Consider the following 288,358-nt stretch of genomic DNA (forward strand, 5'->3'; position numbering starts at 1 on the left):
ACTTAGAAGCACAGGATGCCAGCCCTGGAAGGGACTTCACTTTGAGTGTGTCCCATAATCTTCATATTGTTGACCAGGAAGCCAAAAGCCAGAGAGAGAAATTTTCCCAGGGACAGCCTTGCCTAGGAACACCCAGAGAGGTAGTGAACTCGGACTCTGAAGCAACTGCCTTTCATCTGACTAGCGTCCTTCCTTGGAGTCTCAGGGTGGCCAAAGCTTGTCTTATTTGCACTGTATTTTATCACACACTGTTTATTTACATGCTTACATTTTGTCGAGGTGCGCCTCCTCCTTTGATTTCCTTCCTGCTGAGATGCATGAAATGACTCAGACTATTAGAAAAACTTGGGAGAGGAGAAAAGAGCCACTGGTAATAATTTCGTCTTGCTGCCCTAAATATATAGAAAGGGGAAGGAATCCAAAAGAGAACTGATGCTGAGAGCAGCCTGGCAAACCGGCTCACGGGGTGAGCTTGGGTCAGTCCCTTCTCTCATCTGGAGCATGTGTGTTTGTTTCGCTGATGAAGGAAGGGGTTTGTGATGGCTGCCTGGGCTCTGCTCTAAGACCCTGTCCAGCTCTGCCATGTTGGGCGGTGTCTGGGTGGTTTCCCCATCTGCTCTGGGACAGCCCACATTTCCTCCTGCGCCCTGGGAGCAGGGAGGAGCCCAGGGCTTAGCAGGAATGGTGAGTCACACCCTGGCGTGAGTCAGACCCCCAACCCTCCCAAGTCGGAGAAGGTTGAGAGGGGTGGGGCCTGTGGCAAGTTTCATGTCCTCCCACCTTGTCCTTTCTTTGGTTTTATATTACAAGGAGGGAGTTCCATGGCAAGGCTCTGCGTTGGGGCACTGTCGTTCATGGCTGGCAAGCTGCACCATTATTTCCCTCTTCCTAAGGCGTCTTAGTTTCATTATTTTGAGGGAGTTGGGGTGGAAGCCGAGGGGCAGGACTAGCTGCAGAATTTGTGGCCCCAGTGCAAAGTGAAAATGCAGTCCCCTTGTTCAAAAATTACGAATAATTTCAAGATGGTGACAGCAGAACAAAACCAAGCATGGGATCCACACATCTGCTGGTCCCTTGCAACTACTCAGACTGCAGGCCCATGAGGCTGCCCTGGGTTGGGGTGGCTCAGGGAGTGGGCTGGGGGTCTGGAGTGGAAGGGGAAGGGGCTGCTTCACTGGACCAGTAGACACCTGACCATCGCCTCGAACCGAAGCCAGAAGTGTTGAGGATTCTTCTCCGTCCGCACTGAATGTGGAAGGTGGAACTAGGGCTACCGCAGCTCGGTGCCCTGGGAGTTTCAAGCCGTTGCCCTTTGATTCTGTGGCAGTCAAGAGCAGACAGAATCTTGCAAAGGAGAAGCAGCCCAGGATCGAAAAGGTGATTCACTGAAGGTCTCATTGCTCATTAGTGGCAAGTGGGAACTGCGTCTCAGGACTTCTCACTTCCGTGCCCTTCCTAGCCTTTGGGAAAGCTGAGACACAACAAAATTGTGCTTGCTTGTTGTGGATTAAATTGGAACTTGGGACTCAGCGTGAGATGCAGGAAGGGAAATGAGATAAATGAGAATCGGATGGTGAAAACAACACAGTGGAGAATGCCAAAGCAGTTTGTCTGACTCCTATCTGATGCACAACACACAGCAAAGCAGACAAATGTCGGTGCAGCAAAACAGAACTGGAAGAAGACGCTATTTTCAAATAAAATACGCATATTTCCAACCAGCCTTGAGCTCATCTGATAAGGGACAGATTGTCCAGAGTAAATAGAGAGAAGAGAAAAAGATGCTTTGGGCTGAATTTAGTTCCATGTCAAAATCACGGGGGAACTTACTGCTTCTCTCTCTTCCGTTTGCTGTCTCCCCAGCGGCAAGGACTCCTAGAGCCGGGAAGGGAAACAGAGGAGATGGTATGTTCCTGCATTTGTTTGTTCTGTCATCTATCCAACATCTCTTGAGCACCTCTGTGGCCTTACCAGGTGGCACTTCTAGCTCCTGGACCATGCTAGGTCTTAGAAAGAATGTTTAAGACACTGCCCCTGCCTCTAAGGAGAGAAGACAGATAGGTATTGAGGGAGACAGCGAACCACAATAACGAGTAATACTAGCGATGCCTGCTGTGCGCTGTTGGAACTCCAGAGAAGAGAAAGCTCATGCTGCTGAAATTTCTCAGTTGACAGCCGGGCTGCTAGTTCCTGTTTGCTTCCGTGGCTGTTGCCTGGATCTGTGCACCATCACTGTGTTCCTCCCTCCAAACGACTCCCGGGGAAGGTGCCCAGCTGGACGGTAGGGATGTGGGATTCTCATAGGCAGAACCCATTCACCATCAGTGATGCGTGTCTGTGGACCAGGGGCAAACCAAGGGTGGGAGGTGGTTCCGGTTCAGACACGGTGAGAATCAGTACCTACCTGTGCGTCTCTCCCACCCAAATGCTGCCCCCGGCACATCTGTAAGAGAACAGCCCTGCTGAGGCCAGGGTGAGAGCTGGCTGTGTGCTCGTGGGGTGCTACACCATCCCCATCTGAGAAACGGCAGGAGGAGAGGAGGTCTCCTAAACCAGTGGTTGGAAACCCAAGTAAGTAGCAACCTACATTCTCTCTCAGGGATGACAGGATTGAAACAGAGGAGGAAAGGGGGCTAAACAGTAAAGGCTGTCACAGAAGAGAGAGAGGGGGCAACATACCAAGAGAAATGATCCCTAAGCGCCTACTTGTAAACATTTTCTCTGATTCTCTGCTCCTTGGTGTTGAGCGTGTTGACCTCCACCAGGAGATGCGTACGCAGCCTAGGACGTAGCTGGAAATAGTGGACACGAGATGAATCCTCTGATATACCCATCGCCATAGCACTGCTTGTTCATGCCTAGAACCAGCATTGACAAAGCCGGTGAATTAACAAAGCTCCAGAACCTCACTGTCTCCCTCAACAGCCCAGGGAGCTGGGTGGGTCTGTATAATAATTCCCAGTGCAAGGAAGAGGCGACTGAGGCCTGGGGGAGACTGAGCTATTTGCTGCTGATCCCAGGGAGTGGAGGACGACGGACCAGAGTCCTTGTTTTCTCTGTGACATTCTCTCTTCTGCTCGTGTCCTTCCTGGGGGTACTGTCTCCCGCTCCATTTAGCACAGGGTGTTGGGGGGACAGGAGTGCGGTGTGAGCTGGGAGAAGCGTTCAGCAGCCCTTGGAAATTAGTGATAATTAGATAGCTGCTGCACGGACGTGCAATGTCTCTGTGCAGTCTCTTGCCCTTTAAACGAGCTCAATCCAGCAATAACTTCACACAGCAATGCAATTCGTTTGGTCCTACTCTTAAATGATCAGGCTGGGATCCAGCATCTCTCCGTTCCTCCCTGCTTTTTACCCCCAACCGGAGCCATCATAAAGACATTTGGAGCTGAGTGGGAACAGTATTTGTCTCACAATTACTTCTAATTGCCCTGTAGTTTTGTGGCGTATAAGTGGTGTGACCTACATACCAGTTATATGAAACTCTTTTCATCCTAGAGTCTATATTAAGGAGGAGATAAATCAAGGAACAGTGGCTCAGTCCATCTCACAGTTAACATTTATATCCCTGCCACCGTTGGTACTTGTTGAAACGCCAGCTCTTCTTAACAGCCCAGATCTAAGGCTGCCTCTTCCTCTGTGAAGCCTCCCTGGATTGTTCCTTCTTTCGGCTTCCCACAGCTCTTGTTCTGATCCTATTTGAGGTGCTCAGCATTTTCTGCATATTTCATCTTCCTGAACTCCCTATGCCAGAGACCATGTCTAGTTTATTTTTCAATCCTGCTCCGCTCTGAGAACTAAGAGTAGCCGAGGTCGTTGCTCAAATAGCAGAGGAGGAGGTCGTCACTCAGTTAAGCACTTATGGAGGGAAAGCATTCATCAAGTACGTTGCAGACATTGAGGGGGCTTGTGAAAAGACCCGTGGCCCTGTGATCCTTTCCACAGTTCATCTTACTGTATACTGACTCTCGGCATACAGAAGTCTTATTTGGGTTTCAAAATCGATTCGTTGAGACTCAGTTACATTTTCTAGCGATTGTTGCTGTATCGGGTCTTATCCTACGTTCATTTTCATATGCTGCCTTTCAACTCTTACCCCCATCTCTGAAGGAGAAATAATATCCCCAATGTACAGAAATATCAGCTCAGAATGGTAAAAAACATACCTTGCCATAGGCTGTAAAGCCATTGAATGCAGCTCAGGATTCATTAAATAGATACTGATTAATCACCATTCACTCAAAAAAATTCAGTAGTATTTATTTAGTGCTTGCCACGTGCTGGGCACCAGGGGGACTATATGGGAGAATAAGGTGGAGTTGTTACCCTCAAGGAGCTCACAGTCTTCTGAGAGGGGCACACACTTAAATGGAAGCAACTGCGTGTGGCAAATACTCTAGTGAGAACACTGACCTGAGACTGTTCTCATAAACACGTCCTTCTTGCTGTACATGACCTCTGCTCTCCTGATGTGAACGTGGTGGTGATGCTCAAAGTCACAAGTGTCCCCCAAATCAAGTCATCAAAAAAGAATGTTAATAAAGGAATATAGTTTTCAGATTTAAGCTTTGGACAGAAGCCTGCTCCTGCTCACCCCATCCGAAGATTTTCATCAAAGGGAGTTGGCAGAAAAATCTAGGACTTCTTGAAGGAGAGGATGGGAGGGAGAGGTGTGTCACTGTAGAATGAGAAAGGCCTCACCCGCTCCAGTTCCCCGTCTCTGACAGGTGGAGTTCCACCCTGTAAACACCCTCATCCTTTCGTGTGACCCTTTGTTGGAGGTTGAGCAAGTCACCCTCAGCCCTCTTGGTGAGGCAAGGTTCAGACCGAGTTGGGTGACAGCACGAGCACATCCTCTTATTTAGCTTCTTCTGGACCAGCCACACCTCCACTGGCAACTGTCTGTGGTCTGGCCCCCTTCGTCCAACAAGAGAAGAAAATCCTTGAGGACCGGCCACAGTCTCGCCAGGTAAGGCCAGGCGGCTTGTCACTGGTTCTGCAAAGAGTTGGGGTTTTTCTCTCTGAGCTGACTCCTCCTGTCCCCGACCTGTGCCTCTGGTCCCCTCCACCACTGCCTCACAGTCCCATCTAGGCACCGGTTCTCCATGGCCCCATGAAACTTATGCTGTATCCTTTCCAACGTCTCAGGGTTGACGAGACTTGCAGACCAGCTTTTTCAGCCTACAAACTCCCTGACATACTTGTCTCTGTATTGATTTTGGTCTTAACTGCCCTGTGAGGACGGCAGGAGAGATATAATTTTCTTCATTGAGTGGCTTAGGAACTGAGGCTCAGTGACTTGAAGTGATTTGTCTGAGTTTGATCTGCAGACTGAGGCCAAGATTAGATTTGATTCCTCCTTCTCTCTCCCTTTACCACCCCACCTAGCAGGTCATACCTTATCTCAAAAAGCCAAGAGGAGTGAAAGGGCTTCCTGAACTGTCAAATGGCAAACAGAAGGCACTCTTTTCTTGTAGGCAGATCGGGAGGGAGATTTTTGAATTCATCTGAGAGAGATTTTATCGTGACATATAGGCTCCATCAAATGGACTCTTTGGGGGGAACAAATGAGCATGTGTATGGAAAGAGGCCTTGGAAATTGAAAACCGATATATAACTTCCAGAAGATGACTATGTGGAGCCTGACACATGCTCTGGCTTCTATTTGGGGCTGAAATGACACTCTCCTAATGTCAACAGCAGTCGTACGAGGCGCTGATCACAAAGGCCCTGGGGAAACATTTTAGCTTTTCCATCTTACTGTGGTATATGGAAAAGCAAATTTCAATGAGGGGGGGGACACCCCCAAATCCTTTCAAACTGACTCCTGCAATTTCCTCTCTGATGACAGCTATCATTATACGGCATTGTTCTGCCGTTTTAAGAAAATCTCATCTTCAGTGATTATGTCGTTTATTTTTTAAGATGCTAATTTTAGCTATCATTTTTCTCTTCATGCTGTAAAGGTTGTATCGTTCTCAGTTGTAGAAGGAAATGTTTCCTTTGTGTGTGCGTGCGCGCTCGTGTGTCTGTTTGAGTTTGTTATGACAGTGCTAATGTTCATCCCCCTGGGCCCCCCACAAGGCAGTGGGTTGCATTGCTACGTAATCTTTAGCAGGCTTCTGTATATTCTTAGTGTCTTTGTGGCTGTAAGGGTCTTGATGGAAATCACTTAATCAATTATCTTATTCGAAATAAAGTAACCGAAGCCCAGAAAGATGACATGACGTGCGTAAGACCAGGCAGCCGGTGATCACTGAGGCTGTAACCCTTACGTTGCCCACCACATGCAGTGAATGGTGCTGGGTATCCTTAAGTAGAAGCATGAGCTGTGTGCCGTTTTGGGGTCTGTACAGATGCCCTTTAAGACTCCTTTCAGTTACAGGTTTTAGAGCACTTTGACCATTTTTAAGCATCCAGTGGAAATGTCATCCTACCCTGCAGAGTAGGGAACTTCTCCCAAGAAGCATCTTTCCTTATTAACTTGACTCTTGTGAAATACTTGTTTTAACCAAATTTTGGACCTTCTCCTTAGGTATAGGGTTGGGAGATGGGCAAGCAATGGTGGTGTCTTCAGTTGAACTAGTAGCAAATATTGACCATCCAGGAAATTTCTTGTAGAAGTTCAGGTATCTAATTTTTCAGGGAGATCGGAAGACCCATCAGCAGTGGCTCCACATTCCCACCCTCCGCTGGGTCTGGGCAGCGTGTGGTCCTTGTGGGTGGAGCCTGTGACCCCCAGTCCTCCACGGTCCCCGTGACCCCCAGTCCTCCACGGTCCCTGTGGGACCTGACGGAGGTGAACGGGTATTTGGGTTTGTCGATACTTCTCTCTTCCAATCTCTGATGGGTTCAAATCATTCTCTTTCAAGGGAAACCTAGTTGGTTCCACATAATGAAAGGCCAGACCACAGATCAATGACACCAGGGAGGAAATGAAATTAATTCTTTGGCCCTAACCTCATTATTTAAGAGGTAGGAAAAATGATGACTTCAACAGAATATGCCTTTGGCCCTGGTACCTGTGCAGGATATTAAGCCAGATATCAAGGCTCAGTGACTTGAAAGCAGAAGTGTTAAACAAGATGACACAACTCCAACATCATCTCCAGGTTCAAGAGAAAAAGAAGGAAAATTGACAAATGCTGAATAATACTCTCTACTCAATAGATCAATGACATAAAGATAAGAAAAGGTATTATGATGTATGCAAGCACATGGGTAACAGCACGGTGCCTACATTCCCAAAGAGAACAAAACAAACTGCTGAAATCTTGGAATCTAGCCCAACAGTGTGTTTGCTATAATGCACCCACTGATGACATCTTCACCTCTTGATCACTTATGGTGGACATCACCCTAAGCATGGGGACTCAGGCATGAAGAGAAATGACCCTTCCCCACAGGGGCTTCACTGGTATTGAAATGGTGTACACACATAAGTGCAGTCCAAGAGAAATATGAGACATGCTGCAAGAGGAAGAAAGCAATGTTGTTGTTTTACTGAACAAGAAGGGACTCATGACAATAGTCAGGTTGCCATTAGAGGGGAGGTTGCAAGGAGGAAGTGACATTTGACCTGGGCTTTGGACAGAGAGAGGTGAGAAGAGTTTCCAGCAAAAAACAAATTTAAACAAACTCATAAGTCAGTACTGTCTGAAAAGTACTTGAGAGATAACATTTACTGGGCTAGTGGGACTGACGGAGGAATGAGGCTGGCTGTTTGGGTCTGCACCAGATCCTGGGCACTGAGTGGCAGGCTGAGGGCTTCAGATCAGGCATAACACGGTGGATCTGAAGAGCAGGACAACTATCGGCTAGACATGTAGTTCAAGTTCATGACTATCCACGTCCATAGTTTGGCAGTGTCAGAACACCTGTGTGGATACCACTGAGCTCAGCCTTAAGTTTTTCAGGAGAATTAACAGAAAAAAAAAAAAACCCACAGAACTGAGCACTTCTGAACACAGTGGACAGTATCAGATACTTGGCAAGGGAGGCCAGGTGGTAATATACAGTGAAATTAGAAAGATGGATGAAAATATTTTAAAAATACATTGAGCAACTTATAAAGGATATTTTATGAAAAAATATAGCCAAATCTTTTTTTTAGTAAGTCTATTCTGCTGGGTTATCTCAAAGTTAGAAAAGTGATATTGCATAAGTTCTTAACTTGTAGGGTGTGGTGGAGGCTTATTTTTAGTTGATAAGCTTTGTCATTTGGTCTGGGAAGCTGTCATCTGGTAATGAATAGTTATAGGAGGTTCATGGATGCCCCAGGCCTGGACTCTTCCGTAATAAACACTTCCGGAGAACTTCACAAATATGTGAACACTTTGTTGTGGTTTACAGCATCCTCATGAGCTACAGGAAGGTTCTCGTCTTGTGAAGGGCTCTACCAGTCATCAGAACAAGATTTACACAGATATATTGGGTAACCAAACTTTTATCATTTTCATACACATGGTTGTATGAGATTGGTTCAGAATTATCTCTCCTTGGTCTCTGCTTCAAGGGAACTAGGTGGGTGTTATGGCTCAGAGTAAAAGGAAGTATTTGAATAAGATTCATTCATTTGAAACTGTTTATTGAACATCTGTTCAATAGAAACATCAAGTTTCATTCATTAAAATCTACTTACTGAATCTGTGTTCTAGGGCTTGCAGCAGTGAAGAAAAAGAAAGTCTGTGCCCTCAGGTAGCTTATATTTCTAATGGGACAGATGGAAAAATAAATAAAATCAACCATTAAAATATATAATGTATGAGGTACAGAGGAAAAAGGACAGAGCAGGGGATAGGAAGTTTTGGGGAGTTGAGATTTGGGAGAGGGTGCTTAGGGAGAAATAAGTTGTTATTTGAGTAAAGATGTTTACAATATGAGAGAGCAAAGCATGTAAATAACTGGTGAAACAGCATTCCAGGCAACTAGCACAGCAAGTGCAAAGGTCCTGAGGCAGAATCATGTCTTCTTGGCACCTTTGAGAAAAAGGCATAGATTAAACTGAGAGAAAAAAACCTTTGGAAATCAAATTAGAAAGATGATGGTGGAGTGGGATGCCACAGTGACATTCAGGGTCCTGCGAGACACGAGACAACCTGTGACATTCACTCCAAGTGAAATGGGAGCCATTTGCAAATTTTGGACAGAGGAATGACATGGTGTGACTTCCATTTCAAAGGAATCTCTCTGTGTGTTGAGAATAGATGAAGGTGGGGTGGGGAGAAGGCAGGCAGAACAGGGAGATTCATTAGAGAGTTATTGCTATAACCCAGATGATTGCTGTGGAAGCTTGGGCACACATGTAGTAGTGGAGGTGATGACAAGTTTGTCGATCTTAGGTTTGATTGACTGAATGGGGAGTCATGAGACAGGAAGGAGGCAAGTAAGACTCCAAGATTTTTGCTGAGCAACTGGTAGAAAGGAGAGGCCTTTATCTGAGATGAAAACCATGAGAGGAACAGGTTTTTGAAGGTACATCAGGAACTTACTTTTAGACAGGAGGCCATTGGAGATGTCGAGTAGTGACTGAACATATGAATCTTGGATTCAGTGAGGATATATCTGAGCTGAAGATAAAAGCGGGAGTGATCGATACATACATGATATTTACAGCAAAGGAACTGAATGAGCGCTTCAAGGGAGTTCATACAGACAGACGAGAGAGGAGGTTTAGGGGTGACCTTTGGGGTGCTGTAACATTTTGGGTTAGGGAAGTGGGGAGAATCTGGCCAATAGTGCACTAAAGGGGAAAGGGCATGGTGGGGGTGGTCCCATACTAGCAAAGGGAATTTTATCACTGACATTGTTTAGGATCCCCAGCACATGGTAATAATGAAAAACATTTTCATTTACATTTTCTGTAGACAACAAACCCACCCCTTTGTCCTCTGCACCCTGGAGCAGACCACTCCTCCCACCCTCTCTCCCCTCTGGTTCCATGGGAACCAAGAAAGGAGATAGAGGAGGAGCAGCTGAAATGGTAGGTGAACACTAGGAGAGAGTGCTGTGTGCTGGGATCCCAGAGAAGGAGGCTGCCAAGGAGGAGGGGGCTCGGATGGCACAGATGCTGCCGAGAGATGGAGGAGATGATGTCCGAGCATGGAGCATGTGGCAGCACAGCATGGCTGGGTTGGGTTCAAGAGAGGAAGGGAGAAGGGGAAGTGGTGAATACAGGCTTTGCTTTCAAGGAGCTCATTTGTAATCGGATCCAGAGAAATTGCGCACAAGCTAGAAGGGAAAGACAGAGGCTTCTTTTCCCCTTAGGATGAGAGAAAGATGATAGAAATACACTTCGGTAGAGACTGTGGCTTGATTGAAACACAGAGATAAAAGCATTTAATTTTATCTCTTCCACTGCCGTAAGCAGTCCTGATAAAGGTGGTTGTCTTATATTTTCTCAGGGAAAGAAAATAAAGCTCAGGGGGTTGAAGTCACCTGCCCCAAATCCCACAGAAAATTAATAACAAGTAGGACTCAAACCTGGGTTCAAAAAGACAAATTCTCTTCACGGCCACCCCCTCATACAGATAATTTGGGGATCATTTACAGCTTTGGAACTCTCCATGAAGCTCTGGAAACTTTTGCTTTGTTACTGTTTAGGGACCTTTCACAAATCCCAGGAATTTGTGCTTCTCAGGTATGTCTCCCGAGCTGCAGGTGCTGTTGAACCAGAAGCAGGATGTCTGGGGCCCAGGGAGGGAGCTAGAACTCAACATCTGCATCCGTGAAAACTTGACACTGTTCGGAAAGAGTCCTTCAAATATGGTCCACACAGGGCTTCAGGGTGAGCCATCTGACGCTGGAGGATGGGAACGCATGTTCTTACGCCTGTAACCTTGGACTTACTGTTGCATTGGCCTCTCTTTTAGTTGTGAATTTGCATCTACTTACTGACATGCGTGATACGTCCTTAATGCTGTCTGCTTTCTGTCACTCGAGAATCACACATTGTTAAAGCTCTGTTTACGCAGAGCCCCAACCACACCTTTTAGGGTCAAACCTGCCTGACCCCCAGTCGGGATAGTGCTAATATAGCTACTCTATACACAGGGATACATTGAAACACCTATTATTTCATCCAGCCCAGGACAATGCATGTTGTTAACCAAGATTTCAGAAACGGAGACCTGATTGAAATAAAGAGAAGTTTATTTGGGGGTTGTTAGGACCACAGCCTAGTTGATGCAGATTCGCAGACACTTGAACTGTGCTCTGCTGGACAACAAAATGCAGGAAGCTTAAAAAGGCAGAAGCCACAAGGCCACTGTTGGTTACATAAGTTGTTTGTCAACAATCATAAGCAGCCGGCAAGAAGTGAGAATTCTTGTTAGGCAAGATCGGTTGGGGTCTAAAATGGTTGCATAGCTACAAGAGGGGACCTTGAGACTGTAAGGTGGCTGCTGGCAGATGCTGTTTGAATATGGCTGGTGGTGTCCTGGGGTAAAGAAAGTCAGATTCTCAGTGATGCAGAATGTGTCTGAGACTAGGTCCTCAGGGGCCACCCGGCTCCATTTTTGTGTACCTCAACTATGATTATTCCATTATAATTTCAACTTGACATCAAGGTCCAGAATAGAAAGCTGTACACACCATTTGTCTCCCCATGACTCCCCAGCCTCCTGTCTGGTGGCATCTGTGCTCTCCCATCATTTTTTTTTTTAATTGAAGTATAGTCAGATTACAATGTGTCAGTTTCTGGTGTACAGCATAATGCTTCAGTCATCCATGCACATATTTATATTCCTTTTCATATTCTTTTTCATTATAGATTACTACAAGATACTGAATATAGTTCCCTGTGCTATACAGAATAATTTTTAAATGTATTTTATATATAGTCATTAATATTTGCAAATCTCGAACTTCCAATTTATCCCTTCCCACCCTCTTTCCTCCCAGTAACCATAAGATTATTTACTGTGTCTGTGAGTCTGTTTCTGTTTTGTAGATGAGTTCATTAGTGTCTTCTTTCTTCTTTTTTTAGATTCCACATATGAGTGACATCATATGGTATTTTTCTTTCTCTTTCTGGCTTACTTCACTTAGAATGACAATCTCCAGGTCCATCCATGTTGCTGCGAATGACATTATTTTATTCACTTTTATGGCTGTATAGTATTCCACTGTATACATATAACACATCTTCTTTATCCAGTCATCTGTTGATGGACATTTAGGTTGTTTCCACGTCTTGGCTATTGTAAATAGTGCTGCTGTGAGCATTGGGGTGCAGGTGTCTTTTTGAATTAAGGTTCCTTCTGGATATATGCCAAGGAGTGGGATTGCTGGATCATATGATAAGTCTATTTTTAGCTTTTTGAGGAATCTCCATACTATTTTCTATAAAGGCTGCACCAAACTACATTCCCACCAAAGTGTAGGAGGGTTCCTTTTTCTCCACAGCCTCTCCAGCATTTATCATTTGTGGACTCTAACGATGGCCATTCTGACTGCTCCCATCATTCACAGCACCAAAAGGAAACTCCTGGAGTAAAATATAAACCTCACCTTTCAGTAGCAGGTCGTACTGGGCCCTTGGTGTCTGCTTTTCTTTGTGCAAGAGCCCCTTCGATCCATATGTGTCCGGACAGCTCAGTGTGACTCTGCAGCCCCTTTGCGATGTTTCCATTGCACTTTGTGCAGATTACTATCTAGGCTTCATCCAGCCGTCTGGTAATTATCTACTTGCAAATCTAATTCTTTCACAGCGTACTCCTCAAAAACAGAAAGAAATTACATTTGTAGATTTTCCTCTACTCTATACCTCTCTCTCTTTTCCCTTGGCACAATGATTGGCACAGAGAAGGTCCCGCCCAAATGTGTGTGAGTTAATCAGTCTGTACCATGCCCCAGAGTTTCACTATGGAGGTTAATCTAAGTCATATAAGAAAAAAAGTGGAGTATCCAAGTTAAGATGTTCTTATATGTAGAATTAAGAAATCAGGACGATCAAATCTACAATTTGGAAGCCACTGACGTGGTTCATTTTGCTCAATAGTCAGGGAGATGTAAACCTGCATAACTGATGTGTCCATTTTGAAGTTTCACACCATCGTTACTCATCCCTGGAACCCTCACTAGTGCCCCCACAACCATAATCAGTAACAGCTATTGATGCCATAAAAAGTTGTTTGATTGTTCATGATTTAATAAGTGAGGAATTCTTGTGGATGAATCAGACAAAAAAGATGAAACTAATAAAAATGTCCAAACATACACACTTCCTAAGCTTTTAATCTCACAACTAAAAAAAAAAAAATTGCAAATTAAAACAAATATTGACTACCTTAAACTGTTAATTTCCATATATATATATATACACACACATGTATTTTAAATTATAAAACCCTCTCCAGACCTGCAGAAAAATGGGTTTAATGTTCTTTTTTTTATTTTTGTAATTTTTAAAGTATTGAGGTAAAATTGGCATCTAACATTATTTCAGGTGCATAGTGTAATGACTTGATATTTGTATATATTGGGAATTGATCACCACAATAAGTCCAGTTACCATCCATCACCACACAGTTACCATTTTTTTTCTTGTGATGAGATGTTTTAAGAGCTGCTTTCTTAGCAACTTTCAAATATACAATACAAATATGCAAATATGTATATACTGTGCATACAGTGTGGTGTAACTATAGTCATCATGTCATCATACTGTACATGACATCTCCAGGACTTACTCATTTTATGACTGAAAGATTTTTTTTTAGGATTCCTGAAATGGGCTTCGTGTTCTGCTGAGACTTAAATTGCTACAACATTTCTGGGAGGGGTAATTTAGACATATGTACAAAGAACCTTTAATCTTTAACCCAGCATTTCCCTTTCCAGGAATTTATACTACAGAAAAAAATAAAGGATTATGAAAAATTTACCTACAAGGGTCTTCAGTGTATTGTTATTATAGAAACAAAGGAAAAAAAGAACATGAACAAGTAATGATAAGGGATGAGCTAACTAAATATGGGTGATCGTATAACGGAACCGTATTGGAACCGTCTTCATCCACTAACACATTGTTGCAGGAAATTATTTGTGAACTGAGGAGTGTAGCACTGTGCTGGAAAACAGGGGCTTGAGGTCCAAGAGATCTTTGATCAACTTAAACTCTTATCGCTGACTGTGCAACTTTGAACAAATTCCTCAACTTTTCTGAGTTTCAGTGTATTAATCTATAAAATGAGGTTAATTGTAACACCTGGACCATAGGGCTATGGTGAGTGTGAAATGAGCCAGTGCAGTTAAAGCCCAGTGTTGGGGCCACAGTAAGTGCATAATAAACATTGCTACTATCGTCAATTTCAGCATCCTCTTCAATCTGCTAGGTTAAAGGGCAACTTTTGGAGCAATACTTACAGCATAACTCAGTTTTTGCAGTAGAAAAAATGACATCTACAGAGAAATGTAGAAGCCTGAAAGGATATCCATTATAACACTTAACTCTCATTTTATCTAGATTTAAGGAAAGATTTCTTTTCCTTCTTTTACTTTTATGAGTGGCCTACAATGTAATAAAAAAAAGTTTAATGTGTTGAAATAATCATTAACACCAATCTCTAGAGATAAATGGACTCTTATCAACGCAGTAGTCCTTTGCTTGTGTTATGACCCTGTTTTCCTCATTGTCAAGTCACCAAAATCTCTCCGGACCATTGTCATCAAGGCCTGTATCCAGCAGCTGGAAGCTCTAGGTGAACACTCCAGGCCCCCTTGCCCCTCCATCCCGTCCTTCTGCCATAGCCCACGGGGTGTGCATCAGAGACACTTACTAAGCGTCTGTTCTGTTCAGACACTTGGTGTTGGCAGTGGGGTGGGGTACGAAGCAGCACAGAGGGTGGTTTCTGACCAAGAGGCGCTTGCAGTGCCCTGGAGGGGAAGGACACTCACATGATGACGCATCACGCGCTTCGCCTTATTGAGAAGGTCCTTCTGTCGCAAGGCAGCTTCGGTGGCGAGGGAATGCGTCTTTAAGGAGGTAGGGCTGTGCTATTAGATGGGCTTCATTATTGTTATTTCTTATTTTTTTTACGTTTTTTTGGGGTGGATGTAATTAGATGTATTTATTTAATTATTTTCTTTAAATGGAGGTACTGGAGATTGAATCCAGGACCGGATGCACGCTAAGCATGCGCTCTACCACTTGAGGTACCCCCCAACCCACATGGACTTTAGAAACAAGTACATTTCCATGGCCCACAGTAATCTCTGACTAGGATGGAGCCCTTCCAAGCCCCTTATGTCACATTACCTTTGATGAGACTTTCTGTACGATTGCCTCTTGACCCACCACTTTCTGGGGGTCTTAGATTCTTATTCTCGTTCCGTCAATCCTTTTGTACCCATAGCCCAAGAACTCTGACTTGTATTCACTTAGTATGTTTCCTTGAAACATTTTCCCCTCAATCATAAGTACAATGTATGTTTAATGCAAAAAATAATGGGAAAACTTAGAAAGATGTAAATAGAAGTGTAAATTATCTGCAAGCTGGTCATGCAGGGATAATCGTTTATAACATTTTGGTGCATGTGCTTCCAATGCATGTGTGGGTGATTTGTCATGTAATACTCTGTAATCTGCTTCATAATGACATGTCTTTTTGTGTCAATTAATATTTGTTTACACAATTATTATAGGACATTTTTTACAACCTCCCCCTGTTAAAGATAAACTCTTTTAACACTTCAATATATTAATTTCTAATACTTTTCTTTTGCTTATTTATATATAGTTTTGGTTTTGAAAATAAAACCATAGGGTATGTATAGCTTAGATCCTACTTTATCACTTAGCGTTATTCTGTGAATTTTTATCTGTCATTCAATTGTCTTAAAATATGATTCTAAGGGTTGCATAATATTCCACTATGGATGTGTACACATAGGGTGATGCAGTAAGAACTTCTAATTTAGAATTGATGCTTAAATCAGTATCTCCTCTTCTAGGCTCTGAACTCCATGCAAGAAGATCTAGTTTTGATTCTTCTGTGAATTGTTTTCGTGTAGTCAACTGACAAAGATAAAATCCTTTGTTCTAGATGAGATGAACTCTAAGCGGAAGCTTTCACAGTGAGATGGGATTCAGGAAGCTATGACTGGGTAACTTCAGAGACTGGAGAAGAGGCTGTGACTCACAGGGCTGTGGCTCACAGGGCTGTGGCGGGTTGGGTGGGAGGGAGGATTTCACTGTGAATGGACCAGGTCTAGCTGGATGAAGCCCCAGCCTAGGAAGGTCAGTCCTCTTTGAAGTGCCACTCTCACTGGTTAGGAGAAAGAGCTAATGGAACCAAACAAGAAGTACCTACCACCAACAACAAACAAGTACCCACTATCCAGTGTCCTTGCCTGTTGAATTCAAAAACAAAAACAGGCCAGGCACTTGTTCTCTTGTTCTCATTGATTTCTTATCCAGAGTGCTCTTAAAGATGCAATTTTCTATAAACGTATAACCAAGGACTAGAAAGTTTTGGTGTGTAATGGAATAAAGGTGGTAAAATTAGATCTATTCCAACCTTATAATTTTGGGTATTTGACCTGCCTTGTAGATGACCTTTTAGCTCTCCACCTTGATTGAGAATGGAGGCTCACACCAGGTCCTTGTGGAGTCCTAGACTAGCTGAGCCAGAAGGAAACTTGAGAGCCCACTAGTTCAATACCCTCCTAGTACGTGTGAAAAAAAGCAGTGCCCCAAGAGAAGAAACGACTCGCATCTGCACCCAGATTTCCTGCCTCCTATTACTTTAAGGCATTTCCCACCATCACTAGTTATCACACAGTCTTCTCCCAATTGTTCAAGTTGCTCTAACATAGATTCAGTTGATTATTAAACTTCTTCTAGCCTTCTTTTAAAACTAAAAAACTTTAAAACCATTTTGCAACCCCACTATATTTTAAGTACTTTGCTGGGCCTTTAGATCCATTAGTTCCTCTAATTCTTATACTGTCCTGCAAGGTAAATATTGGCTCCACTTCAAGTTTGAGAAAACTGAAGCTCAAGATTTTTAAATTGCTTCTCAATCTCAGTCAGCTGGTAAATTGTGGAGTCTGGGTTGCAGCCCAGGTCTGTCTAACTCCAAAGGTTTCTGTACTATGCCAGGCTATTTCCTGATACAGGAATTGATTACACTTTATGTCTTTACTGTCCTTTGTCCATTATCTTGTGGAAAGATTGGCTTAATTAATTCTCCAAATGTATTGTGCCTTTGAGTTGTAGGTGAGTGATCTTGACACATCACCCACAAAGTCGCGTTTAAATCAAAAGTAAAGGCATCTTTCACGTTCCAATGGAGGAAGCTAAATTGTGTGGTTTGGCCACGCCTACAGATTGGCTGAGCTCCCAAAAAGGACTGGAGCTGAACAAGCAAAAACAAACAAGAACTGACGTTTTGCAAAAGCTGAAGAGAATCAAAGCATGAAAAGAAAAGAAAGACAAAACCTTGTTCAGTATAGGTAGCATCTCTACTAAGAGAGAGAATATATTTTAAGGAAAATCACAGATGTCAGAAGAGTCATGGAAGAGTGAAAGAAATTCAGGGTTAAGTTTGGGGATACGAGTTCCTTTGGCCAGGCATTTTCTCTTGACCTTTCCTCGAAGAAAGATGGGCTACATTATGACTTCTAACTCTTGGCATGTCGTATGAGGAAAGAGGAAAAGTGTTTTGCTCTAGTTGGTTTCAGACCACTGTTTCTGAGGCTGGCCTAGGTCAAGGTCAGGATGGTGGGGAATGGCTCCCCTCCCCAGCTCCGCGACGACCCCTCCCCCCAATCACTCTTTAAAACAGGGTCATTGATGCCCCTTCCCTCTCCAACTCCACAGTACTTCTGTGACCTTTTGCTGGAAAAAACTAGAACTTTTGCCAAATTATTCTGCCCAGTCCATCTGTAACTAAGGGCTTTGTTCTCAGAGGATCTGTTCATTGGAGGCGCACTGGATTTATTTCTCTAAGATAAATATTTCTCCTACCTTTTCCCATTGCATAATTTATATAACGAGTTTGTAACTTCTCAGCCTACATGGCAGTTTCATAACTCCTTGTGATAAAAGTTACCCAAGAGACATTATCTTTCTCCATCTCTCAAAGCTTCTTTGATTTTATTTCCTGAATGCAGCTTTTGCATATTAGTGGGCAGATTAAAGTTATTGCCCAATGATGCAACTATCTGTGTACCGGGAAGTCTTTATTTGGGTGTGAATTTTAGTCTTCTTCTGACTTTACTTTTTGAAGACTTTCTCAGGGCCAAATTTTGGTGTACTTACTGTATGAAACAACTTATTTTTAACTTGTACTGGAGAATGGGAAATTTCTGATGAAAATGTGAGTGCCTCAAAAACCTTTAAGCTTTCATATGTTTTTACTACAGCTAACACTTTTTAAAAATTATATCCTCTTTATAACATTTTCAATGTAGAAAATTAGAAAATAAAATTAAGTAAAAAAAAAAAATCTGTAATCCAAATTATACAGAGAAAACCGATGTTAACATTTTTGTGGATATTCCTGTAATACATATGTATTAGTTATACATAACCATATTGTATTTTTAGAAAAGACTAAGATCATGCTATGTCCTATTTTATAACTTAAGAAAACATGCCATGGATGTCTTTCCATTGTATTTGTACACAGTTAGTTATACCAACCACATAATAGCCTATCTAAACTATGTTTAGGTAGCTTAGCTATTATAAACAGATTATAAATAAAAGAGTATTGCTGTTTTAAAAAGGATATTGGCATAAGGAATGCACTTGGATTTGCCACTGAAAGATGAGGAATTAAAAAGACAACTCGATATATCACTTGTTTTAAATAATCTCTATTTCATATGTTAAAATATACCAACACAGCTTCTAATGATGTACTAATTAATCCCACTTTCTTTGTCACGAGACCTAAATCTATAGATAGGTTACATTACTAGAGAACAAAAGTAACCATCTTAGCGATGCCTACTGGATGTGGTAGTGAACTAAGAGGCCGAAGGTCACTCCAAAATTAAAGTTTCTACATTCAGTCACTCCCAGCAGGAGAGCTGGTTTTAGCTCTACTCTCCGTAGCATTTTCTAACACGTTTATTCACTGGCTGGGCTTTCATAGAGAATTACCGAGTTTCACCGTCGAATATTAACGGCATTTGAAGCCTGGTGTGGCCTGTTGGAGGTGGGGTGCAGGAGAAGAAGTCACGAGTGATATCAATGAGGAATTGTACCTGATGTTGCTGAGTGGCCCCAGCTCATTAAGAAGGGAAGACAGAACTCCCCTCACAGATAACAGGGAATATATTTTGGAGACGTGTCAAACATTTCAGTGATCTCTTTAAACACCGTGCTGTGTCACAATTGAAGTTCTTAGATGCAGAGATACTGCCAAACAGTTAATACTGTGAGCTAACATACTTTTGATGACACTTATCTCAAAAGAGAAGCGCTAAGGAGTGGTGAAACTTATCCACTCAGTTGAATTTCTCCATCACAAATAGGACATATACAAGCCATAGATTTTTTTTGCACTGCTTTTATAGCCTGAAGGGATACTCGAGAGCAGGAATCGACCCAGGAGATGTGTGTAGCAGTAACTCGGGCCGCATCGATTCTGGCCCTGTGGGCTTTGGTTTCCGTCTGGCCCCTGGGCTGGGTGGGGTGACGGCCTGCTGGAAGGTAGGCACATCCCTGGTTGAAACACCTTGCCTCTCCTGGCTATCACCCTCATACCTTCCCAGTAGTTCTGACTTTGTCAGTAGAGAATCGACCACCTCTGAAAGCTTTGGGCTGTGCCACTTTCCGTCTGGCATCTTTTAGGGATTGCCAACAGCCCCTGCTCAAATACTATTTTATTGCCTCCTCCTCCTGTGATAATACACTAATGGCTCTTCAGAAGATGCACGATCAAGGCTCTCCATCATTTACGAAGTACTTTCACACCATTTTCATTTGATCATCACAAAAGATCTCAGGAAGTAAGCAGGGCAGGTGCCCACATGCACATTTTCACAGATAAAGGAGTTGAGAGGATTGTTACAACATACTTGAACACTTCATATATGAAGATGACATGACTGAGCATACTTCATAATGGCTATTTCGGTTGCTCTTTCTCTGGTCTGTACTCCTACTCCTGTCCTGATTGCTCTGAATAAAGTCATACATTTACAGAAAGACTGATCAAAACCAAACCTTATGTCTCCCCAGTAAACCAGCCTTGAGACACACATTCACAGAACCAAGGAAACGTGCATATCAAGCCAGTGTCTTAATTGTCTCAGAACATTTACTATTTATTCTGGCCAGTGTTGCTCATTGCTTTAACAGGAGTTGTGTCAGGTCACACGTAAGTATACATGTATCTTTACTTTCTAATATTAGGCACTTATGTTCATATATAATTACATTCTTTAAAACACACATTTTCTGTTTTGTTTCCTTGCTGAAATACAGAAAAAGAAACGGCTTTTTTTGTGTGTGTGATGGATGTTATTGTTCTGTGTCTGTGTCTCTTACCTAACCACCTTCAGCAAGCTGATACAATTTTTTTTTAGTTTTTATTCCTTAGCATCCTAAATGGTCCACTTTTCTTAAACCATCTTCTAATGAATCTGAATGTCACTCTTGAAACAGAACTGCTTTCGTTTCTCCACACTGGCTCTCTGGCCTTCACCATTCGCAGGGGAGCTGTCCCTCTGCTCTAGCTCTCCTGCCTTCTCTCTCTGGGTAGGGCTCTGTGCACCTTGCAGAACCTCAGGTGTTTATATTCTCACCGAGAGGGAGTGAAAATGGGTCAAAGTTGCCTTAGAAGATTAGTCTAACACTTACTTATATCAATTGTTTTGTCCAATTAGGTGTCTTGTTTTGCGTTCAACATTTTACAAACTCAGTGTATATTTCATCACTAAGACACAGATTGTCCTTCAGTTACGGTGACTGACAAGACGAGAAGTTAGCGGCATTGTTTTTATGACCCTAGGCTCCCCTGTCTGGTCTTGTTCCACTGCTTTCAGGTGCCTGTCACTGATGACTATTGCCCTTTGGTTTTCGGATAAACATTCCTCTGTTGCCTCCCTTCTGCTCATGAGAGAGGCTCTCATATATCTCATACCCTGCAGGGTAGCTTTAGGCAGAAAAAAGTTTTCCCTCATTCTGTCCGTCTCCTGCAGTGCAGACATTTTCCGTGACATCCTCTGTGACTGAGCTCATGGTGCCAAGCACAGGGTTCGGCATTCTGTGGGCGTCCAAGAGGATGAAGGAGGGCATGGTTCCTTTCCTCATGGAGCTCACCATCTGCTCGTGGAGATCAGTTACAGGCAATGACTAAAGAGCTGGTAGGCAGAAGATCACAGTGCCTGGAGAGCACAGGAAAAACTGCATTTCTAGATTGCCATTTATGTTAAGCTTGAGGGACTGGTGAGTTTGGAGCCTGGTTTAGAAGGAAGGATTTCCAATCATCCTCTGTCAGGTCTGGTTCCATCACATCTGAGGAGAGAGACTCTCTAAGGTGAATCTGCTTTGCATTTTTGGCCACAGGTGATCCACATTTCCATGGAGTGTGGATTTTTATTACTGATCCATTTGTTCAGCTGATACATAATAGATGCTTTCTATGTGCCCTACTCGGTGCTAAGGCTACTGTAGTGAAAAGAAAGCCCTGTCTCTGTCATCAAGGATCTTATGTACTAGTGATGAGAATGTAAACATTAGGGCAAGTTTTTAGGTAGCGGATGAGTACTGTCATAATGATATACACAATCTACAAGAAGAAACAGTTACATACATGAGGCATGTAACTCATGAGACGAGATTGGCCAAGGAAGCTTCTAGTTGCTTTCTAAACTGAGACAAAAAAGGGAAACGGGGGTTATTCAAGTAGAAGAAATAAGAAGGACGTTGGTGGATTTATGAGACTAAAGGTAGAGTAGCATGGCTGAAGCATAGGATATAAGCGCTGTGGTGGGGCGAGAAAGATGGGAGAAGAAGATGGAGAAGGAAAGGGAGGGAAGAGACATGGTGAGATGTTCACCTCTACAGGTTAGTGGGAGTTCAGATCATGAAGATCTTGCCTACATGCTCAGGAGTCAGATTTTAATTTTGTGGGCAATGGGGATGCATTGAAAGGTAAGTGGCCAATGACACAATATGATTTGTATCTTAGGAAGATCAGTCTTCCTCCTGTGTGCTGCATAGATCGGAGAGATTAAAATCAGCTAGAAGACCTTTATGATGATCCTCAAGAGATGAACTAAGGCTGTGGCAAGGAGTGAAGCAAAGTACAGAACTCAGTGGCTATTAAGGAATTAAAGGCTGTAGGACTGGGTGCCTGATTGGTCAGTATTGGGCAAGAAGAGGGAATCAGGCAGCTCTCTGTCCTGAGAAACTGTACAGCTGTGATCTCATTCACTGAGCTTGGAACAAAAAGAGGGGACCAGGTCTATGGGGGAAGTGAGGAGATGATAAGTTCATCTTTGGACAAGAAGAGTTAAAAGTACCTGTGGGTCAACAAAGATGACAGGTCTAGTAGATGGTTGTGTAGATAGATCTGACTGTAGATATAAGGTATAGGAATCATAGATCATAGTCATAGATCTACAGATTATGGTTAAACAAGGGGGAAAAAGGGGGATTTCTTAGGGAGAGCATCCAGAGTGATTTATGGCAAACAGTAGCATGGGAGATATGGGGGGATCTCCATGAAAGAAACTACCAGCCACGAACCAGGAAGTAGAAAGAAAACTGGGAATCTGTCATTCCAAGGAACAGAAGGAAGCAAGCACTTCAAGAGGCATGAGTCAGCGATCAAGACTGCCAAAGAGATCAAGGAGATAGAGAGTGTTAAATGTGTATTGGATTCATTTATAAGAACTTCTGGACTGAGAAGCAGATGTCTGCAGATTAAGGTGTGGAGGAGATAAAATTAGAGACTTTCTTTTTGAGAAGCTTGATCAGGAAATAGAAGAGATCCATTCATTCATCCTTGTGATTTCTAAGGTCAAACGAAACAAATGTGCTCTTTTTCTCCTGGTAAGAATTTAGATATCTGAAGAGAGGTGAGGGAGCAAAGTTCTCCACATTTTCTCTCTGAACCGAATTTCTCCAGTTCCTTTTGCTGTTCCTCCTGTGGCACAGTTAGTGATCCCCACCAACCATGGGATAACTTCCTTAGCAAAGAGGAAGGTCCTCTCACAGGCCAGGTGTCCAAATGACCAGCCTGGTATGGAAATAGAAGAGGGAGAATTTGAAGCGCCTCTGTTGATCATGTGAAGTGTCTTTTCATTAATGCACTTAACAACTAGTTTACTGTGTGTTGGATATATACCAGGAGCTCTGACATAGGGAGGTGATGGTTTGCGTGGGTTTGAGGGCAGTGTCTTCAGGACAGCTTCTCAGAGCCTGGCTTTATGGGGACAGGAGAGAGCTGACCTCAGACTCCTGGAGAAAGGAGTCACCAAGCAAGTTTCTCTTACTCCACAGGCCAGCTAGGTCTTCTTAGGAACCGAAGGCAGTGTAAACAGGAAAGAGGACCCTGGTACCCTGGTACGTCCTCTGACTTGCTTTGTGACCTGAGGTAGTGACTTTCCTGCTCCCACGGAAGCATCTGGTTTCTTATTTATAAAATGAGGGTGTCGAGTTAAATGATATCTCAAATGTCTGGCAGCACTCTCAGATTCCATCTTGTGAAACCAACTGAATATTCACTCTGAGAAGAATAATCTCCTTAGGGTGCCAGTAATATGGCATTTCTTCATCTATGTGATGGTTCCGTGAGTGTGTTTATTTTCATGATACTTCACTGATCGGTACATTTATGATATTTTGAATGCGTGTCATACTTCAGTAAACATGTTTATAATAAAAATGTCATTAAAAAAATTAAGGCTGTAGATTTTACCTGGAGGGGTGGGGAAAGACTGTTGTCAGCATTGGGATGAATGTCTTCCCCTGAATTTCATGAAATCCGTACGGGAGAAGTCACATTTGGCCTGCCTCGCAGGAAACCCCTTCTTTGGGGGGACTTCCTTAGGTAGAGCTCCCAGCCAGGAGCATCTGGTTGAGGAATGTAGGCTGATGGCCCTCCCTGGCACCAGGATTAATGCTGAGTATGTAGTCAGCCCTGGTATGTCCCAATAACATAATCCACACCCTCCCCTGGTATGTCCCAATAACAGGGGATGAGGCTGTTGCTAATTTCTAAGCATTGTCCCCCTCTAGTTTCTGAATCAGCAGGTTCGAAATCAGGGATCTTACATATTTTGGAGACAGAAGAGATGCTGTCGCAGGCTGATTTGTTGATCTTCATTAAGTTTTGTTTTTTTTTGTTTTTTGTTTTTTGATTCCTCTGCTTTTTTCTTTTTCAGTTATACAGGAAAAAAAAAATTGAGTGTTTCGAGGCTCCAAAGTACATCGTCGGGACCAGCATTTTTATCCTGGTCAATTCCTTGCATGCTGCTTTGCTCTGTCTTTGGAGGGTATAGGGAGGCTGATGATTTAGCCTTATTCATTGTCCTCCCCAGGAGGAGAATGCCACCGCTCTGCTGTGCCCTCCCTGCCTTGGGATCTTCCTGGCCAGGCCAATGGCAGAGTAGAAACTTCTTCCACTGCCTGAGATAAGTCACTACCCCTGACATCTGGTTTACTTCCTTCTACTTTTTCAGACATATCTCCAGCCAGGTCTCCCCTGACTCACACATCCTGGTACAGGTTTATGTTAATAGCTACCTTCAGAATTTATCTTGGTGGGGGAATTCCATTTATTTGGGGATGTTGAAGGGGAGAATTCGGGGGCCCTGGATATGTGGATGAAATAGATACGTATCTATGTTTATGTCAAATAAGAAACACACACACAGAAAGCAGAAATTGTTACCCTGGAAAGAGGAGAAACAGATGAATGGTGCAAAGTTGCACCATACACAATATGACTCACCTCTCCATGGCTTCTCTGTCTTTAAGGAAGTTGTTAATCTCATGAAGTTCTTGAGACAAGTGGAATCTTACAGAGTTAAGCCCAGGCTCTGTATCTGGGTTGACTGGGGTGGGGGGGACCTACCCATATGGGATGGAGGCGCGAGTGCAGAGACAAGGGAATATAAAGGACGTGTGAGGAGGATTTCAGGCTGTCATCCTGTCAGAGAGCCGTTGTTTTAACCAGGTGCGAACAGCTCTTCAAGGAGCCAGGGCTGGAGGTGGGCAGCTACGTCTCTATTACATTCCCCGTGTTACCTGGCATCCTTTGAGCAAACCCTCCTCTTCGCACCTCACACCTTTGCTGGGAGCATCCTCTCCCACCCTCTAATAAGCAGTCAGTTCCAAGGCACCTTTCTCCGCCCTCTAACTTTCCACCCTCTCCCCCCTCTCTCTCCACTCACCCTTGTTACTCCCACCTTCTATTTCCATTGTGTTTTGCACACACTCTCCCATTCTGGTTCTATCACTTAAGTCTGCAGTCATCCCGTTTACATTTTCAGGACGATGAGCTTCTATGGATGAAAGACTGTGGCACGTGTTCTGTCCGATGTGTGTCTGCGTAAGTGTAAGTGTCTGTGGCACGTGTTCTGTCCGATGTGTGTCTGCGTAAGTGTAAGTGTGAGTGCCCATGTTCAGAAGCTGTTCCCATTCATGCCTCACAAGAGCTTCATTACTCAGTCCACAAGCATTTACTGAGCCCTCTTGCATGAGGTCTGAGATAATGCACAAACCACAGTGGATTACATGTTAAGACTTGTCCTCAGGTCTCAGACCCAACAGAGAAACAAGCGAGGCACCATTCATCCGTCTGAGGACTTGTTCTTAGTGCCTGCTCTGTACCCTGCCCGTGGGCACCATGCCTGTGCCGAGTGCTGGCTATATGGGTGAGTGCAGCGCAGTCCCTGCCCTAGAGATGCTCACGGCCCAGGAGTGAAGACCAGAGAGTAAAGAAGATGATGGTTACAGAACAGCATGACAAATGCTACAGGGATCAGGAACACAAGCCTTATCACAACCTTGACTGGATGAGTGGTGGAAGGGTTCATGGAAATGCGCAAAGTTAATTTCAAGGGCTCTGTCATCTCACTGAGTTCTCTAGTCAATGTCGTTATCTCAATCAACTCTTTTCTGTCTGTTTTTCAGGAAAGCCCACTAAAAATTTCTATTTTGTGTGAGAAGCTTGGCAAACCTCTCAGTGTTTCCCTTCTTAGATGTAAGAATAGTTCCTGAGGCTTTAGCACGTCCCTGGCTCTGGCCCTGGCCCGGGTGGGGAGTCCAGCACCCCACTGTGGGGGTCCCGAGCATCTCTGGTGACTGTGGGTATCCACTCGTGTTACAGAGAAGCCAGAACCTCCATGAAGCACACCCAGATTCATGACCGCCGTCACAGTCCTCCCGTGACACCTCAGCGTCTGAATCACAAGGGAACTGATGTACTCAGTTGGAGAGAAGCTGGGGTAAAGCATACTGAGCAACCTCTATTGGCTTAGGTACAGAATATTTGGGGCACTAGAGAAAAATCAGTCAACTCTTGAGGAGTGATTGAGCTGGAAGGCAACACAGGAATAATTTAGTCCAACGACTTTCAGACTTCAACACATTTACCCCCAAAATGAGAACTTTGGAAGTCCAGAAACAGATACATGGATCAGTTTTGATTGAAATGGGCTATTAATTTTCAGGAGTACAATCTGCCAACCATAGAGTCTGGCCCCTCATTTTGTAGGTGAGAAACCTGCCATGCGGGTGGGGAAACAGTTGCCCAGGGTTTCCCAGTGGAAGGGCGTGGGGACCCGCATTTCTTCATCTTGGCCCTGTGTCATCCCCTCACCCCTTCCTCCGTCTGAGCGAAGGCTCCGGTGGCAGAGCAGAGGGCCCCACCTGGCAGAGGAGGAGATGGGAAGAGAGAGACCCTCCATCAGTTCCACTTCCTCCTAGGACGCAGAGCAGGCCTGCTGGCATGTTATCACGAATGCACAAAATGGGAAATTGGAAAGGATTGTTTGCCGATTTTCTTATCTCAGCTGGCACAGAGGAGGGCTGGCTGGAGAGTTTCAAGGTGTTAAGAGTTTATGCACCGCACACCCCTTGGTTGTTCGCAGAGAGACTCAGGAAAGGCTGCACACGTAAATTCACATAAATTTCCTTTACAAAATGTCAAAATTAAAAGTGGATTTTTATTTTGGGGATGAGCCTTGAGAGGGTTAACCCCTTCATGTGGGTAGAGATGTTACCATCAGAAACACACAGCTGACATCTTTGACTGCAACCCAGGGAAATGACGCCCACGCTTCCCCCCCAGCCCAGCGCCGCCTCACCTGCCAGAGGGCGGCAGCACTTGTGAACACACTGTAGAATTTTCTAAGCTCCTGGTTGGCCCACAAACATTCCTCTAGATAGTATATTTTTAATCCTTGGTGGCCATAACTTCATTCTTTATTCTCTTCAACTTTTTAAAAATTAAACTAAACTGAGAGTTCAGGGGACATATCAAGGCCTCAATTTCCTCATTTACAAAACATACAGGTTAGAATAGATGAATGGTTCCTAACAAGGCATTCTGTCTTTCAGGGCTCCAGAGAGGTAGTAATGGGCATTATCAAATTTTATTTTTCTCTTCTGATGTTGAAATACATTAAAACACTTCCTGGGCCCCTAGAAGTTTTGTGGACTCAGGCCCTGGGCCTCACGTGCCTAAGAAGAAGTCAGCCTGATGTCCGGTGAAGGAGGAAGCTTAGCCTACAGGGTAGGATGCGGGCTGCGGGGGGGGGGGGGGCAAAGCTGGGGAGGAGCCCTGCTTCACGGGAGCTGTATCTCCCGTCCCAGAGCAAAGCAAAGTAGACTGGCTGCAGATACGTGGCAAAAGTGTCTTCAGTTCACCCACGTGTAAGTTTGATAACTGTTCCTGCTTTTCTTCTAAATGCTACCACTAGGAGCAGTGAACTAGAGTCCAGGAGTCTGATTTCATGTTTTGTTTCTATTTAGCGGTGTGACCCTGGGCAAGTCTTTTACATTAATGCTCTAAAATTTGCAAAATGAAGGAATTGGACTAGACAATAATTCTCCAGCTATCATTTACTCCCCTCTATGCTTCTGAAATAGTCTTAGCAAAAGTCCCACGGAGATAGATGAAGGCATATACCAAGGGAGGCAGGTATACTTAGACCAGGATCCAGAAATAAGTTACTTATTGCAGTAGTGTATTAAATCGAGCTCTGAATTTGCTGGCAGCTGAGATACACAGAATTCTTACTGTCTGACTGAAGGAAGGGTGACACTTCTTTAAGTATTTGCTTGGCATTGTTGGAGGAGGTCATCACGAGGAGTGGTCGCTAGTTGACCAGCAAGCTGGACTTGGGCAATAGGAGGCTTGTCTCCACCTGCCCCGTCCTTGGAATGTCCATTCTACCCATCGTTCCTGCAATGGGAGCCCTTTTCAAGGATGCAAGCTTGAGAGAGAAGTGTGGTGTTGGGACCATCGGGATTGAATATGTGACTGAACCCAGTTAAGGCCTCTCTAAGAAATTTTAAGATTCTGATGGACCGGTGTGAATCATCGTGCTGCCGTCCTAGACACGCTTTGGATGGAAGTTCCCTTGCTGATTAAACCTGCCACCTGCCGATCTGGAGTAGCCTGCCCTCTCTGTGCAGGGGCCAGTTTCAGTTCCTGAGTTTGTGAGCCAATACATTTATTCACACATTTTATTTTTTATTACAAAAGCCACACTAACATTTTAACATGATTTAAAATTTGTTTAAAAAGCAAAAATTTAGGTATAATCCAACTACCTCAATAAATCTAAATATTTCCCTTCTAGTCTTTACTAATGTAAAAAAATTATCATTTCCAGAGAAAAACTTCTCTGTTTTTTTGGTTTTCTTGACCCAAGAAGATACATCCTTACTCCACGATGCTGCAGTGCATGTACATGTCATTGTAAATGTCAGCTCCATATCAGATGGGGAGCTTAATAATTCCTTGGCCATTAGGTGTTTAGTTGGTTTCCAATTTTTTATTACTACCTAGAATATGCAATTAATATTGTAGGCTGTTCTTTTTTTTTAAGGATAATTTTCATTACACGATTTCCCTGAAATGAGAAAATTTGGTCAAAAAATATGGATGTAATTCTTTTCTAAGCCTTGATCCTTTGCTTCTCTTAGAAATTTATACTGCTTTTACTTTCCTGGGCACCACATGCTAAGATAAATTTACCGGGCAGTCTTAGGGAACAATGATCCTTTTCAATTCTAAATGGCTCTGAATGGGTCTGTTGCAAGGCATAATTTATCCCTGTACAAGCTTTTAATATTTCAATGTATATAGTCTGGTTAAGCAGGGATAGGAGGGCAGGTTTTTACTGACTTGGGAATAAACGTGGTCTGGGCAGGTGGTGATGAGGAATGGAGGGGGCTGCTGGGAGGCATGGCAATCCTCTCCTTGGGGAGGTTGTTGACATTACGTCCTTGCGAAGGTGTCCCCAGGCCTGAAACAGAGCTGGAATCCTTCCAGGGGGAGATGGCTGGGCTCAACTCTTCCACTCATCACGGCTGTAAGAATTTCACTGGAGCTGAGGTTCCTTCTTTCCTGGACCTCAAAATCTCAGTCTCAAAGTGCCCTGCTTCCCTTCCCCAAGTGTTTCCAGAGAAGACAGCCTGAGGGAGATGCAGTGGTGCTAATTAAATCCTCCCTCTGTTTTCCAGGCACTGGAGCCTTTCACAGATGTCTGCTGTTAGGTTCCAGTTCCCAGAGTGCGGCAAATACAGAAGCAGGCTTTCCTTCCCCAAAGGCACAAACCCTCCTTCGCAGGTTACAGGGAACTCTAGAAACACACTTCCTTCCAACACCCACCGCAGCAGAGGTGGCAGACCTGCATAAACACGGCATGAGGCTGCCGGGGAGGCCACATACACACACACACACACGCACAAAATTTCTCCTGCTTCTCCACGCATATCCTTGGATTTCTCACAGGCCAGTAACTTTAAAAAATTATCTGAAAGCCCAGTGAAGCCCTTCCCGCTGTGAGCCAGCCTGCAGCTTGGTGGGGATGTTGGGCTCAGCCTGGTTGGAAGTCCTGGGTGGGAGTCCAGGTGCCGCCGCTACTACCCAAGTGCACCCTGGGTGAGTCCCACCAACCTGGGATCCCCAGAGAGATGGAGATGAAACCATCCTCCTAGGGTTGCTGGGAGAATCAGGCAAAACCACCTGCAGTGTGATCTGCCGGGGGCTTTTCACGGGGGAGTCCCCTAACCAGCCGTGTTTTCTGCTGCACTCAAGCCCTTTAGGGGGACTGGGTGTCCACGTTTGCCTGAGACAATGCCGGTTCCCTCCCATCGCCCTGGCACAGTGGTTAATAGCGCCCTTTTCATACTCAAAAGTGTCCCGGGGGAGGCAGTGAGCTACACATTCATCCTATTTTTTCTCTCTCTTAAGTAGTCTACTTATTCCCAGTTTTAATAACATACATTTGCTGTGGATGGTGGCTGTTTCTCGCTTTCTGGTGTTTCACAAGAACCGAGGAAATGGAATTTTGTCCCGGTAAGAACACAGGGACAGCCCTGAGAATAAGCTGGCATTCCCAGTCCCACGGTGCTGCTGGGCGGGCGGCGCTCCTCCCTTGAGGCATTGGTGGTGCGGCCATGTGGCCTCAGCTTGAAAATGGCCACTCCACCGCGGATGCTTTTCGGTAGCATGTGTCTTTTATTTGGTTTGATTTCTTTGTGTCACTGTATATTTATAAAATATACATAAATCTATTGTATTTCTATTTATTTTAAATCAGGTGTAAGTCATTGTAAGCATCCAGAGATTTATGAAAACAAAATAAAAATAAAAATAAAAAATAAAGATACACCATATCATGCAGAGATAATCTTTTTTTTTTAAAGTATGGTATAGTTGATGTGCAATGTTATACAGCCTTCAGGTCTGCAGCATAGTGATTCACAATTTTTTAAGGTTATATTCCATTTATAGTTATAAAATATTGGCTATATTCCCTGTTATGCCCAGTATATCCTTGTAGCCTATTTATTTTATACATAGTGGTTGGTACCTCTTATTCCCCTGCCTTGTCTTGACCCTCCCCACTTTTCACTCCCCACTGGTAACCACTAGTTTGTCAGGGACAGTTATTGCTAATATTTCGTTTTACTTTTTTTTCCAGATTTTTTTCTATCCTCTATCCTACACACATATGCAAATCCAGGTTATTATTTCTTCCTTCCTTTCCTCCCTTTCTCTCTTCCTTCCTGAATTATTTTAACAAATTTCAATAAAGTTCTCCTAATATACCATTTTTTCCCATTAACAATATATTTTGGACAAGATTCCACGGTAAAAATATATACTCACATTTACAATGACTACATTACACTCACTGTATGGTGTAACATGTCTTATTTAGCCAGTTCCTTACTGATAGATACTTTGTTTCACTGTATTTTTTGTATTAGATGTAATGTTGTGTGAGAATCTACTGTTGCTATTAGACACAATGTTTTGCTATTGGACATAACATTATGTGTTTTTCCTGCTGTTAGACACAACGCTGTCATGCACAACCTCCTATAGTTATGTCTTTGGGTATTTGTCTAAATTAGTTCCTTAGGATATACTTTTATTTTTTATTAATTGTTTTAAATTGAAGTATAGCTCACATACAATATTATGTAAGTTACAGGTGTACAATACAGTGATTCACACTTTTTAAAGGTTATACTCCATTTATAGTTATTATAAAATATTGGCTGTATTCCCCATGTTGTACAATATATCCTTGAGGATACATTTTTAGGATTGCAGTTTTGCAGTTGAAAACACACTCAGTTCTAAGTGCTTTTGTGCCCTTTTACTTCCCAAGAAGTACACAAGAAGGTGCATTATCATTGCTTTTAACTGTCAATGAAGCTGCCCAGCTGGTAGGTTTTCAAGTGAAAATGCTGTGAAATCTCAAAGAGGAATTATCTGATGATTATTTCATACCGGTCTTCCCTTGTGAAGATTCCTGTCCCCTGCGGTTAAAGATGGGGGAAAAGGAACTACTTGCAGCCTCCTTTTCTCTGTCCAGAGGGTCTCTGCTTCTTTCCCCTGGTACGTGTCCCCGCAGGATTGTGGCGTCTGTGTTACCGAACTGCCGCCATCAGTGCCTCTGCTTAGCTGATGTGTGCTGTTGGGTGGGTTGGGCAGTTTCAGGAATGTCATTTGCTCATCATAGACTGTTTTGCCATAGCTAAGACACATGTGACTCTTTTTTTTTTTTTTTCTGATGAGAAGATTGTTTCTTCCTTTGTTTTAGGTTGAAGAAATGTCAACAATTGGGGATTTTGAAGGATTCCAGCCTGTGTCTCTGAAGCAAGAGGGAGATGACCAGCCCTCTGAGACTGACCTGTTGTCCACGGAGGAGGGCAGCCCAGGCAAGGACCCATCGCCAAGGCAGATTTCAAGGCTGTCAAGTGTGACGGGATCGGCACTTTACCCCAATCCCTATCACCAGCATTATATCGCACGGAAGTACTTCGTCACACGGGTAAAGCTGTAAAATCACTTGTGTTCTTAAATACTATGTAAGTCTTCTCCTTAAAAAATCCGAACATCCTTTCACGTACCACGTGTTCGACCAACTGTTTTCATACTTGTTGTCTTGTGTAATTGTCACAATAACTGTGACGTAGGCATCCTTATCCCCATGTTGCAGGTGAAGGATCTGAATTTCAGAAGTTAAGGGTCTATTTTTGATCAGCAGGTAGGATCAAGGAGAAGCAGGTCCTCCAGCTTTTTTACTGAGGAGTCTTCGGCTCCTCAGTCCTGTATCCCTGCTACACCTGACCTTAGTAAACTGATGCTCTGTGAAGACAACCAGACTGACTAGAGTGTAAATCCCTGAGCCCAGAGTATTTGGTGTATGTTTGGAGAAGACACGGGTGATGGAGTGGGAAGGATTGCTGAGATTAGGCTGGACCTCAGGGGTCTCCACGGGCATGCTGGCACTGCAGTGTGGGACCAGGCACGTTAAATCCCAAACCTATAACTGCAGCCTCGAGCTGGGCTTCCCTGTGTGTCAAAGCTGGGGAAATAAATGGATGGGTGTGTAACGAGGATGGGGTTTGTATATCTAGATATTAAAAATGCTCTAAATTTCTCACATTTGGATCCCGTAGAGTGTACTCCCTTGGGTTCTGGTACCTTTCTCTGTCTTGCACACTCCTTCCTACTTACAGCTCTCCTTTCCCAGTCCTTCACCTTTCTTGTCAACACGGTAGCGGTGAGCTCATAGGTACAATCAATTAGGGGCAAAATTGCAGGCTGTGCACTGTGGCAACAGAAACCACCTGAATTTTCAAGTGTATTTGGGACATCTTTTTGTTGAAACATTTTTTTTTTCCCAACTCAATCTCCTAAATAAGTGGTGACCAAGAGTTTGGGATGATTAACAATGCTTTAACTACTGACTCCTGATTTGTTAGGTTTTAAAACATATCTTCGGTTAAGATACAGTTTTAACTAAAGAGACTCAATGTGTGTGTGTGCGTGTGCACACGTGTGTTTGAAGATACATACCCATATTACTCATGTTCGTTGGCTCTTACGTGCAAGGTGCTTTGGTACATTCTATAGTGTGTATGCGTTTATGTGCTTTTTTGCACGTGTATAGCATATGGTTTGCTTTCTAAAGTATGTGAACTTTATTGAATATGCAAAGTGAATTTGTAAGTTATAGCTGTGAAGGAAATCCAAGCATCCCCTAAAGTGTCCTTATCTTTAATAGTGAAAATGTATCCATCAGCATTTGATAAGAGAATTAGCTGTGAGTAATATAATAGAGGAGGTTTATCACTGGGATCTGGTGCAGCTAAGAGAGCTGCCTGAGAAGTCTGTGCAAAGCTGTTGTCTTTGCATCTGATGATGGGCCTGAAGTTGCTATAGATCGACCAACTGGCAATTGTGAAGTAAGAATAGGGAATAGGGGAAAACTGGAAAGTATATGGACAAACTGGAAAGCCTTATGACCAAGTGGGACGCGTGAAGGAAAAGTGGGAAGCAGGTCTGTCTCCCAAGTCTGAACTTGAAGATGTGAGTCCCTTTCAGGGGAAGCCAGTGCTCTTCCCCATCGAGCTGCACGCTTCCCCAGCTAGCGAGGGGGGAGGAGGATCTGACGGAGGCGGGCTGACTCTAACAGAAGGAGCTGTGGGTCCAGGAGCTGCCCCGTGCCATCAAGTGAACAGGAGATGGGTGGCTGTGAACTTGAGCTGTGTCGAGGCCTGGGGATCTTCAGCAAGGAACGTGACTGACGGTCCACCTCTCCCTTTCCAGTCTGACACAAGCGCCTCTCGTGGCCAACCCTAATTTGGAAGTAGACAGGAAAAGGAATTCTAGAAAATGTAGCTCCAGCTTAGCTCAGCTGACACAGTCTAAAGCCACAATGGAGTATTTATTTATTTACACAGTGCCCTTATTTGTGTGGCTCTGTGTAGCCTAGAAAATACAGCCCCTTGGAGCAGCACTGTGAGGTAGGCAGGGAAGGGCTTGTCACTCTTGTTTTAATAGTAAACATCGTAAAGTTTCAGAGGAGGGAAGTGACCTGTCTGAGTCACATAATATTAGTGGAAGAGCTTTGGCTACAATCTGCATCTTCTGTCTCTGAGTTCAGCGTGCAGGGCCAGTTGAACGTAAGGCCCCTTTGTAAAGGTTTTCAATGACTGACTTCAATTCACGTGAAGAGCATCTTCTCCATCAGGTGTGTAGGAAACAACTTTCAGTTCTCAAGGGCTTGGGGGAGAAAACCTTCTTATCTTATCAGTGAGTCCAAAATAGACATGTGGACTCTTCACGGGGTAGCTGTAAGGGCTGTATTCCCAAGGCACTCAGCCTTCACTTTTCTTCAGACTAAAAGAGAAAATATGAATAGTTTTTTTTTTCCCATGTGAGTATAATGAATGTGCTTTAATGCATGTGAGGATAATGAAAATACAATTGTTGGCTCAACTGAAACTTATAATGAGAAATATTTTGAATACATAAAGGGATGAGCCACCTTTACTACCTTGTAAACCACAGATCTGCTGATGTGGTGGTGGTTGAGAAAAATGTGGAGATGTATGTATGTGTGTGTGTGTGTGTGTATACACACACGTACACATATACACACACAAACACATATGTGTGTATATATAAATTTTCTCATCTTCAAAGTGTGGATAAAACAGTAGTTTGACATGGGAATTTCAGTAAGCTAACCTTGTAAGAGTTCTTGTACAGTGTATGACACTTCTATTAACACACGATAAGCAACATTATTGCTATCCTAAATGCTCTCTCCCTCTTTTCTGTTGCTTTAACATTCACACTTCTGTAATTGGTAATAAGGAATGATATTAAGATGCCCATGACCTCCAGCGTGAGACAAAAATGTAGACTTATAGGATCTGTAGCAGGCAAGTGTTTGGAACAAAGGAAGCTAACTCATTTTCTCAAGGGATAATTAAATAAGACCAGGGCTCTGAATGACTCAGATCTATGAAACATTCATCATAAGGTATCACTTCTTAGAACTGAAATGGGATCTATGGATGATCTGGTCCAGTGCTTCTCAGTCTTTATCATGCAAACAAATCACCTGGAAATCCTGTTAAAATATGGGTCTGATTCAGTAGTTCTGGGGTGAGACCTTAGATTCTGCATTTATATAAAGTCTCTGGCAGTACTCATGATCTCTGTCCACACATCACACTTTGAACACTATGTGTGTAGTTAACACTCTCATTTTCAGAGGCAGCTAAGGCCCAGAGAGGGGCAGTTGCTCACCCAATGTCATAACAGTTAGTGAGCACTGACTTACCCAAGAGGCTAGTAAGTGGCAAGGCTAGAGTTAGAGCCAGTGTTCCCCAATTCTCATTCATAGTTCCGTGATCCCATGTAGTGATGAAACGAATCAGTTTATTACAGTGTAAGAACTTAAAAAATACATGTTGCAAATTCAGAAGAGCAGTAAGTAACTAAGTAGAGAAGCTCCTTGGTGAAGCATTTTATTTTATCGAAAGATTTTAAAATAATTTCACAGGAGGTGGTTTATTGAAAAAAATTGGAAAATGTGGCTAAGCAAGATTAAAGTCACCATATTTCCATATCTCAAAGTTAACCAAAATATATGAATGTGCTTTTATATATACATCTTGGTGCGTATTTTTTCTTATTTTTTGTCTTCTATGTACATTTTATTGTGCAAAAATAGGATTATATGCCAAAAATTTCTGTCAATGGCTATACTTCTGTAACATCCTTTTTCACACTCTGTAACATCTGTTATGAAGATGTACTAAAATTTATTTAAGTTTTGCTGGATATTTAGGCTGTTTCTTGTTCATATCCTTTACCCTGGGAAGGGAAGTGGCTTGCTCTGGCAGGATGGCCCTGAGCTTTCCAGCTGCCAGGAGTGGATGCCCAATGCTGTAAAAACCGGAGGATCAATTACATGCATTTCAGGCTGCTTACGCAAAGATGTGTCTGATACGGAAGTATAAATCAAATTTAGGAGAATTCAGGACAAATATGAGACATTTTTAGCATCATAACATCCTGCATTAGATCACACTTTTGAATATCTGATCATAAAATTTGTCAGTCTGGTCCTTTAGATCTCTGGTGTTCTTTCGTGGGTCGCTCTGGGCTGTTGTTTTCTTCCCTCAGGCTTCCAGCCAATTATTTATTTACTGCAACTTTGCCCTTCCAATATAGCTTAGCAACATTCTTGCTAAGTTAGAGCCAGGAGTGACCTCAGAGAATATCCAAGCCCACTGCTAAGACACACAAAGGAGATATGATTTATCCAAAGGCAACCAGCAACTTTGGGGCCCTGGCAGGCCTGGAATCTGAGATTCCTGGCACTTCCCACCACCCATCCACTGCCTGTGACCTTGGACAATGAATGAGAAGTCATAGTAATGAAGGTCTGAACCACTCGTCATCCGCCTGCTTGGATAACCTTTTCCTCCTATTTTTTGTTCATCTGCTATTAATCCTTAGACATCTAAAAATGGCCTCCTGCCTTCTCTCAACAAAAGTACCCCTCAAGGCTAATAACTCGAGGTATATTATGATAATCACTTTAGTTGTAGAGAGTGATATTCAAAAGCAGCTTCTTATGAAAGGAACAATACTTGATCTGCATGGGGAAAGATATATTTAAACTCCCTGTAGGACTCTATATTTGCAGACACCTTATCAGAAAGTTGAAAGCGATTAGAGATGGGGAATTATCTCTAAATTTATACTTGAGAATGTAAATTACATACAAACTAATGGGACTAAAACTATTTGATCTTTTAATATTTAATTAATGGTTCCCCATGGCCTTTTTATAGCCTGTGTTCTATTGTGAGCAACGAGACTTTAATAAGCAGGTTTGGGACTTCCCATTGTGTGGCAAGATGTCATTGCCTTCATGACACTAATTTGGCTTTCATACGCTCTCCTTTCCCCCTTCTCTTACCATAGGCTTCCCCGTGTCTTGCTCTTGCATTGGGAACAACTAAATATATTAGTTATATTGTTATTGTCTGTGTGAGCTTCTCTGCTTTAGAAATTATATGTCTCACTGGGCAAAAGATTTCTTGACTCCCCTCCTTACACCGAAATCCTTTGAAGATTGTAATAAAGTTGACGTTTCTATCTGAGGGCAGACAATTAACAATGATAGAATCAGATGCATTTCCTTCATTGTCAGGGAGAGATCAATTTGCCTGGGCTTTACAAATCATATTCAATTTAGAGCCGGTTTTCTTACCTTATGGATTTTCCACAAAGCCAACCCGCTCTGGACATAAGGATGCCCACGAGAGAGCTCTCACCTTGTCTGAGCCCCCAGCAGCATCCCTTCTAGACTGCCCCCTCCTCTCACTGTCTACTAAGGAGTCCAGCCCATGGGAAAATATTAGCAGCCAATATGAGTACCGTTTGTGTGACAACTGGCTCCAGGCTAGTCTAGCTCAAGGAAACACAAGGAAACAAATTCATATGTCTTTCAAATTTCTTCAGTACGTTTGTTTTGACTGAAAATATTTAGTGCTAGACTATTAGAGATGATATTGCCCATTATGCTATGTAGTGACTTATAAATGTGGATCCCCCGAATGACTTTTTTCTTAAAATTTTATTTATTTATTTATTTATTTTAGTATTAGAAATGTATGTGTATTTTCCTTGCTAAGCTTTCTTTTATTGGATAATGAGTACATATCATTCCATCACACTTTCCTATTCATTTTAGGCTGCAAGGAGTCTCAGAGCTAATTGTTCCACTGAAGCAACCATTTGATCCCCAAATCCCAGTACAACAATTTCCCTTCTATTTAATATTAACAAGGAGAATAATCATAAAATCTGTTATTACTCAGCGTTACCAAATGTTTTTGGAATTTCCTAGCTGCTCTAGTACAGATAATGTTATCTTTTCCATCTAATAAATGATAAACTGATGCCTGGAATGACAAGATGACTTAAGGTGGGTGTCACAGGAAGCAGAAAGGCTGAGATTTAAAACCTCGTCCTGGACACAAGGCAAAGTGTTCACGCACTGTATTTCATTTTTGACACTAAATAGCTGGAGTTAATTCATTATGGTAATCAATATGTCAGGATACACTGCATAACTGCTCCGTGCAGGCATGACTGATGTTCCTGCTGAAGGTAAGAATGCAGGCAGTGAGGACACGGACAGAACTCCAGAGACTTCCAAACTGCTCTTTAAAGAGCACACTTCATTTTTAATGTTTAACTTTTGAAAAGGTGTACAGTAGAACAACGTCTCCATCCATCAAGTTCCTTCCCTACCCTTAGGGTACCACCGTTAGCATTTTCTACATATCCTTCTACAGTGGCATGTACAAACAAACTTAAATACTTATCCATTCTCCTTTTTACACAAAAAGGTGGCATACTGACCCTTCTGAATATTTTTGTCTTTCACTTAGTAATAAATTTTGAAAACTTTACCTATAAGTGTGTTTCTTCATTTTGTTAAACATATTTAGCATATTTCATTGCATGGCTGTGTCCCATGATGTATCTAACAAGTTTCCCATTGATAGATATTTGCATTATTTCCAAATTTTTGCTGTCCAAAAACAAGGCTACGAAGGACACTGTATACTTATGTCATTCTGTACACATGCAGGAGCGTCTACAGTATAACTTCACACAAATGGAATGTGTGGATTGAAGGATAGATCATTTTGGTAGATTTTGCCAAATGCTTCCCATGGGGAAGACAAGTAAGGTTTTGAAAAATTCTGCATTCTTACATTCATCTGCACATATTTTTGGCGAAGTGCCTGGTATAAAAACATTCAACAAAATGCTTATTTTAGGATTATTTCATTATTCTTCAGTTCCACTCAAATTTTTTTTCTTCTAAAAGTATTCATTTCACTACCAAGTTATATTAGCTTGAGGCAGAAATTATGTGACTATAGGAAGAGAGACAGGAAAAACAGCCATGATGAGTCACCAAAGAAAGTGTCATTTTTTTAGAGCACTGACCAGTGGGCCTGGTAAAGTCAGGCTGCGTCACGAGGAGCTGAGGATGGTGACAAGACAATTGTCATGGAATCATAGGAAATATCCCTGCAGGGTAGCCCCATCCTACCAGCGGGATCACTGGACATCAGTGATGTTGGCACAACCTCCTCTGTCAGTGGGAGCTCAAGGCATATTTGATTCATGTCTCAGAACTTACAGATTTCATGACACACAGGTTTTGGCAGGCCTAGGGTACCACATTAGCTCCCTGACAACTCTTTAACCAGCAGCAGAGGTTGACAAAAGAGTCAGAAACCATTCAGCCCACTGACTGACTGTCCAATTCAACAGGAAACTTGTTAAAACTGAGAAGTCAGAATATCTTGGTATAAAGGCTATGATCGTATTTTCTTAAAGATTCCCAGGAGGTTTTGCTCATCATCTTGGCTCAGAAACTCTTGGTTCAGTCTACTCAGTTGTCTTACAGAGAAGGAAACGGAGCCCAAGAAAAGTCAAACAATTGGCCGTAGGCCACAGAATTTATTCATGACACATCTGGACGATGGACCCAGGTCACTCAACTCTGGTCAGTTGTCCCGTCCATTTCCTGGATGACTTGGGCTGGTGGGGAGCTGCACAGATACAGTTCTACACCACCTTCCACCACTTCATCTGGAGCAGCTTCATTCTTTTTCTATACTTTACACATGGACTCGTCTAAGATTTCTCTTAACCAATGCACTCTGTGGCCAACATCTTTCAAAGCCTTTTATCATAGCTTGAGAACACAGGCAAACCAGCATCCTACAACACCTCCCCTCTGGGAGGAAAAGATAACTTGCATGGGTCCTAGCCAGGCTAGTGTCCCTGTTTCCTTTTGGGAGAGAACAGTCTCAGGCTAGGAGGGTTAGAAATGTTAATATTTATGGAAGAGTAGATATTTAGCATAAAACCCTATTGTATAGAGAATATATGAGAACTTGAGAAGTACTTGTCCCAGGGTTGGGCATGAGGCCATCACTGTGTTGTAGGCCTGGAAGTGGGGTGTCTGGGGTTCCTGTCTGGTCTCTGTCACTTTTCAGCTGAATGAACTTGACAAGTTACTTCCCTACACAGACTCCTTCTTTCTGCACCTATAAAATGAAACAGCTTGTGATAGGTAAGCTCTGGGCTGCAGGGGTTCTCAGCCTTGGCTATACATTGGCGTCCTCTGGGATGCTTCCAGAAATCCTGATGAACTGTTATGTGGGTCCCGTCCCCTGAGTATCTGATATGATTGGCCTGGCGCACAGCTTGGCCATTAGGATCTTTACAAGCTCCCCTGGTGATTCTGATGAGTAGCCAAGATTGAGAATATCTGCCAGAGAACAATGGTTCTCATAGGAGAGTCCACACCCACAGCATCACCTGGGAACTTGTTGGAAATGCAGATTCTCAGGCTTACCCCAGAACCACTGAACCAGAAACTCTAGGGACAGGGTCCAGAAATCTGTGCTTAAAAACACACTTCAGGTGATTCTGATGTGCCCTGAAGTTTAAGAATCATTGAGCTAGAAGGCCTATTAATTTCTTATTAAGGTAGGTGTTAATCCATTTTTAAGCTAGAGATCGGCTCGTCATAGGAATACCTATTTGGAGAAGGGTGAAGAAAGAGAAGTAAGGAGACAAAAAAAGTTCACTTCCCAAAGCCAGCTAAAAGTATACTCAGTGCACTGGAGGAAGGTTTCCCTTTTGTGTTTTAAAGCCATGTACTCTTTGAAGAGAGAACAGTTTGATTTTTTTTTTTAATGTATATATTGCTAAATGCATTGACCTTCCTGATAAACATGTTGTTTGTCAGAAAAACTTATTCCCTGAAAATGGCTGTCTCCATTTCTATGGGAAAGTATGAGCCAGATTATGGAAGCCTCACAGGACCCGATCACCTTTGACCCAAGGAGAGCAGCTTAGTAAATACCAGAGTTTAAGGCAGCTTTCTGGAAGGCAGGGCCTATGAAAGCAGGCAAACCCAAGAACTATCTTTCCTGGTCAGCTTTCTGGAGGAGCTGCAGGGATACAGTAAATGATCATAAGCACAAAGAGAACTCAGTCTTCTCTAAACTAGGTATTTTCTTTTCCCACTCAGCCAGGGGCCATTGAGACCGCCATGGAAGACTTGAAAGGCCACGTTGACAAGACTTCTGGAGAGACCATTCAAGGCTTCTGGCTCTTGACAGAGTGAGTAGTTATGACTAAGCAAAAGGCAGTGGGAATCTACCATTTTCCTTGACAATACCATAATAGAATAGGAGATGGGTGTGTGGAAGAATTTATCCTGGATTCTGTGTAAGATAATCAATTGACATGCCCAGTTGGAGAGTAATGTTTCATGGTGCCTCATGGCCGATGGTACAGCCAGGTGTGACTTCTACAGCTGTTTTCCAGGCTAGTTGCTTCACTCAAGCCCCCCCATGCCTACCTTAGATCAGGCCCTCATCACTGCTCTCAAGGGCTAGTGAGTCAGCTTCCTAACTGATGTGTCTGGTTCCATCTCTGTCTTGTAAGAGTTCTTCCTCCAACCTCAGCCGGCTACTTACCGTCCCAGTAGAAATAAGCGTTAGGAAAGAGGGTGAATGAGGTCAACATATTAGTTTGAAGTTTATCTTATGTACAGTAACATGAGCAGCAAAACGAGGGAACTCATGCAGGATAGGGAAGAGGGGCCACCTGTCCAGAGTTAGGATAAAAACCAAATCTAACACTGACGTCCTATTCCTTTAATAGCTGCTCTCTTCACCCCCAATGCTTATCTCATCAACAGGGGTTTTCAATGCAAATGACACCATGAAGATGGTTACCTTTCTGTCCTATATGAAACTCTAGTGTCTGGGTGACTTTTTTTTTTACCCACCAAGCAAATATTAGGAATGTCATGGTCTCTATAATCATAAGTAAAGTACATAATAAGGGTAAGAGGCACCTCTTTTCTTCCACAGAATCCATACTATTAAATGGAGAATACAATTAGAACTCTATTTCAAATACTTAATCGGTTCTGTAAATTTCTTGTCAATACGATCATCACAGGTTCCAACAGAAAACTCAGTAATTTCTATACCTTGAGTGAAGAATCATTTAATCTTTCGCCTCTGGGCAGGACATCTTTAACTAAGTTTTAAGAGAGCAACGCTGGAATGTTTAAACATCCAGCTGAGCAGAACAAATCCCTCAATGGAACACAGAATTAAATAACCGGTTAAGTCCATCTGTCTGACCACTATGTTGTATTATTGTAGCAAATGAGTTCCAAGAATTGAATTAAAATAAACTTTTGAAAACCTGACAGGTTCTGAGCACTTTTGTCTTCATCTATAAATTGGAGATAATGATATATAACTGAAGAGTTGTTATGAAGACTAAACAATGTAACACTGTGAAATTCTTAACAAAGTCCCCAGAACACAGTGGATTTTAAATGGGCAGTACTATCCTTACTCTCATAAGTACTAACCATTGATAAAAGGTCCTTTTCTTTTGGTAACCTCTACATTTATGCCTATCCTATCTGCCTCTATCTCTATCATCTCTGGGTTACCCTTTTTTTTTTTATTTGAAGTTATCTCTGGGTTACCTTTAATGAAAAGTCTATAATTCAGGCTTTTCATTTATTCACTTTTACCAACCTACATTTTATTCTCCACTCTCCACCTCCCATTGCAGAATGAAATAGGGCTTGTGCAAATGAAAAGTCTCCCTTGATTAGGATAAATATCAACTTAAATGCTGAAGGTCACATCAAAAGTAAACACCTGCTTTGTCTCTACAATGTGTCTTACTTATAAGAAAGAATGCACAAATGTGGTCTTTCAAAATCCAGGGTGGCAGTTTTTGAATTCTCACATAATAGAACCAGTCACTTCTTTAATGGTGCTTTTTTTTTTTTCCGTATAGAACTTTGACTTGGTTTTTTGTTTGTTCGAATGTTTTTGTTCAGTGATTATAATGGCCTGTAGACAGCAATTGTCCAAATATAAATCTGATTATGTGATCTGCATTGAGGCTTAGCACCACAATTGTGTGCTTGATATAACATCAACTAGGATGATGGCTAAAAACAGCTATTTTCAGATAAGTACAAACAGCTTAGCCCCAAAGACCTAAGTTTTGTATGTAGCTCTGCACCTAATAGGAACTCAAAGAGTTGATGAGGACTCTGGCAGCCAGTTTTCCATTTCTCTTTTGTTTGTGGTGCCCAATTTAATTAAAATCAAAGTGAGGCAATATAGCCTGTGCATGAAGAGCTTCAAGCAATCACATTTGTTTATTTGTTGTCAGACTTTCTTCCTTTGCACATTGGAACCCATCTCTCCTCTTTAAATAGTACTTTTGTGTTCGTTTTTGGTCATCCTTTCCACCAAAATTCTTTTACTCCTCCCCAAACCCTCCATCGAAGTATACTTTCAAGAAAAGATCTGATTCCAATCATTTCTACTATAGTAAGAATCTGACAGTTTCTTTTCCTTGCCTGTTAATTGTTAAAGCTAGATCAGACTGTATTCTTGTAATGGACAGAGCTCCCGGTTGTAAAGAAGATGGTTCAGGCATCTGGGCTAAGTGAATAGTCTCCGAGTCACTGTGACTGTTTAAGCAGAAGATGGGAGGCTATTTATCAAAGGAGGGTCATGCATATAGGTTTTGAATGACTTTTCACACTTAAGTCCTCTGTTTGTAGGACAACAACATAGGGAAAGGCAGAAACAACAACAGCAAAAAACAATCAAACAAAACCCGAAACCTCCAAAATAACAACAGTAAAACTAAACAAAACAAACATATAAACACACAGGCTCAGAAAGATGAGCGCTTGGGGCTGCTTTTGTCCGTTTCCTCTTTTTCCTGATGGACTGAGACCCAGCCATTCAGCTTTCATGAGTTACATGGCTGGGATGTAGACCAATTTCTCCAGCACACAAGACTCTTCAATCATAACCCTTTTTGTATGTGTCAGAGACGACTGGGTTTTATGTACATCAACTTTCAGCTCCTTTTGGGAAGATGAGAAATCCCTGACTGCTCATCTGGTGGGGTAAAGAACATCTGCTTTCAACCCAGGGTTCCTGTTTCAGAAAGATAAGTAGTAAGAAACTTTAAATGTAATATATAGCACATTTCAAAGTATCTTCATGGCCATGAACTTGCTTTGTCTTCCCTACATCCTTGCTGGTTTATGATTTCCATTTTACAGGTGAGAAGTGGAGACTAGGGAGGATGAAGTGGCCAGTTAAGATCACATAAGTGATGGAGCAGAAAAGATGGACTACGGCCCTGCATTATCTGGGTTCTGGTTCTTTCCCAAAGGATGTAAGATGTAGGTGAGGCGCGACTAACGAGCCCAGTTTAATCATTAGTCATGGTTGGCCAAACTCCTAGAGGTAACTTGGTACAGGAGGGCTAGGTGGAAACTGTTGAGAGAGGAAACTTGAAAATTGTGTCACGTTTAAGAACTTTGAGTCTATCCCTTAGGTGATAGGGAGGAACGGATGGGTGAGAAAGTGTGAGTGTATTTATATTTTTATGAAGATCACTAAAGGTCCACAATCCCTTATTCAAAATCCTTGGGGCCACATGTGAATCAGGTTGAGAATTTCTCAGATTTTAGAAATGTTGTTTCTAAACAACAACAAACGATACATACATTGTTTATTTTAGGCCCCAGTGGAGATCTGTGCCAGCCCCCTTAATCAAACATATTAATATCTTTGCTGGGAAACATACGATACTAAAAATAGAAAAAAATGGCCTCAGGCTGGTTCAGATCTGGTTTTACCACAAAGTGAGTTTGCACCAGGACTGCAATTTCAGAGCTTTGCTGAATTTGGAATTGGGAGTGAGGGTTTGTCCTGGCCTGTGCATAACTGAGATGTGGAGCATCAGTGAGTTGGGGGAGGCCAGGTGACGATTAGCTACCTGTGCAGTGCTGGCGAGGGACTGATCCAGTGGCGAGCCGGAGCTGGTTCACGCTGGCTCATGAGAGGTGAATGCTATGTAGAACTTTGAGAATTTTAAAAGAGTTAATTGTTAATTATTAAAATTGAATATAGTTTCACAACTTAAGATTATACATAAAATCAAACCAAATTCACAGCAAATACATTAAATTTAAAACAAGGGTAATATACTCAAAACCCCTCATCTTCTGATGATTTGACTTCGTTTTGCTGTTACGCATGCTCTTGGGGTTGTTTACGCCTGTTCTCTTTAGTGGGTGGAGATGCTATAAGACAGTGTGCTTCTGCTCACCTCTTACCAGCTGCACACTCAGTGAGGTCATGTTGGTAGCTTGGCACTGGCCCTGGTGGCAGCGACTACACCATGGAAATAAGCAAACCCTAGAAATCAGAGTTTAATTTACTGTTTTGTTGATCGTCTGAACTCAGGAAGGTAAAGGAAGGCATGTTAACGGCGCAGATTAAGTTTAAAAGTGTGTCGTGGCTGTGGCTGTGACATTGTCAGAGCACAAAATAAGTTGAGGAAATATCCTTCCAGCATTCAAAAACTATTATCCTGTTCAGTAAGAAAGTCACCATTTTCACCAATGGAGGGGTGAAGTCTGGACAGGCAGCTGAGGAGAGATTAACGCCAGGCAGGAGCTGCAGACTTGCAGTGGGTCTGTGTTCTGGACCCGTGGCTGGGGCAGAGGCCATTGGCTGTTCTCACAACTCGTTTGTCATAGAGCATATACTGAAGGGTGCGTTAGGAACCGGGAAGCCATAAACTGATAATTGACATGGCTGGACTTTGTGGATCTTTGCGTTGAATCATCTGTGGGGAAGGGGTTCAGGGTAATTCTCAGGCTTTGGTCTGGAAAACAGATGGGGTGTCTGTGCCACTGTTCCAGGTGGAGAAGGACATGGTAACTCTACCTTACTGAGAAACTGCCATATGCCAGACACTGGAGAAGAAACTTTGTGCGCACAATCTCACTTAATCCTCCCAACAATCCTGTTATTCACTTTTTACAGAACTTGTTGAGTATAGTTTTGCGGGGAAAAACGTGTCTGAAGTGTTTATAGAGCCTCTCATGGTGGTGTTGAGTAGATGGCTTTACATTGGGGTCCAGATGCCATCTGCATTGGTAGTTTTCAAAAGAGATGGTAATCCTGACACATCTGTGTAGCCTTGCCTTTTATAGAAGCTAAGGACATGAAAAGTCATTAAGTTCGTCACGGCATTTTCCAAGGGATGAACCAAATTGGTTCAAGTGAGCTTCTCTGTGATGTTCTAACTTTACACAGATATATCATTCAGCAAAATTATAAAAATGAGTTTGAAGGCACTTTGGTGGAGAATATGAGAAGGGTGAACAGAGAGACCAAAAGGAGAACTGGAGAGATGGAATCAACTCCAGCAAGATCCCAGTTAGCTGAAACCATGAAGGTGCCCTATGGAGATTCCAGTTAGGACCCAGGTCTCCAACAGAGCCCATCTGGGAGGCTTATATGCCTCTGTAGCTATCATGACAGGATGGTGTTCAGCTCTACTTTATCGCCTTCTCTCACTGTCTTTCTTGGCCCTTCTGGGAAAGGACTTTTAAAATAAATAGCGTGTTCCCTTTTAGAAGCGATCCATCAAGCTAGCACCAAGGAGAACATCTTGACCCTCTGTGGAGTCTCAAAAAGCACGATGCAATGGCAATGAAGTGGCTCTTCAGTTGAATGTCCTCAAGACGTCTTTGTCTGCGGCGGTTAAGGAGGTGGGAGGGGATGGGCTCTTCCCTCCACACACATTAGTGTGTAGTGGTGGTGGGGAGGATGTTGTTCTTATTCCTCTTATTCCTGAACAAAAAGACTTGCCTCTAGTGGCCGGGATCAAGTAGCTCTCGCTCTTCATCTTTGTAGAAGAGTCTTTCAACATGTGCCATTGTCTACCTCTCCCTAAGTCCACCGAGGTTTCTATCCGAGGTCTTCGGTACAACAACTATGTGAAATCCAGCTAACTATCTGTGTTGAACATGTAGACAGTAGAATGAAAGCGAAGTCAAGGAAGCAGCCTGGTGTCATAGAAAAGAGTCCTGAACTCGGAATGAGATGACTCAACTTGGATTCCCGGCTCTGCTACTCATTATCAGTGTAGCTGGGTGAACTTGAGTAAGCTTTGCCTTTCTTTTTTTTAAATTAGTGAATTTTTCTTAATATATTCTTTAATCCATTAGAACTTCACTGCTCTTGAAAGAAGCACAATCACTGTTGATTTTTGGTGTATATCATTCTGGCTTTTCTCCACGCAGTTTTGTCAAAGATGATTATAGCATTAATAGATAATGTTTATTGAGCACTCAAATTATACCAAGTGTGTGATAAGTGCTTTGCTTGCATTTGCTTTTATGTTGGTATAATGCATATAATTTTGATGCTCTCTCCATAGAATTTCTCTTAGGTTTTGTTCCTCATATTTTTCTTGGTTATTATGTGGTTTTTGTAAAGTATTAGACAATTACTTTTAAACTGTCAATGGCTACACTAATTTAAAGGTTTATATTATTCTTTTGAAATTGAAACATCAAGTGAGAGATATTTACCAGTGGGCCGGAGTAGCATTCCACAGTGGGAAAGAGAAACAAAAATGTATAAGGCATTCTCTGTTGATTTTTTATACAAAATAATAAGTAATATTTCTCTAGCACTTTATAGCTTAAAAATTACTCTTCTTCATCTAATTCAATCTTCACAGCAATTGTCTGAGGTAGGAAACATTAGCTCCAGTTTGCAGACGAAGAACTCAAGGCTCAGAAGCATAACGCAGCTCTAAAGTAGCAGAGCTAGAAATCCAATGCATTATGCTGCCCTGATTTTTGCTAAAATGGTCCTTTTGCTATTGTGCCCAGATTCCATATGTGATCTTATCAGATTGTAACTGGTTGGAATAAAATCAGAAATTTTGTTTCTTGGGTTTGGTGGAGTAAGTGGAAGTGTGTAGGGCATCTCTGCTTAATTTAGAATGATTTCCCAAAAGAAAGAGCTTTCCTGAATGTTTAAAAAAAAAAAAAAAAAAAAGCATCCTGAGAGATGCAGGAGCACTGAGGCACAGGGAGACTGCGAACGATTTCCCAGGTACAGGATGTGTCTGAAATACACTGATCCCCAAAGCAGCGATGCATGTGTCTGCTTTACACCTGCTCTCACATTTGATCCTCAAATAGACCCATGGGAGAAAGCAAGGAGGAACTATTGGCTTTATTTTATGGATGAAGAAACCCAGAGATTAAATGACCTGTCTGAGGGCAGCCACTTATTAAGGGTCACAGGAGGGCTCGACTTCACGGAACTTCTGTCCCAGCCTTGCTGTCTTCTCATCGCACTGCTCCTGCTGCCTTTTGTGATTTTTCATCTCCTGACACAGCCATCACCACGGTTTAAATTGTTTACATGATCTTTGTGCCTGTGTCTGGTTTCTCTGTTGATTGTCTATTGTTTGCAGGGAGGAGGACAGAGCTGTTGGGCAGGTTCAGAGACCTTTTCCTCTTTTCCTCTCCGGATCTTTCTGGACCTGTGTTGTGCATTTGACTTTATTTAGTTTTTCTTTTCCCATAATCAACTGAAAAAATCAGATACCTGCAGGGAATGCTGGATACTGCTGTTGGGCTGAGGTCAATCTTACTTTTATCTTGTGACATCTAATTAGATGTCTAATTTTTCATTTGTAATGAAAAACTGCTCCTAATAATTAAAAACAAAAACAATCAATCAAACAAACAAACAAACAAAAAAACAAAACCCAAACAAATTGGGAGTCAGGGATTGCTAACCTTTTGGTCATGAATAGTAAACATCATACGCAAATTAACAACCTGAAATGTATCTCCTACCCAACCTCACTCATTTTTGCAAAGTGCCATCTATTCTAGGCTTTGCTGCTCAAAGTATGACCTTGGAACCAGAAGCAGCAGCAGCATCTTGGAGTTTGCTGGCAACGCTGAACCTCAGGATCCACCCCAGTCACACTGCACCTGAGTGTGCATTTTCACACTATCCTCAGTTGGTTGCTATGATTAGATTTTGGGAAGTACTGGGCTAGATCACTCTCATGCTCATGACCTAAGGACATTAGTGGATTCTCACCACCTACATAACCTTCTGTGGCATCTTTAAGGCTCTGCATGCCGTAGACTGAATTGCCCTTTCCAGCCTTATTTACCATTATGCCACTTAAAAAATTCTATCAGTCAGCTTGAACTGCCTGCTGTCCCCTCAATGTTCCTGACCCAATGCCTTGGTCTCATGATTGTGCTCATCTGATTTGCTCTCTCTGGTATGCATTCTCTCCCTCCTGTTTATCCAGACCTTTCTTGTCCTTCAGGGATACTATGGCCATAAAGACTTTCCATATTAATTGAACTACAATTATCGTCTCTCCCTTTTCTGCGCTCATGTTCTACAACGTAGAACACTTCATTATGCACATTGTAAAGAAAGCATTCCCTACATCAGGGCCTGGTTCTGGTTCACCTTCATCCAAGCCCATCTCTGCCCGCCTCCCAGTACTCAGTATAGCGTCTGGCGCAGGGCAGGGGCTCAGAACCTATCAAGGACTTGACTTGCATTTAATTCTGATAGAGTCCTTTATTGTTTGAAGCTCATGCCTGACACTAGCAGGGCCATCCGTCCATCCATCCGTTGAGTCCTGCCTCCATTACCCTGGACCTCCAAGCAGCTCAAACTGCCACAAGACTTCCTCCATCCTTGGGTGAAAGCACTCGGGCTGAAAAGTGCCTCAAATCTGTCAGGATGTTAATGACCTGTGGCAGGACTCTGGCAGCAACAAAAGCACCTCTGTTGCCAGAATCCATTTATACTGGGTGGGTGTTTTCGACAACCACTTAATTAAACACATTGCTTTTCTCTATAAATTCCCCCATGGCATCAGCCTCATCCAGATAGCTAATGGTCCCTGAGTAACCTGAATTATAGGACAATGAGGGCATTTAGTTGCTGCAGTCACAAATGTGCTTGGAAGTGTCTGTTTTCCCAAGACTGCTACGAATTAGGGAGGAGTCAGGAAGAGCCAAGAGGTGAAAAAAGTCAGATGCAGCTAAATGTTCAGCTCCACCACTTACTAGCTATGTGACCTTGGTTGTGCAAATCTTTCACATCCTCTGGGATTCAGTTTTATCATCTGTAAAATGGGGATGTAAAAAGGGATATTGATTTAAGGATTAAATTATTGAATATATGTGCAACGTTTACACCAATTTTTGCCACACAGTATGTGCCATGTAAGAGTTGGCTTTATTATTATTATTATTATTAATATTCACTCATTTATACATCCATTTATGTATTTACAGAGCTCTTTCCCTAGGCCAGGCACTGCCTTAAATGAAGAAAATACAGAAACAAATAAGACAAAATTTCCATCTTCTAGGAGCTCTCAGTCTTGTGGGGAGGGAGGATGTGTAAGTGAAGTCAGAACAGAGTATGATACATGCTGATACACAGTCCTGTAAATGATTCCGTGGGAGCACAGAACTCACTGTGTCTGTATTATTGACATAGGTCAAGGGATATCCAGGATTAAAGAATGAAGATAAATTTCCAAGAAGATATGGTGGGGAAGAAAACATTCCGGGAAGAAAACATTCCGGGAAGAGAGAAGACTCTGTGCAGAGTGACAGAGACAGGCTCAGGGAACCACAAAGAGTTCAGTGTGGCTGGATGGCAGTGAGAAAGAGTCAGACAACTAGAAACAAGCTGGAAAGGCAGGAAGGAGCCAGAAAGTAAAGACTTTTGAATGCCAGGCTAAGGAATTTAGATCATATTTTTTTCTGGAGTCACAAAGTGGAGATCCAGAAGCAATTTCCACCCTGCTCTGTATTTTTCAAAATTTGAATTTGAGTGCTTTTAGATAAGGCATATGCCCCCAGTTTGCCAACACCTTACCACTCCCTATTGCCTTACACTGGTCCCTCTTCATATCCTGTGTGCTGGGCTCCCCCACTCATGACAGCCAACTGTGTGCATCTCTCCAACTCCATGTCCAGTGACCTCACTTTGGTATGTTGACAGTCATGACAGGAGAATTTATAGCAAGGAAATAAAATCAAGTCAATATTATTATTATTATTATTATTATTATTATTATTATTGTTGTTGTTGTTGTTGTTATTGTTATTGTTATTATTATTATTATTATAGAATGTGTTTACCATTTATACCGCCCCACTGCCTTTATATTTCCTTCATGATCACTATATAGGCATTTCTGTCTTGAGTTATCAAATAGAGTGTTAACATTATTACAAAAGCAATCGATTTCAGAAATAATCGGCTAATAATTTAAACTTAGTCTTGATTATTTAGGGGACTACCAATGTGTCTTTTACTAAAGAAAACAAGTAAGACTTGTATCTTAATATTGAGGCTATCAACACAAGTAGGCCACTACAGCTGTTATACAAACAACTATTATAATCTGTTACGAATAAACATGCTGCCTGATTCACAAACAGGAACTTGTCTCCACTTTATGGGGATCCTGGGTTGTCCCCAAATGCCCCGTTGTGGGGAAAGTAACTTGAGTCTGAGAAGAGTAATCAACGTGAAGAGGAGGGAGAATCTGCTTCCATTAGTATATTCAATAGAAAGACCTAAAGAGTTGAAGAATCGCTGTGGCTTCTGAAATGCTGTGCTACGAGCGTTAATAAACGTGTAGACCTCTGAGCCAGGAAATTACCAGGGAAACTGAGAGGAACCTGCACAACATAAAAGGGTCTGTCCACCAAGAAGACAGAGCAAGCTCTACTGTGCATGCCCAAACAGTAAAGTTGCAAAAGACGTGACATCAAGCCACTAGAGCTGAAATGAGACATAGATAAATCCCTGATTACAGTTGAAGAATTCAAGGCCATTCTTTCCATAATTGGTCTAAAAAATGGGCAGAAAGTCAGCAAGGATTTAGAAAAACCAAACAACACTAGGACGCAATCAATATTTATAGAACAGTCTACCAAGTAACAGCAGAATACACATTCTTTTGCAACACCCACGGAACATGTACCAAGATCTACTATATCCTGAATCACAAAACAGACCTCATCAAATTTAAAAGAATTGCAGTCACACCAAAGTACGCTCTCTGATTACAACGGAATCAAACAAGAAATCTATAAAAGAAAGAGAACAGAAAAACCTCCAAACACTTAGAAACAAAACAACATACTTCTAAATAGGGGTACATAATTCAGGGGTCAAACAGAAAGCCTCAAAGGAATTAAAAAGTACATTGAATGAAATGCAAATAAAAATACAACACATCACAATGTGTGGGAGACAATTAATGCAGGCCTGAGAAAGAAATTTCAACACTAAAGGGAAAGTGCTCGATACAATTGAGGAAAAGTCTCAAGTCAATAATAGAAGCTCCTGCTTCAAGAAATTAGAAAAAGAAAATTCAAAGTGAGAAGAAAGAAGGAAATAATAAAGATAAAAGTACAAGTTAATAAAACCCCAAAATAATAGGGGAAATTAATGAAGCAAAAAACTGGTTCTCTGAAAAGTTCAATAAAATTGACAAACTGCTAGCAAGGCTGACAAAGGAAAAAAAATAGATACAAATTACTAATATTAGGAATGAAACAGGGGATAGCACTACAAACCCTGTTTGACAACTTAGATGAAATGAACCATTTCCTCAATACACACAAACTACCACAACTCACCCAAGATAAAATAGATAATTTGAATAGCCTTATAACAATTAAGAAATTAAATCTGTAATTAAAACCTCCACAAAAAGAAGTATCCAAGCCCAGATGGTTTCACTGGAGAATTCTATTAGATGATTAGAGAAGAATGAACATCAATTTATATAGTTTTAATAATAGTAGAGGGAAACCTTTTTAATTTAATAAAGGATATCTTCACAAAACCTATAACTAACATCATGCAGTTGGGAAAAGATAATTATTTCCCCCTAAGACTGGGAACAGGACAGGTGTTCACTTTCACTATCAAATTTAACATAGTCCTAGAAGTTCTAGCCAGCATAATAAGGTAAGAAAAGGAAATAAAAGGCATACAGATCAAACAGGAAGAAATAAAAAATGTCCTAATTGTAGATGGCCTGATAGTCTATGTAGAAAACTCCAAGGAGTCTACCAAAAAATTCCCAGAACTAGTAGATAAGTTTAATAAGTTTTCAAGGTACAAGATCAACATACAAAAATTAATTGTATTTCTACACACTAGCATTAAAGAAATGAAAACAAATTAAAAATACAATGACATTTATAATCACTCAAAAAAAGAAAAATAAGGGTAAATCTAAAAAAATTATGTATAGGATTTACACGTTGAAAGGTACAAAATGCTGACGAAAGAAATCAAAGAAGATATAATGAAAGGAGAAACATACCAAGTTCCTGTATTCATAGGTTGGAAGAATCAATATAATAAAGATGTCAATTCTCCACAAATTTGACATACAGTTTTAACATAATTTCTTTTTATCTCAGCAAGATTTTTGTAGGTATAGACAAGGCAATTGATGGAAAGATGAAGGAGTTAGAACAGTTAAAACAAGTCTGAAAAAGAATAAAGTGCTTCTCATCTGCAATCCCTCTTTTCTACTATATAACTTCAGCCCCTGGCCATAACTGATTGGACAAAGAGGGGCTAATCCATTAGCTGACTGGAGACCCAAAAGACAACTCAAAGGAACAATCTGGATGAATGGAATGCCCTACCTTGAGAGTCTGAACTGGGAGATGCTAAACTACAGAGGCCGGTTAGCTATGAGAGCAGACTGAAAATTCAGGTATAGTCAGGACTAAGGAAACAAGGAAAGGTCCTCTGCAAGGTGGAATTAAAGAGGAACAACTCTGGCAGTAAGCAGAAGGAGCACATCAGACTAGAGGATACAGATGAGACGTGTAGAGGAATACACAGAAATCACGAGAGAGACAGCCCCCCACCCCCGTCCCCGAGACAGTAGATTTTATTCCTTGTGACTTTCCAGGTTTCATAAAGCCCAACTCTGCTATGGCTCCTGTTCTCGGGTTTCCGTGGCATTCCTCCAAGTATTTTTATAACACATCTCCTCTTCTTGGACTTGCCTGATGCGGGCTGCCTCCCCTGTACCCAAGGAGATGTAACTAACATAGTACAGTAAGTAAGTCTCTCTCCCATTTAAAAAAATTAAATAAAACAATAGAAGGGGCAAGATGTGAGCATGTGTTGTGTCTTGTCCCTCTGTTCTTCCCTCTCTGCTGCCTCCTCAAAATTAGTCCTCGTTCCCCTGCCAGCTTCTTTGGCTTCTGATCAAGTGAATCCCCTGAAGTGAATTCAGGGAAGCAGGGGAGGAGACAGCCCCTCAGGGTGTGGGTCTCTTGTTAGTGCGTGTGCCTGCAGGACTTGAGCTTTTCAACAGCTATTTAGTCTGTTTGTGGGAAAGAGAGAAAGAAGGATGGGGTGTGCCCAGAGTCTTTTCTTTTGTGTAGGGTTTAAAATATCTTACTGATGGTACTGTGCTAGGGAGAGCACAATTGCCTGGCTGCAGAGACAAACTAAGAGGGAGAAGAAGCTTGATGGAGTGTATATGGACTGGGCAGGGCGGGGAGGGACAGGAGAGGGGCGTTCAGAAGAGCTGGGTTCTCACCTTGGCTCTGTCATTCGTACCAGATGCACATCACTTTATTGAGGCATGGTCCCTCCACCTTTAAGTGGGGGATAATAACCATGTAGTGCAAAAACATTCACAAATTGCAAAGAAGCTGGATATTCCCGCATGTGATGTGGCTTCGGTTTGTATCTCCTTCCACTCTCCCCCTTGTTCCCTCTGCTTTAGTCGCACTGGCTTCCTTGCTGTTTCATAAAGCATGATGGAGCCCGTCTTGAGGACTTTATTATCCAGAGGGAAAAACTGACCATTGTTTTTCTCTGCAATCAACTAGAGCAATATGAAACTCCACAGTAGGACTCTTCTTACTCAAGAAAAAAACAGTCTTTGTGGGCACAAAAATGGACGTTTCCAGGTGCATTCTGTCCATGTCTTATGGGGACGCTCCGTCCTATAGTGATACATGTTAAAGAGGTGTTGAAGAAATAAATAAATGTTCCTGAGATCTTTCTTTGTGTACGTTCCAGAGAATCTTCCGTACTTGGCAACTTGTGCTTTTCCAACACTGAAATCTTCACCAAAGAGCAGGAAATGAAATATTGATAGGAGAGAGTTCTTTAAGAGCATCAAACAGATGCCTGGGTGCCTGCTCCTCAGCCCTGGGAGCAGTGGGCTGGGAATCAGGGTACCTGAGTCTGTGGACTTGTCAATCTGTATTATCATTATCAACTCTCATCACATCTTTGGGTACCACATTAACTCCTACTCTTCCTTAGATGCTTTTACCTCACATGTTAGAGAACTACATATTCTATAAGATCTGAATGCTTTCCTCAGTCTTCCCAGCAGCGAGCACAGGGCCTGGTACCTGACTGGCTGCATGGGGTAGTGGGAAAAAAATGAACCACAGGAAGTCAAGTCAGGGAACGGAACGGGAACAGGGAAGATTTGTGGACATGAAGTTTTTATTAGAACACTGAGTTTACTTGGAGGGTCCCCTATTTTAAACAAATCGGAGAGGCCCAGGGAAAGAGTAACCCAATGATTGAAAGAATTGCATGCGGGTTATTTAGCTAAAGGTTTTATAAGATTTCACTTAGCTCAGGGGGAGGGAAATTGCTTTGCTTCAATGCCATGTATTTTTTCATCTGTTCGTGTTTGAATAGCAAACTCAAATTGAGTTCTCTTCAGGGCCTGGAACCCAGTGGGTGCTCAGAGAGTAAGTGTGGAATGAATGATGCAGTGTTTTCCTCCTGGGTTGCAGATTTCTGGCTGGCCAAGGTACTGTCTTCCTCTTCCAAGGGCTGGGTTATGTTATGTTATGCTAAGAGGCTAGAGGGGCACAGGACAGAAGATTGATTTGTAAATCAGGTATAATCTCTCTATTCAATATTAGGGAAGATGTCTTTACTGAGTGTTTTGTGTGTGTGTGTGTGTGTGTGTGTGTGTGTGTGTGTGTGTGTGTGTGTGTGTGTGTCCGCGCGCGCGCGCTCACAAACACGCATGCTTATGTGTACGTGTTCCAGGGAGTAACATTAGAAAAAATATTTTGGGAAGAAAAATCATTTCCAAACCACAAATTGATTTGACACAACCTTAAAAGAGCAACTGAGAGTATTGTTAGGCGTGGTGCTGGGGCCACTGGGAAGGCATCTGGGGCGATTTGAGTGACTAGGCGGGGGTCCTGGAAACTTGCTCCCGTGGGTCCGGTCCCGCCTGTCATTGCTAGTTCGCTGTTGCCCTCTGCTGGCCAAATTGTTGTAATCCCAGGAAACGGAGGCAAGTCTCCCGGAGCAACTAGATTCCCACTTCAGTGAGGTCTAGGCCCCTTCCCCATCAAGCCGGGAAATGATGTCAGTGCTGAGGAACAGCGGTGGCGGGGAGGGGGATGAGGCAAATCCTCTGCCAGGAGAGATCGGCTTTCATCACTGAGGGGATGAATTTCGTGAGTCTTACGCTTTATTCCATGCTCTGCTCAGTCGCTAAGACCATGCTCCCTCTTTGGTCTGTGCTGAGCCCAGTGAGGGGACCCACTGAGGACTAAGGCACTGTCTCTACACCAGAAGGTCTCCCATCAAATGTGGGGGGAATGGGAATACAAATACAGGAAGCACCCTAATTTAAAGGAGACTGTGACCAGGGCCACAACTGAGGCACTGACCGAGGCTTGTGCGTATTTAAAGAAAAGAAGGATGACTTCCACTTGCAGGTGAGGGAGGCGAGGGAAGGACCTCTGTAAATAGTTTGCGTTTAAGCGGGGAATTTGAAGGTTGGGTGAACTTTTCATTTAAAAAAAATATCTCTTTTACCATCAAAGGAGGATATGTTTATTATAAAAAAAAAAATCAACTCTAGCTAATAAAAGCATGAGAAGAAAGTCACTTGAAATCCTACCACTCAGAAATCATCAGTGTTAACATTCTGATCTATGTATTTTGTTGTTGTTACAAAATTGGAAGTATACTGAAGGTAACATTTTGTATCCTGCTCTTTCTCACTCTTACTGCATGAACAGTTTCCCGATGTTACTGATGATTTCTTGAAAATGTGCTACTTTGAGGCGGGAGTGTTTCAATATGTACACCTGAGGACAGCATTCTTCAAGCAGCAAGAGGCAAGACATATAGTTTGCATGGCACGAGAATAGTTAATTCTTCACTAATTCTTTTCAGAAATATATTTTGGACACCTATTACCTTGGAGACACAATGTTAAGAACTGCTTCTGTCTTTGTGAGGTTTACAGGATGGAGAGGAGACAGACATTAATTCGGTAATCATAGAAATAACTGTAAAACTGCATCTGGGATAAGAACTGAAAATGTGCAGGTCTATGAAAGTGTACATTAGAAAGAAAAGAAGTAGTCACAGAGGTCTGGGCAGGCTTGCGAGAGTACGGAGTAATTGAGCTGAGCACTACAGGAGGTAAGTAGGTAAAGAAGATTAGGAAGAACATACTCAGCAGAGGGAACCACATGTGCAAAGTCCCTTCTGTACGAGTGGGCGTGGTGAGTGTGAGAAGCTGAAAGAAGGTCGAGGAGAGTGGCATGTAGAGGCTTGGCTGGAAGTGAAGCTGAAGAAATAGGGGAGATCTGACCCTGCAGAGCCTCTTTGACCAGGTGAAAAATTTTTGTTGTCTCATAAGAGCTATAGAAGAACCGTTGAACTTTTTGAAGCCAGAGTCAGGGGGTAAAGGCCAGATTGCTTTGAAAAGGTCTACCTCATTGCAGTATCGTGGCAAGACTGGAGGGGAGCTAAGAATATGTCCATAAATCAAGTCCAAGGGACTAGTAGCCCTAGCCCACTGAGAAAGTCATTGCAATAGTCCAGGCAGGAGATATGGGAAGACTGGATTAGGATACTGAAAGTCTGGAGAGAAGTGGATGGTTTTGAGAGATGTTTAGGGAGTGAAATGTTTAGGACTTGGCATATGAAGTGAGGAAATGGGATGGGTCCAGAAGGACGCCCGAGTCTCTAGCTTGCATCACTCGATGGAATGTGGGTTTTTCCCCTACGATATGGAGCACTGGAAGTGGTCAAAGTTTAAAGGGGCCAGTCAAGGATATTGTTTGGAGGGAGTGGTTTCCCAGAGAATAATTTCAGGAGTGGCAGAGATCATCGCATCAGCTCCTTCCAGAGGTGGTTTTACCACCTTCACATACGACACTGAAGGATCCTCTATCTGGGGGGTGAGTGGTACCAGGGGTAAAGCCAACACTATCCCTGGATTTGGGGTCTCCATACCTGTTTCAGGTCTTTGAACTACTTCTTGTTAGGTGTAAGACATCAGGCAAGTCACTTTAGGGGTCTTTGGACCTTAGTTTCTTGTCTTTAAAATGAGGGTAAGTCCAAAGGATTGTTGGGAGGATTAAACGAGAGCATTGATATTCAAGGGCTTTGTAAGCCTCCGTGAATGGCACAAAGAGTATATTCTTGTTATTCCTATGCCTATGTTTGTTCTGGATATTATCACCAACCAAACATATTAATATTAGGGATATAAAATTCAGTGTTTTCTCCAAGAGTTCTTTGGGGGAAAAAAGGTGTGATTGAAGTCTAAATAAATAAATATACCACCCAGGAGCTAGAGATGGTGGCCCCAAACTATTTATAAGCCTGTGTGTTTACTTGGATTCAGACTTTTCCCGACATGTAAATTATGCAGTCTGTGTCACAGCAGAGCACTCTGTGTTCCTAAAAAGAATTCTCTTTTTTTTCCCTCCCCTCCGAATCCATCCTTTACCTTTTAAAATAAATCTCATTATGGAGTGCTGACATTTTCAGTAAAACCATTCAACCAAAATCGGAGGATTTTTTAGACTAAAAACAAGTCTGGTTTATTAGGCAGCAGCTTATAACTTGCTGCTAAGTAGATACAATCTATTTAGAGAAATGTATGTAGATATCTGATAAGACGTTTCTGAATCCCTGTCTCTTTCTGACTAAGACTGAGAGTGTTAAACAGATGATCAAGATTTCTCTCCTTCTCTCTGCGGAGTGGGAGTTGAGAATTGCAGCGTTGTCGGAGTGGATGGAAACCACAGAACCAAGGTTTAAACAAGATCTCTCGGTAGCTACACCACTAACTCTACTACCAGATCTTAGCTGATTGATTTTAGACATGACCTTCCTCAAAGGGTGGTGGGGACATGTAGAGCTAATACTTGTGCATACCTGATAGCTGGCATGTGTCATATAACAAGGTCTCCATGCATGGTCTCATCTTTCTTTTCTTCCTTCTTGTGTTTCTCCCTACTTCTTCCTCCTTCATCTCCCTTTTTTCCTCCTTCACGTCTCCTCCTGTTCCTCCTCCCATTGATTTAACTCCTAACTCTGTCTTGCCTGTCTGTCTCTTGACTACATTGAAGAATGGCATATATTGGGGTTACCCAAGGTCACCTAGTCACTTAGGTCCCTGCCAATGATAATAACTGCTAATTTACAAAGCATTGGTTGAGAATCATATGCCTTAATTCTCTCCCCAAACTTGTGAGATGGTTATTAGTACCATCTCCATTTCACAGATAAGGGATGTGAGCTACAGACAGGCTCAATGTCCAGTCTTACAGAGTTAGTAACTGGTAGAGCTGGCAGTTTTCACCCCCTACACTCACCCAGCCCAAAGGCCTCCAAAATGGTTATGATTGACACTCATTTATTCACTCGAAAGATACTTATTTAGTGCAGGCTATTTGACAGGAACTGAGTACAGAGCCTCACAGACAGTCCTCCTAGAACAGACACACACACACACACACACACACACTCACACACACTCACACTCTGACACATAGGGGTGATACTCAGACCACACTCACTGGCATTGCCCCACCCTGTAAACTGGGTGTTCATTCTGATTTGTCAGTGTTTATGTGGTACCCACTGCTGAACTTTATACATATCATTCCTTCTTACAAACCATAATAGGTTTGGAAAAGGAAAAAGGATCAGCATGCTTTGAGAGAGTGTAACAGAGGGATGAGTTAATATAGGGGTTTAAGATAACTTCTTTGAATGAGGTACTTGAACCATGACTTGGACAATGAGTTTTCTCAGTGTGCTTTGAGATGATGCTGGGCAGAGGCCAGACCACACAGCGACCTGTAGTCCATGTCACATAACTTGGATTTGATCCTGAAATCAGAAAGATGCTACGTAATACAGTAAACAGGGGAGTGGTATCATTCCTTTCGTATTTTAGGAATAGCACCGTGGTTACTGTGAGAATGGATGGGAGCAGGGTGCTCAGACTATCTTTACATTAGACTGATGCTGTGTAGTGGGGATTCAGATATGAATCAGTCACAAATCATCCTTTCCAGACTCTTAGGGAAGACAAAACATGTACTGAAACAATTATAGTAAAAGTCACACAGTGCTATATACTGAAGGCTGCAGCAGACAGACAGCAGAAGTGCTGTGGCTGAGAGGAACTGCAGACCCTGCTGACTTTCTTTTCACCAGAAACCATTGCTTTGACATCTTTCTGTCCTCACTGTCGGAGAGATTCCTAACTCTCATAATTTTCCATGCGTACTCTGAAAGGCTGTCAAATCTGAAGCAAATCAATTCAGGAAACACTCATCTATTGTCTGCTTTGTCTTTGGCTCACAAGAATCCTACTTCACTAGTTACACTATATTTCTACCACAAGAAATGATACAGTGAGTTTGAAATAGTGATGGCTTGGGTGGCAGTCAGTGGACCTGTATTCAATTCTCCATTTTGTCTTTGGTTAGCAACGCAAACTTTGGAGATTGGCATAAACTAGTGCTTAGTGAGTTGTCCAGACTGAGTTAGAACAAAGAGATATTTTTGGTGTCTTTGAGGAAGATGCACTCTATGAAGATTTTCTAGAGAGCTGGGAAGATGTGGAGGAGCATGAGTCAGTTGACTGCCAACATGATACAATCCTGCTCATCCCCACTGGATCGCATTAATGGTAATCATCTCTGAGCTCTGTGTCCATAAAACATTTCCCTGTTATCTTCCACCTTCCTTCTCCCTTGGTCATGGGACCAGAGTGAGGGAAGAAATGGCATTCTTCAGCTCCTCTTTCTTCCAAGATGGTCTAACCTCTTCATTTCTCATGTTAGCAGAGATGTTTCAGTGAATGCCATTATCTTTAACTTGGAAAGATTATGCCATTGACTTCTCTTCTCTGTGGTGATTTTACAGGATAGACCACTGGAACAATGAGAAGGAGAGGATTTTGCTGGTCACAGACAAGACTCTCTTGATCTGCAAATATGACTTCATCATGCTCAGCTGTGTGCAGCTGCAATGGATTCCCCTGAGTGCTGTCTATCGTATCTGCCTGGGCAAGTTTTCCTTCCCTGGGATGTCCCTGGACAAGTGAGTATGATGTCTCAGACTTGAGAAAGTGGTGTCGTAGGTGTGGGGCTTGTGGGAAAAACAATCACGTAGTTCAATTCAGTACTGTAAGCTGGGAGAACCCAGGGGAGAACAGTGAATATGTAGTTGAATTCTTTAAACAATCCTTGAGTTTTTAACTGTATGTCAGACACCAGGGATACAATTTTAAGTACATTTGCACTTTAATATGAGAACCTGACAAGTGAATGGTTACATGTAAAGTGGAACGAGCTGTGGGGGCATGGAGGAAATGTTCTCAACCTAATTTGTGTGGCAGAGAGCAGAGCAGCTTTCCCAGAGAAGCACTTGAGTTAATATTTGACACTGGGCAGGAGTTAGCCAAAGAAGAATAAAAGTTGAAGAATATTCCAAACAGAAGGAAGAACACAACCAAAGGAGAGGAGGTGGGGAAAAGTGTAATGCCTTTGAGAATGGAAATTAGCCTGTAAATCTTAATGGGCAGAACCCAAGATGGCTAATAGCGCTTCTTAAAAGAAGCCCCTTTGTGATCTCACCTAGAAGCTTAGTGGGGGGCAAATCAAGTCTCTCAGAGGTGTTGACAGTTCCCACGAGACCTGGTGAGGTCTGTAGAGGAGGCTTGCTGAACTGAGTAAGTGCTTGTTATGGTCTCAGAAGGACTTGACATACTTCAACATTTTAAATCTAAGCCAGAAGGACAGCAGTCTTCTCCTCAACCTCCAAATGTGAACTCTTCCCATGGAACTGTGAGCTCTTGGAGGGCAGGTACCTTTGTTGTCATTGTTAATGTTATTTAAGCACCTGGCATTGGGCCTGGTATGCAGTAAGAACTGAAAAATTTTTCTAAAATACTGAAACAAGCATAGGTGGATTAAATGATTGGTTTTCCTTACATAAAGCATATCACATCAAAGAACTATTTTTTATTTGCTCTTTTCATGGATACTGGAAATGATTGATACTGTTCTTTAACTCCTTGAACTGGTGGATTTCTCAATAATACATGCACATTGTACATTTATTTTTCAACTTCGCAAAAATTATTTACTATCAGAAAATCTCTCTCCTACCCCAGACTCTCAGTTCTCCACAATTATCTCCATAGGTAATAGTCAGCACTTTCATGTTTTTTTTTTTTTTTTTGAGAAACAGTCTGTAAATTTATAAGAATAAAAATGTCTTTATTTTTTATTTTTTATCCAGATGGCAGGCTAGATTTCTCAGCATCGTTTGTTTGGTACTCCAGTATCTCCCCTTTATCATATATATTTTACCATGTGTATTTGTGTCTATTTTTGGATTATCTATTCCATTTACCTGCTTATTAAAGTACAAAATGGTTTTAATTATTGTAACATTTTATTACATTTTAATATCTGGTATTACTCCGCCTATTATTTTCTTTTTTTAAGAATTTATGTTTACTTATGCATATTTATTTTTCCATCAGCTTGCCTAATTTAAAAAAAATAAGTGCTATTTTTATTAGGATTTTCGAGTATCAAATCAACCTTGAAGTCTTAAGATAAACACAGTTAGTCATGATGTATTATTGTCCTTTCTATATATCGCTGAATTCAGTTTGCTCATATTTTATTAAGGAGTTTTGTGTCTATGTTTATGAGGATATTAGTCTACTTTTTTTATTCTTTTGTAATGTTTTGGCCAGAATTTGGTGTTTGGGTTATGCTGGCCTCATAAAACCAGTTGGAAAGTGTTCCCTTTGCTGTAGCTTATTTTTTGATGTGTCGTTGTATACAGCATGTAGTTGAATTTTACTTTGTGATCCAACCTGAGGGTCTTTTCTTTTAATTGTTAAGTTGAACCTATTTACACATTTTGATACGACAGTTACGATCTTTGTTCTGCCATCTTGATTTCTGTATTACTGTATTTTTCTAAATATATTACCATATTTTCTATATATCTTATTACTTTCCATTGTGTGTAGTTTTCATTTAATAAGACTTATAGTCTTTTTCTACTAGTGACTATAAATGTAACTTAACATAGTATTAAAAATACTATCTTTTTTGAATATTGTCTTTTGACTTCCTAACATACACTCATTTACAACCCATTTTTTCATCTTCTTTTTATACTTCTCTATCATTCATTTTTTAAAGTTGCTTATAATTATCATCATTAGTTACATCAGTGATCAGTTATTTACATAATATGCTTCCCCTTGTTATGCCATCATCAATAATGTATATTAAATCTCCATTGTGAAACATAAGGAATTTGCATAATCATATTATCCTCACATTCTCTCATCCTTCACCTCCCTTCTTTCATTAGCTTTATTGGACAAATTTCATTTTTTATAACATATTTTATTTTATTTATCATGAGGCATCCAATTATCACCACAGACTTGATGTAATTCCCGCCCTCCTAATTAACTTGTTCTGCTTGATTCAGATTTTCATTCTGGGGTTAGAGTAAGGGAGCCTGTGCCAGTGGCTGACATGCTGTTAGAAATTAAAGGGTTTTCTCTGGGCCCCTGAGGGTAGGAAAATAGTGTGACGAAGGGGTGGTTTTTAAAGTTCTGCTTCGTTTTTTTTAGCAAGCTTCCCTAGTAGAGCTCTGGACTTGGGGTAGAGTCCTGGATTTCAGTCCCAGTTTTACAGCTGTGAACTTTGTTCCCTTACCTCTCAAAGGTCATTCGTACTGTCACTCTTCTTCATTAACAGGCTTGTTGGACGGCTCCAACGAGATAGCTTGGGGGCACTTTGTATTATGCCTCATACGTATCAGATGTCAACAAGTTCTGATTTTCTCCCAGATAAAAGCCTTTGTTCACATGGAACTAAGTAGATTAATTTGATCGCTATCTTTATTTCCAAGTCAGTTGGCCCTTCTTGGTTGGGTATTAAGTCACTATTGCAAGTCAGAGGCCAGGCAGCAGCAGGCAGACAAAGGAGGAAGAGGCAAGGGAAAACCAGCTGCTAAACATTTATAAACTGACTCCAGAGGAAAGCCTGAACAGAGTGAATAAATTCCCTTGTTAAAAGAAAACGCAGTGACAACATTAGCACCTGCCGGCTGTGGGTGGTGATGCTGACACTGTTCATCAAGAGCTTCTGCCTCTCAATGCGACTTGACCTTCAACACCAAGAATGACTAGCACTGACTGACAACATTTTAGAGATGAGAGAAGTGAGACCAAGAGGGGTTCAGGGATTCAGGCACCATTAGTATTTAGTGTTAGAGTTAGGTTTCAAAATCAGTTCTTCCAACTTCCTGTCCAGTGTTCTTTTCTTTAATAAATACTATTTTGTCTCCTTTATTTCTCTCTCTCCTCCCCTCCTTCTCCCTTCTTTTCCCTTCCCTCCCCTCTTTTTTATGATCTTGCCTCTGTTTTTTCATCCTCTGTCTGTCCCTCTGGGTGAAGATAACCTTTTAATGCAGCTTCTGCTTCTCTTAAGAAGCCTCAGAGAGGACTGTTGGAACTTAGCAGCATATGCACCGGCGTATCCCAGGTACTTGGCTGACAAAACAGCGTTGTTTTGTTTTATTCACGGTTTTGCCTTTGGCTTAATGTGAAGGGAGAGAGTGGTGGCAAGAGATAATTACAGGCTATGGGTCATTTATTTGTGAGCTGAAGGAATAGTCTCTTTGAATTAGAACATTCACCAGACACAAACCAGGAAATGGGAAAAGGCCTGGTTTATCCTACAGGGTAACTTGCTTAACTAGTTGCTAGTATGTAGCTTTTGCTACTGTTCCTTATCTAAGATGAGAACACTAAATCTTATTTGTATCATAATTGGATTCATTCCCAGATTTTAATTAAAATTGAATTTTCATAATCCTGTTGTGTCTGTAACCTCCCAGAAAAATGGAGGAGGAAGAGGAAAACTCAGTTTCTACAAGATTAACCGTGAGGTTAAAGCTATGACTAATCTTAACCACACCAATTTTCTCACTGTTTGAATTTGGACAATTCACTTTAATTCCTGGGCTCTCAATTCCCCATCTATAAAATGTCAAGAATAAAAATCCCTGTCAAGCCTAACGCGTAAGTCATTATAATTTAAATGATGGATGTAAAAGTCTTTTGTAAATTGTAAAGTGCTAAAATAATTGCTACTTACAGAGTTCTAAAAATCCGTATTTGCTTGCTAACTCTTCTGTTTTTTTAAAATATGCCCACAAGAGATAATGGTAAGGAAACTGACTCCGAGTGATCGAGGATCTTGTATACAATCATGTAAATAGATGATGGTGAGGTCTGAACCGTGAGATCCTCGGATTTCAACTCTTCCTTTGTCTTGTACCTATTTTTTTACTGGTCTTCAAATGTAATTGTTGAAGGTAAGTGGGACCCATTTCATGACCTCTGTTCCCATCTGAAGTCTGTAATGAGGAGGCAGAGTGTAGCTAGTCTAGAGCTTAGAGAGCAGGTTCTGAAGTCAAGCTGCCTGAGAGCCAATCCTAGATCTGCATCTGAGTGACATAGAGCAAGTCACACAACAATCCATGCCTAGGTCTCCTCATTTGTAAACTGGAGAGGGTACTACTACCTCAGTCTGTGTTGAGGATTAAATGAGATAATACATACAAAATGCTTAGAAAAAATATCCAGTAGATAGAAAGCACTTGAAGAATGCAAGCTTCTGTGAGAGGTTTGGGGGAAGGACACTGGTTTAGGATTCAGGGACCTGGGTCCTGATCCACTTTCTTGATCGAGAAAGCCTCCTCCCCTTGCTAAATTTCAGTTTCCTCCTTTATAAAAATCTCTAAAATATTTTTTTGCTTTTTTGGTGTTGTTTGTTTGTTTTGAAATCCGTGCTTTTGTGATACTCTATTGTAGCAATTTTCCCCCAAATCATTCATCTTAGAGGGCTGAGTGATTTTACCTAATCAATTACTCCTGCAAAAAATGTCTCAGAGAGGCTTTCTGCTGGAAAATAATGTTGCTGTCACAATGAGATGCCAACAAAAGCTGATCGGGAAGGTCAGGCTAACAGATGTCTTCCTGCAAGAGTAGGCATTGCATATTTATCTCTCCACACTGTTTAAAATTGGTATTCTGCAAAAAATGAGGGCTAGGTGACGCTGCAGGAGCGAGGCTTGGAAACCACTGGAGGTGGTCCCCCGTCTTCCTGTCTGTGGAGATGCTGGTGACAGCGGTAGCTAGGAGCTGCACGAGGAAGGCGGGAGGAGGGCATCCCAGACATTACTCCATCATCACCTCAGCCTTGCTCCCTTGGCTCCAAAGGCCAGCGAGCTGCTCCATGCCCCCAGAGTTCTAATTTGGCTTTCCTTTCTCAGACAAGATCTTCAAAGGGCCTCTGATCGGCTCTGGGTGAAACCAGCCCGTGGCCCGGGCGGATTCTGCTGTCTTGGCGTCTGTCAGTGTGTTCTAATCACTGTTATAAGTGTGGATCTGCGGAACACCTTGTAAAATAGTTCCCTATTGCTCCAGCAACATCTCCTGTCTAGACAATCTAATTATGAGCACAGAGCAAACAACTGAAGTGTTTGCCGCCCCCAAGGGTTGCCTAACTCCAGGAGTGGGGGTGGGAGGACTGCGGAGGGGGTGTGGATGGCATTGGTTACCTTTTGTTGACTTGACCAGAAAATTGAGTGCTCCAAAAGAATCCCACTAACTTTTAATTAAAAAAGAAATGATCTGGTGGAAGCTGACATTTTGTTGTTTTTCCAAACTCAGTGGAGGTTTAAAGGTAGCGATTCATTGCCCTCCAATCACATCTTTTTCTTGGCTTCAAAGGTGGTTTGTGGTCTCTTTGCTTTCAAAAAAAAAAAAAAAAAAAAAGCCACTGATTTAATAATCTGTTCTCCCAGCAGCATTTTGAAAATAAAAAGCAGCTCCCTAAATGTATGTTCTTTCCAAGTAGTAATTCGATTACATTCACTGTCTCTCCTGAGCTCTGGTCACGTGGCAGGCATGATGATGACAAAGTGACAAGACAAGGACTCTGTCCCCAGGATGTTTACGGTCTCAGGGGAAGGCAGACACACACACACACTGACACTTTAACCAGGCTTTGATTAGTCCTCTGGTGGAGAGCCAGCCATGCTGTGGGCACAGGAAGAGGAGAGAGAATTTCTCCTGGGAGATATGGGAAGGTCTTCCAGGGCTGTGGAATCTGAGCAGACGTTTATAGGATGGGCAGCATTGGGGCAGAGAAAGAGTGAAGAGTAGGGCAGTGCGGGCATAAGCAGATAAATGCCCGACTTGTGTGATCATGCCAGGTCTCCCCTGGGGCTCAGTTGCAGCTGCTGAGAAGATATGGTGAAAGTTTTTGAGTGGTTTTGGATAATAATATGAGCTGTTTGGGCTTTAGTCATCTTAAGATCTGAGATGTTGAAGATTTGGGAGGAGGCTTCTCAAACATTTGGCATTTTGCTTCAGGAAGGATGGTGACAATGTAAGAGATGATTTGGAAGAAACAACTAGAAAAAATGGATGGCTAAGGGAGAGATTCTCAGATTCTTCCAGGGTAGAGTTGGGAAATTCTAATGACCTGAGCTGGACCAGTAGATGAGAGAAGAAGGGCACAGGTGTGAGGAGACTTGGCTGCAGTAGAACCTTTCACATAGGATGACCCAACTGGGTGTTCCTGGTATGGGAGGGGGCAAGGAGGAAGGGACCATGAGCCCATGAGTGGAAGATGCTCTTCATGTTTATTATTTGAGGTGCCTGCTTGGCTATGGGAAAAGTCGATGGTTGGGATAAACTATTCACACAACTGACATTTATTGAGCATTTGCCATTACCAAGTGCCGGGCTGGGCACTGGGATGCCGTTGTGCTAAAGGGGGAGTTTCTGCCCTTGTGGAGTTCACAGTGAAGGGGCAGTCAAATCGTCATACCAGTAAATACAAAATTACAGCAGTGAAAGTGCTTTGCAGAAGAGGTACATGGGGCATGTGAATTATCGATTGCTATGCAACAAACTTATTTCAAAACTTGGTAGCATAAAATAAAGATCACTTGTTGTTTCTCTGTTTCTGGGTTAGGAATATGGGTGTGGCTTAGCTGGGTCCTCTGGGTCAAGTCACTGGGGCCACAGCATCTCAAGTCTCCCTCATGTAGTTGTCAGCAAGCTCAATTCCTTGCTGGAGGATGGCCAGAGATACCAGTTCCTGCCACGTGAGTCTTTTCTAAGGTACTTACAACATGGCTGCTGGCTTCCCTCTCAGGGAATAAGGGAGAGAGTGAGAGAAAACAAGAGAGGCTGAGCAAGATAGAAGCCACAATCTTTAAGTAACCTAATCTTGGAAGGGACAGCTCATTACCTCTTCCATGTCTATTCACTGGCGGCAACTCTCTAAATCCAGCTCACACTCGAGGCTGTCACAGAAGGACATGAGTATTTAAATGTCCATCAGCAGATGACTGGATAAAGAAGTTATGGTATATTTATACAATGGAATACTACTCAGCCATAAAAAATAAAATAATGCCATTTGCCGCTACATGGATGAACCTAGAGAATGTCATTCTAAGTGAAGTAAACCAGAAAGAGAAAGAAAAATACCATATGATATCACTCATATGTGGAATCTAAAAAAAAAAAAAAGGACAAACAAACTTATTTACAAAACAGAAACATACTCACAGACATAGAAAACAAACTTACAGTTACCAGGAGGAGAAGGGGGTAGGAAGGGATAAATTGGAAGTTCAAGATTTACAGATACTAACTGATATATAAAAAATAGATAAACAACAAGTTTATACTGTATAGCACAGGGAACTATATTCAATATCTTGTAGTAACTTATGGTGAAAGAGATTATGAAAACAAATACACGTATGTTTCTATATGACTGAACTGTTTATTGTACTGTACACCAGAAATTGACACAACATTGTAAACTGACTATACTTCAATAAAAATATATATAATTAAAAAAATATTGTCTACAAGAAAAAGCCAGAAGGAAAAAAGAAAGAAAGTAGCCATTGTTGGAGGCCATCTGAGAGGTAGCCGACCACATACTGGAGCATTTAGTATAGGATTTACACCAAATTGGAAGGTGAAGATGAAAGAAGTTTTCTCTAGGGAAGGGATTCTGAAACTGGGATTTGAAGGATGAATAGGAGTTGACAAGGTGAAGGAGGTTATGGAGAGTGCCCAGAGAGAGAGAAGCATGTGTGTGAAGGAGGGAGGGAGCCTGGTACTTCCGAGGAACTCTCAACAGGCAACATGGCCTGCTAAACATGAAAGGGGAGGAACACCAACATGGAGATGAGTTTTGTACTGAGATGTTTTGAAGGAGTTAGAGTAATTCTGCTGTTATCTGTCACTTGCACTGGGCATTCTCTTAAGAGTGAATGGTTTCACAGTTAAAACTAGTTTAAAAGCCCTTGCTCTAAATCATAGGACAGTTCCTGGAACTTCTGGGAAACGGGTCTGACTCAGTAGGTAAAATGAATAAAATTGCCCACTTATCTCTTAGGATAATTACTTTTTGTGTAATGAGATAATGTTCATAAATCACCCTGGGCTTCTTGGGGAAAGGCATTATATAAACACAAGGCCTTATCAGTGATAATGGAAACAGATTTGCGGTATTGAAATCAGATGTGCCTCTTGACGGTGTGACATTTTACACCAGACTGAGAGACCTATGAAGTTCCCGTGAATTCATGAGAAGGGCTTCAGTTAAGGCATGGAGGCAGCACGTGCGGGAGGTGGATGGAGTGGGTGTAGGCATGGAGAGGTAGGATGGGCGAGGGGGAGGGCTCTCTTTTTAGCTCATTCACCCTGATATATTTTTTTAAACATTTTTTATTGAGTTATAGTCATTTTACAATGTTGTGTCAAATTCCAGAGTAGAGCACAATTTTTCAGTTATACATGAACATACAGACATTCATTGTCACATTCTCTTTCGCTGTGAGCCACCACAAGATCCTGTATATATTTCCCTGTGCTACACAGTACAATCTTGTTTATCTATTCTACATTTTGAAATCCCAGTCCCTTCCCACCCACCCACCATCCGCCTGGCAACCACAAGTTTGTATTCTATGTCTATGAGTCTGTTTATGTTTTGTATTTTTTAAAAATTTTTTTAGACTCTGCATATGAGCGATCTCTATGGTATTTTTCTTTCTCTTTCTGGCCGACAACATAATGCCGTTTGCAGCAACATGGATGTTACTGGAGAATGTTATTCTAAGTGAAGTAAGTCATTCACCCTGATATTGAAGAGCACTTGCCTTTGTTAATCCTGGGTAAACGAGTGTGACTAAGAATGTAACGTGGGAGCTCTTCCTCTGGGCTGGGAATAAGACAATCTGAATTCTTATATATTCTATCTTCAATGTTCTTGTCCTTGAAAGAAAGTTGTTTCCCCTCTCAAAACCTTATTTTAGGTCCATGTAACATGAAAGGGGATTAAATTAGATGATCTTTAAAGTCTCTGCCATCTTGTGGACTGATATTTTTTTTTCTTTTTGGATAAACTAAGTTATTTAATTAATTAATTTGTTTATTTATTTTTATTGAAGTATAGTTGATTTACAATGTTGTGTTAGTTTCAGGAGTACAGAAAAGTGATTCAGTTATATATATAATATATATTATTAATAAATATATATATATATTTCAGATTCTTTTCCATTACAAGTTGTTCACTCTAGTTCCTTGTGCTATACAAAAGGTTTTATTTTTTATCTATTCTATATATAGTAGTGTATATGTTAATCCTAAACTCCTAATTTATCCCTCCCCCCAACCCCTTTCCCCTTTGGTAACCATAGTTTGTTTTCTATATCTCTGAGTCTATTTCTGGTTTGTAAATAAGTTCATTTGCATCATTTTTTTGATTCCATATATAAATGATATAAATGATAAAAGATATTTATCTTTCTCTCTTTGATTTACTTCACTTAATAAAATAATCTCTAGGTCCATCTATGTAGCTGCAAATGGCATTATTTTATTCTTTTTTTATGACTGAGTAGTATTCCATTATATTATATACCACATCTTCATTATCCAGTCATCTATTGATGGGCATTATGTTGCTTCCATATCTTGGCTATTATAAATAGTGCTGCTATGAACACTGGGACATGTATCTTTTCCAATTAGACTTTTAGTCTTTTCCAGGTATGTACCTAAGAGTGGGATTACTAGGTCATATGGTAACTCTATTTTTAGATATTTTAAGGAATCTCTGTACTGTTCTCCATAGTGGCTGCCCCAATTTACATTCCCACCTACAGTGTAGGAGGGTTGCCTTTTCTCCACACCCTTTCTAGCATTTATTATTTGTAGACTTTTTAATGATGGCCATTCTGACTGGTGTGAGGTGATACCTCATTATGGTTTTGGTTTGCATTTCTCTAATAATTAGTGGGTCAATGATTTTATAACTGAGATTTTATAACCTCCTTTCCAGTATTGCCCCCATGAAATGAGAACAATAAGTCAAGGAATATTATGACCAATGAGAGTTTTTCTTTTGGGAAAGTTTGACATTGGTGGCCAAACTTGAGCTTTTATGCATGTATTCTGCAGACCAAAGGAAAGATGGAACCAGAGGAGAGAAAATAGGCCAGAGCTGATGTTGGATAAGTATTTTTTTCCAGCTTCAACTAACATATTCTTCTCCTTTCTCCTCTTTTTTTATCCCCCTGCTCTTCCCTTAGTCTAAACTCTCTGGACCCAGCCATATAGTTCATATTTTTAATTTCATATTATTTCTCATTTTCTCTTTATTAAAAACATCCAAACAAGTATGAAGTTGGTTAAATTATTCTTTATTCAGATTTGCCTGACTACTAGATTGTCCATACAACAGAGGTTTACCTCACCAAAGATGGTATATATATATTTTTTTCACTTTTATTGAAGTGTAGTTGATTTACAATGTTAGTCTCAGGTATACAACAAAGTGATTCAGTTATACATATACATACATATATATTTTTTCAGATTATTTTCCATTATATGTTATTAAAAGAAATTGAATATAGTTCCCTGTGCTCCACAGTAGGTCCTTGTTGTTTATCTATTTTATATGTAGTAATGTGTATCTGTTAATACCAAACTCCTAATTTATCCTTCCCCCACCCTTTCCTTTATGTGAACCATAGTTTGTTTTCTATGTCTGTGAGTCTATTTTTGGTTTGTAAATAAGATTTGTATTATTATTTTTTGGATTCCACATATAAGTGATATCATATATTTGTCTTTCTCTGTCTGAGTTAACTACACTTAATATGATAATCTCTAGGTCCATCCATTTTGCTGCAAAAGGCATTATTTCATTCTTTTTTATGGCTGAGGGATATTCCATTGTATGTATGTGTGCGTGTGTGTGTGTATATATATACACATATATATATATATACTACAACAGGTGGAAATGAGGTGAGAGGTGGACAAGAGTCCAGTCTGCTGTCTTTCCTAAGGAGTAATTCCCTGGCTTCTCATCCCTTCCTTCCTCCAAATACTCTCTCAGCAAATAAGAGAATGTGGCACAGTACTTTTCTTTCCAAACTAATCATTATTTATGGAAATAAGTCTATACTCCACAGGACCCAGGATTAGAAACCCTGAGAACAACTGAAATCCAAGAGAGATTATAGACAGCACTGGATTACCCAACAGGCAGGCAAGCGCAGGTGTGTGGCGACTGCAGAGCACAGCCACCAAACGAGGACAGAAGTTCAGTCTTACGTAACTTATTCAAACTTTAAATCTATAAATCTTGAAAGAACCTATTTCGTTTCCAGCATTCATGAAAATTTTCTGCTTTTTGATTTAGTTTTATTTGTATTGTGACTCATACACAAGTAGTGAAGGCTGTCATCCTTACAGCGTGTACAGGGTCACAGAGTCCTCATGCGGCTGTCAGTGTGAGGTGGGTAGTGGGACTCGTAGGGAAGTGAGCCTTTGCTTCTGAAGGGTGGCATCAAAATCTAAAAAAAAAGACACAAATGAACTTATTTACAAAACAGAAACAGACTCACAGACATAGAAAACAGACTTATGGTTACCAGAGGGGAAAAGGAATAGGAAGGGTTAAATTGGGAGTTTGAGATTTGCAGATACTAACCACTATCTATAAAATAGATAAACAACAAGTTTATACTGTACAGCACAGGGAAATATATTCAATATCTTGTAGTAACCTATAATGAAAAAGAATATGAAAAGGAATAGATGTATATTCATGTATGACTGAAACATTATGCTGTACACCAGAAACTGACACAAGATTGTAGACTGACAATACTTCAATTAAAAAAAAAGTTACAAGTATGGGAGGGCATAGCTCAAGTGGTAGAGTGCATGCTTAGCATGCACAAGGTCCTGGGTTCAATCCCTAAAAGTAAATAAATAGACCTAATTGCCTCCCCCCAACAAAAAAATAAATAAGTGAAATATTTATTTAAAAAAAAGTAAACAACCATAATTTTTTTTAAATTTAAAAAAGTTATATCAATGAAGACAGTGGAATAAAGTTATGTTAATGAAAAAAAAAAAAAAAGAATGGTATCAAGCTAAAGCGTGTCCCAGGGTTGCCTCATCTTCTCCTTCCACTCAGGCAAAAGCAGCAACTTTTACCTTCTCTGTAGAGTGTCTTCAGGCATCAATAAAAGAGACCCAATTTTCTTTTTCTACTTTTTCCCTCCACATTAGAATCATGAAAATTCTGCCTTTAAACCTTTAAATTAGCCTTTCGAGCAGGAGGAATACTGGCTAAACACAAATGGCCTGGGGTAACACTCTCCCATTTCTCCGTCTAAGAGGATCTCTCAATTGTTGGAGGCAGTTGTGTATCTAACTGAAACACTGCATTACTTAGGCTCTCCTGAAGCTAAATATGCCCATTTGAGTACATTCTGGCCAGTAAGATGTAAGAGGAAGAAATGAGAGGCTCTTCTGAGAGGACTCCTCAAAAGGCAAGGAAGCACTCTCCTCTGTCCCTTTCTACTTCCTCCTCCTTCTGCTGATAACGTGTATGTGATGCTTAGCCACCATCTTGGATCATGGATCCAAGGATCCAACCTAGAGGGGGCAGAAGGGGAAGCTGGAAGGAGCCTAGCTTCAGAATGACTTTGCAGAGCTGCTGTTCCACTCCTGAACTACTCATTTCTGATCTTCTTGTATTGAGAATGCGTGGTTCATGGTAGTTGGGATTTTTCTGTTATATGGAGCCAAACATCCTTTTAATTGACAGAGCCATAGACTAGGAGAAGAGCTTCTGCCAACTCTGGAAGGCTGGGGATGGTGGAGGTGGCAGTTTCGTGTGGGAAAATGTTCATATGGCTCAGGATCCCACAGTCCCTGGTTCCAATTCCAGGCCTGTCACCTCTTTGCTTTACTATATCACTTTTCTGAGACTTGTGTTCTTAGCTCTAAAATGGACTTAGTCATATTCACCCTGTAAAGTTGTGAGGATTAAAGGAGAACACTGAGCACTGCCAAGCTGGTGACTGCTCTGGGTGCTTCAGACATATTATTTCCTTTCTACTTTCCAATTTGCTCTGATTTTTTTTTTTATTATTAGGAAGGTGGCCCTCTACATGTATCCTTTAAAGTATTACAAAATGCTCAGACATGGCTGCTGCCTGAACAGCAACTGGGTCCCTGAGCGGGGCATTGAGGACCAGAGATCTGTGTTGTAAGTTCCACAGGGAAAGAATGTGAATCATACACTCAACTCAAGGCCTGTTACTCCGTGGTAAACGAACGGAGTGTTGGAGTCTGTTTCCCGATAGGACAAGAACTCAGTGAGTTGTTTTGAGAAAACTCTGTTAGTGGGAGATAGGAGTCTATTTCTGAGAGCAGGGGAAGCGCAGGTTAAAATACTCCCAGGGACAAGATGATACTCCCAGTTCAGACCAACCAGGAGGCACAAATAAGAAGGGATGACGCCACAGGGATGCATAGAGAAGTGACCTTATACCCAGTACACGTCACCTGCAACACCTAGGGTTATACTTTTTAAAATTTGATGGGGCAGCAGGTGGAGGAAGCTGGTTCTAGTGTAAAACCTAACTTAAAATTAAAAACATTAGGTAATTAATAATTTTTGATTTTTTCAATTAAAACATTATTTCAGCTATTTCATATAGTTATAGTCTTTGTGTGTTTCCCTTGCATTTTTCTCCTTCATGGTAAATTGGATATTGCTGCACCCAGGTCCTAGAAATAAGCTTTAGTTGTAATAGTATTAATGTGATAATTCAACAAGTGGAGGACAGTAGCCTAGTAGTCTCTGTAGGGAAAGAGAGATGAATTATGTATCGGTCTTGCCCTCAAAAAGCCTGAGATCTAATTGGAAACAGGAAAAGTAAATCTAGTTTTCATAGAACGTATAACATGACCCTAAATGACCTAAATAAACCCTAAATGAAAGGTAGAACCAATGCATTATGGAAACAAAGATGAGGTAATGTTTTTTTTTTCAGGGTGGGAATCTTTGCTAAAGGGACAGACTAATGAATTTTGGTAGAGAACAGTCAGGTGCCGCGTACACTGGGGGAAGAGTATTATCAAAAGATGCAGTAATACATAAGTGTGGAAAGTTGTTTCAGAAACCATGGCTACGTTCCTAGGTGGCTGGAGTATGCAGAGGGTGGTGGGGGAGGGGAAGGCTGTTCACGGAAAGGGTCAGATGGCAGAATAAGGAGGCTGTCTGTATTCTGATTGGCTGGTGGCAGTCGCAGAGGCTTCACTGCAGAGGTTTTATGCATCCTCATATCCTTACAGCCTCCAGCACAACATCAGTCTGTGGCAGGTGCACAGCTGTGTACTCAGTGAACGGCGAGGACATGGTGAGGACCTGATCAAGACTGGTAGTGGTGTGTGGGATGGATTGGAACATTGAGAAAAATCTGACCAGATCTTTGAATCACTCCTGGTGAGAAGTGTTGGATGCTTGATCTAGGTGTGGAAAGGACAAGTCGTATATAAGAATCTGAGTATCATTCTCTTGAGGGCAACACTGATTAATGGCCTCAGACTCCAATGGAGCAAAGTCACTTGAGATTCGCTTGGATGGAGATAAAGTCTGAAACCAGAATTGCCTCGGGGTTTATGGACCTACCACCCTCAGCAAGTATCAAGTTCCATCACACACTGTGATGAGCTGGGCAGCAGGCAAGGATTTTGTCACACATGCTCTTGACTTTGCCTTTGGGGAACTGTGCCAAGAATGCCCTGGATTTGATCTTGGGTGCGGTGCTGTCCACTCACTCATAATGCCCTGGGAGGCGTGTTGACAAGGATGGGTGGATGGTGGGGTTTTGCTGAGCTATTTCTTGGCAAACCTCTGGGAGGAGGCGTTCCCCAAATGCCACAATCCTGTTATTTTTGAGTAATGGGCTGAACCCAGGTGCCTGATTGGACAGGGCCACTCCCAATTTCTTCTAGATAAATATTTGGTTGCCAGGAGGTTATATTTAAATGAGAAATACCTCCTTAGGAAGTTATTACCTAGGAATTCCTGCAGAGGGCAGGATCCCATCCCTGCTGGGAAATGCCTGAGAACCATCCCAAAACTTACAGGGCACTCACTGTACACTTGGTGTGAGAGCATCCAGTTTGAGGTTCTCTGAAACTCTCTGCTCTGAATAACAAGAAACCCCATCAGCGTTAGAGACTGCATTTCTTTGGGGGAAATTCTTCTGGTCTTTGGCGTTATCATGACAGGATTCTGAAGCACAAATGGAATCCAAGTCAGGGATTTGGCTTTAAAGAGAGAAATCAGTTCTCTGAAAAAGAATCTGATTCTTCCTGGAATCCAAACACAGAGTCTGGGAAGCCAGGACATTGGGATCTTTCAGACATAAGGCACTCTTGACTTTGTTTTGCTACTTGTAATCAGTGTTTGAATGTTGGTTTTTCAGGCCTCATCAGTGTAGCTCTTCTGGTCTCTCTTTGGGGATAATTGTCTTATTTTATATATTTTCTTTCCATTTTCACTGAATGAGACTGTTAGGACCTAACAATTAAATCTTATAACTTTTTGGGGAATCATCTACCTTTAGAAATTCGCAGTTAACATCCTCAGTGTTCTTGTTTGTTTGTTTGTTTGTTTTGTTTTTAAGAACTCAGAATGGGGCGGGGGAAATAGCTCAGTGACAAAGTGCGTGCTTAGCATGTACGGGGTCTTGCGTTTTATCCCTAGTGCCTCCATTAAATAAATAAATAAAAATAAACTTAATTGCTCCCCTCTGGAAAAAAAAAAGAACTCAGAACAAGACACATATGAAAACACACAGCAAAAAACAAGGTATAAGCAAAAATACAAGTAAAAGACCATCCCTCAAACCTTCCAGATCAAAGGTTATTGTTTTTGGTCCTCCTATCAAGAATCTGTCTTAAACATACATTCTCCCTAATAACATGTAGCATCAAACTGATATGCTGTGACTCTCCCCATGATTTTCTGAATCATCTCTTAATCACCAGCCATATGTTATTTTTTGTTTTTAACACTTCGGATGTTTTTACATTAGGGGTTGTCCTAATATCCACCGACATAGATCAGCTCAGAGAGAGGCGACCTTACCCATGTGTACCAGCTTAAATACAGGTGAGGAGGGGCTTGTGCAACAGGTTGGACTGAACCCCCAGGCTCTGTAGGATCTGTTTTGGTGAGAGTCCATCTGGAGGAATGACTGGGGCACACTTGACAGAGTCAAAATTCAAGATGTGTTTCTTCTGATTTACTGCAGAAGAAACTGCTGATTGTGATGTGTTTGAATTCTTTCAACTTGCTCTTCTTATAATTCAATAAATGAGGATGAGTTGTCAGAAATATAGGTTTTTGGAGTAGGAAAGATGTTTAGGTATCTAGGTCAATTGTCTTCATTTTATAGATGTAAGCTGTGATCTTGGGGGACTATGGTCCAGATCCCCAATGGCAAAGCTGAGCAGAGCTTAAAGGTGGGTAAAAAAAACTAAGGGGGTTGTTCATTCACTTAAGTCTGTAAGTTCTAACATCTTTAGTTTTTCTTCTCATTACATCATCAGAAGACAGGGAGTTGGTCTAGGGAATGGGCGCACTAGCCTGGTGGATAATAAATGTAGAGTAAAGGTCTTGCCTTTCCATAAATGAGCTCCCTGACATTACTATTGATTATCTTCTCTCTTCTCTGGACTCTTCTCATTGCTCTGGTTCTGTAGAGCAGTGAGAGCAGTCTCTGATCTTCCAGGTGTCCCTCAGAGCTAAAGTTCTATAATTTGAAATTGTTTTCTGAATACTCTCAATAATAATAATAATGGTGATATACTGAGGCCAAAAAAAAAAAAAAAAAAAAAAAGTCAAAGGTCCAGGTGGTTTTACAGAAATTATCATATGGAAGAGAACATGCTTGGATATCAGCGTCAGGAGTCTTGAATTTGACCCAGTCCCAGCATTTAATCCCTCGTGCCTTTGTCAATTGTCACTGCTGGGGAAGAAGGTTTAAAAAAGGTTTCCCCTCCTCGCTTCTTAGAATTTTCCAATTGCTGTCTCTTTAAATTCTACTTTTCTGAAGTCCATGCAGTTCCCCTGGGCAGTTGCTGGGTGGCAGCAGACATGCTGAAGTGATGGCCGATGAAACAAGCAGAATGACACAGTGGTAGTTTTCCGAGGCACATTTAGCCCTGGATGGATGCCCTAGTCCTCACAGCAAGTGAGTGACGCAGCTGGGATGGCTGGTGGGGTTGGGCCTGGCAAGTGGGGGAGGAATCTTTCCTTTCCCATTGTTTGTCACTGGTCATTTGGAAAGGGTGGTCAATAATTACAGTAACCACTCTGATTTACGAAACAGCTGCCATGGACCAGACACTGTACTAGCTCTTTAGTGATGTCATTGTGAATTCAAATATCCCCATTAGCAAGATGTTATTATCCCCACTTTACAGATGAGGAAACTGAACAAAAGAAAGATCATCTGAAATGTCCTCAAGGCCACAGAGCCAGCCAGTGCTTTATCTGGGATGAAACAGATCCTTATGGCACCAAAACCTATGCTTTTCCTCCCATGAGACCACTGAAAAAAATAAAAGATAAAGCCAACAACAAAAATTTCATCTCTGTTTCTGAGGCGAGTGAATCCATAGGTCAGGCAAAATTTTGGCTCAAGAGACTACTAATGTCAACTCCTAGTACTTTAGTGTCTTGGAATCTGCAAGATCCTTGCACACTCATTATTTGATTGCATTTATACTGACACACACATACACACATAATCTCATAATAAATGCAGGAGGGTTGGTTAATTTTGAATTTTATAAATGAAGAAACTGAGGCTCACTTGAAGGTGAAGTCATCTGGGCAAAGGCCTCAGTAAATACTGCAGAGCTGGGTCCCTGATCCCTAGGTTGGGACATTCTCACTCAGCCACAGTACCTTGAAGAGATGAGTGGTTTTCTCAACATGGGCTCTCCTCTAAGGTCAGCTGGACCAAAGGTAGAGGGACAGGCTCAGGCCTTAAATAAATAGAATTGAGATGGTCTCCATCCACTTGATGACCCTTGTCTTTCAACACTAGGTGACTGGTCTATATTAATGATGATGTCTGTGTAAGCAACAGCTGTTTACAGCGCTCTGTGCACAGCCTATAGCTCACTTAAGCCAGCCCATCCTGCACATAAAGAATGGTGAATGTGCTGCTGGTGCCAACAACAGACAAACTTAGCTCAGTGAATCCTGGCAGAAAATATAAAAGAAAGTAATCTAGAAAGTTTGAACAGTGTGCACACTTATATTTTACATTTTTTGTTTTGGGATAGAATATATATAAGAGCTTATTTCAAATCTTGAATACTGCAAGTTGCATCAGAGAACTTCTGGAACTAGAATGGACCTTAAAGATGATGTAAGTCCAAAAGAGGGAAAGTTATTTAAGTCAAACTCATTTACGCAGTCCTGGATGTCCTGATCCCTTGGGATGAAGCTTGGGCTTGAGAACCAAATAAGCTTGGATTTGAATCCTGTCTCTGTTATTTACTGGCAATATCACAGCAGGTTAACCACTTGATGTCTCTGAGCCCCAGTCTCATCTTTAAAAATAGAGAGAATTATAATAACTTGGCAGGGTAGTCGGTCAGTCTAAGTAGGCTAGTATATCCAAAAGCCTTGTGCTTGTGTGCTTCGCCTTTCTTACATACTCTGATTACCCAGTGTCTCTCATTTATTTGGTTTGGATTCTAATGAGATCATGTGTTTTAGAGTTTGCAGCACTGATGAACTACACGATACAGGAGTACAACTCAGGCCTTGATGGGAAAAATACGGTGCAATCAATCTGTTTACAACGTGTTCACGTCATGGGTTAACCATGTTATAGCATGCTTTTCCCATATGTAGTTTTAGCATCTATTATTACCTTGGGATCTGCTTTGACTTGTATTTCTGAACCCGTATAATTAAGTGTTATATTATAGTGGGCTTCACAGCATTGGGTAATGAAAAGAATTCTGGCCTGTAATCAGCGGAACTTTGTGCCAGCTTTACCAGGCACTAGCTGTGTGATTGCAGGTGTCTCCTTTGAGGACTGCATGTGAGCATTGTAGTCCAGGTGATCTGTCAGGCTCTGAGAAGGTGTCCAGTTTGATCTGTCTCTGTTTCCTTCTACTTGTAGGTTTTGAGACCTCTGTGTAACGCTTCTAGTGGGCTGTGGGCAACTGTCATCCTTCTAACTCAAATCAACTCGGTAGTAGAAAGACTCAGCAACATCCCAACCATAGACCTCTCCTGCTAAACTGGGTGGGGTTTGGGGTTGTTTCTATTTCTGTTTTTTCTTTTGTTTTCAACCGCAGAGCCTCAATACTGAATAAGACCAGCGAGTTCACTAGACAGCTCAGGCAAGGACAGATCTTTACAAAGTGCCACAGGTTACAGGAAGGTGGCACTAGAGACCCTTGTCTCAGAAAAATGATGAGGACTGGGATCCAGAACGGAACAGACTCATAGAATCCCTCAGTTAGAGACCACCCAAAGCAGACATCTTCTCTCCAGCAACCCTGACAGGTGGTTATCCAGCCTCTGTTCGCAGGAGTTCTGACTTCTTGCCTTGCCTGTCCCACTCTGGGATGCTCTGGTTAGAATGATCTTTCCTGTATTGAGGTGAAATAAGCTCCTTTTGAAGCCGTCTCCTGTTGGTCCTAGTGTTTTCTCTGTAGCGACACAGAATCAAGAGTCGGTTCATTAATTCAACAAGTATTTAGTTCCTATTAGAGGTCAAACACTGTGCTGAGCTCTAGAGAGGCAGAATATGGTATCCTTTTTCCCCTCAGGGGCTTATAGTATGGTTGAAGAGTGCGAAAAGTAAAATGTCAGTTACAGTATGATGTAGCAATTGCTGCTATGTGAAAACACGGAAGTCCTGTGGGGACCCAGAGGAGAGCCTCTTACGCAGATGAGGAGGGCAGGAAAGATAGTCCCAAAGAGTTTGAAAATCAAGTTTTTGTGTCCTTCATCGCTATCCTCTGCAGGTTGACTGTACCTCTAGGATGTGACAGGCAGTGCAAATTTGGAAGTCATAGACTGACTCAGGAGACTTAAGGTCTAATGCCAGTTTTTCTGTATTGTCCTTGTGAGACATGGAACACATCAACCCATTTCCCATAGTAGAGGATGCAAGTGGTACCATTTCGTGTACTAGTCCTTGACATGTTAAAATGAACAGTTGGTGCACTTATCTGATGGATCTCCCAGTTTTGCCCTCCTCTTTATTTCTATTCCTCACTGGTCAGCCTAGAATAGCAAATCAGCCCTTAATTCTCCCTGTATCCTGGCCTTATCAAGTCTCACTGAGACAGCTCTTCCACAGTTTGTACCTGCACTGGGGTGACCCTTAGCTTGTGTCTGAACTGTTCTCAGTATTAAATTAAAAAGCATTGAATTAAAAGCACATTTAGAGAAACCCACAGAAATTTTAAACGTGCCCAGGCAAATGGCAAGTTGCCCCTGGGATCTTTCCATTGACCAGTACAAAAAAGATGACTAAGGCAGTGTCTGCCCACTCCTATGTGGAAATAATGTTGTTTGTCTAGAAGCCAGTGAAAAATATGTATGTTGAAGATGGCCTGATGATAGGTTATTTTGTACCCCAAATGCCTTGATCCCTCAAATCCTTTTTTTGAAAATTCTCGCACTACAATTTTTTCTCACTCATCCTTGGAGGGATTTTTAGAGAAAGGGCTAATGCCCCCGACTCAGGGGTCTGAAAACTCTTTGAGACTTGAGAAGTCATTGAGAAGTCTGAATTAGGTATTACTCTTACCTGCTTCAGCCAATTCTGCAGAACTACAATGAGAACATGGACTCAAAGGGACAGTGAACTCATTGATTTTCGGATTTTGAAAGACTCGTGTGTGGTGGGGAGAGTAGTAATTTAGTCATGGGACTGAGGTAGGAGCAGTGAATATTCTCTGAAACTATGTCATCAGAATATAGATTTCCCAGTGTAATTTCAGTAAACTTGCACCATTGATTCAATTTTTTTTTTTTTTGCCAAAGAATCCCCAGGATTTGCTACCTCCTCTTATTTTTTCTTCCCCTCTAGATTCAGGGAAATGAAGCTTGTCCTTCAACTTTGCAATCAGTATTTCTCATCAATTGTTTTGGAGAGAGTTGACTCATTTTGATCATATTTGAGAACATATGAATAGCTTTCAATTCCTACCTTACAATGAATTGTGATCTATATTTCTTATAAAACAAATGAGGGCCACTAAGTTTTCTCAAGAGCCTATCTAGGGAATTTAGTGAATTTTGATGTATGTATAAAAGTGAAGTTCATTATTGACTGTGATAATTATAAGCCACAAAACTATTCATTTATCAAATATTTATTGAGGGTAAGGCACTGCACATATTTATGGCTTTTGGCTCTAGGAAGAAGAGAATGAAACACACATCACCCACAGGGAGGCTTGAAACCTTTTCCTTTTTGACTGAACTCCTCCAAAATCAAGCTTCTGTTTGATAATTTGGCTCAGATAATGAGCAGCATGCATAAAAGTAATATTTCAAGGTTCAAATGATCTGTTCAAATAGAATAAGCATGTATTGGGTATGAATACATGTGTATCACTCTGTTACGTGTCATAGTGACATAGAGCTAAGGGACATGGTCCCTGCTCTAAAAGGTGCATTTGCAGGAGCTAACTTGAGTATATGAACAGCTCTGCTTTAAGGTGCAGGAAGCTTATGCTATTGGAAAGGAGTTGACACCAAAGAGAGAATCCATACAGCTGTGGCTGTATTTGGGGAACATAATGGAAGTAATATATGACATGACTTTGAAGGAAGGGAACTGGGATGTAAAGAGAGGGTTAGGGGAAGAGGTTGTCCCCGGTTGAAGGTGCAGCAAGAAGAAAGCCACGTGGTTAAGAAAGAGCAGCAGAAGACAGAGAATAGTGAGTGGATGTAGTTTTGCTTCAGTATAATGAATGCATAGGGAATGATAAGGCTAGAGATGGGGCCAGATAAAGGAGGGAGGATTTGAACGCCAGTATACAGTGTCTGTACTTGCTTGGTGGCAATGGAGCTACTACTGAATTTTACATGAGAAAGTCCATCCATCTACCAAAAAATTTTTGAAATGCCCTGTATAGGTCAGGCAATATATAAACTATTGAGAATTCAAAGAAAGAAAATGGGCAATCTCAAACCACGTCTTCAGCAAGGAGAGGCAAATACATTTATTTTAATACAGTTATGAGTATTAAGAGGGACATCTTGTTCATATAACTAGGGGATTATGGAAGGTTTCTTAAAGGGAATGAACCTTAAGGATTGGGTAAGGATTATCTAGCTGGAGAAAATGAGTTCTGCTCCAATAAGACCTTGACACAGTTTACATGATCATTGACGCAAGGAACACTGGGAAGAGAGAGCTGAGCGTGGGGATGGGGACAGAGGGATGGGGGAGGGAGGCAGGGAGGCCACTTAGGAGGCTGCTGTAATACAGTAGGTAAGTGAGGATAGCCTGGACTATTGCGATGGCTGTGAGGATGAAGAGGTGATGACCGCTGTGAAAGAAGCAGCAGTTGCGGATCTTGATTTGATGCTGGAAGTGAGGAGCGGGTGAGAATTGCAGAAGTGGAAGAGAATGAGGAAAGGAGTTAAAAATGGCAACAATTGGAAGTCTGGGAGGCCAGGAAGACGATGCTACTATTGTTGGGGAATGTAGCAGTCAGGAGAAGCTGGTTCAGGGGAAATATGTGGACTTCAGTGCTGAGTGACTACCGAAAAGCAGAATAAGCAAATTCCATAAAACCGGGCCATGAGCAAAATGCTTGGGTTATGATGTCATAGTTTCACCTTCTTCTCTCCTGGAAAGTTTCAGGCCGTAGGATAAGTGGCCAAATATAGCCTGGAGCTCATTTTAAAGTGTTGTTGTCTAAGGCCAAACGATCATATGTATTAACTGTAAAGTGTAAAAACCAGATCTTGTTAAAAATTCCTTGCCTTGGCTCTGGATGTTCTAAATAGTACCTTGGGACTGTTTATGATGACAGGTTTGGCCCTCTTCTCGGAACATGTGCATGCCCCCTTAAGCAAACTGCTTCCTCAGGAAGAGACCAACAGAGGTAGGGTTTTCTCCAAACACCTAATTTTCATTTCTTTCTCCTTTTTTTTTTAACTTAGTGGGTAAAATTAGTGATTACTGGACCGCGTATGTACATTTAATGACCCCACATGCTTTAGGGATGAATCACAGTGGCCTCCTCTCTCTGCCTCCTCATTACTTCACTTCCAACTCCATTTCTGTCTCCACTGTAATTGCAGCGCTGGGTGAGACGCTGCTGGAGGAGGAATTAGCTGAACTCTGGTGGTTTGGCAACAGAAAGATAGAGAGGAAATAACATGGAACAGGAGGTCTATGTGAAACATGTAGCCTCGTGGCTTTCTGCCCAACCAAGGCAGCTTCCCCTATGGTTCCCAGCCCTCCTAGGGCTTTCAGGGCATTGAGTGTGAGATGGTGGTAAGGCCATATGCTGCTTTTGTCCCAACTATAATCATCTGGCTATGAAGGGCCACCTTAAAGATGCATGTATGCACACACAACACCCCCTACTCTGAGATCCAGGGGGATCTCAAAACCATGTACATGTTTCAGAAAAACACTACATTCAAAGTAAGTAGAAGAACTGATTTGGGTTGTCGGAAAGTTTGGTGGAGAAAAGAATGCAGATAGTAGGGTGAAGTTAAGAATGGGAACACGATACCGCTCTATTCCAGTAGAAGCAAACTTTTTCTTTAATGTGTGTTTTTTATTTGTAACTCAAGCCTCCCCAAATGAAAATGTGGCAGTAACTAAGACTGCACAGTATGCACATGTTAAACCAATGGACAGAATATAGAAGATTAAATGAACATTTATGGCTTGAAATACTCCTGAAAGCCCATTAATCCACTTGGGAGATCAACTGATGGAAAACCGTGTATGGGCAACCTCAAAGCAAATACCATGAAGGGCATGGGTAGCATCAGTCCATGGATTAGAGTGTACTTTTCAGCTTTGCTAGTCCAGGTCCATAGTCTATGTTGGAATTGCTGTTAGCCGGCAGAGGGAGATTCGTGTCTGCTCCGATGTGCTCAGAAATGGGGAACTCACTACCTCCTCAAGCAGCCTGTTCCATTTTTAATGACGTATAACTCTGAGAAATTTCTGTTTTGCCAAATCCGCCCCATCAGTGCTTCTTTTGCCTCTGTAGCCAAATGGAAGCCTAACTCTTCATATCTGTAAACGTGTTTCCGATTTGGGAACATATGATTTCTCAGGCTTTCTGTCTCCAGTCTGACTGACCATCTTTGAAGAGGACAGTCCCTTATATCAAAGGCCTCTAGTGCCGTGCCCTTCCTCATGCCCCTGCTTGCTTGATTTAGGCTTGGCACCTTTTCTTCTAGTGATGTTCTGTCTTTGTGGAGAAAAATGGTGCCATGACTCCAAGGCTCAGGAGCAGCAAAGGGCCTGGGTAACTTATTGTTTGGATCATCAGATCAAGTGTCCCTAAGGCGAGCATTTGGGTGGTGATCGCCACTCTCCTGGGTGAGGTGAGAGCATCAGGGATCCGGGGATCAGCAGGAGTCTTGGGTCTTCTAACCCAGGGTGAGGTGCCAGAAGCTGATGCTGGGAAATGGATTGACTTACAGACTGAGCACATTGTCCATCCGGATCCATAAGGCCCCATGTCATTAACGTGGGAAATGAAGCTATGAGGAATACCTGTTTCTCTCCATCTCATTATCACCCATGTGCTCATTAAATCAGGTTGGATGTGGCATCAAGGAAGGACAGAAGTGTGAGCACCTCTGCTTGGTGTTCTTAGGAAGTGTGTACGTAGGATAAAAAATCATAAAATTCCACAAGTTTATTCCATAAAATTCCAAACCTTTCAAGATATACCTGAGGTCAAGTATGCTCCAGGCTGGAAGCCAGCAAACGTTTTCTCTTACTAAAGGAATAGGTCGTAAACATTTTATACTTTATGGACCATAGTTTCTATCACACGACTCAACTTTGCTGTTATAGAGTAAAAGCAGCCATAGACAATACATAAATAAATGGATGTGGCTGTGTGACAGGAAAGCTTTTTTTCGATAATAACAGGCAGTGGGACAGATTTAGCTGTAGACCTTGGTTTGTCAACCCCTACTCTAGAGGGTGGACAGTTAGTGCGGTGGAGGATAGTCCTGGCGGCTCATAGCAAGGTCCTGTTCTGTCCTGTTCAGCGTTCCCGTGCATGATTCAGCTGAAGGCAGAGGGCACACCTGGTAAGTCTACAGATTTCAGGCAATCGAGAATGTTCTCTAATCTATTTTGCAATGTGATTAGGGTGCAGCAAAAGGCAGGTATAACCCAGTGGCTAAGAGCATTGCCTTTGGAGTTAGGTGGACCCATATTTAAACTGTGGCTCTGCCACTTTCTGTTTGGAGGAATTCTTCCTAAATCTTGTGAGTTATTTAGCCTCTTTGAGTTTTATTTTCCTTGTCTGTAAAATAGGCATGTTTTTCCTTGTCTAAAAGGTTGTTGTAAGGATTAAGTAAATGATGTATATAAAGTATTTAATATGACAGGCACATAGTAAGCCCTCAATGAAAGGTAGCATGAAAAACCTCACTGATTCAGTTATGAAAACAAAGGAAGCTGTCCAGTCTGGAGGAGAAATGACGTAAGCTGATCCATCACACAGCGGCAGAATCCCGACTGCTTACTCCACACTGTGTCTAGAGACATCAACCTGTAGATTGTAACTTTGAATGGAACGGAGAGGTGATTTCCTCCTGCGAGGTGTTTAAGGAAAGTTACGGAGGAGGAATGTATGAATGAAAGGATAAACTGGGTGTAGTCCTTCAGATAGGCAAAGCAATTAGAAGAAGAGATCTCTAAAGAAGGAGTTAGAATATTTTGAATATTCTATTTAACCACATGTCTTCATCCAGAAGGTCTCTGAGCTGGATCTGCAGCTTCCTGTGATCTCAGTGGTTGGGTGGGATTCCTATTGCAGAGGACAGGAAGGAGTAGTGGTATGAATACACTTTCTTTTCCGCTACTTGGGGATTTTGCTGTTACTATAAATCCTATATCAGTGCCAGCTGTTTACGGAACTCTCACCATGTTAGACCAAAAGATATTTCAGATGATGGAGTGAGTTCTACTTAGCTTTGGGCCCATTGAGCCTTTCAAAGTATAGGGGAAAAAAATGTACTTGAAATAATAGTTAGGAAAAAATATATATCATAGCCTATGGGATGCAGTAAATTTTAGAAGGACATGTGGCCTAGTCAGCAGAGCTTTTCATATGTTCATTACAAAAAAGAAACTATTTAAAAATTACCTGGTTCTCGTATTTGTAAAACAGAGAAGCAACATTAAAGTAAAAAGAAAAGAAGAGAAAATAAAAATTAATAAAAATAACAGTAGAAGTAAGTGCAATAAACAAACAAATCATCTAAAACTTGATTCATTTTAAGGGAAAAAAAAGGAAGACAAAGCTATCATTAATATGAAAGCAGAATATTAGGCCCTAAAATCACTAATGTGAGGCAAAAATTGCTAAAATTAGGAATGAAGAAGAGACAGAACCACTGTTGGAGAAGAGGTTAAAATAATCATAAGAAAACACCACAAATGATTCCATGGGAAAATACTTGACATCTGAAAGGAACAGGTGATTTCTTGCTAACATATAAAATGCACACACTAAGTCAGGAAGAAGAGAACTTGGTAAGACCTATCATCATGGAAAATATTAGAAAAATAAGTCAAGGTCTACCAAAAGTGCATCAAAATTCATATCATTTCTTTCTTATTTGTAAGCACCTAAGATACTTCTAATGCCTTTTCAGCTTTTAGGGAAAAAAAAAATGTGAGTGTTGTGAGTGGAATGAGGCTCAAACCTAGTTCGTTTTATAGATGTATTAATAATAAGAAGTGAAGAACTTGCGGCTCTTTTTTATGTCCTTCTCACCCACTTCTCCCATCTTCCTACTCTCCTAAGTTGTAGCATAGAGACAAGGACGTACATCCTTTCCACATGGGCCTCCCTAGGGCTAAAGGAAAGCTGTGCAAATGGAGACTTGGAGAAGCCTTGGATGGTCCACTGAAGTGGAGTGGACGGGCGTAATGGAGAGAACACGGGACTTGCAAGCAGCCTGGTCTAGAGTACCAGCCCTACCATTGCTATTTCCATTACCTTAGGCACGTCAACTGCTCTGAACCTTAGAGTCTCTGTAGTATGGGGATGCTGAGATCTGCATTATGGGGCCTTAATAAGGATTGATGGGTGTGATTCAGGTAGCAACCACTGTCAACTGCCTGCCCAACCACCACTTACCCTCTTCATCTATTCTAGGTGGAACCAACTTTATTTACTATTGATGTTCTTCTGAGAAGTTGTGTGATTCAGAGCAGGTGATCTCTAGCCCTTGAGAGGAATGACTGGCAAACTTCCTTTCTTGGTAATGAAGGCTTGAGGCACGAATGTATGACCCAATTCAGGCCCAACAGCTAACACGTGATAGGACTTACTGTGGACCAGATGCTGTTATGAGGCTTTACATACATTTACATATATCCTACGAGGTAAATACTATTAATTAACCTCATTTTGTGAATGAGGAAACTGATGAACAGAGAGGTTAAGTAACTGATCCAAAGAAACACAGTTAATAATTAAGTGGTAGATCTGGGTTTAAACCCAGGAGTCTGGCCCCAAATTCTGTTCTCCTAAATACCAAAAAATATTGCTTCTCACATATGTGGAAGTCTGGGAGGACCATATATAATTTTATAAATATAAAATCAAAATGTAACTTTTTTTCATCTTCAGTACTTTCTAAATATAGATCAAATATTCATTGTAAGCCTGGGTTTCACAAGGATGGAGCACTAGTTGAGCAGGCCAATTTTGTCCTCAATAACTTTAGCTTTCTGATTTGACTCTTTTTCCTGCTCGGGTGTCTACTAGCTTTATATTTTATCTTCTTTCCCCTGGGTCCAAACCAGCAGCCAGGAAAGACCTTGAAAGTCACCCACAAGGAAATTATCAATAGTTGCAAACAGGCTAGAAGAGTTCCCCAACCCAGAGCCATGTCAGTAGGCATCACAGTGCTTTCCAAAATAAATGAAGCACAGACAGCGGAACTTTAAGCATCAGCCAGTGGATGAATGGTATTATTTTGGGCAGCGGGTCATCCAGGTGCTCCTGAAGTCAAATCTTGTAGGCGTTTTGTGTGTTCTTTCAGGATGCCAGGCCAACTCTGGTTGCTGCTTCTGCACACCTTTATCTGCCTGGACACGCAGTTCCAAAAGCAGAGAGTGTGGGGGAGAGGGCATTAGACACGTGGTTTTCAGCCTTATTTTGTTTTTATCTCATTTCTTCTTGGATCTCTTTCCTCTATCTCATTCTTTGTCTCTAAGCCTCTTTTGGCAGTTACTTCTCTCTCCCCCTCTCTCAATCATCCTCTCACTCTCTCTCTTTCTCCCTCGCTCTCTCTTCATCTCTCTCTGTTTCAATCTGTCTTCTTCTCTGACTTTCTTTTGTAGCTGCTCTAAAGAAATCATAATTTCTGGATTTTCTACCAAACTATCTTGCGGGCACTTCAAGGACTATCTTTCCCATCTCCTTGTTTTGATTACTGCAAATAGGTATACACAGCTGGCCCCTTTTCTTTTCCAGTGAAACCACAACCCACTCAGCAAATCACTGCCTTTCGTTTTGCTGGCTGGAGAGAGAAAGGATCAGATAGGTGAGATGAGGATGTGGAAGGGCGATGGGAAGATAATGACAGATTTCATGTTAATTAATATTTTCTGTGTCTGAATAGTGAAAGTCCCGTCCAAGTCCCCCAGCCAAGCCCAAGTTAAACTCTTGGTGTGTGGGTTTAAGAGCTTTGCAACCTGGCATGCTGGGGCTGGTTTAGAGGGAGTGATGCTGTATACGTGGAATTTTGTGGTTGTCTTTTATTATTATTACTGAGTAAACCATGCATATCTAAAAAGGAAACTTTAAGTCAACCCACTCTCAAGGTGAATTAATGTATTCAGTCTGAGTTACCTCGCCCATAATTTAAATTACCAGAAGGTCTATGTCTTAATTATTAAAGGCTTTGGAGTTCCTCAATCATTCATTTTCATTTTTATATCAAACCTCAATTATTTGTGCCTCATGTTTGTGCCTATTTTTTAAAGTAGTGGGACATCTTAGACCTGACAGACTGCTAATAATTTTCAGTTCCATTAAATAGGTATTCAGCTTCTTTCAGAGTTTAGTACTTGGAATGCCTCTTATGTGACTCTTAGGTTTTATTCTGGATTTTCTTTCAAAAAGCCAATGAATCTTTTCTTTTATATCAATAATGAAAATAAATGAACAAAATATGATTTTCTTGTAATATGATTTTTTTTGGGGAATTTCAATGCTATGAATTAGAATGCTTTATTTTTTAATTAATTTTTTATTGAAGTATAGTCAGTTAAAATGTGTCTATTTCTGGTGCACAGCAAATGTCCCAGTCATGTGTGTATATATACATGTATTCCTTTTCATATTCTTTTTTATTAAAGGTTACTATAAGATATTGAATATAGTTCCCTGCTAGAGTGCTAGAGTGCTTTATTTTTTAATAAATATGCTTTACTATTCTACTATATAGAGTAAGTGAATGAAGTTAGAGTTTACTGATTATGAAATTTATGTTTTCAACAATTTCCTTAAAAACAATATTGAATAAAGTCATGGAAGTCAAGAGAGAAGGTATTTTCATGATGGAGAATGGTTGGCAGTGACCAGTCCGTCATTCCATAAACATCTGTTAAAACTGATCATAGTAGTCACACCCACTCTTTCATTTAATCCTCATGACAACCCTGGGAGGTAAAAATTATTCTCTTCTTACTAGAAACAAGAAAAGTAAGGCATGGGGAGATTAAGTAACTTGCTTAGATCACAGAGCTAGAAACTAGCAGAGCCAGGATCCAAACCCAACTTGTGTGTGAAATAAATCAAAGATCTGGAAAGAGGGATTAATGCGTTAGACTCTGCCAGTTTTTTGCAACAGATGAGATTACTGGAGACATCCTTCATTCTCCTATGACCAGAAGTGTATTAAAAGCAGGGCAGATCAAGGACATTCAACAAAAGATGGATGCACAGATATTATGAGGGCAGGTATCCGATGTGGTCCAACTCATGTTCCCTAGTTCTTGATCAGTGTTGCTCTGTTAACTTCAGGAAGAAAACTTTCCATGTCTTCTCCCCTCATTTTTTTCTTTCCCTTTCAAATTCCCCACTTTTTCTTAAGTACAAACTTGGTTATTCTTCTATAATACCAGTTGTCATGTTGTTGGGAGAAGAAGGGTATTACAAGAAGTTTGAAAAATGTAGATGGATTTGACTTGTCAATCTTTCTCTCCAAGACCTGCCAGGACCCAGATCTATGGACGGTGGATCTGTGGTGCTGTAGGGCTCCATTTGGTGAGTGCACTGCAGCTTTTCTGTGTCAGAGAGGGAAGGGCTCTTCCAGAATGTCCAACCCCATGTGTTCCACAGAATCACACACCTAAAAGAGGTGTCTGGCGCTCCAAGTCAATGAAGAAACATTAGACTGCATAAAGTCAGTTAGATCTCTTCCTGATACCCATCCAGAATGTCATTGGACTAATGTGCGTTGAGAATGTCTAAAAGAGAGAAAGCTTTCCCAAAGTCCTCTGATCATAGAACTCTTCCTTTATAGAGACTTTCTGTGTGTAAATACCACAGGCACTGTGCATAATTTATCTCATTCAAACAATAATCTTTTAAGGTGGGTGTTAACTCTGTTATACCTGAAAGTCAAAGAGGGTGATTCGCTTGTTCAAGGTGCTGCAGTTCTAGTGGTCCAGGTAGGATTTAAACTCAGGTCTTTAAACTCATGACTCTAAAGCCCATGGTCTACCTTTTATTTAATTCCGCCTTGTACTTTCTCTGTAGAAGAGTTCTCTGACACTCCACATACGGTGATTTATTTTTTCTAAGTACTTTAGTCTACTTTTATCAGTTTATTAGCTTTTTTAAAAATTTATTTTTATTGAAATGTAGTTGATTTACAATGTTAGTTTCAGGTGTACAGCAAAGTGATTCAGTTATATACATACATACATATATAATTCATATATTTTCAGATTCTTTTTCCATTATAGTTTATTGTAAGAAATTGACTTTAGTTTCTTGTGCTATACAATAGGTCCTTATTGTTTATCTATTTTATATGTAGTAATGTGTATCTGTTAATACCAAACTCCTAATTTATCCCTCCCCACCTTTCCTCTTTGGTAACCATATTTTGTTTTCTGTATTAGTTGTTGTCCAGCCCATTTCAGTCTTGCTTGTGTAAGGGCTCTGCTTTCAAAGGTGGAGCTTCAGAAGGTACAGTCTGACCCCTAACTTGACTTATCTGCTATAACTTGCCCCCTAACTCACCCTGCGGAAGATATGCTAGCTTCTTTGGTGTTTCTTAAAAAATGCCAAGCAAACACTCATTTCAGGGTCCCTGAATTTGCTGTCCTTTCTGCCTTGAATGCCATTCCTCAGACAGCTTATGGATCAATCCCTCATTTTCTTCCAATTTCTGTTTAAATATCATTTTCCCAGAACCCAGATCACCTTATGGAAAAAAAAATAATTCTCCCTGTTGTATTGATTTTTTGCTTTACCCTTTTTTTTTTTTTAAAATACCATACATTTCCACCACATATCATATATTTGTTTGTTTCTTGCCTGACTTCATGAGCCAGAGGGTGAGCTCCACAAGAGCTGGGACTTGTTTTGGTTCACTGTTGTGTCCCTGGGGTCTAGAAAGTGCCAGCCTGGAGTAAGAGCTCAATAAATAGTAGTTGACTGAAACTAAGTCAGTAAATGTTTACTCTGCGTTAGCCCCACACCCAGGTCATAGGAGCAGATATCTCTTCCAAGCAGGATCAATCATATTCTCCCATCCAGGCACTAGGGATTGGAACTGAAAGACACTAGGTGGGAATTGAGAATTGGGATTGGTAGTAGAATGAGAAAATACATGGCACCTTAGACTTGGAGGCCAGCCACATGCATGGAGGCAGAGGAAGGTCTCTGGCCTCTTTCCAAAGAGAGAATAATGATGAGGCTGCGCAGAGAGTTTAGTCATAACAGACCATGTGGCCCGGGACAGAGGGAGATGGGACAGGGTGTCTGGGTTCCTGGGCAGCTTTCTACTTCCTGTTGTCTATTTCTTAGGAAGCCAGGCTGCATTTCTCTACCAAGTTTCGGCAGAGATCTCTGTATCCTTATAATAAGCTCTTTTTATTTAGGTGAGCTTGGGTGGTTTCATTGTAGGGATTTTTGTAGCTGCGAAGATTATCAGTGGCTTAAACACTGAAAAGTTCAGGGCTGGCATCTATGGTGGCTCCTGAGGCCATCAGGCATTCAGCCTCCTTTCGTCTTCCCATTCTGTGGTACTTCACTTGAAGACCACGGCATTCTGCCTGTCACCTCATGGGAAGGATGGCGCTGCACCTCCTGGCCTCACTTCAGACAGGAAGACAGGGGAAGGAGGAAGAGGCAAAGAGTGTTTCTCCCTTTGAGGCTTTCCTTTTCATTTTGGGAAGAAAGTCTTCCTTGAGGAATTTGACCTATATCTCATTGTCCAGAAGAGTGACCCATTCCTAAACAAAGAAATCAAGTATTTTAGCTTTTTAGATTTCTGTATGAGGATGGCTGAGGAAAAGGAGGTTGTTAATGACTTTTGATTTGCTAGTCAACAGAGTTTGACACAAACAACAGCCCCCAATAGCCTGTTTTGTACTACAGTGTTTAGCCTCAATTGCCCTCAATTGTTTTCTCTTTCCAATTTGAATGCGGGGCATTGGAAAACAAAAACAAAAACATATCTAATGCTTCTTCTGTGGCCTTCAGAGCACACAGTACAGTGCTGGACATATAACATGTATCTATATACAAATATGATTATGGATTTTCACTTGGTCTGAGAATCTTATTTTTCACAAAGGAAGGTTCAGCTTTATCCATATGATTTGCTATCTTCTCTGACTCCAGCAGCATTCCGTGGCTAACTTCGTGCCTTGATTCTTCTACAGCTCCATTGTAAGTACTTACTGGTTGCCCTGGGCCTTAACTTTCTTTTACACATGTCTAACACAAGGCCATCTTCATAGTCAGTGCTCAATGGATTCGTAATAAGTGAACATATATGTCACCAAGCACCAGATCTCAGAACTCTCTGTGCCAGAGGGCCAGTTACTTACTGATTTATTAGTAAAGTTTAAATTGTATATTTTTCTAGAATTCAAATAAAAGTAAGGCATATAGTTTTCCTATAAATACCACCAAATGCTTGTCTCTAAAAAGAACAAGACTATCAACTTTGCTGAAAGGTATTAACATTTTTATTTTAAGTGGTCATTTGCCAACGTTGTGATGATATACCTTGGATATGAGCACAGAGGAGAGGGGAAGAGGAAGCCAACAGATACGATGAGAAAAGAAACAAGAACTACCTTAGAGCCCCCAGGCAGTTCAAAGGGCGTTGTGATTCCTCCAGGAAAGCGTTTTTAATACCTGAGCCTTGTGCTCTGGGTCCTGATGATTTCAGAGGGGAAGTGGCCCGAACTGCTGGTGTTGCTGTACTGTTCCAGGTGCTGTGGGCATCACGATATCTGTCAGTACGAATGTCAGTTTGGCTGAAGATGCTGAGCTAATGTTGCCTAGAAAAATCACCGGAGTTTTGCAATGAGTGTTTAAGATTTTAGCCTTTTCAACGTAGAGTCAAATCTTGAAAGCATGACTCAAATACGTTCATCTTTGTATATCTTCCCCCAACTTAAGGTACGATTTTTAACAGAAAAAAAAATTAGGTGGGAGTATGGGGAAAGATAAAGAGAACTGAGTTCACAGTGATGAAGTGGGACTGTATTACCTAAGTCTGTATTTGGGGAAATTGGCATTTTGATTTTTAACAGAAAGTTTATATCAGAAACAGTGACAGAGAAGAGAGAGAGAAAGAGAGAATGATGTGTACAAGGTGTGTGTGTACACCTCCAAATTTCAGCTAAATAATAAAATTAGCTTTCAGTTTTTTTTTTCAATTTGGACCAATAATGTAGCTGCTTCACTTTCTCTTTTTTTTAATGAGTGATGTATTGTGTGTCACAGGCAGGTGCTGCCATTTGGGAAAAGCTGAGGTAGCAGAGTTTTATACTCTATTTAGCGCTTTCTGGAATCTGAAATGAGATTGCAGTGGGAAGTAAGAACAGAGCTCCAAAGGGCAGCATATATTGTGGGAGGAAAGGAAAGATTAGTACAGCAGGAAGAACTACTGTGAGAAGTTACACTATTCTCCATGTAATTCTGGGTTCCTGCTCATTTTTAGGAAGGGCAAGCCGGTCAGCCCATGATCACCAATCCCTACTAACACCCAGAGCCAGCTGTGTAAAGGACCCTGGGGGTGTGTACTCCACCTCTTCTTTTCTTCTGCCAACCTTGGGCCCCTTCCCAATGTCTTCTTTTTCAGGGGGCAGGGGAGGGTAATTAGGTTATTTATTTATTTAATGGAGGGACTGGGGATTGAACTCAGGACCTTGTGCATGCTAAGCTCACACTCTACCACTGAGCTATACCCTACCCCCTCCATTGTCCTCTTTTGACTTCCTTTTCTCTTCCCACCTCAGCCAGGTCAGGGGCCCTCTTAGGCCCAACCCCAGGCAGAGGAAATCATTTTGAGCCAATCTGCCCATTCAAAAGTCCTAAATAGACTTCATTATCATGCAGGAGCAAAGTCACCTTTAAAAGGGCAGCTTGCTGCAGGGAAGGAAGGGAATTACTCAGACATCACTGCGTGGATCCTCAAGCCACTGATTCACGTGCCTAAGACTCTGAGTTTGGAAAATAAGCAGCTGAAGATGGTTTTGAAAGAGATTCCAGCTTATTATGAGGTGGCTGAGTTTCTGGGTGCCTGTGTCTGTCTATGAGACTTTTTTCTTTTTCCAGTTCCAAGCATTTAGGGAAAATTTTGTCCTGTGTCACTCACCAATGTGCATGGTAAGCCTTAGACTGAACACCTAGGCTGAAAATAGCTGATTGGACCTTCAGCAAGTGTGGGGGCCCAGGGATGGGAAACTCTCACTCCACACCTGCATTTCTTCCCCTTGTCTGTCTCCACCTGTGTGCCCCGCGGGCATCCCAGACTCAGCACATCATCTTCCCCCATCTCATGCTTCCCCAGCAAACCTGCTTCTCTTCTGGGGCCTTTATTTATGAAGATGGACTCATTATCTTCCCAATTATCCCAGCTTGAAAAAAATCAGTCATCTTTGACTTCTTCTTATTTCCCCCAACCCAATCAGGTTGTTCAATTTTGTCAAGTTTATCTTTGCTGTATTTCTCGAACCTAACCCTTTCCATGTCCACTGCGGGGTTCTTCCTTTGGGTCTTTTTTTTTTTTTTTAATAGAAGTATAGTCAGTTATAATGTGTCAGTTTCTGGTGTACAGCATAATGTTTCAATCATACATATACATACCTCTCACTTTAATGATTACGTCTGCTTCCTGACTGTGTTTCAATGTGGTGGTTAAGAGCCTACACTTTCCCCAGCCTTCTGCGCTGCTTTAAGTTCAGGTTCAGTGACTTACTGACTCTAGAGTCTTCAGAATGTCTTTTATATTCTCTTTCCTTTGATTTCTTCATCTGTAAAGCAGGAATGATGATATTTTGTATTTCATAGGATCGTGGGAGACTATTTAAAGAGTCTAATACAAAATACAACACTAAATAAATATTAAGGACTATGAGATTATTAGATCTTCCTGCCTCCAGGGTCCACCAGTCCTCAGAGTCATGCAATTTAACACTATCAGATTATCTTCTTAAAATACCACTCTGATCAATCCATCACTCCACTCAAAATTCCACCAGTGATGCCCCAATTCCTCCTTATGCTTTACAAACTGAATTATAGAAGATCTCAGGTAACAGAGTTAGGCTAGGGGCTACGAGAAGCCACAGGATAAACATGGCCCATCTGCCTGAAGTCTCAGTTTTGATCAATGTTAAACGGTTTAGATTTTAGAATATTATTTTTTGTTAAAATCAACTCTGCAAACTAAATGCAGTAGGAAACATCATTATATGATTTTGATGATACAACAAAACAAGAGATTGCAAATACATTTTCTGTTTATAGCCAGTGGCCTTGCCCTATGGCACTGGTGAACTTCCACTGGAAAATTGCGAGAAGCAGTAACATCCAGCTTCATAGCTTGATTCACAAGACCTTTGCAGTATGGTCCCAATCTAATTTACTGGTCTGTCTGTTCCTAGATCCCCTTTATGTAATTCAAAACCTCGTCAAATCAGACATATCGGTGTTTCCTATACATGTCCCATCATTCCTCTGCCAAATAATGAACTCGCCTGGTTCCTTCCATGTGAACTGCTCTAAACCAGTTCACCACCGCCCCAACACTCGCACACATCGCGTGTACTTTCCTTTGCTCTAAATTCACTCATGTCTTACAGCCCAAGACTTGATGAATTACTAAAGAGAGGTATGAAAGGTGACTTGAAAGTTTTGATCATTGAGCATCTTAACAGAGAAAGCTATGTTTTAAGCCCTGTTAGGGCTAAATAAACAGATAAATATATTGCTTGTCATCAGTGGAATCAGCAATTCAGGGGCGGGTACTGATTAAAGAGAGGTTGAATCTCTTTGGAAGGAATAAGGTTTTGTGAAGGAGAAATCTCTGAATGATTCTGGGGCAGACAGTTGCCGTGTTTGATTGCAGACTGTTTTAGGTAGAGAAGAGGTTGGGTTGAGGCCATTTTGGAGAACATTTGCAGATATCTTTGGAGTTATATAGACTGAATTTGATCTGATCTTGGTCTGACTTCTACAAATTTTGTGACTTTAGGTAAATTGACTTTCTGGGTCATAGTTTCATCATCCAACAAATAGAAATAGTAATGAGGGTGTAAGAGTCAAATGAGATGATCTGTTTATATTTTAAAACACTTTATAAGTTTTAGTGGAGTTTCTTTATCTGTGAAATAGAGATAATAATATATCTTCATGTAGATTATTTAGAAGATCAAATGAGAAAGCTATGCAAATCATTTATAAAGTGTTTGAAAATGTGATGCCAAAGGGAATAGGTATTAGTCATCATTATTTTCATCAACATTTTTATTACTATTCACAATCCACACCTATGAAAAGGTCTGATTTTATTATGGTAGCATTTCAATTATGGCTTTGCCATTATTTTACAATTTAGGATTTCCAAGGGGTACTATCATGACTCCCTGAACACCTTGGCAAAATCTTCATCTCTGAAGTCAAGTTCTTAATTATTAGAGATTTTGACAGCTATCTTTCTTTTGCATAGTGCTTTGTTTATTTCAAAGGGCTCTCATAAATATTTATGTCATTAACTCCTGGAAACAACCCTGATCATTAAGCAGGGTGAGAGTGATAAACACCAGTTCGAGATGGACACATTGTAGCCAGGGGCATTGTTTTTTGGCCATGGTCACAAAACAAGCTTGTGGTAGATACGGTGAATCCCTCTGCTGCCTCCTCAGAGACCTCCCAGAGCTCTGGTTATGACTCTACTGATCCACGGCTGCCACTGCAGGGCAGCTTCTGGAAGACAAGTACTAAGAGAGCACTGAAGCCTTTTAATTCTCCAGAAACCAAGCAGTGTTTCAGCCCATAGTAGGACCTGATGACTACTTCTCAAGTTCACTTTTTGAAATATGTAAAGCTATCCTTCCTGGTTTTTCTTGGTGATTTGGAATATAACAAGATGTGATTTGCTTGAAAACTTTCTGCAGCATCAGTGCAGGAGTTCCCAAAAGGGAGTTAAAACTTCTGCAGTTGCAGGATTTACAACAGAATATTAAAAGGGATCACCTCTGGGTGGTGGGATTAGAAGTAATTTCCCTTTTTTTTTTTGCACTTTTTTTTGCTTCTCTGTACTTGCTACTTGTTTTTACTACTCCAGTACATTTTATGTAAAAATAGCAATTATATTAGGTTGGCAAAAGTACCACACTTTGGAGCTGGTGTATGTCTCCTCCACTTGCTACCCAGGTGACCTTGGAAAACTGCCTTCTCCTCCCTAATTCTCAATGTCCTTATCTATGAAATATGATAATAATAATCTTATACAGCTCATAGAGTTGTGGACAGATGAAAAGAAATAACTTAATGTAAAGATCATAGCATATGATAGGTGATCAATTAATATATATCCACCGCTATCCTAACTTCTTCTGGACTCTTCAAACTTACAATGGTTTTAGGCTAGAAACGAAGTCTATATGGAATAGAAAACACACATTTACAAAACCTTAAGTGAACGCTTTAAGGTGACTAATTATCCTGAATCTCAGTTCTTTCCCATGTGTCCTTTGGCAACAGGCTCTTACAAGACAGTCTTATTAAACACGGCATCGCAAAGAGCGGAGAAGCCCGCCTGCCAAGTTACCGCTGAAGGGATGTCGGGAAGCAGTGTTTGCAGAGACATCCCTAGCGGCGAGGACACAGATGAGCGCGGCCTCCGCCGTGTGCAGTGTCGGGCTGTCTTCTGCGACGGGCTGGAATCCAAGCATCCCAGTGTCCCACGTCTGCTTGTTTTGGCCCTTGTTCAGATCTCTCCACCTAATGGGAACCTGTAGCCTCTGTTTCAGCGCTTGGGCTCGGTTCAGGCAGCTCTCTTAATTGGTTTATGTCATTCATTAGGAATTTCTTTTCTTTAAAGTTGGCGACTTGAAGTCAGATTGTGAGAAGAGATTCCGTCCCACCCGTATCTGTTATGATGTTCCTCGGGGTTAGCAGTGAGGTACTGTGGGGGCTCCTCTGGCAGTGTCCCTAGCTTGGCTCCCAGTTTCCACAGAGTTGGAGGCCGGGTCTGTTTGGATGGGGGGCCCTCACCTTCTGCCTCCACCTTCGCGGACTGGGAAGGGTGGCAACGTGCCTGCAGAGACCAGCTTTTTTCTTTTTTCCTTCTGCACTTCAAACTGAGGGCCTTCTGATCTGGGGCATGGATAATTCAAGAGCTTTTTCACTCCTGGAGAGGGCTTGGCTGAGGGAAGATGGGGAAAGATGTGATCGGAAAGGGAGCAAAGAAATGTCCAGGTCCATCCGTGTTGCTAGCAGCAATGTTTCTTCTCATACCAGGCCATGACTTACCAGACAGAGCTTGCCATGTGTACACTGCGTGCTTCCAGACAGAGCATGACTGCTCCCTCTTCCTGTGCCACGCCCAGTCACTCACCCCCCACCACACACACACACACACACACACACACACACACACAATGCGGGGTGTGGGCAGAGAGAATTTCTCTTATTTTAGAGCAGAGAGCAACTGGTTACAGACTTCAGCTCGAGGACAGTTCTCAGCATTCACCCCACCTATGCTGAGAATCAGGAAACTCCGACAGTTTCCCACATCCATGTCTTTGTATTCTGTCCTTCTACTTGGATTAACCTTTCCCATCCTTGGGTACCCACTCTTGATTACACATTCATGTTCCAATTGCTGCTTCTTTAAGGATTCACTGATCCTCTAGTCAGGGGTGGAATCTCCCTTTCTGCTTCTCTTTTCATGGTTTTCTCCACTTTTCTTCCTTAGAACGTCTATGTCTTTTCTAGCAGACTGTGAGCAACCGAAGGCAGAGGACTTGCCTGGTTTATCTCCAGTAATGCTGCCGGGGTAGTGTTTGGAGCACAGTCCCACATAGCTCACATTTACTGAATGGATAATATTGTTGCTAAGACAGAGTTCAACCCTTTACATCTTTAAAACTCCATTCTCTGTGGCTTTAAATGGCAATTCATGTTTGTTTAGTACTCCGTACTTGGTTAACATAACTCCATTGGGCATCACTCAGATTACAAAAAGGGCCTTGGTCTCTTTGACCTTTAAATTATTATGAAGAAGCTACTTTGATATTCTGAGACTCATTTCTTCTCTGAAGAAATATGTGAGGATATGGTAGAAGGCTGTGGTTGGATGCAAAGCGTCTTTAGGGGATTGTATGTATGTGCAAATTTTAATTTCAAAGATTAGAAATTCCCAAGGGTGCACGCTGCTGTACTAGGTGTGATACAGGATTAATTAAAGATCGTGCTCAAACTTTGTCTTTGTGGCTCTTACAGCCTTTTGGATAATACTCATAATGCAAATAGAATTAATTTTGTCAGACATTGAAATGTTCTGCCGCCTCTTAATTATGCTGTGGAAAGATGATTTAGCTGGGTTCATTTTTTTTTAAATTTTGTTTTTTATTGAAGTGTAGTTGATTTACAATGTTAGTGTCAGGGACACAGCAAAGCAATTCAGTTATACATGTATATTTTTTTCAGATTCTTTTCCATTATGTTATTAAAGAAATTGAATATAGTTCCCTATGCTGTGCAGTAGGTCCCTGTTTATTTTATTTATTTATTTTTATTATATTTTTAAATTGAAGTATAGTCAGTTACAATGTGTCAGTTTCTGGTATACAGCATAATTGGGTTCATTTTTAAACTGTTTCTCTCTCTCTCTCTCTTTTTTTTTTTTTTTTTTTAACACTGAAGCCACTTCTTAAGCTTTGGCCAGGATAGGGGATCTATCTGTCCATCTCCTTCTCTCATATGTCTGGGCTCTATCCCACCTCATTCAGGAGTTATTTCTAAAATGGAGGTACATTTTATGAGGAGTTGGTAATCCAACGCCTGTCTTACCAGGATATAACACACTGAATTCCTTTTGCTTTTGCCTTGAGCTTTTAGCCTAAGTAAGTCATCAGAAGGGTTTGTTTGTTCTGCCTTATAGTTTCTGATCAAAGCTTCTTTATGAAAGATCAGGTGCCAAAGGTGGAATTTAACTATGAGCTATATTTTCCATGTCTACTTTATCCAAAAGTCAATTTTAAAAACTTGACTCTTCACAAGGTATTTCAGCAGCGGCAGGTGTGAAAAAGACTCAGAAATTAGAAACTGTACTTGACGGTGAACTCCAAGCGAGTCAGCAGTGTGGTAAGTCACTGACACAGCTGATGGTGTTGGTTAAATTAGCAGATGTACAACTTCTAGAGAAAAGGAGAGGGTTGTCATGGTATATTCCACAGTGACTGGATCACTGTCAGAGTCTTATTTTCCTTTCTTGGCCACGTATTTTAATAAGGACATTGTAAAACTGGAAAATATTCAGAAGAGAGTATTTGGCTGGTCAGGGACTTTTGACCTTATCAAGTGAGGAATGGTTGAAGGAACTAGATATTTGTTGTCACTGCTGTTGCTTTTATGTATATATACAGAAAGAAAGAGAGGAGAGAAAGAGAAAGGGAGAAAGATTCTATGACAGAAGATTTTATCGCTGTAAACATTTGACTAATGTTCAAGCAAACCTAATACAAGTCTATTTTCTTGATGAAAAATGAATTTTCTTGGGGACCTCTGACAATTCCACAATATGATAGAAAAACTATCTAAATTGTAGCCTTTGGATTTTTCCTTTAACTATAGTTTACCAGTAGAACCCTCCTCTCAGATGCCTGGATGCAATTATGTACAAACCTTTGGGCCTCCCACCAGCCAACCAAGACCCCTGCTGAGAACCTCACTGTAGACAGCCCTTCTTTGACCCTTACCTAGCTGTGCCCATCCCCACAGGCTGAGAAGCCCTCAGGGCCACAGGGATATGCTACCCACAGCCCATGTCCTTCCCTCCCAGCTGCTTGTTACTATGACCCGTGGCACTAGGGTCACCTGGGAGCTTGTTAGAAGTATGGTCCAGAGCTTGAAGACCCACCCCACCAACTAAATCAGAATCTGTATTTTTAACAAGGTCCCCAGGTGATTCAAATACACATTAAAGTTTGTCAAGCTTTGCTCTGGGCCATACTCTGGGTACCTGAGACCCTAGAATTGTTGGCCCAAATGGCCCCACAGTGGCTTTTAGAGCCTGTGTGGGCCCTTCATTTGGTTTGTCTGTTCAAGAGCAGGCTGCCAATGGGCATGTACTTAGGCCTAAAGGAGTGACTAAGAGGTGGCCATTTGGGGAGCAGACCCGTGGATGGACCTTGGAGACACGGGCTGATCGTTCTCACGTATGCAAAGCTGCCACACTGAGGGACAGGACACCAGGATTGAAAAATAAGAGAGAGAATCCTGGGTCCCATTCTGTATTGTTGCTCTGGGCCCATCTGGAAGTATAAAGCTCTGTGGTAGAGGTAAATCTTAAGTAAAGCAAAATTGCAAAACCCCAAGCTCATATGAATGCAAAGCAATACTATTGCAACATGAAGATAAATCAAAACCCCCAAGTAAACCCTGCCTCACTTACCTCAAAGCAAATATACCCTGTGGAATGTAGGTAAATCAGCTCTATTTCAGGAAATGGCTGGAATTTCTTAACTTTGTACATAGCTTAGTATTATACACCATGTCCTTTCTTTGACACATACCCCAAACCCCATCAAATTTATGATTTGGCAGATTTTGGTGGATGCAAAAGAAACTAGCAGGAATGCAAGAGAATTCAGAAATTTCTTTTCTTTTGATTTACTTTGCAGAGCTCTACTGAAGGAGTGCTTTAAACCTGTGTTGACAGGTCCCAGGTACTGTACATATAGCCCTATGATCGTTCGGCAAAGCAGGCATTCCTAGCTCCATTTTGCAAACAAGGTAACAGAATGAGGGTAAAAGTGACTTTTCCAGATCATGTGGTAAATGAAGACACTGAAATTTGAACCCCGGTCTGCATCCTCTAAACTTTATGACTTCTACTACATCCAAGTACCTCATTAAATAAGTTTTGTTGTTGTCTGAGTTTCACTGGTGGTAGGTAGAATAGATTCACTTTGGACAGGGACGGAAGGGCCACTGAGCACCCAATTCTTGCTGGACAGTTTGAATGGTTCACATTGACCATGACCAAGAGGAAAAAATGTGAATCGTGGACAACCTCTGTATGTGGAAGTTAGAGATGGACATTTTTGCTTTGCCTAAATGTGCTGTGTTTTTAAATACCATAAACAAACTTCCCCAAGAAGTGTTTCATAAACTGGAAGGGAAAATTAAATAAATGTAGGGCATATCACCTCTTGAAATGTATTCTGTTTCAATTCCTCTGAAGTGGAAGAGGAAACACATTTGCAGCCATCTGCGCATGATCCAAGGGGCCGTGTTAGGAGGGAAGAGCCTGGTCCCTGCTCTGCCCGTCAGAGCCCTCTGTGCCCACTGCCTTTCTGGGCAGCCCCGATTGTTTCCCGAAAGGCCCTGGAGAGTGGGGCCAGGAATTTGTAATGACTTGTCTCTCTGATTGCCGTTTCATGTATTCCAAACCGTCGACTCACAATCTCTCTTGAGAGGAAATGGAAACAGATAAGATTCAGAAAATATTTTTCTCAAAAGGAGCTTTTTTTTTTTTTTTTTTTTTTTTAAACTTAGCTACTTACTCTGTGCCTGTTGGAACTTGGTTACTTGGGGTGCTCAAAAGTAATTTCCTTTTAAGAAAGGAGACAAAAACTTAGCAAACCTGAGGCCAATGCAATTTGCCAAATATCTCAATTTATAATAGAGGGAGTTGCCTCAGAATCATTTCCTGTATTATGTGGCATTTTTCTTGGTAGCTGTGCAAGAATCACCCTCTTCTCTGGACATAGGGCAGCCCCTTGGCACAGAAGGGCCCCTCCAGATGGAAGTGGCATGCCAGCATCTGCGGCACAGCGCTCAGAGCAGAGGCATAGACTACCTGCGTGCAAAGTACCAACCCTGCTGCCCTGGGCGTTTCTCTAAAAATCTCATTTTATGTGCACCTCCAAATGGATGGACTCTCCCATCTCCCTTAAACAAACAGAAAACAATCTAAGAGCTCATTTTAAAACTAAAAAGTTGAAAAAATGTAAAATAATGAAAGGCAAAAACAGCAGCCAGATCATTCTGGTCTGAAAAATGAGAATTTTTGTTTTGTTGTAATTTGTATTTTTTTTTTAACAGTAAAGACCATAGGTCTACTCATTTAAAAACTGGCCACGTAGTAGAAGGTGGATATGGTGAAGGCAATGGGCAGGGTTTGGATATAGACCTCATTCTTGAACAGCTCCCAGTTCACTTGATGAACAAGTTTACAGAATAATTTCATGTTGGTGAAATTATTGTAAATGCTGTAAGAGAGGCCCAGCAAGTTGAATTGTTTGGTTGGAGACTTGAGGAGTTGGAAATGAAGCCTAGAACTATACTGTTTGAGGCCCTGAATGTCAGGCTGGGAAAGTGTTTCTGAACTTGATGCAACTGGAAGTCCCTTGAAGTTTCTGAGCAGGTTGGATCAGCAGCGTGGAGAAAGGCAGAGGGTGGATTCATTTAGACGAAGAGAGAGTAGAAGAGTGGCTTCAAGATGGTGGAATAGAAGGAACCTTCTCCCACAAATCCAGATGAAGAGAGTACAAATGACAATGTGAACTCTAAACTGACTGTCCGGACATTGGCTCACTGGGCAAATGAACAACTGATTGGTATAAACGCCTCTTTTCTCCCTTGTCCTGCACATTCACAGGGTACCATGGAAATGTGAGGGGCTGAGGAACCAGAGAAACCTAAATTCTAATCCCAGCTCCACCACTTACTACATAGTGGCTTTGGACCACTAAATGTCCTCTTTGTTAACCAAGCCTCAGATCTCTTCTAAGTTTATATCTTTTGAATAGAGCTCAGGAATCTGGACTGTGAGATCTAGGTCAGAGTCCTACCTCTGGAACAGAAATACCTGGATGTAAACCATGGCTTTCGACTGAAAAGCCATGTCTTCCTATGTTCTACGTTTTTGGGCATTTTATATCACCTTTCTAGTTTTCATGGAAACAACAGTTTCATGTGGAACAATGGAATAATGGAATGTTTTGTGTGCTGAAAGGCACTGTCCAACCAGCAAATATCAAGTGCCTATTATTCACTATTAGAGACTTCATATTTTTAATTCAATTTAACCCTTAAATTACCTTTTAGAGAAAATATTACTATTTCCATTTAACAGAAGAGAAAATTGAGGTGCATAAAGATTGGGAAACCTCTCATTCAGTTAAGTGGAAACCACAATATCAGTCCATTGAAGGTACGTGTAGCCCAACTGGAAACAAATGAGCATCATAAAAATACAAATCATGGCACATACACTGAATTTTCTGTTTTCCCCCCAACCCCAACCCAACTTGTCTTTACTCTCATGATTTCCTCTGTTTTCAATGCACTTAACGCTATTCTTTGTCAGTCACCTTCTTGGCTTATCCATGTCCTCACATCCATCAAACTCTTGCTAAAAGATCTTCTACTTTACGAAGCCATTAGACTGCTCTGAGTTTCTTGAAGACTTGTTGTGTGTTCTTCAAGCTCTTTACATTGTACTTGGTACAAGGCTGAAGATCAGTAATCATGGATTAAATAAATGAAACCTTTTTGATACCTTCCTGCCTCTGGGTCCTAATGACAATTTCACCTAGAGCACTTTCTCTGGGTTTTATAAAGGAATGTTAATGGGGATTTGCTGATAATCTTGACACTCAGAGCCATAGTTAAATATTGTGGAAGTTACACTCTAAAAAGTTTGAAGGAAGGATTGGAATATGAGGCTCCTTGTGCAGAATATGACAATGCTAGTCTACCAGAGTTTGTCTCAAAAAATAATCAGTGGAAAGAAGGTTATCATTTTTAATCATGAGATCACATTTGTTTCATTCTGACAAGCATGGAGCTCCAAAAGTACCTTCTAAAACACAAGCATTTAGTTTCCCATGACTGAAAGAACCACATAGATTCTTCTCCTTTATCTAAAACCCATTTACCCTCAACCTTATGGGATTGGCCTTTCACTTAAATGGCATCTGTAAAACCAAAGTTTTGCTATAAAACACATAAATTTCTCTTTAGGAAAGGGCTTGAGAAAAGGTTTTTGTTTTTTTTTTTTAAGTACTTGCCCATAGCTCTTCTAGTAATGCGTCCTTCCTTTACCTGTCAATAGAAGTTTGGAAATGACCAATTAGAAGAAGAGCTGCTGGAGTCAGGGATGTTGATGGCAGCAAGAAATGACAGCCTGATGGGGAGGGAAGAGACAGCGGACATGGAACTAATAAACTTGGCAGTCAAGAATCTTTTAGAAGTTGGGTAATAGACTTACTCTTCATATACAACAGCTGGCTTTCATAAAGGAAAACATTGGAGGATAGGAAAGTATTATGGGTGTTTGTGTATTAATCTAGGTAGCCTCCTAAATTTCAGGCCTTGTTTTGTCAAAATTAAGGGGTGAAGGCTATAGAACATACATAAATAATAAATCCTTTCCATGTCTTAAAATCTGGGGTTTGTAATGACTTTTACAAAGCTATGACGTAACTAGCTATTTTTGATACAAACTGTTTAAGAAAATAAGAATGTAAGTTTTAACAATTTCCATCCTAACAATCCATTCATACCTGTTTTGGAGAATAAAATGGTTTTAGATTTCATTTAAGGGAAACCCCGAAGTCGGTAACCCTTGGCTCTTTGTGGTCAGAAATGTTAGATGCATGAAGAGTTGGAATGTCGTCCAGAGAGTAGCTAATCTGATGCGTTTATTATTTTATGAAGGAGGGGGGTCTTAGTCCTTTTGGGCTGCTGTAACACAACACCAGAGACTGAGTAGCTTGTAAACAACCAAAATTTATTTCTTACAGTTTTGGAGCGTGAAAAGTCCAAGGTCAAGGTCAAGGTGCTGGCAGATTCAGTGTCTAGTGAGGGTCTGCTTTCTGGTTCATATATGGTGCCTTTTCTCTTTGTCCTCACATAGTGGAGGGGATTAGGGATCTTCCTGGGGTCTCTTTTATAAAGGCGCTCATCCCATTCGTGAGGACTCTGCCCTCATGACCTAATCACCTCCCAAAGCCTTCACTCCCTAATTCCATCACCTTGGGTATTAGGATGTCAACACGTAAATTTTGGGAGGACACAAACATTCAGGGAAATGGAGACTTAGAGATATTGTGTCCAGCTCTAAGCTACACAGAAAGTTTGTATTGGTTCTAAGATTAGACCCGGGTTTTAGTGACTGCCAGTTCAAGGATCATGCTGCCATAACATGTAACATTCGAAGAACTGAATAATATGCATCAAACTCACAGGCATCCTAACTTGGTCTGTGAATTTATTTATTTATTCATCATTATTAAAGAAAGATTTATTAAGTGGTTATTATGTACCTAGCACTATAAAATGTCCATGTTTATTTTATTTTAAGTATTTTACACACACACCCCCCCCCAAAACTGTGAGTTAAGAAATCTTAGGTTGTACCTTTGGTTTGAACCTCAGTCTTCCTCACCTCAGCCCTGACCATGACCACCTCAAGGACAAGCACATCTAAAGTTTCCAAGCAAATAAACACCTCTTTCAAGTACTTTTAGTCTAGGAGATTCCATAGCCTTTTTTTTTTTACTTTTAACTTTTTTTTTTAATTGAAGTGTAGTCAGTTTACAATGTGTCGATTTCTGGGGCACAGCATAATGTTTCAGTCATACATGGACATATGTTCCTTTTCATGTTCTTTTTCATCGTAAGTTACTACAAGATATTGAATATAGTTCCGTGTGCTGTACAGTAGAAACTTGTTGTTTCTTTATTTTATATTTAGTAGTTAGTATGTGCATAGCCTTTTCAGTTGTTACCCTTTTAGAAATTACTCACCCTCATCTTCTCTGAGTTCTGCTTGTGTTTTCACCCTAGGTCTTTTGTTTTGCAGTTTAAGATTATTTCTTCTTCTAAGAGAAGAAAGGTCGGATCTCAGCAGCCCTCTGAGAATTTCCCTTAGTCATTAAGTTATCCTTTGGCTTTTGGTCTAACAGTATAATACATATTTTAGTTTGGTTTTTCTGCTCAGAAAAAAACCTTAGAGATGATCTAGTTCAACTATCTGGTTTCACAGAGGACTCCTGGAACCCAGAGAGAAGAAAATAGTTCAAATTACTCAGCAAACCAAAGGCAGATCTAGCCTTTGAACACAGGCCACCTAATTGCCACTCAAAGTTCTTACCACAGCACCGCGCTGCCCCTGAATTCTCTCCTTGTAGACACTGCTGATCTGTTTCACGGCATCATTAACCTCTCCCTCAAGGAATATAACCCACAGAGTTTCTTGGTTACATGTGCCAATAAACGGTTAATCTCACTGAGCCCAAGGCCCTGGAAACTCCTGGGAGGGAGCCAGGTGAGCAAAGAGAGCAGATAAAGGCAGCACCTGCCCGATGGGTTTGGAACAGCCTGGGGACACAGAGAGAATGTAAACACGTTCTGCAAATCTGATTGTCTGACTCTGTGCCAGCGTCTTTTGGGTTCTTGTCATGGAAAATATTTTGTCTGAGGTCATTCATTGAGCAGAGGAGCGTTGAATACCCTCCAGGGTGCCAACCCAGTCCCCCTTTTGTCCAGATGAAATCAGCAAGGGGCCAACATTTCACTGCCCGAGAAGGCCCGCCTTTCACAGTACAGGCCGGAAGGGAGGGAAAAGGAGACTCTTAGAAAATACATCGTGTTGTTCTGAGCTCCTCTCTCCCCCTGGCTGCCCGCCCTCCGCCCTCCTCCCTCCTCCCTCCTCCTGCGCGCCTCCCTCTGTTTGCTCACCCGGACTTACAAGCACACGCCCTGTGTTTAGAGCAAGAGTTAATGTCTGTGCTTCCTCGTAAATCTGTTTGTTGCCTGGAGCTATGTTTTTAATTCCATGGTGGAGCTTTGAGATTTGAGATGAGTAGAAAGGAGGGGCAGCTGATGGAGGTGATCATGGAAGCTGCCACTTCTTCTGGGAAGACATCCTCCTCATTCTGTTCTTTGAACAGGTAGTTTATGCCTCAGCATCTGAAAAGTCCAGGATGGAAGGAGACAGGGAGAGGAGGGAAAGGATGTTGGCTCTGTTGCACTATGTGAAAGGATGCATGGCTTCTCTCCGAAGAGAGAAAAATGTGTGGAATGAGCCAATTAACCCAGACTGGTGACTGGCTGGCCTATTTTTCTAGTTCAGCTAAAAAGGACTTCAAGGAGAGGAGTCTTTCTGATGAAAATAATTCTTGTCTTACAAAGCTTGTTATTGAAGAAAGTTTTCCCTCCATGCAATTTGAGCTCCTTTTTGTGTTGTTAAACTGTCTTTATCTTCCATGATTGGTCCTGTGGTACTTGCATGATAGCTTCTTCTAGATAAGCCTCATCTCTTTAACACACCTTTGCTATTTTAGTGTAGAAGGCAGATCTTCTCTTGGGTTGCCGTGATGGTTTAAAGCAGTAATTGCTCGGGCCTTCCAACCTGCCAACTACTGTATTTGAGTAGAATTCCGAGTCTGAGTCACCGTGTAGAAGGTATAATTAACATGACTAAAGGAAGAACTCTGGTCTTTGAAAATTCTGGTCCTCAGTTTATATATCTATAAAATGAAAGAATGAGAAACACACCTCTAAGGGGCCGTCCAACTCTGTAAGATCTTAAAAATCTTCAGCTGTTAACCCTCTTCCTCCGCCGAGTCCTTATGAGTCTTAATGATTCCTTCCTTCTACTTCTATGCCTTTCTGTGAGGTTTTGAACTTTGCCAGAAGTAAAGGGTGTGTTAACCTCCTTGCTTCCACTACTGTGGGAGTGGAGCTGGTTCCTGGAGGGTGGGAAGTGGCAACAAAGTAAGCTGTAATTGGTGAACTACGTCTCTAAGGAGAATTTCAGGTTTCTATTTGTACGTGTTTTGGTCTGGGACGCGGAGGTTAGTAAAACAGGCCCAGAGATGATCCGGTTCTGGGCTTCAGGGATTGAGCCTTATTCATTTCTCAGTTTGCGATAATGCATCACACAGAGAATGGGCAATTGAATGGTGGAATCCAAGATAGACAACCTAGGAATGTTTCAGAGAAACACCTCTAATGTGATTTCAAAGATTACTTTTAACCTATTGGAAAAATTTTACAGAGCTATGCTTATACAGTCTGAAGACGGAGAATTGAAGGAGTGCTCTAAGCTAAATGAAAGTCTCTGATGGAGTTAATTATATGCATCAAAGCTTTGATGGGAGGCAGAAGTTGAACACAGAAGAAATATCCTGGGACACAGCATCAGGTGGAGGAAAAAGGACTGATAGATGAAGCAAAACACAGAAGATTCCAGCACCTCCTCCGTGCTAAAGATTTGCTTCCCTGGTTTTGTCCATGTTCGGGGATCATGGTGTTTCTCCTCCCCCTTTTTAATCCCCTTCTGCTGGTAGTTCTTGACTTGATAATCTGATCACATTCTTTATATTATTTCCTGCTAACTTCATCTATTTCTATCAAAGAAGTGGTTTTTAAAATTGCTTATAAGGGTTAAATAAAGTTGAAAATATAACGTCTCTAACAGCACACAGTAAGCATTCTAGTACACCAAAGGGACTTACTATGTGCTTGGATAGTGCCTTCCAGCACATAAAACATTTTCCCATCCATTATCCTCTTGTCCCTCATGAAAGTGTTGTTACCTAAAGATCAGAAAGATGGTGGAGAATGCCCCAAAGATACAGCTAGTGAAAGCCAGTGTTTACACCAAGAGTATGATACTGAGAAGAAAGCTACCAAATCTTTCTTTGTTAAATAATTTGATTTCGGCATTCTTTACCTGAGACTACTCTCCCACTTTGATTGATTTGACCATAGCAGCTCAGTAAGAAAGACCTTATCTTCTTACTCTGATGACACGATGTTTTTGTAACTTCCCCTTACGCTACTAATGCTCACTTATTTTCCTATAATCTCATAATTGCTGATATTGAGATATATATAAAAATGTACAGTTCCTTTCGAGACAGAGATTTCCTTTCAACCTTTAGCTAGGATCCCTGGGCAGGCTTTTTGCCCACAGATTATGGCAAGTTCCTTAGGGCAGTTCTTTTAACTCTGTGCCTATTGGAAATAGGACTGCATTGTGCAATGGCAGGAGCTTAGCTTGGAATGTATTTTGTAACAATAGCCCAGAATGGTGAAAAGACCCCTACATGAAGTCTTGAGAGACCAGGGCACTCACCAGCTCAGCCCTGTCTGCAGCGACACTTTCAGAAAGCCCTAGTTCTTTCTGAGTTTCTGTTTTCTCATTTCCAGAAAGAAGGCTCTGGGCTACCACTTCCAAAAGCCTTTCTAGTTCTGACACTCAACAGTATATAAACTTTAAACTACTACTCCACCAGATGGTGGCTAATTTGTGCCTTTCCATGTTTGTGAAATAGCTTAGTGAGTGCTAAGATTCCCAAGGAATGTTGGGACGATACTTGGTGTGGGCTTTGTAGCAGAAGATGTGTTCTGCTCAGGGAAGCTAATTCAATGCCCCGTAAACTAAAGAAGTCACAACCCAGAGGCTTCTTATGGGTCCCTTATATCCTGCACTGGGTGAATGCTAGTAGTGTCATGACTATAGCTGTCTACAACATTCACACAGAGTTATCGAGGTCATGGGACGTCACCACGTGGAGACATCCTAAAGGACATATGGGGAAACTGAGATTCAGGAAAAGAAATGAGCTTGCCTATAGTCACGTAGCATTCAGGGTCAAAGCCCAGACTTTCACACAGGGCTCCTTGACATCCTGTTCATTGCATTTTATACCCCGTTCTGTCACGTTGGATGACAGCTTTCACAGTAAGCATGAGAACATTTAATAAAATGTTCCTGGTCATAAAGTCATCTATATTCTCCACAATTGCCCTAATGACATTTGACAAAATATGATAGATTTTTATAGCACTCTAGTACTTACTGAGATTTACTTGCTTACTGAGATTTACTTAGTTTTACCTTTCGAGAGATGACTTAGTCGTAGATTTATCTTCCCAGCTATCACCTTTGGAGCTCAGGAGAGGAGACTGGTGGAATTTGTATCCTTAGAAGCACACTAGACCTCTGAGAAAGGTCATTGCCATGCTTATATTGATTGGTTATTTAGAAATAGGGCCCCTCTTGAATTTCATACTTAAACTTCATTTGGCATTTCCCTAAGGTGAAAGTATATAAACTGTATTTACTAGGAAAGCTAGCTTGGCAGATTTTCATGCCCTTTGGATAAAAGCAAAATTGTACCCAGCACATAAATTGACATATGAAGCAGTAAATAATTGTATGATGCAAGTTGTTTTAATGGACTCAAGCCAGAATGTTCCATTAACCAGTATTCATTCATCAATATTCATTGAGCTTAGGGCTTATTGTGAGGCTAGGGGGAAAAGAAAAGAATGAAGGAAAGTATAGGAGTGTGATGAATGTCGGCATAGCTGCTGAGAAAGTGAGAGGTTAGAAAGGGAACTTTAGAGATATTTACAATATTTTTAGTTTTTCTCTCTCTTCTTTTGTCTTTCTTTTTTTTAATTAAAAAAATTTTTTTTCCTTCCTAGGCAAAGGAATAAAGTACAAAAAAGGCTGGGTGTCAGCCATTAAATACAATCATCAAAAATCTGAGAACTGGGCAGCAGAATGTGCCAGGCTCTTTTCTTACTTTCCTTTTGTAAGAAGCAGCTCAGAGATCAGCCAGTTAGGGTGTTACATGCATATGTGTGAGGTTGTGTTTATATATATTTCTATGTGGATAAACATTCAGAAACCACAATGGCATTCCCAAAGGAATCCTTTCTTAATACAGGAAGTGACAGCTTTGTGAAGGCACCACAATTGAGCTCCGGTTTTTCATTCTACATCCCAGGATTTAGTTTCTAGAAGAAACGAAAACTCTGTGATGTTCCATGGGGCTGCTTAGTTAAAGCTTGTCAAATGCAAAGCACCTGAACTTGGCTTCCAGGGAGCTCTTTGCATTCAGAGATGTCTAAAACCACAAACCGTAAACTCTGATGCGTACATGCAAAAGAAGAGGCCACAGAAATTACAAACTTGTTATTCAGTGTGGCCACATTCCCCTGCCATCATTACTCCCAAGTTGACTTTCTCTTGCTCTGCACTTGGGTTTACCAGATGACCAAGCTTGGGCTCTATCAGATAGCAGCTGCCTCCCGCATACTGGAGATCAGGATAGTGGGTCAAGACTGTGACCAGGCATAATATTCCTATGAACTTTGACATGTTTGTTGCTGCAATTTCGGTAGCTGGAATGCGTGCAGAGAATAGAGAACCATGAGATATGGAAGCTGGGGTCACAGAACATTTTGAATTGGTCATACACACCCTCCTATCTGGAAAGCCCCAATGTCTTTTCTCAGTCATTTCTTGCTTGTGTTGACTGCTTAGTGGATATTGTAGTTGTTGTCATCTTCCTTCTCCTCAAAACTATCTTCCAGGTTGACTGTCTTCATGTTTCAGTTCTTGCCCCACCACTTTGACTTTTCCTTCTTCTTTTCTCTTTTAATTTTGACTATCAGAATATTCACATGAATTCACTATCCACATTTCCAGCTGTGACCTCTATGCAGAGCACCAGAGTCACATTTCCAACTAGGTGTTTACACACAGAAATCTTAACAACACCTTGAACTCACCATATTTGAAACCATCTTTTCTTCTTACCTCTTAAATTCCATGGCACATTTCAACTTGCTGGTAGGTCAGCCGCTTATCTCAACAATTAATCTAATGAAAATTGCTAATCTAAAGGAAAACTTGTTTCTCGCAGGAGACCAGGAGAAGGACTTAGGATCTACTGGGGGAGACCCGAGCAGCAGTCGCTATTATCCCGCTGGAACCCATGGTCCACTGAGGTGCCTTATGCTACCTTCACTGAGCACCCTATGAAATACACCAGTGAGAGGTTTCTTGAAATTTGCAAGGTAGGAGGCAGCTTGGGCATCATTCTTTGGTGATGCTAAGTGCTTTTAAAATGTGTACTGCTTAAACAAAAAAAAAAAAAAATGATAAGCTACAACCTGGGGTTTATATAGATAAAAACTGTAATAGGTTTATAGGATGTTTTTTAGCAAACAGTGGAGCTGTTTTATAGATAAAAAATGTATAATACTTCTATTAACCATATCATGCTGTTTCTGCTTCGCTAATTTCTTAGCAAAACAATTATGGTGTAATATTGTTTAAAAGTTGCAGTACTTATGTTTATCTGTGTTTATTGCTTACAGAGTACATATAATTTTCTGTGTATCATTAAATTCTTTTATTCAGAGAAAGAATGTGGAAGAGTGTGAAGTATGAAGTCAGATATGGCTCTGTGGTCGTGTTTAAGTCACTTTTTCCCTCTGGGCTTTGGTCGTCTCATCTCTAAAATGAACATAACAATGGTCCTTCTCCACCTCGTTGGGCCATTGTAAGGTTAGGTGGGATACAGTATATATAAATGATCCATAAACTATAAAGCAATTAATACTTTTACGTCTTTAAATCTCATCTCCCCAAGTAGATTTTAAACTCATCAGTGGCAGAGAGGCCCCCCTCTACTATTGTTTCATCTTCCCCAGGGAGACTTAAGCAGTACTAGGACACTCTAAGTGATCCGGAAGTGAAACAGTTGGAGCTATACATGTGGTGAAAGATCAAACTTGATATTTTCAACAAAACCAGATATACACATATGAGTGTTCCTAAAGGTCTAGAAATTCTTGCCTTCTCTGTCCTCTCTCTGTTTATCTTTATACACTGCCATTCATTTCAGAATATCATAACTCTTTATTTGCTATAAATTCAAAACATGGCAATCTACATCTAAAATCCTCCTGTGGTTGGATGGCATATATTGTATTTCTCACATTAAACACACTTATTCATATACATGAAGATGTATATGTGTACATGAATAGTTTTACTTGATAAGCCCCCTATTTTAAAAAAGGATCTGAGGGAAAATATATGTAATTAGAAGCTAGATGGGCTCTTCATTCCCCCTAACCTGCAGGGAAAGTTGGTTTGAATCTTGTTCTGCTCTCAGCAAAGGTCAGTGGTCCTCTCAAGATTTATGCAGATGTCCTCAGGGGCTGATGGTCTCAAGGGTTGCCTCTGATTCCCAGCTATTGCAGGCACTAAATTAGTTCATTATATGGATCGCATTGCTACTTTCTCCATGTGATACTCCTATTTCACAATACTTCAACCCAAGCGTCGACATCAGCCCTGAGCCTGCCTCTTTACCACCCAAAGTCAACAATGACACACACACACACACAAAAGAAAGAAAACCAGTAAGAACAACATAACACTGACACAAAGGCATTGATGTGAGGATAGACTCACTGAGGACTTCAGGGAGATAGAGTGAGCGTTTATCTCACAATAATGCCCCAAACCCCGAATGGAATATTGGATCACCCTATTTTTAAAAAGACTTTATTAATGATAATGCTCTGATGCATTGCTTCATAATCTTCTCTCCTCTCCTCTCCATCCTGCTCTTGCTTCTTCCCAAACTCCTGTTCCTTTTCTCTTTTTTTTTATTAGCAATGAAGAGTCGTTTATCTGGTTCTTTTTTTTTTTTTTTTAACATGTGTTAATCCAACTGACAGAGCTTAATCATGTATGTTTCCAAAACTATTCCTTGCCTTTAAAGGAAATCTGGTTCTAACAGTGAATATAATACATGTTTTGAAGTACCAGTAATTATTTTTTATTACAAGTCAAAAGTGAATATGAACTGCCTTGGTAAATAAATACCAACTATCACTTCCTGGGCCAAGTCTTCTCTTAATTCCTCTTACCTGGTGCGTTTTTAGCAACTATTCTCTAAGTGCCCTTTGCTGGAAGAAGTATAAGGTGAAGGATTGAAAAACAAATTCTATTAACTGCATTCCTTTAATACTTGATAGTGCTTTATTTTATTCTGTCATAAATAAAAATAAGAACAAATAATTTAAAAGGAAGATGAAAGATAAAATATCAAAAGGGGGATGGAATAACTATTTCCCAAATACCTGTGAATGCAGTTAAGAGACTGGAGCATTAAGTTTTGCCCAAGACCACCTATCACCCAAGGCTAAAAGGGGAACTTGATGTTCATATAGCCCTTGTTGGATGGAAGATAGAGCAGCGGGTGTGTGTGTGTGTGTGTGTGTGTGTGTGTGTGTCCATGCTTGTGTGCACACATGTGTGGGTATGAGCATGATGAGTGGTTGGTTGCTTAGCTGGTTGGCTTTCAGTCAATCAAACTACTTTGTGAATCTGTTAAGTGTATTTCCTTTAACACTCTTCTCATTAAATTATTCTTTCAAAGTCTTGTTTTTTCTTCCTGGCAACAGTCTGCAACTTGCATTTGATAAGCCATTTCTTAGTCAAAGTCCACTCTAAGTCCGGGCTCTCTAGGAAAACAAGTGATCTCAGTCTGGGACATGAGATGATGAGTACTTTGATCCAGTTCTTTGAGTCTTAGTTTCTTTTTTGCTGTTGGTTTTTATGTCACAAAATTATTTGTGTTTTGGACATTGTCCAAAATTGGCTTTGATTAATACTCAGTTATATTAATATAACAGTATAAATGAGAAGAATGATAATTTTGGGAATGTAGAATCCTTTTGATATGAATACTTCAGCATAATAAGATTTTTAAAGGTGATATAAACTGGTGTTTCCATTTTCCTTATGAATGAAATAGGAAAAAGTAAGATACGGGGGAAATGCGTAACTAAATGACCTACTTAAAGCCATTTAATTCAGTTTAGCAAACCTATTATGGCAGAGGAAAGGGGATCATGTAGCCGAGTCACCTACAATCAAAAGTTTCAAATCATTTACAATCTAATGGAATAACTTATTTTTAAAAGCATGTTTATAAAATTATTTTTTGTTTGTTTGTTTGTTTTTACTCAGCATCTTTTCTTCTGCAGCACCTGGAATCTCTCTATTCAACAAAATGTTTTCTGGCACCGACAAGGTGCAGGTGTTATGATTGTTGTTAAGGATACAAACATAAATGTGGCAAGATTCTTGCTTTCTGGAAGGCATTGTGTAAGAGAGGAGGCAGAAAAACATGCAAAGATTTTTAAATAAGTACTAATGGACTGAGACAGAATTCTGAATCAAATGAAAAGAAGTGTAAGCACTTGGAGGTATATGGAGTCTCTTAGACACAGTTTAGATGGAGTTTAATCTTGTATATTTCCCACCATAATTATAATGGCTCAGATGATAGGTATAAGGGCCTAAATTAAGATAAGGGTGGTAGGAATGGAGAGTAGATGAAGAAATTTTGAGATATTCAGGATATCAATGGAAGAAGGTAACTGGCAGGATATGGTAGGTGAAGGAGAGGAAGAAGTCAAAGACAGCATGGTCTGGCTTGGGTAGATGGCGATTCCATTCATTTGAATGGGGAAATCTGAAAGAAGAGTAGGTGAAGGGGTTTAGTTTAGGACATTTGAATTAGAAATTCCTGTGGCATGTGGGGTTGAGTTGGTTGCCAGGCAGTTAGAAATTTAGGTCTGTCTGAAGCTCAGAAGGGAAAGCTGAACTGATAATATAAGTTTCAGGTTATACTATGTGGGGTCAAAGCTGAGTCTTGGGGTTGATTGCTCAGGAAGGTAGCCGAGGAAGTAGCATTAATGGGCAGAATTGCATTCAAATTCAAATTTATACTATCTCTAAGTCATTTAGCACTGATCTAATAAAATCACTGTCAAATGCATGCAATGCTCTGTCAAAATACATTACTTCTTTTACCCATCCCACTAACTCTACACTACCTGTACATCTGGTAAGTATGATGGTCAAATGGACTCTTCCCAGGCATTCTTGCTTATCTCTAAGTCTTCTTACCAACACTTTTCGATCTGTGCATGCACATACTTTGCATTACTCATATAAAAGGTTGTGAAAAATAGAAAGTAACATTTTTGGCATTGATTTTATTATTATAAGACATAATAATCTCATGTGAATTATGTAATTATATTTTATAGTTATTGATTACAGTTTACATGTTTTCATGTAATTCAAGTAACAAAAACTCTTTGAGGTCAGGATGCTGTCTCCACTTTAAAAATGAAGATACTTAGTGATTAAGTGAATTAGGCTGAGGTATCATAATGACTATTTCCACACCCAAACAATTTGCCAATACTCAGGGGAAAGGGCAAAACCCAGAAAGAACTCTGTGTGTGTGTGTATTCATAGTTACTGCTGTGATATAAAATGATACGATACTTTGTAACCAAGGTTAGTTATCCTTAATTGTTTAATTCACTTAATATCTGCAACTTTTAGCCTTTCTTCTTTTAACCATTTTCTTTTTTTCACTGAACCAGGTTCATTTGTCCACTGTGCAGCAAGCCAAATGCTTAAATGCCAAGGTTCCCAGCAGAGAAAGGGTTTACTCACAAGGGATCCAAGCCAGGAAAATGGGGGAACAGATCTCAAATCTGCCTCCCCAAATGCTTAGAATATTTATGAGATAAAGATGCAGAGTGGACCAAGACATGGAGAAGGTGATTGGAGGCAAGAAAAATCTGAAGTAATCTATATTCTGTGCAGGTGTATCTGAGTTACATGCTTTTTCTTAGGATGCATGCTCAGAAGATGGCAGAGTTAGCATGATATGAGTTTTTGGCCCTCTGCCATTAAAAGGTCATCCTTTGGACACTTACACAGGCCCAGTTGAATGGTTGGTGGTCTCGACCAGTTTGAACTGGGCAAGATTAGCTCCATGTTCCCGAAAAATAACTTAAGCAACCGTTTCTAGAGTGACCCATATGTTAGAGGTGTTATCTACAGAGGGTTATTACAGGAACCTTGTGATATATTCTCTGACCTACAGGAAGCTTGGAGGGCATGCAATTCGCAGGAACAATTAAAGTGAGTTTCGTCAGTGAAGGCAGTTACAGGCTGTTATTTATTAAGAAAGTTATAGTTCGGGGGATCTAACTGATGATGCCCTCAGTTGTCTTAATGGGCTCTTGGATTGCGTGGAGAGTCTGGTTGAGAGGGCCTGGTGATTGTGCCCAGAGCTGTAGAATGAATTGTGGGTGTTCTACAGCCAAATCAAAGTGGTCTATACCTTTTACTCTTGCCTGGAAACTTTATCCTTATTTTCAAAGGAATTATGAGAGTGAACCAATGTCTCAGCAACCAAATGCAACTTTCTGTCCTTAACCCCTTGGTTTCCCTTCACATCAATTCAACCAATATTTATTGAGTACCTACCGGGCATTGGATACTACATGGTGAGCAGTGCTGTAGATAATTGTTGGGATAGCAAAAAGAATAAAATAGATGTTGCCCTCCAGACATTTTTAGTGTAGAGGGAGAAGGCGAAAAAGGTCATTAACAAATTGGAATTTAATGTGGAAATACTATTGATAGAGAGAGTCAAAGGTTTTATTGGAACTCAGAAGAGAGAACAGGTATGTCCAAAAGTTAACAAATGAGGTGACATTTGATGTGAAACTCCAGGGATAAGTGATTTAAGCATCAAAGCAGGTGGGAAAAGACAGTTTCAGTAAAAGAAACATGGTTAGAAGCTGCAAGTGACAAAGGAATATAAGATGTTCTTGGACAAAGAGTAATTCACTTACGCTAGAGTTTAATGTGTGTGTGTGTGTGTGTGTGTGTGTGTGTGTGTATGCTTGCACGTGGGCATGCATGTATTGACAGGACAGTTGAGGGAATGAAATAGAGTCTGGAAATTAGGATGTTTTGAAACTTCCCTTCTGTAGGAAAAAAGCTTCTGCCTCCTCTTTCTTCCCTCTGTACACCTGAATGTACCCACAGTCATGATGTCTCCATAAAGATAGCTCCAGGTAAAATGTACAAGGTTGGTGTAAACATTCTGTTCAGCTGTGGGACTTCCCAAGTGGTTTTCATTGCTGGGTATTGGATGGACTTACCCTTTATTCCAGCATGCTTCACTTACCACATAGGGAGGCTGAAACCTGTAGCCTGAAGGCTTGGAAAACCTGCTCAGCTAAGGAATGTGGGCCTGCAGGCGTGAAACCCGGTCTCTTTACCCAGTGTAAACAGGAAGCAAGTGATGGTTGTAATAAGGAAAACTGAGACTCGAGGCAGTGAGCTGCTGGCAGACAGCACCTGAAGCAAACCTGGGGCCCAGTCACTCAGCTGGCAAATAATCGCTGTAAAGTCAAGAAGAACATTCACCACACACACACACACACACACACTTTACCTTAACCGGCACACAGGCCCTATGTAACTGGAGTTGTTAAAACTTGACCCTCTGTTTTTGAGACTGGAATAAAAGAGGGAGCCAGGGGTGGATATATAAAAGCTTTTAGAGAGAAGTATGTGGCTGTTGGCATTCATATCAGATGACACCGCGTTCCTGTCACACAGATTGAGTTCAGGTGTTTGAAATGCTCAGGAGCCAGCTCGGGGACTTGGCCTTTTGTCTGCCTCTCCTTCAATGCACAGCTTGTTGCTCTGTCCCCGTGGCCCCTCCTCTTTTTAAGGGGCTCATAGAAATGACTAGAGATGAAGTGCTCCAGACGCTAATGAAATGCCAAGTTCACGAAGTATGAAATAGTGCCACCTTTTTCTTTCCAGCACTTTGATTCTGAGAATATCCATGAAATAAACTTATGATGAGGACTGGGAAGGCATTCAGTAACCCAATCTGATAAATATATACTGATCTACGAAAAGTTATCATGACTGTCCAGAGAGTGTTGACCATGGAAATATTGAGGTGAACTGTTGCACTTTGGAATTGAGGAATGACTTCAGTGATGACAATGATGATGTAGTTAATGATTTAGTGACAACATTGGTTATTGGCAATAGGCTTCCTTTAATGCTTTTGCAGTAAGACTCCAAATTCCAGCGTCATCATATTCCCCTTCCCAACCCTTCTGAAATACACTAGCACTTGGACACACAGACACACTGACTTTATTATAAACCCCTAATTTATTAAAGTTATTTTAATCTTTACAGCCAATCTATGAGTTTGATGCTATTAATATCCTTATTTGATAGAAGAGGAATTATAAAATTCAGAGAGGTTAGATTACTTGCCCAAGGTCACACAGCTAGTGAATGCCTTATGTGCAGTGTAAGATCTGGTTCATCTTAATGCTCCTGTTACAGCATACTATATACTTCCTTTAGTTCAGTAGTTCTCAACAGGAGATGATTTTGCCCCTGGGGGGTATTGGCAATATATGGAGAACACTTTTGATTGCCCTGCCTGGGATTGTGGTGCTATTGTATCTGGTGGGTAAAGCCAGGGATGCTGCTTAACTTCCTGAAATGCAGAAGACATAATCCCCTGCAGCAAAGAAGTATCTGGTCCAAAATACCAATAATTCCACGGTAGAGAAAGCTTGGATTAGTTGTATAGACAGACAGCCATACTAGTGACTCTAATTCTTAGAAAACTGGGTGAAATATTTGAGTGAACACATACGCAAAGTGCAATAGAATAAAAATTATTTTTTGCCTTGAGTATTTGGGAAGGCACTGTGGAAGAGAGAGGACTGGAGCTTGGTTTTGCAGGTTGAGTTAGAGCGTGGGCACTATACAGCTTTGTGGATTGAGTAGACTGTCAGAGCTAGAGGTTCTTAGGCAAGCTTAATACAATGGGTTTCTCAAACAAAAATTTTAACAGCTTTATTGTGGTATGGTTCCTGTACAGTGAACTACACATATTTCAGGTGAACAATTTGATGAATTTTGATAGATGTCTAAACCCGTGAAACCACCACCACGATCAAGATAGCTAACATGTCCATCACTCCCCAAGAAGCGCAATTTTCAGATTCCCAATTTATCCCTTCCCACCTCCTTTACCACCTGGTAACCATAAGTTTGTTCTCTATGTCTGTGAGTCTGTTTCTGTTTTGTAGGTAAGTTCGTTTGTGTCCTTTTTTTAGATTCCACATATAAGTGATATCATATGGCATTTTTCTTTCTCTTTCTGGCTTACTTCACTTAGAATGATGATCTCCAGGTCCATCCATGTTGCTGAAAATGGCATTATTTTATTCTTTTTCATGGCTGAGTAGTAGTATATAGAAAAGATCTTAGGACTTAAGTCAGGAGACATGGATCCAAGACCTTGTTCAGTTGCTTACTAGCTATTTGGTGTTGGACCAATCTTTGGAACACTTGGACCCTCAGTTGCCCCTAATGCCTAGGATTTTGTGCAGCAAAAGTTTTCTAAGTTTGTTGATTTCAACCCCTGCCCTCTATCCTATTTTGTTTAAGCTGTTAACTTCCCTTTATGAATATTGCTTTTGACTTCTGGATCTTTATTATTACGGATATTAATTTAGACATAGACTTTTGATCTGCATATTTCTTCCTTCTCCAGGCTCATGTTTCCAGCTGACTATTGGGAATCTGTAGGATGTTAGACACCTCAAACATGTCTAAAATAAAACCCTTGATTCCTGCACCTCAACACCTCCAACTCCTCCAACCCCTGGCCTTCCCAGCTCAGTAATGATGTCACTATCTAGCTAATTGCTCAGAACAAAAATCTAGGTGTCATCATTGCTTTCTCTGTTTTCTTCATTCCCCCTGTGTTCAATCACACCAGCAGGTTCTGTGACTTTACCTCTGAAAACTACCCCCAATTCAACCAGTTCTCATGCTCTCCACTGCTAACCTGGTCTAAGCCACTGTCATGTCTTGCCTGGACTAATGAAGTGACCTCAAGCTCACCCTATCTTCCTGCTTCTATTCTTGGCCCTAACAGTAAATTCTTCATGCAGTAGCCAGAATTATTTTTTAAAAGTAAAAAATCATGCAATGTTGAACTTTTCCTTAAAATCACTTCAATACATACTCCTTAACATGGCTTACAAGATTTTTCATGCCTAGTGCTCCAACCTCTTTCTTCTGGTCACTGTAATCCAGTCTTACAGGCCTTTTCTGTGTTCCTTGAATAAACTAAACTCATCCCTACCTCACAGCCTTTGCAGGTGTGGTTGTTGTCTTCCTGAAATAACTTCTTCACATGATTGCCTCTTTTTCAACATTTGGACCTCAGCTCAAGTTTTACTTCCACAGGAAGACTTGTCCTGAACACAGTTATAAAGTAACCTTCAATCCCCTATCCCTTTACCACATTTTATTTTCCTCCTAGAATCCATCACCATCAAAATACATATCTACTTTCGCTTTTTGACTCATAGCATATGAATGTAAACTTCATGAGAACAGGGTTCTTGCCATTCTAGTCACAGCACTGAGAACATTTCTGGAGTATAGACTAAGTGCTTTGTCAATGTTTCTTGAATGATTTTAGATGCCCTTTCATCTGCTAATGACACAGAGAGTTAGTTTACAGTATTGATAGAAATAACCCATATACACACAGAAAATTAAAGCAGCTAAAACAAAAATGACACCTGGTAAACTTAAATAGCTGATAAACAAACTGAAAAAATTACATATTATTTGTGACATTGAGAAGCAAAATTTGGTCTGAGGAAAATTAGTTTTGTTAAACATGAGGTTACATTAACAACTAAAATCAAACTCAGGAAAATGGTAATATTGAAAATTATAACTGGGAGAAGAAAACATATAATGGCTAAATTTGAAATGGATAAAAATCAAATATTTGTTGTAAAAGTTGCAGAGAAAAGAATCCATCCAGTGGAAAACCTTCAGAAAATAAATTTATCTAAATGGAAAAAATAAAAAATTCTTTAACTGTTTCTTTCAGATGGAAAAGTATTCAATGAATTCAATTGTCTCAGTGTAATTCATGTCAGAAAACACAATCTTCATGAAAATTTACTAATGCTTGTATAGTTTTGATATAGAAATAAGGAAATAAGTAATAATGTCCTCTTGCACCTGCTTTTTTTTTTTTTTAACCTTTCTCCTGGACTATCTGTAAGAAGTTAGACGACTGGTTAGACACCTCAAAAAACATGTTTAAAATAGAACCTTGCAATTCAGGTGGCTTTGTGAAGAGTTTCTCTCTCACCATGTCCTAGGTCTTTCACTTTTGTTGGTTTCAATCTCAGTCAGGTTCCCACTGTGTGTGGCACAAATGACCATGAATACCTCCGGGCTTGGATTCTATCAGTTTCACACCACACTGGCCAAGTGCCCATACCTGAACCAGTCTCTGGGACCAGAGGAATGGATTCCTCTGATTGGTTAGGCCTGAGTCATGTGATAATGTCAGCTTCACTTAAAATATTTGGATTAAATGGAAGAGTGTGGTTCTCCAAAAGAAAGTCAAGGTACTCTTCTCTTGGAAGAGAAAATTCAAATGGAGGAAAGGATGCTGGGTTGGAAAGAACAACAGTTGCCAACTAGGCTCTTTCTAACCTCATCTCATTTATTGAAATCCTATTACCCCTTCAAGGACTGTCTCAAGAGTCTCCTTTTGAAGTCATTCCTGATCCTCTGACCATGTGTAGTTCCTCCCGCTTTTGTGTTTCTTCAGCATTTTGCACCTCTTTTTGCTGTTTAGTTTTGTGGGCTTTGTACAACCATTACAAGTTTGTCTTTTATATTATTGCAGCGTAACTTCTCTGAGGGCAGAGACTTCATCTCAATCGTCTTTAAATCTTCAACAATGCCTGACAGGTGTCTGATTCATAGTAGACTACCAGAAAATATTTTCTAAACTGACTTAACATTGTACACATTATGAATAATGAAAAATAAACAAGATGCCACAGCTAATTTTATTATGTACATAATTTATTTACTGATTAATTTATTAAAAGACTAACAGAAGCGATGTTAACAATTCTGAGAAGTGATTTCTATCTAAGAAGTAAGAATAACCACAGCACCAGGAGAGCAGTCAACTTTCGTGGGGACCGGCTGGGGAGGGGCTGTGTCTGGACCTACCCTGCACTCACTAACTTTGCCTTCTTTTCCTCTTCAGTTGTCTGGTTTCATGTCTAAGCTTGTTCCAGCTATCCAGAATGCACACAAGGATTCCACTGGATCTGGAAGAGGAAAGGGATTGATGGTGATAACTGAACCCATTTTGATTGAGACCTACACGGGACTGATGTCATTCATTGGAAACCGCAACAAGCTTGGCTATTCCCTTGCCCGTGGGAGTATTGGTTTTTGACACTTTTTTGGTGGATAAGTACATCACCCACAGACATGCCATTATTGAAGATTCTGTTTCAGCCCATCATATTTTTGGACTGAAACAATTAATTACTTTTAAATAGTATTACATGATATTGAATATTTAGAACCTTAGGAAATCTAAAAGCTTGATTAGACTGATAGATGCATGCTTCAGATCTCATTAAGAATAATCAAATTTCCTAAAACCAGAAAATAAGTTCTAAGCCCATCAAATAATATCAAATTAATATCTGATCACAAACTTAGGGCAGACCCTCTGGGTTTTTGTTCCTCTGTCTTCTAAATGTAGGCATATTCTGGGTTTTGATCTTCAACCCTCTGATTCCAATCTTCTCTCTCATTAGGGTCTCAATCTGTATTATTTTAGCTATCTTTTTTATGAAGGTGACTTCCAAATCCATATTCCCACCCCCACTATTTCTTCAAGATTCAGTTTTGCATTTGTCTGTTGATCATATATCTATATCAGTGTTCTGATGACCAGTTACATTCAGTATCTTTAAAATCCTAGTTCTCTCTGTAGTGTTTTTATGGTCTGTCATCATCTCTAAAATCCATCAGTTTTGATGTCTTTAAATTCCTTGCCAAATGCATTTGATATAGTAGCTGTTTTAGTCTCTTTGAGTTGCTATAACAAAATGCCATAGACTCACTCGATGGCCTTCATAACCTAATTACCCAAAGGCCCCCCAACTCTTAATACCATCATATTGGGTTTTAGGATTTCAACATGTAAGTTTTGAGGGGACACAAACATTCAGACCATAGAAGTACCACTGTCTGTGACTTAGCATTGTACCCAATGCCCAGATGTCAAACTTAAAGTCCATTTTTCTTTCAAAATTGTTCACATATTTCTTCTCTTTTCCATTCTCACAGGTATATTATTAGATCATGTTTCAAATTCTATTTACTTGGATAATTTCTGTAGATTTTTAATCGGCATCTTTGCTGTAAAGCTGACCCTTTTATAATCCATTTTGCACTTGGTTGCCAGATTCCTAAAGCACAATTTGATTGTCTCATTCCCTTCTCAAGAATCTTCGATGGCTCATTGCCTGCTGCAGATTTTTTTTTTTTAATCTCATACATTTTGCTTTGTCAATAACAGATTTTCCTTCTAATAAAATGTTTCATATGCCCAATATGAAAAACAGAAGTAGGGCCACTATGATTGAAACAGAGTTGGAAATGCCATTGACTTCCTCTTTTTTGGGGTCTCAGAAGTGCCCCCTGTGGAATGTCTCTGGATCCCACAAGGTTTTAAGGAGATGTTTCCAAAAACACTGTCCTAACTCACTGTTTCCATTTTCCTTTCTCTCGCATTTCCTCATTGTCTCTCCTTGACTTTTGTCTAATATTGAACTCAGGAGATTACTTCACCTGTTTTCATCTCTTCAAGTTTTTCTTTTTCAATTTCATCTATTTTCAATTTATTTTGAAAAGAAGCTTTTAATGTTGAACACCATAAACATGATTATAATCAAGGTTTTGCCTGTCCCTAGACCCAAAGTTGAGACACCTTGGCTGTATTCAAGTTAAAACATTCCAGCTGATTTTTTTTTTCTTGCTGGGGGGAGCTTATGTGAAGTCTATTTTTAAAGTCTTTTCTTCAAAATGCTTACTTCCTCAGTTTCAAAGATTTGTTCTCTGATATTTCACAAACATCAAGTTGATGGAGGTATTCGAATCTTTGGATAACCCTCATTTTGTTTTGCCTTTGTCTTTATTTACTTCCATTAATATTTTTCTCCCTCCCTCCCTTTCCACTTCCCAGCATCTAATTCCCCTCCTTCCCCCCAATGGCAAATATTGTTACAGTCCCCAAGGCAGGGAACTTCTATTCAGACTGTAAAAGGAAATGTTGAAATCTTTAGCTGTCCTGTCAACAGTAGTGGAATGAAAAGTCGTTGGGTTATTTTGGCAGTGGTTCTGAAGCAGGTACAATTGGCAAATTATTGTAACACTGCTGCCCGAAAATCCCCATTTGCCTCAAGATAGTGGCATTTGTTGGCAGCAGCCTCTGAAATGTCCAGCACATTCTCTCTCTCGTTACCATTTAAGGATCAGTCTGACAATTGGCTTCTTTCTGCATATATTTTCCCTCTGTAAGCTAGTGGACTATTCCCAACTGACCTTCGAAAGGATACAGGGCAACATCATCAGTGGAAGCAAATCAGAAAAGATGAGAGGAAGGAGATGTCTCCTAGCCCTGAGGGTCAGGGTACCACAGCTGTTAAGTGCGGAGAAGAGTGATCCCAGAGATGACATGAGAACCATCTTCACATTTCACACAGACCATCCTGTGGGATATTCCAGAAACTGATAAATGGGATCTAGAAAGCTGGACTATAACCAGAGAATAAGAGGATTCAGGAATTTGGATGTCAGTTTAAGATAAGAAAGAAAGAGGTCCTTAGAGTTAGAAATGTCCAAAGATGGGGTGGGTTGCTCCTTGAAATAGGGAGTCCTCCATCACTTGATGTGCACAAGTAGGGACTAGATAGAGTGGGTATTGTGAAAGGGATTGCTGAGGAGATGATAGATAAGATCCTTTAAAGCCAGAGACTGCATGATTCTCCAAATAATTGTTGCTAATGACTAGATAACAGACACTTTTTTTCTTTGGAAAAAGTTGAATCAGTCATGTGAGACCCTGGAAAATTACCTTAATTTTCTAAGTTTTAATTTCTTCATCTGTAAAAAGAGACACTATCTCTTCTGCCTACTTCATGAAGATCCTGTGAGGACTCAAGGAAATGAGGTTAAATTATTTTATGAAATAAAAATCACTGACTATCTGCCTTCAGGGTGATGTCACTTTGGCAGCAGAAACTGGAACAACATCCAAGAGAACTAAATTCAGTTCTTCTGGGAATTGTTTCTTGATCACTATGGGCCTACTGACCATCTTTTCCCCATTTGGCACGCGGTGTTTTCACAAGGGCTCCTTGTCCGTGAGGTCATCAGGCAGCCACAAAGCACAAACCTGGAGACTCACAGGTATGCCTGGGCTTTTCCTTCAGACTGTCATCTGAACTGTACCAAGAAAGCTTCCCAGAGAGTCATCATAGGTCTGATTGGGAATAAGATTAGATACGACACAGAGGCCTTAAACACAGAGCATGTCATCATAAAAATGTCATGGTTGGCCATCTTCTCTGTCTGATATTCGTCCATTCGGGAAATCTTACTAGAAAATCCCCAATAAGTCTCCTTTCAGAAACTGTTTGAACAACTCTGTTGACAGATTGCTCACAGTCTTCTGATCCATTTTGGGCAGTTCTGATGGTTGGAGAGTTCTCCTTCTGGTGATTGAGATTCTGTAGTTTCCAGCTTCCATCTCTTTCATTTAAAAATAAAATTCCTCTGCTAGAGTAGGTTCAGCCTGGGTTTCCATACCTAAATGTGGGACATCTGGGTTACAGAAGCTAGGCTGGTGGATTCTCTAACACTTACAGAAAGAGGAGCAGCCAAGAATCACCATGCCTGACCCCCGAGTGTGCCACTGGACTTCTTTAGGAGCCTGCCCTTTGGCCATCTTCTAAGGCAGGAAAGAGAAGCCAGAGTCCCAGTCTCATCATCCCTTTGCTGAAGCAAGACTCAGGAAGCTGACGCTTGAAGCCCTGGGGCCAAGAAAGCACAGAAGCCGTCTAATCCAACGCTTTCATTCACAGAACAGGAAGTCAGGGCCTAGGAACTGGAGAGAAATCACTCAAAAAGCAGGTGGTGAATTGTTGGCACTACTAGGATTAAACTCTAAACGCTTCCAATCTCCTAGTCCTGACCCATACTCTTTCCATGTGTCTCCAATCCCAGGAAAAGACACTTCATCTCAATCAGGGCATCATAATTTCTGGGTTAATTCTGAGGCGAGAAAACAATAGGTCACCGTTGTTTAGAGGGAATTTCCAGAAATTGCCTGTATTTTCTTAAAGGCTAAGGTCACTCATAGAGCTCTCTGATTTCCTATCTGATCAAAAAGCCCAAACAAAGCTGCGGAAGCCAGCAGAGCCAGCGAAGATTTTGTAAGGCAATTTTACCCCTGCCTGGCATTTTGTGGGGCAGGGGAGGGGAGGGCAAAGGTATTAAATTAAGGCTTAAAAGCTCCTCAGAAATTCTTTACACACAAGAGACCCAAGTTGGAGAAAAGAAGATGACTCGTGCCAAAGGGAAGAAAGAGAGAGACTAATGCCTGTGGTTTTCAAAGGTTAACAACAAAAAAACCCCCAAGTATTTGCACAGGGATGAATGCTCATTGGCTCTTGGCCAACAATTATACAAGGGCTGGTGCCCACATCCTGTAGCTGTGGTTTAGGGACGCTGCTCATGAGTGACTTCTTATGCTTAGTGGCAGGAAACTTTAGTCACTGGTGTGTAAACTCACCTTTGGTCTGCACCTCCCACAACGTGCTCCGCAGGCACTGAGGGACCAGGCCTCCTGATTTCCTAGCAGATAGCAGGTCCTCAGAGGCCCAGGAAGAACCCAGTTTGAGGCCCTGGGAGTGACTGAGACTTGATTGAGACTTACCTTATTCCACTCGATGGTAGCAATGCCTTAGGACAATTTTGGAGCCACAAGGAAGAATTATGATATCCTCTGCTAAATCCTTTCACTGGCCTCAAAAATCTAAGTCCTTTCAGGGCTACAATGTGAAATACGAGAGGCAAAGTCATGAGGCTGCTTCTGAGCCTAGATCTTGTATCTGAGGAATTATTTTACACTCAGTTTTAAAAGGTTCCTAGTAAATATCTCACAAGTCTCCTTTTCAGTGAAGCCAAATGGAATTTGCCAGAAATTAGTCAAAAAGCAGATGGTGGATATTGGGCGATACTGGGAGCAAATGCTAAACCTTCCATCTTTCTATTCCTGGCCATTGCCCTTTCCGTACACCCCCATTCCCAGGGAAAGGCATTTCATCTAAATCATGTGTCATTAGCTAATTTGAGGTGAGAAGACAGTAGGTCCAGTTTAATTCACTCTTGTGTTTTTAGGTAGAAATGAGATAATGAGAAGCTCCATTATGAGTAGAGAATATATTGAGATAAATTTCTCAGAACTGCCACCTTGTCTCTCACATCCTGTCCACAGTTCCTACCCCATGCATCTCAGGAATTACCTTCCCTTCCTTTTATATTCCTGCTCACTCTTTATGGAATTATTGAAACTGAGATTGGAGGGGACCTTAAAGGTCATGTAGTTTAGCTTCCTACCTACTGCAGGAATGCCCTCAATCAAAACACACACACAGCAGATGCAGACTCAGTTTCTGCAAAAAAACATTGTCAGGGCAGAGAATCCCTTGCTTGCTACAACAGTTCTTTCTACTGCTAAGCAATGACAGTGAGTAGAAGGTTTTTCTAAATATTATATCCAAATCTTCCTCCCTGAAAATATATCTGTTTGGTCCTTGATCTTCCTTTGAAGTTACTCCAAGTAAATCAGTTCCCTATTTCATGTGGCTGCACTTCAAATAAAGGCAGACTGACTGGTGCTCATCCAACAAAGCAGTTTTATTTTTGTTTGTTTATTTTTTGTGTTCTTTTTGACAGAAAAATCCTAGTTACCACAACCATTCTTCATATGATGGATTATCCAGAACCCTTACTTAACTTATCTCTTGTTTGTGGACTATTCTGTTTGGTTAGCATTTAAAATATTATATTCAACTCTGGCATGGCAGTTCAAATATAATCTGACCAGTGCAGGTTAGAACGTAGTTGCTTTTCATTTGCCAATAAATTGTTATTAATGAAATCCAGGTTTTATCATACCATTTTTTTTCCCACATGAAGCTTATGAGCAACTTCATGCTATCTATAATATATAACATCTTCTTTTCTGATTTAGTAATCTCATTTAAGGAACAAATGAGGCCACTTTAGTATGGATTATTTGTAATGAACTTATATTAGCTCATAGTAATCACTCCTTTTCTTTTTTGAATTTTAAATTTATTTGTTAAGTCTTCCCTAAACTATCTGTTTAATATTTTATCCCAAGTCAGTGTCAAACTTACTTTTCTATAGTATTTGGCAACTAACATTCCTTTCAAGTGGGATTTTTTTCCATCTTCAATCTAGAGGACAAGGTGGGAATGGTTACCATGATTGACAGCTGAGCCGAAGCAGTAATCAGAATGATTTCATCCACAGAGATCTTTAGCCTTGGTTGGCTGATCATTTTGTCCCCGGAGCAAAAATGGATGGGCAGTCCGCTCAAGTCTTATTCAGTGTGTATAAGCTAAAGTAAACCGAAGTCTGATTTGAATCAGCGTCTACCACCCCATGATACCCTTATCCTCACTGCATTCAGATTGCCCAATTCAATGGCAACAGTTACCACTGTCATTTTTGGCCTACAGAGAATAGCCACAATGAAACTGTTTAAGAATGTTGAGTTTCCCCTCACAAACGTACTTCTCATGGTCTCAGTGAAGAAGTGTCTCTGGAACTTCTGAGGGGGTATAGTTAGAGGGTAACTGAGGAGTTCTTACATAATAAATCTGCTTGAGCATCACAATCTCCCTAACCTTTGTCTGCCTTCTTCTAGCATTTCAGCTTCATTCAGTATACACTTCCTTTGGGTCCATGTTTCAGTCAATTAACCAAGCAAACTCTTGGAGCCATTTTTAGTGACTCAAACACACTGAATTCAAAATCTATTCTGGTGCACTCTAAACAATAATTTTTGTTTGCTCCAACATTATATTGCTTCCACCTTGATCTAACACTCTTAGGATCAGCTCCCATGTATGTTCTCCAGTTATCTGTAATTTTTTAGGGTCATATTACACCTTCACATGAATAACACTATTTTACTTATTTATTAGAAGTTGAATTTGGTTATAAGTCTAGAAACAATGCAGAATGAGAATGATTATTGTACATTTAATCAGGTGCTGACTCTTACAATTTTTGATCCAGATGTGGCTTTTTGTTGGTTGGTTGGTTGGTTGGTTTGTCTTTGCTTGAGAAAAACAATAAGTTCCCTGGTACCTGGTATGCAGTTATTGATATGGCAATTTTTTTTTTTCTTTTTACCTGATGTTAAAAAACCGTCAGGGGCAGTTTACTTTCAGATGTTAGGACCAGCAGTGTACTCAACAATGTACATCAACCTTCCAAACCTGTGTCACATTCTAACCAACAGGAAACTGGATCACCTCTGTGTTCTGTAAGTCATCACGTTGGTCTGTTTTACTGATGATATCATGTGTTGATACAACCAGGTGAACAGGAAGTAGCAACGATTCCAATACTTGTGTGACACATACATGGAAATATATCTCTCCAAAATTCCAAGGCTATTGTCAACAAAAGTCACACTAGTGACTATTCTAGGGTATCAGTGGTCTGAGACATGTCAAGATATACCTCCTAAGGCAAATGGCAAATTTCTGCCCCGCTATTACTAAGGAAGAGTCAGCATGCTTAATAGGGTTCTTCAGATTTTGGAGGCAACGTGTATCTCATTTGGGTTTGCTATTTGAACCCATTAACCAAGTAACCCAAAAGCTTGGTAGCTTTTAGTGGGGGACCGAACAGGAGAAGGGTCTGGAAGAGCTCCATGCTGCTGTGGAAGCTACTTTGTCATTTGAGCTGTATACCCAGTAGATCCAATGGTGCTTGAAGTATCTGCTGCATTTAGAGATGCTACAGGGAAACTTTGGCCAGCCCCTCTGGGTAAATCACTGGATAGCCCTGAGGGTTTTAGGCAAAGATATTCCATTCTCTGAGGTATCAATTTTCCTTTTGGATTGCTACTGGGTCCTAGCAGAGCTCCAGCACTTGACCGTATACCACCAAGTTGCAATGCAACTTACGCTGTGCATAACGAACTGGATGTTATCTGACTCACAAAGTCATATACTTGGGCATGCACAGTAGCACTCTATTGTCAGTTGGAGCTGATATGTACCTGACAAGGCTCAAGCAGGTCCTGAACGTCAAGCAAGTTGCAAGTAAGTGTCCCAGAGAACTAGGGTACCTATTCCCACTACATCTTCTCTTGCTCAACCCACAATTAGGGTTTCATGGAGAGTTCTCTATAACCAACAGATTGAGAGAAGAGAAACAAGCTTAATTTACAGATGTTTTTGCAAATATGCTCCATCATCTGGAAGTGGACCACCGCGGCATCTACTCCATGGTGGCACCGAAAAAAGACTGTGAAGGAAATTCCTCCTAGTGGGCAGAATAAATGGAATTCCATTTCCATGTTCTGCTTCAAGACTACTTCCCATTTTATAACTGAGGAAACAGATCTGGAGTAGGGATGTGATCCAGTTACTGCCACACATACCTCACAAAGCCACGGCAGCGTCTTAAAAGTAGAGACATGATGCTGTTTCTTCCATTTTGCCTATATCAGGTTGGGTTCATTTTCCACATGATATAAACCATTTCATCATTTTAAACTCAAGGTGTTTTAATATATGGAATTTAATATATGGGAAGTGATTCCCATTATGACACTGCAAAATTGGCCCACCCAAGGATTGGTTATCTCTCTTGCCATATATTCTTGTCACACACAAGAAGCTAGGCAATCAGGAAGTTGCTATCAGAACAGCAGGTACCAGGATCACACCACCTTAGCTACCACTCAGTGATCAGGAGCTTTTACTGGAACTGTTCCAGAGCCATGTTGCGTCTGCTAGATCTGTACCAGCAAAATGAATGTGACACATTCTGCCCTCTTCCTCCTTACTTATTCTGAAGCAGGACAAGAGAAGGACATTCCATTTCTTCCCTTTAATAGTAATTGTAAGAATTTATTGAGTGCCTATAGGTCCCAGGCAGTGTGCAAAGGTCTTCGCATTCATTATATCAATGAATCCTCAAATAAATCTCTCAATATAATATCAAAGTCACAACCTCTATTTTGAAACGAGGAATGTGAAGGACAAAGAGGCTATGAAACTTGGCCAAGACTTTGTACTGATTGGTGGGAGACCTGGATTAACTCAGAACTTAATCATATCCAGAATCTAGCTACAAAGGGATCTGAAAATTGTAATGTTTAGCTTTATAACTTCCACAGTAAAAAAAAAAAAAAATGCCTACTAGAATAAGGTCAAGAGAGGTGTTGAGCTGGCCATTTTACTGAATCCACAGCCTAACTTACATTTAAAATAGTGACTGTTAAACTGCTTCCCCCCCTTGATTGTATACTCAAGGTATCCAAATTTCTCCTCTACTAGAGACTTTTACCTATATTAGGTGATCAGAAAATGTCTTTTATGATGCTGATGCCATAGACATTTTGGTTTTAACCCAGGTCAGCAGCACATGTCTAAGCTTCCATGAAACCACAGTCTTTTTGTGGTCTGATTTTACAGAGCAGCAGACCAACTTAGGTCTTCTCCCTGACCTCAGGAAGAAATAGTATTTTGATTTTACCAAAGGTCTTTTTATTCCCCAGACTTCTCTGTGGTTATATCAAAAACACATAGCAACACTCAGTAAGTGTCATAATTACAGAAAGTGAGGAATGGCATTTTCCTGGGGTAAAAAAATATATATATCATAAATAAAACTAGCTGAGTGATGCCCAGAGAGCCAGTCAGGAGTTTGTTGGTTTTAGAACAGAGCTAGGTTAGCAGAAGTGTAAGCCGTGCCTAGAATAAGTAGAACATGATGACCTAGCAGATATTCTGGCCAGAAGAAGTATGTGAGGAAGAAGAGATGAGCTGAGGCTCTCCTGTACTGCCTTCAGCTTCAGGGAGTGTGAGCTGCAAGCGGTAGAGATCAGCCATCAGATTCTAGTGACTTTTCAGATGATGGTTCCAACAGTAGAGGTAGGAAATATAGGAAGTAAACATGACTTCCACAGGAAATACAATGCATTTGAATTTGGATAATTTCAGTATGAAGGGCTGTGGGACCTCAAATGAAAATATTTCTGTCTAATCAACAAGCACATGTGAAGGCACGTTGCTCAGGAGATAAGATCTTTGGCCAGAGATAAAGGTCAGGGAGTGATCCAAGAATGAGTGGTAGTTGAAAGCTCAAGTGCACATGAAATTGCTTAGAGTGAGGATATAGAACTTTCTGCAATAATGGAAAATTCCATAATTCCGTGCTGTACCACACGGTAGCCGTTAGTCATGAAATATGGCAGATAAGACTTAGGAACTGAAATTTTATTTGATTTTAATTAAATTTTATTACTTTAATTTAATCTCATATAGCCACATGTGTCTTGTGGCTCTCCTGTTAAACAGCACAGGTATAGAGTGAAGAAAAAGATGCTGAAAATGGAATACTTAATGATACAACATTGAATATTTGAGATTATATTGATGCCAACAAATATAAAAAAGAACACTTGCTTTTTTCAGTTTTTTTATTCCTACCATATTTTACCAAATGGGAAAGAAAATCAAATGATACAGACGAGTTGTGTTGGAAACCAGCAGCTTCCCTATTCATCTCTTCCCTTTTCCAGCTGAGTGGTAACTGATTTTAAGAATTTTCCTTCTGATTCTGCTGATAGTTACCTTCATAACTGAAAAATATGTTTCTATGTCTCTTTATTGATTTATCAGTATCAGATATTATCTACTGACTTCCCTTCTATGAGAGAACCAGACCCACTTCACATACACTATACTTCACACTTCTCTTTGCTCCTTAAATGTTTATTTTCACTTTTCTGTGGATAACATTTGTTACTTCTATTCCCCTATCAACTTTAGTTTCTATCTCATCTCCCCTCTATGAGCGTAAAGACGTTAGCAAGACAACTCTAGCTTTCTCGAGCAACTCTTATTTTTTTTCTTACCTTTTTTCAAATGAGCAATTACTTCTAGATTACCCAGGTTATAAACATTTGCATTCTGTTCTGGAATCATTAAGCGTGTCACACTTGTCTGCACTTAGCAATTCTGAGGAAAGAAGTGATGGGGCTTGCAGAAAGAGGAATATGAGACAAACTATCTGCTACTTTCCTTTCATTCTCCGTCTTACTTTGCTGGTGCAAAAATAACAACTCATTGTCTATATGTCTCCAAATTTATCACATACTATTTTGTGATTTTTCTTACAGGCCTATAAATTATTAATATCCTTCTTTTGCAGGTAAAGAAATCAAAATCATAATAGATACAATGACTTGACCAAGGTCATGCACCTGGAAAGTAGGGAAGTTGACAGTCAAGGTAGGTTTTCTGATGACAAATCACCTCACCGATCTGTTCATAGTAAAATTTCCTAACTACTCAAGTTTGCAAAAAAGTAATGGGTTGGTTTTCTTGTTTCAGGTTTAAAAACCTATGGTTCATGTTGGAAAAGAGAAATTTGAAGTTTATGTACTGTGACCACATTTTCTTTCAAGGAACTGGAGAAATGCCTCTGGGCATCTGGGTACTTCATGAACCCAAGTTGGCAAATGCTTACCTATCAGTAAAGAATCACCCAAATTAAACTAACATTTACCATGCACTCATATGCTAGTTTCTGGGTTAAGATATTTCATACTCATTATTTATTTACCACTCACAGCAATTTTTAAGTAGAGAACATATTAGACATGGAATTGAGTAATTTGAATTTCAATAACTCATCCCTGTCCTTGAGCCCGCTCCTTCTGTAAAACAGGCTAAAATAACCCATCCCCCAGACATATTTTGCAAACGTGCATGTTTGGAAGGTGAATTGAATTTGGTGAAATGAAATGAGGTGAAGTGTTTTGGTTGCTTGGGAGATAAGGCAGTATACAAACATAACACTGATGAGTAATAGTAAAGTATTATAAGGCTTTTCTCCTGTTACTGGTAATGAAACTGACCCAGATGAATCTGGCGTCAGGAATTGTTCCTGTGTGTGATGCAAATGACTCTGAACACCTTTCTTCTAAATTGCTAAATTCCAATGAAGATTGTGCTAGCGTGACTCTACAGTAATAATGGATTCCTGATCCACGCAACACACCTAGGACATTTCCTATTATTTCCAGTAATCCTGTGATTAATGAAAACTCATTAAAGAGGTATTTCAGGCAGGAGACAGATCCAGATTCCATGCAGCTTGTATGATGGAGGGGGTTCCCTTTCAGAAAAAAGAATATAAATTTATAAATACAAAATTAGGAACAAAAGTGAACATTTTTGAATAATAAAATACATCTCAATCAATTAAAAATACAGATACGACAAACCTGAAATTTACTACAAAAATTAAAAATTCAGAAAGTAACATAATGCCTTTATTAATTAATAATACTTTATTTATACCCATTGTTGACTGCATATTGGTTGACAACTTCTATGACAATACATTTTAAAAAGTTTTTCTACAAGAATAGATAATTCAATTTTTCTTCTGTTTATTGAAATGTATTTTAATAAAGTTATTATTGACAGTTGAGAAAAGTTTTATTCAGCCCTACAAGTCATTATTGATAACGGAAAATACCAAGTTTCTCCCACACATGTAACGTGAAATTTGGAAGCGTTTTCACAGACTACCTCCTGGCTCTGTGTAGTTTAATCATTGTTCTCCACTATCTTCATCTTTCCTGTGCCAGATGCTTTAGGGGTTATTAGCATCTTCACAGGAGCTGAACTTTGGCCTTGTTCTTCCTTTGAATCTTGGTGCTAGTTCGTTACAGAAGTAGAAGCCAGTCCTATATCAAGATAAAGAATAACTTAACTCTTCAAGAAAGTGACTAGGGACCATTTAATTGTATCCTACTGTCCCCAACTAAATGCTAACTTACCTCAACTTCCCTTTAACCATATCTCACAAATGCCCACGGTCATTCTGACATCCAATTTGAGGGGAAGAGTGATAAAAGGGGAGACAGAATGGAGAGGGACAGCATTTTTAACCAATTTCAGTTAAATAAAATTTACTTTTGAAAAGTAAGGGAAGAAAAGAAAAGGAAAATGGCCATGGGAATATATTGCTAGGGTCCCTCTTACTGCCTCAGAAAGGACACATTAAATGAGGTATTTTGAAATTTAATTTTTATTAGCTTTATATAAAATCCAGTGGCCCAGGATTGTGAAAGAAATAACAGGTCTGGAGTACGAAATCTTGATTATAGTCCTGGCTTTCCCACTGATTCACCATATGGGCCTTGGACAGGCTATTCACTGCTGAACCCTCAGCTATTTCCATAAAAAATGAAACTTGACTAGATAACACTCGAAGTTCTCTTCACTGTCTGACATTGAGTTGTATCAGCGGAACTGGCTGCAGTAGCAAAATTCACAGAAATGGGGACCTTTCTGCCTTCACAGTATCAGGGCACTAAATTCAGGAGACAGAAGCAACCCTAACTATTTTCACTCCATCTTGGAAGCAGTTGCCTTGTTTTTCAAGAGTGTAGTCATCTCTTTTCAAGGAAAAAGGTGTAGTCTTTCCAAGGATTCTAGTCCCCTTTGCATCCCAGTGACCTCCTTGTGAGTCACTACTTGACTGATGAGGGGCTGTTTCCATGGTGACCACTTCTGCTCTTCCCAGCAGCTGGAGGGCTTAACCCAGCCCTGACACAGCTTCCTCAGTTGGGCTGGGCATCCACTTAACCAAAGCATTCAGGGCAGGACTTGACAGCTCTGCACTTTGGGACTTGGAAGGGATTCCAGAAGGGAGAAGGGTGGGGGCATGGTGAAACCACTCATCTGTGGTCTCATTTTTTCCGTGGGTTAAGGTCTCAAGAGGTTATGTCCTAGCTAGAAAGGAACGTTAATGGCCAAGGAGTCTTGAGGGGCCCTCAAATGCTGAAGGAATCATTTCTTGGTGGGTGCGGTTATCCAGCGAGACTTCCCCATACCATTTGCTTCTGACCTTTGTAGAGCAATCTTCCATCTTCTCTGGTCCATAGGACACATCTCAGGCTCAGTAAAGTCCGCCTCTTTCACACCAGTCAATTCTTTGACAGTTCCCAGGTCTGTCCTCTTTTAGCTGCATCTTCCCCAGGTCCGTCTATAAAAGATCAAGAGCCATTTGCCTGAGTGGAGAACCATGCCTACAAGTTAACAGACGGTCACAGCTGTGTTAGAGGACTCAGGCTCGAGCACATTCTAAAATAGAACTCGGCCACAGAGGGCATGGAAACACGCTGTGCTCAACACTGCCAGGGAATGCAGCCCTGAAGCTTGAGTTTTTCACGCCTCAAACTCATTAAACCCCCAGCCTGCATTTCACACATCATGTCCCTCCGGTATTTCTGGCTTCCTTCCTTCAAACATCACACCCTTTTCTCCTTCAGGTGGCTTTTACTGGTCTTTTGTTATTGATACTACTATTCATCTGGAATTTTCTGAATGCCGAGGCAGAATGTCCTAGGAAACAGAACATCCCTGTGGAAGGAAGAATTGATCTAATTATTAGAATTATTGGATTAGAGGCATGCAGAGCTGGAGGAGAGCCTAGAGGTCATTTATTTCTACCACCATCACCCTACACTTTGGGCAAAAAGAGGACCAAAGTTTACACAGTGAGTTTGGGTCATTACCAACAAAGTGGAAACTGACTCCTTGCCCTGTATGTATTTCTATTAGACCATTTGAAAATTGTTATTCTTAACACCAAATAATTTTGTGAAGGTACTTTTAAGTTTTATTAGAAGTAGGTACCCAAATATGCCACACTGATGAAGGATGTTGAGGGTAAGGAAGTATATATGTATGGATGGGGAGGGTTATGTGTGAACTCTGTATTTTCTGCTCAATAAAAATAAATAAAAAAAAAAGAAGTAGGTACCATCTACCACAATCATCTAGTCAATTGCCTTGTTTGCTTTAGTTTTAGAATAAAGCCTAAATGTGTCAAAGAAATTATCCCCTGACATCCACAAACATCCTGGATATTTGTTTTCATTATCCAAATCTCCATATACAAACATCATAGTTCATAGCTAGGAGCACTGATGGATTCACATGTTCATTCAAGAGGCCTTCAAACTACAGACTGTGTGCAGGTGCTGTCTCTGGTCCTGTGGAGTACTGACAGAGGAAATATGATGTAGCTGAGATGGAGTTCCCAGCACAGGAGGTGAGCCAGGTACGACCCCCACCCCCCCAATCCTTGCACGCTGTGACTATAGAATAAAGCAGATTGGGATATCTATTTTTTAAAGGTATAAGCTTGCGAGGAGAAAGGAGAGAAGGATTAATTTAAACTAGATGCCCCTGGAAGGCTTTTAGGGAAGGTTGTATATGAACTTCTCTTAAAGGACGGGTAGGAGTTTTACATGCATACAATGGTAGGGCAGCGATAATCTAAGAGCGGGAAATAATGTGGACACAGCATGGAGGGAGGAAGAATGTTGAGAGTTTCGGTCTCAGTTTGTGGCCAAATGATGCTACATCTCATGGCTAAGTGGGAAGGAGGAGGAAGCACAAAGCTCTATTCAGATGGAGGAAATTCTCAGATTTATACCTAACTTTCTGTGAATTCTTCTATCCCGAAGAAACACCACGTAGGTAGAATTTTCAGATTTTGAGACTCCCTCATTTTAGCTATTTCCTTATAAAGAAGTCTCAAGATCTTCCTGCTTGCCTAGGTTCAAATCCTGGCTTTATACTCGCTAACCCAGAGATCTTAGGCAACTGACCCAATCTTCTTAGAGCCTCTGTTTTCTTATCCATATACCTTATCCAGGGTGCATGTGAGAATTAAAATAACATAAAGCCTGAAAATTGCTCAGAATAGTACTTGGGACATGTTAATATTTAAGTTCTTCCCTGTAAGCTGAGTCTCCCAAAGTATGAAGTATGGTGACCAGACTAGCTGGATCGTTTCTTGAGGCTTGGGTTTAATTGTTAACAAACAAGAGTCAGTATAGTTATGTGTAGGGTAACCAACTGTCCTGGTTTGTCCAGGACTGGGGAGTTTCCTGGAACATGGAACTCGGATTACTAAAACTGGGACCATCCCAGGCAAATCAGGATGCATGGTCACCCTACTGTTGTGGTTGAGATTGGAGGCTGTAGAGCCAGACCATTTAGGTTCAAGTCTTAGCTTTGCCATTATCACATGCATAGCCTTGGGCACGGTACCCAATACTCTGTGCCTCAGTTTCTTCATCTGTAAAATAAAGGCTGAAATAGTAATGCTTGTTGTTATGAAGTTTAAGTTGTTATGAAGATTAAGTAAGTTAATATACATTATGTTAGCTCTTAGTTGTACTAGAAGATACCAAACTTTCTTCGTATTTACCTGCCTAACTCTAAATTCCTTAGATGATATTTTTTTAAAAAATCACTTGTTGAGAGGAATCAAATTAATTTCTACTTGTATATTTACACACTATCTGTCTTCTCAGTGGATTTGAGGTGAAATGAGTTTGTTCTCTTAGTGTTCCTGGCACCCTGGGCATGCCCTGTCCTCATTGACTGCACCGAGTTACTTGGCCTTTTGCACCATTGTGTGCAAATGGAAAACTGTGAGAGTATTTGTGGAGAGAATGTGGTTTATGACTCAGGTCTCTTTTACTCACTCTGAAGAGGGCGGTGTAATGGAGTGAGAAGTGCTCAGGGCTAGGAGTCAGGACACTGGGTTTGTCACAGGTTTGACCTTGGCCACAGCCTTCCCTCTCTGGATCTCAGTTTCCTAATCCTTTAAATAAGGGGTATAGGGGCATGATCCCCAAGGTTCTTTGGTTTCGAGTAAAGACATTGCATGGTTGCATTTTATTTTTTCCCCTTCTTTTCTCCAGCACAGGAAACAGAGAAGCAGACAACAGCAGTCTCCTGGCATCTCCCAAAATGTCTCTTGTCCCCAGGAGAGGAATTCTGAAGCCTCACACAAAAGCTAGAGTAGGCTCTGGCCCCTCTAATTATGGCCCCTTTAAGGCCCTGGATCCTTCCTGTCTGCAGAATGTGCTATTTAACTTTGTCCATGGCGGTGCCTTGGCCAAGGACGCAAGCCATCGCCCTCACTTCTGTTGATGTTTATATTGAGAAAGCAGATAATCCTCACTGCAGTGACAAGTTGATTGAAGCAAGTAAAAACCAAATAGGGTTTAGAATTCTAATTGCTGACAGATTCATAATGGTGTGTGAGCCTGGTGTCTGCCTGGCTGCCCTGCTGTTCAGAACAAAGTGTGAAGTTAAAGAGTGTATTGTTTCTCATATGAGTTTCTCAACCCTAGAACAGTTTCTTTTCTGAATGGAGGTGGGGGAGAGAAGTGTGGCTTTCTAAAAACGATGAAGAAAAACATCCAGTGGACTTAAGAGGAAAAGGACAACTAGGTGGGGTTTTCTAGTGAAAAGATAATGTGGAGATGGGTGTAGTGGGGAGGACACCTGGGTTCCCATTGGATGGTGACACTATATCACTTGAGGCAAGTCATTTAACTTCTCTGACCTGTCTGTTAAACAGGTGTGTTAGATTGAAATTGTTTACAATTTTATTGTCTTATAGGAGCTTTCTGTTAAATATTTCTAGGAAGAATAATAAACAATCAAACAAAATCAGAATAGTTTTGATGTAATATTCCTACACCCCTGGCACAAGCTGAAAATATACTGTCCTTTGATACCTATATGAGTATGTGACATTATACAAAGTAGATTGCAAGGATTCACAATACATTTATAATATTGGCTGTCCTTGTGTTGATAGGGAGGGAAGTAAGATTAGGGGTTGGGGAAAAAGTATTTCAACTGTATCTACATAGTTTGATTTCTTATATAAAATATTTGAAAGAAATATGAAAAATATAAATTATCAATTATAGGTAGTGGGAAATACAGAGGTTATTATAGTTGAGTACTTTCTGTACTTCTCTTATTTTTCTCAATTAAAAAAAGTTGACTAAGTATTTGTTGCTTCTTTGAATTCCAGTACTTTGTAATTTTGTGATATTTCCTCTTTGAACCTCAGCTTTCTCATTCATAAGATAAGAAAGTAGGTCTAGGTGATCTCTAAGATCCTTTGAATCCTTAACTTCTATTTCTGGTAAGAAAATAAAAACAAGATGGGTGATTAACACGGCAGGAAAACCAATTTTAAGCACATATGCTGGAAGATTGTGTTGGGGTCTTCTTGAAAAGAAAGATGATGATTTTGTCTTTCTTTCAATTTCCAGTAATTCTATATAGATATGTAGTTCCCAAATGCAAATTTAAACATCTAACATTTAAGAATTGCCTCCAGTGTTTTTCTGCCTTTGCAGAAATCACCACTATGATTAAGGGGAGAGTGGTGATTATTTGAGAGGAAGAATGAGCTCTTGGAATGAAGTGTGGTTTGGGAATTTTAGAAGGTCCAGGATTTTAGTCCTATCTTGGGTACTCTCTACTTGGGTGACACTGAGCAATTCATTTTAACCTCTCGGGCCCCTGGTTTCCTCTTTTGTAAAGGGAATGAGTTGGACTAGGTAATCTTTAAAGTCTCTTATATAAGAAAAAAAAAAAAGAAGAAGAAACAAACATTTTACTTGATAATAAACAACTCCAAGAGAAAGGTGGAAGACAACAGATCAGGAACGCCATAGGTAGAGCTCCCAGTAATTATAGTGGTTAGACCAGCTGTCACCAGTCTTCAGGTCATCCAGAAGCCAAGAATTCCATGGTTTTATTTCAGGGTGGAGTCATTCTTTCAGTTCCTTCTCTCTGGACTTTTTAATGTCATCTTCTCTTTAGTACGTCCACCATGTGCTGCTTTGCTCTTGTGCTATCCTGGGCTCCCGTACCCTTGTATCCTGAATGTTATTCTTCTTGATGCTCTGATTATTCTCCATGAAAAACATATATATATATATATATATATATATTTGAGATTTCTCAACCCCGGAAAAAATATTTTTTTGTAGCTCATGGTCTTTGTCTGGTTTCTTAACCACTTTCTTTTTCAGGACTATCCCTCAAATGTGCACTCTGAGTAACTTCTCAAAACTTCGGTGCTGAAAATCCTTTGGAATGGATAACTTCTTCCTTATAATAAATAATCCCTTTACTCACTCATCAGTTGTTAATATTGGGTGGAGTTAAAAATGGTTTAACTCCACTTAAAACAAAATATAGAATGCTTCTTCTCAGAAATAAACTTTAGTTCGGCCCTCTAATTGCTATACTGTTTTGTCTCTTCAAATCCTAATCTCACATCAATCTGACTTTTTTGGAATCATCTCCTGAATGTATACAAGTCTTTCTCCAGTGAGATGGTGAAAAGCTTCAAGCTTATTATGAGCTAATAAATAGACAGTTTCTAGATTAAAGCAAATGCAGAGACAATGATTAAAGAGCTTCTGCACTATTAAAGTGAATAATAAGCACTCAGAGATTGTCCATGGATAAAGGGTCCCCCTGGGCATATTTTAAAGTCCACTCAGTGGCCAGGGGTTGGAGAGTTCTACAAAAAGAACATAAATCACTTGCTCTTCAGATTTTTTTTTTCTAAGGCAACAGAGACTGAAGCCATGACTCAAGCTTGCCAGGATTTTAAACCTGTGGTTCCATGAAGTCTAAGAATTCTGAAGCTGAGACCACTGAGTTATGTTTCCAGTATCAAAAGCCAACTCAACCTTGGCATCCTGGCATCCTGAGAACACTAAAATGGAATGGTCCTCTGCCCTTCTCTAGCCGGTTTTTGTTTTTGTTTTGTTTTTTGCCGATCAAGACTTCCATTCTATATTACAGGTGATGGTGTAAATTCAGGAAAAATTCCCTGTTGGCCACTCCAAATCCAACAAACACAACTTAGCCATTATTAACACTGAATCCTTTGTTAGTTTTTAACACCTGCCTTTTCAGAGCTGTTGATTTTTCTTTAATGAAAAGTCTCACCCTGATCAGCTTAAAGTGTAACTGACAGAGATAAAACAGAGCCTGGATTATTGTCTCTGTCGACAGACCATACAGAGGACAAAACCTGATGACAGTGACATGTTGGGGGAGAAGTTCTACTGATATTGTATTTTCTGATCCACTGACAATCAACATGTGTTTATGGAAATCACTGTGTCACTGGATTTCCAAACCTTGGGAAAGAAGACTGAGAGAGTGAGGGGAGAGAAAGGAAGATTTGGAATTGTCCCTGCAAGAGATCATAAGTCAACTCTAGGGTTGATGTCTTATAACTATTTCTTGCCTTAGGAACAGTACGAGTCAAATGGCTACCCTGAACTACTGTTTTTCTACTGACATCTATGAGAAACACAGTCTCTTAACATTAGAGCAGAGAAAGAGGATTCAGGATTATGTAGCTCATTCTTCTTATTTAAAGACAAGGAAACTGGAGACTGAAAGCCCACAATCACACAGTCACTGAGAATCAGAGTTGGAAATTGTATTTGACTTTTTTTTCCCTCCCAGGCCCATGTTTCACCTGAACTTTGGAGGCAGGTTGCAGTGGATTTAAATTCCAGCTCCTCTCCTTAAGAATTATACCCTCTTGGGCATGCTACTCAATCTCTGTGCCTCAGTTTTCTCATCTGTCAGCTACAAATAATAATAATATCTAGTTTGGAGGGTTATTGTAAGGATTCAATTATATAATTCAAGTAAAGTGCTTAATGCAACTCCAGACGTATGTTAACACAATAAGTACTAGCTATTATTATCATTATTGTTACTGTTACAACCATGCAGCTGAGGGCATCATGAGTCAAATGTGTAATCCTTGGACAGGGAGGTATTGCTTTATGGTAAAAAGCAAGTGGCAAATCTGATCCCATCACCTACTGTCATTGAGAAATTTTGAGCCTCTGCATCGCCTTCAGATTGTGCCTGACTTCCTTATCCTCAGGAGAAGGCTCACAAGACCCTTCCTGGTTGGCGCTGGCTCATGTTCACAGCCACTTCCTTGGTCAGCTTTGCTCACTATCCCCCTGCCTACTGCTCCCCTCCCCAAGCTTTGATCAGTCTCACTCTAGTGTTCTCAACAATCCATGACGTCTCTCATCTGCAAGGCTTCACACTTGTCCCCTCGCCCTGACAAATGCCTCCTCTAAGCTCTTTTCCTGGCTAATTCCACTTACCCTTCCAATTGCTTTCCTCCACCTAGGCAGCCTCCCCACCCCGTTGAACAGTCTGTACTTACTTTTTTTGTATCCTCCTTGACACAGGTTTAAATTTCCTATTCCTTTGTCTATCTATCTGGCTTGACTAGACATAGACCCGTGAGGTCAGGGACGGTATTTTTTTCACTGTTGTATCCCAGCTTTTAGAGGAATGTCTGCCTTGCGGTAGCTGCTCAATGACTATTTGTTGAATTGAGCAAATGATATACAGGGTTCTTTTCTCCTTACACAAAGAATCTTGCAGCCTGAACATAATGAAAGCTTTTGTTCTACTCCAAGTTGCTGGTAAACGGGAGCTTACAGGTCAGTATCAAAATCACTGAGGTAGCAGTTTCCCAAGAGGGACCCATCCAAACCCTCGACTTCACATGAACAGGGTTTAGGAGGGAACATCGCCTTGCCCAGGGAGAGGCCTGGGAGATCAACAATTAGGCCATGGGAAAGCGAGGAGGATGGTGATTAGGTCTCGGTGCTAAGCAAGGGACTCAAAGATGTATGCTTTGCATTGTCTCTCTGGGTAATCCTCCCCTACATTTTCTCATGATTGCCTGCAATAAGATTTCTTAATCATTTGGGGGGTTTAGAGTGTGATCCCTTGAATGTATAATTATCTCCATTATTCAAAACAAAGAAGACGCGTGCCAGTCGGAAAAAAATAAAACTAAAAATGTAGCCTCCAGCAGAAAACCAAGCTCAGCTCTCTCCCCATTCCCAGTCTTCTTTTTTGTTTTCTCCCATTGCCCTCCCTCCCTCACATGAAGGGTCCCGCACTCCTATTTCTGTGGGCTCTGAAACTGCAGCAGCAAGGTAGCAATAAGAAGGAGCAGCTGCTGGGTACCGGGACCAAAAGATATGCAGCGTTCAGCTCAGACCAGAAGGTTGGATGGCCACATCTCACAGCAGGACGTGGGCTGGACCGGAATGACTTTGCCGCACACCTTCGTAATTAGTTTCAGTGTTGTTTTTTGTTTGTTTGTTTGTTTTTCCTTCTCCTCTCCTTATGAAACACGTTCCTCATTTATGCTCCTGAAATCCTGAAATGGTGGCTCTGGTTTCTACAATCTGTTCAGTCACTGGCTTGCTCTCTGTATTCCCTGTGGCCCCCCATCCTGTCCCCCGGAGTCAGGCCATGTTTATATAATGAGAAAAGACTGTAGATGGGGTTCCGATGATTGACTTCTAGAGATTTCTCTGCCGGATGCCAGTGGGTTGAACTTGAGATCTTTCTTCTCCTTGGGTTTTAATTTCCTCATCTTTAAAAGAAAGCATTAGTTTACACGAAAGATGGACTTTTTTTTTTTTTTCTTCTATACAGGGCCTGATGGTGGATACCTCAGAACTAGGGGACCACATGATTTTGTTGCACACACACCACTCTGCTGCTGCAGCACAAAACAGGCCACGGCCCATAAGGTGAGTGTTGGGCTCCAATCAAACTTCATCTGAGGACACTGAAACCTGAATTCCATATAATTTTTACATGATATGAACTATCATTCTTCTTTTGATTTTTTTTTCAGCACCATTTAAAAATGTAAAAACCATTCTTCACTCATGGGACGTATAAAAGCAGGCTGCAGGCCGTGGTTTACCAGTCACTGATCTATACCTTAGTTCTCCAAGGAGGGTCTATAAAAGTTCAAGGGAACCCTGTGCCATGAAGACACAGCAGTGCACTCTGTTCCATTGATCTGGCTTGCCTTTTTGTTACCATCTTTAATTTGCTTTGAATTCCAAATGCAATTAAATGTGAGTGTGTGATTTTTGTTTGTTTGTTTACCAAAGGGAATTGGAAAAGATTGAGGTAGTCTTTTAATTTTGAATTTGATTCTTTCCAAGGCCTTCACATTCATACTCTAGCTGCCCCTCGAATGGGTTGCACCTGATCTTCAGCTTCTAGGGTGATTCTGGGCCACTGTGGACCAAACAACATTTGTTAAATTTCATTTATTCATGGCCATGACAGGGAGCTGAGGCATGAATAATACAAGAGTGGATAAAAAATCATTTATAGTGCATTCGGCTTTAAAATACATCACAGATATTATTTTCCCTCTGAAGATTTACCTTCTTAATCCCTTTTGCTGATATGAAAATGAGTTTGCATTACCTGAGCTCACAGTGGATTATGGCTGAATTGGGGTGCAGAAGAGAGATGTTCTAGAAATGCAATAAAAATGACATCCCAGGTTCAGTCTTCCTCCTCAAAGTCTCTTGACTCTTCCAACCACTGAGATTTCTCTTCTTCACCAGTTCCTTCATTATTCCCTCTCATTGGAGCCATAATATTATCTTTCTTCTTCTGACCATTCACCTTAGCCTGACCTCAGTCCTGGGACTTCCCTGGCGTTCCCTGTGTGCCAGCACAGCCCCTCACTCACCTGGCATAGAGGCCAGAACCTAAAAAACACTGCACAATTTGAATAAGGAACTGATTAATAATGATGTATCAATTTCAATTTTTAAATTTTGTGAAGGCACTCTTAGGGTGGAGATCTGCCTTGGCTTGCATGTGAGTAGAGGTGGACTAGCCCTTTATTCTTATGCACATTTTTTCATAGCATCCTCCTTTTTCACCCAGAAGGATGTCACTACTTGCCAGTTTGGCATGCCACAATGATGTATGAATGCAATCTGAACAGGTCTCACTGCTCCCTTTCTCTCCATCCTGGGCCTGCCAGTATTCCCTCCTAGTGTGCACCCCTAGGATGGCCTCCTGTCTCCATGGTGATGTGATTCTGCACTGGGCTTCTAATAACTACCTGACAGTCTAAGGGCCAAAAAGAATTCTTGCAGCTTACACGTGAGTATTTCAACTCACCTAGACAGAGATAAGTCAGATAGAAATAAGTTCTGTGATTTCACCCAGATGGGAGATTGAAAAAGTGGGAATAAGGCATCTTACGGGGTCTTCTGAGCACGTGTCTTAGACCCTGTAGCTGAAGCACCTGGATGATTTAAAGGTTGGAGATATGGGAATTTTGGGTTAGAAATGCTTTTTTTTTAATTGAAGTATAGCCAGTTACAATGTGCCAGTTTCTGATGTACTACATAATGTCCCAGTCATGCATATACATATATATATATTCATTTTTATATTCTTTTTCATTAAAGGTAATTACAAGATACTGAATATAGTTTCCTGTGCTATATAGAAGGAATTTGGTTTTTATCTATTTTTATATATAGTGGTTAACCTTTGCAAATCTCAAACTCCCAAATTTATCCCTTCCTGCCCCCCTTCCCCTGGTAACCATAAAATTGTTTACTATGTCTGCAAGTTGGTTTCTGTTTTGCAGATGAGTTCATTAGTGTCCTCTTTTTCCTTTTTTCTTTTATTTTAATATTCCACATATGAATGATATCATATGATATTTTTCTTTCTCTTTCTGGCTTGCTTCACTTAGAATGACATTCTCCAGGTCCATCCATGTTGCTACAAATGTCCTTATTTTATTCTTTTTTATTGCTGAGTAATATTCCAATGTTCATAGCAGCACTATATACAATAGCCAAGACATGGAAGCAACCTAAATGTCCATTGACAGATGAGTGGACGAAGAAGTTGTGGTATATTTATACAATAGAAATGCTTTTCAAGTGGTCCTTCCTGGTAAGGAATTCAAACCATTCAGTCTTCTGGAAAGCTGAATAAGACCTTAAAATATTAATTAATGTGTTTGCATCCTTCCAATTTCTGGGATCATGGGACTAGTCTCTTTAACCTCATAGTCTCAGTGAGTTGTTACTACCGAGGTTCAGAAACAAAGGAGGAAAGGCCCAATATTTTAGTTTCAAAATAGGCTTTTCAAAGCTTATGAGGGAGATGAAAGCCTTCAGAGAAAATGCTGTGGGACTTATAAGAGCTTGAGTCTTTTACAGGAATCCTGCTCCTGCGCATCTACCCAGAAGGAACCCTACTTCAAAATGACACCTACACCCCAGTGTTCATAGCAGCACTATTTACAGTAGCCAAGACATGGAAACAGCTTATATGTCCAACAACAGATGACTGGATAAAGAAGTGGTGGTATATTTATACAATGGAGTACCATTCAGCCATAAAAACTGACAACATAACGCCATTTGCAGCAACATGGATGCTCCTGGAGAATGTCATTCTAAGTGAAGTAAGCCAGAAAGAGAAAGAAAAATACCATATAAGATCACTCATATGTGGAATCTAAAAAAAAAAAAAGAAAAGAAAAAGAACATAAATACAAAACAGAAACAGACTCATAGACATAGAATACAAACTTGTGGTTGCCCGGGGGACAGGGGGTCGGAAGGGACAGACTGGGATTTCAAAATGTAGAATAGAAAAACAAGATTGTACTGTGTAGGACAGGGAAGTATATACAGGATCTTGTGGTGGCCCACAGCGAAAGAGAATGTGACAATGAATGTCTGTATGTTCATGTATAACTGAAAAATTGTGCTCTACACTGGAATTTGGCACAACATTGTAAGATGTCTATAACTCAATAAAAAAAAAAGTTAAAAAAAAAAGATCCTGGATCTTTTAGAAATGTATAATGAAGGTTCTGACATAGATTGCCTTTGCCATAGAAGCAATACGCCTAGAATGGTTTCCATATTAACCTACTGACCATGGTTAGATAAAAACCTGGAAATAGAGACAAGAGGTAACAAGCTAGTGAGTTTCTGAGAAAGTGACTTCCGTTCCTCAATGGTTATCTCAGTGAGACTTAGGAGGTGAGTGGTTAAGGATTGCACTTCCCCCAGATGAGGTGATCTGAGATCAACAGCTGGCCAGGAACCTACACACTGAATGGATTCTGGCAGGTTCTAGGGTACTTTGTCCAGCACAAGGGAGCAACAATGAACAAGGATTAGGGCTGTATCATGTCTGGGTGAAAAAGACCAAAGATATACCTCAGAAGTGTCTGCAGTCTCTGAGTGGTATGGAAGGTATTGGAAATGATCCATGCATTCTCTTTGGAGGGTTCAGAGACAGCAGCCTGTGAATTTGGAAAAGTCTCATGGTCAGAAGAAAGCAGTGTCAAGGCAGAACGTGACATGGGACATAGGCGATTGTGGGATTTCAGTTAGTGAATGTTTATTGAGTGCTGACTAAGTGCCAGATACTGTTCTAGCCATTTGGGATAAAATAAAGAAAAAAAAAACAGATGAAAATTTCTACCTTTAGGAAGCATTTTGGTGATGGGAGCGAGGGGAGAGAAGGGGAAATAAACACAACAGAAGAATACTTAAGAAGTTGAAGAGTGCTATGGGAAAATAAAGTTGGGTGGAGAGGGTTGGAGGGAGGGGGTTGATTCTGAATATAGTAATCAAGGAAGGTCTCATTTAATACAGACTTGAAGAGAATGATAAAGAGAATCATGGAGATCCTGAGAACACCCAGTGCAAAGGTCCTGAGGCAGGAATGTGTTTAATGCATTTAAGGAACCAAGTTGGCCAGTATACCTGCAGGTAATGAGTTAAGGAGCAAACAGGAGAAGTCGAGGTTGGGCAGGCCACATGCATCTAAATCCCACTGAGCCATGTGGGTGACTGTAAACTTTGGCTCTTACTCTCAATGAGATGGGAAGTCTTCCACTGTTTTGTACAGAGGGGTGACATGATCTGACTTAATTTTTAACAGGATCACTTTAGTTGCTCTGAATGAAAATAGTTTCTAGATGTCAAGGAGGAAACAGAGGCAGCAGGAATGAAGCTAAGGCAATGGCCCAGGTGAGCTATGATGGTGGCTTGGATCAGGGTGCCACAGTGTAGATTAATATGAGTGGTTGGACTCTGGATGTATTTGGAAGTTGGAGCACCAGCTCTTTACTATAGGATAAATATGGACTCTTAGAAAAAGAAAGTCAAAGACAAGGCCATACGTTTTGGCTTGAGCAACTAGACGAATAGAATTGCCATTTCCAGAGTTTGGGAAGATTGAGAAAGAAGAAGGCTTGGGGCTATAAGGTATTAGGAACTGATCTGGGATGTGTTAAGCGTGGGATGTCCATTTTGCTGTTGGGAGGTGGCAGGATCTGGTGAATAAGTGAAGGGGTTGGTTAGGAAGAAAGACAATAGAACACATGGCATTGAAGGTGGTAGGTAGAAATGCAAACAGCTTAGCTAGTATCAGCTTGCACTGATAAAAGTCTGGGCCCAGAGGCTTTCTACATGATGGAACATAAGCCTTTTCGGAGCTCAGAGGCACCCTTGCAAAGAACAGAAGGGAAATCATGAATGAACAGACTTTAAATTTAAAGTAACTAAGTTTACCCAGAATGGCAAAAACTGTTATTTTTGCCACTAGGCAGAACTAGGACTTCAATGAAGATTATAAACAAATGTATTATCATTTTCTTTGTGTATCTCTGTTTTCTGTGTTGGAAATACCGTATGTGCTACACATTTTAATAGCACGGGTGAAGGACAGACAATATAATGAGCGTATGAGCTTCATGAAAGAATAAATGGAGAGGTAACTTTGAAAGCAGAATGGAACATATAAGATCAAGGAATGAGCTGGGGGGCTCACATCACCTGAGGTGGGAGCTGGTCAATGGCCCTGCTCTTTGTGTCTCATAAGAAAATATCCAGATGGCAGGTCATCAATCTAGGGACCAGACTTTCCAGTGACACCAACAATCAGAGGAATCTCCAGGGACCAGGGCTGAAACCACTTCTTGTGAGGGAGTCACCTGCGGAAGATCTAGTGGAATCAGCTGTAGCGTCTTCACACATCTGAAGAGCGGGCATGCGGAGGCGGTTATACCTGTGCTCTGAGGGTGAGATTAGGGCCGATCTTATGGGAGTTCCAGGAAAGGTGATTTCATAAGGTCAACTAAACAGTGTTGTTCAAAGATGGGATGAACTCCTCCTAGTTAGTAAGATCTTTGTAGAGACAGTTTTCAAGCACAAATTCCAGAGCCATTTGGCAGAGAACTGTAAAGAGAGGGTCCCACATTAGGTTCCTAGCCTGAGATTCTGTTAGCTAGTGATGGCGCTGTGAAAACATCGCCTGAGACAGATGCTGTCTCTAAAGAATCAGCAAGCCATGGGGAAGACCAGAAATGAGGACAAAACTCGTCAAGTCATTCTGTGGTGTGCACTGAGCAACACATGATGACTGGCCACACAATCTAGCACAGACCTTCACTGGCTGATTTGATAGGAAGATTTTAGGTTTATTTTAAACACAGAGACTTGAATATTGCCTAAATATTGGATAATTTGGCAGGTAAGTGTAGCTTCAGAAGAGTTCTTATTCTCGCTTTTTTATAAACATACACAAGCAAAGAAAAAAAATGTTTCTAAAGGAGGTTTTAAAGGATCAGAAGCTGGGATTGAAGAGGCAGCCACAAAGCTCCATTTGACTGTGGGGTGTCATTTTTCAAATGGCTCCTAATCACATTCCCGAGCCTGTCTGGAAGGGCCAAAATATTCGTGTTCTTAGGAGCGAGGCAGTTAAGTGATTACTGTCTCATGCAAATGCGCCTTGGTTTCAACGCTGAGGTCGACACAGCAAAATTACAGCCTCTGTCCTTAAGTTGGCCTCAGACATTTTTTTGACAAACAAAAAGGCTACAATCATGTCACTAAGGCATGTGTAGAACTCAGGGTAGAACTTAGAATCTTGTCTCCATTGCATATAATCCTCCTTTGAATGCAGAGTTTAGACACTGGCCAGTCACCTTTTTTGTCCAGAAATGTCACATTTTTCATCCATTCATTTAGCAAATTCTCTTTTAGTACTTCCTGTGTAGCAGTTGTTGTGTTAATCACTGTGGGGTTAGAAGACGAGGTGGGCAATGTCCTGGCCTCAGGGAGCTCACAGTGGGAGTGAAAATCCAGGAAGCCAACAAGAAAAAAATGCATGCTCTGTGTTACCATGGAGTCCTGGGAGCTGTTAGTGGTAGTGGTCAACCTCAGGGGGTTGACACAAGCCAACATTTAAAGGTTATTAGATTTTAGGTAAAAAGGCAAAGATGGAAGGTTGTGTCTGGCAGAAAAAGTAAAACGTATTAAGGTCTGGACGCATAGAAAAGTACGAAGGATTAGTATCTCAGGCTGGCTGGAGGCAAAGTTGGGTGGATGTAGCGGGTGACAGATGAGGCCAGATGGGTAGAATGGGGCCAGATCCTAAAGGACTTTGTGCACCAACGGGAAGAGTTAGAATTACATCCCGACTTGAATCTTTAGCGGAGGTACTGGGGATCAAACGCAGGATCTTGTGCACGCTAAGCATACCCTCTACCACTGAGTTATACCCACTCCCCCTAGAATTACATTCTGAAAGTGATGGGAGTCATTCCTATTTTATAGGGTTGTTGAAAATGCAGTGAGATAATACATGTGAAAATGTTTTATAGGAACATGTGTATTTAGAAATCTGTTTATATTTACTGTCGCTTCAGTTTTGTGGGGGAAGATCCTTGGACCACAAGACAATACAAATCAAAAGACTGCAAGAAGAGATAAGCACAAAGATTTCTGTGTCGGGAAAGGGCTCAGTGAGAGACAAAGCCAAGGTAAGCTCAGAGTAGTGAGGCAAGAAGACACCCTAATGCTGTCCAGTAGCCCAGGTCTGATGTGGACACCTCAGAAGCAAGCACTTGTATCTGTACAGAATGTGACTCCTTTCAATTTGCACTGGACGTTAAAGATTATAGACCAAGTTAACTTACTTGTGTGGCAACCCTGGAAGAGTCTAGGCGTGCCCTGGTGATTGAGATTTCAATTTTTAGAAAAGTGTAACATGAAAATAAAATAATCTAAAAGAAACTGTTGTGACAGGAAAAAAAAAATACTAGAATCCAGAGTCAGATAGAATCTGAACTACATTTGAATCCTGGTGACCTCCTTTTTGCCTTATTCTTCTCCATTGTAATTGAATGTATTGAGATATAATTAGCATTTCGACAAATAAATTCACCATGTAACCACTACCTCAGTTAAGGTACAGAACATTTCCATCCACCTAAAAAGTTGCCTCATGCCATTTTGTCCACAATCCACTCTCACTTCCAGCCTCAGATTTCTGACACTATGAATAGTTTTGTTTTTTCTAAGATTTCATATAAATGGAATCATAAGTATTATTTTTGTATGACTTCTTTCATTCAGTGTATTATTTTGAGATTTATCATGGTACTGTGAACATCAGCAATTTTATTCTTTTTTTTTTGTGGCATAGCTGTCCACCTCGTGGTTGTACCACAATTTGTTGATCCATGAACTGTTGATAGATAGATGGATTGTTTCAAATTTTTGGCTTATTCTTTTTTTAGTAAATTCTATTGGCCAGGATGACAGAGATGGGGCTTCCAGGCACAAAGTGTCAGTCTTACTACAGTAGTTTAAAAGGAGAATTTGGCAGTACCTATTAATTTTAAAATTTCCATCATTTTTAATTTTTTATTTAGCAGGTCTACTCTTTACAAAATACTCACACAAGTCAGTAGGCCATCAGTATGAAGCATTTAAACATTTTTTCTACACTTAGTCCTCTAGAATTTCCATCCTTTCTATGCAGGGTTTTTGCTGTTTTTTGCATCCTTACCTTTTACTCCTTCCTGGTGCTGCACTTTTTTAGCTGAACTGGATGGTGATTTAGAAAGGAATGCATTTTTTAATGTACCCATTTCCTTATCCAAAAGAACTAGCTATCTATATATTCTGTGTATTTATAGTTACATTGTTAGTATCTGGAAGTTTTGATTACTTCATAGCTGCTAACTTTGGTTTGCTTTTTCATCCATGATTCTGAATTTGCCCAGAATGTAAGAAATCACACAGGGAGTTTGTTAAAGCGGGCCTGTTGAAAATGTTAGTATTTCTTGCCACTCTCTCTGGCATCCTGGGACACTCATTACTCAGCTGCGTTTTAGCCAAATGCTTTTCAAAGCATTTTTTTTTTCCAGAGTCATCTAATAAGTTTACCCTGTTAAGTGTTCACTATAATTTTTCTCATTTTACGATTGATGGAATGTAGTCATGAAGCAAGCAGATATCCTCCAGAGAGGAGGACCAGGCAATGGCAGAGCACTGGGTCCAGGGAACGCCCGGCCCAGTCTTGGCATCTGCACGCTCCAGCTGTCCACCTGAGTGCACGTCACCAGGCCCAGAATGTCTACTGCCATCCACAAAGAGTAAAGTTTTAAGGCAGTTAGTTGTATAAGTCAATGACATGAGTCAAAGTCAGATCCTGGTAATAGGAAAGTCTAGATCTGAAACTTCATCTCCCATTATTATATACGAACTCAGTCATTCACCCTTTTATTCAAGCTTGCCTTTCCTGAGCGCAAAATGTGAGTATTGTTCATCTTTCATGCCCAAGCCCAGGCCTGGTAGGTGCATCAGAAGCAGGAACACTGTGACCTGCCAGAACGCGAAGGATTAAATGTGTCCAAGGAGTTGGACCACGAAGCAGTAACATTTTTCTTAAACAATTATCATTTAGTCATCTGTCTTCAAATCAAGGGCTTCTCCACCCTGGCTTGGCCAGAAAGAGATTGATTTTGGATCCAGATGTCTTCTCCCTTTCCTTCACAGGAAAGAAGAGCTGGGTTGAAGCAGGTTGTGCAAAAGCAGTTGAAGGGATGAGACTCGGTCATAAATATTAGTGGCCCGTGGTTCCCTGTGGTAACTCCACAGACGCTCAGGAGCATCCGCGTGGTCTAGTACATAAAAAATTCCCATCTCAACGACCATCTGCTCCCATTTCTTTACATAATAAAACCACCACGATCCTTCTGAGTTTGCTCCCCTTGCCGGGGAGATTCAGAGATCTCTAGAGCCTGAGCTTGAAAAACTCATGCAGCCTCTCTGCTTCACGGGCCCAGATATAGCCCCTCATCCCTGGCCCTCTGAACGTTTGCACACTCTGTTAGAGAGAGGTTAATTGATTCATTAAAAGACCACAGAGCTACTTATTATGACTTTTTAAAAATGAGTTCCTCCCAAGCACACGGAGCTAATGTGAAATTCCCAGGCATTGACGATTATTCTAGAATTTGAATCATGATTAGCTTTTCCTGTCTCATACAGGAGAGCTAAGAGAGTACATCTAAACTTCTAAAAACACAGATACTGTAGAAGAAAGGGTCATCTTTATGAACCAAGAGGTTAAGACAATAAAAAAGGCATAGTTTCTAGTTCCCCTGTCACCCAAAGTCCTGCTGGACCAGGCTTTGTCCCTTCCCAGCCCGGGTATTAAATTAACTGCAGGCAGCCCAGAAGCTGTATCTATTTCAAGGTCGCAGCCTCGGCTGTGCCTTTTTTTTTTTTAAATCTGAACTGTTGGGAGGGAGAGGGGTTTGGGAGGGCGGAGAGACAGAAGGTAGAAGAGGAGAGAAGGGGGGGTTATTTCAGGCCTTGCTTCTCTAAGCCTTCAGCGTCTGAGCCCCAGGACAGACCTTCCTGTTGTGAAATACTGGACCAGTTGTTGCGGTCTGAAGATAAACAACATTCCAGTAGTTCCCCTAGAGGCTACCCGAGGCCTTGTGCTTTTTAACGTTTCCCGGGCCCTGCGACAATCCAGGAGCCCAGAATTACTGCATCACCAGCTGCAGCACACACAGCAGTTCCGTGGTCTCTGTGCTCTTAAACTGGGTTATGGTAACAAGCCCAGGGTGAGATGGGGATGCCTCTGCCGGGTCGTTAAGCCCATGAAACACTGGCATCTTTTGTGTAGCTTTGGACGCCCAGCTGCACTGACTGGAGGTTTGTTAGAACAAGGGCTCCTTGCCCTGATGTGTGAGGTTTCTGTCTTCATTAAAGTTTGAGGCTGAATTAGGACTCATCGGGGTTACGTAAGGGCGCATTTGGAAACCAGATGCAAGCTGTTAGCAAAATCAAACTGGGTTCATCACAAAAGGGTTGGGCCCCAGGTTGCTGTGCCCAATAGAACAAGCATTTCAAATGAATTTCTCATAAGTTCTTGGTTCTTATATGGGTAGGCGTGGCTTTAAAGGCCATAAAACCGCAACAAATCAAAGAATAGCTCAGACTTGCCTTTCGCTTTATGACTGAGGATTTGAGGGATGATTCATGGACTGTGAAAGTCGGCCCTGGTCCCTGGCTTAGCTCTACCTGCAAACACCATCGGGGCCAACAAATTCAGGGCCACATATTCTCTGCTTTCTGGTCACTTTCTAGAATTAATCAGTTGTACTCAAACCCATTATTATAATTGCTCCCCACGATCACCTATAGGGCATGTAAAGGGGGTATTATTAACCTCATTTTAATAATAAGAAACTGAAGCTCAGAGAGATGACGATTTTTCCAAAATTTTTAGAGTATGAGTAAAATAATTTTAATTTTTGTTGCCATTAGTTATTATTTTACCTTTTGTGTGTGTATACGTATGTATAACTACTAATTCAATAGGTTTAAGATGATTATGGCAGGCAGACATCTAAAGTGCCCCACTGGGATTTCTGCCTCCTTACTCTTTTACAAAGAGAAAAAAAAACATTTTGCGGGGATATAGCAACAACTTTACTAATAGGTTCTGGGTGTTGCAATATGGGATAGTTTGAATAAATGGCTTAAAGACTTAAACATAAGACAAGACACTATAAACCTCCTAGAAGAAAACATAGGCAAAACATTCTCTGACATAAATCTTAACAATATTCTCCTAGGACAGTCCACCTAGGCAACAGAAATAAAGGCAACAATTAACAAATGGGGCCTAATTAAACTTATAAGATTTTGCACAGCAAAGGAAACCATAAGTAAAACAAAACAACAACCTACAGAATGGGAGAAAATATTTGCAAATGATGCAACTTGTGACAAAGGTTTAATTTCCAGAATATATAAACAGCTCATATAACTTAATAACAACAACAACAAAATAAGCAATCCAATCCAAAAATGGGCAGAAGACCTAAACAAGCAATTCTCCAGTGAAGACATACAAATGGCCAATAGGCACATGAAAAAATGCTCAATATCACTAATTATCAGAGAAATTCAAATCAAAACTAAAACGAGGTATCATTTTACACCAGTCAGAATGGCCATGATTCAAAAATCCACAAACAATAAATGCTGGAGAGAGTATGAAGAAAAGGGAACCCTCCTACACTGTTGGTGGGAATGTACTTTGGTGCAGCCATTATGGAAAACAGTATGGAGATTTCCTCAAAAAACTAAAAATAGACCTACCAAATGATCCAGCAATCCCACACCTGGGCATGTATCTGGAGGGAGCTCAAATTTGAAAAGATACATGCACCCCAGTGTTCATAGCAGCACTATTTACAATAGCCAGGGCATGGAAACAACTTAAATGTCCATCGACAGATGACTAGATAAAGAAGCTGCGGTGTATTTATACAATGGAATACTACTCAGCCATAAAAAAGAATAAAATAATGCCATTTGCAGCAACATGGATGAAACTAGAGATAGTCATTGTAAATGAAATAAGCTAGAAAAAGAAAAATACCACATGATTTCACTCATACGTGGAATCTAAGGGAAAAAAAAGAGGACACTAATGAACTCAGCTATAAAACAGAAACAGACTTGCAGATGTAGTAAACCATCTTATGGGGGCAAAAGGGTGGGAAGGGATAAATTTGGGAGTTTGAGATTTGCAGATGTTAGTCACTTTATAAAAAAATAAATTTAACAAAACAAATTTCTTCTGTATAGCACAAGGAGCTATATTCAGTATCTTGTAATAACCTTTAATGAAAAAGAATATGAAAACGAATATAAGTATGTATATGCATGACTGGGACATTGTGCTGTACGTGAGAAATTGACACATTGTAACTGACTGTACTTCAATAAAACAATTAAAAAAGAATTGAATGCATAATTTCCCAAAAACCCAAAACATCATAAAATAATAGAAAATGACTGAAAAGAAAAATGACTATTTTAATCATTAACAAATAAATACAATACTATAAGCAGCATCTTCTTAAGAAAACTTGACACCTGTCACGCCCAATTTTTGAAACAATGACATAATAGTAACAAATTACAGACAACTGAGAAAATAAATAGTAATAATGAAAAGATATATTCAATCATCAAGCTAAATGGTCATTTATTTCTAGGGCATAAAAACAGTTAAAGAGAGCAACGACTGTAATGTGATGGCAGATTCACATTATAAGGAGTAGAGCTTGAGGAGGAGGTTAAAAAAAGAAAGAAATATAATCACAGTAAAAAGGCCTCACATGTATAATGCCATATAGTTTTCCAAATTATTATAGATGATTTCTTTTAATATTTACAAAAATTCTGTGATGTAGTGAAGGAGGCAAGGTGGAGATTATTATTTCCATTTTATAGACATGGAAACTGAGGACCAGAGATGTTAATGGTCTTGTCTAAGGTCAAAGGACAGAGAAAAGGCTAAAAATTAGATCTTGCACTTGGAGCTTTTCATTTGTTTTTATGCATTTATTGCTTAGCATTTTATAACAGTATGCATGTCAAAATCTATATGTGCTTACAAATGTATAACAGAGTTTTGATGGCCAATAAATATGGACATATAGGAAAAAAGTAAGTTGTTAAGTTTTTAAAGCAGCAATGAAGTAATTGCAAAATAATTTTACTTTCCATTAAAAATCAATAAAAACTTTTCTAATTCAACTAGCCTTTAAATAATTCGAGAACTGTGTCGTATAAACACTTTTCTCTCTTCTTTAAAAAATGTTTAATATTCATTTTATTTTCAGGGATGAGAAGTCTAGCATCTATAAAATTTGCCTATAAAAGGGGATTTTTCTCTTTATATAAAAATCAAAGTCAGGTAAGGATTAAACTGAAGATGATTGTTTACATTCTGTTTTTGAAATGTACACTAATGTGTGACGTGGACTTATCAGACCACCAGGCACATTTTGCCAGAAAAGGTGTGATGAGAACACATTGAGCAGACAGATAGAAGGAGGGTGTGGCATATGGTGCTGAGGAGCCAATAGGAATGGCAGCCCCGACCCTGTAACTAAGGGGAAAACAGGAGTTCTAACTCCCCACTCCAAGCTGATTGTCCAGGGCCAGTGGGATCAGTAGATGTCAGAGTTTAAAGATCCCCTGGTTCATTTATAGACAGAAAAATATGAAGCTAAAGAAAGAGAGATACTTGCAGATTATCAGGAAGAATAACCATTTTCCATGACTTCCACTCTCAGCTTCGCCCACCCCCTCGTATTTAGAGGAATAACGTAGGAGCCGGTGGTGAGAGCAGCAAGAACTGGGTGTGTGCTACGTTACTCCTGCGGCCTCTGGGATCTTCCCCACCCCTCCCGTCTTTCCCAGGGGCAAGTGGGATTGACCTACAGCCCACCATGCAGTTCCTTGCACTGAAACTTGCTCATCCATCTCCACGATCCCCTGCCTGGTTAGCTAGTGTCTGTCACTGTGATGTGAGGGAAAATGCAATGTGCTGGTGCTCAGAAGTTCCACATTCCACCTATGAAATCCAAGACCAGTTCCTTAACTTTACAGGGCCTTAGTTTTTTTCACCCCTTACATGAGGTTAAACAGTTCCTACCATGACACCGTCCCACATTTTATGAGGATTAAATCAGTTGGAGGGTATTAAGGTTTGTAAACCCTGAGGAACAGCATAGGTGTTAATTAACACCATCTGTTCCTGAGGGGAGTGTGGAATAGTGGTTAGATGCTCAGGAGCTACAACTAAACCAAGTGTGTTTGAATGCTGCTTTTGCCACTTATAAGCTGTTGAAACTCAACGTGCGTTGTGCGACTTTGCTAAATCTCAGGTTCCTCATTCTGAAATGGCAGTAACAGTAATAGTTGCTACCTCCCCTCCATGGATGGCTTTGAGGGTTGAGTTAGCCAATGCCACAGTGGCTGACACAGAGTGAGCAATCAGCACGTTTCCATTACTGTGACATCACATCTACCAACTGCTGTGATTCTCAAAATCTGGAAAAATCTGGAAAAGCAGGCCTTTCTCGAAGTCCACACTAGAATTCCTTACACTGAGGCAATCGCCCGGGTGCTTTTTTGAGCTAATCCCTAACTACCCCTGGGAATTTCATTACTCCTAAGGTTTTAGATGCAGTTATTTTTATAGTGGGCTGTCGGAGTGAAAAAAAAAAAATCAATAGAATTTTTTTTCCATATATTTTCTTACTTCTGTGTTACCTCTAATTTTTCCTGGGAGGATCATGCACTTTGCAGGGGTCGGGGTGGGGGTGGGAGTATCTGAGGAAAGGGAACAAAACAGACTGGGATAGATTACCAGACAGGGGATCTAGTCTTAAGTCTGCCCCTAAGTCGTGGTGTGATCTGTCACCTTAGGTTTCTTTCCTGGGAATTCCAGTTTCCCATTGCTGGAACGAGGAGGGTAAGATTAGAGTTCCTCAGTGAGGTATAATAGTCATGCAGGAGCATCTAGCAAAGTTTCTGGCACATTCTCTCCTTCTTTCCTTTTACAGGAATTTCTAGTTCTAATATTCTGTAATTTTAGAATTGTGTCTTTTGGCAAAGTCAGACCTCTCTGTCTTAGCTATGTAGAGGTGTTTTAGCATAAGGGCAGAACATAGTGGAAAAGGTCCTAGGAAAACAGGTGGTTTCTTGGTCTTAGAAACTCTTTCCTAGTCTACCTCTCAGACAGTTCCTTTCATGATAATTTTCTGATATCTTTCCAGTTGAGGCCATGATACTCTTGGATACAAAGCCAAAGCCATATGTCCTTTGAGTCATTCTCCCCAAAGTGGTGATCCGTATCCTGATGGCCAGTCATACAGAATAATCTACCAGAGTCCTTTGGAAACCAATGTTTATTAAAGGAGGGTGGACCGCATTGAGCCAGCCCTGTAGACCACACAGAGAATCGAACTTAGAAGCCTCGCTTAATTAATTGCTCTAATTGGCTCTTCTAACCAGCCAGCAGCTTCACTACAAAGATAGTATCTGTGAGAGCTGCGAAAGAATCTTAGGTATCTTCTCTAAACAAGCTCCTCATTTCATAGGAAGGGAAACCAAGGATGAGAGAGCACAAGTGACTGCCCAGGGGTCAGAGGTCAGTAGGAGAGGTAGCCGTGAGGCTGGATCTCCCGACTCCCAGCCATTATAGCACCAGCACCTTAAAGTCATGTCACACGATGGAGAACAAGTTTTCCTTCATGTTAAACTTATCTTCCTTCCACCAAATTTTCCAATTTTCCAAATCTCCTCCAGACACTCAAGTTTAGTAACTTAATGGACAATGTTTTGTACTCCTTAAACGAAAGGCACTGCCAAGGCTGTTTAAAATGGCCCGGAGATGGAGTCTGCTGTCCTTGCACTGGTCCCATCTCTGGTCAGACACCATTCACCAAATGGCATCTCAGTGCATGGATTTCAGGGTTTTGTCCTATGGATTTAGTTGGTCTGCTGTCCCTGCTGCTGGAGGTACAGGTTATCCAGTCTTTTGCCTCTGTTGCCCCTGTGGGGAGACTTGTGCCTGGTAATGTCAGGGTGTAGGTCCTGCAGAACCCAGGTAGAACAAGGTGTGAGAGGTCACGGGGATGCCTGTTGACTAGGGTGATGGGTTTATGGAGAATCCTGAGGAAGCTGAGGAATATCGTGTACACAGAGCAGAGGTTCTTAATCTTGAGCATCAGAATCACCTAGAAGGCTGGTTAAAACACAGATTTGGGGCCCTACCCCCAAATTTTCTGATTCAGTAGAGCTGAAGGGGTCCAAAAATTGCATTTCTATCCATTTCTCTAGTGATGCTGGTGCTAATGGTCTGGGGGCCACACTTGGAGATCCACTGGCCTACAGTGTAGTGTTGATGCGCACAGCTGATATCCTGCCACACACAGCTGATGTCCAATAATTTGAATGGAATATAAAGAATTCTGGAGGCTCTCTCTGTAATGGGCTCCCTGGGCAAGGACTTCAGCTTTTTTCCTTTGGGTCAACTTGGGTCTTTAACGATCTGGCTAGCATTTAGAAAGGCATCTGATATTCTGGTTTTAATGTAAACACTTCCCACCTGTCCCAAGTATGTGCATCCCTTTCCAAGAGCTTCAACATTTCTGACATTGGCAGAACCCTAATCTCTCTCCTCCCTCCTCACTCTCTCCCTCTCTCGTGGCCAGCATCTGTTCTTTTCACAGCTGTGGCTGTTTCCTTCTGTCTGCCTCTTTCTCCTCTTGTCCCCAGCCTCTCACCAGCCCCTCCCCCAATTTGGATCAAAATACTCTGTTTTTATTTATTTACTCCACAGCTGTCAGTGTTGTGTCTGGGTCACTGCAGTGCAACTTGCAGGGAAATGCGATCCACGAAGAGTCCTTAAAACTGCAGATACACGTAGCAACTAATGTACCCACACTCAATAGCAGACACCTTCCTTGGTCCTTAGGTGGATCTGAAAATGGCTGGCTTAGGGCTGTGTTTCAGGGTGACCCCAGGAGGAATGAAGCCTAATGGTCCTAGGAATTTACACTCAGCCATTTAAAGGTATTGAACAATTCTGAGTATTTAAAACTTTAGCGTGAGAAAAGGAGATGGAATTGTTCGGGAAAAAGAGCTCTAAATTAGGAGTCCGGAAACTAAAGTTCTAATTCGGGCTCTGCTACCAATAAGCTAAGTGACCTGAAGCAAGGCGCCCTCTCTCTCCTTTCTCTCTCTTTCATCCTTAAATTGAAAATAGTGGACTTGATAATTTCCAAAGCCCCACCCTCAGTGGGTCTAAGTAATAAAAATGTGAAGACTCCACTGAGTGTTTGATTTCTATATGGTGGTGCCGCATAGTGTACATAGTGAGCCCAGGTCATGGTCTAGGGAGTTTCCAATCTTTCACTGAGGTAACTGCAGAGCTAGAATATAAGTTAACAAATCAACCAATGAGGGTTTATTCAGCAAGCAAATGTCTAAAGGAGATTTGAGAGAGGCAGCTTGACAGGCTAATTTCACTAGTGGTTGAAAAGGCACTGACTTGGACCAGCCATAGGAAAGGTAATGGATATGAAAGACAAATCATTGTGATACAGAAGGAAAGTGACCAGACTCTGGGAGTCTTGTCCTGTCTTTTGTCCTTCATGTGCATGTTCTGAGCCAAACTGACCTGAAGGGTGAAAAGCAGAGTCATGCAGATAGTAGTGCAGAAAAGATCCAGTGGGTGAACTGAATATTGAATACTGCCTGATAAGACTTTTTTATTCAATTGCACTGATTTCTCACATTAGTAGGTAATCTTTCTGGAAAGAGGTTAGTGTCATATAGGCTTAAGGGAAAAAAATTCTTCTTAATGCCCAAAGTGCAATCCTCTGTAAATCTTATTTATTTTTCTCTTATTGTCTTAATATTTTTTGTTAGTAAGTGGTGACCACCAAAAAAAGATGAAAGATTGCATTAAATTATAATTTACTTTTTAGAGCCGATTGCAATTACAGTACGCAATCACACCGTCTTTTTCATTTGATGAAGACAATAACCCTACGAGGTTGCCAAGTAATCATTATTCTCATTCTTCACATTAAGAATCTGGGATCAGAGAGGATCGTGGACTTTGTTCACACAGTTAGTGAGTGTGATAATGTCACCAAAATACAGGTTTTAATTTTCATTAATTTAAAAACATTTAATGTATCTTGGAAATAGGACTTCCCGGTGTGTGTGAAGATAGTACGTTTTCTGTCCTCAAAGGCAGTTCAGTGAGGAGCGTCAGGGGTGTGAATGAGTGGGTGTTAACAGTGAGTTCCAGATGCTGTGGTGAAAGTACTGTGTCAAGGAGGTGCACAAAGGTGGAAACTTCAGGAAAGGAAGTCACACTGTTTTCTGTTAATCTCTAAGTTATGAAAGTTTCCTGTCTGACAGACATTCAGGCTGCATTTTATTATCTCTATTCCTTAACATCAAACAACTCAATATGTAGCGTCCATACTAATAAAAATTTATATAGAATAAATACTTTCCTCTAGAAATACTGACTATGACACCAATTTCTATAAAATAAATACAACCAATCACATCACATAAAGTATAAATCAAATGTATTTCTGTGATGAGAAACATCTCAAAATATGACTTTGAAAATATTTTACTGAAGAAAGAGTAAGGAGAGGGCCAGTTCCAGGCATTCTATGCCATGTTAAGCTATTGGTCTATGGCCAGCAGGTCACCTTTCCTTCACAGGACTTCCTCTATATTGCAGAAACTTTTCAATTTTAGTATTTCCCCAACATGTTAATCATTCTCCTGCCTTCATTTATCATCCTTTATTTTATGTTTTCCTTGTTGGTAAAATCTTAGCAGAAAAAATTCCACTGTGAATAGAGGCCATTTCAAAAGACAGGCTAGTTGTCTTTTTAATACTGTTTTTCAAGTCTTTGACTCCTTTCAGAGTCATGTGTACTTATTTTCATAGAGCATTAGGGCATAACTTTACAAAGATTATATGGAGTGTGGTTGTTTGTAAAATAAATCAATACGCCTGCTTAACATTTCCTCATTACTTTCTTCCAATGAAAGACATGCTCTGAACTTTACATGATGAAAGAATCTTTCCCTGAACATATGTGCAAAATTCCTCCAATAAATACTTACTGAGCGAGAGCAGCTATGCTGGGTGAACTAGTGGAGTTCTCAGAGGAACCTTAGGAATGATTTAATTAAATACTTTTATTTTAGAGAAGTTCAGTAATTACCATAACTTCCCCAACAATTCAGAGGCAGAGATAGCTCTAAAATAGGACACCGCTGATTTCCATCCTCAGAGACTACTTTCCTGTAACTGACTTAAGGTCAATGGTATTTTCAAGCAGGTAATTTTCCCAGTCCCACAATTTCAACACAGACTTAATTTGATCACAGATTCTTTAGAAACTTCTAGTTCACCAGATGCTGTACCAAATCCTGTTGAAGCTATTTGAGAATAGTGATACTTAGAAACCTCAATCAGATACTTACAGATCTCCTAAGCATGTAATTGACAGCAGCATTCTATAGGGCAAAGACCCCTGGTTTGTCCGTCGGTAAAGAATCCCACTAACAATTTTCTGGGAGCCCTTAAGCAGGTCTTCATTTTTCTTTAGTAAAATTATGAGACTGGTTTAAAGATCTCAGTTTTTTTTTTCCTTACATTTTGATTCTATAACTAAAATTTGGCTATTGTATAGATTTTCAGGATGATAATGACTATATGAGTCTCATTACCTTAAAGAGTATTTCATGTCATGCGAATTTTAATTGGTGTCTCATTGTTCATTGATTTAAGTATTTAATATAGAATTTTTTTTTTAATTTTAACAGGCATATATACATATATATTTCTACCTATCTATACTCATCAATGTATGGGGATTTTGAATTGTGCTTACCCAAAGGTAATTGTCCTGTGAAAGAAAAATGTAGTCTTTTCCATGGAAAACCAGTCCACTTAAATCTAACTGTAAATAGACCAGTAACACCTCTATGCTTTTGTTTATGAAACTGACAGAAGTTTAGCCTTGGGTAAAATCAGCTCAGTGCACAGTGAGAGGAATGTGGTGGCCTACACCACCACTGAGAGCAGACTAAAAATTCCTCTTAAGTGGCCTGCAGTTGGAATGGACTGCACCGTAAATTCTTTCCATATCCAATTCTCATGATTCTGCAATAACTGCACTTCCTGAACGTAAAAATAGGCTGTTAGCAGAGCGGTGGAATGGTGACTCCCTTCCACCCTAGGGAGGAAGGGTCTCTGTTGGGTGAGTAACTTACAAAGCTGGACAAGTCCGATTCCCAACCAGATTTACCTTTTTTCGACTCAAGTGAAATACCCTCACGTGACTTCTTTTTTAAACCACCTAAATTTTGAGGAACTGATATGACTGTGAATGCTGAGATGTAGTGGACACATTCTTGGAAGTGAAAGGTACTCTAAAAATACAGATATCATTGACCTGGCATCAATAGGCTCTCGCTCCATCCCTTCCTTCCCCTCCCCCCACCCCTGCAGTCTATCTTCAGTAAAAGTGCATCCAAATATAAAGTAGATGGGTCGTGTCCCATTCCATGGGATCTTGAAATGTCTGTACTTAAAACGGGATGAGGCTAAAGCTGTATTTGAAGTGTCCTAAACTAGGGCACCGAGAGCAGCTGCTCTTATTTCCAGCTGGTTCCCTCAGCCTGGCAGGGAGGAAGGGCAATAGTTACCTTGACAAATTCTCATTTCCAGGCATTTGGAGATTCAGCTGTGTAGACTGCTCAAGGCAAAAAGCTGACAAGCTCAAAGCAAAAACGAAACAAAACGAAAACCTAAGAAAAACAGAAAGCAAGAATCAGAATAATGATAACAAGAATGATTCCAACATGATTTTTTAAAGGAAATAATCCATCTAAAAGTGTGAATAAAACACATCCCACAATCTATACTCTTCAAAATGACTAATTTGTATATCACTGGATAGCTTGTTTAACTCTGCTGCTTCTGATGTTTGTAGATGTTCATACTCACAAGGAAGAGACAGGTATTCAAAACTTTTCAGGGAGTCTTTGATGACTACCTTTGGAAAATGAGATATATCTATGTAGAGGCTCAGTCTATAGAATCAGGCTTAAAGTAATGAGAAATAACTTACAGATACAGAAAAATTCATCATTTGCTTTATCATTACTATTGCTGTCTACCATTTACTGAGATTCTACCTTACATCAGGGATTGCATTAAAATCTTTACTTATGTTATTTCCATTTTTGCCACAAGCCTATGAAATAAGTCATGATTAGTGTCATTTTACAAATGTAGGAAGCAAAGCTCAGAGAAATTAAATTAACCAAGTTTACGCAACTAGACAATGGTGGATCAAGGATTTAAACTCAATCAAATCATACTACAAGCCTGTCTTTAAAAACATGACATTATGTGGCAGGAAAAAAAACTGAAATTACAACTGATATTTTAGTTCCTTAGCCCTAGAATTCCCCTTGATGCCATGATGCTACCCAGCTGAACTAGGTAAATCTAAATTTATTAACTCAGGAATGAAATAGCAGAGCAAGATGAGTGAAAAAAAGACTTACTATTTTGGCTTCTGAGCTTTAAAACAGTAGCCCTTGGAGAGAGGCAGAGACCTGCTGGTTTCATACCAATCCCAATTCGTCTTATTCCCAGCCTCCTTTGCAGTTAGGTGTTGCTGTGGAATATGAGTTGAAGTGATGTTCACTGTATCCAGGACAGGGGCATTAAAAAAATAAACACCTTGACATGGGATAATCCATGCTCCTTTTCCCTCCCTGCTGGCTGGCTGACTGGAATGAGAAGACCTGTTTGGCAAACTCAAAGGGTGTTTGTCAGACGTGATGGAGCCCAGTATCTTTGCATGGAGGAGAGCCACAGTTTGGAGGATCAGCAACACCTGTTTCAAACTTTACTTGAAGAAATAAATTTTTACTGTGTCAAGCCACTCCGATTTGGGGTTTATGTATCACACACTAATATAGATGAAAATGGGAAAAATGTTTCAAAAATAGATTTAGAAAGATATTTAATAAATATTTATATGGGAGTGTGGGGCAGGAGGCAGAGTTTTCCCACTTGGAGTCCAGATAAGGATTTCTTGAAAACCTACAGGATAAATGACCTGGTTTCTTCTAGAAAAGATTGTTATTCTGTTTGTTTGTTTGTTTGTTTGTTTGGGGGGAAAGGCAGTGGAGGAAAGGAAGGTGTATGAAGATTGATGGAGCCTGCTTATAGATAAAAAATAGATTTCTAAGACATAGCAATCAACAGCAATAAACCCTTCTTGTTTGAATCAAAATTCAGACAAATTGTTTAAAAAACAAAATATTTGTTAGACACTTTAGGTGTGAAATATGTGAATGCTAAGTAGATATTTGATGATACAAGGGAATTATTATTTTTTACTCTAATAGTACATTTTGCTTTTTAAAAGAATTCTTATCATTTAGAGATTGTCTAAATGTTTACAAATGAAATAATATGTTGTCTGGTCTTTCTTTCTTTCTTTCTTTCTTTCTTTCTTTCTTTCTTTCTTTCTTTCTTTCTTTCTTTCTTTCTTTCTTTCTTTCTTTCTTTCTTTCTTTCCTTCCTTCTTCTTTTTTTTTTAAATACCACCGGTGGGGAATGTGTAGGATTCTAGATAGGACAAGATTGGTTTTGGATAGATGATTGCTAGATCTGGGTAATGGATACGTGAGGTTTGTTATACTTTGTCTACTTTTGTATATGTTTGAAACTTTCTATAATTAAAAAAAGTTAAAAAAGAGAAGAAAGTATTTCCTAAATTGGGGAGAGAACTAAGTTACAAAACTATGAATATGTAGATATTATGAGACCCTGAAAAAGTTCTTTTGCCATTTTTTTCTACCCCAGATTAAAACCTTGAGAAAGGTCATGGAGTCCTCATACAGGTTTGTAGAACTAGAGAGCTGAGAGGCCTGTGCCTTGCTTCCCAGGAAAGCCTGGGCACGAAGCGAAACCCAGTGTGGAAATGAGTACTTGGTATGCAGGAATAGAGCCCTGGCCTCACAGAGTCCCTTCTGGCTCAGTGTGGCTCGAAGCAGCAGAAGGAGACCAAGGAAATGCCGGGAAAGAACCAGACCTCTTGGCCATGAGCATGAGGGATGACCTAGTGGTGACCTGTGTGGACCTAGTGACATGAATCAGGTTCATGGTGGATAGTTCAGTGAATGGTTAGATGTCATTAGAGGACCAGGTTCCTTCTGGTGTCTTAGCATAAAATAAATCCTTCAGAACTTAGCTGAAAACATGGGACAAGGAGAGAACCCCTAAAGTGACCGAGATTAAATTTCCACCACCTGGTAGAATGCGAATACAACATATACAGTATGTTCAATTATCTAAAAATAAAGGAAATGAAAAATTTTCCCACCCGCATGTTTGAACTACAATTCATATACACTACAATTATAGTGCCTTTCAAAAACCCAGTGATTATTTCCACCTCGTTTAAGTACCCCAGATGAAGCTTGAAACACATCCTAGTTTCTCTATTTTTCTTCATTACCTTTATCTCAGCCCTTTAAATCAGTTAAATATTTAAATTCTTAATTCCTATAGGAAAAACTCTCCCTGGGAGATAAGGACTCTGGGTTGGAGCCTGTGCTCTGCTAGAAACTATTTGTGTGACTGGTAGGTAAAAATAATTTACCTTTCTGGGCCTGAGGCTCTTCTTTAGTAAAATGAGGCTTTGACCCTAAATCTACATTCAAATTCTCTTTAAGAGTGGGTTTTTAGAGTTTTGTTTTGTTTTTGTCCTCTAGGGTGCCAAGAATGTCAGGGAATGTCAGACTATGCCATACAGATTCACTAGCTGACCTCATGTGATGAGGTTTCATGAATCATAGTCTAAAACAAAATTTTAAAATAGAATTCTCAAGCGATTAGGGGTTAGAAGTAATCAGTATTTTATGGGCATAATATTACTGGAGAAATCATGAAATGACAAATTCTAAATACTAGAAGGGATCTTAGAGATTATCTAGTGCATTCTTCTTTGACCCAGAGAGACAGAGTTACTTATCTGATATTACAAACAATCGTGGTAAAGCCCCACTTTGAACATGAGTTTTTTTTGTTTATTGTTCAGTTATCTTTTCACTATTCCTTCTAGCTTCAACTATATAGCTGTAGATTTCAACATAACTATTTTGTTGTTTAATACCAAATACCATTACTGAGCATCTGTGGTATACAGAGTGCTGTGAAAGCTTCTGTGTGAGTCATCGCCGGAGAGGTGGCACTCCCTTTGTGGGGAAGAGTCACCCATGTTAGTTAATTACACCAGCTAATGCAATTCCAAGTGGGCTTTGTTGAGAGCTTTCTTAGAAGCCTTAAAGAAGTGTTGTGAAGGTAAAGTTGAAAAAATGACAGTTCTGGGAGAACAGTATTTGACCTGGTTCTTGCAATTTGGGTAGAATTTTGTGAAACTTGGGCTGGGAAGAGTTAGGAAAGATACTTCAGGGGGGAAAAACATCATCAGTAAAGTCTGAACGAAAGAGAATGTAGAAAATTGGGAGGAAACTTCTATTATACTGATGTACCCGGAATCATGGCAAAGCTGCAAATTAGACCTGGCGTTTGGACTTTACCATGGAAGGAGTCATTGAGTGGTCAGTAAAGGAAATGGACAATGGTGTGAGTTCTGTGGATACAGAGTCTCCTAAAATCAATTTTGGCAAAGTTAATCAGATCCCTGTTTGGACAGGTATGTTGTTTGCATGTTTCAGCAGTACACCTGAGCGTGGCAAAGTGATGGAGAGAAGCTTTCTCTGAGTCCCTAAGGAGATAAATGAAATTGGGGTTAGCTTCTTTGGGAACATTAAGTTTAAAATCTGAATTCAGCTAGGTACCCAATTAGGACTGGGAAGATGCTGGCTTCAGGCCAGAAATCAGAAATACAATGGTAAATTAACTTAAAGCGGTTTAAGTAGTTCTACATAAAACCATTTGCCCATAAGAGCTTTGGGTTGAAATAATTCACAAGTTCGAATTTTCAGTGATAGGAGCAGCTGACAATGTCTACCCTGGTTTTCCTCCCAAGGGTTTGTTTTAACACTGTCTCGCTTTTGCAGCATGTAAGGTTTAGCTTTGGTAATGAAAACCAATAATCAATTCTAAAAAATATGAGGTTTGCCAGACTCTAGGGTTTTCGTCAGTTTCCATCTGTGTTGCCTCTGCCTTTATATCCAGATGAAACTTACAAATAATTGTTGTCCCCAGGGGAATCATTTATGACCTAGAAATAGAAAAATAAATGAAATCTGTATACTTCCTCTGATAGCATCTGGTCTTGCAAAAATTCCCTCCATGTGTACTTGCTTAAAATGTGTAAGTCTTTAAGAGTTCTGGCTCTGGAGCCCAATATCTGGATTTTAATTCCACTTCTACTACTTTTTTGGCCTGAGACCCTGGCAAACTTAACTTCTCTCTACTTAGTTCCTTCATCTGTAATATAGAGATAATAAGAGTAGCTATCTCATAGAGCTGTTTTGAGGATTAAATGCGTTTTCTTATGTAAAGAACTTAGAATGGCACTTGGCAGATAGCATCATAAAAGTGTTAGGTATAATAACAGTAATAAATTTTATTAACTTATTTATTTCTTTGCATTAACCACTATTCTCACCCTGTCCATTGTACCCAACTATCCTGGACTACCTGCTCTTCCCAGTTAAGCCAAGCATGTTCCCATCTCTTCACTTACACTTGAATCATTTGTTCTGATGAAATGAACTTCCCTCACTTAAACTCATAATGAAATGTTCTCATTCTTTATCATTCAGATCCTGTGACCTTACAAATGTGAAGTCTCCTCACACCATGCTCTTTAGTAGCAACCCTTAGCAGAATTCACTACAACCTCTCCTGTGCTCCCATGACATTCTTCGTATTGGATCATGGTTACATATGTCTCATTACTAAAGTGGGAGCTTCCTGAGTCCACAAAATGTCATCCTTTAGTCTCTCTCCAGAGCCTTAGGCAGGATCCTGACCCAAATGAACACTCTATGTATAGTCATCAAGTGAATTAATTAGATGGCACTGTACATTACTGATACCAGAAAAAGTAAAACCATTAGAAATCATGAGAACTCCAACCAAGATACCACTAGAGTTTGTCGAACTGTCTACAAATAAGAACTGATGTAAATTAATAGCACATGCAGAATTATAATGGATTAAAAAGGGGCTTTTCAAGAATGTTATCTTATAACTAAAGCCAATTCATTTTTATTTTTATTGAGTAAGAAAACAATTATGCCATAATTTCCCTCTAAAACGATCACAAATTAAAAAAAATGGTGATGATGTATAGCATGTTATCTCACTATATTTCAAAAGCTCATAAAATTTTATTTATCTAGTCCCAAACACTTTGTGATACCATGTTTATACACACATGCACGGGTACGCACACAAGACCAGCACCACTGCTGCACAGCAAGAATGGAGTACATATGATATCGCTAATGGTAAATGCTGCAGCATGCCAAGAGCAGAGTACAACCATAAACTTGTAGTTGCTAAACACTATTGCCTTAAAATACATAATTCACAAAGTAAACTGGGCAAATTCATAATCACTGTGGGCAATTCTTAACACCCATGTATCAACAACTGATCTACGAATCAGATAAAATTTAGCCCTGAGTATAGAAGATTTGAAGACAAAATTAACTAGTTGATCTAAACTAGTTGTTTGCTATGATCCAAGCAATTAGTCACAAAGGCAGTTTCACCAAGTTTCAGAGTCAATGTCATGCTCTTGAACCAAAATGGACTTAAATTAGAAATCACCTGTATAAAAGAACGCTTACATCCACTCTCAATAGTAATGCATGTTTGCAAGTGAAGAAATGCATTCTAAAATAAATTATAACTTAACAGGCAAATCATATTCAACTTAAGAAACTACAAAAGAGGAACTATGTAAAACTAAAGAATTTGGAGGAAGTAAGTACAAATAGCAAGAGCCAAAAATAATTTAAAACAAAACAGTAAACAGCAAAATCAAACACCAATTCTTTAAAAAAATAAAAATTAACCAATTTTAATCACATAAATCTCTATTGAAACTAATCAATAAAAAGAAAAGGCAATGGATAAATGTACTCAATATTCAATAATCAGTATTAAATTTTAATAAATCATTTCAAATTGTCAAAAATATTAGGAATAAAAAGAGGAGACGACTGTTTCCTAGAAATATATTAATTATAAACTTGATTCATGAAAAAATAATAAATGCATTCAATGAATGGCAATTATAAAAACTGGATTGATTATCAAATACTCCCTACAGAATATGCAGAGCTTGTTTTGAATATACAGAACTTAACTATATGCTGCCCACAAGCACATAGACCCCAGATCAGCTGAAAACCTTGCTACCAATCAGTCAGAAGAATGTCTGTAGGTTGATCACCCACCCCAAAACCCTCCCTCTGAGCATCTTTAGAAAAACTTTTCCCTGAAAGTCACTGGGGAGTTTGGGTCTTTTGAATATCAGCAGCCTGGACTCTTTGCCTGGCACCCTGCAATAAATGCTGTACTTTCCCTCACCACAACCTGGTGTCAGTAGGTTATCTTTACTGTGCGTGGGCTGGTGGACCCAAGCTTGGTTTGGTAACCCTGTGTGTCACGTACTATTTTAAAAGTGGTAAGATAGAAATTCTTCTACACTGCTGGTGAAAAATAAGATTATATAACAATTTTAGAGATATCCAGTAAAACTGAGATAAACATATTCTTTGACCCCCTCAATTTCTCCCCAAGAGATGCCTGTGTGTTCGTGCCCTGAGACATGTATTAGGATGTACATTGCAGTGCTACATCAGTGAAGAGTTAGAAACAACACAATATCCATCAAAAAAATGTGCAGTTGGTATTTATAAACAAAAGCCATGTATCTTAATATAGTTACATCTCAAAGGCATAACGGGGAGTTTGGACAGTAAAAATAGAGTGGCCTACAGAGATTTGATAAAACACAAAGTCAAAATAGAGATTCTGTGGTGCTAGGGCATGGGATTAGAATCAGAAAGAGAATTATAAGTAGCTAAGTTATATCTGTAACATTTTCTCTCTCAGTAAAAGAAAGAAGGCAGAAAAAAATCTGAAGAAAAATAATAAAGGAATTGTTTTAGCATCCTGTTTGAGAAAGCAAATCTACAAGATATAAAAATCCAGGCCAAAATCAGACATAGCTCCATGACACTCAATTCTGGATTGCGGTAGGGCAGTGTCTTTCTTTCCTTTCTTTCTGAAGGAAAGAAACTGTGACTAAAGGATATTCTACTCACCAAGACATCATTCATTGTATAAAGGCAGTGGTAACAGGCTGACATTCTGTCCCATGAAAGCATCCAGGGAGTATTTAAGTACACAAGAGCCTTTTTGGAAAACATTTCTTGACAATGATATCTAGCCAATTAAAGGATGACTCAAAGAACACAAAAATGAAAAAGGCATTATTAAAAAAAATAATAAAGATGACTAGTAAACAGTGACTTCACTTAAAAACAGAAGAAATGCCAAGCAATTTTTCTAATTATGATAACAGGACAGAAAGTATATTTTATAAACATTAGCAGTGTAAAACTAATGGAAACCACAAGCTGAGAGAAGGATTTTATGCAGTAATTTTCAGTCTTCATATGCTCATGTTTTTAGACAAGGGATTCACAACAGTGTCTACATTCAAAGTATGTAGTTAAAGCATAATTTCACCTATTTTTTCATAACTAGTTTTTTTAAATCTAGAGGAATCTTTTACAAAAATAGTATTTCTTGTAGCAAAAAAACATTGAAAAATATCAACAACTTCAGGTTAATAAAGCACTTGTAATTATTGTTAGCACTTATTATATACTATTATAGTAATTAATAACTTAAAATTAAATAGCATTTTTTCATAAAAATTCTTTCAATTTCTCTAGTTATGTTCCTTTGTCTCTCTCTTTGGTCAGTATCTATGAACAAAAAAATGTCTGAAATGATTTTCATCTAATGTTATCTGTGGTTATAGGATCTCAGGTAATTATTTTATTATTCTGCTCTCCTGAATAATAAGTAAAATAAAACTGCACCAGTTTTACAGAAACAGTAAGATTATTTTTTATTAAAAAGTAAACCTGATCCGTATCTTCCCCTTAAGCTGCTTAAGAACCTTAGTTTCATTCCATTCCCCTGCACCCAACTTTCAGACACATCTTATATTAAAAAACATCTTAGGTTTTACTTTCAAATATGTATTAATTGTATTATGATAAATGCTTATTTAGATTCTAAATTTCTAATTTTCTGATTTCTGTGTTTATCTATGTTCCTTGAAACTCACATCTTCTTCTTGGTTTCATTTTTTATTTTGTGGAGCACATCAACCAACAATTCTTTTTAATGAAGTTTTGCACTGATAAACTCTCCAAGCTCGCACATTGGTAGTGAATTTATTTTGTCCTTACACTTAAATAATAGTTTAGCTGGTAATTGAATTAGAAAATCAAAATAACTTGTCCTCAGATTGTAAACACATTACTTAACTCTAGTGTCCAGGGTGGATAACCTGATTCTTGCTTCTAAGATGTCTATTTCTTCTCTCTGGAAGATTGGAAGATTGTTTTTTCCACTCTTGCTTTTGATGTGACTAAACTGGGGACTTCTTTCTTTATTCTGCTTAATAATTGGCAGACATTTCAACATGAAGAATCCTGTCTTCGGATCTGGGAATGCCATCATAGTACTGTTATCAAGTTTTACGTCCCTCTTCTCTCTCTAAATTTTTGAGATAATTATCAACTTTTCTTCTATACTTTATCATTGACCTTTCCCCTGTCTTTTGGAAGATTTATTAGCTTCATCTTCAGCTGTAGCTGCTCTACTATTCAATCAACTTACTGTAATTTTAATTTTGGTAATTACATTTTATCTCCAGGATATCTAATTGATATTTTTTCACAAGGGAGTTATTGATTCGTCAACATGGTAAACCCTCATTACCCTGAAGACACTAATTATGATTTTCAGAGAGTCTTTTTTGCACTAGGAACTCTATTTCCTTGAGTGCCATTGCCTCATGTTTATTGAAATTGGTGACTCTCTCTCTTTCTAACGTTATTGATTTTACTCAAATATTGATAATTCGGCTTGTCTCTTCATTTTAATGTTTAACTTTTTTGACAATATGATTTCTGTGTTTTCCAGCCTGTCTTCAAAATTATAAAAGAGGGAGAAATGTGCTGTCCGTTAGGTTATACCAATAGCTGACTTTGCAAATATGAAGATTTCCTTTTCCTTTTAAAGGTAAACAATCATCCAAGGTCCCACCCTGTGTCTCAGGTCCAAGCATTCATAGTTACTGCTTTTGCTTAGAGCAGAAGCACTTTTTTTTTTTTCTACTGTCTATAGCCTGAGAAGTGAGAGATGCAGAGAGGAGAGCTCTCTAACATATTACCCTGATGATTGCTGCAAAGATTTCCCTTCAAACTTGGCAAACACACATCCAGAGGCATTTTCTTTTATAGTAGTGGTCCCTTTTAAGTGTGTTGAACTGTGATTTTCTCAGTAATCAAATCCTGTTTGTGTGTGTGTGTGTATATATGTATATGACAACAATCTAGTATAATTTCTGTTAAACAGAGATAAATCTTCCTTGTTTTTCAGCACTGTTACTCATTTATATTGATTCAAAATTCATATATATAATAGATATAAGACAACATATAATTCTATATTTATAGTTTTGCATATATATACACACATGCATACATGCATTTAGTGATTGCTAAGGGTGTAAAACATGGAAAGGAGATAGGTACGTGCACTCAGTTCACCATTTATTTCACTTTCACTCAGTATCTCTTTAAGTTGAGAGCATAATCATTTTCTTGCTTTAAGAAAAAGTTATATGTAAAAGAAATTCCAAGAATTCAAAATAGCACAGGTCAAGCTTGTATGTGCATGTAGGTTAAGGATTTAAAAGAACTCTTAAATAAATAAATATCACTAATTACTACTCTTTATATTTGAAAAATAAAATTCTGAGTTGTACCCCACACCCCATAACCTTTTTATCAATATTAGGATGCTGGAGATTAGACTTAATTTATTAGAAGTCTAATTTTTAATTTCAGAAATCTAATGAGTTACTGGCATTCCATTAATATTTTATGACATGCACATTATTACAGATATAAATAAACTATTTAATGCCTTATCATCAGATACATTTCAGAATTAAAAATACAATATTACCTGTAATAAACCACATCATTAACCGTTCTTTTATTAACCTCTCTTCTGGTTCTCTTTAATGGCAGTGTTGTTAGTGGTATGAGATTATCACGGTTTTACCTCGTAGACCTGCTAGGTTTCTCTGAACTATCGACCTCAGGACTTCTTGTAAGAGACAGAAAACCCCTTACTGTTTAAATTACTTTTGACCGGCTTTCTGTGACTGCAAATAAATACACCCTAATAAGAAAAAAGAACTAATTTTTTTTAAAGTTACTGGTAAAAATGCTATTTTCCTTTTTCATTTAAGGAGATAAGTTTTTTAACTTATAAGTTGACTTTGTTGTATATAAAAAATAAATTTTATTCATAAACATTTATTTTGTCTTTTACTGTTGCTTGATAATGGTTAAAATAAGTTCTGAGTGCTATTCTGGCTTACATGATTCTGAGAGCAGTTCCAGAATGGAGTTAAATATTAACCTTCGCAAAACAACCCAGCCTAGCTCTCAGCCACAATGGCTGAAATGAACTACAATATTTAGCATTGGTAAGTTATTTTCTCAGGCTACATAATAATGAATTGCTCTCAGACTCATTATGTGGATCCAGGAAGATAAATCTGCTCTGGTTGTGAGCTTTGATCTATTACATATACTGGCCCAGAGATAGATCTGCTTGGCAACAGAATAAATCTACTTTCTTGTAACAAAAAACAAAAACAAACAAACAAACAAAAAAATTCCTGCACTAAATTAGTATGAACTTACTTAAAACAAATCAGATTTAACCAAACTTTTTATTGACCAAGTGAAAGGAAGTTTCAAAAAAAAAAGGACACAAAAGTACACTGAATGTTTTAAAGAAAAAAATTTTATCATCTCTCCTTTCTATCTTCATTGTTCAAAGAATTATATACAAATTTATACACTTTAATTTTTATTAATTCATATGTTAACCTGAGGAACAGATTGAAAAACATTTAACTGGAAACTTGGATCTGGTAGATAGGTAGTACTGAATATATTTTTGAAAGCCAATCTTCACTGGTAGTGTTTATAGCAAATACCTTCACATAATGATCCGATGGTCTCAAATCTATAGGCCACTATTTACCTAGAAACAAATTGACATTTAAATATACAAATACTATTCAGGACGGCGAGTGTCAAAATGTGTTGCTCCATGAGACTAAAGCAAATACAACAAGAAATGGTTTGAAATGCGCTGTAAGTAATATTTAACCTATTGGATTTAGAATCAGAAAACCTAGGTACATGCTTCCATTTATTACCTTTGAGACTGTGGGCTTCAGTTTCTCATCTCCAAAGAGAAGACAGTAGTGGTAATGACGATGATATAACAGCAACAATGACAGCAATTTGTTTTAAACTATAGGAGAAGTTTTTTGAATGAAAAATTTATTTAAAAAATTTAGAATGTTCTGAATTGCTACGTGATGGGCCATGTAACATATCAGCTAAAAAAATAAATAAAAGCAGATGGCTCATTTAACATTCATTCTAAGAGTTCTGTTTATAGTTTTGACTTTGTGATAATTTTTTTTGTTGTTGTTATCTGGGATTACCCCAACGTGATCATTTTTTTTTTTAAAGTTCTTAACCTATTCCATGGGTCAAATGTTTTTTGGGGGGAATCCCACAAGGCCATCTCTACAGAGTCTTAGAAGCACTGGAGTTGGAATTTCAGAAATCTGGGGTCTGTTTATAGCTGTCACATTAACTGTGTGGCTTTAGGCAAATCACTTTAACCAAACTGATTTGGGGCAAACCCAGAGTTTTGTGAATACCAAATGAGGTAATGGATGTGAAAGTGCTTTGTTGACTGAATATGCTTTTGGTTCCCTTTGTGAACCTGAACACGCTGAGTTCTCTCTCTGGGTGACTCAGTTTTCTCATTTGTAGAATTAATAAGTTGGATAGGATCATCTCTGAATGACTTCCAGTGTTTCTATTAATTCAGTCCGTAATTCATACTTAAAGAATTGCATCTTAATTTTTTAAGTGTTCAAACATTTTAGGAAATGCTAAAGCATAAGATAAATATTTGTTTTTTATCATTGGCATAGGTAGAGACTAAGAAGATACAACTGGCAAAAGGACAATATTATCAGGGTCTGATATGTTTTTTATTATGTTTTCTCTACCCTGCCTCTTCTTTTCCTGAGCATCCAGCACTATGGTGACAGGATGACTTGGGAAAACAGACACAGAGAAACATCCACATGCTGACTTTCCGTCCCTCTACTTTGTTTGTTTGTTTATTTGTTGGTTTGTTTTTAGTTAAGTTCAAAGCAAAGGTGAAACATAGCCTACCAAGGACTTGCACACTAGGCACTAAACTTAGACCGGCCCAAGACCCCAATGAAGGCTTCCCAACCTCTTTACAAGTGTGTCTGATTATACACTTTTGACTTTCTCCAAAGAATCTACTTGAAAAAAATATATAAACGGCATTGGGGTTTTTCTTTTTTAATTCTTAATTTTCCTTAGTTTCTAGCAGCAAATGCCCTTGATGAAACTTTCAAATTTTTAGGTGCCCATTTCAGGAGATAAGGAGAGTCTCTATAGGACATCAGAGAGGAGCGAAACATGGTCCTACACCTCAGGTGGTATCATGGAAGGGTTTCCTCAAGAAAAATGGACAGGATGGGTGATTATGGAGACAGGATGACTGAGAGACATCCTTGGGGCATTCATTTCGGTGTTCGTTCTGGAAAAGACACTATGTCTCACATTTTCCAGATCCCTGGTGTCCAGTGGTTATACACTCCCTTTGCATTCTCACTCTCTGTCCTCCTAGACCCAGTTAGTATGATCCTGAAGTCCCCATCTTCCACCTCAGGAAGGTTTGGGGGAGATTTTCCAAGCACTCCAAATTGAAGTCCATTTTCCCACACAGAGTTGGTGGTATTTTATAGTCAGTTACTGTAACTATTTTGTACAGTGTTACAGGTGTATTATAGATAAAGTAGCTTTTTGTGGGATAAACCTGGATTCCTAACCAATATTCATGCCATAGTTTCCATTAGAAATTTGGATCTCAGTTCCAAACAACTGCTTGGTCTCTACATTAAGGAAGAGTTGAAGATAATTTTTTTTTTTTAAATATGCTCTTCCAAGTTGAGGAGAAGAGGCACATGAGAAATGAAGGTTCAGTCTAATCATGGTTTGGTGCTTGATATCCCGAATCTTGGGAGAATGGTTTGAACTTCCATTTGCTTGACAGCAAAGTGAGACAGAACATTTCTACAGTGAGCTGACAGCGACACACTAGGCATCTTCTGATAATCTTTATTTTTAAGTCTGCACTCTGGCCATATGGAATTACTGATTCCCCAGAACAGCCATGCTGTCTCACACCTCTGATGCTAAACTCCCTCTGTATCCTTAAAGATGCAGCTCAAGCATCATTTCCAGGGAAACCTTTCTGAGCACCGCACACGTGCACAACACACACACACACACAACACAGTTCCCCCGGAGCTTCCACATGCCTTGTGCTCACCACTGTCACAGCATATAGCTCACTGCATAAAATTTGTCTCTTGACCTTCCATCTTTCCCTTCTTTAGAACAGGGGTCATGTTAACTGCCTTTGTATATCCGAACATTTGCACACCTCCTGGCACGTGGCAGGTAATCAATAAATAGCTCTTGCATAAATGACTGAATACATGAAAAATAATGAGGATTTTTCTCCTGCAAAAGCAAATCTCTCTCTCTCTTTTTTTCTTTTTTTTTTTTTTACACTGAGTGATGCCCCTGCAATTCACTGCTCAGCTTACCCGGGCCAAGCATATCTCGAGGAGGGTGAGTAATCAAAGCTGCTTCGTGTCCCAGAACTCGTTAGCGGGAGCCCTGCAGGGTGAAACCATGCTCTTTCCCCCTCATTCACCCAGTCACACCGACAACATTTGGGAGCTATGGGGAAGCGCCCAGAGCCCACGCCCTTCCTTTAGACTGTGCCTTGGCCCCTTAGGCACAAAGTGTTCCCAAGTGAAGTCTGAGTCAGCCACTTCTGCCTATCCGCACGCCTGGCTGCTGTCCAAGACTTAGATAAGAAACCACCCAGGTGCTCAACCTCAGAAAACCAGCAACAAGGTGGTCTGGGCCAACAGAGACCAAGTTAACCGAGTGCAGAATAAAAGAGGAAGTGAGCCCTACCAGAGAGTCAGGAGACTGGGTCTAGTTCATTGGTAATCTGTGCGACCTTCGGCAAGTCATCTCCCTCTGGGCCAAGTCACATCACTGGGAACGAAGTGGGTTAGGGTTAAATGATCTCTATGGTTTCTCCAATTCTCCAGTTCTAGGTTCTGAGATAAAGGGCAGGCTGAAGATTTCCCATACCTAAAAAGATAGTGGTAGTTGCCTGTAGCATCCCTATCCACAGGGAAAGGGCCAAGAGGGGCAGCTCAAGTTCACAGTCAGTGATGATTCAAAATGCATTCAGGATACTCTCTCGGCCCTTCCTCCGTGAGGCTTGCTCTAAGAAAGCTTAGTCTCACAGCCCCTAATTATTAGCAGTAGGTAATGCTGTATTATCACCAAGCCTGGGCCATAGTCTAGTGTGATCTGCCACTTAAACAAGCACCTCACTGCTCCATTCTGCACACCATGTGTGACTACACCACCCCCTCTGCACCGCCTACCTGCTGAGTCCCCACCAAGCCCTGCATTTATGCCCTGTAGGTAGGTTAGGCTCGAATTCTGATTTATTTGGAATAGATCAATAGGAGGAATACTAACAATAGCATCACTTCTACCCAGAGTACCACCTTTTATTCAGCGTTTAGTGCTTCCAAGACTTGTGCCGTATGCTTCATATGTTTACTCATTTTGTTCTCATAACCACTCTGTTAAGGCTGTATTTTTATTCCCCTCATACAAAAGAAGAAACCTGAAGTTCATTGTTAATGTCATTCAGACAATATGTATAAACTCGCTGAGAAAGGCTATATGACAATTATAATCCCTCCCATTTGTGTAGCATTTTAAGCTGACAAAGACCATTTTACATCATCCTGTTTGGTTTTCCCTACGATGTAGTGGCTGAGTCATGACAATTTCCACTTTAAGGAATGGAAACTTGAGTGAGGTTAGGAGATGATAGTTCAGGTTCCTTGATCCTCAGTCCTGAGCCTTCCCTGGAAACCACCCATCTCTGCTGGGATTCCTCAGAGGTGAAGAGGGGCCCAGGGACAGGGGGTTTCCTGGAGAACTGGTTCAAGGTCAGACATAGGGTGTGATGGTGAATTTCCGGAGCTTAGATTGAGATGGTGGATGAGGTCAGCATATGAACAAATGTAGGGACAGAGGGAGGACAAGTGGGGGAGAATCACTTTGCTCCTTGTTTCCTGGACCGTACGCACATAATGCCAACAGTGTGCCGTCAGACCTGGCATTTGCCCAACCTCAGCAGCACAGAGGAAGGCCCCAGAGTGTGGTAAGAGGAGAGGTTGTTCTGGGCGGGGACATTCTGTTTCCGCAGGGGCTTTTGGTGCTTATTTAACCTGAAACTTCTCAAATAACTTGCTAGGATGGAATAGCAGGTGTTCACACTTAGTATGTTTGTGTGGCCTCATCTTATCTGCTGTTCTGTGGCAATTTCTCTTCTTTTATACCTATCGTCGGGTCATTAGTCAGATGGGGTGAATCATCCACCATGTTTAGAATGGAATTAAGTATCTGAATCCTTAGGACAAGGAAATTTGACATCTCAGGTCCTAGGTAAAACTAAGCTTGCCAAACAAAGTTGGTGGCGATCATCCTATCATTGGGTGAAAATCAAAACTTAGAACATTCAAGATTGCTCTTATTTTATCAAAGCTTAATTCACAAAAGAATTGTAGGTAGAATTCACATTAAGAAACTAGGGGATCTACTTATCTTATGCTTTGGCCCCTCTTAATTTAGTTCTAGAAGTCTGTAATTGCAAGCACGATCAAATCAAAGTCATCCTCCAGCACTGGGTATGTTCATGCAGCTACTTGTGTCCCAGACCCTGAGTCAGCCTTGACTCTCTCCTTCTGCCTTCCTTGTGCGTTCAGTGATTTGCTCATTTCCACTGATCCTGCCTCCGAAATGTCCTCAGATTCACCTTTCAATCTCACTTCCATGTCTTTAGATTTGTCCCATGTTGTAATTCCTGTCAACTATTGCAATAGTCTTTTAATCATCATCCAAACTCCAACCTGGGCCAGATTACCGATACTATACAAATAGACCACCTCCATGTGTAAAATCTTGCATGGTTCTGCAACCTCAGGGTAAAATTCCCAACCCTGCACATTCCGCCCCCTGAGCCTCTTTGCTTGCCCATCAACCACACATTTATTTAGCCATATTGACTTTCTTGCAGTTCCTGGAACATACTATGCTCTAAGCCACTGTGTATCTGATTATCATGATTCCTTATCCAGAATGAATTTACTATTCTTGCCCTGCTATTGATTCATCACACTTACTTCACAGATTTCTTCTCCATGACCACTCCCATCCATCCCTGACTGCTCCCTCCCCCAGGCCTCCACTATCCGTTTATCCTTTGGCTATTTACACAATCTTCTCAGTTCTGATTTCACTGTAATCTCAGTTATTGGCACATACATTTGTTTACTCACCAAATTGAATTTCTCAAACACAATAGCTGTGCTTTTATCTTTTCCCTTCTATAGGAAGACTCAACAAGGATTATTAGAATACATACTTAATAATACATTTAAAACTTTTCCCCAGTGCAAACAGGGTAGTTACTCATATTCTTTTTTTTTTTCCTTTACTGAATGATACACGAAAAGCCTGTATCAGCATACTAATTTTTTAAAATTTTCTGAGAATGACCCTTGTTTAGTAATAAAGGTTTGTCCCTTCAAAATTGTTTAATTCAGAGGTCCACACTGCTGGAATAAATGGACGTCTGAGAATGTCCATGTCTACCCTCTTTACTATATAACTTCTGGGAATAATTGCTTGGGATAACAGCCTGGCTGTATCATCTCTTAATATTCTTCCTACTTTTAACTTGTCATTCAGTCTTTACATCAATGCATTGTTCATTCAACCACTGTAAAAAATTTTGAAAAGAAATCATTTTAGTTTATATCACTAAGAGTTAAGTTGTCATTTTATAATGAAACATCATTCTTGTTTGGAGATACTGATGATACATTGGGAGGGTAAACATGTTTCAGCTTATTTATATTGGATGTGGAATATAAATGCCATTTTTATCTGTTCCTTTTCATTTATAGATAGTATTGTAATCTGAAAGCCTTTACTTGGTATTCTGGCTCATCTGTAAAGTAGAGGTCCAAATTATACCTGACTCACAGGGTTACTGAGAAGATTGAAAGATATAATACACACCAAGTGCTAACGTCTGGAACACAGTAAGTGATCTTTATTTTGAATTTCTTTCCTTGGCCTTCCTTACCTTAGGTCACTCTGTCTTGTAAAAACTAAACTGTCACTTTCTGATTCTGGAATCTTGTAAATGCTGCAGGGTACAAACGTGAAATTGTTTCGGTCACCCTAGATCCTTTACATTCTTAAATAAATTTCAGAATCATCTTTCAATTTTTTAAAAGAGCTTGCTGAGAATTTCACTGGGATTGCAGTAAATTTAAAGATCAATTTGGGGACAGAGAATATGAACACTGTTGAGTTTTCCAATCCATGAATATTATATATCTCTCTGTTTTTTTTTTTTTAGACTGATTGATTGATTGATTTTTATTTCAGCAATTTTTTTTTTTAGTTTTTAGCAACGATGTCTTGTTAGATGTATGCCTCTATATTTGAGAGATTTGATGATACACTAAATGGTATTTTTAGAAATTTAAAATCCAGCTATTTGCCACTTTTTTATAAGAAGACAATTTTTGATCTGTTACTTTGTGCCCTGTGAAATTGGTAAGTGCACTTATTCTAGAAGTATTTTTGTACATTTCATTGTGCTTTTAATGTTAATAATTATGTCACCTATGAATAATATTTTTATTTTCTTTTTTTCAGTCTTTATTTCTTCTTTTCTTTTTCTTGCCTTACTTCACTGGGTAAGATTCTCACTAAAAAGTTGAAGGCAAGTGTTGAGGAGTAATATGACCCTCTTGCATTCAAGTCCTTCACAATTAAGAATAATGCTAACAGTATATTATTTTGTAGATGCCCATAGTCAGATGGAAGAAGTTTTCTTCTATTGCTGGCTATTGAGAGCTTTATCATAACTGCTTGCCTGCACCTATGGAGATAATCTTATGATTATTCTCCACAGTCTTATTTATATGATAAATTGCATTGATTGGTTTTCTTATTAAACCAGGCTTTTATTCCTGAGTTACAAGCCACTTAGTCATGAGGTATTTATTGTCTTTAAAAAATATTATTGGATTGGATTTGCAAGTGTTTTGCTAAAATTTTTTATTTTTGGTCATAAGTTTGTTGTTCCATAATTTTATTTTCTTGTAATATCTTTGTAAGATTTTGATATTAGGATTATGCTTATCTCATAAAATAATTTGGAAAGTGTTTCCTCCTTTAATTCTGCAAAACTGATATTATTTCCCTTTTAGTTGTTTACTAGAATTCACCATGAAGCCATCTGTGACCAAACTTCTCTTTGTGGGAAGGTTTTTGATCAAGAATTCAATTTCCTTAATAGGTATATGAGCATTCAGATTTCGTATTTCTTCTTATGTTTATGTGAGTAAGTTGTGTTTATCAAAGAATTTGCCCATTACAATGTCAAAATTATTGGCATAATGTTTTTCATAATTATTTTTTTTGTCTGCAGTGATTTCCCCTCTTTTGCTATTGATATTACTAATTCGTTTTCTCTATCTCATTTTCTGAGCAGTTCTGCTAAAGTGCTTACCAAATAATCAACTTTTGCCATTGTTATTTTTTCTTATTTGTCCAGTTTCTATTTTATTAATTTCTATATTTAGTTTTTACTTTTATTTTTCAGTATTTCCACTTTTTTTAGTTCGTTCTTTTTCTAGAATTTTTATGGTAGAAAGTTAGCTCATTGATTTTACACCTCTTCTTTCTTTCTAACATGGCTATTTAAAATAATAAATAAATAATTTTTTTATTCCTCTTTCTATTCCCTTTTCTTCCTGAACCATCCAGTCCAAGGAAAGTCTGGTGTTTGTATTGGTAAGAGAGGAAAAACTATAGTGCCCCAGAGTGAGATGTGAGAGCCTAACTAGTGTGAGAGGCGTCCAAGTGCAGGTCTGGGAGCTCAGCACACAGTGTTGGAGACCAACGGGCGTGAGGAGTGTTTCTGCATGTCGAGAGAGGGACAGCGCAACATGCAACACTGGAGTCCTGGCAGGGGGAAGTGGGTGCACGTGCCAGCAGTGGGGGAAATTTTTGATATACAAGGGGTTAATGAAATAAGCAAACCTATTAAGTATAATGGGAGCCAGGTGCTTCACTGTTAGAGAAGGGAGTTGCAAATATGGACAAAATGAAACTATGGTGTTAGATTAGAACTGAAGGTATCAGTGTGAACTCATGATTTTCAGTATAGACAGATAAATAGATACAGAGACAAACACATTAATTAATAGCTATATGAACATAGGTGTAAATGAGTGTGGGTGTGCATTCCCTAGCTCTGTTCACCAGGAGGGCTCGGGAACAGAGGTAGGCTTATATAAATGAGCACAATCATCACTTAGATTTTGATTTTGAAATATAATTCTCCACTAGAAGAAACCAGAGATCTTTGAAGGAATGGCTGCTTCTATGGCTTGGGCAGGGAAAACACAAGATGAGCCTGGAACATTTTGTAATGCTGAAAAGTAAAGAAATATTCTTAGAATGATGGGTTCATGTCAAAAGGCCAGAGGAGGTAGCTTAAAGGGGTTCCCATTGGCAAAATCTAGGTTAATTTAAGCACCCAAATGAATAATCAGATTGGCTAATGACCATGTAATAAAATACAAATCTATGAACCCAGAAAAATGTAAATAAATGGTAAATGCAAAGTTTAATGTCATATAAAGTATAAAATTTAAAACAATGCAAAATGTGCTAAAGCACTTATACTAACAAAGCTTGTGGTAAAGAAATATGTAACAGTAAATCTTTGGATTTCACCCTTTGGTTATACTTTAAATATCTTAAATTTAATCTCCATTGTATTCAAGTAATATTATATTTAATACACTTTATAAAAAATTATGATGTAATATAACTTTAAATGACATATAAATAACATATAAGCAATGGTTATCTCTAAGAGATAGGAATTATTTTTAACTTTACTCTTTCAAATTTTCTCTATTAAAAAATAAGCATGTTCCTTTGTAGGCACCTGTGTGTTTTCCCAGGCAACTTTAACATTTTTAAGCTTCCCACCTTAGGGAGTAACTGAGTTGGAATTTTCTGAGCTTCTCCACATCTATTCTCCATCATCTTCCACCCAACACTGTGACCTATGAGGCTGACCTTTAGATGTCACTGTCTAGGATCTCATGTGCTGAGTCTTCCAAATGGATTTAGCCAATGGGAGGCATCATTGGAGATTGAAGGGAAGGTGTTTGTCTTGCTGACTAGTTTTCCATAAGATGAGGGTTGGGCAGTGTTTCCCATCTGTGACTATCCCTCCTGTCAGCCACGGCTGCTCTGAGTGACCTTCCCCTACAGCTATAGGTCACACCAGGTACTGGTAATTGCTTCTTCCACCTGCCCCTTGATGTAATCTGGGTACTTTATCATCCCTTATTGTTTTACCTAAACATGGTCCACAGTTTTGTAAATTGCTTTTCATTAAACTCTCTTCAACAACAGTGTGCCATCTGTTTTCTGCTCAGACTCCAACTGACACAGTATCTACTGACTCCTATGAAAATTACACTTCCTCTCACCATTGACTCACAAATTTGTAGATCTTAATTTCCTGTTACCCTGCTAGATAGCTTTCTAATTCTAAATAACAGACTGCAATTTCTCTTTCTTTATTTATACATTTTAGATATCCATTGACTTCCCAAAAGGAAAGATGAATAATTTAGCACCCCTACAGTTCCTAAGGGAAGGGATTTGTCAGACGGGAAGGAGCTGGGCATTCTTAACAATTGTTAACAACAACAACAAAAAAATCATGTTAAAACTGCTTTTGACCTTGTTCCTTCAATTCTAAATCCTCCATTTCAGTTGGAATTTTATTTTCTGATTATGTATAAAAGTATATAGCATTTTAAAAATAGTATTTTAGATATGATATATAGTACATATCAAATGTTTTTCCCACAAATATAAAATGTATTAAATAACAAAATAATTAGAATACAGAAGTATCTTAAGAAATAGAGTCTATCATTTAGATAACTCTGGCCCCCTTCTGTAGGTAACCTTACTAGGAGGTAAAGACCTTTCTTAGAAACATGCTCTTTTCATATTGAAATACGTGAGCAGCCATATGTAGAAATCTGTTACCACAGAATTCAACAAAGCACAGAGCATGTGTGCTAGACCTGGGTTAAATAGTGGATTGAATAGAACTCTGATTCCTTTGAATTCCTCAGCTATTGCTGTTAACTGTGATCAGTGAGCTGGGGCACTGTCAGTTGGAGGAGCATGTATCTCAGACGTAGTCTGTCTACAGGCTTCCTCAAATAATGGCAACGCCATCCTTCCAGACCCTCAGACTGAATACCTTCAGGTTGTTCTTGACAGCTCTCTTTCTCTCACCATTACACGCCATCAGTAAAGAAATTCTGTTGGCTTTTTCTTCACAATGTACACCAAATGACAGAGGAGGTAGATAGTATTGTTTTAATTTTATTTGGAGACTGAGGAGATTCAAGTAGGTTAAGTGTTCTAAGACTAAAGTCACATAGCAAAAATGTATTCTGAAATATTAGAAGATGTAAACAGGAAGATAATCAGCCATACAGATTCCTCCCTGACCTGCAAATCCTACTTAGTGTCACATCAAAAATATTTGTTATAATGTTTGACTATGCTTTATGTTGATGAAGGCATTTTCTTATTTAGAAAAGCATTTCTTTTTTCTAACCATGGGAGTCTCAGGAACTGAGTTTATGATGTTTGAACCTGTTCCTGAGCTTCACTGTTGGCATTTTCAATTGCTCTTTTATTGTACTTTTACCAAGATACTGATGCTAAGAGTTTTGTGTTTTGTGTTTATAAGTCTATTTATATGGATTATAAATGGGTGAGGTTTAATTTTTTTAAAAAAACTTTATAAAAATACTCTAGCATCAGCTTACATTAGCTGTTATTACATTGAATATGACCAGCTTGAGAACATATTTCAGGTGTGTCTATGATAAAGGCAGTTCTCACTATCCTTCATTTGTTTTGTGTGTTTGACTAGTATTTTTGTGATTGGGATTGTTTATATAAAATCCCTTTGTCATCCCTGAATCACTCCACATTTGTTTATTTTTATCCTTTCAACTTGTTTAAGTAAAGGGAATAATCAGATAATGAGTCTATCTCCTTTATTTTGGGACTAGGTTGAAGCTCTAGTAAAGCAATTTTTTTTTTTCCTCTCTCTCTTTTAATTGAGGATCTGGACAAATAAAAATGAGAAAATGCCAAAGAGACAGCATGGTAGGAATTCAACAAAGCAAAAAGAAAAAAAAAAACCTTTAAAAAAGTTTTAAAATAATGTGTCAATAACCAGGTAGTTTTAGAAGGCATTAAAATAAGGAAAAAACAGCTTATGGAAATAAGAAATCTGTTGACAAGAACTTTGGGGCAGTCAGATCTGTCTTTTGTAGTGTGTTTTGTTGGTGTGGAGTGAGTCTCAAGAGTTACATAAGGCAAATTACAGGACATCTGATCGTTGATGTAAGGTGTAGTATGAAGGCAGAGGAAGAGTCTGGATTACTTCTGCATTAGAGGTTTATGTTTCCTAACTCTTAAATTACAAATGGGACAGTGGGGTAATGGACTTGGTATAGGTACTTGAATTTGGGGAGTTTTAGTTTGGCTCTATAAGGACTAGCTCTGCTACCTTGGAAAAGTCATTTCCTGTCTGTAGGGCTCAGGTTTTTATGTGGAAAAAAAAATACTAGTCCTTTAATTTATCTTTCTTATCCTACTTCTTTTCAGCTGACAAGTCTTCAGATTGGCTGAACTGTCTGAACTAAAATGGCAGAAAACCCTATCTGTAAATGTTTCAATGCTTCTAATGTAATGCATATTTTTGGAAGTGAGTAAGACCCAAAGTATTTTGGTTCAGCCTTGCCTGTTAAGGGATATTATAACTTTCAAAATAGCATATTATTTTGCTAAAATAGCATAAATAATGTTTATTTAAACATCTAACTCTCACCTTTTATCTACAAATTCATGTGATAACCCACAATTAAAAATATGAAGTATGTTACAGTATAGCATCATACTCTGTACCATAGCTATGAATTATTGAGCATCTAGTGTATGCCAAGAATTTGACACTTCATATACAATTTCATTATAACACGTTTGTAAAGTGTAATATTATCCTCAGTTACAGATAACCCTTAGAGATATTTAGTGGTGTAAAAGATCACACATGCTAATAAATGACAGAAATTATTCTATATTCTAATTTTTAAAAAATGTCTTTCAGATATGAATTAACATATGAATTTGGCTGACATTAAAGTATGTATTCTTTTCTGTAAACTAAATTGATAAGAACACCGGTCAGAAATCCCATTATTTTTCTCTAATAATGTACACTATCACATTGAGCAAAGCATTTCCTTCCTCTAGATCTTGGTTATACCCTAAATGGGTAGGATTAAACCAGGTGATCTATACTTGTCTCCATAGTCTTAACATTAAAATATTAATGCTCTGAGCTTGTATCCCTTTTTTCTCTCTCCATGCATGTGCAAGTTATCATGAGACCATATTTTTCAGCATTATGTTGTGACTTTTACCCCTAGTGTTTCTTTTTGACTCTTCCTCCATTCATCCAGGTAGGCATTCTTTATATGGCCTCAAGGAAGAGATGACAAAGCAGAAATAAAAAAGAAGAATAGAGCTAGCCCTCGGCTTTTGAGTTTTGAAAGTCTTAATTTCATGGGGCTGAGTAAGAATCACATGCTTAAAATCAGATTATAGAGACAGTGGAGTGGGAGGGAGAAGAGAAATGCTTTTCATTCTGGAGACTTCAGCAGATCCCTTGGGTTGTAGGGAAAAAGAGAGACTGTGCTGATGTGGTAAGTGGGGACCTCAGAGGGTCCAAACTGATCTCGAGTGGCACAGAGAGTAGCAGCATCAGTAGCTGAAGACCTCCAGGTCCCACCAATGCACGCACGGTAAATCACGTAGAAGTTGAATGAGAGCCACAGCCACCCACTCAGTTTTCATTAGATTGAGGAATGCATGCTGCCTGGGTTAAGGAGTTTTGTTACCTGTCTTTCTTACTGGCATCCAGCTAACAAGACAGCAGCGAGCAAGCTGCCCCACTGGCTGCCCAACAGGAATGTCATCCCGCCTGACACTTTGCTTATTCCCCATCTGACTTGCCCCATTAACAGACACTCATTTTAACGTGCCAGAATGTTCATAAGTGCTCTGGATAGAGAATTAGGTCAGAAGAAGAAGGACAGAGCAGCATAACAGACAAGGCTCCTCCCCTCTACAGTCAAACGCTCTCACTTGTGCATGGGCAGCCAGCTCTTGGTCTTCTCCACAAATTGGTTCTGTTAAACACACCTTGTAAAAAATAACTCCTGTGTGTTAAACTAGAATGTATTAAGAATCCCAAATAAAGTAGATTCCCCTTAAGGAATGAAACATAATATCTGAAGCATGTTCCTCCATAAAGAAAAATTATTTTGGATGGTGGGAAAACACCCAAGGCATTGTTGCCTACCGTAGTATTTACATCCAAGACTGAAGCTGTTTTTCACACATTTAATTAAGCTTCATGGGATCTCAAAGCCCTGAACTTTATTTACCGCCAATATCAATTCACTTCTACCCAGGACAATGTGTGGTAAAAGGTAAGGTTCATTAACTCTCATTTCTAAAAGAAAATGGAAAATCAGATGAAAATATGTGCCAGAGTCTCATTATTTAACTATGAATTTTAAAAGGGACATCCCTTGATATTTAGGTATCACTGGTTTTGCCCAAGTGCATTCATTAAACAGTCTTTGAATACTTACATGTGCGTGTGGGTTTTTTCCAGAAAATATCCCATGATGCATTGTTCACAGATGGCATTTGCTAATAACTTGACTTCTCAGGTAAGCATAAATATATGTAATTCAAAAAATCAAGCACAAACAGTAACCATGATCAGAGAACTTACAATTGTCATAATTACTCTTTATTTAAAGTACTGCTGGTGATGTGTACATATTGTATTGAAGGAGCAAGATGAGATCTTCGCAAAAGAGAAAAATCTATGTGTTTTGAAACACTCTGGGATTAAGATGTTGGCAGCTAAGACATTTGAATGTCAGCTCGTGGTACAGTCTATTATCCACACAATGCGTTTTCATCCGAGTTCACTATTCAAAGTGGCTAGTTGATGGTTAGAACATTGGCAATAGCTCCAGTTAACTTTTATGTTCCAACCAAGAAATATTACCGTGACATTCTTGTCTCAACAACCGGCAAACAAGTGGTCTTCACCTTCATCCAGTTTCCCACCTGCTGCTCCATTATTCATCAAACATTTATTGATTACCTGTGAGAGTTCCTTGTCTGTGGTGCAGTGAGATTTCGAGGTGAGTGAGACATGATTTCTGCACTCATCTACATTCAAATGACTCTAGCCCTGTAGGGGAGAGACAGGGACTCTGAATCATATGAGATAGAATATCCCATTCAACCACTGATTTGTATAAACTTGATGTTTTTTGCTGTGATACCAGATATTTCTAAGAATTAAATCTTTCATCAAATAATAAACAGTGGCTAATTTTATTCAAAAATATGTGTGATGAACTAGCATGTATCAAGTTTCGGTCAAAACTGAAGACAGGGCCCTTAGTGAGCTGACAGCCTGATAGCTAAGGAAATCATTAGTAATGTGCCACAGACTGTGTGGAATGCCAAAGTGGAATCTTAAATATGTTTTGAATAATAGTAGCATTATTAAAATATCTATAAACTGCTAAAAAGACTACTTTGAATGGACAAAAATAAATCTATATTTATTTAGAAATATGATCTATGGTCTGTTTTGAAAAAAAATGACAGTATATCAAGGTACAAAAGACATTGTCCTTGGAATCTTGAGTTCTGGCTTCTAGCCCTTCTCTTTGGGGACTCTTTTCCACTCCAGACCTTAGCCTTCTGTTCTGTAAAATGAGGATGTTTGACAGATTAGTCTCTAATGTCTGGGCCATTCCGATAAATACAACTGTATAGAAATCACAGAGTTGACTTCTTCAGTTGTCCATCTGCAAGGTCAATGGTGAAAAAAAAAAACTGACCATGTTGGTCTAAAATGACAGGGCCAGCTGTATTAAGAGCTTCGTAAAATGAACTGAGAAATGGAACTTAGAAACCAGAGGGACTTCCCAGGGAGCTGGTGAAAATCCCTTCTTCCCCAGAGCCCGGTTTCTAGCTCCCATTTCAGACGTAACAGTTTTAATGGAAAGAAAGGCTCCTGAAATGAACCTGTTTGTGACGGCAAATTCTTTAGGATCCAGGACATCCTAATCCCTTGACCTGAGGCTGTACTGACTAGAGGGATGAGGGTATTTGATGTGAAAGGTGAGACATCCTGAGCTTAGAGTCTCGAGGTGATATCACTGGTCGGCTCCTTGCTCATGAGACCTCAAGCAACTTCTGTGCCAACACACAGGGGAGATTGTCTCCTTCTTTGGTTTGTGATAAGTACTGGACGATCACATCAGCTCTTATCACAAACAAACTACGGAGAAAACAAAACAGCTGTTTGTTTGCCTAATGTTTTCCCTTGAACCTCAATGGACTATTGCAGAAGGGATGGTCCAGATACACACGCCACTGCTACCAGCTTTCCTATGGGAAATCATAGCCCCAAAGGATGAGCTGTCTTCTGTCTGGTCTACCTTATTTCTCCAACTATTGATTTGCGTTAACCTTGGCTAACTCTTACTGTTATTTTTTCTGATGGATGTAGATCATTGGGTTGAAAATTTATATTCCTGATATTTTCATTTCCTTGCTATAAAAAAATTATTCTATGGCTGTTTCCACCAGAACCAGTTTTACGGACAATTAGACACAGAATGAATAGAAGAGAGATGATTTTCTTATATATTTGCACTGGAGAGCATCCTGTCTTACGTTTATATGGGACTTTGGTTATGATTGGTCTGGTGCATGATATTAATGGGGCAGACTCTTCACTATCTAGTTCTCAGACATGCCAAAAAAAAAAAAAAGCTTCCTAAGCATTAGTTCTCTCAATGCAAAGTGAAATACACGGTGAACTTTACTCCTCCCACAGAGCAGCAGTGATGTAACATTCCTTGGATTATCAAAAGACCAATATATTCTCTTTTTATTTATGTTTTTCTAGCCAAATATTCTTTCTCGTGTGACACAGGAGACTTTGCACTATACAAAGGTTTTTGTCACTAGAGGGAGATGTAATCACAAACTCCCTTGAGCAGGTTGGAGTCCATGGGACAGATGGAAAAGCACATGAGCCAGGAAATGACATGGTCCTATATCCTGCCAGAAATCTCGGTGGAACAGAGCTGCAATGGGTATCTGATGTTAAGCTCACTCGCTGGTATTCTGATGGCTACTCACCAGAAAACAGCTCATCCATCCAAACCTGCAAGGACATCTCTACTGAAAGACTGGCAGTCTTAAGGGACCACAATTTCCATCTGTGTTTAAGTAAACACCTGTTACTGTTAGATGTCATAGGTTGTCAAAAGCCTAGGCTACTTAATAGTATCATGAAATATAAATATTTTAAAGAATATTTATAGCCCCTGTAAATACTTTTCTCCTTAAAGAAACAGTCTGGAATGTCAAAGGAGAAGGAAATTTATAGGTTATATAATTCCCTCCCCTCAATTTATAGATGAAGAGACTGGGTCTCAGAAGAAATTTGTTCAAAGACCCTACTTGACAGCTACTTACTGAACTAGGATCTAGGTCTCCTCACTCCTAATTCAATGTTCATTTCACCACCTTCCTTTCCACATTTCTTGAGCACCTACTATTTGCCCCAAGTTGTGATACAAAGATGAGTGAGAGCTGTCTTTGACCTGAAGGAGCATTTGACTTAGTGGAAGAGGAGGCAGAAATACAGTAACAATTATCAGAAGACTATGTCAGTTTCTACAGTGGAGGGACACACAGAGGCCGTGTAAGGAGTCACACGTGGTTGGGTTGTATGCATCCCAAATACATACTGTGAAGGAAATTTTCATTCAAGTTCCCTCTCCAAATATTGCATCTCTAGATACTCTTCCTGTGAATTTTTATCAATTTTAAACATATTAGCAAGTGATGTTCAATGAAAAAAAAAGTGTATAAAAATATAGGTGATGTGTCATTCTACTTATATAACAAAGGACATGTGTACAGAAATGAAAGTGGAAGTAAATAGAATGTTAACAGTACTTGGTTTGAGGGCTAAAATTATGGATGACTTTTACTTTTCTGTCTTTTTATTAATTATTATAGAAGTAATAGCTGCATATATTTTATTATAAAAATCAAAATATGAAACTTAGAATTATAAAAAATTTAAAAGAACATGTAGAATATGTTGGTGATATTGGAATTAGGAAGGATTTTATAAACAAGCCCCAGAAAGTACAAACCATAAAAGAAAAATATTGATAGTTTGACTACATTAAAATTTAAAGCTTCCTTATGGCTGGACTGTGTGAATAACACCAAGTCAAAGACTGAAAGAAGACTCTTGCAACTCAAATAAATGATAATGGATGATGAAAACCATGTTCAGAATTTATAAAGAACTTTTAAAATTAATGAGAAAATGTCAGATAACCCAATAGAAATATGACCAGATGTTAAATATAGGAATTTTGAAGAAAGAGAAAACTGAGAGGCCAATAAATATCTGAAACTCCTCTAGCAATCAGAGAAATGTTAATTAAAATCACAGTGAAATTCATAACCATCAGACTAGTGAATTAAAAACTTGGAAAACAGCAAAGATTGATGAGGATGTGGTAAAAGGAAGCTCATATCCTGGTAGTGGGAGAGCAAATTGAGAAAATCACCAGCAACACAAATTGACGATATCAAATAAATTGGAAATACTGTATTCTATGACTGAGAAATCCATTTCTAGGAATATTCTTTTAGAGAAATGCTCACATATCTACATGAAGAGATGGGTTTAAGAATTATCATTATGATAGAATCTGTAAGACTGAAGTTGGGATAACTTAGATGTCTATCAATTAGAGAGTGGATATATAAACACAGTGAAATTCTAGGCAGTGATTAAAATAAATGAAATTAATCTTCATGTATTAAGATGGATAAATATCAGAAACATAATGTTGAGGGTAAAAAGATATAACTGGGTACATACAATCTATTAGCATTTAAATTTTTAAAAACTAGTAAAATCTACTATTTATATGTGCTTATGTAAGTATTAAACTTACAAAGCATATGATGGGCAGAGTATATATTAACAGCAGAACAGATATGATCTCTAGGAATAAAAAGCGGGGATAGAATTTTAGGGAAATGTAGACTAAATTTGTTTCATGAGCTTTTTGTTTTTCAGCATTTTTATGTCTTTGAAAACATGCTGTATTTCTTAAAGAATGATTGTACTTTTTCTCCACAAAATGTGTGTTTATTTCTTTAAAATTCTGAAACCAATATGGCAAAATATAACAACATATAAATCTGGTTGGTATTCATATGTATTCCTGTTAATTATTTTCCATATTTTTGAATTTTAAATATTTCATGACACAAATTAAAACATTAAAAAATCAAGACATGAAGGATAATGACAAACTAACAAACTGTAAGAAAGTTCATTTATGAATCTTTTGGAATATTGAACACTGACTGGATATTTGATGACATCAAATGAGCAACTTTAAAAATCTGGATAATTATCTTGTATATGAAAATATTTACAGATAATATTATGTCTGAGACTTTCCTCAAAATGATCTATGAAGGGTGAAAATGGGAAGAGCAGAGATATAATCAGATTGGCTTGAAGTTGATAATTATTAAAACTGGGGGATGCATACAGTGGGGGTTCATTATTCTAGTCTCTCTACTTTCCCACAATAAAAAATAGAAAAATAAATTCAGTTTAAAAAATAGGAAAGTCATAGAAGAAAAAAAAATTGGTACAGCTTTTATTTCCCTTTTAATCAACACCACACTGTTGTCAATTTCTGACCTATTCCCCGAAGTCCTTTACGCACTTGTACCTGTAGAAATGGAAACGTAAGCTTCTTTCACATGTTAGCGCACTGAACATATTCTGTAGCTTCCTTCCCCTCACAAACATCTGTTGGAAATCCACCTATGTCAGTACAATTGTCCCCACATAATTATTATTAAGGCTGCATTAAACTCCATAGAAGGACATAATATATTTTCTAACTGATTAAAAGGTTTTTTAATCTAATTTGAAATTTTATGAACATACTGCAATTAATATCCTTTTGTAAATGTTATGGACATACTTTTAAAGACTTAATTTTAAAAATTTCTGCAATTAATATCTGTTTATAATTAAAGATTATATGCACGTCAAGAAAAATAAAATACACAAAGGCTTCCAGTGACAGTCACAAGTCCTCATCTTAGCCTTTCACACCGTCCAGGACACTGAGCCATTTATGAGTTAGTTCATCTGCTGGTTACATTCAAAGCCCTAAATAATATGCTCGTACCGCTATTATTTTTATTTGTTACATGACATCTTTTGACTTTCTATTTTTACAAGGTGACAATTTAACATTATTACACTATTTCTCATTTTTTCCCAACATTTAAATAGTTTTTTTAGTTCTGCTGTTGATTATATTTGTGATCTTAAATGCAAGTTAAATTACTTAAGATCTTACACATGTAATACTTACACCTCTGTCCCTGTTTTCACCAGCCTCAGACAGTCCACCATGTGAAGCATGGAAATGAGTCTTCCTCCTGTACTTAGTTTTACCCACCTTCCCCTTCCAACTCCCAACTCCTGTCGGCCATAGCTGTCGGCCAAGTTAAGACTTGCAGTATCTTCTGAAGTTAAAGATAATGAGTCTTGTACTTTGTATATAAATTAACTCTAAAAATCGACTACCATACGCAGATGGCATTATTACGCTTCTATAAATCTTGGTCATTTCAGGGCTAAATAAGAGAAAGTGTTTTAGGATGCGTTTTCTTTTCTAGAAATCTAATGCAATAACCCCCGAAGAATATTGGTGTATAATATTCTTAGAATCGGTGTTAACTGGATTCACTTTATACCCCATCAATTGCTCAAAATAATGGCTCATTTTAATTTACTTTATGTTTACACCACGACTCTGTATAAGTTCTTAAGATTAGCATTACTTTATTCTTAAAAATCAATAGTATGACTTCACCGTATCCCAACATTTTTCAGTATCTTGATCATACAGTCAATTACATAGAATTCCCTTCTCTTTCTTTTTTCCCTTGAAATCCCTCTCCCAGCCCTCCGACAGCCCATCACAATCAGGACTGCTTGTCCTCTATGACTGCTTGCGAAGATGTCATCATGGGCCTTCACTGTGGTCCCAGAGCAGAACCTCTCTTTCTTAGATCCCATATTTTTTTATTCATTCACTATTTCTTTGTTTTCTTGCAGTATGTTATTAATTGTCTTGCTTAGGTAAGATATATAGGAAACAAATTTAGGGGTTATTGTATGTCTGAAAATCTATTTTGCAGCCACACTGGATGAACAGCTTGCCAGGATAGAGAATTCTATGTTCATAATCTTCCCCTAAACCTTTGAAGTAATTTTCCACTCCTTACAGTTTATAAAGCTGGATGCTGAGAAGCCTGAGGGCAACCTCATGCTCATTCTTTGTAGGTATACTCTCTTTCTTTTCTCTCTGTCCAGGATTTTAAGCTTTTCCCTTATCCTTGATATCCTCCAATCCTGAAGGTGTAGATAGTAGGTATATTATTTCATTCATCCTTGCTCTCACTACACTTCGAGCCCTTGAAATATGAAGACTGGCATCCACTTTTACTTCTGTGAAATATTACTCTGTTATTTCTTTGATAATATGTTCTCATCACATCTCTACTTTCTCTTTCTGAAACTTCTTTGGTGGGTGCCATGCTTCCTGACTGCTTTGCCCTGTACTTGTATTTTCTTTCATATTTTCTATTTCTTTACCTCTGCATTCTAAGTTTCTTTTTGTCAAACTACTTCAAATACTTTTTAAAGCTTTCATGCCCATGAATTTTTAATCTCAGCAAAATCCTAAATCTGTGGTGCTGATAGGTGGTGGTTCTCAGCATTTCACGGAAGTGGAAACTGATGTTCAGCATCTCAAAAGTTTTAGGTCATAAAACCAAGATTTGAACTCAAAACTCTTGAGGGAAATCCCAGTTTCCATGGGACTGTACCACAAGTGATTCCTAAGAAAGTTTCTGTGGGTAAAGCAGAAATAATGAGACAGATTCTATACTAATGATGCTCACAGTCTCTAGGATGTAAGATCTTTTACCTAAACTGTGCTCACATAAAACAGAACTTGAAAGCTATAGGAACACAAAGCATAATTTTAAAAATATGAAAAGCAATCAAAAGAGGGAGGGAAAATATTAGCAAAGTAAGGAGAGATTTCATGTAGCAGGAAATGTTTGATTTTGGTTTTGAAGATAAGATTTTTTTTCTTTTGGTGTGTACTTCATCCCATTTTTGTGCATTCTACTTTTTAATCAAAATATTATTTATACAAAGAATATGTACATTGTATTTGTATGGATTAAAGAATAGTAACACAATTATTACTCATAAGTCCATTACATTCCCAATACCTTTAAAATTCTCCCAGTGTTCTTCTTCTATTAAGTAATCTTGTTCCATCACTCTCAGAGGTCACCGTTATCCTAAATGTTAATTATTCTTTATTTTCTTGCTTCTCTTGTAGTTTTCTCAGATATGTGTGTCCCTAATTATATATTGTTTTTTGATCTTCATATAAATGAAACCATACTATCCATGGTCTTCTGTGGCATTTTTTATTTGACATTATGGTTTTTGAAATTCATTACTATTGATCCATGCAGCTGTAGTTCGATCACAAGTATGTTTGGATTGTTTCTGGTTTATTCCTTCCTCTTAACAAACAACGCTGCTATGAACATGCTTGCATGTGACTGCTAGTCGCACACCTGCAGTACTTCCTGCATTTGTTCCAGAACTTCAGGTGTGGAAATGCTGGGTCCCAAAATATGAAATCACATCTGTAAGTTTAACAACTGATCAAACTGCCTTTCCAAAATGGGTGTGCCAATTTATTCTCCCACCAGCAGTGTGTGACAATTCCCATTACTTCATACCTTTGAAAGCAGAAGCCATCTTTTTCAATTATGTGTCCTGACCCCATAGCATGGCACTTGGCCAATAGTGGGGACGGTGTGATGTTTGTTGATCAGGGGAATGAATGAGGAGATCTGAGGCTTAAGCAAAGCCAGAGAAAGAGGATGCAGATTCTTTCAGGGATTGTTATAGAACACACTTTTCTTTTCCCTTCCAATGGGAGGAGACAGATGACTTTATTGATAAAGAATGCATTGGTAGGCAAAATTACATTTTTTGTACCTGCCGTGGTAAGTCATGCTGAGTCAGTTTCCAGCTTGTGATGTGATTCTTGCTGACATCATTCCTTCCTTTCTTCCTGGCTTGGACAACACCCTCTTTCTTTTATCATTTTTAGAACATAAGGAATGCATGCTCATGAGAGATGAATAAGAAACCATAGTTAAAGACAAATTTTTTTACATTATCATCTGAAATTGTACCATTATGAAATAACCACTATTAACACCGTATGGCTGCACCATAATCTATTTAATTATTACTGAGGTCTTTTTGATATTAGTGACTTCAGAGCTAGAGGAAGTAGCCTTTGGGAGTGTCCTTATCCACACAGAATGCATATGGAATGACACAACTTTTGGGTTTTAAAAGTAATCAGACATTCAAAGCAGTAGCCTGGACTTTCAGAACGTCAAGGAGAGAATCACAGAACATTTAAATAATTCCCTCATTTCCATAAAAGGGAACAGAGCCAGGAACATTAATTCCAACAATAATGATTACATTTCCTTGCTCTGAAACTTCAGATTGCTCCTAAAGCATTGAAGAAAGGTCAAAGTCCTCAGCTGAGCATGCAAGAACTTCTTAGTATAGTACTTTTTCTAGTATGCCAGATTCAATCAATAAAAGATATTTACCACCCACTATGTGCCAAACTCTGTCAGAGATTTTTTAGAATTTATGCCTAATGCTAACAGTGGTGGAATTGTTTATCGCTATCACCCTCAAAACACCATCCGACTTTACAAATGAAGAGACTGAGGCTGAACATCCAGCACTGTCTGCTGAATTCTCAGGGCAAATCACCACTGTGACTTGATAAGCCAAGTGCCCTGATCCCTAGGACACTGTATTGAGCTAATTCTATTTTGAGAAGTATCAATCACTTAACACATTCTACTTTCATTGAACCAAGGGCAAGTGACACCTAGATTTTCCACCTGGCATTGTTTTCCCCCATTAGGCCTGTCTCTCTTCTTCAGCCGCTTGTGGATGGCTTTGATTTCTTACCTTCAGCTTGTTTCCAACCTGACAGGTGGCTGTGACACATGAGGCAAAGGAGGGTGGGGGCAGAGATGGGGAGTGTGGGGTGGGGGTGGGGGAATGAAAAGTGGAGGACTGGGTACTGTTTTGCTCTGATACCATTGTCCAGTCAAGATCCAAGACGCTGTCCCTCTCCTGTTGCTGTGTACTCTTTGCTTTGTAATGCAGAAGTGTTTATCATGACAAGCTGTGAGCAGATGGACTGGAGAGAGCAGAGAAATCTGACCCAAGAAAGATTCCACTTGAACAGCTGAGGCTAGTACTTCACCCGATGTCCGAGCATTTAACCCGTTAAGGGCTTTATGAAGGTCAGTAGCAATGCTTCACTTGCTGAACTATTAACTTTTTTTCTACTACCTTAATGGTAGCATTTGTCTGTTATAAAGCATATTTTGTACTTAAAGGCATTTGTATTTAGCAACCTCTTAGATGCGTTCATCAATCCAAAGAGATGATCATGATAAAATATTATTACTTCTAGGCAGATAGCTAGATATGAGCAGAGAAAGGGGGACATGGGCCAAATGGTAGGAAACCATATATCTTGTGAACAATGGGGGTCCCTGGGCAGAAAAAGAGAACAAGAACCTTTGGACTGATAAGAAATCACACATTTTGGGGTGACAAGTATCTTGGAGGCCAACAAAGAAAGGTGGGAAAAGCCAGGAATCTCCAACATCCAAATGTAACCTTTTGCTCATTATGGCCTCATAACAATAAAATTACCCTTGCAGATAAGAAGTACCCATCATGTACCAATGACCATGACATTTCTGATCCAGATTAAATAAGGACAAAAATCCCTCCATCCCTTGGGAAGGTGGAGCTGGGATGAAAATCAGAAGTTATAATCCCAAACTCCTCCATCCCCAATTTATATTCTGTCCATTCATTTCTACATTCTATGTAACAAACTTGCCAAAGAAACTCAGGGCAGCCGCTCACCTGAGTCTGTCCACAATTCCTTTGAGAGCATGCTATTGCTTTACTTTCTTAACCTCCGTATCTCATCTCTGAATTTTTTCTGCAGTGAAACAAGAACCCAATCAGTGGCAATGCTAGTTTACAAAATAGGCAGTTGAGGCCCAGTGTGTCCAAAACCACATGGAATGACAACGGAAGAGCTAAAAACCACTAAATATTGGGAAGTTGGGAGGGGTCTCAGCAGTTACTGAGTCCAACACCCATACTCAACAGAGGAGAGAACTGAGGCTGAAAGGCAGAAATGACTTTCCGGGGCTCCCTACAGCATGGTGAGTTCATATGGGACTTGAACCCAGGCCTCTTCTTGCAGCCCCAGGATTTCCTCTCCCAGTCTTTCAGTTCCTGCCTTTACACTGTCCCAACATGCCTGCCTTACTAGCTGGCAAAAAAGCAATTTAATGTGCTGGCTGAAGATGAAGGGAAAAAGGGACTGCCATGTTCTACCCAGTCATCCTGCACAATTGTATCAAGCTTCAAAAGCCCTTCTGATTCTTAATAAGTAAATGGGTTACCTGAAAAAGATTGAAATCGAACATTCCTAGTAATTTTGAGAATTGCTTAACTTTCTGGGTCTAAAACAAACAAACAAAAAAAGATTCATCTCTCTGATTTAATCACTCTGCCAACATTGGAGAGAATAGAAAAAAAAAAATTCTGATTTTAAATTCTCCCTAAAGGAAAATAGAGGATTAAGAAAACTAGTGTGGAGTGAAGAAAAGAATAATGGATCAGTAGTCAAATGACTAGATTTTGAATTTCAGATATGTGTTCCTCTGAATGTTACTTTGATTCTCTGAGCCTCAATTTTTCTTTATGTAAAATGAGAATTAGTAACAGTCTTATCTACTTCCTGAGACGATGGTGAGAGTCTGTGGCTAACTGTTGTGATTGCTTTCTGTAAATTTACAGTTATGCTATACTAACATAAAGTAGTATTAAAAATTGCATTAATGGCCATCCCTCCTGTGGTATGGTGAGAGAAGGAGAGCTTAGCAGCTCAGAGAACAGACGGGGGAGATGTATTGTCTGGGTTTGAATTACAGTTTTATTATTTACAATCTGTGACATTGAGCAAGTTACCTAAGCTCATCAGTAAAATTTGGATAATAACAGAGTATCCCTCACTGGTTTACTATGAGGATTACATGGGTTAATGTGTGAGCCGTTCTTAGAGTAATGCCTTTTGTATGCTAAGTGGTTATTAAATAAGTTTTTTTAAAAGATATTGGTTACTTCAAGGAAAATATATGTTCAGGACAAAAGGGGTGTTTTGTTGAGATTTCATTTTAGCTGTCTTCCTACCTCAATGTCTAGCCACAGGCCTTTGCTTACATGAATAACAGCCCACCTCCAGGGAACTTACATGAAGTCCCGTGCAAACTTCCCGGAAAGCTGCAAGCAGAGGACCCTTCTCTTGGTTTACTGAAGGGGTCAGAGTGACTGGTCTTCCACGTCGCTGGTGACCAATGGCCTTGAGACGATCTGCTGGATCAAAGCACAGGTCCCGCACTACTGAGCACACTGCCTAATGATCTCAACACTGCTGTCCTGGCTATGCAGGAGCAGGGAGGGTATACCCTGGGAAGTCTGAATCTCCTTCAGTTTGAGACCAATGGCCCATCCCCTACGGACCAAGACAGACAATATCTGCTCTGAGATGAACTCTTATACAGGCATCTTGATGCATTTGGTAATGCTTATACTTCTTTGAACTACTGGTCTGTTGACACTGGTCTAAAAAGTCAGTATGTCTTAACTTACTTTTAATGCTTAACCCTATGAGGTAGACACTACTATAAAAACTCATTTTATAGATGGAGGAACTGAGGAACAAAATGTTGGATAACTTGTTTAAGGTTATCTAAGCTTGGACCCTAGAGAGTCTGGACAGTACGAGGAGCAGCTTAGATTAAATCTACCCCCATTCTGTTTGATGGAACTTAGTCATGTGGCTCCACCTAAATGCAAAACAGGCTGGGAATTCACTTCCAGTAACAACTCCACCCGAAGGAAAGGGAATATGAATACTGGGTGCACAGTTAAGTTTTCCTTTATAAATCCACATTTATTACTAAATTATTTAGGATGATTTTTCCCAAAATATAAAGCACAATGGATGAATATTTTCATACACCACTGAAATTTACTTTTTCCTAAGAGTTCAAACAGTGATCGATGGGAATGTGTACTTCACTGCACCTTGAATGACATTATGAATTGTCATTAAAGTGCTTTCTAGTTTGGTAGTTCAAAATTGCATCTCGTTTTAAATTGCCTTTTCTGATTTACTAGTGAGAGGAATATATTCCCATGTTTGTGAGCTAACTTTTGTTCTTCTTTTGTTATAAGTTTATTTTCTCTCCATTTATTTTAAGGCACTTTTATTTTTTATATTAATGTTTATATGTTTATCAACAAATATTTATTTCTATCAGATTGTCAGAAACTTTCTCCCAGGTTATTTTATTCTTATTTGTTGCTGTTGGTTTTTCACTTTAACTATAAAAAAATGGTCTAAGATCTACCTATTATCTATCCCTCTATGTAAGTTCATGACATATACATGTACTTATTTTTACCTACGATTACATACTAGTCTTTACAAATATTGTTAATGGTTTGTTTGTCTAGAAGTAAAGAATGTGCAGTCTGAGTAAGAATCTAAATTATTTTTATCCAAGTGGCAATCATTATTCCCTATTCTGTGCATTGATTAATACCTTCTCTATTTTTGATTCTCTCTTTTTTCCCATAAAATCTCTCTATCTATAATGGGGTTTATAGATGAATAACTTAGTCTGTTTCACTGAAATATATACTCTTGTGCTAATAACACATTGTGGCTTTATAATATGTTCTAATAGCAAGTTAGAGTTTTTCCCCTCTCATATTAATCTAATTATTCATAGTTTTTAAAAACTACCCCTGATATTTTTTTCTTCTAGATAAACATTAGGGAAAAGTTTGCCTAAATAAGGTATATGGCAAGGTTTATCATAAGCTATAAACAAACATGAAATAAATATTTGCAATATAGCATAAATTAGTACTAAGCCAAAGTAAATTCTAGTAGAAGGGCTCAAGGAAGAGGAAAAATGTCACTTGGTACTTTGAGAATTACCAGGAGTTTTTCAGACAGAACAGGACACAGTCATACTGAAAAACTTTAACATGACATTTTAAGTTTGTAATTACAGAAAGATATCAAAAATAATCACACAATACAATTAATTAGGCAGCATTATTAGATATATATCCAGCTTTGAATACAAGAAAGAAAATGCTTTCTGAAGACTCCAAGTATCATTCATAATAATAGTAGTAGTAATAATAATAATAATATTTAAAGAAGAAGCTGTATTATATTAAACTAATATAAAATAATCAATAGCATGTAGAATTTTTTAAAAATTTCACCTAATAAATATTGAGTAAAGGAAAAAGAAGCAATTTATATGTACGTAAAAAATGCCTAGGTAACAATATTTGTGATGTAGACAGAGATAAAGAGATACACCACATGTTTCTGTGTATGTGTGTATGAAAGTCTTCCAAATCCTCAGAACAAGGCTACTTTTTCTCTTTCACTGCAGAATACATTCATGCTTCCCAAGTTTATTTTTCTATTTGCCCTAAAATGAAGAGAAATCTCCATAGTTCCTATGTAGGCAAAAAATTATTAAGATCTGAGTTTAACCATTACAGGTATCAATAACTGGTCAGTTGATTTCTGAATTAAATATACAGTAATAAGAATAAAGACAATATATGGATTAAGGAGAATAAAAATACTATGCATGCCTTTTTAGAAGGATTTTTCAGAAACATGTTTTTTAAATGAAGTATATGTACATATACATTGTATTCATTATATTCTGATGTAGTGCCAAGCCAAGGCTTTTTCTAGTTTCAATATCTTTACGATGAAGCAAAGAAATCATAAAACACCTGTGAAGCACCAAGAATGCAGATGTTAAAGAGTTTTATAATTCTCTTTCCCCACCTGCCACCCCCAATTTTTCAGCATTCTCACCTGACAGGCAACTAACGTGATACTTGTTTAAAAAAGGAACATTCCTTTGGGGGTATTCCAAAATATGATACTTAGCTTTTAGAGAAAAACAGAACAAACTCTTTTCTTGACATTTGTATTTCACTAGTTACCAAATTTGAATTAAGTTACACGAAAAAGAAGAGAATCCTAAACACATTTGGGAGCAACGTATTGATCCTTGATAACCCAGTTGAAGGGAGCTCACTGTGCGAGTGCCCTTGAGGTGTGGGTCTCAAGTGTGGTCCCTGGACCAGCAGCATCAGCCTTACCTGGGAATTTGTTAGCGATGGAAATATAGTAGGGAAGAACAAATCTGACTCCATATTAGATTTTTTTTTTGGCTCTAATCCTGTGCTCTGTTTCCTGTGCTTAGTCATGCTGGTTCTGCACCTTTTGTAAAAGAATTTTGCCTATAGCCTGAAATATATAAGACAACCTATTCTCAAGGCTCTGATCTTTAAGGGTATGACATTGTCCCATTCATATAAAGATAAAAAGTTGCAGAATAGAAAATAACATTTGCCTTGTTGGAGGTTTATAGGAACATTGTGATCTGACCTACTTGGACAGCTGCCTGAATTCTGACTTGGGTAAGATGGCTCTCTAGGACAATTGTCCCCCATCTTCTTGATCTGCTGGCTTTCTGAATCCAGTTGTTAGTCCTTCCTCCAACACCTAGTCTACCAATTTATTAGCCTGCCGTGATGTGAGCAGAACGAGTTTGGTAACAGAAATTACAGTGTCTCTCAAAAGACCTACTGAATCAGGAATTTTAAGGTGAGACTCAGGAGTCTATTTCATTTGCATTTTTACATGCTTCCATTTTATATTTTGTTGTTGAACATTATCTTTCTGACTTCTGCGTTTTAAAACTTCTTGAGCTTATCTTTGTGGCTTTGTATACGGTTTAGTATAAGTCTCTGTAAATCTGGTGCACGCTAAAGTCTCCTTTCTGCTGCTGGACCACCAACAGACAGATCACAGAGAGCTTCTAAACTATCTCTCTCCTCTGTTCCCTGGCTCAGTGCCATGAGGTCTGAGGCCCATTTTGTTCTGCACTCGTTCGCTGTGTGGAGCTGGGATGGCCCAGTGGGAGGCAGTGGTTGTGCACTCCGCTGTCCAGTTGAATCACTTGAGGAACTTTTGAAAAATCCTAACGCCCTCGTCCATTCAATTAGAATCTCTGAAGATGTCACCCTGTCAGAGGTCTTTTTAGAAAGCTTCTCAAGTGATTCTAATGTCTGGCTTGGGCTGAGAATCATTCATCAGAGGAACGCAGTAAGAACATTCCATCAGAAGCTTTGTGCCTCCAATTCACAGGTGAGCAAACTGAGCCCCTTTGAAAGGTTCCATTGCCTCAGGCCACTAGCAAGTGGCAGGACTGGAATTCAGAGTCTTTCTAGCTAAAATTCCATGCTTCCTGGAATCTGCAGTAAAGTCTACATTCACAACCCTGTGAGTTAAGACAGACATGACAATTGGTTGTGGAAAGGTGCTACGTGAGTATTGAGAAAGGAGCAATTAGTGATAAATACAAAAAATCCAAAGGGAAGCTGGCACACACAGAGAATATATTCGATAGAATAAGGTTTCTAATGCATTCAGGCTTTACATCTGAAATCCTAAAGGAAATGAGAAAGTGTGCTCCATGAGCTAAATGCTCCTTCGTGCTTCCAGAATGGAGTCGCTTTTAACTGAAGGCCAATTAGCAAGCTCATGTTAGTGAGCCTATGTATTTTTTCATTTATTTCCTGAGACTAATCTCTTAACAAAGTGTTACCCTTGATGTAACTCATTTGTGATTCTTTGCAGAACTAAAACCCAGTGTTCCAGCTCAGGAAGATTTTCTTGTAGCTTTTCTTGTCCTCTTCTCTTAATGGAAACCCTGGTTCCTAAACCAACTCATTACTGAAGTAATTATACCCTCTGCCTCTGTAATCAGGGCCTGATTATCCAAAAATCTAAAGTTATCTCTTTCCCCCTCCAAAAAAGTAGAAGACACACTCATTCTCTCAAAAGTGCTGTTTTCTCTCTTCTCTCTTTCCGTTCCCTCCTCCCTCCCTCCCTCTCTCTCTCTCTGTCTCCCTCTCTCTCTTTGTCTCTCAAAAGAACCCCGTTGGTTCTGAACTTGGAGTATTACATTGGAGTTTCTCCAGAAGTCCATGAATCTTTTAAAGATATGAGTTCTTTGTCAAAGGGAGGGTTTTCCTTTTCTGAAGTGGGGTGAGGACAAGGTATGCAAGGATGGGCGTTTCCAGTTCTATTTGCACAGTGCCCAGGGAGCCACCTCATTCTCCTGATGAAAACCCTTTGATGACTTCCTATTACCCTCCGGCATCTTTGGCATTAAAGGCTTTTGCTTTGTCTTCTGTCTTCCTATGCAGCCTAATCTTCTGGCACATTCCTTTTCCTTTCAAACTTCATGCCACTTACTGGAAATGGAAATCTGTACATCTCCTTGTCTTCACAGAAGTTTCTCTGTTATTTCCCTGTATGACTTTCATCTTGACATCTTCATGATTAACTGCCTTTTCTTCCCCCTACAGAATCCAATTCAGTCATTACCTCTCCGTGGAAGTCTTTCCTGCCTTTACTAATTCTCTTTCAATCCCAACCTCATCCCTGCCCACTTTAAGAAAAAATACACATATTTCACTTAGGACCCTCTTCTTGGTGTTTTCACGATACTTTGTACTACTCTTACTATCAATATTTCAATTCCCCCCCCCCTCAATCACTGTAAACTGTGAGAGATGGTATCTTCCTTGTCTACCATTCTTTCAAATAGCACCTTGTCTGACACTAAAGAAGCTCTTTAGACTTATAAAGATTAATGTTAAGGAGACTTAAAGTACAAGTTCCTCAGACATGTTGCTGGTAATGGTGGTAAACTAGGACACTCTTATTTCCACTTCTTCATTCCTACACCCCTGTATTCTTCCTACTAGAGACAGTACCATGTAAAGGCCATTCGCTTAAGCGTACACTGCTTCCTGGAGGATGCCTTCCTAAGCTCACAGGTGTCATCTCTAAGCCAGTGTATCAGCTGTATCATTATTTCGTCATATCAGCAGTGTTTGGGCCACGCTGTATCCATAAGACCACTGACTGTGTACTCATTACTGCAACACACTTGCTGCAAATATGGATCTTTTGGTCCTTCCTGGTTTGATGCTTTCTGGGATCTGGATCAGTGTGTCGGATGCCCTGTAAACCCTTTTACATGCTGTTGTTGAGGACCCTACAGGCAGAAAAATTTGTCAATTCCAACCAATTTGAAATTCTACCTTTTCCAAGATGGAATCACTTATCACCAAGTGATATGGACTTGGTCTCAAGAAATGTAGTTATATTTGAAGCTCAGCTTTGCTCTCTTCGGGAATGTTGGGTACTAGACAGTGGAAGTAGTTAGATCAGACTTGGTGAGGGAAAGCCAGTGGACTATTTGGTCTACTCATTGCCTCCAGGTTTACTTCTGTGGTCTCCCTTTTCCCCTGCTACCAAATGAACACATAGTGTCACCAGGCAGGGTAAGGAGAGTATAATGAATGATTCTGGCTGATATCCTCTCGCCAGGAGACTGTCTACTTGGTTATTTACTGATTCCTCTGGGATAGGTGGGCATTAACATGCAGTGCGAAGTTCTCTACGTTTGTTATCCTTTCCAATATGTCCATCACAACTTCTTCCCCAGATTTCCTTGTCTTGATTTTCCAGTCTTTCTCTATTCAGGGCTCTGACATGTCAGCTGAACCATTTAACACTGACCTTGAAGCTGTATATATTCTTACCACAGACTATTTTCTTTCCACACTCTATTGATGACTAGGTATACCAGCTCCACGCTGTGTCCACTAGAAATATTTCTACTTACAAGTACCTTTCAAGATTACTCTTTTTTTTTTTAACATTTTTTATAGAGTTATAGTCATTTTACAATGTTGTGTCAAATTCCAGTGTAGAGCACAGTTTTTCAGTTACACAGGAACATATATATATTCATTGTCACATTTTTTTTCCCTGTGAGCTACCACAAGATCTTGTATATATTTCCTTGTGCTATATAGTATCATCTTGTTTATCTATTCTGCATATGCCTGTCACTATCTACAAATTTTGAAATCCCAGTCTGTCCCTTCCCACTTCCCATCCCCCTGGCAACCACAAGTTTGTATTCTATGTCTATGAGTCTGTTTCTGTTTTGTATTTATGTTCTTTTTTTTTTTTAAGATTCCACATATAAGCAATCTCATATGGTATTTTTCTTTCTCTTTCTGGCTTACTTCTCTTAGAATGACACTTTCCAGGGACATCCATATTGCTGCAAATGGCGTTATGTTGTCATTTTTATGGCTGAGTAGTATTCCATTGTATAAATATACCACTTCTTCTTTATCCAGTCATCTGTCAATGGACATTTAGGCTGTTTCCATGTCTTGGCTATTGTAAATAGTGCTGCTATGAACATTGGGGTGCAGGTGTCATTTTGTAGTAGAGTTCCTTCTCGATATATGCCCAGGAGTGGGATTCCTGGGTCATATGGTAAGTCTATTCCTGGTCTTTTGAGGAATCTCCATACTGTTTTCCACAGTGGCTGCACCAAACTGCATTCCCACCAGAAGTGTAGGAGGGTTCCCTTTTCTCAACAGCCTCTCCAGCATTTGTCATTTGTGGGCTTTTAAATGATGGCCATTCTGTCTGGTGTGAGGTGATACCTCATTATAGTTTTGATTTCCATTTATCTGATAATTAGTGATATTGACCATTTTTTCATGTGCCTATTGATCATTTGTATTTCTTCCTTGGAGAATTGCTTGTTTAGCTCTTATGCCCATTTTTGGATTGAGTTGTTTGTTTTTTTTCTTATTAAGTCATATGAGTTGCTTATATATTCTGGAGATCAAACCTTTGTCGGTTTCATTGTTTGCAAATTTTTTCTCCCATTCTGTAGGTTGTCATTTTGTTTTACTTATGGTTTCCTTTGCTGTGCAGAAGCTTGTAAGTTTAATTAAGTCCCATTTGCTTATTCTTGGTTTTATTTCTATTGCTTGGGTAGACTGCCCTAGGAGAACATTTTTAAGATGTTTGTCAGATAATGTTTTGCCTATATTTTCTTCTAGGAGGTTTATTGTATCTTGTCTTATGTTTAAGTCTTTGATCCATTTAGAGTTTATTTTTGTATATGGTGTAAGGGAGTGTTCTAGCTTCATTGCTTTACATGCTGCTGTCCAGTTTTCCCAACACCATTTGCTGAAGAGACTGTCTTTATTACACTGTATTTTCTCGCCTCCTTTGTCAAATATTAGTTGACTAAAGTTTGTGGGTTCATTTCTGGGCTCTTTATTCTGTTCCATTGGTCCATATGTCTGTTTTTGTACCAATACTTTGCTTTCTTGATGACTGTAGCTCTATAGAATTGTCTGAAGTATGGGAGAGTTATTCCTCCAGCCTGTTTCTTTTTCTTCAGTAATGCTTTGGCCATTCTAGGTCTTTTGTGGTTCCATATAAATTTTATTATGATTTGTTCTAGTTCTGTGAAATATGTCCTGGGTAATTTGATAGGGATTACATTAAATCTATAGATTGCCTTGGGCAGTGTGACCATTTTAACAATATTGATTTTTCCAATCCAGGAGCATGGGATATCTTTCTATTTATTTTTAAGTCTTCTTTAATTTCCTTCATGAATGGTTTATAGTTTTCCATGTATAAGTCTTTCACCTCCTTGGTTAGATTTATTCCCAGATATTTTATTACTTTGGGTGCTATTTTAAAGGAGATTGTTTCTTTACTTTCTTTTTCTGTTGATTCATTGTTAATGTAAGGAAATGCAACTGATTTTTTAACGTTAATCTTGTAACCTGCTACCTTGCTGAATTCTTCGATTAATTTTAGTAGTTTTTGTATGTATCTTTTAGGGTTTTCTATATATAGTATCATGTCATCTGTATTTAGTGACACTTTTACCTCTTCTTTTCCAATCTGGATCCCTTTTATTTCTCTCTTGCCTGATTGCTGTGGCTAGGACTTCCAAGACTATGTTGAATAGGAGTGGTGATAATGGGCAGCCTTGTCTTGTCCCAGATTTTAGTGGTGAAGCCACCATCACCCTGATACCAAAACCAGGCAAAGACACTACCAAAAAAGAGAATTACAGACCAATATCACTGATGAACATAGATGCAAAAATCCTTACCAAAATATTAGCAAATAGAATCCAACAGCACATAAAAAAGATTATACATCATGATCAAGTGGGGGTTCATCCCAGGGACACAAGGGTGGTTCAACATACATAAATCAATTGATGTAATACATCACATCAACAAGAGAAAAGACAAAAACCTCATGATCATCTCAATAGATGCAGAAAAAGGATTTGATAAAATTTAACACCCATTTATGATAAAAACTTTCACAAAGTGGGTATAGAGGGAACATACCTCAACATAATAAAAGCTATATATGACAAGTCTACAGCCAGCATAGTACTCAATGGTGAAAAACTCAAGATTACTCGAGTGGAGTTTTAGTGCAGCTGCTTTCCATTTTCACCTTGTATCCACATATGGAACCAACCTATCCATAAAGTAAGCTCAGCTTCTTCCATTTTCTATTAGATGACAACAAAAGTGCCCAGGAAACCAAAGGTGTGAGTGGAGGGAGAAGCATTGGTGCAACCATGGTTAATAGCATGGGCTTCTGAGCTACTTGCTCATGTGGCTCACTCATGTCCTTTAGCCCTGCTTGTGTTTAATCGCCGTTGTAAAATCTCCAGGTTATGACGGACCATTATAAGATCTACCTGACTAAATAATCTGTGAGTCTAATGAAACCCAGCTCATGGTGGACAGCACTGGCTGCATGATCACATGATGCCCTGTAGTCAAACATTTCATCTTTGCTAAGGCGCGGAAGATTTGCAACAGTGAGGTCTAGGGAAATAAATTATCATGAAGTTAAAAAAAAAAAAAGACAATTAAAATACACAAAAACAGAAGCATATAAGTCAAGGGTATGGTAAAGGAAAAGTTTCAAGGTCCTAGATTATTCAGAACAAGGGTAAGTGTTATTAATTAAATATATATTTTGAGATGATGATTCTGCTGTAACTTTTTCAATAGCCACAGAAAGAATAGAAAAAGAATGTGTTACTCCCAAAAAAGTAAGTAGCAAAATATAATTAGAAAAAATTTCAAAGGAAAGTCAAAAAGGAGAAAGAAAGTGTATAGAAGAGGGGAGCAAATGGAAAGGATGAAGGACGATACTAATGTATTAGAACACTGAAATGTAAATGAATTAAATTAAATAATTAAACATAAGGCCATCATATTAAATTAGAAAAAGATATAATTAATACTATTAAAAAAGAATTTATATAACAAAAGTTATAGAAAGTTTGAAACTAAACAGATGGAAAATGGTATACTATGAAACTACCCACTGAAAGATAATATCGTTAATATCAAACAATAAAGTATAAGGTAAAACCATTATTAGAGTAAAAGAAAAAGATCATTTTATAATGATAGGCATTTTAATTCACTAGGAAGTTAACAATTTTTTATTTATATTCTGCTAATAACACAGCTTCAAAATATGAAAAGCAAAAACTCAGCAGAGTTGTGAGATAAATAAGTCCGCAATCACAGTGAGGTATTTTAACAAATTTCTCTGAGTAATTGGTAGATTAAGCAGATCAGACCTAAATTCAGTAAAGACAGAGTATAGTTAAGCGCTATTATCACAAACTAGACCTTAGGAACGTACAAAACATTGTATCCAATAACTGAAGAACACTCTTTCTTTCTCAGTATCCAGTGATATAACTGTTTATAAAAGTTGACCTTAATTTGGGTAGCAGGTTTAACAATTGTTCAAGGATTAAATACACCCAGAATATGTTAACTGAAGACAAGATAATTAAGCTAGAAATACATACTTTAAAGAAAACTTTCCAAAAAATCCAAGTTTAGAATGAAAAAGACATTTCTATATCAGACAATAAAGAAGAAATTAAAGGGAAATTAGAAAATATTTTGAACCAAGCAAATGAAAACACTACATTACATAGTAAAACTTGTGGGATGCAGTGAAAGCTGTATTTACAAAGAAGTGTTTAGCCTTGAATTGCATATATTAGAAAGGAAGAAAGATTGAAATTAATTAAACTAAATGTATGTAATTAGAGCAACACTTTCTTGTTGATATACCAGATAAAATCCAAAGGCCTAGAAACTTAATAAAATTCAATCTCTACTGTGTGACAGTGAAGTGTGAGTATGACTGATGAAGTGGCAACCTGTGTGGCATTCAGGTACTAGGCTCCTTTCGTCTCGTAGTTTGCTCTCCTGCAGGTCCTCAGAGCTAGCAAGTAGAAAAAGAGAGGGAGAAAAAGAAAGATGGCATGCAATTATTTGACAGATCAGTCCTAGAAGTAGCATGTTACATTTCCCCTAAATTCCATTGTAGATACTGACAGGTCTATATAGAATAAATGAACAAGTTTACACTGTGTAGCACAGGGAAATTCATTCAAGAGCTTGTAGTAGCTTACGGTGAAAAAGAATATGAAAACGAATATATGTATATTCATGTATGACTGAAAAACTGTGCAATACACCAGAAACTGACACAACATTGTAAACTGACTATAACTCAATTAAAAAATTAAAAAATTAAAACAAAATTAAAAATAAATAAATACCCTAATTACCTCCCCCCTAAAAGAGAAAAAAATTGCACTTTTAAGTTTTATGTTTTCTTCTGTGTGTATGTCTTCTGTGTTTAGGGAAACTGTATATTTTATAATGACCTATGAGGCTTCCTTCCCCTTGTTGAAAAGGAAGAACCAGCCCCGTCTCCCAAGGCTCTTCACCACATGAACATCCTTGAGAACATATTCTGGAGCCAAGAGTAGTTAGTGGCTCCGCTCAAAGGACATGCAGAAATGTGGGAGACCCGGGGATAACTGTCTCCTAATAATCACTGCAACTTTTCTATCTTGAGATTGTCTGTGAATGAGTAGAGTGAGTGAGGGCAGATTGGAAATGCCTGATTTGGGGTAAAGGCAGGCTCTTTCCCTAAACAGAGGCAAGATACCACTCTTCCAAGGGCAGATGCTTAAAGAAAGATGGAGGAAATCTACAGTCATGAGAATTCAGAAGCCTAGGTATTTCCAAAGCACATATTTACAGATTTAGAGTTTGAAACATTTTTTAAGGCCCCATTGCCCTGGGAGATACGTCTAGAGAGAGTAGACTTTGGAGTAAAAAAGTAAATTTAGAAAGGAATCACCTAGTGAATTAGTAAGCACTCACTGTAGAAATATCAAAACAGAAAACAAATCAAAAAGTATTGTCCGAGTCACTGTCCTCAGCATTTCTGAACTGGTGAACTATCTGTATGACTAACTGCTGTTTCTTATTCTTGGTACTTGGCCAGAATATGTGTGAGTAGAACTTGGTATGTCTCACTTGTCTCACTTAGTCCTTCCTCTAAGGGGCCTTGCCCCTCATCTGCAAAATGAGGATACGGGACTAAGTTATCTCCAAGGCTCCTACAGCTCTGAACTGATATGGCTACGTTATTTACTGAAACTTCCCATTCTCAACACTTACTGCCGTCTCCCCAGCTTATAAAATATTTACCCCCATCTAACATTTGTGAACGTCTTTAAAGACTGCAAGCATTTTGAATTTCCCAATTTTCCTATCAGGTAGACAAAAGTGGTCATCATTTGTCAACTGAAACAAACAAACAAAGAAACAAACAAACGAACAAAACCCTGTGCAGAGGGATCGAGTGACTTGTCTACGGTCATTTCTTTAGAGCAGAAATATATTTAGAAGGTAGCAGAGGCAGTTCTCAGAGGTTGAGTCTGGACCCTGGGACTTGATATCCTCCTGAGTGTTGCCAGAGAATTCTCAAATTCCCTTCCTGCAAACCAGGAAAACAATCATCAAGGAAGGTCATTCCCTGGGTTGCTGTGATGGTGGGAGATATTCCAGAGTGTGAGAATCCAGTTGACTTCAGAAATGACTTAAAAATGATGAAACTAAGTGGAAACATTTTTTCACTCTGAGTTACACAATTTCATCCAGCCTTTTGTGAACCTCGCCCAGTTAGCCTCTCTCCATGTGGAAAAGTAAGTGTAAATAAAATCCAATAAGTAAATATTATTATTCTTATATTTCCAATGATAACCCTTCTTTAACTGACAATTATCTCTGTAAAGTCTACCTCCGCTTGAACTTTTCTGTCAATTAATTAGCTCCTGTATGAGGACGTGCACGAGCTCACACACACACAACCACTTGCTGGGAGTAAAAGGGAAACTCTCATTTGACTCATAACTGGAAAAGTCAATAGAGATCATCATACTGAGTTATTATTGGTTTATGTCTGCTTCCCATACCAGGTGTCACAATCCTTGAAGCAGGAATCATGGTGACATCCAACTCTATAACATCAACTGTAAGCATATGACTTGGCATTTGATAGGTTCCAACAAATGGTGGTTGAATAACAAAACACAGGAATTATCCAGTCCAATCTTCTCATCTTAAAGACGAAAACAATGAGGCCCAGAAAGATGACAAGTCTACGTTTATACAACTAATTAGTAGCAAAACCATGTATAGAATTTAACTTTTGACTTTCTCAAAGTCCAGGCCACCTTACCATTTTCAAATTGTTTCAGAAGTGTTTCCTATAAGGATGCAGTTAACCATACATAATTAAATTAAGGTGTGGGAAACACTGGGTACCCATAGCTGGAACAATATCAGCACCTCATTTAGATTAGCCACTGTGAGTGGGAGCTGATTATGCTTAGCTGTTTACTCTTACACTGAGATTGAAACGCAATTGTAGCCCCAGTGTTGCTTTGAAAGAACAGTGGCCGTATCGAAGGAAAATAAAGCCTCTATTCAGCAAAACCTTTCCTCAATTAGAAGAGAGACACCCTAGCAGTAAGGATTTTCTTTTCAGTAAAGAAAAAAATAAGAGAATGTGCACTTGAGGATAAAGAGGAAAATAAATTTGATTTCAATGAAAATCATCACAACATATTGACAAGGAATCAAACAATGCAAATTGGAAATATGACATTGCATTTCAAAAGAACATTTCTTTGCAGATGTTACAGCTGAAAGTACATACGGTCTAACTTACCTTTCCTCCGGGTGGCAGGTCAACAGATGAGGGATAGAGAGAAGGAAACAGGAAATAACTGGTAGTAAAAAGGAGAGGAATCTCCATGGGAGACCTATTCTTAGGGTCAACTGTTACTCAACTCAATGATTTGATTTACTTTAAAAAATAGTCCTTAAAATCATCCTTTTATGTGTCCCGTATATCCTCTTTGGTCTTTCATAACGGTCAATATTCTGATACAGAGAGCAGATTTTACTCTAGACAATTTGAATAAAAGGAATTATTACAGCAGTTCAGATGGCTTACAGACGTACTAACGTGAATAAAAATCTGTTGGATGAGATGCTAGAATCTACTCTCAAGTCTATACTGCTGAGCCAGGCTGCCAAAGGAGCAGCTACACCTGCCGTGATCAGGAAGCAGCTCATCAAATCAGGAGGCAGCCCCTTATCACAGGTAAAAAAGCCTCAGTGGGAGCTGCTCAATTATCTACAGATACTGGTTCTTGAACAGCATCCTTGTGCTCCAATCAGGAAACCTCACATGCAAAATCGGAAGCTGCCACTATAGCTTCAGGGTCCCCCATCACGCCACCTCTTCTTCTATCAAGGAGTCATTTTCTGCCAAATCAAGCAAGCCTCAGCACCGGTTTGTCTCCAGAGCCATGCCACATCTGCTCTAATCCACACTGATAACACACTATCCTATTCCTCTCAGTTCAAATTTCAAGTCCCATGTGATTACACCTTATATGGAACCTGAATCACACCTGGATCTCCAACCGAAAATGAATCGGGAAATTTTGTTGCGGCTTTCGCCTCTCCAGGGGAAAGTGAGATCACGCGAGAGGACGATTGGACCAAATACTCTGAACCAGACTTCCATAACTGCGTAGACTTTGCTCCTACTTCTCCAAGTTCATCTTTGAAATTTTCAAACTTTTTTTTCATTATACAGAAAAGTATATATATGGTCCATCTCTGAGCATAGTCCCAAAGTCTAGAACATTCTTACTGTAAATAAGTGCTTAATAAATAATTCACTTTAAAAAAAAATGCAGAGGTGCTTTAAACAGACCAGCAAGGCCTGATATTTCTGTACTGCTTATACTTTGTGTTAAGTGTTCTCACTTCCATCTGTTAACTCCTTTGATGTCCTCAAACAGCCTGTAGAGTAGGCAGAACAGTATTAATAACCTACATTAAAAGGGGAGGAGCTTAAAATTTGGAAAACTTTAGCAATAGTCTTACCTTAAGTTCTTCTAAAAAGTAAGTGGTTCTCTAACCTGAGGATCGGACATCCCATGTGATTCTACCACTGATTAGTTGTCTGACTTTGGGGCAGTTATTTTTTGGATCAGACTCAATTTCCTTTCCTTGTCTGTATGGTGATACCCAACTGTGATGATTAAAAGAGAATTGCCTAAAATGTATAGTGCATGTTTAATAAACGGAGGTATCATGTCCTCTAGCTATGTCCTAAGTACTGTGTGAGGTTGTATTGTCACTAATAATGTTGGCAAGAATCCCTTAAGTTCATCGGAAGAAAGACGTCATGTTTTTCAAATGGCAGTATTATTTGTGATGAAATTTTCACACGTACCTTCCATTAGGACAATTGTTTTTATTGTGGAAACTGGTGAAGGTGAGAGGAGAGGGTTACTGGTGGCCCAGATGATGAAGTTACACTTTTGCATAAGAAAACCTGAAATCAGTTGCAAAGTTAAAGCAAATCCATAAAAAAGAAAAATGAAGTTTGTTTTAGTGGCAGTGGACTTCCTGCGTTTTCCATAGTGCAGTTCCAAAACTGAGCTCTATCCTCAAATAAGCGCAGGGGACAACGGGACTTGCTAACTTTCCATTCACAGTGTTATACTGGTCACAGTGACCAGCTTAAGCAACACAAGCAAATGATATCCTGGATGCCTCCTTTTCCCACGTCCCAAACCTGGGATAAAAGTTGTTCATTTGGACACATCCTGGTTCCCCCACTTGCCAGATATGTGATCTTGGCTGAGCTTACAAGTATTTCTGAGCACATATCCTCATTTGTAAAAATACGGGCTAGAACTTTAAACTCTGAGGCTTGTTTTGAGAATTAAATGCAGCAAGGCATGCAAAAGAGCCCAGCATAATACCTGGTGCACAATAATTTCTCCAAAAATGTTTCCTTAAAGTTGAGCAGCTGCCTGTCCTTAAATTTTATAGCAATTACCAGGTCTTTGATTATTATAGATCTTGTTTACTTTTTAATATAAATACAAAAATTATATTTATAGTCACTTTATTTCTATCAGATATTAATAAAATATATTTTTAAAAGAAAATTACTCATATAACACATTACAACAAACAATAGGATATTATAATAATCTATATATTATATTGTTAATAATCTATTGATGTATCTAATATACACTATTTATATAGTACACAAAATATATTGATATATTTTAATATCAAAATAATGGGGATTAAAACTTACTTAAAGTTTTAAATGCTGAAAAATAAAGTAAAATCAATGTTGTTTCAGTACAAAATTTAATGAAAATACATGGAAAATTATGCAAAGAAGACTAATGAGCTAAGCCAACTCTTTGGCTTTTAGTAAATGTCATAGAAAGCAAGCAATTTATTCCCAGATGCTAATAAGATCTCTGGTACCTAATTTTTGGAATAATGAATTTCTAAAATAAGGAAAAGACAAATATCTAAGACATAAACTATGAAAATGATCAGTGCAATTACTAAGCTGAATAACTAATCATAGATGATCAAAGAGCAAAGTTTATTTAATTGGTAAAAAACATTCAACAGCAGTAGCTGTAGTTCAGGATAAATAAAATGGTTTGGATCCCTGTGTAATCTAGAGCAAGTGACAAACCCTGGCTTAGTTTTTTTGTTTGTTTGTTTGTTTTTGTTTTTGTTTTTTTTTGGTAGAGTACATTTTGTTTTTATGGCTAAGATATAGAGATACCAATTGTACAAAGATTTATTGAGCTTGAAATAATGTGTGAATAAGGTTTGTAAACTGTAAAATAGAATACAAAAATAATTATCTTTCCCTTTTCATGTCTATGAATAGTTATCTCACTAGAATTTGACCTATTTTTTCACTCATGGTAGATACTCACCAAACATACATGAAACAAGAAAACCAAATGGAGTCCAAATTCATCTGAAGTAGTGTTATCTCAAGATCAACCTTGCAGCTCCAAATCTATATCCCCTAGCAACTCTACTTGAACTAAAAAGAATGAAAAATTTTTCAAAGTCCAGTTTCCTTCCATTTCCTTTCCTGAAGCCCCTCCTGACCAAACCCACAAAAAATACTATCTTTCTACTTTAAAATATATTGACACTTGCTGCTTATATAATTTTTAAAAATAACTGCTTATTTACCATTTTATGTCTAAGTCTAGCATTTATCTAAGTAGATTATAAATTCCTGGTGGTTAGTCAAGTGTTTGCATCCTCCATAGGGCTTCCCTTGCCCACATTTAATAAATAAAATAACGTTTATTACATTAAATATCTGGGACTCATCCCCCTCCCAATATGAATCAACAGAGACATGGTGCCAGAAACCAATAACCTTTGTCTTTCTGTAATGGAGGACCAATCCTCTTGTCACAAAGCTCACTATTTGCTAGCTCTCTCCACTAGTTCTTCTTAACAGTAGAAATTTTCTTCAATTCATATTCCCTGTAGGAACTAGCACCATTCCTGGCTTGTCCAGTTTCAGTAAATATTTGAGGAATGATGATGTGGCATGACAGAAAGTACTAACATTCAGTTCTTCACCCTGGTCCACCAGATAAAATCCTTTTATGCCTCTTTCCATTTTACTCTCTTCTAACGAGGAAAGATTGTTCTGACTGAGAAGGAGATTAAGTTGATCTACATTAATAAAAGGCCTAAGAGAATGGTATTATAGGAGTTGCAAGATTAAGGAAAGTGGCTAAAATTGTGTTGAGTGTTGCTTTGGATTGGTTAGTTGGGGCCCCGTCTAAAGTCCATATATGGATAAAAGTAAAGAATGAAATTCCTTTAATTGCTTTCACCTGTTGAACTATGCTGGTTGAACTTGACGTGGCTTATGTACTGAGCCACATGGGTCTCCGAGTGCTTTAGGACTGTAATTAAAGGGATAAGTGAAACTGTGGGTCAATTAAAGTCTGAGAGAGTCTTGGGGCAGGTTGTTTAATAAGCAGGAATTTTGGCAATGGTTTGTTGTGGGCTGTAATGAGCCCGGAGAGCTGGAAGCTGTAGTATCAGTCCTTTACTTTTTCACTCTTCCTCAGTTTCCCAAACCTCTCACAGTCCAATCCTGGGTCTGTTGGCTAAATCTGAGAATCCAGATTCAGTGTCACATCTCACAAAGTGGAAAGAGGACTCATTCTAAGAAAATGAACATAAATACACACAACAGAAGAAGATTGTGCACTAGATATTTGTCCCTGTGTAGTAAGTAGTAATCAAGAAATAGATCCTAAGGTCCAACCGAGTAGAACCACAAATGTTCTAGCTCTGTAATGCAGTAATCTGAGACCAAATAATTATGCTTGAAAGAAAATAACTAGCATGAAAAAAGTTTTAATATATATTTAACTTAAATTTTACATTGTTTCTATCAAATGATCCATTTAATGTAGGTATATTTTATATATATATATATACACACACACATATACATATATACAATTCCAAAATTTCTACATTTATATATAATAAAATTTCCAAAATTTCTACAGTGAGCATATTACTTTTGTGTCCATGGGGGGGGGAATAAATTCTTAAAGGGGAGAGGAACACATTGCATTCTTCTTTCTTTTTTTTTTTTTTATTGAAGTATAGTTGAGTTACAGTGTTGTGTTAATTTCTAGTGTACAGCAGAGTGATTCATTTATATATATATGTATACACATTCCTTTTCGTATTTTTTCATTATAGGCAATTAAAAGGTATTAAATATAGTTCCCTGTGCTACACAGTAGGACCCTGTTGTTTGCATACTTATTTCTTTAGTAGAAGGAGAAAACTTCATACAATTATGAAGAGAAACACAAGTAAGAATTGCATACTTATTTCTAAAGATCTACTGTGGAGAACGCAGTATTGTAGAAAAGTGCATGTTACTTGAAATTAAATCCATAGACTCTGTTAACATCCGATTTACCCCCAGAAAAGAAAGAAAAAAAAAAAATCCTTGCCTAGGGCCAGGAGAAGGAGGAGAGAGAAATGAAAAGGGGGGAGGAGGAGGCTCAAGACCGCTCATGTGTCCTGGTAAGTGGAATCTGCCTGAGCATGCCGTGCTTAAGCTGCCAAACATCTTCTCTCAAAGAAATATTGAGGAGCTGCTGGTATGGCTGATGAAATCAACCTGACCAGTTCTTTTTGTCTGCCTGCCTCCTCCACCTCCAGTGCATTGTGCAAGAGAAAGCTTAAACCATCTTCCTGTCAGGTGGAACGAGCGGATAAGCACCAGGTGGCCATGCTCTTGGTCCTGGGGCTCAGGGTGCAGCTGCTGGGTAGAGAGCCAGGTCCTGGCCCAGGGCACACACTGTCCCTGCGCTGAGGGCTGGCTAGGCACAGCGTGCTCACATCCTGTTCAAAAGCCAGAGTTTTAGGTTTGAGGAGCCAGATTCTTGTGCTGTGGGGTTGAATGACTATTAGGAATGCAGGGAGCAAATTAATTATTTTGCAGGAGGAATTCTACCTGGCAAGTTTAAGTTAGAGACTCTTGAGTGACTGACCGTAACGGAGTATGGGAAAGAGATATGGAATATCAGAAGGTTACATCAATTCAGTTGATCATTGATTGGGTATTTAATACAGCAACGTGCCTTCCAGGTGTTATGAGATAAACAGGGACTCTGTCATCTAAGACCTTCCAGTTCCTTCCAGACACACGTACAAATAGCTCACATGATTTGCCAATGGTGAAGGAAGACCCTGGGTGAACTTTGGAGATGCAATCAGTCATCCATTTCTCTAAGATCAACACTACTTAAATGTGGATACTCTGGCCTTCTGCATTCTTGTGTAGTTAAGTCAGTAAAAGGATAGTTAAAAGAGCAATCGCAACTATAGGATGCCCTGGATACCAGGGTAAGTGGTCTCATTCCTGCTTTGTGATTTGGGGTGAGCTGCTCCTTTGCACCGAATTTCTTTTTTTCTTAAGCTCCACCCAGTTCTAACATTTTTTTTAGCTTTTTTTTTTTTTTTGTAAGGGGGAAGTAATTAGGTTTTCTATTTTATTTTATTTTATTTTTGTTTGAACAGAGGTACTGGGGATTGAGCCCAGGACCTCATGCATGCTTAGCATCTACCACTGAGCTATACCGTCCCCCGACCTAACATTTTCTTATTGCCATAAAAACAGCAAATCTGTGAAAGTCAGTGAAGTGTAGCCATGTTATAACTGTATCCTCCCAGCTAATATCACAGAATTAATCATAGGTAAAAGACCGTGATGGTCTTTGATTTCCTTCTTCTCTTTCTTGTTCCTTATCTTTTTGATTCCTCACTGTAACCCCATTCAAATCAAAGCTGTATTGAGCTCTTTTTCATGTCACATTCCCCAGTGATGCCCACTGGCATGCAACCTGGAATAATAAAAACAATTCTGCAAGTGTGCTCCCTCATATAAACCAGGAACTCCGAAGCTGATGTGACAGAGCTGTCTGCCCATTTGTCTTCTGTCTGGTTTCTTCCTGCTTAACTACATGCTTACTCATGTCAGTCTGCTTCTGGTCCAGCCCAATTCACTCTCATTCACCACGGAGCACACTGGTGAGTGAAGTACGGACCTGGCCTTCTGATTACTGAGAGTCTAACTGAAAAGTAATGACAAATATGTACACAAATGACCAGATAATTAGGCAGAATAAGGTTAGTGCCCTCTCTCTCAAGGAAAAAGGCAAAATGAATGTGGAGTTCAAAAGATGGACACATATTGGGCTTGAGAAAGTTGTAATGGGAAAGGGGCCATTCAGGGTATACCTTGGAGAATAGAATTGTGTTTTAGTAAGACTGGTGTGGAGGAATAGGGCAGGACATACTGAACAACTTAACAGTGTCACAAAGGTCTATGCATGGGGAAGGCAGGCATGGAGAATGGTGCACGGTTGCCTTAAGTGAAATAGCTGATTGTGCTAGATCATGGAAGACCTCCGACACCAGTGTTTAAAAAAAAAATGGCCTATGTGGTAGGCAATAGAGAGCTTCTGAGTGTTTCTGGTTAGAAATATGGAAAGATTAGGAAAAAAATGCATGGTGAAATAGCTTAGAAGAATACTTTAAGAATTAGATATTTGTCTAAGTAAACAATGATGATGCCTAAGTATTATAGGAGTAGATACTGCAAGGGGAAAATCTGCTGGACTCAACCAGTGATTAGCAATAGAAGTCCAAGGAAAGAAATCAGAATTGAAGTATAAGTTTTGAGCTGAGTTAATAAGGCAAATGCTGGAAGAGCCAGGGAGGTCAGGAAGAGGCGCTGTTAAAATGGAAGGGAATAAAGGCAGAGTGGGTCACCTTGAGATTCAAAGACTCAATGCAGATGTTGATTAATTACTTAGGAAAGTGGGTTGGGAGTTGAAATCCCAGTTCAGGTTAAAATACCTGAGTTGGTCACCGTCATTGTTAGGTGGTGATTGAAGCCATAAGAGTGCACTAGAGGTTGGCAGTGAAAATGAGGTAAGAAGAAAAGAGGAGAAATGGCTTTTCTGCCTGAAGGTTCCCTTGGGCTCTGGTGGGTGGGTCTGGCCAGCACACATAGAAGCACAGATTTGTGGGTTTCTTGGAAACATTCACACAGTGACTAGTCCATGCCAAAGCCTCAACAGTTGGTTTGGATCAGAGTGTGACCACAGGCATCTGATCTCGGTCAGAGTAGCTCTAGAGGTCAACTCTGTTTCAGAGGGGGCATGGAGGGGAATATGTCCCAGCTCACCTTGCCTCTCTTCCACATCATCAAGCCCTGGTTATAAAATTACAAGGTTGAAAGCACAGTTTCATTCATATATATATGAATAAAGCGTCTATAAATGCTTTGTAGATTATAAATTATTATACCATTATTATTATTGTTGCAGATAGTAGAAAGAAGAACTATAATTAAAATGATAGATCGCTCGAAAGAAACCTACTCTTGGCAATAAACCTGCTGGGCCCTCGTGTGTCCTTAAAAAGATCAGACCCAGAGAGAGGACAGTTTGCCTGAGGTCTGGCAGAGCCCGGGGCAGACCTCAAGCCTTTGGGCTTTTACTCAGAGCCTCTTCTCTTTTTGCAGCCAAGTTAATTCCTCTCCCAACCCTTACTTTTTGGCAAATTTAACACAATTGTAATATTTAGTAGAGAAGTGGGTCATTTCTTCCTTTCCATTTTCAATTCTAAGTTTGAGAACATTTTGGAAAATTTCCCTGCAAGTTGGAAAACGGGGAAGAGTTGAAGGAATAGCAGAAGGCTGAATTTCATTCAGCTGACTTTGAGGATTGAGGATTTAATCCAATAATGCTTTTCCTAGGTGCTGTGGGGGCAAGGGGAGTCACAGGGGCTCCACACCAGGACCTCATGGTCCCTGCTGCGGAGGCAGAAGTGCAAAGAGCTAAGGCAAAGCTGAATGAGATTAGAGTTGCCACAGAAAAATAAACAAACTTAATATTTTTGGTTTAGTTCACTTCCTGAATGGCTAGAAAACTGGAGGTTTTGATGTTGGGCACCTCCTACGACTTGCTAGGAGAGAGAAAATGTCCCATATAGGTAGGCCATTTTTCCACAGTCCCAGACATTCTAGGATCATTTATTTTACAAAGTGGAACAAACCTCTCTCCTCAATGGTCTTGAGAAACTCTCAAACTCCAGGGGCCTTCACCGTAGACTCCGGGAGATGCAGTGGAGCATCCCAGGACAAGAAGCTACAGGGGTTTTGGATCACTGCCAAGCTGCAAGATGAACCCGATAGGGTTCCTAAATGACAGCAGGGCCTCGGCCTCAGGCCTGGCTTCATGCTATTCCAGTCGTGTGACCTGTCTCCTGCACTGATCTGAGATAACACTTATCACAGTCTGCTTGGAATCAAGTTACTGGCGGGGGTGCCTGCTTCCGCCGCTAGACGGGAGAGCAGTGACAGAGCCACCCTCCACTGTGTCCCCTAGAGCACTTGGCCCAGGCCCTGGCACTCGGTAATGCCCAGTAAGTGTGCAGGGTTGGCTGGAATTTTGGCTGGCCTCTTCATTTTTCATTGGTAAAACCTCTGGCTCGTCTTGCCCGGTTTGAGAAGGATAAAGCACACCTTGTGTTGAAAGCTTTGGATGATTTCAGAGAGCAGGGTGGTAAGGAAATGCAGATCTGCAGTTGACTCCCTGTGGCGCTGTGGTCCAGTCCTTCCTTTGGCCACACCTGTGTTTCTGTAGGTGGTTAGAGGGGTTAATGGATGCTGTTCTTTTAGTTCTTGCTTTTGGTGATTCTATCATTTTGTTAGGTAAATTCAACTGTAAAATCCCTTTTGGTTCAATTTCTCTTTCTCTTTCTTAAAGAATAGTTGATTCACAGTATTGTGTTTTTTTCTGGTTACAACAAAGTGACTCAGTCATACAAACATGTATATACACATTCTTTTTCATATTCTTTTCCATTATGGTTTATTACACGATATTGATTATGGTTCCCTGTGCTATCCAGTAGGACCTTATTTATCTATTTTATATCTAATTCAATTTCTCTTTCTTTATCTCTACTGATCCTTGATATGACAAGATGTAAATTAGTCAGACATTGTTCTAAACGTAGAAAGATTTTTTTTAAAAAAGGAGTGGAGTAAAAAGGAAAGGACACTGCATTATTATTGAACAAGAATAACCATTCGTTTACACTTTCTTATTTCCAACCTCTTTATCAAAAGTCCTTTATGAGCATGGAGGTATTTATTCCTTGCTACAACCCTGAGGTGAGCTTTGTTCATTTTGATTGGCAGATAAAGAAGCAGCTTGGGGATGGTAAGAAAACCTCCACTGTGACAGAGGCAGTCAGTGGTAGAATCAGGATCCCGGTTCAGACTGACCTCCTATTATACCTCTCTGCTCCTTGCATACACTTTGAACAATTCATTTAAGATCTCTGGGTCTCAGTTTGGGTGTAAAATGGAATTAATAATACTTCATAGCATTCACAGAAAATTAAGATTCTGTATGTAAAACAGCAACAACTTTAGAAGCCTGAAAGAGCTAAACAAATCTAAGTGATTATCACATTATTAAATAGTCAGTGTAATAGCCCAGGTTACCAAATCCTGCTTTCAAAGGAGGGTGAAATTCAAAAGCTGTGGATCTCTCAGTAACTGAAACCTCTCTGTCCTGGTTTTACCACGTGCCTTGACATTTTACATCCTTAGATCAAGTTATTACATTGAATCTCTCATGAGTTCAAAGTTCCTTGCCTACACAATTAGAGAACTTAGAAGAAAATTAAGAAAATCTAAAGATCATCCTTTGATTATTCTTCAGTTATTCAGTTAGCAAAATTTTTCAAACTGATAATCCTTACTAGGAGACAGTGAAACTAGTGCTCCCATATATAGGGTGCAGCAATAGGAAGTCTTTTGTGATTCAACCTGTCAATATCATCCATCAGATGACAGTGTTCTTATATATACATTTTGCACCTACTAATTATTTCTTTAGTTATGTATTGTAAAAAGGGGTGATAGCCTTGAAAATATATGAATATGCTTATCTCTTGCCTTTTCATAGAACTGACATTAACCCAATCAGCCTGAAGCACTTTTTTACTGTTTACGGTGATGTTGAGGGGGAAGTTCAGAGGGTAATTAGTGTTGGTGTAACAGGACTGCAGAGAGAGAAGAAGTTAATGTTCAGTTTCTGACAACCAAAATAGGAATCAAATGTCCACAGAAAAGTAATGAGATATAAAGTTAGTTAAGAGAGAAAAAGTTTTCCTGAATTCCCTCATCTTCTAGTTTAAAGCCTGAAAGACTTATTCTTACTTTTTAAGGAAGATACTGGTTATATGATGAAAAGAAGAAGGGGATAGCCCATTCCTGCCAGTTTTAGTGATTATAAGAGAGAGAAGAGAAACCGAGATCAGGTACCATGTTTCTCTTCCCCATCCTCTAACCATATTGACGTGTGCAGAGATGTAGGAGTTACCTTAGAAATACCCAACTGAATAGGGGGAAGGCCAGAGACAACTGGGATCATGGCCTGCTTTCATATTCAGAGCATGATGAACCTTAAAGCTCTATAGAACTCGTGCCACCTCCAAGATTGTGCAAGCAGTGAGAATGAGACAGCCCAGCAAGTTTGGCGTGCAGAAGGCCACACATGTCCGTTACTACACTGCCTACGATGGCAGAAAGGTCCACCTAGGCTCCATGGCTAATAATAAGGAAATGTTTAAATATATTGAGGTACCCTCTTTTGACAGAGAGTTTTGTGATAAAGCTGACATTGAATATAAAAAATACTAGAGCATGGAAATCTGAGCTTTTTTCTTTTTGCACTGCTGGCCATCCACTGATTTTTGAAATTTTTGAATATCAAAGATCTATTTTGCAGATAAACCCGTGCTCTGCAATGGCATTGAGCTTTTTGTAAATGAGGCCTATACATTTTATTTGCACTTCTCTCAAAATCAGGTGGAAGTTTTTGATCTAAATATTCAGTGAATGAAGCAATAAAAAACTTCAGCTTTGAAAATTTAGATAAATATAATTATTGAAAATAAAGTTTACAAACAGGAAGATGTTGAAATTTTTCCCTATAAAAGCAAAAGAGAAACAAAATAAATTGAATGATGGAAGTTCATACTGTAAAAAATTTAATTTTGAAATTATTTAATTTTTTTAGAATATGTAAGCTTGTAGAAAAATAATTTTAATGAAGTTTCTGTTCGTATTAGAGAAATTTATATTCTGTTTTAGAATGAAATAAAATAGAGAAGGACTTTTATTTTACAGAATCAAAGTTTGGTGAAACTTTCAAATGAATAAAAAAAGACAATTTATTGAATGAGTTTTGACTCAAAAATATTTATTGAAGAAATGTATTCTAAATAGAGGTAAATACATATTTTCAAAGATATTTGGGCTGAAATATTTATATATTTTTATATAAAATATATTAGAATAGAAAATACCTTGCATTTTACAAACTTTGCAGTATTTATCAAATATTTCAACTGCTATAAAGAGTATTTTCTCAATTAAAAATATGTCTATAGAGAAGATTCAGTTGAAAAATGACAGTAATTTCAAATTTATTAATTGTAAAATGCAACTTTAAAGAACTATTTCAGTCAAATGTCAGAAAAAATAGTATCATATGGGAAAAAATCCATTCTTCAAAAAACACCAGTGTCATTGTATTAGAAACAGATGTAGCTAAGAAAATTAGTGAAGTTTTTGAACATATACAATGATCACTCAGGTTGTTGAGTTCAGATAATTAAAATGAAAACTTTTCTTTCCAGCTTTAATGTACATGGATGCATGTTACATTTTTTAGTGAAAAAAAATTCACTTTTATCTTTGAATGTAGGTTTTTGAATAGTACTATTTTCAGGTATCATACAGCATCATATAACTATCATATAACATTTTATGGATCAATAAGTGAAGATTTCAAAAATATTTATAATTAATTTTAACTCCCTTTTTTTTCTCAAAATTGCCCTGGATTGAACATATTTTATGATTGTCTTTGCTATAGTAGAGATTTCTCCACATTGCTGCTTTATACCCAGAACAAAGACTAGCGAGAAAACACAGTTCTGTTTTTAAAAACATAGGGAAAAGACTGTGAAGAATTTTGTTTAAGTATTAAAATAATTGTGCTAGGGGGTGGAGATAATGAATTCCTTTTTCTTTTCTAATTTCCATTTTAAAAATTGAGACCAGATTATTTGTACATGGAGCAGATGTGCAAGGGACAAAAAGAGAAGAACAGAAAAGTGTTTGGAACTTCCCGGAGAAGGAGGCCACTTGAGTCAGTATGGCTTCCTCTGCCAACAGGACTCTGAGGGCAGCAAAGGTGAGGACGCAGGCGCACCATGCCAGCTTCCTCCACATCTCGAGAACACACGCCTCTCCTGCATCTGTCACGCCATCAGCTAGTCAAGACGTTCTTCTTCCCTTGCCCTCCAGACCCAGTCAAGGTAGTACTGACAAATAAGGTCAGCTTCGGGGGCCGGGGTGAGTGAAGCATTTTATATTTATATCCACAGACACACACTCCTGTGTATGTTCCAGTGACTTCAGGGGACTTTCCACAGCCATGGGTGTCCTGTGTCTGGTGTGAGGTAACTTCCTGGCCCACTTACTTCTCTAGATGCAAAGCACCTGGCGAAGGGGTTCCAGGGCTCATGAATTGAGGTGTTAAGAGTATCTCTCTCAATAACACATCTCCCTGTTCTAAACTATCTGTTCACTATTCACTATGCTGGTAACTTACGTGTAGCACTTTCTGGTGGGGTGTTTTGTTTTCCTCTGTCTGTGATCACTAGCTGTAAGATTAAGAGAGGCATGGAAAATGTGACTTCATGACTTTCTGGGTGATTAATTTAACAAGGGGGAATAAATAAAAAAAGAAGAGTGCTTGGCACGAAATCAGTACTAGATAAGTATTGGTATTACTTTGACACTTTATGGAGGAACAAAGTGTCTAGTGGGGGAGTTTCAGTGGAGACAAGACAATGATGAGAAATGGTATGAAATAACAAGATTTAACAATTTAGAACATGTTGAGCACGTATTATGTGGAAGTCACCGGCTGAGACTCCAGGAACAAAATGGTGAAGAATATTCCTGCCTTTAAAGAATTGACAACCCGATGATGAAATTTAACTGAGTTGAATGAATGTAATATCTCTCATTTCGTGCAAAATTCTAGCTACACTAGCATGTATGTTCTGGTATGTGCGTTCAAAGGAGCTAAAAAAAAAAAGTTGACCAAAATTCGAGCAGTTGGGGGAATGGTGGATGTCCTCTCTTATTCGTATTTGTTTATATTTAGAGAGCAGTATCTGCCTCCTGGACTCTTTTCGACCTGACGTCATCTAGCACAAAGGAATGGTTTAAATGAAAGGAAAGTGCAGTATGCTTGTTGGGGAAGACACTGTTAGATTACCCATCTAGTGTCCCGTCTCTTTTTTTATTAACAGAATTTGCTTCTCTTGGGGTTTGAGTTAACAGTATGCTCAGGAAGGGTGGCTCCAACCTTCAGTAATCCCAGAGGGTGGACCTTATTTAAGGCTAACACTTTTGTTAATGTCTTTCCCTTTTGCCACTGATTGGTTTGGAGTGGCATGCAAATCTGTTCTGGCTAATAGTAAGCAAGGAAAAATGTGTTGGAAATTTCAAATGAAGGAGTTTGAGAATTAAGATTAACATGAAGGGATAGATGGGATTTCAAAATTGTAGAATAGATAAACAAGATTATACTGTATAGCACAGGGAAATATATACAAGATCTTATGGTAGCTCACAGAAAAAAAAATGTGACAATGAATATATGTATGTTCATGTATAACTGAAAAATTGTGCTGTACACTGGAATTTGACACAACATTGTAAAATGATTATAAATCAATAAAAATGTTAAAAAAAAAAAGATTAACATGAAAAATCCACTTGACCAACGTGGAGAAAATAACTGGCTATGTAGCCTTCTGGTTAGCACTTTTTCCTTCAAGGTCTCGGTTTCCCCATTATATTTATCATTCTTGCCCTTTCTAATTAACAGGGTTATTGTTAATATTATAGAAAATAATGGATGTTGACATGATTCCCTCATTGTAAATGCCTATAATATGTAAATCATTACTATAAAGTATAAACTACTTTGAAATCTTTGCATTAAAATTATTATCCAAATAAAGCAGTGATACCATGAAAATGCATGCTAATACACCAACCCTAGGAAAATGCGCTTTTCATTTAAAGAAACTTAAGGTAGATATAATTGTATGTAAAACACTTCCCAAGCATTTATTTATGTGTATGTATTTTATTTTCATTGCCTTAATTAATTTTTCTCAAAATTGATTGATTGGTTGATACATAGGTTTCCAATTATTCCTTCTTCCTTCTTCTGTTTTTTTTTTGTTTTTTTTAATGGAGGTACTAGGGATTGAAACCAGGACCTCGTGATGCTAAGCAGTTGCTCTTCCACTGAGCTATACCCTCTCCCCTCCAATTATTTATTCTTAAGGGCAATAAACATATTTTGCATATTTCCTCGCATAGATGTGAGAATATCTCCCTAGAGAAGTGGAGATTCACTTCTGTGTTGTAGCTTATCCATGACTCTAAATTTCGTTAAATGCTGCTAATTGTTCTCCAGAGTGGTTGTGCCAATTTGCAGACCCACTTACGCAGCGTTAAGAACCCCTTTGCCTTCTCTGCTTCACTCTTTGGCATTATCAAACTTGTTGATTGTGCCAGTATGATGGTAGGGGATTTGAAAGTGACTGTTGTTTAATTTGCAGTTCTTTTTTTAGAAATTAGAATAGCTAGAAATAGGTATGATGGTAATCAAAAGAATTCATGATAACAGTGATTACATAATTGAGGTTTATTTTTCCCACATAAGAAGTTGCTAGCATTGCTTCTGCAGATCATTAATGTAATCAAGAAAATCAGGCTCAGCCATCTTTCCGTTGCATTATCCTAAGTATGTTGTCTTTTCTTCTTCATGCTTATCATCCTATGGTTGCAGAATGAGTGCCACTACATCACTTCAATGTTCAATAGAAGAAGGGAGAGGCAGAGGGATGGCTTGTACACTCTGCTCTTGAATCTGTTGCCTTTATGGGCAAAGAAAAGGTCACTAATCCTCACTTCAGCAGACTTTCTTAACGTAGTTTTTGCTCAGAACTGTGTTAATTAGCCAGCACTAACACATTGTTCTTGCAGCTTTAAAAAAGCTAGAAAAAAGATAAGAGTATGTCCCCCACTTGTTTTCTTATCCCACACTGTCTTAGCTTTTCAAGAAGCTCTATTCTTTGTGACTTTTAGGATCAACTAGTCACATTTAATTTTAAAAAATTCTATAGGATTTTTATTAGAATTGCAACGTTTTTTCCTTTGAGAGAAATTTAAAACTTTATAATGTTATAAACAGCAAACTGTGGATCCTACATTTTAGATTCAATCTAATAATCTCTGCCTTTTACTTGAAGTGTTTCGTTCCTTTACTTTAATATAATTACTGGTGTAGTTGTTTAAGTCTACTGTCTTGGTCATCTGTTCTTCATTTCCTCTTAATACTTTTATGCTTTCTTTTGGCTGAATAAATTATGTGCTATAAATACATTGTTATTATTTTGGTACTGTAAGAAATGATGAAGATAAATTTGATGGGAGAAAAGGAAATTAAACCAGCTGGAAGCCCATATCTTCAGGAAAGAATGAAAAATATCAGAAAGGTAAATACCAGGAAAAATATGAAAGATCTTCATTATGTTTTATTACATAAGCATTGAAATATTTATCTTTAAATTTGTTCAGAGGACTGTTAACTGCGTAAGACAAAAATGATAATATTTTGTAGTATTCACAGCTTTTATATGAATAAATCAAAAAAAGCACAAAGGGTACTTACCCTCATTTATGGAAGAATCCTCTAACTCCTACCGCTCTACCAGACATGAAAATAGGGGTGGCTTTCTTATTCTAGAAGATATTTTAGTTTTAATATTTGTACACCTTCAAACTTCTGGCAGGATTCAAAAACTGATTTTGTAGCTTACATGGCTTGTTCTATTTGTTAGCAAGTTTTGAATTTCTATATCCATCCTAACCAGAAGCAGAAGTATATCATTCACTTTTACTAATTATGAAATTCCTATAATCCATAATTTATTTTGAAGTGTGTTTTTTAGTTTACTAATATACAAGGGCTTTGATATTTCTGATATTGATTTATAATTTTGCTACATCATTCATTCTATTAACTATTTGACTTTTAGAAGTGTTCTCTGTGGTTGGCGTTACTGAGAAATGGTATGTGGACCTGAAGCCGCTGCCTATCATTTTTTCCATAAGGATATAATCTACCTAAGAATGAAGCCAGTATAGAATTGAGAAATAGAAAAAGAGCAAGGCCTAAATATATTAGCCCATAAATCAAGTTGCTTCTAATGTTTTATTTGGACTTTCCAACTACATAAGTCTATTATTTCCCTTCTTGTCTCAAGCCAGTTTGGGGTGAATTTTTTGTTATTGTTGTGTATAATCTGACTAAGAGAAGAAACATAATCAATTCATTTTTTAGATATATTGAGTTTGTGTCATGATGGAACATAACACAGCTCAGTATGAAGATGTTAATATAGAATAAAATATCCAGAAAGAGTTTAGGGTCATAATGCCCTGGGGCTTGTCAGCTATGATCATGTGTAGTGAGCTAGTGCTATAATAAAAGTCTTGTCATCTGAAGTCCTGAGCCTCCTGTGATGGTTAATATTATGTGTCAACTTTCCTGGGTCACAAGGTGCCCAGTTATTTGGCTAAAAAGTATGTCGGTATTTCTAGATGACATTAGCATTTCAATCTGTGGGCTAAGTAAAGTGGATTGTCCTGTCCAGTGTCAGTGGGCATCATCTAATTCATTAAGAGCCTGAATAAAACAAAAGGTGGAAAAAGGGAGAATATGTCTTCTGGGCATGTGTCTTCTCTTAACCCCAGACTAGGACTCACTTACACCATTGTCTCTCCTGCTTCTCAGGCTTTCAGACTTGAACTGAACTATATAGACATAGATATAGATATAGATATAGATATAGATATAGATATAGATATAGATATAGATATAGATATAGATAGGCACACCTCCTTTTACTGATCTTTGCTTTATTGGTTTCGCAGATATTATATTTTTAACAAATTGAAAATTTTTAGCAATGCTATGTCAGGCAAGTCTATGGAAGCCATTTTTTTTCCAACAGTATTTGCTTACTTTGTGTCTCTGTGTCACATTTTGGTAATTCTTAACAATATTTTCTTTCGCTATTTTATGGCGTTGGAAATTATATACTATACTGTTGCTTTCATTACTCAAGACCTTTTGTTTCAAGCAAAACCTTTCTTAAAATGTCTCTCTTGGCCACTTTTTTGGTTCCTGAACCAGTTTCTGGGGTGTGTGTGTGTGTGTGTGTGTGTGTGTGTGTGTGTTGGGGTGGGGATATTCCCACACAACCCCAAGCAATTCTCAGCCACCAGCAGGTGACATCATTGGTGGTTGAACACAATCTTCAGCCCATCTCCCCTCCTCCTCGGAGGTCAGGGGTGGGACTGGAAGTTTCAGCTTTCTAATCAGCGGTTTGACTGTCTTGGCAACCAGCCCCCATGCTTGGACGCTTTCTAAAATTCACCTCATTAGCATAAAAAAGACAACTTGATTGCTCTCAGGGTTTTAGGAGCTCTGTACCAGAAACTGGGGTGAAGATCAAATCTATATTTCTCATTATAAATCACAATCTCACACCTACCATTCACATTCTGAGGGCAGTGCTACATCGCTTGCAGCTTGGTATCACCAAAGAGAAGACACACTGGATCTGGCGACTATTCTCGTCGTTTTCCTGGCCATTGCCAATATTTAGCAAACAGAATTGGCTTTGCCATGGTTGCCAGGAAATCGGTGCCTGTACCCATCTGTCTAAGGCTGTAGTGTCTATAGCTGAGCGTGCATATGCCAAAAGATGCCTCGGTGCTTGCAACCTGCAGCATTTCTGGGAACAGGCACATCAGGTAAGATTATTTATAATTATACCCTACATTTTTTCAAGAGAAAATAAAAGCTCTCTGCCAGAACACTTTTTCTTTTTTTTTTTAAATAAGAATTGAACCAGAATGAACCCTTGAGCAAGTCATTTCAGGATAGTTTAAATAGCCCAACCTGCCTCTGCAGGGGGTTTTCTGTGCACCACCTCCTTTCCATTCTCTGGACTGCTGCACTTTGCTCAGGTCCTCAGTTCCTCTTTTTTACACATTTAGCAGCCAATCTTTCTATAATTGCTTAAGGTTTGCATAAAAATTATATCAATTAGTCTTTTCAATAACCCTCTAGTGTAGGTGATACTTCCCCCATTTTGCCAATGGTAAAGCTTAAGATAAGAAAGATTATCTCTCCTAGTTTATACCGTTCTTTGGTTTCAGAGCTCAGACTTCCCACCATAGCACTTGATATGCTTATGGGTACACGTTATTTTGACTCTGACACCACGGTTGGAATTTGGCTGAATTAGTCTTTATAGATAAACTACTCTAACAACTCCTAAATCTCAAGGAGTAACAGAATGGAAGCTTATTTCTCCTTATATAAAAAGTCAGGGCTGGTGGTCTTGTATATAGTCATTCAGGAACCTCGGCTTCTTCCATCTTGTGCCCCTACCAGTCTGTATGTTCTCAAAGTCCTCTCCTTTCAGCTGAAATAAGGAAAAAAGAGGGAGCATGGAATTATCTGTTGGAAGTTTATAGCCCAGCCTGGAAGTGATAAACATCACTTCTGCCCACTTTCCATTGGTCAGACTCATTCATTGGCCACACTAACGGCAAGGAAGGCTGAAAAATATGGTTTAGCTCTGTGGCCAGGAAGGGGATGTTTCTGTGGTCACTTTGATTTATCTCCTTTGATGCAGAGATATGTGGCTTAAAAATACTACACATTAAAAAAAATTGACCAATATATTAGCTAGTCGACTCCATATTTCAGATTTATTCCTTTCTGATCATTATCCTTAGGTTACATATCAGAGACAGAATGAAGTTTTGGGCAAAAGTATGTACTGGGCTGGAATAAAGTAAGAAGTCATGCATATTATTTGGTGATCAAAACTAGGATTTTTAGATCTTGGTGAACTCTGCTTCCCAAGATTGGTCAAAATAGCTACATCAACATGTCCCATTAAACAATTCATGTTGCAAGAGATAACTCCTACCTTCTCTTCTTATTTTTTTCTTTTCTTATTCTTTTAATATGTATTTATTGAACATGGTTATACACCACACATTGAACCTAGGAATCAGTGATAAGCAAAACCTTCATGGTTTCTGCCCCTGTGGAACTCATAGTCCCTATCTTCGGTATATGCAGTTCCTTTTTGACACCTTTTCAGGACTAATCATCCTAAAGAATTATTTGCATGATTCTTTCTCACTAAAATAAATAACACTTGAAGATGCAGTGTGCATAGTGGTTAAGAATAGACAGACTTGGATTTGGCTTCCAACTTCATCATTTGCTAACAGAATAAACTTGCAAAAATTATTTTTATCTCAATTTTCTCAGCCTTAAAATAAGGATAATAATATCTAATTGATGGAGGTATTGTGATCAGTGAATAAGAACAATAATTTTAAAATTATTAACAATAAATAAGTTAAGTTCTTTTTATGTCATTTAAGACTATTCCACCTAACTCCAAAAATTTTAATAGATTCATTTTCCAACACCCTGAGCTTTAAACATACTACATTATTTGCTCTTTCTGAAACATATTTTCTGAATTTATTTGTGGCTGTTTCATTTACTCTCTTTCTTTACTTCATATAATTTTCAATTTTTTTTAAGGCCCATTTTAGGCACTATCCACTTCATAGAGTTTTTCCAAGTATACTGGCTAGAATTAATTTATATGCCTCTTGTGTTTCAATAGCACCCATTCTTCACTGTTACCAAAACTCTTATCACATTATCATATCATTAATTGTATTATACTTACTATTTTTATATTTAACTATTTTTAAAAATAAAAATTACTTTCATCCCAATCATATAATTTTAGACAGACAATAGTTTAGGCGTTCTTTCTAGATAACTCAGTTGCTTCCTGAAAGTCTAAAGAACACGTTAAGCTCTTCAGACTTCCAGTCTGCCATTCTCACCCTGACTTCTCTTCAAAGTGACATGGATGTATGAATGAGAAAAAGTAGCTAAGTAGTCTCATGGCGATAAGAGTAATAACTCAATGTGGCATCTTCTATATTCTTGCTGATATTGTGTGTGAAGTCAGATGGTTTGTGCTGCTCCTTGGACTGTGATGATTGGAGTATGACTTGTCATGCTTTTTTTCTTTTTTTTTCAATGAGGAAACATGCTGGTGTCTGAGGGGAGAATCCTTCCTTGCCTCTTCCTGCTTCTGGTGGGGGCCATTCATCCTGGGGCTCTTTGGTTTGTGTCTGCATTGGTCCAATCTCTGCCTCTGTCATCACATGGTGTTCTCTCGGTATGAGGATACCACTCACAGTAAGTTAAGACCCACCCCAATGATTTCATCTTAACATGATTAAATTTGCAAAGACCCTTTTTCCAAATAAGGTTATATTTATGGGTCCTGGAGGTTAGGAACTCAATATATCCTTTTAGAGAGGACAAAATTCAACCCATAATGGTAATCATTATGAAATATACCCAGGACCTTCATAGCAAAAGCCTATGATTCAGGAGAAGGGATTTTCCCAGGGCCTTAGTACAACCGAGGGAAGGGAGTTCCTCCCATTGCAGGGCCTTCCAGCCTTCTGCCTCACTTAAGAGAAAAAGTGATAAAACATGCTCAACAGGCGTTATGGCTTCAAGAGAACAGGTTGGAAATGTTGTTATCAGGAAAGGCAGTAGGGGACAGACGGGAAACAAACAAACAAACAAACTATACTACTGGAGAAACATTTGTGAAGGTTGCAGTCCCAAGACACACGCCTACAGAAAGACTAAGATTTTAATCAGAGGAGTAAGAAACAGTCTCCCTCCCATACACCTTATCACCACAACAATAGTCCTCTGGTATGATAACAGTGGATTACAGCTTAAAAACTGCAAGACACAGACTCTCTCTTAAGAGGAACACTTAAGGAGGCCCAGAGTCAAGAGAGGAGACAAAACAAGGACACGAAAGGAATCTGAATCTCCTGGCACTTACAGTTACTGCAAACATGAAACACAGCCCAACTCCTAACCAGATTAACACAAATCCTCCCACTAAAGGCCTGTTTATCTCAATGTCTATTACTCAATAAATGTATCCAGCTTTTAGAGCATGCCAAAAGGTAAGGAAAAACACAGTCTGGAGAGACAAATCATCCTCGGAACCATCCTCAGATAGAACGCAGGTGCTGAATTTACCACGTAAGAAATGACCCTGCTGGAGATCTCATCCTCAAAGATACCTTTCCCGTCCCGGGCAGCGAGGGACCTGGCACAAGTTCAACATGAATTTCTGATCGAGTTTCAGAAATCTCAGGTGATGGAACCATTTGTGACAATTACTAGGGAAGATTCATTTCTTCACATACCAAAGTGAACGGTGGTCACAGACGCTGCGATGTACTTCACTGTACCTTTGGTCACCTTTCTGAACTGAGGTGCTCATTCATTCCCCTGGGTGCCGAGAGTGTTAGCTGAGTCCTCTCAGCTCACACCTTCTCCTGGGACTGCTCCCTAGCTAAAGAGAGCTGTCTCACCCAAGATCCTCATTCCTCCTTCCTAGAAGAAGCCCTCACAGAATGACTGCTCAGAGTGGAAGGATACATGTGTAGCTCCCTCACTCTAATTGGGACACCTCTGAAGGGACAACCCAGCTCCAAAGCTTTCTTTCTGTAGGACTGCCTGAAGCCTTTGATGCGACTAGATTGCAATTCAACTCCCCTTCTGCCCAGTCCTGTTTTCTTTGCTCCCCTGGAGGTTTTCCTCCTAAAAGCACTCCCCAATTAGCTTTCTGCATAAATTGCCAAAAGAAAAGAAATCTCTATTTTTTTAAAAAACTGTATGTCAGACTCTACTTTGTGGGGAGACTGAATTGTAAAAAAGGTCCCAACTTATTTGTGTACATTGTTCTTGCTTAGTTGGAAGCCTCCTATAAGGCACTAACATGCTTGAAGTCCTCCATCCTGCTCCATCACAATTCTAACCTCATCTAGTTACAGCTCTCCAGCTGTAACTCCAGCATACAGATCTTAATTTCTAGGTAAAATATCTGTTAAAGTTAAACATATACATATACTTCTAGGGATATACTCAATTGAAATGTCTCCACGTATTTATAAAAGACACATAGTAGAAACTTTGTAGATGCACTATTTATAATTGTCAATTACTGAAAATACCTATTAACAATAGATGGGATAAATAAACTGTGGTGTAGTCCCACAGTGGAATACTATACATCAATGAGAAAGGATGGTCTAAAATTACAACCAGAATTACAGATGAATCTCACAATTAAGATTTGACTGAAAGAAGCCAGACACGAGAGAGCATAAGCATTATTTAATTTAAGGAGAGACAAGAGCAGAGAGTATTTATCTCTACTGTCAGGATGGTGGTTGTCTTTGGGGTAAGAGGAAAGTCACTAGACAGGAAGAGAAGACACACCAAGTAGTATGATATAAATAGTCTTCACAGTTAAGAAACAATAAAATAATTTATTCCCGGAGTATCTGACTAACAAAGGATTAAAAAGTTGTGGAAATAGAAGGGACCCCAGACATCATCTTCACTCTCCTTTTCTGGATGAGGCTGAGGCCAAGGGCGTGACTTTCCAGGGGCCCTGACTTGGGTTAAATTTCTAGTTCCCACACAATCACTGGGTGACCCTGGGCAAGTTACCCACCCTCTTTCTGCCTCAGTTCCTTGGTCTGAAATCTACTGTTAAAAATAACCACCTTAATGCATGGCTTTGAAGGTAGACGTTAAAAACCTGGGAGCATGTCTAACGTACCATCCAGCAACCAGCAGTTCCGAGATGAGTTACTCTTTCTTCCCTCAAGGTGATCTGAGGTGAGTGACTCAACTTCCAGCACCCTCGCTAGCGTGCTTCTCTAAAGAGGTACAAACAAGACATAAAGTGTTAGGTACACTGGGGGTGTGCGGGACATGCCACATCAGCCCTGTCCGCTTTCCAGGGAATCTGCCTTTAGAGCGTCTGTGTTTCATAACCCGTGGGTCTGGAGAGCCTCTGGCCCAGCAGGGAGGCAGGGGCTCTCCCTGGTGTTGACGGCACGGCCGTGAGAGTACACATGAGTCATCCTTTCTGGGAGGAAAGCAGATACAGCAGCCTGGAAAGCACACGTTCGGGGAGGCTGAGCAGGAGAAAGGAGCTTAGATGAGCAAAGACCACCATCCTGGGTGTGTGATGCAAAGCCTCGGGAATGTGTCCGAATCCAGCCCAGCGGCCGTCCTCATCATGCTCTGTAGTCCTGGGAGCCCTGGCAGCTGTTACCGTGGCTGATGCATGACACCCTGACCTTTGATGACACTGTCTTTCCTTCTTGTTTTCCACCCACTGCTGTCCCTGCTTTCCACGGACACACTGACGCACGTCTGTGGAGCTGCTCAGGGAGAAATCTCAGTCCTCACGGTACTTGTCCTAGGACTGCAAATTCCCACTTGTTCAGGAAATTGATGGGAACCCTCATTTCAGTAAAACACTGCCTGCTTCTCTGCAAGAGTCCTGCCCTGCACCAGTCATTCTCCTTATGTTTTTAAAGGAGGACCAGACTCTTCAAAGTGTATTTCCTACCTATGAGGAAGCTCCTGTATATTTTGTAAAGCATCTTCATATAGTGTACTTCATTTGCTCCTCAGGACAGCCCTTTGGTAGAGATGATCCAAACTGCTTTCTTCTCACTGCGGAATAAAGTGAGGTTCAGAGTGGTCTCCTGAATTGCCCAAGGTTACGCAGCAAAGTAAGTGGCTGTCAAAATCTGAACTTGAGTCTACTGAAAACCAGCCCATTGCCTGACACTGTGCTGGCTCACGAGTCCACAGATTCAACTCTACGGCTCCTACGGCTTAGCGGTCTGTTCTTTCCTGATGTTTGTGCCAGAAGGGCTACCAGCAAGAAGAGCTCTCTCCTGCCCTCACCATATTCCATGAGATTGAGGAAAGGGAGTGCGTGGGCCAAACGGACAACCCGAGTTCGTTTTGAGGGTCATCTCTAGGAAGCTGTATCTAACACCCTCAGCCTGGGACTGCACCTCTCCCTCCTTTATGTTCTCATAGCGCCCTGTGCCCACATTTGCACTGCAACTGAGTCATCTACTTCTGCATTTCTCTCTCTCCCTTATATATAAGATCCTTGAATTCAAGACCATGTCTTATTCATCTCTTTATTTTCTGGCATGTGAACATGGTCAACACAAATGTTTGATTGAATGAATGACTGAATAGAGAATCATGTAGTCAACAGTATTGAGAGTCCAGAGGTATCTAAAAGGTAATGTGCCTTGACCCTCATTTTACTGAGGGGAACAGTGAAACTTAGAGGGTACAGAGGACATATTCAAGGTCAGAAAGTGTAAGACACAGGAACAGGGACCACTTCTCTAAAGGCTAGTCAGTGCTGCTCAACTCTGGATTTCAACCGTAACGCTCAAGTTCTTTCCTTTCGAATCACTCTGTTTGATTTTATTTGAAGAAAATAAAAAATACCCCAGGCTACATTGCTGGAAAAGTCTCCCCTTGCAGAAGCACCCCTGAGCCCCCCTCAGAACTGTTGACATGTCCTGGTTATCTAGCTCTGCGGTTCACCCTCTGCAGTCTCCCTGCCACGTTTGTGGGCTACTTGGCCCCTCCTCTTACTGGTTCCCCTAATCACGTTCATGTTCTTCTCCTATTCCCCAAGCACTGAGCGTGAGGCACAAAACATTTACCAAAGACATGCAGACAGCAGAAGGGAACTGCACAGCCAGAATGAGCAAACTGGGTGTTGGCTATTAGACAGCAATGTCCTGCGAGGACCTGCCCTTCAGAGCGGCCTCTGCCACATCCTTTCCCTGAGGATCAGGCCCTTGCCCCCAGTTCTGGTCTTTAGTCCTGCAGGAAGAAACCTAACATTAACTCTTCACATAGAAAGGAAAAACGTTTGAGAAGATGCATCTCAATTTCCATGATTCGTTAAGAAAAATCTGTCAAGACAGGTCTGAGGAATCTGCATCTGCATCCCTTCATCAATATCGGCTGCTCAAAGACCAAAAAGAGAATGTACTCACACATATAGCCAAAACTTTCCACGCAGTAAACCCTCCCAGAAAAGTGTGCCTCAAAGAAAAATTCTTACTTCTTTACTGAACCACAACAAGAAAATTCACAGTAGGCTTAGAATATCTATTTTGTTCCAATGTCCATCAGTCAAACATTTAGGTCCAGCGCCAGAGCACTGTTCTCAAAACGTGGAAGCTATCTGATCAGGTATAGTTAGCCGCTGGCAAATATTTGAGACTCTTGTATATTATCAACAATAATTAACATTTATTGAGTGGGTACTACATGCCAAGGTCTGTGCTTAGCACTTTACATGCATTTTCCTATTTAATCCTCCCAAAATCCTATGAAAAAAGGCACAATGATGCACTCTGGGTGTGGTTTAGGGCGCGGTTGGTTTGGTGCCCAAATCCTACCATTCGTCAGTCCTCTTCTCCAGAGTTCTCAGCCAAAGAGCATATTCACCAAAGAATCAGCAGCCAAACAGGAAAGAAAGTGCTGATATTAATAATGTCTGGGAAAGCCCACAAAGGAAAACTCTTATGAAACAGAAATGGAGAACACAGCTGAGGCCTGAGGCTTAGGAGACGCAGACCCAGCGCCTACTCACCCAGCCTTCAGCTTGAGTAAAGACTAGAACAAAGGGCAGAGTGTGGTCAGCTTCCTGAACAGATGCCAGGAGTGGAAAAAGCGGTCATAAAATCTGAATTTAAGACATTGCTTTTCTGCCCAATGGCCCTCTTAGGTTCGGACCAGTCAGATTAGCAATCCCTGCTCCCTAAAACAAATCCAAGGAGGTCAGACAGAGGGCTGTGATATGGAGGAAGTAGGGTTGTCCCCACTATGGGTCAAGCAAGGCAAATCAGTGAGTTCAGAAAACACAGAGCCATCCACGTGTCCCCTTCCCCTATTTTACAGAGGAGGAAACTTCAACTTAGTCAGGTTAAATATCTTGTTCACTACCACAGGGCTAAAAAGTGGTTTTCAAAGTGGGTTCTTCGGCTCCAAATCCTTAACTTTTAACAGCTGCCTAATGATACCACCTGTTAATCACTGATTCTTGCCCTCTTCAAATATATAGGACCTAAACTCTTTCAAAGTTCTCCCCCACTATTTCTAGGAACCTTCAAGGACTAGCTCTCAGCTGTGTTTATGAACTTGGCTTGCCTTCCTCACATCGTCCCTGTCTCTGCTTTTATTTTCTTCCTCTAGCATCATTGCAGGTGTTACTCTTGGTGAAGCTGCTACCTTATTCTTTTTCATGGTCTCTGGAGACCTACGGGGTTTCCCTCTACTGGCACCTATACACTGCAAGTTTCAAGGGGCCCAAGAGGTCAGGAGTCCTCTTGTACTAAGTTCATTTTGGTTTCTCTGTAAAGGTAGAGACAATTTCCTCCTTACTATGTCTTTGACATGGACTCTGAGGAAGTGCCGCCATGTTTCCAAGAGTTTTGGAGCAATCTGTCCCTTGAGTTTCTGAATACTGAGTCAGACAGTGCTTATGAGACAGGTCAGGATGAACAAGACCACGGCAGTGTGCCACTCAGCCACCCCTTTCCCTTTTTGTGTCTGATATTTTGAATGAATGACCTTGTAGTTTATTTCAGGTGCCCACCCCTAAGATTTCAAGATTTTATAGGACATGTCTTAATCCCAAGAAGAGACCCCATTTAACTCAACTGGGAAGGCTTATTAAGAATTAGAACTAATTCCACTAATCTTTAGAGGGAGCTGCATGCCTCTCATTATTAATGTGCAAGAAAGAGGAAACTAAATGTAAAAGGACCATGTTGTTACTGGCCCCTCAAGTGCTACCAACTCTTCTACACATCGTGCCTTGGGAGCATGCCTAGGCGGCCGTGGGCAACAGCAGTCCTCTCGGATAGTTGCTGAGGACAGGAAGTCTGCCCTGCCACAGTCTCCCCTACTGCTCATTCACTCTCTTCTCTATCCCCTCGCTCTGTCCTCTGTCCTTATAATGCCAGCTTGCTCAGGGTGACTCTCTGGATGGAGATACCATTCCCCCAAACACACAATCAATTCTCACCTATGTGGTCACCCACCCTTCTGAATTAGAGACTTCCTCTATGATTGTTAGCTTCGTGGGATGGACTCAACCCCTCACAGCCCTAAAACAAGGGACGGGTTATTATCTACTCCTGGTGTTTGAATGTTCACATTTTTGACTGTTTGCTGCTCTTAAACAAAAATAGAAAACAAAATTTAACAACCTGGATTTTTGGCATATCAAACCAGCATGACTTAGAAAAGAAAAGTGTTATTTAATAAGTTTGTTCAATCCTCTTTTGTTAAGCACCTTCTCTATGGAAGCTCTCGCCATGTAATGGCAGTAGTGAGCTGGATAAGACCCAGGACTTCAAAGAGTACTTACGGAGAAATAGACATGTATTGAATTCTGTTCAGAATCATTCATATGGATACTTAATATGTATCAATAACATAAATGGGTAATTTGAAGGCAGTATGATGTAAGGGCTATTCAAAGATAAAAGAAGTGGCTATTCCAGCTGAGGCGATCATGAAGGATCCGAGAAATTTGCATTACATTTTGATACATGACGAGTGGAGAATAGTGTTATTTTTAAAAGCAGTATTCTTCTTGCAAGGACTCCAGTCTTTACTTGTGGAGAACTGAATGTGGTGTTCAGTTTTTTTAATCTTTTAGATTTAAAAAAAAAAGTGTTATAAGCATAGATACACACTAAGGGGATAGAAACAGAGAGCTCAGTTATTGATGCCAAAATTTTCAAACTCAATCTCATAAGCAGTGTAAGAATGTTCGAAGTGTTCCAATGAGGGGAACCCTGTGATTAGAAAGTGATTTTTAACAGAGTCTATTGGCAGTGTGGAGAATAAAATGGGAGACGGACAAGGAAAGAGTCAAGGAGAGCAGTTGGAATCCTCTCTGAACAGCCTAGAGCTCATATGGACATGAGCAGAAAGAAAAAAAAAATGTTTGTGGGGTAAGCCTTTGTAACAAATAACATCTACTTCTTGTTTTCTTCTTATAAAATCAATTTTATCTTATTGCAAAAAGTTGGAAAAATACTGAAGAAAATAAAGTTAATCCACAACTTCTCAATCAGGAACATGGTAGTTTATACTTTTGTCTACTTACTTCTAATCTTTTTGTCTGTGTAATTAAATTTTCCAGGGTTAAGATCATAACATACATTTAATAGTGTTTTTTAACTTAATATTATAAGCATTTTCCATACATGTTTATTATTGTCTTAATCATCTTTTAGAAAAAATGATAGAAAATTGAATAGAAAAATAATCTTAAGTGATTATAACTGTTAATCATGTTTAAACATTTTGAAAAATATAAAGGCACAAGGAAGAAAATAAAATTCAACTATAAAACCACCATTTAGATATAAGCAACCATGAGTGTCATTGAAGTACATTTTAAGCATAAAAATACATTAAAAATTGGGATAATACCGTGTAAAATGGTTTCAAACTTTTTTTTGCTTGGGATAAAAAGCATTTAGAACTGTTCCAAGTGTTGTATAATATTACATCATGGAGATATATCATGATTTATTTATTCATACCTGACAATAACTATAATAATTTATTCATTGATTCAGAGCCAAAATAACACTCAGAGGCACACTATTTCTTAATGCTTTCATTACAAATCAAGAAAGTAAGCAAGTACAAAAGATAATAAGTTACAAAGACACCAAGAAAATGAATGTGAAAAAAATAGTAGGAAGGATTAAATAGAAGCAAAAGCAAATACCACTGGATGGGGAAACAAAAAAACAATAGACGATAAATTAACAGAGCTGGAGCACTGCTCTTTGAGACTAACAACTTTTGGCCCTTCAGTGACAACTGTCTCAGGGGAAACTACTTAGTCAGGCCTAATTCCTGGCTTTCCTTACTCCTCTCCATATGAGTGACTTAAAAAAAATAATCTATAAACATGCAATTCATTTGATGGAGATTAAATGTGTTGAGCTTTTGGAAAATTGGGATGTTGTTATTTCAACTTAAAATATTTTAGCCTAAATTAAAACATATCTTGGGAAAGTCAGATCTCACATATATGAAGGTTATATCTCAAAATCCCAAGGATGCATTCCAGAGTTATGGGCCCTTGCACAAGTTGGACATCTGGGGAAAGATCTTAAACTTTCTTCTTCGATTATTTCTGTGAGGAGCACACTATACAGATGAGTAGTCTTGACTCACAGAGGTAGCAGCTGAAGGAGTAGCTTAATCAAGGCATTGTAACGTGAGTTCAATGTCAAACTCCTGCTTTCATTTTGTTTCTCCATCACTTACTGCCCCATAGTCTTGGGTGAGCTGATCTCTCCGCAACTGTTTCTTCAACTGTAACTTGAAGCACTGAGGATGCTCTGCTTTCAAAAGACTGAGAGAAAGGACGGGAAAGTACCATTTTGAAAAACATTTACCAGCAATGATTTTAATGATTTTACTACACACGAGATTTACCTATTCTTCATAGCCTTTTTTTAAAAAAAAATCTTTACAAGGCTAGCTTGCTGAATTTATAAAATTAGATTTGGACAAGACACCAAGAACCAGCACAGCAGAAAAGCACATTTGGAATCTTGAAGGGGGTCGATTTATACCTGTGATTTCTTGCCTCTTCATGTTTGCAGCTTCAAATTTCTCTATAACTTGACTCAGATCTTCTTTATTGAGGTTACACTTTGAGATCAGAAAGTTTTCCATGAGGAAAAGGCAGTCATACCTAAATCTTTCTTATGTTTAACTGCAAGAAACCCATTTACTCATTGTCATTCGTTCAGTAAACCTAAAAATGTGCTTGATTATCCACTTCATTAATACTCTGCAAGATAAAAAATAAACAAGCCATGGTTCCTGCTCTTGGGACTTTCAAAACTTAGAGCAAGGAACTTAATACAAAGCACAGAAAAAAATAGATATGGCTATTCAGAGAATATTTTCATCTGAGCTGAAGCTGGGATGCTTCTTCGGGAAAGTGGTAATTGACCTGTACCTTGAAGAGCGTAGGATTGTCAAGAGTTTTATGGGATGCGGGAGAGTATTCCACCTTGAAGTGGGGTAGAGCTTGAAAGCCTGATTCCAGTATTTTAGATGATGACGGTGTTTAGGATTTATGTGAAAATTGGTAGCATGGTCCAGCCTGCATTTTGGGAATATTATTTTGGCCCCTAAGTGAGAGATAAGGGGCAGGAAGGTGATGGGGCATAAATCCCTCCCTGCTAGGGCAGAGACGGGAGGGCCTGGAGAGGAGCGACGTTGTGAAGGGGTCACTGAGAGGCTTGTGAGTCCCTGTGTTTTACAAACACTACCAGCAGAAAGCTTTCTCTTTCATTAATGCCTTCTCAGAGATGTAAAACTCAGTTTGCTGGCATTGATTCGCCTTTATTTACCTTCCTTAAAACGCTAGCCGTGCTGCACGGATGGTATCTTCTTGGCATGTTAGATCGCTGGGCCATTTTCTTCCGTCAGTGGGTAAATAGGCACGTCTGACTAAATTTGGAAAGTCTTGTTGCCTGAAATGCAGTAATGCGTTCCACAAAAGCCTGAGAGGGGGCCATGTGCTCGTATCTTTGTCATTGTCGTTGCTGTTGTGATAAACTCACAGTGTGGCACTCGCTCTGGAATTCACCCAGCCCTCTGCCTAGCTGTGAGCTCATGCGAGAACACATCAGCACCTAGCCCCACAGAAAGATTGGAAGTTTATTTTGCTCCAAGATTGGAAGCCAACTAATGTTTGAGCAATTCAGACAAAATGGCTATTTTTAACCACAGTACCAGTAGAAGCATTTTTTTTTCTTTCTGTAAGTCATTTACAGGGAAACGGTGGCAGCTTATTTTAGGAGTAATCAGTTTTATCACAAGTAGTATAACATTCCTGAGTACAAATTCATTATTTCCCAAGTTTGAGCCTTGCTCTTTGCTAAATTTTCTTTGTGTGCCAACCCCTAGCTAGTTCTGTGTAGTGTTCAGTGATTGACTTTGCCATATTTCTATCTGCTCTGAATTAAGAAATGAGCATGATAAAAATAAAATAGGCATATGTAATTCATTTATGTATGTATTTACCTATTCCAGAAGACCTTTAATGATTGCCTACTGAGTTTCAGGCATCATAATAAATGCCAGGGTGGACTTAACATGGATGGCCCTTGCCCTCCAGAGCTAACATTTTCCTAGGCGTCTAAGGCAGGCCCACCGATGTCTCCACTATAACTCCTAATGTTATGTGGGTCTATGGGCAAAATTTATCATGAGTGGTATAACGTTCCAGAAACTGGAGCACAGAGGAGAGAATATTTATTCCATTAGAGACATGAAAAAAAATATTCACAGAGAATGTGCCATTTTAGATGGGCCTAAGAAATGGGCTGATTTGAACAAGTAGAAATGGAAAGAAGATTCCAGAATGAAGAAAGAGTATGAAGAAATCAAAGTGCAAGGTTTCTTTAGGAAGGCAGCATGGGCAAGCAGGAAGAACAGGGAGATACAGACTTGTGTCTGAGCCCTGCTCACTCCTCTGGTAACTGAGGATCCTTAAGCAAGTTACCCAACCTCTCTTGAAAACTGAGCTAATATTCAGTAAATGTAGTCTGATGTTACTCCAGAGGGACATGTTTCCTTGAGTAGAGTACAGGGCGTCTGGATGAGACTGGAGATGGGGCTGAGGCTGGAAACACTGGTTGGGACGAAATCATGTGAAAGTAAAGCTGAGTAGTTTAGATCTCATTCTGAAGGCAATCAGCAGCCATCTCCTTTTGAAGCAGGTCTTGGCCAAGGTCAGATTTTTGTTCTACAGAGATCAAGCTGAGGCAGGGAGGAGAATTGATTGAGAGAGACAGAAGCCAGGCTTAGTCTGGAAGGCTATTGAAGTGATCCGGGTCAGAGAGGCTGAGATTTAAACTCTGCACTGGCCAAGGGCTATAAGGAAGGAAAGGATCCACAAAAAACTGTAATGCACATGCAGAGACCGAATTGACAAGGTTTAGAGACTACTGAACGTGGAAGTGAAAAATCCCAAATTATCTCTCAGTGAAACTCTAGGAAACACGGGCAACTTTTAATTTTCTACAGTAGCACCAATATATCTACTTACTTGTCCAGCTGCTTGGAATTGGAAGAAGCTAAAGCCACACTGAGAGGAACGTGGTTATTTTCCACTGCTAAATCATTCCTAAGCACGTGGGAGGGTAGACGGAATTCAACTGCACCATCTCCTAAACCTTTTGGTGTTTATTGACCCATCCTTGGCTTCTTGGAAGATGAAGTTGAATAATCTAGTAAATTCCCCTCTCATTTTACAGCTCAAGAAACTGAACTCAGAAATAAGAACTGACCTATCTGAGTATCAGAGCATCCAAAGCACCAGAGCCAAAACTCAAACTCAGGTTTTTCATTCTTGGCCCTTCAGACTTTTCTTTTTACTTCCTTGATATGGTAAACTGCTGAGAATGCAGGCAGACATCTCTAACAGTTCAGGAGTGAGAATTAATTTATTCCACCTCCAACTACCCAGAGAAGTAAGTTGTTTAGCTTTCTTTTTGAGGCTGAAATGCCTGTTGAAGGTCAATCAAATGGAGCTAAAACATCCTGTAGTTTATATGTAAATTAATAGTAAAAGTTAGTTTATTTATGAAATAATGCAAACCTACAGGGGCACATTGCTGAGTCAAGTCAGGCAAAATGGCTTTTAGAATTTTTAGTTTTGATTACAAATTCATGGGGACTTTTTTTTTTTTTTTTTTTTTTTTTTACAAAATGATGAACTACAGGTTCCAGTTAGAATTAGCTCAAGAATTATTCTCCATGAATAGAAAATATTAATTCCCCCAAATTTGAGGTATATTGGCAACACAACTATTATTAAAACACATTTGAAGTTAAAATTCTCTGTCCTTTACAGTAACTCATCATTTATCCTTTCTGCTTGGGAACAAAATACCGTATAGAACATAATTCTAAATTATTGAGACTTATCTTTTTAAGGGCCATCTAAACAAGCATTTTAGATATTAGCTATTTTATGTATTTCTTACACAGTATATTTGGGAACCATTCCAGAATAACTGGGTTGGAATCATTATGAATATGGAATCACCAAATTTTAGATCTGGAAGTGTCCTTAGATGTGACCTACTACTTGTGATCCCCTATGTGGTGAATGCTATGTTGTGGTCCTAAGATCTTCCAGAAGAATAGGTAGAATTAACACTAATCTACCAGGGGTCTCCAGTTTAAAGTTGGAGCTGTCTGTTGTATCCTCAGCGAGATAAGAGTGTTTAATGTTGAAGAAAGTTTTGAAAGTGGACCAAATGCAAAGTGCAATAAACATTGCTGTCTGGGGCAGGGAAGAAAGCTATGGACTTGGGGAAGAAGAGAGCTGGGTTCTAATTCCCCTTCTGTCACTGCCCTGGGTTAAGTCTCTCTGTCTGGTGGTGGTGGTGGTGTTTTTTCTTTGTTGATTTGTAACCAGGTGATCACTATGAGTGTCCCTTTCAAGTCTGACTTATAATTGTGCCATTCTTCCACTGAGGGTGGGTTACTTTAAGCAGAGTTCAGGATAGGCTGAGTGATGAGTAGCCAATTTCACTCAGAAAATCAAACATTCAAATCCACCCTTATTTAAACCTGCTTTTTATTTTAAAAAGTTACATTTAGTGAGCACTTTCTAAGTGCCATAGTATGTGCAAAGCACATTAAATGTGTTCACTCATTAAATCTTTCAATTCTATGAAGTAGGTACTATTTGGTCTTAGCGACTTCTTAACATCACAGGATATTTTTGTCGTGTATCTAATAGGAAATTTAAGCAGGCTTGCTAGTGTTACTGTAAGCAGGATGTGAATCCAAGACAGCCATCTGAAAGCATTACCAGAGCATCTTTCTTGACTAGAGAGAGCTCATTGGCCACATGGGTCCCTGCTCTGACCAATGATACACCCTCCTGCCCAGAGTTACCAGTATCACTAGGTTGGAAACAAGTCTTAGGAAGTTTACATCATCCCTATATTTTTGAAGTTACTAAATGTGAAAAATATCATGACCTCAGTGTTCCCTTGCTGAGCCAGATTCATAGCATTACCACCAGCTGCTCTTCCAAAGGTTTCCATTTAATGCAGGTTTAAAAATAAGGGCTCTGAACTCTCTCTTGCTTTCTTTAGAGAAAAGGTGTAAGTCTGGTTGGAGTGTTTAAGAAATTCCAGGGTGATGCAGTGGAAAGAACTTGTCTCAGCTCTGCCACATGACCTTGGGCAAGTCAACCGCGCAGGCTTTCAATTTCTCCATCTCTAAAACAATGGTTGAAGAAGGCAATTCAGTTGGAAGAGAAACGACCTGGATTCGATTATGTGTCAGTTTATTGATCTTTAACATCCACACAAAATCTTTAAAACTTAAAATGTATACCACATGGTAAAACGTACACTAGCTAATAAAATGAGCAAAGCAAGTGATTTAAAACCTTTAACTCCCCTTTGCATCTCCCTCCCTTCCCTTCTTCCTTTTATTCCTTCCTTCCTTCTTCTTTTTTTTTTTTTCCTTCCTTTTTTCCACCCAGGCACTACTCTAGGTGCTAGGGATACAATTGTGTAAGAAAGAGACAAGGCTACTCCCGTCATGGAACAGACATTCTGGTGGGGGTAAAAAAGACAATAACAAGTAACCCAAAATAAGCAATATAAAGTTGTAATGGGGCCATGAGGCATATACAATGGGAAGATGGATTTAAAAGTGCTGGTTATAAGTAGGGACTTCTGTATTTATAGAGGGTGTTTGGGATGAGTTTCTCTGAAAAGGGAACATTTTACTGGTGATCTGGATGGTGAAATGGAGCTAACATTTTTTTCTGAGAGGAGAACATCACTGACAGAAGACATGGCAGGTGCAAAGGGGCTGGGGAAGGCATGAGCATGGCCAGTTCAGAGAACAGAAAGAAAGTCTAAGGTTAGGGGTGTGGTGAACATGGAGGAGAGTGAAGGAATGAACTTGGAGAGGTGGACATAAGACAGGCCACGTAGAGCCTGTTAAGGAGTTTGGTTCTTATTCTAAGCATACTTGAAAAATCACTGTTTTAATTTGCAGTAGGATGTATTTCCATTTTTTGAGTTACTGCTCTAACTGCAATGGATTTTAAGTGGCAAGAGTAGAAGCAGAAGAACAAGTAACAGGAAATCCAGGATCCAGGGAATGGGAGGAACCAGAAGACTTGTTGGAAGAAGTAAAACTTGCATGGGAATCTGGCTTGAATGCACCCAGTCACAGGCAACCCATTACCTTTTAAGGCAGCCTACTCCATTTTGACACAACTATCTCTCAGAAAGTCCACGCTGGAGTCAATCGCAGTAGACAATAAGTGCGCAACAGGTGTTATTTCATGCATCCGTCCTAGATTCATCCTTTGTGGTCGCACATGATGACTCAAAGACCCTAATTAAAACCCACTGAGTGTACAAAGACTGACCAAACGTTTCAGTTTCCTTTAATCAGTCTAATTGTGCACAACTTTATGCTGGCTTAGTCACAAAACAGCCATTACCCCTCCCCCACATCCTAATTACCGTAAGTGTGCAATTCCTGTTAACACACAGGCTAGGATTATGCTGTGATTAAACTCCTAGGCTGCTTTGCCTATCCATATGCAGTGAGAAGGATCTGGATGTGTGGCTTTAGGCTGCTAGTTGCTAGAGAAAGAATGTCCCTCAAGCTAAATCAAGTGGACTGGCCTTAACTGGCATTAGTCACAGAGTGACCAGAAGCCCCATGTACTAGATGAAAAGGGGCATGTTTCCAGCCATACGGGGTTGGATGGGGCTCTGGAAAGCAAGGACTCTATAGCTGCAACACAGCTGTGTTGGGAGACTGGGTGTGCGGTGGCTCAGGGCTACAATTTTTCAAAGCCCATTAACTAATAGAATCGTCAGATATCCATACAATGTAAGGTAGATTTTCTTCTGCTTCTTGTCCTTTGTTCTCTTCCAATTGGTCTTTAGTACTAGTAAAGTAATTTTGAACAATTCTTTCTTATCTCAGCTATTTACCAGGGAGCCAGGAGACGGGATATGGAATGACATTTGGCCTGGAATATTAACAAGAACATATCTCATCTCTGAGATGTGGCATTTTGAGGGAAGGAGTCAGCAGGCATCCCCAAGGGCATGTGGCTGGACTAATGGTGAGCATATCAGGTGATCCTTATCTCTGTTCCTTTCCAGGTAAAGATTCTGCTTTGATTCTTACACCTTGTATGTTGCTTTCAATAAGTGAAGACATTTCCCTTGCATTCCCACCATCCTGGTCCGTCTTCTACACAGACACTTCAATTTCATTGTTTTTCAAAAGTGTGATCCCCAGGCCAGGAGATCAGCAACGTCTGGGCATTGTTAGAAAATGCAAATTCTTAGACCCTAGCCAGGCTTTCAGAACGTGGCACTCCTGGGGTAGGGCCTAGCAATTTCTGTTTAACAAGCCACTCCAGATGATTCTGAAATACACAAAAGTTCAAAAATCTCTGCTAAAATTGATCCTAAAATGAGGACAGAAGTAGAGTCCCACCCTTCACCTGGGGGAGGTAGTAAAGCAGGAAGTCCGGTGGCCTCCTGTGGGCTGGGCGTAGATCTAGGATTGGAATCCAGTTCTCTGGGGCCCCAGTCACGACTTTCCATTATGTCTTGCTCGAAACCTCAGTCCCTGCGAAGAATCGCAATACTAAAAGTAACTTGTAACAGTATCTTTTCTGAGTTTTGTAGGATTACAAAACTGGAAAAAAAAAAAAACAGTTATTTCACACCTAGAATTAGAACTTTAGAAACTAAGCAGAGATGTGCCCACAAGTCTACGTACACAGATATTTACTAAAATATCATTTATGACAAAAATTTAAAAAGTAAACTGGAACAACCTAAATGATCAAGAGTGGGGAAACGGGATAAATAATTTTATGGTACAGCCAAACATTCTCACGTGATAGATGCCAAGATCATGCTTTCAAATGCTACATCCTGATATGGAAAAATACATGCTAAAAAATTACAATGGCACAATATAAAACTGTGTATATTTGTAATAATTCAGATGTTTTAAACAAATGATTAGTGAGTGTATGAATAGAATTTATATGTATAGGAAAAAAGAGAAGGAAATGTACCCACATTTTTAAAAAGTTTTAATCACAGATTAATAGTTTAATGGTGACTTTTTCTTCTTGCTTTTCTTTCTTGTTCAATATTTCTTCAATGAAATAATTTTTTTCAACTCTATTATTAATTTAAAAAAAAAGCTCATGAGTGTATATCCTTTCAAGTGTACCTGTGCTGGTTTCTTATTTCAATATTAACGCTCAGATGCTGGATAAGCTCAGGAAACCCAGCCTCTCTATGTTCTCGCTTCCTCCATCCTTATTGGAGATATTAATCCACAAGTACAAAAGGGTTTGTCTGTATAAATAACTCTGTCAGTATTAAGAACCATTACTGAATATGATTATTAACTATGAAATCTCTTGTTTCCAGTTATGTATCTCAACAATACTAAATTCTAAAAGAGATGGAAGTCGGAACTTCATTTTCACTAAATAAATCCCAAGTTGCTGTGGTTTTGCATATTCATTCTTAATTTATATATACAACGGTAACAGACAATCCTTTAGGCATTATTAGGAGCTTTTCTCTCATGATTCCTTGATCAAGTCCTTTTTTTTTTCAACATGGCTTAACTAAAGTTAAGAAAAATGTTTTGTTTTCATAACTTCCAAGAAATATACATAAAACTGTTTTTCAATATAAATAATAGGAATCAGAATCATAGTAATAATAAACATTATTATCAGGAGAAATGCTACTGTCTGCAGCTGCACCTCATCCATATACCTATAATCTTCATCATAGAGAAAGAGAGAAAGAGGGAACAAGAGAAAGACAACTGCGGACTCCTGGGAATAAATTCATTCATGAATTTTAAAATGTTCATTGAATGACTGCTATGTGCCAGGGACCATGCTAAGCCTTACCATCATGAGGTTTACAGTCTAATAGAAGTTATAAACATTATTGGACATGAGACACTGGACATGAAATGGAAGTCAAGAAAGAAATTGGATCAGAAGAGAGTTATATGTCAAGGGTTATGAGCATTCAGAAGAGAAACATACACTACCACTGAGATTTGAAATACTTCTGGCTTTCAGTGTTGGAGACATGACGAATGGGAGGTCTTTCCAAAAGAAGCATCAGCAAGGACTTTGGAGGGGAAATGACAAGTGGTTTTCTTTTGCTGGAGAATAGATCCTCCCTTAGAGTGCAATTTTGAGGTTCACCAATCTAGAACAGCGTATAGTAAGCCCTCAGTACGTAGGAAGTCTTTTGATTACTACACATGGGGTAGATCTATTTTGGGGAGAAGAGGAATAGAGTTTGGCTGCCCTGAGGACTGCTTCTGCCCACCAACACATGCCCCCAAACCCCAAAACAAAGGAACAAAAAGTCCAACTAGAGAAATCTTAAAAAAAAAAATAGTATATTTTTAAAGTACGTTCTCTTGAATAGGTCGGAGAGGAATTTCCAGAGCCTGTCACACATGGAAATTTTCAGAAAATTTCCAACTCTTGCTCCCTTCCTTCTTTTTCTCCTTCCTTTTTTGTGATGGGGCTCATCCTCACCACAAGAGTGAGCAAAGTGAAGTCAGCTTCCCCGACTGGAGCAGGGATTTCTCTCCAGGAAACATCCCCATGGTACTCTGGTGAATAAAAGTATCCATCTTCTCTAGGAAAGAGCAGAACGAGAGGTAGAAGAGGAAAATGGAGAGTGAACAAAAGTGCCTCCTAAGATGTGCCAGCAGGGCCCCGGGGTTCACACTGTGTTACACATTCAGTCCTCCATCACGTGCCAGGTGGAAGGGAGACCCAAACTCACTGCCATCTTCCTCCAGAACACTTTTTTTTTTTTCTCATGACATCAATTTGCCTAGTAAATCAGGAGAGGGTGGCATTAAAAAAGGCATAAAATGAGGAGTGAGATTTAGGGGGCAGAGAACTTGATAGGAAAATGCTGCAAAGGGAGAAAAAATGTTGAAGACTGTATTTTTTTTTTATAAGTCATGGATTATATGGATTGGTGATAATCTCTGACTTTTCAAAGAACAATGGGAGGGGAAATCAGGAAGGGTAAAACTGGAGGCCAGCAAAGGGGCCGAAGACCACAGTCGTCGTGGCTTTTCCAGAAGTTATGATGCTAAGGAGAAGCTGGTTTGGCAGGACAGCGGCTCTGAAGGAAGGTTTGTCACCACTGTTGTCAGATGGGAAGGACAGGTCTCCTTTGGGAGCCCAGGGAAGAATCCAGGCCCTCTGAATCGGTGCTTCTCAATCTAGGCTGTAAATTAGAATTCTGGAGAGATTTCAAAAACGCAAATGCCCACTCCTGCCCCAGCCCCCCCGTAACTGACCACAGGTCAAGCCTGGCCTTCAGTCTGTCCGGAAGCACCCAAACGATCCTAAGGTGCAGTCAGGGCCGAGAACCCTGCTTTAGAAGAATCAGAAGAAAGTGGAGATGATAATAAAAAAGAGTAAATATTTATGAGCAAAATAACCAATAATTTTCTGGTATTTATCAGAAATTTCATATATACCCCAAATACCTACATAATCCAAAAACACTTGTTTTTATTTTTATTTCAGTAGTATTTCTGATGATAGCAATTGTTTAAATGAGAATGTGACAAAATAACAGATGTCTCTGGGTAATTGTACATAGGTGAAGTTTTTTTCTGTTTCTTTATATTTGTTGTTTTTTCCAAAACCAATTTAGAATGTGCTAATTTCATCAGAAGATATAAATAGGACACAAAGCAAAAATTTGCATAATGAATCACTTTATCTACCTCATATAGAAATATATACCTATAATTACACGATCATTTGAGGGAGATATTCACATTAAAGAGCTTTTAAACATAACAGCAATTCAAACTTTAAAAAAATTCACTGTTGGCTTTAGATATCATTCGTTTTTCTTAATAAGAAATCCATTCACATCGTCATCAAATGTTGGTGACCCCTGAGTAGTTTGCATTCATCATTTTCACTCACTTCAGCTCCTGGAGGTTAGTATTTTTATTAGTCTTGTCTAACAAGTGGAGAAACAAAGGCACAGATGGGCTAATTAACTTGCCCAAGATCAAGAGACTGCAAAATGTCAGGGAGTGGGACTGGACCTCAGTCTTGCTTCACGGTCCGGACAGTGTGCTGTTCTGCCTGATGCTGACGTGCCTACGGGATCTTGGCGAGTTTTCAGCGCTTACGTACATCTGGGAAGTTGGTTCTCATTTCATTACTCAGCCTTGCCAGCTTATTTTAATGGCCAGGCAGGCACCTAACTATGCATGTCACCAGGTATGCAGCAAACCTCCTTATCTGAAACAACCATTAAAAAAAAAAACCCTCAAATCTACAATAGTTAATGAATCTTAAACCAATCACACAAGGGATATTCAATGCAAAGCGTTCAAAGTTATTTTCCACTTAAATAAAAACAGTCCCAGGAGGCGACGGTGATCAGGCCTCATTACCCCTCACTTTAGTTTAATAGCCATTAGTGACAACAGAGATAAATTTTATAGGTGCTAATTGACCCTACAGGAAGACTTTGAAGTTCTCCCACTAGTTCAGGATTTCTTTGAAGTTTAGTTTTAGCTAAAGTGCTGGGTCAAAGAGCTGGGAAAAAAATGCATATTAGAGAAATAAATGCAGGTACCAAGCCTTTGCATTAGGTGAGTAATTGTAAAACTGTGGCTTGGTGACTGCACTCAAGACAGACCTGAGCAGAGCTGGCCATTAAAGGGCTTCCTAAATTGCTCTAATTTTTTTCTGAGCAAGGACTAAAGAAGATTTTGTATGTGTTCCCACTCTGGTCTCATAACATTAGGAAGAGAGGAGAAAACAGCCTGTGTATCTGCAGTGCTTTGCAGCTTCCACAACTCATTTGATGCACATAAAAACAGCAGGAGTACATGTAAAGCTCAGGGAGGAAAAGTGACTTGCCCGAGGTTTCTCTGCCAATGGGTAGAGACATCTGAAGCCACTCGGACACGCGGTGCAGGCGGTTTTCCACGACAGCAGAACTCTCTCTCTGCTTGAGTTGGAGAAGTTGAGTCAGGGAAAAGGGACACAGGTCCAGACACGGGTGATATCAGAAGGAAGTGAAGAGTTAAGGAAACAAAAGTGCACTGGTCCTAAGAGTTTCCATTCTTGTTAAGCTCCACACTGACTAATATTTAATCAAAAGCCAAGCACAATGAGAATAGCATTTGCAAGAGTCTGCAATTTGACTCAGGATTGAGTCCACATTTGCTTCCCATCCATTCACTTCCTCCCTCTATGGTCACTAGCTCTATATGCTCTCCACATCGTCTAGAAGCTGTTGAATTTAGGAGATGACAAAAGTCAGAGTCCTAGGGAGGCTGTCATGCTAACCAAACAACAACAACAGCAAAAGAACATCAGGCACAAAGACTCCGACAGGGAGTCCAGTTATGGTGGTGACTGTGTGTCAGGGTGATCCAGACAGCGAGTCATTAACACGCGGGCATGCTGTCACAGTAGTGAGTACAATGAGTGTCCCTTGAGGAAATGCTCCAGATATCGAACTAGACCTAAGTCAACCACATGGCAAGAGTGGGGACTGATGGCAGAGCTCGGGGCTAGAGAAATAGAGTGGATAGATAATGATACTCTGGGATACGTGTACAACTGACTCTGCCAATGGGAAGGAGAGACGTGGCTTACTTTCACGGTAACTATGCCCGAAACCTGAAGAATGGAATTGGGGACCCCCTTGCTTAACTGATTGTATATGCAGAATCCCTCCTCTTTTATCCCTTGGAATATTGGAAAACTTTCAAAAGGCAAGTAATCTTAGCACATTCCAGGTCTTTTAAGAACTGTGGATGAAAGGGACACATAAATTTCGGTTATTATTACTTACATGCAGTAATTTTTAGTTGGATTTCCCTGACACACCTTCTCCTTTGTAATATTTTTCTGGGAGTATGTTTATGTGCGAGAGTGTGTGTGTGTGTGTGTGTGTGAGTGGCTTTGACCCTAGGGCTCTCTTTGATTTATAGGCAGCCCTCTGAGTTACGCTGGGGTGGTTTCAGAGCCTGTTTGTTCTGGCATCCCAATAAAGCCTTACTTCCCATGGCAACGCCAGCCTACGAAGACAGGCCTAAGGGGAAACACTGCTTTTGTTGCCAGGATGAGGCAACAGCACTTTTGGGGTGCTATTTTGCTGGGTGGCATATTATTTCTCAAGCAGCCTCACTCAAAAGTAATATTCAGGGTCTAAATATTATCATGGGAAGCAGTGACTTCGGTTTTCCTCAAAGCAGCTGAGTGATTTTTTTTTTTTTGAGACTTGATTTAGTTTGAGGGGTTTTCAGTTTGCTCTCTGCTCAGTGGCAAGACTGTGGGACGTGGCCTCCCTGGGGGGACCCAACATAGGCACATCCCCTTCCAAATATTCATCCCTTTGCTATTAGAGGTCAAAGCTGAACTCCAAGGTCAATTCCTGCCTGTCACTGATGCCCTCCTCTGCTCAATTCCAGAAGAAACCTGTGCTTCTCAGTCGTGGTCACACATCACAATCCCTTGGGGAGCTTTCAAAAATACTAAAGTCCTGAACTCACCAGCAGAGACTCTGACTGGCTGGCTGTCTGGGGGCAGGGCTTGAGCAACAATAGTTTTCAAAGGTCCCTGGGGGATTTTAATGCATGACCAATATGCAGGACCACAGAGCTGGTTCAATCCCTTTGAGACCCTGAGAGGAGAAGTAACCTCCTCAAGGTCATGAAGCAAATAGGTCGTCTTTTGACAACACATGTTGACTGGTAGCTGATTAAAATGCCTGTGTAGTTAATCGTGCTATTATTTAAATCATTTTCAGGCTATTCACACAGTAAATCAGGCAGTCTATGGCAGTAGGGTACCCAAACACGGGGCGCTGACTTCCATTTCTCTCTGCACCACACCAGAATGTGCTGATTTGTCATGAAGAATATGATTTGGGATGAGGGAGGAGGGAAAAAAAGTGGAGAAGCAGACTGTTCTGCCACACCCTTCTGCCTCAAGGACATCTGACAACATGTGTCATCTATACCAGAAAGGTGACTTCTGGGTGTTTTATTGGTTTTATGACTAAGATGGCCCAGTGCTGAAAATTCTCTAGTGGGCTCTGTACTCCTACCCCTGCTTCTTGATGGCTCAGGGAGGTGTGCACAGGTCACAAAAGGTGAGTCCTTGGCAATTTTCTCAGCAAAGTACTTTATGCTCATGAGGACGTTATATCCAAGAGTGCTCAGTTTTTTGCTGTTTGTATTTGAAACCAGAAACCAGGACACATTTTATTTTCTGTTGTTGCTTCTATGTGATGTTCATTTAAAAAAAAAAAAAAAAGGAGAGAGAGTCATTTTTGGTAATGACTTTTCTGTGGATTTTAATGCCAGATTCAGAGTATCAGAAGAGTGAAGCAGGAAGTCCTCAAAACAGAAGATTCACATTAACACTTGTCATCTTGTTGCCTCCAGGCATGCTGTTCCCCGATTTCCACAAACACCCAACTTCACCAACAAAGGAGGGAGTTCCCTGGAGCTTCTACCATTGTTGACATTGTCTCTGCCTCTCTCTACCTGCCTCTTTTGATACTTATGTCCAAATAATCTAGATATTTCCATAGACAAAGATATGAGTACTTAAACACTTATGTCAGATTTCTATCTCACTGAAGGATAGGCCTAGAAGCACTCAGAGAAATGTAATATCAAATCTCTCCCCTTTCCCTAGCCTGCCATCTGCTCCTGTTTCACAGATGAAGTCATTGAGGCTCATTGAAGTTAAATGACTTGCCCACAGTCATACAGTAAAATTAAATAGGAAAACTAGGGTCAAAAACTAGGACTCAAAATTCCAAGTCTACAACTTCTATTCATTTCACCCTAGAAAATGAAATAAATCCTAATATGAAGTTAATTAAATGTTAAGGCAAGAGTTCCAATATGCTCTCAGGGATCGTCTTCTGTGCGTAACACACATGTACTAATTCCGTGTGCATAAACATCCTTGTTTGCCCCTTGCTTATCTATTCAACTAGAGGCAACAAACACTTTGGTAATCATCAGTCACTGAGAGTGTAACACAGAGAGCATGAAAGTTCAAAGGCGCATTTAACATCGTGCCCCAATACCTCTGTCACCAGGGATGTATACACACTTAGAAAAAGCAAGTGAATTCTCAAAATCACTCACGTGATAAGGGGTGTTTGCATAAAACTATGAGCAATTAACCCTGATTTATTTAGGCTTAATATTTTTTAGAATTCCATGATAAATATGGTTAATATTGTGAATACTAAGTACAACAGAAGAGAAACAGACAACTTCCAACAAAAACTGCAATAATGTGACTTGAGCGTTCTTAGTGATGTCAGACAAAGCTCTTCCCTCTGCTTGGCAGCTCTGCCGACTATCATTCAGGGCATCAGAGCAAGCTCTGCCTTTGCCTGAAGGACCCCCTTTTCCGTGAAACTGGTAAAGACCCAGCAGTTGACTGTGATCACTGAGTGGATGGAGGAGGAAAATCCTTATCAAGCCATGCTTCACCTTGGAGGGTTTTTTTTTTTTTTTGTGCCAAGTTTAAAAGGACTATGAAAGAAGGAAAACAGAGATTTAATCCCTCAGGTCCATGGAGATGTGTGAGCTTTCCCTTTTGGCTTCTCTAGATGAAAGTTATGGGAATCTCAAAAGTACAGGAAAGTGAAGTGAAGAACAAGAGAATCTATTGTGGTTAAAAATGAATACATACATAGTACACACATTAAGTGTATGGTGAATATTCCATTTCCTGAAAAGGAAAGAATCCTAGGAGAGGCCTCTGTGTAAGTATAGCTTCTTCGGAGGAAAAGGGCCACACGCAGGCACAAAGTTCCCAAAGACCAAAATAACCCAGAGACTTCGCTCTCACAAGCTCACCTTACTAAGGGTAATGAGGAAATACCTCTTAATTTTCATACTAGGGGTGACTTGGACCCAAAGCTCTTGAGAAAGGAAGGTAGGTGTAACCTAATTGGGGTAACTGGCTCTTCACGGAGTTTGGTTTTTTTGTTTTGTTTTGTTTTGATTTTTTTTTAAGATTTTTTAGGGGAAGAGGTAACTAGGTTAATGTATTTTTTTTTAAATGGAGGTGCTGGGGGACCCAGCTGCTGAACCCAGGACCTCTTGCATGCTAAGCACACGCTCTACCACTGAGCTGTACCCTCCCCCTTCACGGGGTTTTAAGTGGCTGCAGGGGAGAAAGTGCAGGTGACAGCAGCCCCACCCACAGTGCCTGAGCGCCCTCAGAGCTAATACTTCCCGATGAATTTTCTAGAAGGGAGAGTTCCTCAGGTGATCTGCAGAGCAGCTTGAAAGGTTGAAATATACCTACCATGCTGCTGGCTACTTTTTCCAGCACAGATGCAAATGCACTTAAGACGCCGACTGCAGGTCGGATACCCCTCACCTTTAGAAGCACTGATCCCGTCAGTTCAAGGAATTGCGTTTTGCTTTCCTGAATACTGAGAATAGGAAAAATTGGTGGTTTTCTCCCCGCTTCCAAGACCTGGAAGACTTTTTGACTCAGGAAGCCAAATTCATCTCCTTAATGTAGACGGGAAGGTGAGTGTAGGTGTTTGCTTAATGTTCGGATGACAAGCGGTGCATACCTTTCTGAGGCGAGGTCTGGGTGTACTGGGGTGTGTCCCAGAGGAAGGCAATGTTCTGAGTTTTATTTTTTATGTGTGAGCTATTCAGTTTAATTATACCCATGCTGCTAGTGCACTTTTTATTATTACTCTTATTCATTTTAATATCCACTTCCCTTGGCTAAGTGTAGAGAGAAGATTCGTTTATTATTTGAACAGATTCACATTTATGATGCCCTATTAGTGTGCAAAGCTGGAGACTCCACTGTAAACGTGCCGTAATAATAGTCAGAGAAGATGAGCTCTAATCCAGCTCCTAGCTCGGGGCACAGGAGCTTCGGAATTGCTCAGAATTTGAAGGCACTTGGCTGACATGAGGCGGGGGCAGGAGGAGGGAGTATAAAACAGGGCAGGAGTGAGGGGACTGGGGTCCATGAGCAAGATCAGACAAATGAGACTGACAGTGCATATGTCTCTGTTCAGTTTTAAGTTGGTAAGAGAATGACAGATTATGCTTGACATCTTGAGAACAGCAGCTGTCAAAGCTGTCAGTCAGTGGGAGATTGATTCCTCTCAATTACTTGTTGAACCAAGAAGTTAAGAGACAGAAAAGATCTATGGGGCCATCCAACTCACTTCAAGTCCCACAGCATTAGCAAATTTACTCGGTAAAATCAGCATCTCGGGCCCAAGGCAGGTTTATGATTATTTTGTGCTGACATAATAGAAAAGACGACGAGGAGGAACAACATCTATTCATTCATTCCATCATTTCATTCATTTACTCCACAATCTTCCCTCCCATAGCAGTTAGCTTTGTGCCGGCCCAGGTGCTCAGTCCTGATGACACGAAGTTGTGCTAAGTGCTAAACGCTGGTCATTCAAAATGGGTAAGATTCAATCACTGTCCTCAAGGACCTCACCATCTTCTGTGTGAGTCAGATACAGGAGCCAAAGATGCAAATACACTGTGATGGGAGCACTCACTCGAAAGTGGCCCAGCTGCTGATGTGCAACAAAGAAGAATGAGGTGATCACACCTCCTTATGGGATTCAGAGAAGCCACCCCTTTCAAAGTTAAAGCTGGTAAACTGTCTCTTGGAAGAAGGGGAAGAATAAGCTTCTTATTCCTTTTTCTGACAAGGTCAGAGCCTCTCATTACCTTCAAGCCAAAAGACATAGAATAAGCACATCTCCCTTTATTATTTCAGAGTTGAAATCATCTTGGAGAAATGATCCAACTTAATTATAATCAGCTGAGAAAATTGAGGAAATCCACATTCCAGAACTCTGATCTTTCAGCTTCTGTTTCTGTAGATCCAGAGGGGATTATAAGAATCTGTATTTTTATGTAGTTCAGGAAGTAATCCTGATATGTGGCCACACTTGGGAATTACTGTCAAGCAATTATTCTTAAAATGTGCTCTCTGGACCAGCGACATCACCATAACCTGGGAACTTGTTAGGAATGAAAATTCTTGGGCCCCATCCCAGCCTCACTGGCTCAGAAATCCTGGGGCGAGGCCCAGGTCTGTTGTTTGACAAGCCTTAGATGATGCTGATGCAGTTTACAGACTCAGAACCCCTTCTCTGAGGCAGCCACCCCGCTCATTGGATGATGTTCCCATGCCATAGCTGAAGAGAGTTTACTGAATGGACTGTTTGTTTGCATAGGTGTGGGCAATTTCAGTCGAACCGACAAGGATGAAGCAGCCCAGGATTAGCACCATTTGATGTGGTTATCACCCCACGTCCAAAAGGGCACAGGGAAGGAATGACGTTACAGGGATTTGACAAGTGCTGGAGTAAGGAGGAGAATTCATGTAATGGGACCTGTCCTGTCTGATGTCAAGAGGCAGTGGTAGGAGTGGAATAAACACACAACGTGATCTCCTCTCTCACCGTCCAGTTTCTTCCCTGTGTCTTCCACTTGGCAAACCCAACAAGAAGTTGAGGGACAGCCATGCCCAGGTGGTGAAGGCTGGGGAGATCAATTTCCCAGGGCGCAGAACAGGACAGAGCACTACAGAGGACGAATTAGGCATAGGAGTAGAAAATAAAGTATAGCCAGCACGTACCTAACCCCTCAGATTCTCTCCTCCTCCAACTCAACTGCTGGCGTTACCTTTTCTACATTTTAAGTCACTTCTACTGGGTCTATCTCCCAAATCTGTTTTGTCTACAGAAACTTTGGAGACAGGAAACTGACTATTGCTGGAGAAGAGTAACAAAGTCTTTCTTCTATTATCTGTGTCTGTGGTTTCATGTTCCACAATATGGAAGACCTCCAGCTATATGAAGATGCCCATCTCACTCCACCAATATCATTAATTCTGTGGGTTAAACAACTGCTATTTCCTTTACTGTTCCTTTTCTGACAAGGTTTGGAGTATCTTCCAGTCCAGTTACCCTGTTCACAGCCCGATTTGCCATGCTGCTCCAGTTATACAGATCTTCCTTGACTTACAGTTAGGTTACATCTGGATGAACCCATCATGAATTGGAAATATCCTAAGTGAAAAATGCATTTAACCTGCAGAACATCAGAACTCAGCTTAGCCTACCTTAATCATGTTCAGAAACTTATGTTCGCCTGATATGTGGCCACATTTGGGAATTACTGTCAAGCAATTATTGACAGTTGGGCAAAATCACCTAACACGGCACCTATTTGATGGTGAAGTGTCAAATACATCATTTATTGAATACTGTACTGCAAGTGAAAAACCAGACGGGTAACATGGGTACAGAATAGTTATAAGCGTATTGGTTGTTTACCCTCGGGATCATGTGACTGGCTAGGCGCTGTGGCTGGGTGCCCGCTGCCCAGCGTCACAAGAATACTGGACCATGTACAGCTGGCCCGGGAAAGACCAAAATTCAAAATTCAAATAGCGGTGACTGCTGACTGTGTACTGCTTTCACACCACGGCAAAGTTGAAAAATGGTAAGGCCAACCATCATATGTCAGGGGCCATCTGCACTTATAACACTTGGTTTCTTTATATTCTCCCACAGAAATCTGCACAGACCAATCTGATTCAACGAGCATTTACCCACCACCTAATATGTGTCAGGTAATGTGCTTAAACAAAGAAGACATTTCCAAGGCCCTGCCTTAGGCTCCTCACTGCAGCATCTATACATAATGAAATGTTTCTAAATTGTGTCTTGATTCTCAGGAACTACGAAAACCTTGACTTGTATTATTTCATGTATCTTTCTAACATTCTAGAGAGGTAAAAACCAGCAACGAATATTATGTCATATTTTCCCCGGGGCCTGCAACATTCAGTTAGATGCTGTCTCTCCCCGGTCACAGTAAATGGGGGAGCAGCCCTGCGTCCCGCTGACTCTCTGCTTTGGTCAGCTACGGTTCTAACCCTGAGTTGTAGAAAGGATAAGTGTGTTTTACTTTGAGGAAGAGAAGCATTGCATGTTGCTCCCTCACATCTTTCTATAGTTTCTGGAGGCTTGGGCTTCAGTTTCTCTGCCACCAGAAAGAGAGAAGATTAATACCTACCTTCTTCACAGAGCTTGAAAATGAACTAGTATGTGTTCTGAAGAATGTCTTAAAACGTCCTTAAAATGATCTGAAAAGATGCAATTCATCATGTCAATAATGTGATGGATTCAGCATCTTAGAGCTGGAAGGCCTTTCTAGAGAAGTTTTGGTCTGATCATCTTCAAATGTTAGCACTCATCAGAATTGCCTGAAAGTCTTCAAAAACTAGATTTCAGGCCCTCTTCCCAGAAATTCTGATTTATTATGTGAAGGGTGAGGCCTGAGAATTCACATTTCTAAAAAGGTTCCAGGTGATGCTAATGCCGCTGACCTGAGAACCATGCCTTGAGGACCATTGATCTAGTCCATCCCTGTCTTTTAAAGATGAGAGCCCTGAAGCTCAGAGTGATAAAGAAACTTGCTTAAGGAGACAGGGCCAGGACCCAAAGCTGAGTCTTCCATTTCTCATTTCAAGTTTTCCTGCACTATAAAACTGCTTCCCTCTTCTGAGTGGCCGTGGCCGTTTTGTTTAGGCTGTTCCTATCAGTTTTGTCACAGGCAGTACCAAGGCACTGTCTTCCTCACCAACCTTTCCCCAAAAGACACACGATCAGTTAAAGACTGTGCTTTTACTACACAAAAAATGGCTTCAAGATAAGTTTCCTGTCTGCCTCTTCACCAGATCTCAGCCAACAAGCCCCTCCCAAAGAGAAAACCTGGAACCAATGTTCTTTCCTTCTCTTAGCTTTAATAAAGGGCCAGTGTGACTTGGTTTACTCCTATCCAATGGCAGATGTCAGAAAACGGATTAGAAACTTTGAGAAATTCATTTACTCTCCCCATGTTTCTATTCTCTCCATCTGCAAAACGGGGTCAGCTGTATTGTACCTCATGTGCAAATCTGTGTGCTGTGAGGTTTAGCGCGTAAGTGACTGCAAACCATGTTGCAGATGGATGTGTTATGGAGGAATGCTTAATATCAAAGCGAGATGTCATTTTCTTTCACTCTGCATCTGTAGTTTGTAAAACAAATGCTTCTAAATTCACAGTATTTTTCTCACATGTACTATTTTTTTCCAGAGTGATATTTTCCCAAAGACTCATGCTGACTTAAGCTTCTGGAACCTTGTGGGTGGATCTGCTAAATTAAAGACTTGTATTTAAATTTTCTGCATAACACTGGTGGGCTGAATGCATCACAGTGACTGAGGAAAGTAGGAAAGATTTCGAGTCCTGAGGGGCATGGGTAGAACTCTGTGGGTCATGGGTCTGTGAATCCAACCAAATGTGAAGCCATTTCTCTACCAAAAGGTATAAACAGAAGCATCACTGGTACCCGGAAAAAGCCTGAACATAGTAAAATATAAGGCTAGCTAGCTATATGATAGGAGGATGGATGGATGGATGGATAGATAGATAGATAATATATTAGGACTACAATCACTTTTCAGAAATGAGGAAATAATTATGGTAAAAAGTATACAGGATTTAAGTTGCGATGATCTGGACTTCAGATCTCGTTGTATTCATTTGTGTGGAATATTCAGCATGAATCTGACTTTCAGTTTATTCATGTTTTAAAACAGGTTAATAACATCTCTCTTGCCTCCTGATAAGCCTGTTACAAGGATCAGATGAGACAGTGAGAACGCAAGCTCTTTGTCAAGTGCTGTCCATATGCAAGGTTTTCCTACTGTTAATATTCTGCATTCTTTAACTTTCCTTCATTTTCTACATGGAAAACTTGATATTTTAACATTTTGAATATCCTATGACCACATGCTGAAACTGTTTTTAAAAAGAATATAGGTGATTGCAGCTAAGGTGTGAACTGAACTCCGATATGGATATATATCTGTGTGTATGTCTGTGTGTGTACATACATGTGTGTATGTTTGTGTATGTATATGTGTAGTGTGGTTCAAAAGTTATTTCCAGACATAAAAATATTTGTGGAGATCTTATCTGCAAATAAAGCAAGGAAAGAATGGCCTGCTTGGGGGTGGAATAGACCTGGTGGATACATCCAGAGAGAGGTTGCCTCTCCTTATAACACAAATTCAGACCCTTTGTCCATTTTCTACAAATTCAGGATTACAAGTGTAAAGGTTAACATGTTAAGTGATGGGGCATCTTCTGTGGAGGGTCTAAGAATGTGTGTTATTGATTCCCATTAACAAGCATGGGTTTCTAACTCATGACTCAAGGCAGCCTCAGTCGCAGGTACAACCCAGTTCTGACTGTGGCTTTGCTTGCCCTTGAGTTACATATAGTTTATGCGAGGAATTTCACTGTCATCCAGAAACATACACACACAGAAACGTTCATCTCTATTTGAGAGCTGAATCACATTAAAATAAAAATGATCTGGCAATAGTGCTCTCTGCAGTGGAGAAATTGCTGGTGATCTTGTATGCATTTATATTTACTTACAACTGATTGTAATCCCTCACATCAAATTTTAGGAAACGGCAGATAAAGACCTGAAGAAATGCAACAGTCTTGCGGAGAACAGAGCTCCCTTGGTCTGACAAGTTCTCTTAGACTCAGTCCTCATTTACAATCTGGGGTTCATAATGCCCATCTCAAGTGTTATCAAGAGAGTTAAATGATCGAAATGTACATAAGACACCTGGCAAAAAAATACAGGCTCAAGGATGTCATTTCTTCTCTCTTTGATAAGTTTGATCAGAAGCATTCCATTTACAACTGGGAGATTCTTCCTGCTCAGAATGGTAAGACATAGTGGAGATTAGATGGAAAACAAATAATTCATCACATGTGAGTGGATTGAAGTGGCCTAGGTGGTGAAAATAAAGCTGCAGGAAAAGAGAGACTTTGTTTTCCACTAAAAGGATAATAGTGATGTCTTTTTTTTTTCTTTTTGTTTTTCTTCCCAGCAAGATCTGGGTGAAAATAAAGGAAAGCACAGGTTTTTAACAATGACTGTAATATTCAAAACTATAAAAATTTTCATTTTGGAGTTTGAAACTTTTCTGTGGAAAGTCAGACATTAGTGTAAGAATCTCCAGACATATTGACTGAACAATAATGAACAATAAACAAATACAGTAAGTGATTTTTCTTTATTCAGTATTCTAATCTTCTATAGTTAATAAATAACTATATCTCACATGGACTTAAAAATTTATATATATATATATATATAAATATATATATGTATATAACACACACACACACACACACACACACACACACAATGGAATACTACTCAGCCATAAAAAAGAATAAAATAATGCCATTTGCAGCAACATGGATGGACCTAGAGATTGTCATACAAAGTGAAGTAAGTCAGAAAGAGAAAGAAAAATACTACATGATATCACTTACATATGGAATCTAAAAAAAAGACACAAATGAACTTACTTATGAAAAAGAAACAGACTTGCAGACAGAAAACAAACTATGGTTACCGGGGGGAAAGGGGAGGGTGGAGGGATAAACTGAGTGTTTGGAATTTGCAGATACTAACTACATATAAAAAATAAACAACAAGTTTCTTCTGTATAGCACAGGGAACTGTATTCAATATCTGGTACTAAGTTTATAATGAAAAAATAATGTGAAAACAAATATACGTATGTTCATGTATGACTGAAACATAATGCTATACACCAGAAATTGACACAACATTGGAAACTGACTATACTTCAATAAAAAGAAAAGAGAATTCAGTAACACATTATTAAAATCAAATGTTTTACATAGACAAGAACCCATACAATTATTTGACTAAGGCCTTGCATATCCAAGGGATGTCTCTGGTCATAATTGTTCCCCCAAAGTGACAAATGTGTGCCAAGACTGTGACTTAGTCTTAGCAGGAGGAGGCTAAGGAGGAGGAGAGGGAGGAGCATTATTTGTTATGGTTCAAAAAAATCACAGTCTTAGAACCACTGCATCCGAACAGAAAGTCACTGGGTCCATTCAGATGCCTAGAGTCCCACTTTAACACTATCATTTGTCTCTAAAGGCCTATACTTGAAACTCAGCCTAACGTACAAGAAGAAAGTAGAAACAGCTCCCTGGTCTACACTTACTATATGTCTTCCTTATGATTCTTCTGAGTCAAGAAATTGATTTGCCTTAAGGAACATTTTGGAACAGCAGTACCAATATATTTCAAGGTGCAAAATCCTTTTTTGCAAAATACACCTTCAGAGAAATCCCAGAATATCAAAAGGTTAAAATGGGGGTGAAGAGTTTTAGAGGGGGACCAGGTTCATCAGAGCAGTACTACACCAGCCTTTGGGGCTTCTCTAGGGAGACATACATATGAAGATGCTGGTTTATGGGTGTAGCTGAAAGGACTGTAAGCAAATAAAGGGACTCTGGGAACTTCTGAAGACATTCCACCTCTATCTCTTCTTAAATTGTTTGCATCCAGGGACGGTGTAAAGGATAATTTTGTTTGTAGGGATTTTGAGAAGTTGTCAAGAATCTTTAGATGGCAGCTTGATCTGAGGACCTTTTATGAACTTAATAAATCAATATGATACAAAGCATTTTGATCACCAGGATGATATTTCTCCACTTACCCCCATTAAATGACTTTCTGGTTCTGTTTTGCTCCCTTAAGGATCTGTCTGTTTCCCCGATTCTGCATGGTAAAAATTCTCCTCTGTTGCAAGAGTTGTCTGGTGTGTTCTAGTAACCGGAGATGAGATGCCTTAAGTCCCGAGCCAGTTGCCTTTACCAGCCCGGTGCCTTGCTCCTAGCTCTGCCCTTTTCTCCTTTCTCCTCTTTATCCATCCTCCAATTTTGTTCCCCATCACTGGATGCAGAAATGCATGCTTTTCTGTGTATATTTTTCTTTGGGATAAATCTATAAACCAGCAAAATCTAAGAAATCTCTCAATTCTTGTGGGTACTTGTTTGAGAGGAGTTCAACAATTTACCTTTGAGGTCAATAGCAAAATGATATCTTTTATCACAGGCATTTCTTTTGACAGACCTCTTGTCTTTGACAAAGATTAAATCATCCAGCCTTATAAGAACACCACTGACAATCTTTACCACCATTGTTTGCCTTTTCTGGAGGCCTATGCTATCAAAAGAAAGCACAAAAAATAATGCTTATTAAATAATGTTTGATTAATTAATTATGAAATACTCTGCTTTCTTATGATTTTGTGTGTTTTTACTCCCTAAGAACAGCAATATATTTCTCTACTTCTAATGGTGATATACTGTCTTACATACACAGTAAGTTTAATGGATTCCTAGATCCACTTTATTGAAAAAAATTACATTTCTAGCTAGCTAGCCAGCTATTTGTTTATTTATCTATAATACAAAAACAGAGTGGTTAAGATGAGATCCCATGATTTCTGTGCTAGGGGTCCAGGCAAATTATTTTAGAGTTTGTTCTTGGTAGAAGCTGCTGTCTTTCCATATCTATTAAATGAGAAGCTCAGACTTGGAGACTGAAAGTAAATTCCTTGTGGTCTTTTTATTAACCACTAGAGTTGTTCACTGAATAGTCTAGGCACATAGTATAATTGCATGTCCTTATCCTCTTCAAATAAGACATGGCTTTTTAACTAGCTTTGGCCAGTGGAGTATGATCCTATGATATATGTCACTTCCAGGCAACAGCCTTTACAAATTGTCACCTGACTCATCATGTTTCTTTCTGCTTGTCGTGGTAACTGCTGATGTCCAGGCAACATAGGCTCTCTCAGCTTGCATGTCTGAGTCAGAATGATGTGGAGAAGAACCTCCAATAAATCCACAATGGATTTGTGTTATGAATGAGAAATAACCTTTTACTGTTTAAGTCACCGGAATTTGAAAGTATTTATAAAGCAGAACAACGTACATTATCCCACTTATACAATCATCAAAATTATTCACTCTATGACATCAGCACAGTTACGGTAACATAACATAGTTTGGTAACACCACAAGTGTGTTACCAAGTTGGTTGAACTTCCATGGAGTCCTCTTTAACCATGACTTGGCATTGGGTTGATAAGAATGAATGACAGATCCTCTACCCTCCAGGCCGTATAGAGAAGGCAGAAACTATCCCTTATAGAGAAGGTACCAAAAGCTACAAAGAAAAGCAATATGTATTCAGGACCCTAAGGCAGAAAGAGGGTGATAGGAAATTTTGGATAGGTAACAATTTTTTCCTCTCACAATGTCATGGAAGCTTCCAAGAGGATGTGACCATGGAGGAAGGCTTAAAGGATGGGTAGGATTTGGATGTACAAAGCTGGTAGAGATGGAGTCCTCAAGTATGATGTAGGGTGAACGGTCTCAAAGCAAACAAATGTACAGCATACTCCAGAAAGGTGGATATGATTGCCTCCCTGATGAAGTAAGGTATCCACTGATACCTTGGGGCTGGATTCTCAGGAGGTTAGGAGCCAACCTCTCCTTTGGGATTAGTAGCTCTGCTCCTCCAGACAAATCAAGTTCTGCTGGTTTCCGACACAGAGGCACCATCTATGTGACTCTGTCTTCCTCTTGCAGCAGAATGAGACATTTTACCCAATGTGACACAGAGCTGAGACAACTTATTTCAAACAAGTGGCTCTCTACACGTTTTTTTTTATAAAACTACATCCAAGCTCATTTAGTTTCCTTTTCATCAGTTTGCAGTGTCTAATATAGTATTCTTTTTATCTCTCAATACAAATTCCCTGAACTATTGTCTTCCAAAGCCAGAACTAAGCATGAGTATTTGCCCTCCTTTCTTTCCACCCTTCCTTCTGTCACACATTTACCGATAGTCTACTAACGCCAAGGATCATGCTTTTCCTGCAGGACTTTCTCTAGTTCTCGTTACACTTAGCAGTTTCTACTTTGTGCCATGCTTAGCCTAAAGGATAATTTTCATGTTTTATTCATCTTTGTCTTTTCTTTCCATTTACTACCCCCACCCAACACAGAAATTTCTGGTATGTACTAGATATTTGCTGAATGAATGGTTTTTCCTCTTGTTTTCTTTGGCTATTCTTTTTTGCTCAAGAGTGGATACCTCCCCATTGTATCTACCCAAAGGCAGATTTGACCAGTTTTGACCACAGTGGGCACCCGGTCATCAAAGATCTTTCCTTCCCTGTGCTAACCAGGGGCCCTAGCCATCCTATTTCAGCTGTGTAAACGAAGAGTCAGACCACAAGGCTGCCAGGATATTTGTGGTTAAACCACTCGACCACCTTGGGATTGTGTTAACTCTGTGTTATGGTTTGAGGGACTGTGTGTGGGTTGGGACTGAATGAACTTAGCCTGATTATTATTATTTTTTTTTTTTTTTTGAGAGCTGTAACTGGATAGCATGCTTTAGGTTCACTTTGTGAAAATAAAGCTCATGGCTCTGAGAAATGGTTTTGTTTGCTTTCCACCAGTTTGATATAAAACTGGTGCCCATGCAAGGTGAGGGGCCATGAAGGCATTCTACTTGAAGAGGCGGCAACTTCCTTTCTGGCATCCATCTCTTTGAATGTAATCTGAAGAGTCCTTGAACTGATCAATGGTGAGAAAAGAGGAGGGAACTGACTTCTTTTAGATTGTATGTTTGCCCCAGGATATGAAGATTTCCTGTTAAAAGCAATTCTGGCGGAAAGAGTAGAGCAGGCACGTAAAAGGTTTATCTGGAATCCAGTAGTTAATAGGTTCCGATTTCTCAATAATGCTTTTAGTCTCTTGGGCTCAAATTTATTGACTCAGTCTTGTTATGAAACTGGACTCTCTCTCTCCCTCTTCCTTTGACACTGTTTTCTTTTAATTGAGAAATGGTCAAAGCTACGTGTATACTATCCTTCCTATAGGAAGTGGCCAATCTGTCATTGATGGTACCTTCTGGCAGTGTGAACAGATGCACATTTAATCATCTCTCAGTTCTTCCTATAAGATGAATAACTTGATTTAGGTATCAAATTAGCCTAGTGGGACAGAGTAAGCTTATGACAAATCCTAGAAATTTTAAGCCTGGAAAAAAGATGATATCCAACCTCTTGTAAATGAAGAAAATGACATTTCAGATGGAGAAATTACCTTTCCAAGACAACATAGCTATTCAATGGCAAACCCAAGAGACATAGATTGAAAATATCCTGTATTTTCAAATGTGTCAAGGTTAGGATGGCCAAAGAAAGACTGAGTAACTGTTCTAGAGTAAAAGAAACTAAAGAAAAATGATGACTAAAGGGAACATATAATCCTCGATTAGATCTTTTTTGCAATAAAAGAAATTGTTTTATCGCAATTGGGTGGAAGGTGAATGGGGTCTGAGGATTAGATGGTCCTAGTGAATCAATGTTCATTTCTTGATTTTAATGACAGTATTATGGCTACATAGAAGAACGTCTTTGTCAGAATTACATTCTAAAATACTCCAGGGTGGTGTGGCCTCATGTAAGCAACATCCTTTCTAATGATTCTAATGAGCAGCATCTTTTCTAATGGGGAAAACTCTGTACCATTCTTGCAACATATTTAAAATTTGACATTATATTTTAAAGATAACAAAAAGAAAAAGAAAGAATAAATACTTTTTAAAAATGAATTCTTGTCTCTATGAACAACAGAGAAAGACGTGTCAAAAGACCCTTTAGGGTTACCCACCATATATGGTGGCCCTTCAAGTTCCCCTGCTTGCAACTTTTTATCAATAGCAGCTAGAGAATCAGTGTTTTTCCTCAAGATAATAATCGTGGACTTGGCCCTTTCCCCTTTTCTTCTCTTTGACATCTCTCATTCACAATGGAATAACAAGTCATTAATATATACCTTTACACAGTACTTTGAGGTAAAAAGCTATCTTATTACATTATGCCAAGACTCTTAGGTCTCTTTCCATTTAGTGCAGCCCCTCCTCACTCAGTTCTCCAGCAGAATGCTCCTCGTTCTGAATCTGATTGTCTGGGTCTAGGTGGTATCACTCAACATCTTCCTCTACCTGCTCTGTTGCCAGTGAGGGCATGAGTGATAGGACACCCATCTGTTATGTACAAAGTGGATTCAGTGGCTCCTTCTTGGTTTAGTAATCCAGTGACCAGGTATTTTCAAGTCCTACCCTGGTTCTAGCTCGGGACAGCTGCCTACTACAATATAATTTGAAGGAAGAGAAAGGAATATCTCTTCAGAATTCTTCAAATCCCTTAAAACCACTGAAGATTGATGCCTCAGTGGGAAGATAGTGATGATGATGTAGTTTTTCAATCTTTTCACTCCTCTACATAAAAACAGAGCAACAAAAGAGCAAAAGCAAAACAAACAGTTAAAAGCAAAACCCCACAAACAACATATATAATTAAACTGGGTGACAAAGGTATTCTACAAATGCCAAGATACACCAATGACCAGCCAACATATCAACCATTGAGTGGGTAAAAACGGATAGAAGCTACCTGTAAAAAGAGATGTAAAAAGAGGAAAGTCCCAAAATAGACCCTGGATATTTGCTGTAAATCACAGCAGCCCAATTTGAGAACTGCCCTGAGACTGGGAGGGGTTTATCTACTCCAATCTCAGGTGGGAGCAAGGAGCCTGCGGGAAGGCCAGGGAAGGCTGGACAGTCTAGACCCTGTTAAATCATGAACCAGCCAGGATTCCTTTCCAGAACAGAGCCTCACACAGAGGAGAAATGACAGTCAAAATCAAGCAAGGTGTTGCAGGAGAGACGGATGAATGAGAAGAGACAGATACATGTGGGAAGAGAATCAGAACCAGGAAGTCTTAGAAAGAAATCCAGTGACATTTTTTGAACACTACAAGAAAACAGCAGAGAATCTGACCAATAACCAAACATTTTGACAGCAATGCTTTCTGCCAAAAGAAAATAGGGGGAGGGAATATTTATGACACTCAAGGAAATGTAAGCCAAAGGTTTTATATCTAGCACCATTGACTTTCAAGTGGAAAAGGCAAATGTTATCAATATTTAAGAACTCAAGGAATATTTTCCCCATAAGCCCATTCTGAGAAATTGCTACAAGAATAAACTTTAGAAAGTCCAGATGAATAAAGAGACATCATCATAAGGTCCGGGGGGTTGAGTATTAAAGAACTAGTTCCTAGGAGAACAGCAGATGAGGCCTGAAGGGGAGCACATCCAGTAAGTCACAGTCACATATTCAGACAGAGTAGACAGGGCACCGCCATGAGACATGGGAAGAGAAGCGGGAAAAAACGGGCAAAATCTGCTGACTTGTCCTCAATAATTACATTGATGATGATGACATTAGTGTTGTTCTGAGACTGTTACATGCGTAATGAGTGAGAAGGAGATAACTAATTGTGCGATATGCCATTTCTATCAGCTCCTATGCCATTGAGAACTAAGATTCTCTTTCTGGAAGAAAAGAGGGAACACACATCAATACAGAAGAGGATAAGGAAAAACTCCGTAATTCTAAATTTGAATTTCAAGGGTCAGTATGATCTCATGAGGTAATTTATTTTAAATAAATGTGTACTTCCTAGTCTCTTTCCATTAAAGAAGGCTAGAAGTAAAGTCCAATGAAGTAGCATGGAAGCGTACTAGTACCCATTTGTGATGCTGAAATGCCATTTCCCACTAAGAGAAACTAGGGATTTTTGGAGAAACGAGTAATTCCAGGTCTGGGGCAAGAAATGTAGAAGATATGCTTGGAGTATTTTGTCATAACAAAGAAGCTATGCCATGTCAAAATTGGGGATCAAATAACTTCAGTTCTCTAAGCATCTTCCATGGACCATATTCGGCCACTATAGGGTGACAATAAACTTCCTCCACAGGACTTGCTTAGATTACACGCAAATCTTTGTTTAGAGGCTCTTTCAGTCTCTAACCTCTCTGGTTCATAGTGATGGCTAATTTTATGGCAAGGACACCTGTTCCTTGGGATCTAAATTCTAATCCACTGCAAGCTCCCTGCATACTGGCAGCAGTGATGTCCAGCTCCTATCTACTTGGGATAGATCCAAACAGGTGTCTTAGAGGCAAAAGTCCCCTCATCACATTACAAAATGCTTTGCCATGTGGTAATATCCATTAATGAAATCCTTCTCAAATTGGCGCATGCTAGATGCCAAGATCTCTTTGAATAGGAGATTTGAAAAATCACTCTTGTTTCTTTTTGCTTCATGCATTAATAAATCAGTTAATTCATTTGATAAACTTGATTTAACACCTACCATGAGCCAGGTGCTGTGCCAGGCTTAAGAGAGAGAGAGCAAAAAGCAATACACATTTGAGTCCTAGTCTGAGACTCTTCATCCTGACCGTCAGAGGGAAGCTCAGAAGGAGAGAACTGTTTATGATGGGCAGTGCAGGGAAAGCTCTGTCATGAGTCTCATGAGAATGTAGCTTCAAAAGTGGAACTCCAGACCAGCAATTATCTCCTTGAAAGAGGCAGGAAAATGTTTTTTTATTTCCTAAAGAATCATCACCCACCTACCTACCCCCCACCCCCCACGCACAAACACACACACACACACACACACACACAAGCACGGAGTAAACAATATGGATGGGAATTAGTTGTGCATTTTAGGCAATTTTTAAATCCTTTCACTGTATTTGAAGATACACTAGACAAAAATCAGTATATTTAGAGCAATGTATGTGTGTCAAATTCCTGAAAATTTGCCATATTTTAATAGGCATTTGAACAACTGCCCTGCTTATTCCATATAAATGCCTTTATTCCAGCTGGATTCTCTGCTGTGTAGTCACCAGACCTTCTCCTCTGGCAATCCCAGAGCCCTCCCAGATTAAGCCCCAATAGTTTTAATCCTTCACTCAGTTCTGATGTTACATATATTTTAATTTTGACTCTTCATTTAAAGATGAGGATGTGAGGGATGTATGTGTTCCTGGAGCCAGGTAGATAATACATGACCAAAAAAAAAAATTGTTCCTTAAGTAACGCTCAATGCATTAAGGAAGATTTTTAGGAAATAATCTTACTTTGGCTTTTTCTATAAAATTAAGTCCAGATATCTCTTTTGTTAGTTAAAATTTAATTTTACGTCATGTTTGCTTAAAATGAGGAGCACCAATCCCTTCATGCAAATTGTAAGCAAAAAAATTATCCTCCAGCATATTGTCCCTCTGCATTTTGTTACATCATGTAAAAGACATCGAAGTTTCACTCACATAAAAGCCTCCTTCGTTTTGTTTTCTTTCATGATAAAGCAAGGGCCTTGTCTGTTCTCTCTCTCTCTCTCTCTTTTTTTTTTTTTTTTCGCAGATAGCAGTTTTTTTTTTTTCTTTTCACATTTAATCTGAGGTCTGTATCTTTCCTTATATTTATCCAGCCCTAGATCTTTTCACCAGGAAAGACTGTCTATATTCTTTAGAAATGGATGACCAAATGTCTAATTTTCTGTTATCTCAAGAGATTACTGATTATGGTAGCATTTTTTTCAACCAGTCAGACTTTATTTCAGTATCTATTCTAATACTGTGCGTCATATAATCAAGAAGGAACTTCTTTGTGGAATAGGCGGTCCGACTGCACCAATGAGAGTTTGTAATAGTTTAAAGCGGGTAAGACAAGACCATCCTGTTCCATGCTTGTGCTGAATTTAAGATATCATGGCAGCTTGTAGAAAATAAATGAGACCGGAAATACAGCAGGTATCTAGTGTTTGACTCACACTCCTCCTGCCACCTCTGAAAGTGCTTCTGGATGGGGTTTTTGTTTTTGTTTTTTTAAGAGATACAATTATATTTCCTTTTTCCCCCTAGCGGTAAGATTAAGGCTTTGGCTTAATAGGAAATATTGTTGCAGTTTCTTCCGCTCTCTCCTTCTTCTAACTCCTCCCGCTTCCCCTCCCCACTTCTTTCCTCTTTTTTCTCTTTCTTATTTCCATTCTTCTTTTCTTTCCATCTAAAACTTAGAGATACATTTAAATTTCTCCTTCCTTTCTTCTCTTTCTCTTTCTTCCCAAAGGTAACTACTGTTTAAGTTGAGTGTGTATTATTCTTATACATATTTGTATATTATCCTACATATATCTGCCCTTAAATAATAAGAAAGTATCATTTTGGGTGTCTTTAAAGTTGACACACTTGGTGTGACATTGTGTCTGTCTGGAGCTTGCTCCTTCGCTCGCCATTATGACTGGTTGTGTTTTCACAGTGGGTGCTTCCATTGTGACCCAAGTCTCTTTCTCAAGGTTTGGGAGGAACGCACCACACCCAAGCGGAAGTAATGATGGAATCCTGCCCTCAGTTGACTGGTCCAGGAGTGCAGTGACCAATTGGAATCAGGTGTTTCAATCTGAAACCAGAGAAATTGTCCCAGTGCCTCTGTGGTGGCAAGGCAGGGAGATGTGACCTGGGATTTGCCAGCAGTCATGTTCTAACCAAGTGAAAGGGTGATGTGAGCTGCCGGGACAGGGCAGCAATCAGAAAGAAGCCGAGAGGAGAGGTGGAGAGGGTACTGACGGAACTCAGATCCTTGGTTCCAAACATCTGTCAGGCTGTCTGCTTCTCCCAGAGTTTATGAGAGCAATACGTGCTTCTTTTTATCCTACTTGACTTGTGTTGAGTTTCTGTTACTAGCAATCAGTAATCAACTATTGACTAATAAACAATATATATTTTTTCTTTTACTAGAGGAGAGAGAGGGCTGCTATTTGTTGAGGACCTACTATGTGCTGGTCATTGTATAATGAACTATATGTATTATCTCAATCAATCCTAATAGCACTGTTATGAGGTAAATATTATTATTTAAAATTAAGGAATTTATAGCTGAAAAGCTGAGATGCAGAGAACATAAATCATCTGATTAAGTGAGATAGCTAATACATGCCAGAGCCAGGATTCACATCCAGGTTCTTCTGACCTTGGAATCTGTGCTGTTTTGCTGTTCTCCATTATACCACACTAATCAGAAGGTAAACCAATACCAAATGCAAAATTACTGAGTAAAGCCATGTGATTTAGTGGAAACATGTCACTTGATCAGGAAATTGAGTCCCAGCTCTTCCTGGTCATGTGACATTGGACAAGCAAATCTCTTCTTTGATTACCTTCCTTCATCCATAGCAGTTTATCTTGGGCACAGTATGTGTCGTATATCTACCATCCGATGTACACAAACTCTATTTTCCAAGTGTGGCATGGATATCTAGAGAGCTTCCCATAAGCCCTGGCTCTGCATCCAGGGTCACACATTTGCATTACAGTGGGGGAGGGTTAATATTTTTGTTTATCTGTACCTGAGAACAAAGATAAATTAAAGGACCTATTCGGGGATTCAGCCCCCAAAATCAAACCCACCACTGACACAGGACACAATTCTTAATTCATAAAAATCTACTGAAAATATTAGCTATCGGTTAGTAGTGGGCTTTAAAAACCTATGTTTACTAAAGTCCCTTTGGTGTCAGTAGGATAATATCAATCAAACTTTGTTTAGCTTATATCAAAAGTAATGCAATAGTGCTCCTTTATGAAATTATACAGTCTGATTTTGTTCATATTTTATAGATTAAAATAGACTTTCTAATCATAAACTCCAGTGGCAGATTCTGAGGCAAAATTTAACCTTTAGTCAAGGTTTGGTCCCAGCCAAAAACATGAGAAATGTCTTAAAGTATTTTTAAACTCTTAAAAAAAGTTACGCTAACTGAAAAGAAAAATATTTTTTACTAAGAACTGCTGTTTATCTGAGTACTTTTAGGTGTAGTCAGGTTTTTCACACATCCCACATTCACCTAGAATTTAGGGCTGAATATTAATATTTCTTCTTTTTATTCCTACTATAAATACTGTATTTTGGGATTTTTGGATTGGATGAGCTTTTATAGTTTCTTTTATACCCATTTAAATATTTAAGATCCTGTCAGATCTTCTCCTGACATGATGATGTTGACACATACAAGGCTGCATGAAGAACAAAAGCAAAAAGGAGGTTCAGTTCGGTCACACAACTGGCTGGCTGCTTATTGTGAAAACCGATGCAGTGATTAAACTTGCAAATCTAACTTCTCTCTCTTCCCAGGTTTATTAAAAAACGAAACAAAACAAAACAAAGACTGTGTTCTTAAATGCCTACCACTTTCTACAAGAAAACAATATTTTAGGTCAGAATTGTTACTCCTCTTTCCTTATATGTAAAAAAATCAATAGAATCTCACATGCTAGGACATGTCACCCTCAACCTATTGGGCCACACACACAAAAATAAACCCATGGTATTTTAATTCATGACATTTTCTTCCATAGCTATATGAATTCTCAAGGTTTTTTTACTGGAGAGTCTTCTGCTGTCCAGATTCCTATTGCTGGCTGGAGATGCCCACCAATGCTACAGATAGAACATTGCAGTCCCACGGGTTCCTATTGAAGTTGAGGACAGTCACCAGTCAGATCCTTTCAACTATAACTTACTTAATGATAATGAACAGTAACCTGCCTTCACCGATCAAGCTCACTTTAATGTTTTCACAAAAACTTGCATGTCCTCCAAGGATCATGTAGCCTAAACAATAGGATGTTTGCCCAAGTTGCTTTTCAGGGACTTGGAGTCAGCTTTGTCTAGTTGGAGCTCGAGCCAGGTAAGACTGGTTGAGACCACCAACCCTCCGGCTGGGCATGCGTGACTTTTGATGGCACAGGGCTGGAAACTCCACCCTCAGAACACGCGGGGGCAGCCCTTTCACCCCATGAAGAAGCCTGTAGCTTAGTTGTGTCTGTCGCGCCTGCACAGGACTTCCACTACCCCACCTTTCCCTGACCTTCAGTCACCTTTCCCCACACTCCCTATACCTCAGCTTTGTCCTAAATGCCAAGATCCCCTCATCTTGAGGGAGATGGATTTGAGATTTGTTCTCCCATCTCCTTGCTTGGCTACCTTGTGAATAAACCTCTTCTCTACTGCAAGCCTTGGTGTCTCAGTGTTTGTGCTGCTGTGTGTCAGGCAAACAAATCTAGTTTGGTGACACTGTCAGTGCCTTTTAATTCATTCTCATTTTCCATTGTGAATATTTTTCAGAAGAGAAACTCCAGAAGGGATGATGCGAGAATTGGCGTGGCTGACTAAAATCTGAGGAGACAAAACATTTAAAACTTGGTTTTTCCAC

At 39.8% G+C, this 288,358-nt stretch overlaps 1 protein-coding gene across 1 annotated transcript; it reads left to right on the forward strand.

The window, feature by feature from the left end:
- The first annotated feature begins 4,755 nt into the window (after positions 1 to 4,755).
- Positions 4,756 to 128,336, forward strand: TPRG1 (tumor protein p63 regulated 1). Its single transcript, XM_010990097.3, has 6 exons — positions 4,756 to 4,969; positions 32,263 to 32,493; positions 41,605 to 41,696; positions 61,748 to 61,924; positions 116,033 to 116,186; positions 127,160 to 128,336. Exons 2-6 carry the CDS (start codon positions 32,272 to 32,274, stop codon positions 127,352 to 127,354), a joined length of 840 nt encoding a protein of 279 aa, XP_010988399.3. The 5' UTR covers positions 4,756 to 4,969; positions 32,263 to 32,271; the 3' UTR covers positions 127,355 to 128,336.
- The last annotated feature ends 160,022 nt before the right edge of the window (positions 128,337 to 288,358 follow it).

This window comes from Camelus dromedarius, chromosome 2 (genome assembly GCF_036321535.1).
Source record: "Camelus dromedarius isolate mCamDro1 chromosome 2, mCamDro1.pat, whole genome shotgun sequence".
NCBI classification, from domain to species: Eukaryota; Metazoa; Chordata; class Mammalia; order Artiodactyla; family Camelidae; genus Camelus; species Camelus dromedarius.

Excerpts from the sequence above, each read along its gene's own strand:
- TPRG1 (XM_010990097.3), top strand. The coding sequence starts at position 32,272 with ATGTCAACAATTGGGGATTTTGAAGGATTCCAGCCTGTGTCTCTGAAG. Across the intron at positions 32,494-41,604 it reads GGAAGTACTTCGTCACACGG|CCAGGGGCCATTGAGACCGC; the intron begins GTAAAGCTGTAA and ends TTTCCCACTCAG. Across the intron at positions 116,187-127,159 it reads GGTTTCTTGAAATTTGCAAG|TTGTCTGGTTTCATGTCTAA; the intron begins GTAGGAGGCAGC and ends TTTCCTCTTCAG.